We start from the raw sequence: 257,847 nt of genomic DNA, 5'->3' as shown, positions 1-257,847 counted from the left end.
TATATTTTTGACCAGACATTCAGGTGTTGAATAAAGAACAGAATTTTTGTCTTATAGGAGGTAGAGATAAGTGTTTTTCTTAACTTTGATTTATTTAAGGTGTCAACCACAGAAGAAAGTTCACCAATAACAATGGCAACGGGAGATTTTAATTGTAATTCTGAACTGTCCAAGTCGCAGAAATTCTGTTGGAGGTGTCAGAAGGAAATGGATGGATTGACAACCTACAAACCAGAAGAAATGACTTCTAAAGACTATTATTTTGATTCATATGCCCATTTTGGCATTCATGAGGTAGTATGTTTTATAAATTTAGTTGTAAGTTTGATAGTCACTATTAAATTTACATAGCTACAAAATAAACTAAAATATTGGCACTCAACTGCTGGGAACAATCTTTCAAATACTAAGTACTTGGCAGTATAAAAATGTCAATATTGATGAGTTACTAAGTTTGTAATGATGATAATTTAAAAACGTACATAATATCACAAATTATGTATGTACGAATAACTAATCGTATTGGAAGTTTAACAAGGCGCATCAAATGGTTTCATCTTTTTCTAACAAAACACAGCTTTGGAAGCAGTTAGAAAAATGTTTGATTATGATTGGATTGAGCAAGAATTCAAAATGTTCACATCCAAAATGGTCTGGTCAGTAGTTTGTTGTTGTAATTTGAAGCTCCTGTATCACTAACCCTGAACATTCAGTGGGAAGTTTTGAAGGCTTAAGAACAATCTATAGGCTGGAAAATTTCTGTAGATGTTTTTTTTATTCATAAAGTATTTGTGTGTTGATAATGTTTTGGAAAGTACTGAAATTTTCTTTGAAAATATATTGGATATTAGTGCTGTTAGGTTTAGCAAGTACTGTAATAGGTGATGACAGAATATCTGTATTGATTGTTTTTATGTTTATCCTGTTCCAGCAGTTTACATAGATTAATTAACCATCCACTTAATTATTTCTAGTTGCAAATTTTTTATACCAAATGTATAAATTGACACTGTAAAAGTGCTGTGTGGTAATATGAGATTATGTTAATTTCTATATTAAACAAAGAAGGATTGGTATTCAAAATTAAGGGAATTACTAATGTTTGCAAATGAGATATATTGTGTACAAGAGGTAATGGAATTTGGATTTGCAAAGGTCAGAGACATTTCCATTGAAACAGTTATATTTCTCTAAGTAGACTGTAAATCTGTGAAACAGTTTATATTTTGTTTGAGTGATGAAGTCAACCACTTCTAAGTAAAGTGTTCATGGAAACTTGGATGAACAGGATTGCATTAAATCTCTCCCTTAATTTTATAAGTTGTGAAGTATTCTTTACAATTTAATTTATAATTTCATCAAGTGTGAGAAAAGATAAGAAATGTGAAGGTGGCGACTGTGAATCAATAAAATAACTGTTGAACAAAATATCATCCAGTTAGTCCTTTATAATTATTTTTTTCTACTTAGTTTTGCATAGTGTTGTAATATTGTTACTTCCAATGGCTTCATAGATACAGGGCTGAATTGTAACTTTGAAATATATAGAAGATTGATTTTCTACCTGCCTGAACATTTGTATTTGTAAAAGGGAAATATGCTGCTGTACAAGTTCAACAAAGATATCATCATGTAATTAGAGCACACTTATTTCTTTTCTTTAATAATTTCAGTTTTATTAAGGGTTGTGACAACTGGATTCAGGAGTGTCTCCCTGGACAATCTCACCTCCATGATCACTGACTCTCACTTTAAAATAAACTAACTTTTGATGTTGCATACCTATTCATAAGTACAGATTTTTGCAAAATTTGGCATTACTTGGATAAAGCATAAGATGTATGCTTTGTGAAACATTATAACTTTATCATTGTAACTATAAGACTTGAATGCAGTAATCAAATGAAGTCGACCACCAGAATTTCTCTTAAGTTTTTCTTTGAACGATGTTTCAGTGGTGGGCAATTACTCCAAGTCATTCTTTACATGAATTGAATAGTCATTTTTTATTGTTTTGTGTTCAGACAATATTGTTATTTTTTATGTCTTTTGTATTTTCTAGTCATTTAATAGGTTGAAAATTTTTAGTCTCTTGTATTCAATTGAAAAATGTGTTTGACAGATATTTTATTGAAATAGGACCATTTCTTTATGATGAAATGCTGTTTTTATGCAGCAGTGTCAAAATTGTTGCAACAATGTGTAATTTATCATCTTGATAAATATAACCAATAATTACCAAATTACATAATTATATTTTCATTTTAAAACAAACTTTCAGGTGTCTACAAAAAAAAAAAAGCAAGTATATAAAAATATTTGGGTGAGACTTTGGTGAAATTTTGTTTGGTGAGACATTGTCTGTATACTGTAACAGTCAAATGGTTTATTTCAGGGGTTCCATTGTACAGAAAAATGAAAATATTCTAAGTTCCTATACAGGATTTGAAATATCACTGAAATAACACTAGGGTGATAAAATAATATTTTGTTTAAGAGGAGACGGGTAAAGAACGAGGTTTGTTTAAATATCTGCAAACAGCTGACAATTGAAACAGTGTCACCTGTGGAGTTATTTTATCAAAGCTATTTCTCAGTTTTATACTGAAGTGAATTTTTGGCATGGTTTAACAAAATTAATAATTACAAATTAAACACTGTGTATTTTAGTTATTTGATTTTAGGTTTAACTTTGCCAGAAAAAAACATTTTTGAGTAATGTATTTTAAACAGGTTGTTATTAATATTTCTGTATTTCTCTTTATTTTCTAGGAAATGTTGAAAGACGAAGTTCGTACTCTCACTTATAGAAATGCTATGTACCACAACAAACATCTGTTTCGAGGTAAAGTGGTCTTAGATGTTGGGTGTGGAACAGGTATTCTTTGCATGTTTGCTGCAAAGGCTGGAGCATCAAAAGTTATTGGGGTAAATGAATGAAGATTTTTTATAGTGCTTTGTTTTATTTTAGTTTGTGTGGTTTAGCCAGTTAGGGCCAGCTGGGTGATTAGTGTTAATCAATGGCTTATTCATCCTACTGATTATTCTCATAAATAATGTTCTAACTTCATCTGTTTTTAAAGATATTTCTAAGTTACACTTTGCATCTCTGCCTGACTTTTGTATGTGTCATAACCTTTTTCAAGAGTTATGTTCAAAAGTTAAACGAGTTTATTATCAAACTTTGTCAGTAACTTGATATGGAAATGTTTCATAATTTAAATTTGTACATTGTCTGAACTTAATTTCTCAATTTGAAATGGATATATTTATAAAATCTCAATATTAATGTTTTGCATGTTGCGTAATGCATGTGAGTCTCAGATTTCTTCCTTTAAGAAATTTCTACATTTAAAGAAGAAAAAAAAAAGACATTTGTAGCTCCCTGCTAATCACAAACTATACATAATTACAAGAAATACCCAAAACCAGAACTTTTTACCTTTTTTTGTTTACTTAGATATCAATAGGGTTGTCAAAGCCACTAGAAAAACTCCATATCTCTGGGACTTGGAACTGTTTTCTGGTCAACATTACATGATTAATAAATTAGTTTTAACAAATAATAACAGAGTCTGCTATGTGAATCTGTTTCTTAATATCTTTGTATTCCCAATAAGATTATTCATTTATTATGTATTTGTTATCCCATTAGAACTATAGTACTACTACTAATGTCAACAGAATTTTGTAACTTTTTATAGTTTACCTAGAAAGCCAGATAAATCTAGTACTTCAGTGACATTCCATCAAATAACAGGTGTAGTTTTTGCATCATAGAATGCTTATGTGAAAGCTACGTGATTGTTTTTGACAGCAGTTTTTGTGAGAAATATTTTCAGTAAAGCTTTACACCTTCTGTTAGTTCTTTTTACCTTGATGCTATATGGACTTGGTTGACTTGACTAATCTTGTAACTGCCCTAGTATAAATCTAAATTATTTTTTATGTAGAACTGCAGATTGTAAAAGAAATCAACATGTATACATATAAGAGCTTACATCCATTATTTAATTTTGTCTTATTGCTCGTTCAATCATTTCTTGCTAATCCCATGATACGATCTATAAATCATGTTACAAACATGTATCTCAAGTTATGTTACTGAATGATGGAATACCCAAGCATACTTTGTGTATATATACATGTATGTATCTTTTCTCACCTAACATAATTTAACCTAATAAGTTTTCAGTTACTTTTATAAAAATATACATGAAATTAAGATATTCAGTACTCATGTTTGGTCTCTTGTGTTTTGCTGTCAGCCTGCTGATTAAACCTGTTTACATTTTTTAATGATTGTACTAATATGTTAAATAATTTTTATTTCAAATATGCACTTACAAACTGAAAATAGTAACATCCACAAAGCAAACAATGTTCTATAATTAGTGTAATTTAACTGTTTTTCTTACTGAGATACAAGTGCTTACTTAGCTACTCACTCTGAAGTCTGTGGTAGCAACTTTGAGGATGGGTCAGGAATGCATAAAAATCTTTAAAGTAAATAAAAACTGCCTTTCTGTTGGTTATAAATGATATAACAAGTATCAAGGATAATTATTGGCAGCTTGTTACAGAGAGGATATGACAAGTGTGTATGTAAAAAGTGACTGGTTTACATCTCTAAACAAATTGAATACTATAACCAGAAGGAATCCTCATATGTCATGGCATTTGAAATTCTTTTAAATATAGTAAGAGTAGATTAATCTCTGAAATCTTATTTTCCTTTTTATTACCTATGTTTTTGGGCACTGTGTATATATACCTGTTATTATTTTTATTACACATCAGGATCTCGCCAACCTAGTCTTACATTGAAATTCTTTCAGGCAGGATGATAGTAACTTAATCCATGATATTCTGAGCATGGCCAGATACATCAGTTTAAAGGGTTTGACTTCCTGAGTGTCAAACTGTAATTAGTTCTCAGATTAGTAAAGAAGTGACAGAATTTTGATATCAAAGTTTGTACTTAAAAAAAAAAACAAACTTGAATTAATAATCTATATTTAATAAATGCAGAACATCATGAAGGGGGAAGGGATAAAAATGGAAAGTCAAAATAAATGCTTGTTACATTAATAGAAAAAGGTGAACTGAGAATTTAAATATTTGGATTTGAAATTGCAACTTATTAAAATTTAACTATTTTGGTAAGAGGTTCATTCATATACAGTAATAATCTTTATAATAATAATAATAATTTATATAATAAAGTAGTTTAATTATATTTTGATTTTAAATGTGAAAGGTGACATTTCCATCTTGACCTACTTATGTCAAGAAGGTTAAGAGGTTGTGCAAATAAAGTTTGAAAATGTTGGATAAAACGTATTTTAAAGTGAAATAAAAATCACTTTGTACTCAGACTAGTCAGAACCTATATTAGATTAATTGAAGTAAATGTCCTTAGTAAAAATATTTTATTAAAATTGTGTATTTTGTTGTAAAATGCACTTGTTATATTTACTAAAAGCCAACCAAATTTCATGAATATATATTGATTACATTCAACAGTAGCTACAAGGTCATACACAATATCTTTCTAGGGTAGGGTTAATCTAAATTAACATTACATTCTTGTATGTTCTGGTGATATAATGCTAACATTTTTATTGGTAATCATTTGTATCATGAACAAATAAACACCAGGAGTAACCAGTACAGACAAGTGCTTGAGAGTTTGCAATGACACCAACATATAGGTTTACTATAGGTTCTGGGCCATAGACTTGGTAGCTTTTTTCACATTAAACATAAGCCCTCTAGTGGTAAATGGAAGACGATAACAGTAACTGCAGACAGACTTTTGACTTCTAAGGTTCTCCAAGATCTTTTTCTTAATTCTTTGTTTTTTTAGGAATTATGTTAACTTGTTGAAAAGACCATGTCTAACTAAAGTCAAAGTTGTTGGTACATTTTTGTCTGTAAAGATTTACAAAATAACTATACACATTTATATTTTAGAAGCCAATTTCAAAACTTATAGGGTTTGTATAGACTTGTCAGTTCTAAATATTTACTGTATCTTATGCCTTGTAAGGTGCTACATCATGGAAGATGCACCCTAATTTTGAAAGACATTTCTAACAAAAAATATATTTTGACTCATCAATCAACACCTTGATGTAACCTTGATTTTTTCAGTCTTCTGAGTAAATAGTCAAATGCATCATATTCTTCACAGTATATCGACAATATTAGTCACATTGAATGATTTATGTTATTGAAAATACTTGTAATTGGTAAGTAATGAAATTATGATCTGTATAAGAGGCCATTTTGAGTAGACTAAGCTAACCCCTTGCCTTAGTCCATCACTTTTGCTTTGGAAGACTCATGGGGATTTTTGAAGGTATTTTTAAAGAAAGAAGTTTATCTTACAAGGTGTAAATACAGTAGTTTAAAGTAAAACTGTAAAATGAACGTTTAACGTGCTGTAATATTTACAGATAGAATGTTCGAGTATAGTTGAGCATGCAGAACAGATAGTAAAGGAGAATTATTTAGATAATGGTAAGTCACGTCCTTCACTGGTAGTGTTTATTTGTTATTTATTAGAAATAATTTCTGTCACACACATTAATTTCTGATTGTATACAAAATTTATTTATTTTTTTTATTTTGGTACATACAAAATCATGAGTTTAGATTTGCATGTATCATTTAGTACATGGTCAAGAACATTCTCTTGCTGAATATCTTGCTTCCTGTGATAAAGGGTAAAAAGCATAATTATTTTTATGCTTTATAAGAACTAATAACACTTTTATTCCATGTATTTGTAATATATGTATTTACAGATTGTATTATTAACCCTTTTATTTATTTTTTTTCATAAATGTTTTCTGTATTTCCACGTAATGTCAGTAATTATGTTATATATATATATATATATATATTATTAGGCTTATTGTTAGTGTTAAAATGTAATAATACTATTATTAGGAAAAGTACTTGCAAGTTTAGTGGTTTGAGAGTTGATTTTGATGATTTGTCTTCCTAATAAGCATTCTTCCAAAGATCTAACTGTTGGAAGTTATGAGTAAAGATATACATCATTAACCAATTCACAATCAGTTAATTGGTAAAAAGAAATTCTACCAGAAACTGTTTTTCTGATAGCTTTTGAGCTTGTAAAAAATTTGTTTTTGTAATTGTTTTTGATGTCTTTGCTAAAGATTGTAACAGCATTGATCTGGCTATTTAGGGAAGTATGAAATATCTTGTTTTTGTGGATATGTACAGTTCCTAATGTTCTCTATTACAGTGATAACAATGGTGAGAGGAAAGGTGGAAGAAGTACAGTTACCCGATGAAATAGACAAAGTAGATATTATCATTTCAGAGTGGATGGGTTACTGTCTTTTTTATGAGTCAATGTTGGACACTGTCATTTATGCAAGGGATAAGTGGCTGGTAATCAAACCCTTTTTCTTCTACTAAGTAACATCTGGCAGAATTAGAAATGTGATATATTTGAAAACGTGAATGTGCCCTTTTTCTCGTAACAAATGTAATTCTGTCTCATAGCCACCAACAAACATAACCCCACTTCTTATTTACCAACACATGTAACACCCCCTTTCATGCAGAATTATACACTGACTTTTCTCTACTTTAAAATACTTTAATTTGCAAGCTTTTGGCTCTCTTGCCATAGCTTTCAACAAACAACAATGTACTGAGTAATAAAAATTAATTTAATTGTGGAATAATAGGTTATCTAGACAACATGTTTCTCAAGAAACAATCACCTCTTAGCTACCAACAAAAATAACACCTTACTCGAATCAACAAATAGAACATCATCTATTAGGTATTAACAAACATAATACAATCTCCCTCATGGCTCTTTAATTAAGAATCCTGGATTTGCATTGAAGATGTTATGATGTATGTTAAAATGGTTCTTTGTCATTTTGTTAGGAATTCTATAATACTGGGATTTTTTTTTTTACGAAAGATAATACATGTACAAGTATTTCTAATAGATGGTGTGTCACAGTACTGGAGTAGTCCTTCATGTTAGTTAACACGTCTACTAGTAATACATGATGTGTCACACTACTGGAATATTCTGGTAACACGTACTAGTAAAAAACGTGGCAAGTCGCTCTACCGTAACGTGCCTTTATGTTAGATAGCACATGTACTAGTTGTAGTAAACCTTGTTTTGTCCTCAGTCAGCTATTCCTGACAAAATTAACAGTTTTTATTAGTATGAATGATGCAATTCATTATGTTTGTAAAACTTGCTGAAAAGATAAAAAAATATATATGATTTTTTTCTTATACAAAAGCTACTTTGTCATACGATCACTACTTTACTTGGATTATTAATACTTTGTAATTGAGAATAAAAGCTTATTTTGAAACAAAACTTTGTGATTGATAATTTAATTTATAATTAGTTTATGTTACAGATGTGTAGAAATGTTGACAAATTTTAACAACAAATAGTCTTTTTAACTGTTTCTGCTCACACTTTAAGTCTCAAATTCCTTATGAGGGAAAACTGATATTCATATAAGAAAAAATGTTGGATAGTTAAAGGAGTAAATCGTATAAATACAATTTTGAGTTCAGTTGTTTTTTGGAAGAATAAATATTTGAAGATTTTTATTTTTATATATTTATATTATGATTTTGTTAATTAATATAACTTAGATGCTGGTTCCCATGTTTTATGTAACTAGGATTTCTTTTTTCATTGAAATACTAAACTTCTTACAGAAACCTGATGGTCTTATGTTTCCTGATAGAGCTACATTATTTATTACTGGTATTGAAGACAGGCAGTACAAAGATGAGAAAATTAACTGTAAGAATCTTTAGCTGTATTTATTGTGTTATTTATGGAGATTCCTAGAACTTGTAATTCAATCATTACAGAGATATTACAATAGAAACTCTATGATATTGTAATATTCTGGTGACTTACTGAATGGCAGTAGTGAGCATGGGACATGAGCTCACCTGATTAAATTGTATTAATTATCAGGACCTGTTCCAGCTTTCCTTCTCTAATTGAAATGTTTTTAGGCATGATTATAATAAATTAATCTGAGGTCTTAATTATCAGGACTTTCTGATTCTAAAACTGTTATTAGATCTTGGATTGATTAAGAGATTACAAGTATGAGCTAAAAGTTTGTACTTGAAGAAAAACCTAAAAACCTTGGTCATTGTAGAAACCACTGTGCCCATGGCTAAAATACCTTACTAGAATGGTTTATAAGTGCTTTCAATAAGCTGCAATTACTTCATTATATTATTATGGAAAATAGTTTTATGTAAATATTAAAAATCATATGAAATTGCATCTCCTTCAACTTTCAATCTGTTTCAAATGTGACTATTTTTTACAAGATGTTCCTGAAAATTATTACATATTTACTATATAAAACTTTTAAATAAGATATATTTGTACTTGTTTCTTCCAACACTGTGGACCCTATCTTCTGATATGTTCTTACGGTTTTGACCTGACTGAAGAATGCACAGGAAATTGCTAGAATCAGTTAGATTGTGTAGTCAAATGTGTAGGGGTGATAGTATTCCAGTTATAAAGTGTGATGTGTAATCTTGTAATATGTATGAAATGAAATAAGTTCACCAATCTTGATAATCTTGTAAAATACAAATTGCTATACACAAAGTTGAATTTATACAGTTTAAAATACAGGTGAATGGTTTGTTTCTCAGTTCATAGAATGTTTACTGTAATAGAGAAGTTTTTCAGTGTGAAGGTTAGTAAGAAAGCCAGTAAGTGGTTTTATAAAACAGTTCATTACGTGGTTATAAATATTCTTATAGAACTCTTGGGATTTTGTAAACTTGTAATTAATTGTTGTTTGCCGAGTTTTATTAGTGTATGGACTTGTCAGTTAATCTTTCATTTGTTTGCTTATAATATTGTTGGTTTTTTGACCTGACTGAAGAATGGGAAATTCCAGTTAGAGGAGTCATAGGGGTGATAGCCTTCTTGTAATATGTAAAATGAAATAAGTTCACCAATCTTGATAATCTTGCAATGCACACAAAGTTGCCATGTATATAATATAAAAAAAAATTAGTAATTTTTGTTGAAAAGAACTCTAAACTTTACAAGTGGCCATATGAACACAGCTAAAAAAGAACTATCAATAAACATTATGGTGACATAACAAACTTGTGTTTTCTGATGTGTTACCGTGTAATAACTTACATGGCCAATGTATTTTACACTACATGTCTTCACTTGAAGCATTTTGAATATATATTGGAAGGTTTGTCTTAAATTATTGGATGATGCAACTATTATAAAATACGTGAAGTTTTATTTTTACTTCATTTATTTTTAGTACACTCAGATAATAAGAGTTGGAATAAGAACTCAGTTTCACAGCCATAACTTTGTAATACTTAATTTTCATGTAAGATATATCTATCACAAATAACAATACAAACAAACAAAAGATAAATTGATAAAAAGGCATAAAATTGTATAAATTTGTACCTCACATAGTATAGGTCACATTGTTATGAAACCAAGAATACTAAATATTACTAAACAGTTTTACTGCTAATAAACCCAACAACAGATTGTTGATTGCGACATTTATTAGCAGTTTTTACTGTTACTAATTTTATGTTGTTGTGGGTGCAATGATTGGCTTGTATGCACTTCTACATATTAGCATGATTAATTGTTGAAAAATTTCTTAAAACCTAGGATTTCTAATTGGAAGAATTAGTTACATGCGTGTCACAAGAGGTGCAGTACTCTACACAGCCTTTGCCTTCACATTGGATTGTTGACTGATGGTGCAAAACTTTTTATGCATCAATGCTATCTGTTGTAAATTGGCAATAACTGAAGGGAAACCTTAAGCCTTACCATGTCTCCACTGTGTGTGTAGGAAACCATTATGTTTTTTTATCTTTCAATCTTAATCATAAGAAAATGCTTAAACCAGTTTACTTCATGATGGTGCTCATATGTTTAGAAATAAAGTTTTCTGTTATGTGTATGGTGTTTGTACTTGGTAATTACCCTTTATAAACATTAGTTAACTGTGTGACTAAAATATACCTAAACACCACGTGTATAATGTACACTCCAACACTGAAACCTTTTCTTTTGGTACAACACCATCAAAGCTACATTTGATGCTGCAGAGGTATATGTACGTACATTCTAAGTGAGAGAGATACATAGATTCATCAGTAAAAACCAACCTTTGTTTTATGGACTGTTGTTGAATTAAAAAGGTAATAATGCTAGTTTTCATGCACTTGAACTTAGACACTTTTTTAAACAGTATTGCAGTTGATTACTGTTTGTTAATGTTTCTTCATTCCATGATTATCAGGGTGGGATAACGTTTATGGCTTCAACATGTCATGCATCAGGAAAGTAGCTATTTCAGAACCTCTTGTGGATGTTGTTGATCCTAAACAGGTTGTCACCAATGCTTGTCTGTTAAAGGTCTGTTTAGTTTTTATATGTCAATTTAGTTAGTTAAATTAATTTTTCTTGTAAAAATTTGAAATTTAAGAACATATAAGATGTAATATACTTTTGTTTTATAAGAAATGTAAGTTTTTTTTAAATAACATCGAACATTCTGAGAATTTGATTCTTAGTTTTTAAGTTTTTTTTAATATAGCATATTTAATATAATGCATTAAAAAAAATTGATAAATGTATAAGGTTACCTAGCTTTTACTTTTTATGTTGTTGGTAAGTTCAATTGAATATCTATTTTTGTTATGAAAGTGTATATTACAATTTTAAAAGCTTTATCTAAGTTATTGTTAATGGTTTGAAATCAACATTCTTGTATCTTTATGCTTAGCAGAAGAGCAATAAGATACTTTCACTTTAGGTATAATAAACCCAAGAATAATGAAAAGTGATCTAATATTATTACAGTAATTTGGTATTTTTTTATTTCTTTGTAAATATTTTCTTGAGTTCGCTCTGTGTTCTAGAATTATTATATTTATGATCTTGTAAAACCTTTTTTTCAGGAAGTAGACCTCTACAATATTAAAGTAGAAGATTTGATTTTCCAGTCACCTTTCCATTTGCAAGTTCGTCGTGATGATTATATTCAAGCCTTTGTTACATTTTTTAATTTAGAGTTTACAAAGTGCCACAAAAGAACAGGCTTCTCTACAGGTATTTAACCTTTATTAGATATTTCTAATAGTATTGCTGAAATATAAAGCTTTGAAGACAAGTAGAGACAGCTGTAGAAAGAAAAAAAAAAAAAGGCTGTATTCTTTGCAAAATATACATTCACTGTTATAATCATAACATGTTGTATACACACAAGCATATTTCTGGATGACATATGATCATTTATATTTATGGAAATAAATGAATATTAACTTTACCATTACAAGTTGGGTGGCATCCACCTAGCTTGTAACCACAAAAGTACCTATGACAGTAATTATACTACAATTTCTTATTGTAGATATATGTTTACAAATTTGTGCATATTATTAGTACACAATAGAACTATCATATGTTTTTTATTAACATTTCAGGATTACTACAAATTATAATACACAAACACAAATACTTAGTTAAGTAACATAAAACTCATCATACACTTATTGTGTGTGTGTGTGTGTGTATATATATATATATTATACTGACCTTCTATCCTTATATCCAAGACTACAAAACTGGCCTGTTCAAAGTGACCTGTTTTGGCTGTTTCAATGGGCTAGCATTTTGTAAAGTGTAATCATATATCACACATGTATATACACTATTACTATTTATAAATAAGTTTCTAAACTAATTTTTTTTAAACAAAGAACAATAAAGAAATATAGTAAACATTTATCTCTTCTAGTTACCAATTTTTTTTACTTCTTTGCTGCTTGCTAAGCCTTATGTTTCACACATGGAAGATGTGAAATGAAACATTTTTTTATATTATATTATAATATATTTATATATATTGAAATAACAAGTCGTAAGTTACTATATCAGTACCATAGAATTCCACTATAATTTTGTCAGACCGTATTTGCGTAAAAAATATAAATTTTGAGCAGACTGATGTTATACATTACCACTTGACTTCTAGCAAACAAAGAATTTGGTGCCAAAGTACCTGAAATTGACTGAGAAAGTAACTAGGTAACATTCTGAGCTTTTGATTGGTTATACACATGTCACAAACAGAAGTCGGTGTAAATAAGCATTTCCAAAAATGGAAAGAGGTGGGAAGGGTTACTGTCTTAGATTTAGTAAATCTGGCAATATCTCAGCAAATAGAAAATATAAAGATTTTTATTTTAGATTGTAGCTTGTCAGTATCAGTAATTTGAATTTATATTTTGACATCACAAACATCTAATCTGAACCAATGCTGCATGAATTCAATATACCATGTGACACACAAATTCAATATTTAAGAATTTGTTTAATATTAAATTTTAAATTATGAAACAATACTAAAGTCTGAATTATATTCTACAGTTTGATACTAATTATATTGATCTACATTCATAAAATAGTAGTTTGATAACATTTTTAATGCTGGTCAACAAATGCAGTGTGACATGGACTTTGACCTATGACTTATAACAGTAGGGTTAAGAAGAATAAACTTACATTTGAGTTTGAAATCTCAAACAGCTAGTGTATTAAGGTTTTAGTGAAATGTTTTATGATGTTATGGTTAGATAGATTAACAATGTATATAGGGTGTTTATGTTAAGTGTTCTGGCATTTATAACACAAAGACTTGCTTTAAGTTAAACAAAGGTGTGCTTGAAGTACATTGAGTTGTGGCTGGAGGTACACAAACATGTGCTTAAAATTAAACATAATGTTTTGTTAGGACATTAAAAACGTTCTAATTAATGATTAGATATACGGGGCACTTTTAATAAATTCTTATTGTTTTAAACAGTTAAACATTTACATAATATTGTAATTTAGTCTTTAAATGTTTTGTGAGGGTTTCGTTAAGATAATTACTGTCATTCATCCAGTTATGTTGTTACATATTTATTTAAACGTTGTACATTAGTCTTTAGTCTGCAGTATTTATATAGACTTTATATAGTGTTATATTCAACTACTGAGATCTTATTCTTCACTGTGTGCTTGTAATTACCAATCCTAGTATTCATACCTAATTGGGAAAATAAATAAAAATGGGAACATTTTCTGTGAAAAATGTTTTTGAGAAATACAGCATGGGAAAAATGTTCAAATTGCACTGGTATAAACTAATCTATTAAAAATTGTACAGTTTATTTAAACAAATAACTGTAGTTTTTGGTGCTATATTTACAAATTACATCAATATATATAATCAAACCCTGATATACAGTGCTAGTGAAAACCATGTTCTTCTTGTGTTTAACACGATTATTATTTTGTTGGTTAGGTAGTTTTAGCTCATGGTTTGGTCCAAGCTCTGTTATGTCAGAGTTTTCCAGTGGTTTTAGGTGATGCATTGTTATATAGACATATTTACTATGTTGCTACACTGTTCTAATGTAAACATGGTTATACAGAGATGTTTAATAAGTTACTACACTTTGTTTCCTCAGCACCAGAAGCTCCTTACACTCACTGGAAGCAGACAGTTTTCTACTTCGATGATTACCTCACAGTGAAAAAAGGGGAAGAAGTTTATGGAGTGTTTAGCATGAAACCTAATCCAAAAAATAAGGTTAGTACAAAGTACCTGGTGCTACCAGCATGAAACCTAATCCGAAAAATAAGGTTAGTACAAAGTACCTGGTGCTACCAGCATGAAACCTAATCCAAAAAATAAGGTTAGTAATCCAGCAAAAAATAAGGTTAGTACAAAGTACCTGGTGCTACCAGCATGAAACCTAATCCAAAAAATAAGGTTAGTACAAAGTACCTGGTGCTACCAGCATGAAACCTAATCCAAAAAATAAGGTTGGTACAAAGTACCTGGTCCTATCAGCATGAAACCTAATCCAAAAAAATAAGGTTAGTCCGAAGTACCTGGTGCTACCAGCATTGAAACCTAATCCCAAAAAACAAGGTTAGCACAAAGTACCTGGTGCTACCAGCATTAAACCTAATCCCAAAAAACAAGGTTAGTACAGAGTGCCTGGTTTTACCAGCATGAAACCTAATCTCAAAAAACAAGGCTAGTACACTTGTTTAAGATTGTGGTTACTGTATACATGATATTATTGAAATCCATCAGCTTATAAAACTTGTAATTCCTCATAAAGTGTAAGACTTTAATTCAGAATTGGTTTTTAATTCATCTGTTTTAGTAAATTTAATGTAATTCTTTTTGTATTGATTAGATATAGAACCAACTTTTATAATTAGGCGTAATTATTTAACGAGCCTATATTTATAAATCAAAGTATTTAATATCAAGAAGGTGATTAGATTGGGACAATAGTAATTTTAAAAAAATGATTGTAGTTGTTTTGGCTTTTGGAAGTGACTGCATAAGAACTCTTGATATGAGATGTTCACTGAGAGGTTTAATTTATACTTTGATTCATTTAATATGCTGGGACTTTATAAAGTAATGTTACAAAATAAAGTTTGAAGACAAATGGGCATTGAAAGAAACTTACAGATATACAGATTTCATCAGGCTTATGTCATTATTATGTTACAACATATTTAGTCTGAATATTATGTTTTGTAATTATGCTTTATAGATTCTACATGGAATGCTTACAGCTTTGGTTTAGTATTGTACAAGTCCTAAATTCATATACTAAACTAACAATGCAGAATAGTATTTATAATAATAGTATAAAGTTAAGCTAGAACTAGTGAAAAATTAAACTATATACTTATGAAATATCGTAACTAACATTGTGTATTCACACTCTGGTAAAAACTTGACTTGTTTAGGTCGCTGTTCATTTATGAATTCCCACACCATGATGAAAGTTATAGGTGATTTGGTCAGCTTAATAGATTTAGGTTAAATCCATAAACTAACAGTGTGAAATAATTTTTCTATTAGTAAAAGTTAAAATTACATTAAATATAAGAACCAGCACTGTTAATGAAAGTAATCACAGAGAAAGGGTTGAGTCTGTCAAACTTACTATTCCTACTGTAACCTTTTTTGAGTTTGTTATGATAATGCAAGGTTTCCTTACCTGCCATCATGTTTTTACTTGTATACAGCGGGATCTGGACTTCAGTATTGATGTGGACTTTAAAGGTGATCTATCAGAGCTAGGAGACAGTTTCACGTATCGAATGCGCTGATACTATGTACTTTGTTTTTATTCAACATCACAGTGCTTCCCTTCCTGCTTTCAGTGTAATTGTACAGTCTATTAGGGTTAAGTTGTATCAAACTTGCATGAAGATCTGTATCAATGTTGTACTTTCATTTGTGAATCAATATTGATTAAATTGTCCTGAATCTAGGTGTTGGTTGTTTGTTTTTAGTCATTCATGACAGTTGTAGCAGTATATTGTTAATTGAGCCACTTGTAAAAGTTCTGAAATTATGGGTTCTGTATGAAATAATTTGACAGAAGTTTAATTACTAAAGCTCTGAATCAAAAAAAAAAAAAGTTAAATAAGTTGCAAACTCTCTAACTCGTGTTTCTAATTGACTATTGAAGGTGCTGTCTTCAATACCTTATCACACTAAGGTTTTGTTAGCTTAAGGTTTATAAAACATGGAATTTCAAAATTTCTTAATGTAACTGTTTTAATATTATCTTTTGATATTCTGATGAGGTTTGGCTTTTTACATTTCAAATAAAATATTAATTGTTCAGGCAAACGAAAAATTTAATGTGATGCGTTTGGTAATTTTATTTTTAAAGCATATGGTTCCAGTTGTTTATCATCATGTTCCCAATTTTGAACCACATTGGTGTACAGTTTGAAAAATAGCCCCATTCCCAAAATACCAAAAAACATTTAGTTATCAATTGTCTGATGTAGGCTTGTACTCTTCTGTTTTTTACATTTGTAGTCACTTGTAGTTCAAGTCACAACTTAGATAATATTGTTAACTTTCAGGGGAGGTAAAACTGTATCATTTGGTGCACAACATTAAAAATGAATTAAATATTGTCTCTATAAATGACTACTGTCATGAGTTGAACTGAAACACAAATTTCTGCAGGTATTGTTTTACAAGAGTTAATTTGCATTTTAAACAAATAGATGATTGAAACCTTTCGAGAATAACAATTGGAAACATAAACTGTAATTGTACCTGGCACTAGTAACTCTGCTCAGTATGTGCTTCAGGTGCTAACCTCATTCCTGGATGTATTTCAGGAGTTATAAGTTGTGAGAATTTAGTTTTTAAAGTATTAATTATTTTAGTGAGAATTTTTGTTGTTCATTACATTGTACAAACAGAAAGAGATGCTGTAACTTTAGATTTGCTTCCCTGTTATCTGTGTTTTGATTATAGCTGTCAAACTTTCATATGTATATCCTGTGGTTGGTGTCATATTTTATTTAACTTGACACTTTCACAACATTAGCCATTGAGTGTTTTACTGGGTAATTAACTAACTAAATTCTACAGTTACACAGGCCAGTTTATAAGAAGTGTAAGCGTTAACCTGGCAACTCTTTGTGGTACTAACTAAATCCTACAGCCAGGTTTTAAGAAGTGTAAACATTAACTTGGCAAGTGTTCTTTGTACTAAACTTTATTGTTCTAACAATTTGTCAAACTATGAACTTTGCAGTTTATTAACATTTTATATATATATTGCTAATATTGTATTCTTATTTTTTTCCAAATGAAAGAAATTAAAAGCAAACATATTTATGAACTGAATGGTAAAATTGGTTGTCAACTCAAATCAGACAATGTGCTTTTTAATATAATAATCAAGAAATAAATGCAATTTCCGGTTCCTTGAGTATTAGAAATTGTGTATTTTTGGTAAAATGGGTAATATTTAAAATTTGGGGTGTACAACTTTCTAAGTAAGTGATACAAGATTTGGAGACTTGTATATTATTATTTTAAATGGTGGAATATTTCTAGATATGAAAGCACACAAGTGGACTCAGCTTGTTCTCAAACTGTTTTAAAATATACGTTTCCCAAGAGCAAACTAAGATACACTTTTATGTTCATGGCCTTAACAAGCAGTGCATAATTTAAAACTACAGTTGTTTCTTTCTTCAGACATTCTATACATCTTTTATTTTTTAAGTCTGTTATTCTTTGTTTCCCAAGTCTTGATGAAAATAAAAAATAAACTACTGTTTTCCATCTTTAAAGTTTGTGTTGATGTTGGGATGGTTTCACAAACATTTGTGTGGCAGAATAAAATAGGTTGTCATCTATTTATCACTTTGGTTATCTTGAAGTTGCATTCCAATATGAAACATTTGATGAAAGTTAACAAATGTAATAGTAATACTTGTCTGTTGTCATTCGTTAGTGATTACAGTTTTTAAAAATACCAATTTCAAAGCCACTAACCCTATGTTACAAATTACAGTTCATGATAAATAATGTTTGTAATACTTTTAACAGTGTTGTACATTTTAATACTTGAACATACTTAATGTTTGGAAAAGTATGTTACTTAGTCTACAAAAAACATTTTGATGTAGTTACATATTTTCCTTTAAATTTCCTAATTACTGCCTTTTTTAGCTGTATGAAATAATAGGTTTTCTTAAAAACAATTAATTACCACAGTATGAATATAAGCTTGGAAGCTATAAAAACAATGATCAGGGGAATAACCATAGTTCAATAGACATTTCATCTCGGAGAGATTATGTAACTACATGTACATCAAAAATAAATACTTTTTATGTTACCAATGTTTGTCAGTGTTTTTCATGTTAATAGATCTATTGTATGAACAAGCAAGCCTCTTTTAAATTAGGTGAATAAACAGAAGTGTGCTATTCCTAAGAACAAGGCCTACTTGAGATTAACGCGGTTTAGCTCATTGGTTAGGGAGTTTGGTAAAATCGATATCTGCCACTGAACATGCCCTTTCAGGCAGGGGGGTGTTAGGGTCTTAGTCCCAGTATACAGCAGCTGAGGAGTTTGAGATGGGTGGAATTCACTAGTCGTTTTCTTCCCTCTAGTTTATCACTTCAAAATAAGGGACCGCTAACGCAGATAGCCTTAGTTTAATTTTGTGTGAAATTTAAGAAACAAACCAAAAAACTAGGAAAACAGTTAATATAATATAGTTATGTTGTATTAATAGTAATTTAGTTGTTTTTACTTCTCAGAAGGTTAGATGTCCTCCGTAAAAATATATTTTGAGCCATATATGTGTAGTGTAGTGATGTCAGAAATATTTCTATCTCAACTGTTTACGCGGTTGTAAACTGTATTTTATTTTTATTTAGACGTTTGTAACAACAAGGAATTTTTAACTCGTATGATTAGTGAGTGACAAATAGTGACTAGAACTTTATTAGAAATGTCTAAAAATGAAACGCCAGTTACCTCCATGACTGTAGGAATATTTTTCACCCTGTTTGTGTGTTTGAAAGCAAGATTTCTCAGAAAAAGAGCAAATGGATTTGGATGAAAGTTTGTGTACATTTGAACTATAACTCAATTTAGAAGCGATTACTTTTTAAAGTGGGCAGGACTCTAGGTGATGAAAATACGAATCATGCTTATCTGTTAACGTGCTGACACATTTTTCAAACAATTTTTGCTCTGTAACTCAGTCAAACATGATCAGATTTTGATGAAGTGTAACTGATGTGTTTAGAATATTATTCCTTGTTATCCTACCGAAAATGGTTATTGTTCATTGATAACATGTTTTTGAGAGTCGAATGTGATCAATTCTGCGTGGAGAAGGTATGCGCTCTACTGAATTCCCTCTAGTTGATGGTGACGACTGATTACGTAGTCAGTCAGTCAGTTATTTCAGCACTGAAAATTTGAATATTTTTTTCCCCCTTTTTTGACGAAGTATTAGAGATACGTTAAATGCTGTACGTACAAGAAAAGTAGTTGTGGAACTTGTACAAGTTACTCTTGTAGGATTTTTATCAAGAAAACTAAAATACTTTGTTCTTATTAAGTAGACTGGATGTTGTGTTCTTACATTTATCCAAGAATTCAGTAAGAACCTACCCAATTGGTACAACACTGGTGTCAGGACTAAGATTATGTTGAAAATGAAATTAAGTCTGAACTCAAAATGATGACTGTGCTTGAAGCAAGATCAAACATTTGTGGAAAAAGAACAGTCGAAAGATTTAGTGTATTTTGTGTTTCGTGCAAGGATATTACATGTAGTCAGTTTAGCAGTGATAGGCTAGAAAGAAGGTAGGTATCACCCAATAAATCTTAAGAAACTCAAAATGGTGAATAATTGGATTGACACTAACGTAATAGTTCTGCAGCTGAAAAGGGAAAACATGAACGGGATGACGGAGAAATGAGAACTCGATGCAAGTTTTACAGAAAAATTATGAACAGAGCTCTAATCAAAGAATAGGTTAAAGAAGTGATGATCTGCAGATGGAAATTGAAAAAAACAGATGTGTGTAAAAATATTAATGTACTTCAACATGATTGGAGAAGCTATTAAAATATACAGAAATATAGTGAAGAGAATAAAAACTACAAAAGGCAATAGAATATAGCATGAAAGCGCTTAACTATTTATAAGCTGAATGAGTACATGCAAGGAACACTCTAGCCACACCTAGAGATACCTACTCGAGAACTCCAACCTCGCACACATTGTAATATGGAATGGAAGAACACGTCACGTCAGCACTACTGTTTGGCCATTTAAGATTGCAGGAATTCTTAGACGACTGCAGATTTGTTCATCAAGTTATGAAATTTAGCAGCGTCAACTAATCGAGTAATTAACAGATTATGATGTAAATGTATATTACAGAAGGCAGAATCTGATGTATCGTCCAACATGTATGGATAGATAAAATGAAAGACAAACTATTCTCACTGTATATTTAAGAGAAGTAACTTTAACGTAAAGCAACCTAAAACAAAAAAAAAAGAACGAATAATTACAAAACATTAATGGCCATCTTATCAAACATATTTGGTTCTAAAATCAAATAATATTTAAAGAAGTATTCAGCAATAGTTATACTGTATTATTAGCCCTCACAAGCACTTTACACCAGTAGATATACCGTATTATTTACCTTTACAAGTAATATATAGCAATAGTCACACCATATCATTAACTTTTACATGTGGTATGCAGTAATAGTCATACCGTATAGGCCCGGCACGTGCCAAGCGCGTTAAGGCGTGCGACTCGTAATCTGAGGGTCGCGGGTTCGCATCCCTGTCGCGCCAAACATGCTCACCCTCCCAGCCGTGGGGGCGTTATAATGTGACGGTCAATCCCACTATTCGTTGGTAAAAAGTTGGCGGTGGGTGGTGATGACTAGCTGCCTTCCCTCTAGTCTTACACTGCTAAATTAGGGACGGCTAGCACAGATAGTCCTCGAGTAGCTTTGTGCGAAATTCAAAAGAAAAACATACCGTATTATTAGTCCTTATAAGTATTATATAACAATAGTCACACCGTATGATTAACTTTTACAAGTAGTACTATAGTAATAGTCACATCTTATTATTAACCTTAATTGTATTATATAGTTTGTTTGTTTTGGAATTTCGCACAAAGCTACTCGAGGGCTATCTGTGCTAGCCGTTCCTAATTTAGCAGTGTAAGACTAGAGGGAAGGTAGCTAGTCATCACCACCCACCGCCAACTGTTGGACTACTCTTTTACCAACGAAAAGTGGGATTGACCGTAACATTATAACGCCCCCACGGCTGAGAGGGCGAGCATGTTTAGCGCGACTCGGCTGCAAACCCGCGACCCTCAGATTACGAGCGCATGCCTTAACGCGCTTGGCCATGCCGGGCCGTATTATATAGTAATAGTCACATCATATTAGCCTTTACAAGTAGTATGTAGCAATAGCCACGCCGTATTATTAACCTTTGTAAGTAGTATACAATAATAGTCACATCATATTATTAACTTTTATAAATAGTAATAGTTACGTCATATTATTAACCTTTACAACTAGTATATAGCAATATTCACACCATATTATTAATTTTTATAAGTACCTAGTAATAGCCACGCCATATCATTAACCTTTACAAGCTGTATACAGCAATAGTCACAATATTATTAACCTTTATAAGTAGCATATAGCAATAGCCACATCCTACTATTATCCCTTACAAGTACCTAGCAATAGCCACACTGTATTATTAACCTTTACAAGTAGTATACAGCAACAGTCACACTGTATTATTAACCATCACAAGCACTTTTTTACAAATATTAAATTGCAATAATCATACCATATTATTCATCCTTACAAGCAGTATATAGAAACAGTTATATCATATTAATTTTTTTTAGTTTCCATCTAAAAAGGAATTTTATTTTGATTTATGGTTAGCTATGTGTTAAAACTGGGCACGGAGCTGATGGTTTGAATTTTTTAAATAACAAAATATTTTCCACCTGTTAAGTTGTGTAGATGTTGTACGAATGATAGTAAATTTCTTAACGTGGAAGGTAGGGTGTTGCTGACTGGCTGTTTTCGCAATGGCTAATAAACCAAAATTAGGGAAAGGGACAACTACCATTAGTAGTTTTGCCAAAATAAACTGGTTTATTTTATGAGCACGTTTCAACTCTTAAAATAATTGTAATCTGGTGTTTTTGAGTGTGGTTCTTTTTCGTTTCAGAAAATGTGCAGTTGGTAGTCTCTACTGAAATCACCACCCTAACAGTGAAGGCATGCAGTTTCCATCTAGAGTTTTAGGAAGTTTAGGTTTATGACTTCATATTCACGAAATTCGGTTTGCTTGTTGGAAACACGTTAAATATCTCAAGTCTATCGCATTTTCCATTTATTTAGAGCCGGCCAAATGGATGTTCCGAGAACATAACGCTAATCTAGATGTACATAACAACAACCTTTAATTAGAGTAGTGAAAATGATTACAAGTACGTGATCCTGAGTGTTTCTTAATCAGAATCAAAGTTGTATATATAGTTTAGAGTAAGAGAGAAAGTTTAATATATCAATCCTGTGTAAGCTCTATATAAAAAGTTAAATTCAGGATTAAAATAACCGAATGTTAACATGAAAAATAAGTTTAACTATGCTAAGTCAAAGCACATCATGTTCTCAACTAACGAGAAATTAAAGTTCAGCAAATGTTACGTAAAAATGTTCTTATCTAAACACGATATCAAAAACAGAGCCAATTTACGAACAGAATCTTCATCTACTGTAAACCCAGAGTAAGGGCGTGGCACTCCATGTCTATTATCTTATTAAAAGACAAGAGTCTATCTTAAAACGTCACGAACTAGTGGTTCAGAAACAAGGGCCCGACCGTCTTTTAGTACAGAGTTTCAGTTCTATTTCCGGTTTTTAGTTTCGCTAACAGAACAGAGCTAATTGCTGATTAATGGAGCCACGTCTCATGAACATCAGAGAATGAAAGTTAATTTAACAATTGTGTGTCCAAAATCAACTGAAAGTTCTAAATGTTTACATGTTAATTAAGGAGACAGTTAAAGCATGGAACAGTCCTACACTATAAATCCAACATCATTTTTTGAAACATTAAAATGAGACAACAAATGAAACAACTACTATTATATGAGAAGAAGTTTAGTTGGAACAAATGAAGTACAATACTTTTCAAAGGTCTGGGCAGCTGTTCTATTTTAAAGAATTTCACGAAGTATCACTTGTTTTTGTTTACCAAGTACTGTTCATACAAACAGCACATTTGAACTGTTTAGTAATTTAACTTGTTTGTTTTCAGTGTTCCCACAAAGTTACACAATGGCTACCTGCGTTAGCTATCTCTAATTTTGAACTAAGAGACTAGTCAGTAGCACATATCGCTAGTACTTGGGCTACTGTAATCGAATAGTTGAATTTTATTGCCATTTCTATAACGCACCTACAGCTCAAAGAACAGCGTATTTTTCGGGGCTACAGTTAATGAACTTCCTGATCCTCAATCAAGAAACTTGACAACGAGGTGGCGCCTGGACCAAATATAATATAACTCCGTTTAGTATCTTTTTAAAAGTTTATCCTCATGATTGTCAAGTACAACTTAATGTTAAATATAGTAGAGTCCAAAAAACTATTAAAAGAATGAATTGAAATAATAAATTAATAAATTTAACTGTAAAATTAGGCTTGTAGTTTGTTTATGGAATTAAGCACAAAGCTACAGAAAAGGCTATCTCTGCTCTGTCCACGATGGGTATCGAATCACGGGTTCTAGCGATGTGAGCATGCAGACATACCACTGAGCGGGCGGCTAGTCTTATATTACTTAAATGTAACTGATAAAGCAATGACATCTGTATCTGATAAAAGGATAACTATAAATATTTTACCGACACATACATACACAGATATATATATAAAGAAACATGTTACCAAAATAGCTTTGAATGAATTCTAATTGTTGCGAAAGAAGAACAAACTTTCATATTGATTATTCAGACAGTAACACACCGGCCTGAACATCACGACACTTCTCTTTTGATATAGCAAATAAATTAAGAAACAAAATATTTCATTTAAAAAGATATACCCTAAACTAAATAATATATAGGCTAACATATAATGCAAGACTGTAACCACTTCATCATATAATGTCCACGATGCAGGACTATGTTTATCCCTACCATAAATACACCGTTTTTATAATAAATAATCATTTGTTATTCAGTGTGGTAATTGATGTACTTGAAGACATAGTTTACAATGGATGTTTATATTCAGTGTTACAGCCATTATGTTTGATATTTGGACAATGCCTTAAAGATTTCGTTTATACAAAGATGTACCACCACGTTACAAGAACAATTTCCATATCATGTTAGATACGATCCGTACGACCAGTATCGGTTTGTGTAACACTTATATTTGTTTCGAAACGGATCCTATACATGGTTACCATTCTCAGATAGTTAATTAAGTTACTTACGGCTCAAAATACCTTGCGTTTATTATATGCTCATTTGTCATTGAACTTTTGATAAAGCCAACAACATTACTTAAAGTATTAGAAATACTTATGGAAACAGCAAATAAATAGTATGAAATATAAATATTATGGGAGTGCTTTCCCGCTATTGTACGAAAGAGAAGTTGTACTAGAACATAAAGCCGCTTTCTGATAATGTACAATGGACCTAAGTTTCATCCCATCAATAAGAGCAAAATCAGTATCGAAGTGAACACGCTGTTGGCTCTAAGGAACAAAAAGTCACATAACAAGCATGTAAATCTTGGATATTTCCTATAAATCAGTATCCAGTAATAAAAACTTGTCTTCTTCTTAGAAACAAAAATGAGCACGTTATCTATAATTGTTTATTTGTTGTTAAGCACAAAGGTACACAGTAGGCTATCTATGCTGTGCCCACCACGGGTGATGGGGTTGTGTCACAAGCCTTCATATTTATCTCTGAGCCCATGGATGGCTTACCCAATAACAAAAACTGTTTCTTTTGATATTAAAAACAATTACAGCATTACGAAATTATATTTGATATACTTTTACTGGGGAGAGTCTGTAGTGGTTCGACACTCATGAGTAGTGACACAGAAGTGCATTGGGAAACTTTCTATCACTCAATCATGAATGGCTTTCGAATACTAAATAATGGAAACTGAGAAAGCAACCCATTTTCGCTGCGTGCTACTACTTGCCCGATTTATTTAATGAAAAATAAGTTGCTTTTAGTTTGTTTGTTTTTGAAATTCGCACAAAGCTACTCGAGGGCTATCTGCGCTAGCCTTCCCTAATTTAGCAGTGTAAGACTAGAGGGAAGACAGCTAGTCATCACCACCCACCGCCAACTCTTGGGCTACTCTTTTACCAACGAATAGTGGGATTGACCGTTAGATTATAACGCCCCCACGGCTGAAAAGGCGAGCATGTTTGGTGAGACGGGGATGCGAACCCCCGACCCTCAGATTATGAGTCGTACGCCTTAACCCACCTGGTCATGCCGGGCCATGTCGCTTTCAGTGACTGGCTTCAATTCACATTCGTACAAAGAACAGGTGCGACTTGTTTGAAACTGGAACTTTGACGTGCATGGCATAAGGTACTTTTCAGGCTGAAAATACTAAACATATTTACTCAGGGAAGTACAAATTTTTGAATCATAATACATATTTAATATTTGCTACATCGTCAGACGAAAACCTTAATTACGAGTATATAATTCTAAAATACATCGATAGTTTTATCTTATTAAACAAACAAAATGAATGAATAAAAAATGTACTTATTTAGTTCTTAAAACTAAATTATCATCTTCAGAGTTAATTAAAGAATCCACTCTAAAGAAATAAGCTAAGTCTTCATTAGCTATATTATAACACATTTTTCTTTTACTTTTGTATCTTCAAAAAATAATTATTTCAATAAACGGAGACGTATGTAATCCTAATAATAGCGTCAAGCCTTTACGATTACGTCCATAATAAGACTCATCTGTTTATTTCCGACATCTTTTTGTCAATTTGTTGTACATGAAATATATTCAACTTCTTTTGTGCTTCAACAGTTAACGTCAGAGAAGAACTTGGAAGACGCCACCACCGTGATTAATGCCTTCACAATTAGTCATTAGGCCACTTTCCACAAACAATGTGAACGTTAGAAAAATTAGCAGAAAATTAGACGCGCTTAGACTCTCCCACGAGAAAAGAGGAATCTTTTACATTATGAATGACAATACTGGATGTCAAAAGTAATCTAACATAACAAATCTTTCACTTAATCAATGACCGTATTGGAAGTTAAAATAAATCTAACATAACAACTCTTTTACATTTATAAAGTACAGAATATAATTAAAACAAATCTAACATAGCAAATATTTCACATTACCAATGACAAAATTGGAAGTAAAAATAAATCTAACACAAAATTTTTTTACACTACCATTAACAAAACTGGAAATTAAAACATATAATATACTCTTCAAAAGAAGAAACGTAAAAGGGATATTTTTTTTATTTTAAAGAGAAATATATGTAATAATGTTACAAGCTCAGAGTATGTGATGTTACACGTGTTAAGGCACTGATTGTCAGATCAAAATGACGATAAAAGTTATGCACTTTGAAAACGGAGGAAAACATCAAATTTTTCGCCAAAACGCATTCATGTCCAATAAATTTGTTTGAGAGATCTGCATGTTCTGCAAGGGCAACATGTGCAAAATCCCTATAAAAGTGACGGGTTCTCGGTTTCCATAGCTCAGTGTTAAGCCACCGACACGCAATACAGTTACGCCAAGACTGACTGAAGCACAACGCAACAACGCCATTGGTTGCTTGGAAGCAGGAGAATCTTGATCAGATGTTGCCAGAGCTGTGAATGTCCACCCAAGCACCATCACAAGGCTATGGAATCGTCACCAACAACATGGATCAACTCGTGACCGTCCACGATCTGGCAGACCTCGTGTGACCACGCCCGCACAAGATCGCAACATCCGGTTACGTCACCTTCGGGATAGGACCACCACTGCGACGTCTACTGCCTCCACCATACCAGGGCTGCGTAGGATTTTCGATCAGACCGTACGCAACCGTCGACGAGATTCTTAGGCCCCATGTGCAACCCATCATGGTGAACGTCAACGACGTTTTTCAACACGACAACACCCGTCCTCACACAGCCCGACTCACCACTGTCTTCTTGAGACACCACAACATCAACGTTCTTCCCTGGCCCTCCAGATCACCAGATTTAAACCCCATCGAACATCTTTGGGACGAGTTGGACCGACGTCTGCGACGGCGACAACCTCAACCGCAGACTCTACCTCAGCTTGCAGCAGCTTTGTAGGCTGAGTGGACAGCCATTCCACAAGATGTGATTCGTCATCTCATCGCTTCCATGGGCAGGAGATGCCAAGCAGTTATTATGCTTACGGGGGGCATACTCGTTATTGACGTTGAGTGACATTAAACTTCACCTAGTGAGCGTGGACTTCGCCTTTGCAGACTTTGGATGTTCAGCAGTGAATGTGCAAAGTTTCACACATGTCATACAGAAATACCCGAAATAAACTTGTTAACAAATTGTCTCATATTTTGCCTTTTGCGTTTCTTTTTTTGAAGTGTATATAACAAAACTTTACCATTATCAATGACAATAATTGATGTTAAAACACATATAAGATAAAACCTTTATAATACCGATGACAATATTGGAAGTTAAACAAAGGGAACATAAAAAATGTTTTACATAATCAATGACAATATTGGAAATTAAATCAAACATAACCAATCTTTAATATTAACAATGACAATACTGGAAGTTAAAACAAATCTAATATAACAAATATTTTACATTAACAATGACGATACCGGAAGTTAAAACAAATCTTTTACATCAACAATAACAATACTGGAAGTTAAAACAACTCTAATATAACAAATATTCCACATTGCCACTAAAAATACTGGAAGTTAAAACAAACCTAGCATAATAAATCTTTTACATTACCAATGACAATACTGGAGGTTAAAACAAATCTAATATAACAAATATTTCACATTACCAATGACAATACTTGAAGATAAAACAAATCTAAAACATAATAAATATTTAACATTACGAATGACAACACTGAAACATAAAACAAATCTAACATAACAAACATTTTACATTACCAATGACAATAATGAAAGTTAAAACAAACCTAACACAACAAATCTTGTTCATTACAAATAACGATAGTGGAAGTTTAAAAAAATCTAACACAACAAATCTTTTATATTACCAATAACAATATTGGAAATTAAAACAAATATTTTACATTATCAATGACAATATTAAAAGTTAAAGCATATTTAACATAAGAAATATTTTACGCTAACAATGACAATACTGGAAGTTACAAAAAATCTATCATAACAAATCATTTACTTTACTAATGACAACACTGGCAGTTAAAACAAATCTAACATAACAAATATTTGATATCACCACAGACAATACTGGAAGTAAAAACAAATCTTACATAACAAATCCTATACATTACTAATGAGAATACTGGAAGTGCACACAAATCTAACGTAATGAATATTTTAGATTGCCAATGACAATATTTGTGGTTAAAGCAAATATTTTATATTACCTATGACAATACTGGAAGTTAATCAAATCTAATATAATAAATATTTTACAGTACCAATGACAGTACTGGAAGTTCAAAGAAATGTAACATGACAAATCTTTTGCCTTACCAATGACAATTCTGGAAGTTAAAACAAATCTAACATAATAAATCTTTTACATTCCTAAACAAAATGCTGGAATTAAAAACAAATATAACATAAAACATCTTTTATCTTAACAATGACAATACTGAAATTTAAAACAAATCTAAGATAACAAATATTTCACATAACCAATGACAATACTGGAAGTAATAACAAATCTAACGTAAATATTTTACATTAGGAATGACAATAGTGGAAACGAAAAAATCTAACATTACAAATCTTTTACTTTAACAATGACAATACTGGATGTTAAAACAACTCTAATATAAGAAATATTTCACATTACCAATAAAAACACTGGAAATTAAAACAAATCTAACATAACAAATATTTTATAATACCAATGATAAAACTGAAATTTGAAAGAAACCTAATATAACAAATATTTTTTATTGGTTATGCCAAAACTGTAAGTTAAAAAAATATAAGATGAAAAATGTTTTACCTTACCAATGACAAAACTGGAAGTTAAAACAAATTTAATGTAACAGGTATTTTACATTACCTATGACAACACTGGAAGTTAAAATAAATCAAACATAAATATTTTACATTACCAATGAAAATGCTGGAAGTTAAAACAAATCTAACATAACAAATCATTTACATTACTAATGACAGTACTGAAATTTGAAACATTTCTAATATAACAAGTATTTTACCTTACCAAAGATTATACGGGAAGTTAACAAATCTTCTACATTATCTATTACTAGGGCCCGGCATGACCTAGCGCGTAAGGCGTGCGACTCGTAATCCGAGGGTCGAGGGTTCGCGCCCGCGTTGCGCTAAACATGCTCGCCCTCCCAGCCGTGGGGGTGTATAATGTGACGGTCAATCCCACTATTCGTTGGTAAAAGAGTTGGCGGTGGGTGGTGATGACTAGCTGCCTTCCCTCTAGTCTTACACTGCTAAATTAGGGACGGCTAGCACAGATAGCCCTCGAGTAGCTTTGTGCAAAATTCCCAAACAAACAATAAAAAATCTATTACTATACTGGAAGCTTGTTTGTTTGTTTTTTGAATTTCGCACAAAGCTAATCGAGGGCTATCTGTGCTAGCCGTCCCTAATTTAGCAGTGTAAGGGATTTTTTTGTTTTGTTTTTGTTTTTCGCACAAAGCTACTCGAGGGCTATCTGTGCTAGCCGTCCCTAATTTAGCAGTGTAAGACTAGAGGAAAGGTAGCTAGTCATCACCACCCACCGGCAACTCTTGGGCTACTCTTTTACCAACGAATAGTGGGATTGACCGTCACATTATAACGCCCCCACGGCTGGGAGGGTGAGCATGCTTGGTGCGACGGGGATGCGAACCCGCGACCCTCAGATTACGAGTCGCACGCCTTAACACGCTTGGCCATGCCGGGCCATTACTGGAAGCAAAAACAAAAGCAACATTATTTTTTTAGATTAACAATGACAAATCTAACATTTTACATTAGTAATGGAAAAAAATTGCAAGTTAAAACAAATCTAACATAACAACTCTATTACATTCTCAATGACAACACTGAAAGCTGAAACAAATGTAATATAACAAATATTTCACATAACCTTTGACAATACTGGAAGTAATAACAAATTTAGCATAACAAATTTTTTACGACAGCAATGATAATACTGGAAGTTAAAACAAGTATAACTTAACAAATATTTTATTGTAACAATAATAATATTGGAAATTAAAACAATTATAACACAACAAATATTTTAAATTACGAATCACAATACTGGAAGTTAAAAAACATATAACTTAACAAATGTTTTACATTAGAAACAATAAAATTGAAAATTGAAACATATCTAATATAACAAATATTTTACATTAAATATAAAAATACTGGAAGTTAAACAAATCTAACATAACATATATTTTACATTACCAATGACAATACTGAAAATTAAAAAAATCTGACAACAAATCTTTTACAATACCAATGACAATACTGGAAGTTAAAAAATCTAACATAAATACCTTACATTATCAATGACAATACTGGAAGTTAAAACATATCTATCATATCAAATCATTTACATTACCAATGAGTACTGGAAGTTAAGACAAGTCTAACATAAACATCTTATATTACCAGTGACAACACTGGTAGTTAAAACAAATCCAACATCACAAAAAAATTCTTCATTACCAAAGATAATAATACTGGAAGTGCAAACAAATCTAACATAAGAAATATTTCAGATTCCCAATGACAATATAGTAAGTTAAAGCAAATATTTTATATTACCTTTAAAAATACTGGAAGTTAAAAGAAATATAACATAAGAAATATTTTACAATAACAATGACAGTACTGGAAGTTCAAACAAATCTAACATAACAAATCTCCTATATTACCAATGACAATATTGGAAGTTAAAGCATATCTAACATAACAATATTTTAAATTACCAAAGACAATATTGGAAGTGAAAAGAAATCGAACATAACCAGTCTCTAAATTACCAATTATAATAGTGGAAATTTATACAAACTAACGTATTTTTTTTTCTTATTACCAATGACAATACTGAATGTTAAAAGAAGTGTAATATAGGAAATCTTTTACATTTACAATCACAGAATTGAAAGTTAAAACAAAAGTAACAGAACAAATCTTTTATATTTCGAATTACAATATTGTAAGTAAAACAAATGTAACACAACAATTTGTTGACATCAACAATGACAATATTGAAAGTTAAAATAAATATAATATAACAAATATTTTACATTACTAGTGATAATACTGGAAGTTAACATAAATATAATATGTCAAGTATTTTACATTACCAATTATAATACTGGAAGTTAAAAGACCTCTAACATAACCAATCATTTACATTACCAATGACAATATTGATAGTTAAAACAAATCTAACGTAAGAAATCTTTTACATTACCAATGAAAATATTGGAAGTTAAAACAAATCAAACATAACCAATCTTTAAATTACCAAGGACAATATTGGAAGTTAAAAGAAATCAAACATAAGCAATGTTTAAATTGCTAATGACAATACTGGAAATTTATACAAACTTAACATAACAAATCTTTTAGATACCAATGACAGTACTGGATGTTAAAACAAAGCTAACATGAAAAAGCTTTTACATTACTGATGAGAATACTGGAAGTCAAAAGAGATGTAACATAACAGATATTTTACATTACCAATGACAAAATCGGGAATTAAACAAGTATAATATAAGAAATCTTTTACATTAACAATGACAGTATTTAAAGTTAAAACAAAAATAACATAAGAAATCTTTTACATTTCGAATCACAATATTGGAAGTAAAAACAAATACAACATAAGAATTTGTTGACATCACCAACTTAGATAAGAAATATTTTACTTCACCATTGACAATATTCGAAGTTAAACCAAATCTAAAATAACAAGTATTTTACATTATCAATAACAAAATTAGAAGTTAAAATAAATCTAACATAAAAAATCTTTTGCAATACCAATGACAATATTGGAATTAAAAACAAATCTTTCATATTATCAATGACAATACTGGACGTTAAAACAAATCTTTCATATTATCAATGACAATACTGGACGTTAAAACAAATCTAAAATAACATATTATTTACATTACCAATGGTAATACTGGAAGTTAAAACGAAGATATCATAATAAATCTTTTACCTTACCAATGACAATATTGGAAGTTAAAACGAATATAGCATAGCACATCTTTTTCCTTACCAATGACAAAATTAGAAGTTAAAATAAATCTAACATGACATTTCTTTTTCATTGCCAATGACAATATTGGAAGTTAAAGCAAGTATAACATAAGATATCTTTTACGTTACCAATTACAATATTGGAAATTAAAAGAAATCTAACATAACAAATCTTTCACATTACAAATGACAATACTGGAAATTAAAACATATTTAATATGATAAATCTTTTACATTACCAATGACAACATTGGAAGTTAAAACAAATATTTTACCTTACCAATGACAATATTGGACGTTAAGACAAAGGTATCATAAAATTATTTTATATTACTAATGGCGATATAGGAAGTTGAAAGAAATCTAACATAACAAATCTTTAACATTATCAATGAGAATGTTAGAAGTTAAAACAAAAATATCATAACAAATTTTTTACATTACCAGTGAGAATATTGGAGGTTAAAGCAAATCTAACATGAACATTTCTTCACATTATGAATGATAATACTGGTAGTGAAAATAAATCTTACTTGTATGTGGTGTTTAAGGGTAATGTTTTACCCACAATTTAGAATTTGGCTGCAATGACCGAACGAGATAAACGATGGCAGGATATGGAGAGAGAAAAGACAATGGACACAGAATAAAATTCGTGAACAGGAAGACGGACACTTGAGAAACATTGAAAGACTAATAACAGTATGGATACACTGGGCCCTCAGTTGAAATATATGGATAATAAGGAGACACTGGACACGCAGTTAAAAACATGGACAGTAAGAAGACGCTGGAAACACATTGAAATGTTTAGTATCGTTATAGAGAGATACTAGGCGCACAGTACATGTCTTTGGTCAATAGAAGACATAGTCATACAGCAAGACTGTGGACAGTGAGTATTTACTAGACTGGTAAAACATATTGTACACTGGTTTATTGAAGAGCATGCTCAAATATACACAGCAATAACAGAATAACAGGAGTATAATAGTCTATTGATAGCAAAAGTCACCCAATTACGATTTTAAGTAAATTATTGTCTTTCATTTATTTCAGAATATCACCAAGAGTTCTAATTTATTTCGTTCGTCATTTTGGTCTTGTTTGTCGATGTTTGAGTAAATAAAGCAGCTTTGACAACCTGTATGTTTGATTGTTCTGGCCAGTTTACCAGAGGGAGCTTTGTACGAAAATGGCTTGATTTGTTTAGAATAAGCACAAAGCTACACAATGGAGTATCTTTACTCTGCCAACCACGCGTATCGAAACCTGGTTTTTAGCGTTGCGAATTCGCAGAACTTCCGCTGTGCAACTGGGAAGTGAAAATGCTTGGAAGATGAAAGAAATGTTCTATTAGATGCATTTGCTCTGATTGCTAAAATTATCCATTACAGGTTTTGTAAAAGTTAAGAGAAAGGGCAAAATATTCGCCGTTGACCGCGGAGATAAAGGTAATGATTTTTAATCACTCTAAGATAAAATATATTTTGACCATATAAAGAAATTAACTCATCAGCTTTAGACTAATCCAACTAAACTATCTCTATACTAACATTGTTTGATGTTTTCAAAGAATACCTAACTAATGGAAAAATTTATTTTCTAGCGTTTACATTTAGCTAACAACTTTAAACACCGCTCGTAAATTTCAATATTATCATTTTATAAGTAATACCAGTATGTGCTTCATAGTACTGAAACTTAACCTTTGCATGAGTAATAGTATGTTATGAAATTAGGTTTAAGATTCATCGACTGGAGGTGAGAGAAATCAGTCTCTAAGGGATTATGGAAGTACAGTGTGTGTGTGTGTGTTTCTTATAGCAAAGTCACATTAGTACAGCACTTTAACTTATTAGAAAATGACTATAGTGATAGACTTATATGGAGATTACATGAAAGTTATAATCCGATATATGGGGAACCAGGTGCAACGTCAAAAAAGAAAGGGACTAGTTTGGTGTTCGTTTGAGAAAGATATATAACAGAGGACAGTTTAACACAAAGTACAAAATTAAGACCTAAAGAGGGAAAATATATAGGAAGAAAATGAGGTGATGTCATTAAGACACAGAACTTATTATAAAATCCGTTTGTCGCTGTTTATAGTAATAAACATATTTTCTTTCCTCCTTAGATTGATTTGAGTCAATTCCTGATAGGAATAATTACAACTTGGATAAAGTTAATTAATATAAGAAATAAAAGCAACGTACACGATCGAAACATGATACCATAGAAATGATGAAAACATTCCATTATTTCTATAGGATAAAAATACGAGTAATCAACGTAGAAACAATTTAACTGGAAATAACATAGTATCTATAAAGGATATATACACTTGAAAATAATTATGTCAACTAGAACGAAATTCTCAACTCTTCAATTCCACAAAAGTATGATTGTTTTCTGAACTATAAAACTGAAAATTGTGTGCGAAAAGGTTTACAGATTCAACACAAGCTTATTACTAACACAATAAACGTTTTAGTAACTATGATACGACGTCATCTTGGATAACAAGTGAATTTCTAATATGGTGGACAGAACAAAACAAATGACTAAGGAGGCCAGCAACCACTTGACACGTTATAAAAGGTGAGATATTTGACTAAACTGTCGTTCATTTATAAAACTGATTTGTTAATCATTTATAAAAATAAACAGAATCATAATTAGTAACGGATTAAGATTTGGGCGATCGCCAAAGGCCCATCGTATAAGGAGGGCGCATACAGAAATAAATCTATATATATATATATATAAATCAGTTGAAATTATTAATACATTCTTACACTAATTCTCTCTCTCCGTATGGGCACAGTTCCAAAGACCGACCACGTAACCATTTTGTACCAGTAGAGAGTTTTAATATTATAACTTTTAATGTTTACTAAACGTCTATCAAGTTTCATGCCAATACAAAAACTATAGTTATAGTATTAAAACTATATACATTTATTGATAAATAAATTTATTGATAAATATATATGCCATTTTTACTAGTCCGAGAGCAAAGTAATATTTATCTTAAAATTAAAAATACTTTTCATCTGTAAAGTATCAAATTCCAGTTGTATACTGTCTAATGTATCGTAATTAAGTTTAAAATATTTTCTATAAGTAAAATATCATATTTTATCTATTATTTACTCTACTGAAACTCTATTCATGACTGGTCACTTTGACCGACCTCGTAACCACAAACACGACATAAATCTAATTTATTCCTTTTTTCTTACCAGAATAACTTCAAATTGTAACATGGAATTACATTTGCTTATCCTAATTACTTATAAACTCGTAACATTAAACATATATTTATACTTAGATTTAATTTTTTTTCCCCTTTGAACCACGACTGGGGGTCATTATAAATAATAAATCACTCATGTTACGACTCGTATTACGCTACATACAAGGTATTTGTTAAAGTACCTTGTAGAAACAAAATTATTATCATTATTTATTTCACCTCAACTAACCTTAAATAGTTTATAAAGTTGAAAATAAGAGAACATGATTTGGGAAATTCGAAGACCGACGTGCTAAACTATGCGGTGAATGTCAATATAGTTCAGTTTAGAAGTGCATTCGGGTGCGCAACCATTGCCATGATGGTGGAGATGCAGAGGATACCATACAATCACCCAAGAATAAATCCATAACTGAAGTATTTTTCGTTGTGGTTCACCAACTTCTCACTGCATTTAAATACTGTCTTGATGGATATAAGGATGTTTCCACCAGATTTGGATTCCTTTCCAAAATTGTCATCTCTTTTTAAACATTTACAATACACCTACATACTAAGAGGTTTATTCAACATATGAAGGTCACAAGAATTCATAATTAATGTAGGTATGCCAAGTTCAAAATTAAAACATTCTCAAATACCGTATTTAACCTACAAGAAATGTTTTCATTAAATTATTTTCCCTTTGTGATGGTTTCCCATAATCATGCATTCAGAAGTTTGAACATCAGGCACTTTCAGTGCTTACAGTTGGCTTAACGGGTACACACTGTACACTAAAATAAATCATACTGGGTGTTGCATGTTTCTTCATTCATTTACACCACCCATCTTGTCAATCTGGGTTGTCTTGATGTTTATGAACCGTCAGCAACCGAACCACTTTCACTCATCTTGTTTAGTATGCTGAATGCAAATGGCATGCGCTTGATTGTATGTGATGGTTCATTTTATTGGTTAGTAGTAGAACAAAGAACCAGTCACTGAACGAGATACAGCAACTATTTATTTTAAACTGGTCCTATCCTCGCTCTTCATTGGGCACATTCGAAGTAAAATAATAGAACCGTTCTAACAGTTTGGGAAGAGAATTACATGGTTAAAATCATATGATGAAAAAATCGCACATCAAATAGTGATAATCCTGAGATTTTATCAGTCGGATGTGAGGATGTAATATGGGGTAAAATTAGTTTATTTTATGTGTGTTATATATTTTTTTAATATTAACAACTATTCTTTCCCCAGGGCCTTCACGCGCCACGCAATAAAGTGGAGAAGGAGGAGTTTATTATTTGCTTACATTAATATATCGGGGAGACACAACATACTGAACTGGTTTGTAACATCTACATGTATTTGATCTACGAGAAATTCCTAACTAATTGAAGACATGTACAAAATATTATTGATTCCAAATGAGAAACAAATGTCCAATAATCAATAAAAATGCTTTGAAATATTATTCAACAGTTTCACAGAATACCAAATATTGCATTGTACATACAGAAAACTTTGTGAATATAAAACAGATTATCTGTTAGGATGAAAAATAGTAATTGGTACAAATACAACGTTTCAGATAATAACCACGTGTCACTAACGGTATAATGCTTAGAATCAGCTAAAGCTGAGCAGTCTCCTTTCACTTCGGAGGCAAATTAAGTCCATTGAAAAGCAGTTATGTCTGGATCATCTAAACTAATCAATGGGTGGACACCTACCTCCTACACCACCTCTATCTCCGACCTTTCCGATTCCAACGGTTATGATTAGATAGTTCAAAGTCGCCACTGACCGACTTCTCAAGCAGACTTTTCCTGAGGAGAATTTTAAAAGATGTAACAATTCGAAGAGAAAAACCTTTTATATTATTAGGGACAACATTCTCATATAAAAAAATGAAGAATTTTGTTGTTAAAAAGACCCTCGACCCAAATGAAAAAGAATAAATAAACAAACAAACACACATACACGCATTGCGAGAAAGTTAATTATATTTCTTGGTATTTTGTTAACACGATATTGAACTGGGATTAGAAGCTAATAATCTCAAACTTGATAACCTTCTAATAATAACAGGTGTCTATTAAGTTTCCAGATGTGCAATAAAGGACTTTTGCGACCTATTTAAACATGGCCGATGTTCGCATTCAAAGAAAATTTGTCAACAAACTTAGTTACGATTGATCTCTAGCATATGCTTGTTGCGTTGGAAAGGTGCAGCGTTAGGCATAACCATTGTCATAAGGGTAGGTACGACAATGTAATTTATTTGTTTCAAGTTAAGTACAAAGCTACACAATGTTGTATCTGTGCTCTCCCAACAATGGGTGTCTGAAACCGGCTCTAGAATTGTAGGTCTGCAGAAGAGCCGCTAGGCCACTAGACGGTAAACAGAGTGAAATAAAAGTAATAGTTTCAATGGAAGCATGAAGTCTGAAAGTTAAACCAACATTTTTATAAAATATGATTAACCTTAAACACGGTATATCTAATATCTGTATACTGCGTTAGGTGAACACGAAATATCTAATATCTGTATCTTGAGTTACGTGAACACGAAATATCTAATATCTGTATACTGCGTTAGGTGAACACGAAATATCTAATATCTGTATCTTGAGTTACGTGAACACGAAATATCTAATATCTGTAAGTTGAGTTATCTACACACGGTATATCTAATATCTGTAGATTAATTAATATGGACACAGTATATCTAATATCAGTAGATTGCGTTATAAGAACAGGTATATCTAAGATCAGTAAATTGGGTTAGTTAAAAATGGTATGTCTAATACCCGTAGATTGAGTTATTTGCATACGGTATATCTATTATCAGTAGAATAATTTATTTGGACACGGTATATCTGATATCTGTATATTCAGTTATTTGGACACGATATATCTAAATATAGAGATTGAGTTACGTAAACAGAGTATATATAATATCTGTAGGTTCAGTTATCTGAACACGGCATATCTAATATATGTAGACTACGTTATCTGTAGATTGAATTATTCGGAAAAGGTATATCTAATATGTGTCGACAGAGTTATCAGAACAGAATATATCTAATATTTGTGGACTAGATATCTGAACACTATTAATCAAATATCTGTAGATTGAGTTACCTGAACACTGTATATCTAATATCTATATATTGTGTTATGTGAACACGGCATATATAAAATCTGTAGAATGAGTTATTTCGACACAATGTATCTAATATCTGTAGACTGAGGTATATGAACACTATATCTAATGTCTGCAAATTGAGTTTTAAAAACACGGTATATCAAGTGTCTGAAGACTGAGTTATATGAACACATCATATCTAATATCTGGTTATTGAGTTATGTAAACACAATACTCTAATATCTGTAGACTGAGTTATGTGAACATGGTATATCTGAACACGGTATATTTAGTATCTATAGATTAAGTTATATGAATACTATATGTCTAATATCTGTAGATTGTGTTATTTCCACACAATATATCTAGTATCTGTAGATTGAGTAATGTGAAAACGATATGTTTAATATCTGTATATTGAGTTATCTGAACACTGTATATCTAATAACCCTAGATTGGGTTATCTGAACATGGCATATCTAATATCTGTATATTAAGTTATTTGAACACGACACATCTGATATATGTAGATTGAATTATGTGAACAGTATATATCTAATACCTGTATATTAAGTTTTCTGAGCACTGAGTATCTAATATCTGTATATTGAGTTGTATGTACACTTTATATCTAATATCTGTAGACTGAGTTAAATGAACACAGTATATTTAGTATCTGCTGACTGAGGTATATGAACATGTTATATTTAATATGTGTAGAATAAGTTGTGTGAACAATGTATATCTATAATCTGTAGATTGAGTTATGTAAACACTGTTTATCTAATATCTGTTTATAGAGATATATGAACACGGTATAACTAGTATCTGTAGATTCAGTTATCTGAACATGGCATATCAAATATCTGCATATTGAGTTATATGAAAATCATGTATCTAATATCTGTAGATTGAGTTATGTGTACAGTATATATCTAATGTATGTATACTTAGTTATATGAACTCGATATATTTAGAATATCTACATCTAATTATATGAGCACTGTATATCTAATATCTGGAGCTTAACTTATTTGCACAAGATATATCTAATACCTGTATATTGAGTTATGCGAACACAGTATGTCTGATATCTCAAGATTGAGGTATGTGAACAATGTATAGCTAATATCCATAGATTGATTCATGTGAACACGGTATATCTAGTATCTGTAGAATAGGTTATATGAACATGGTTTATCTAGTATCTGCAGAATGAGTTATTTGGACACCATATATTTAGTATCAGTAGATTCAGTTATATGAACGCGGTATATTTAATATCTGTACATAGAGTTATCTGAATACGAAATATCTAATATCTTTCGATTGAGTTATTTGGACACGGTATGTTTAATATGTATATATTGAGTTACATGAACATGGTGTATCTAATATTTGTAGATTGAGTTATATGAACACTGTATACCTAATATCTGGAGATTGAGCTATGTGAACATGGTATATTTAATATCTGTAGATTGAGTTATGTAAACACGATAATTTGAAATTCTGTAGATTTAATTATATGAACACGATATATATAATATGTGTAGATTGAGTTATGCGAAAACTGTATGTCCAAAACATACATCAAATATCTTTATACTGAGTTTTATGAAAATGAAATATCTGATATCTGTACATTGAGTTATGTGAAAAGTATATATCTAATATCTGTATATTGAGTTATGAGAACACAGTGTATTTAGTATCTTTAGGTTCAGTTATGTGAACACTGTATATCTAATATCTGTAAATTGCGTTATTTGCCCACGATATGTCTAGTATCTGTATATTAAGTTATTTGAACACTGTATATCTAATATCTGTTTATTGAGTTATGTGAACACTATATGTAAAATCTGTAAATTGATTTATCTGAACACGGTATATTTAATGTTTGTAATATGAGTTATGTGAACACTGTATATCTAATATCTGCAGATTGAGTTATGTGAACACTGTATATCTAATATTTGTAGATTGATCTGTATGAACATGGTATGTCTAATATCTGTAGATTGAATTTTATGAACACGACATATCTAATATCTGTAAATTGAATTAAGTGAACGGTGTATATCTAATATTTGTAGATTGAGTTATGTGAACGGTGTATATCTAATATCTGTAGATTGAACACGGTATGTCTAATATCTTTAAATTGAGTTATTAATGCTTGTTACAGTGGCAGCAAACGTGTTTATTATAAAAACACAGAAATCGTAGTTAACGTTAGGCTATGTTCGCACAGCATTGTGTGTTTCTAATGCTGGTTCATGCTGCCATTAAAAGTGTCAACTGATCGAAATAACTTCTTTTCTTGAGTTACATAGCTTTAATGTTGCTACTCTGTAAATGAAATTACTTAAACATACAAAACTATTTATGTTATAATATGTGTAGTTATCTATTAAACTAGTTGTTCTGTACCACTTTAAAACGTATCATAAAGAAGCCTTCGCTAATATTCGGTGTTTACATCCGTCATTAATGTAACAGTGAGAAATAATTAACACGTAAGAGATAGCAACTTGAACTATCCATTATTTAAAGAACGTAGTCTCGAAAGTTGAATTACTCAATACAAAAATAACAGGTTTAGGACACACTTCGATCATCGGCTTGACAACGACAAATGGTATTGTGTTAACATGAGAAGACCACATATCTAAGAACTGAAAATAACACAGCTGACTCTCCCGTAATGCAATATACTGCTGGGTAGATTATACACTCAACAATACTTTTTCTATACTATGACGGCCCAGCATGGCCAAGCGTGTTAAGGCGTGCGACTCGTAATCTGAGGGTCGCGGGTTTGCATCCCCGTCGCGCCAAACATGCTCGCCCTTTCAGCCGTAGGGGCGTTATAATGTTACGGTCAATCTTACTATTCGTTGGTAAAAGAGTAGCCCAAGAGTTGGCTGTGGGTGGTGATGACTAGCTGCCTACCCTCTAGTCTTACACTGCTAAATTAGAGACGTCTAGCACAGATAGCCCTCAAGTAGCTTTGTGCGAAATTCAAAAACAAACAATATATACAATGACATCTCATGCGTCCCTCTATTAAAGCCCGACTGACAGTAAATATCTAGCCTACTCGGAACTCCTCAGGCAAGAAGTTTCGAGTGATACGGGGCCTCCAACGTGGAACGTTATTGGAAGATCGGGACATGGCTATTAACGATTTCAAAGTATTGTACATTACAAGCTACAGATACTGATGTAGGCCTACAGTCGAAATAATCTCACATGCACAACTAGATTTACTGATGTAAGCCCACAGTCGAAACTATTTATGATTTATACAAGAGACACCGATGGCTTGTTTTAATAAATAAAGTAAAATTAAAATGTGAAAGTGTCTAATAATACCATTAGAAGTGCTTCAGAAAGACCAAATAATTCTCTTTATCTTGACAATCAAATAATCGGTATCGTATAAAATTAAGCTGGAACATTTACTATTACAATTATTTGTATAAAACATTCGCGTCTATTCCTACAATACTTTTGTATACCAGTTTGTCATGTTTTGAAAAATTTGATCCTGCTATGTAAATAAACCTCCAACCAATAATGTTTAAAGCACATGGTTCAAAAGCTAATCTCAAATTATCGTTTTTCACATTATGCGTCAAATGTAAGACGGGTAAATCAACGTTACGCTTCTAAAAGAGGAATGTTTTGCATACAAAAGGTAATAGATCTTCATTTAAAGAAACCTTATCATTTATCTATTTAAGACAATTATCAGTGTGTAGCCATTCCGACCAAATGTCTAACTGAGATCTTAAGGAACCTGTGACTAGCATATCACGAGCTGAAACTAAGCTGAATATCACCTAAAAGTAATCGATTGTAAATTGATTTATAAGTATTCCAAAATATTTAAGTCATAATAAAATGTGGAAAATTACACCGTCAACAAAATTTCTTTTGATTCAACTGAAACATCAAGGTTTAAGTAATAACAGGATGTGACAAGTTTAACATCTGCGATAAAAATATCAAACTGTAATTTAGTATTGTTTTCATCACAAAAGTGAAGCTCACTTAATTATTATGCTTCTTCGGCATTCGTTGTTCAAAATAAACACACACACAGTGTGTACCTCGGAATGTTTATTTACTGTATTTGGTATTCAACGTTTCGATTCTTAAAAGTTTTCTGTAGTTATAATATATTATATATGTCTCATTCTGAGGTCTGAATCAACCTACACAGAAGGTTTTGTGTCATATCTGAATTAACCTACACAGAAGGTTTTGAATCACATCTGGATTAACCTACACAGCAGGTTTGTCTCATATCTCACTGAACCTAGACAGCAGGTTTGTCTCATATCTCACTGAACCTAGACAGCAGGTTTTGTCCTACATCTGATTGAACTTATACAGCAACTTTCGTCCCACATCTGGCTCAACCTAGAAATCGGATTTTGTGTCATATCTGAATTAACCTAGACGGCAGGTTTCTTCCTATATCTGAGTTGAATATTTGATAAAATCAGTAAAAATTTGTTGTAACCTGCTGCATTTTAGCGGATTCTACAATGTGAATAGCTATGATAAGAACAAAATTCGATACAGGTTATACAATATTTAGTTAACAAATAAATACAATAAAAGTTTAAACACGATTTCTTGGTTGGATTTTCGCACAATAGATTGATAAATGTTCATCCCACGTACGTAAAGTGAACGTTTCCGTTGGTAGATTTCCAAACAACAAACTAATCATTCCAACAGTTTTAATTATGTCCTTCACGACTCAGTTTGTTTCTTGTATATAAGAGTATACAGTTTCACTCTGTAAAGTAGGAACTTACAGATAGGTTAGTTTAAATCCCCTCCTTCTAAACCGAACGCGCATGCTCATTTCTTGAAAGCTTCGATAGCTGGTGCCCCGAGCTTGCTCGTGGGCGATAGATAAATATAAAACAGATTGAACTTCATAGCAAGAAGAAATTAATACCCGTCGTTGTTCTGCTGCTGACCCGACGACTTCAGGTAAGGTTTGTATAACTGTTAATTGTATATATGCAATAGACCCAAATAACAGAACAGTTGTCATTATGATATATTCTTTCCTACAGAAATAATGTAAGGAATCATCTTTAAATATTACACAATGTATCTCTACTCGGGTCACGTGAGGCTAATTTTTATTTAATCCTTGTAATCATTACGTCATAGCAACTTTACCGTGAGAAATCTCGAGAACTCATTCTTTTAAAATTGCGCTCCTCGTGATATCTTTATCTACATTTTCTTCAAACCATTCCCTGTGGACGTCACCTTCTAAAGGGTTTACCCCACTTGACTGCTTCATTCGTAATTGTAGGAATGAAACCAATGAATTAGATGTAAATCTGAAGACCAAATCTAAAAATATTTCTAAAGGTGAACAATTAGCGTTAAACTGTTTGCAACAAAGAGATGATCAAACCAGCAAACAAGGGTGGAACCATAGCAGTTTGGTGCAAGGATTTATATATAACTGAAGCTTCGAGACAACTTAACAACAGTACTTTCTACACCCTTCTTCAAGACAACCCAGTTTCTGACTCCAAAAACCAAATAACATATACACATGAAGGTATGGTCGATGAATCTCACTGTATACTAACCTAGAACTCCCATTTTTTATCTTCTCCCTAAAATACACAGATGTACATCTGGTCTGATCCATTGTATCTGTATGAAGTTGTCCTACAGAAAAAATTTCTAGTCACCTAGACAAAGTTTTTATTATTGTTTGTCAAGAATTCACAGACACATATATGATACCACTCATGCCATTACTTTAATCAAGAAACCTAGTAAAGAACAATACATCTTTACCGTTAATGCAAAATAACTGTATACATTTATCACACCAATGAAAATTTAATTACATTAAAACATTTCTTAGTCTAAAGACTCTTACTGGACCCTCCAACACACTCACTTCTATGTTTACCGAGCATGTACGTACGCTTAATGCCTTTAGTTTTAATGGTAGCTACTACAAACAGATCTGTGCAGTCGCTATGAGGACTAACCTCTTCACTTTGTCCCACAATGTTTATACATTGGACAGCAGTTTCTGTACAGTCGCTATGAAGACTAAAATGGATTCTACTTTTTCTAACATCTCTGTTGGATACATTAAAAATTTTGATTTAATCAAAACAATGGATCAATTCCCCTAATGTGTCGTCACTACAATGATGACGTACTATAGATTGAATTCATACCTAAACCTATTTTAGAAACTTTTCTACACTTTGTTTATTCTTTCCATCTCTCTTTACAAGTTACTTGGGATATATCCAACACAACACTTCCATTTTTTAACATTAATCTATACATAAAGACGACCATCTGACCACTAGTATACATTACAAAGAAATACATTCACGCACACATGTACATGAAAACGTAAATTGTAAGATTTAACAGTTCTAAAAGCATTATATCGATTAATAAATTTAACAGTTTTAAAATCATTATATCATTTAATAAATTTAACACCTTTCAAAACATTATATCAGTTAATAAATTTAACACCTTTGAAAGCATTATATCAACTGATAAATTTAACAGTTTTCAAAGCATCAAGTTTGCAATGCAAAATCAAATAATTAATTAATTCGAATTTAATTAAGTAATTTTAGATTTTGAACAATATTAGTAGTTTTTCTAGATGTTTCACTTTTTCTTACAATTTTCTATTATTGTGTGGGCGATTTTCTTATAGCAAGGCTACATCAGGGTATTTGCTGTGTTTACCGAGGGGAATCGAAACTCTGATTTTAGCTTTGTAAATCCGTATACTTACCGCTGTTCCAGCGGGGGGCTTTTCGTAATTGTTGGACATTTGTAGTAAACACAAGAAGAAAACCTGGTTGATAATTTAATATTCTAATATATATTTTAAGCTTACAAACAAGTAGAATGATTTTAAATCATAGAAATGCTAGTGTGCCTGTCTCTTTGTAACATAATTTTCCAGGTCATATACTTGGAAAGAAGCAATTTTAGTCTGTAAATTGTGACTTTTTTGTGAATTTTTTAATGAAACATGATCTACGCTAGTGAACACACGATCCATAATCACGTAAGAAACAAGTTATGAACTGTGACATCAAGTTTCTAGTGAAACACTCGCCTCAAGATACGGTAAATCAAGGTAGTTTTAAAATACAAGGTTCAGAGCATGAGTCATCAAATTCAAATAACTTGGAATAGCATGATTTAATATCGGGCTTGTGGCCAATGGTAGTAGTAACGTAATGTAAGATATTTAAAATCTGGGTTAAATGACCACTTACAAGTTCACCATCATTTAGAAGTGAATACACTTTGAATTAAAATAAGAAACAAACATCTCCTTCGATCGAACAAATACAACACAAAATCATACAAAGATATGCTTTATCAAACACGTCCTTTGGACGAAGTAGAGAAAAAAAACCAGAAAATCAGAATAGGGATATTTTATCAAACATGTCTTTTGAACGAACTATGGAAAAAACTATCATTTTAGATACATCTTTTACTTCCTACAAATTTCTATCAAGTAAGCCTTTCTTTAAATACAAAAACCCATCTGTTGGACTGGATGATGAGACGCAAGAGATGCTATAATACTTAGTCAATCAGTCTTGTAACAATATTTAGGCCTGCCGATTTCCGATGTTTACTCGTAAGGTCTATAATAACCTTTTTGACAACCGAGAACACGTGAAGTGGGTTGGTATAAACGTGAACACTTGTGTCGTAGTCTTTATTAGCTCTATCGAAACACAAGACCGAGAAAAAATCAGATATAGTTTATTTAATAACTAACTAAGCTTACTTTTGCTGTGAATACTGGCAGTTTTGTTTAAATAAATATAGGCCCATATATAATGCGTTTTTCATTCCAAAACCTTTATCTACACCTCAGAAAACACACATACAACGTGAAGAAGGAGTATTGTCATATCGTCAAGTTGACACTTGACAGTAGATAATCTAATAAAAGTATCACAACACCACAATTACCACTGCACCCTCCCTCCCTAAAGACTTACTATGACGTCTTTCAGCCGCTATATTACCCTAATTATCTATCTCCAGTTACTCGTGAGCCTGATTGCTGTGAATTAAGGCCAGCTGCGTAATAACTTGCAACAACTTTTGAATTAATTCCTTCACAATATGAGCAAAATATACTAACACTAATGTCTACCGATAATATACATCTTCCTTTAATAACACACGACCGTATAATTAGTTGCTCGTCTGTTACACAGTAGTTAGTATAGAAAATGTTTATACACAAGGAACAATCAAGTCTCAGAAGTTCTTTACCCAGGGTTTGGTTCTAATTAAACATTGGTTTTGGTTTCTGAATTAGCGTGCTTGTTGAACTTTCTTCTGTAGAAATGATTATGTCTCTTTCACCAAGAGTTACTTATACATTTTCGTGGTTCTTTATTCAGATTTTAACCAGAGGAAGCTTATTACTATTCTGATTCTAAGTTTGTGGAAACTCGGTTAACGACGTGTACTAGTTGTGATATCTTCTAGATAATCAATCTCTCATGGATTTATAAAATAGGATTAGGGCTTTGTTATAGGTAAAAGCATTGTTGAGGGGTTAGCATTTCTAATACAATAATAATTTGATTCTGTTGTAACAACTGATTGAAAATTACATTTCAAATTGAAGTATATAGTTAACTATACAGGATAATGAGGTATCAAGTATTAACGTTACATCTGGTTTAAATATTATAACTGGAAAGAAATAAATGTTTTTATTTCATAGTCTTAACATCTTAAAGAATTCCTGTGTTACTTATGTGACATTTATTTCACGTTTTCCAGTATCCACTGTCAACACTAAACCAGTTAGATGATTTTTTCATTTACAATGTGGAAGTTTTGTTTTAAATTCCATTGTTGATGTTATTTGGCACAGTAAAAAAGAAAAAAAAAAAAAAGAAAGAGAGAGAGTTTCGTGACCGTACTTTTCGAAATCATGGGGAAGGTCCATTGAAAAAAAAAAGACTTCTTTTAAAGAAAGTTTTCACCCTTTTCAAACTGGCTCAGCATGACCAGATGGTTTAAGGTGCTCGACTCATAAACCAAGCATTGCGGGTTCGAATCCTTGTCACATCAAACATGCGTGCTCCTTTTAGCTATGGGGGCATTAAATGTTACAGTTAATCCTATTATTCGTTGGTAAGAGAGTAACCCAAGAGTTGGGGTGGGTGGTGGTGACTAGCTGCTTTCTATCTAGTCTTATACTGCAAAATTAGGGATGGCTAGGGCAGACAGCCCTCGTATAGTTTTGCGCGAAATTCAAAACAAATAACCTTTTTTCCTCATTGTTACTTGTTTTAAGGGCCTGTGCTAAACATAGTATTCTATGTTCCTTTTTTCATCAAAACGATACAGAATTTATGACAAATAAAGTAAAACGACAAAATAAATCAACAGCGTTCATCTTATTTTCTATTCAGAAGTCTTCTTTGTATTATCGAAAAACTTTGATTTAAAAAAAAGGAAAAAGTCACCAAAAATAAGTGGGTGAAGGCAGCTAGCTACATAAAAAGGAAGCGGGTGGTAGGGGAGAGGCGCTAAACAAGTAATTTGTTTTTTATTTGGCCTTATTGCAATTATCAGGACCGTTCTTACGATTCATAAAATCAAAAAAATGTATTCAAACCCATGATATTTTTACAAGTCCCAGCGTTTACAGCCAACAAGAATCTTTAATATTTGTGTAATGTTGTGGAAAATGTATCTTTTAACATGGGTGAAAAAGGACGTTACCTGAACGTCAGGTTAAAAAACAAACAAACAAACACCAAAAACCACATCCATGAACGTATGAACATAAAATAGTTTTTTCTGAAACACACATACTTAAATACATCTATCGATTCGTGAACAGTGACATACACACGTATAAGTAACTACTAATAATTCTCTAATTTAAATACAATCTTAGATTGTTGGGTTAAATACAAAAACGTTTTTTACCATTAGAACCTGCATATTTGAAAATGATCGTACTAATAATCAAAATGTTGTATTTGTTTAAATAAACAAAAAAAAAAACCTCTAACAACTTAGGTGATACATTTTACATTGTCGTCATTAACTTGCACCTGTTGTTTTATTTATTCAATTTCAGACTAAACTCTACTCTAAAAGAGATGGTATATTCAGTAAGGATTATATATACACATCTTGGTGCAGAAACATATTGTTTTTGTTACATAGCCGTATGAAAGTCGGGTTCACAGTGTTTTGAAAAGTTGAACATTTTTCTTGATTCACAATAAATACAAAAATTATTCTTCAAAGGATCAAAAGCTATGTTGATCGCCAACAAGAAAATTTGTGTGTGTGGAAGACATTACCTGCAAGGCATATCCCCAGCTTTATTATTATATAAAATGCCGCCCTAACCTAACACTAGTACTGCCAGCAGTACTGTGTCACCTTGATAAGTGAATCGTGTCGACCAGAAAAAAACTGATAATAATATGTTAAAAGACCTAGTAAAAATATATCGAATTTTAAGTGACAACAGGTAACGTCACTAAAATATGCTTGTCAGTACTTAGCGGTTTGAATGCACCAACCCCATAAAAAGATAGGTATATTTCTAGTGGTACAACTATGCTATAGAGACGTGAAGTTTGTGATTTTTGATAAACTATTATTGTACTATCTTATTGATATACAGAAGTTTTCAAGACTCCGAGTTTGACTTTTCATATCAATCAGGCCAAACATCGTTTGGCTTACGTAGATAACGTGATGTCATCCAAAAGTCTTCGATTTTGTGAAGTTTACATGATGGCTTTTACTCAACCAATCGTGTTCAGATCGGAGATTCAGAATTTCAAAGGCGGGGATATTCTCTGTACTTAAAAATACTGAAAAATAAATGAATATGGATCAAATTTGGACCACAGGCGTGGCGGTTCACGTGCAGAGAGAACCTACGAAATAAAAATTAGCAACAAAAACCCTCCTCGTGGTTCAAACAACAGCGAACAATATAATCATGAAAGATCTCCATCTGTAAAAATCACATGTATACGAACTGATTCCACGACATATACGTAAAACAGAAGCATATGTCAAGCAGTTGTAGCGTGAAATAAATATTCATGCTATTTCTTACGCAGATATACATAACATGATAAAGTATGTAACTCCTGTAAGTTTTTTTTTTTTTTGCAATTGGACTGTTGAAACGGATGCTGGAAAACCGTCATTGCTATACATCAGATGTATTATAGAAACTAAGCACGGAAGAGTAGTGTGAATGGGACAAGATATTCTTACGACGCAACCTTTTACAATAGAGACTACTCTACAGGAAATGCACGTACATTCGTCAGAAAGATTAGGACATGCCGTAGCGACATGGTCTGTAATGTCGTGATGAGGCTACAAACTTGCTTGATTATAGCGTACACAACCTTTACATCTTAGGAACTCAAACCACCATAACTGTTCATTAAGTAAAAAGTTCTTAACGTATCTTAGCATTTATTAAATAAGTTAATATTACAGCAACAATTCTTTATCTTTATTTCCTTCAACAGAAAATTAACATAAACAACTCGGCATGTTACAGTTGATTCTCTATATAAGAGAGACATTTTACCGTTATTCTGGTGGATAGTTTTTCAGAGATATCATGGACATTCTGGAAACAATATTAGTTTGTTGGAATGGAGCTTGATTTGAATGTAAAGGCTTCGGTGAGAACTACACGTAAACAAAATTTATATTTAGACTCAATTGTTTTAAATAAGTGATTTTAAAAAGCTTTTATTCGTAAATCTTTGTTCTCCGTGACAAGGTTCTATTAAATTATCTCGAATTTAAGAGCACTTTGAAGTCAATCAAACTGCGAAAGTGTTCATTACTTAAAGAAATAAAAAAAAAGTCTGTTTCCCATATATAGTCAAAGGTACAAAATTTATTTTATATTTTAAAGCGTTCACAACTCCCAGTTGTCTTCTGGAGGTGCCATGGGACTGTAGGTATAAGTGACGAGAAATGTATCACTCACTGCCTTTTATGTTTCTCATACACTATAACAAAGTTATTTACTTTGACTATTGCTTTGCTGAAATGCTTTTAGTTTCCACTTAACAGAATCTAGAAATACCATTTAATGAACGTTGCCGTACATTCTACAAAACACCCGGTGAGGAATATACATCAAACAGCCTGGTGAAGTAATTGTGTCTATTTTCACGTACCTAACAACTAATATAAATGTTACTGCTACACTAACACAATATTATCTTTGCGTTAACTGTAGTAACTATGTTTATTTTCACGTATATATCAATTAATATAAGTGTTACTGCTATACTAACACACTCGTATCTACCTTAACTGGAGTAATTGCGACTAACTTTACATATATTTCAAGTAATATAAGTGTTACTTCTAGATTAACGCACTCGTATCTTAACCTTAAGAGGACTAATTGCGTCTTATTTTCAAGTATGTATATCAACTAAGGCTTGTGTTATTCCAAGACTAACTAACATACTTCTATCTTTACCCAAAACAACGACTGAACTACGGACTAAGCAAGTATAATCTGTCCTCCAGTCTGTAAGTAGCGCTTCATCTCTTACAATTTTAAAGTAATTTATCTTATCATATTTCTCGAACGAAGTGAAAAACACCAACAATTAATCTGTCAGTCATGTGTCCTCCCCAGTTCTAAAGATGACGATTTATAGTTCGTATCTTTGTAAGTAGATCGTAATAAATAAATCGTTTATAGTTTTATCTTTCCACTATCATACTAATGGAGGTTTATTATTTTTGATACCTTATAAAGTAGTGGTATTTAGTAATTACATTTAATAATATCGATTCTTTTACGTTAGGTGTTTGTGACAAATTCGAAAATAAACGAACAGATGCACTTCACTTGTTTTGAAAATAATATATACTTATTCAAAGTAGTTAAATATGTGTACAACAAATTGTTTACACTATGGCGGTCATAGGTATATCATAAACACTAATATTGTATACTGTTTTATTCTTGACATCAAACGTTCACTTAGACTTATTCAGTTGCTTTAGAATTTCAATTGACAAGTCAAATTATCTAATTCTGTTTCTATCGCACTAGTATTCCGTGTATCATTTACTTACGATTAATTATACTGTTCTCCCAGTGATAGTTTCGTCAGATATCGTGTGTTCCTTTCGTCAAAGTGCACTCAGGCTGTTTCGGTTACTTTAGAACTCGCTTTGGCAGAATAAACTATACCTCTTATTTATTTTAAAACTGTTGGTTTTGCTCTAACATATTAATCGTTAAGCCTTTCACTCCTGCGGCAGTCAACTTTGCGTTTAACTTTCTCGGCCGAACTTTCGTCCATTAACTTCTCTTTCTCGTCTCTTCTTACCGTCTACTGTTTCTACCAGTCTCACATTATTTATATAAGTATCATTCTGTCGTCAGCTCGACTTCTATAAATATCTATATTCTCGACAACAATAAACTTCACACGACGTTCGATAGCTTCAACAGCAATGAATTATACACACATCTTATAGTAATCCTCAGCTTTTAATCTTCTTATTATAAAAAAACGAAACACTGAATAATCATACGATATTAATTCATAAACTGATTAATACTACCTACACTAAACAGTCTTTTATATGTGACATTCAGAATAATATAAATGTGTTTTTTCTAAAGATATAATTTTACAATTATACTAGTTTAAATTTGTTAAACTTTAACGATTTCAATACTTAGTTTGATAAAATATCCATAAATCACTAAGGGGTTTTAGCGGGTTGGAGATTGTAATTATTAACTGTACATTATAGATCATATATTCTAAGGTGTAAAACGAATATATGGCCTGCAAAAATTGCAATGTTTTATTCAGTAATTTACGGATGTTTAATGGTACAGAGTGGTTTATAGCTCGAAAGTTCCAGTACGTTTAATTATGTACCTGAAAGTTTTTTAAACAGTCTCGCAGATGAAAACTGGATTCAGAATTTGAATGCGAGCATCTTAAATATTCATTTTCCTAAAAAAAGAATTGTTTTCAGAGTCTATACAAATCAGAGAAAAAATATAAAGAAAATACAAAACAACTAATTCTGTCAGTAAATTAATGTAGAGTTCTATCAATTTCTTTATATTGGAAAAGCTCAAAGTGTCATAAATGATACTTTCCACCACAACACAGAAGTTTGGGGTTTGGACATTCACTTGTAAGTTCTGTCCCAGTTATTTTTACCACATGGTAGCTGACTGATTCTGTCTTAATTATTTCTACTTCGATGGTTTATGTTCAGCTGCTTGGATGATTTATATTCAACTACTTCGATGGTTTATATTTAGCTACTTGGCTGTTGATTTATATTCAACTACTTGGATAGTTTATATTAAGCTACTCTGATGTTATATATTTAGACACTTGGATGGTTTTATATTTAGGTATTTGAATAGTTTATATTCACCAATTGGATGGTTTATATTTAGCTATTTTGATGATTGATATTCAGCTTCTTGGATGGTTTATATTTAGCTACTTGAATAGTTTTGAACGCATACAGTTATGCTATTTATACTTTATATTGGCTCTCTATTAAACAATAGATCATCGTTGATTACTGGCTTATGTGGCTTGTCAGATAATCAGGTCAATTAGCTTTGATTAGGGACATTACCTCGGATTATATGTGTTGGCTTGAAATTCGCTCACCAAGTCGTCCATCACGTGGGTTAAAACTAACTTTTTAAGTTATAGCAAAATGATAGCCATTGATTTCTCATGCGTTAGAAAAGAACACCAACAGAAAAAAAAATGTTCTCGTTAGATTGTCAGCTCTTCTCTTACTAAGTTCATAAATGCGAGATTAAATATGGGCGCGGGTGGTAATTATTGAACTAACTGCTAGAAATTTAATCGACGGTCCCTTATGCTGGTTTTGTAAGCTAATCTTACTTTGGCTTACTTTCTTTTGGAACCACCTCATGATATGAAACATTTCTGTTGTAATATTCTCTGATCTGGAAACGAAACTGATCAAACAGCATCGGAGACGCTTGCTTAAAATGCTTTCATCAAAGATAAAGTTGAAATGACTTCTGATGTAACTATAGCAACAAAAACTTCAGTCTGACTGCGGAAAGAAATGTCTGATTATACATTATTATTTCACTATATTGAAATGGCTCAGCAGTAAATTAATGAAGAACAGGGAGGACTCCCTCGAATAGACAAATGTAAGAACCTGTGAGGTCCCAAGAGCTATAGAAGTGTAATAATTAAATTTAGTTGTCGCACGTGATCAAAGTTTCATGTATAAAATACAAATAAAAATACAAATTAAATTACCTTTTTAAATAATACAATTCCAAATGTCATGTGTTAGATGCTTAAAGACACAATATTTAATACGCAAGAATACAGCTTACCACAAATTTATTACGCAATATATATAACATAAACTCATTATATCTCAGAATCATGGGTTTAATATGTAGTAAGAAAACAATAAGAAAGCCTGATGTAAAATTTAGTATAAATTCTACTTATTTCATCTAGTCACAGGCTAGAGAGTATTTTATTCTGGGTACCAGTCGTTAGAAGTTATTATTTTCTATTTTATTTCTCCCTAATAAACAACACGTTTTGTATGTTATATTTGGTGCAGTCAAAATAAGGACTTGTAGTTTCAGTAAATAATGTTTACAGTGTCTTCATCCTTGTTTACTTATTTTTTTTGCAGGGCTGTAAATTCATAATTTTTTATTTATCTTAGTTGTTGGCTATTTATGATCGTATTAATATGAAGCACTATCATGGTTCGTTATATAGCGGATGGCTCCTTAAAAATGTCGATTGTACAAAGCATTGTGTATATATATATTACAGTCATGTAATATTCATATCTAATTGGCTGCTAACATGTAATATTCATATCTAATTGGCTGCTAACATGTAATATTCATATCTAATTGGCTGCTAATTTCTCTTTCACATCCTGCACCTAAGCTTTTTAAAGTACACTAGATGTTAGTGAAAAATCTAACTTCAAGGGGCAATAATAACATCGTTTACACCATAATTATGATGTTTTTTCACTCGTGTGAAATACAGAAAAAAATCATCTTTTGATACACCTACGGGGTCCTCTGTTAGTATTCTAAAAAAGGTTTAGGTGCAATATACCAAGCCAATTTTGTTGTATGTAGGTTGGCCTACATATGAACAATCGAGTAGTTTACAGTGGATTTTGGTTTCTTTCTAAGTGCTTAATAATATGTGTTTCTGAACGGTTTAAAACGTGTATGGCTTTTAGTGTTTTGAATGTTGCGTCAGAAAAGAGTCTGCATTCTGTTTGTTTTGGAATTTCGCACAAAGCTACTCGAGGGCTATCTGTGCTAGCCGTCCCTAATTTTGCAGTGTAAGACTAGAGGGAAGGCAGCTAGTCATCACCACCCACCGCCAACTCTTAGGCTACTCTTTTACCAACGAATAGTGGGATTGACCGTCACCTTATACACCCCCACGGCTGGGAGGGCGAGCATGTTTAGCGCAACGCGGGCTCGAACCCGCGACCCTCGGATTACGAGTCGCACGCCTTACGCGCTCGGCCATGCCAGGCCTTAAGAGTCTGCCTTCTAAGGAGGTTTTCTCCTCGCGCTGTATGAAAATTCTTCGTCAATACTTTCTTTCTTAGTTCATGATAATTCATAAAAGTTTAATATCACTAGTTACTTTTCCAAGGGTGTTCAAAACACATTAAGATACAATGGAATGTAAAATAATAAAGTTACGATATGCTTAATACCATAGTTACAATATGTTTAACATCATAGTTACCGTATGTTTAATACCATAGTTACTGTATATTTAACACCATAGTTATAATATGTTTAATACCATAGCTACGGTATGTTTAATACCATAGTTACAATACGTTTAATACCATAGTTACTGTATATTTAATACCATAGTTACGGCATGTTTAACACCATATTTACAATATATTTAATGCCATAGTGATGGTATGTTTAATATTATACGATATGTTTAATACCAGAAGTAATTATTTCTTTTAATATTTTCTTCTACGAGACGAAGTTCATGTTTTCAGCAATACGATATTGTTGATGTTAAACAGTCTGTGGATTAAGTTAAGTCAGTAACTGGAAGTTTAAAAATTCGGTGATGTGGATTACATTACGTTAGATGCAACTGCAGATCAAGAGTTGATGGTGTAAATTTGGTTAAGTTAGGTGGAAAATGCTCTAGCAGTTCGAAGTTAGGAGAGGTTATGGTCTAAATTAGGTGCGAAATGTTCTATTAGCTGAACTACTATTTCAGGAGAAGTGTTGGTGTGGATTAGGTTAGGTGTGAAATATTCTAGCAGTTGGAAGTCCAGTGTGACCCTAGTGTGACAAAGTCATTAAGAGTTTGACTCTGGTGTGAAAAACTAGTAAATAGTGTAATCTTAGTGTGAAAAATCAGTAAATAGTGTGATCTTACTGTAAAAAAATCTAGTAAACTGTGCGATCTTAGTGTAAAAAAGCTAGTAAATTGTGTGATCTTAGTGTGAAAATCTAGTAAACTGTGTGATATTAAGTGTAATAACCTTTTGATTAATTTGGTCCTATAAGAAAAATAATATACACATTGAAACTAGATGTGTTTTGTTCCAATGCTACCGCTATAGACAAAATTATGGACAAAGTGTATTAAAATTATTTATGTTTTAAACCTTATTTTAAACCTTGCTTTTGCAGTACAATACATTTTCATTAATTACATATTTTGACAGTGAAGTGGGAAGAAAACTTTGAAGAAGTAGTTTAAAAGGTTTTGAGTTTCTCAGAGAAAAAGGTAAATAAATACTTTGACAAAAAGAAAAGTTAAAATTATATTATGTTATAATTCATTAAACGATGAAATAAAAATCAACTGTGTTATATATCTCATTTTTTTGCACATAATTATACTTATAATACAAATATACATGAAAATGTGTCAAATAAAACCATAATTTATTTTCTGTGTAACAAGAAATATCATAATGACTAGTTTTGGATTTGTTTTGGATTTCGCACAAAGCTACTCGAGGGCTATCTGTGCTAGCCGTCCCTAATTTAGCAGTGTAAGACTAGAAGGAAGGCAGCTAGTCATCACCACCCACCGCCAACTCTTGGGCTACTCTTTTACCAACGAATAGTGGGATTGACCGTCACATTATACACCCCATGGCTGGGAGGGCGAGCATGTTTAGCGCGACGCGGGCGCGAACCCGCGACCCTCGAATTACGAGTCGCACGCCTTACGCGCTTGGCCATGCCAGGCCACCATAATGACTAGTAACAACATTCAAACACATAATTCCTCACAATCTCACACCTGGATTTCTGTAGTATTGTTGTACATTTCTTATTGTAAACCATTCATTTATAAGAACAATTTGGACATCTGTGATGTATGTTTCACTAGCACTACTGTGTTGACAACTATAAAATACGACTGATTAAAATTACAAATATAAAAAATAATTTAAGATTGTTTAGATTCACACCAAAAGTAATTATGTTTGTATTGTAAGTAGATTTTCCAAACTGAGTCAGCTATGAGGGCAGTTTCTGGTGTCATCATTCCGGTTCTCTGGCTTGTGATGGCGACGACCTTTACTACCAATGCTTTGGATTGTCGGTAAGAGTTTAATTCTGGTGAACGAGTAAAATTTAGCCTATACAGAAACACGTTATTGTTGAGGGCGTGTGCTGTCAAATGTTGATAATTTTACAGCAAAGTCTAAAACCAAGGGAAGGGAGTGTAAATCCAAGGAAAGTGAAGTCTAAATCTGTGGGCAGTGGGGTCTAAGTCAAAGTAGAGCAATAGGAATAAATTATCAAGAGCCCAAAAAAGAAATATTTATAATGATTATAATTATATGTTTTTATTGACGTTTTTGAAATTAAAATAATTGGGCAAAACTTTAAATATACAAATGCTAAAACACGCAAGCGTATATTTTAACTGGAGTTTCACGAAACTAGGTTCTTTTAATAATTATAATATAATCAAATGTATAGAATGCTCTCGATGTATAAGTTACATATGAGACAGGATGACTAAAACAACGGATTCTCTGTTGTAACAAAATACAATTACAAAATTAAAAAAAATAAAATAAACGTTATCTACACTTATTACATTAAAAACAACAATAATAAACATTATCTACACTTATTACATTAAAATCAACAATAATAAACGTTATCTACACTTATTACATTAACAACAACAATAATAAACGTTATCTACACTTATTACATTAAAAAAACAATAATAAACGTTATCTACACTTGTTAAGTTAACAAAACAATAATAAACGTTATGTACACTTGATAAATTAACAAAACAATGATAATAGACGTTATCTACACTTGTATACTAGTAAACAATACAGCAGGACTTGAAAAATATTATAACAACCCTTTAATATCAAAATACAGATGTTACGTTTACATGTTTCATGCTGTTTCTTTCATCTTTTTATAAGCCAAGTTGTTTCACTTTAAACATCTACTTATCAGTCAAATTGTTTTATTTTAACCATCTACTTATTAGCCGAGATGTTTTATTTTAACCATTTACTTATTGGTCTAGTTGTTTCACTTTAACCATCTAGTTACTATCCCAGTTGTTTTAGTTTAGCTATCTAGTTATTAGTCGAGGTTTTTCATTTAACCATCTATTTATTAGCCTAGTTGTTTTATTTTAACCATCTTCTTATTGGTCGAGTTGTTACTATCCCAGTTGATTTAATTTAACCATCTACTTATTAGTTGAATTGTTTCACTTTGACCATTTACTTATTAGTCGAGTTTTTTCATTTAACTATCTATTTATTAGCCTAGTTGTTTCTATTTCAACCATTTACTTATTAGTCGAATTGTTTCACTTTAACCATCTACTTATTTGTCAAGTTGTTTTATTTTAACCATTTACTTATTAGTCCAGTTGTTTCACTTTATCCATCTATTTATTAGCCTAGTTGTTTTATATTAACCATCTTCTTATTGGTCGAGTTGTTTCACTTTAACCATTTACTTATTAGTCAAGGTTTTTCAGTTAACCATCTATTTATTAGCCTACTTGTTTCTATTTCAACCATCCACTTATTAGTCGTGTTGTTTCACTTTAACCATCTACTTATTTGTCAAGTTGTTTTATTTTAACCATTTACTTATTAGTCCAGTTGTTTCACTTTATCCATCTATTTATTAGCCTACTTGTTTCTATTTCAACCATCCACTTATTAGTCGTGTTGTTTCACTTTAACCATCTACTTATTTGTCAAGTTGTTTTATTTTAACCATCTATCTATTAGCCTAGATGTTTCATTTTAACCATCTACTTATTAGTTGAGTTATTTCACTTTAACCATCTAATTATTATCCCAGTTGTTTTATTTTATCCATCAATTTATTAGCCTAGTTGTTATATATTAACCATCTTCTTATTGGTCGAGTTGTTTCACTTTAACCATCTATTTATTAGCCTAGTTTTATTTAAACCATCTTCTTATTAGTCGAGTTGTTTTATTTTAAAAATCCACTTATTAGCCGAGTTGTTTTATTTTAACCATTTACCAATTATTAGTCGAGTGTTTCACTTTGAACATCTACTTATTAGTCAGTTGTTTTATTTCAACCATCTACTTATTAGTCAGTTGTTTTATTTCAACCATCTACTTATTAGTAGAGTTATTTCACTTTAACCATTTACTTATTAGTCGAGGTTTTTCATTTAACCATCTATTTATTAGCCCAGTTGTTTTATTTTAATCATCTTCTTATTGGTCGAGTTGTTACTGTCCAGTTGATTTAATTTAACCATCTACTTATTAGTTGAATTGTTTCACTTTGACCATTTACTTATTAGTCGAGTTTTTTCATTTAATCATCTAGTTATTAGCCTAGTTGTTTCTATTTCAACCATCCACTTATTAGTCGAGTTGTTTCACTTTAACTATTTATTTAGCCTAGTTTTATTTAAACCATCTGCTTATTAGCCGAGTTGTTTTATTTTAACCATCTACCAATTATTAGTCGAGTTTTTCACTTTAACCATCTACTTATTAACTGAGCTATTTTACTTTTATCAACCACGTATTTTAGTTGCCCAACTGTTTTCGAATGTTTGTAAACTGCTACGTCAGATACAATTAGAAGCGTCTTTTGCGCTAATATGAAGATAAAGGCTGGAATAAATAGATACAGATTTGTTTTAATATGCTCTAATTAAAAACTCATTGTTTAATAAAAGATAAAACAATGATAGGTTGGCATTTTAATGAAACACATAGATAAGTTTAAAGCTCTATTAAATAAGTGAGACTCTATTTTACTGATTGTTGGCGTTGTGAGCCTTTAGTAATTTCTCTTACTATTCTGGCCCGACATGGACAGGTGGTTAAGGTACTCGACTCGTAATCCGATTGTTGCTGGTTCGAATTTCTGTCACACCAAACATGTTCGCCCTTTCAGCTGTGGGGGCGTTATAATGTGACGGTCAATCCCACTATTCGTTGGTAAAATTGTAGCTCAAGAGTTGGCGGTGGGTGGTGATGACTAGCTGACTTCCCTCTAGCCTTCCACTGCTAAATTAGGGACGGCTAGCGCAGGTAGCCCTCAAGTAGTTTTGCGCGAAATTCGAAAAACAAAACAAACAAACTTACTATTTTGTCGCATAGAAAATTCTTAGCTATAGGCTTAGAAATTTGTTTTCTGTTGTTGTTTTTTATTTCTAGAAGATTTGTATTCGCTCCAATTTGTCGTGGAATTAGTGCAAAACGGTCGGGATCGTCATTTCTCAGCTATTCTTTAAGGTAAGATTTGATAATTTGTGTCTTTTACCAAAATTTCAGTTTTATTTAAATAGAATGTTATTATATTTAAAAATTTTGTTGACAATATTACTTGTAAAATTAAATTAATAAATGTTTCTGTTTTGTTATTCAAGTCAATACAGAGTGTATTTATTTAAGTTCATGGCTTTGTTTCTTAGTGTACCTTTTGTATTATAATTAAAGACCAATACCCCATCCACCTATGCGGCCCAGCATGGCCAGGTTGGTTAAGGTGTTCGACTCGTAATCCGAGGGTGGCGGGTTCGAATTCCCGTCACACCAAACAGGCTCGCCTTTTCAGCCGTGCGGCGTTATAAAGTGACGGTCAATCACACTATTCGTTGGTAAAAAAGTAGCCCAAGAGTTGGCGGTGGGTGGTAATGACTAGCTGCACTAGTCCTACACTACAAACTTAGGGACAGCTAGCGCATATAGCCTTCGTGCAGGTTTGCGCAAAATTAAAAAAAAACAAACCATGTATGAGTTGAACACTTAATTTTGAATTACTTTCTTTTAGAAGCCCCGCCTCACACGAAGTTGATGAACTTATTCAATCAGACATTGACGCCAAGTTCTATGATGAAGAAAATTCGGACACTGAAATTAATGAGTTGCTTGTAAGTAACACCTACGTTTATGGATTTGTTTAAAATTAGGGACTTCTAATGCAGATATCATTTGTTTAGACCTGCTCGAATATCTTAAAAAATCAGTAGAATATAAACGGAATCTAAATTTTGATAAATAAAGAAAGTTCTCAATAGTAACTGGATTTGAAATTCTTTTACGTAGGACTAGAACAAGTTAATCTATGACGCCTTGGGCATAGTCAAATAATCAAACGAAATGATTTGACCTCCTGAGCACAAAACTGTAATTAGATCTCATATCTGTCTAGAGATGACGAAGCATTGAGCTAAAAGTTTGTGCATGAAAAAAACAACAACAAAACAAATAACAACAAACAAACTCGGAACCATTTTATGAGCGGGCGGTTTGACTCCGATAATCTGCCAAAACAAGCAGTCTCATCAGGTTGCTGTTAAAAGAAATGTGAGACTTTCTGTAGTAGTGTTTTACGGGTTAAGTTCCATTAGGTTGATGTTACAAATATCAGCCATGTCTGTCTCTGTATCACGTGTTTTCCGGATGTATTCATTATTAATGGGCCTCGCATGCCCAAGCGCGTAAGGCGTGCGACTCGTAATCCGAGAGTCGCGGGTTCGCGCCCGCGTCGCGCTAAACATGCTCGCCCTCCCAGCCGTTGGGGCGTATAATATGACAGTCAATCCCACTATTCGTTGGTAAAAGAGTAGCCCAAGAGTTGGCGGTGGGTGGTGATGACTAACTGCCTTCCCTCTAGTCTTACACTGGTAAATTAGGGACGGCTAGCACAGATAGCCCTCGAGTAGCTTTGTGCGAAATTCCAAAACAAACAATCATTATTAATCTAGGCCTATGTTGCTACAGACGGACCTTATAATAAACTGTTGCGCATTTCTAACATCCGTCATCATTTCCACATCTGTTTGTTTCATGAATGACAGACTGACACAAAGAAACATTTCCAGCAAGTTTCGGCTCTGTGTCCCAAATCATGTAATTTTCTTCACATTTTATGTTACGGCACAGTTTTAAACTATATTACCATCAACGTAGTACACACGAAATAACCTATGATAATTCATTTTCTGATGGTTAGTACACCTCTATGGCTATTCCATTTTATTTTGTAATGCGGATGTATTTTAGACTCATTTTTACTTTATATAATCCTATTATGTGTTTATGTATTAAGCTGTGTGAGAACAGAGAGACTTCGATCAGTTCTTAATATGTAGGCCTACTGTTGATCTTCGATTAAAAGACCCTTAAACTTAAATTCCATCAACTATACAGCCTCATTTTTTATATTGTCGATAGCGATATGGACGTGTCTCTTTATGCTGTTTAATTTTTTTGACAAAGGAAATATTAACAAGTGAACTTTTTATATTTTTAGTAAATACACTTTAACAATTTGCTTTCAGACTCAAAGGCTAGACAGAACAAAGCCGAACTTAAAGTTGCCCTATATAAAGCAGCAGCGACACCTGGTAAACAAACGTAAATTATATGACCTTCTTAACAAACTTGGACGAAGATTATACGGGTTATAACCAAGTTCAACAGTACTTAGCTGAAGGAGTTAAAATAATTTAATAAAATACTCAAAAATTAAAAAATAGGGTAAATGTTTTCTTTGTAATTTACTTCTTTGTTGTGAATGTTGTTAATAATTCTATAAATCAAATAAACAAAAAATAATGATATAATTGAATGTTTATGGAATACCAGATCTGCATGTCTAGTAAGAAACAACATAAAATATTAGATATTATACCTTCAGCTGACAAGTCTGTAATATGGATTAACAATAAATGAAATGGCATTGCATGTGTTGCTCTTTCTTTAAGTAGATAATTAGCGTAAAAACTTAATAACACATCCTGATTCTAGGAAAAAGTAGTAAAAGAATTTAACAGATATTTTATTCACTAATATTTCTAAGTTCACACCATTAAAACGAGATATTAATCACACAAATAAAACTCTAAAGTACACTTGCCATAGAATAAATATATATATAAATAAATATTTAATTTTTAATTACAGTTATAAAAAGCTAAATTAGTATTTTTAACGTCTTATGGTGGAAAGACAGCAACATGAAAATTTATATGAAAATTATGAAATTTAAATAAACAATGAGCTATTCTGTATATTATACAGAAAAAAACAAAACATTTAAATAACTTTCCAGTTGGCCTAAAGATTACCAATTTGAATCACTAAATGGCAATAACACAATATTGAGGAGAAACGTAAAATGAAGAAATCCATCATGTTTCATTTAACTTAGACATTTTATCATATCTGTTTACCTCGGTGCTTTTTGATTTCTAGATAAAGGAACTACAATTGAGATAATTAATACTTAACGTTCATAAGGAAATACAGTTTTAAAACTTAATTAACACTAAAGCTCCTAAAGATTTACAGATAATGGAAATGCCAACCAACTGAAACTGTTTTACAAAGATCTGATAATTATTTTGTATGTGATGTAATCAGAAATGTTTAACTTCATACTCGTAACTAACAAGAGACAATAAGTTGAAAACTTTGAAATAACAAACATTTTATTTACAACAGCATTAACATGCAAATACAGCAAATTTGAAACAACCCCAAAACGTGGTAGTTCAGTGTGTAGCTTCTGAAATAATACACTAAAATCGAACAAGGAAATCAATATATGATATGTTGAAAGTTTAATGGTATTGAAGATGCTAAAGTTTAAAAACTAATAATTACATTTTAATTTTTACTTGATTATTTTAGATAAAGTTCTGTACAGAACGAATGAAACAAATTGAGTGAAAGAGAAAATAATAATTGCATGTTAACGTTAACGTGTTTATTGTGAAAATAAGACAAATAAAGTTAGATTACTAAAATTGTGACGTAATACTCTAGGCCTAAGGTTAGTAGCTCCACACGATCGACTGTCCTTCATATCATATTAAGCTGGACGAGAGGAGGGAATACAAATGATTAAAGAGAGGTGTGGAAAAAGAAGTCATAATGTAAACAGTTAGTTTACACTATCTAACAAAACTATTAGCTACAGGTAAAAAAAATAACCATTGATATCTAACCATAAGATGAAATTACTTCAATTAACAAAATATACAACTAACACTAAACATCTATATGAAAGATTAACATACTTTACTTATAAACATAGTGTTAGCGACAACATAACATTGGTTTAATACAACTTGATTAAGTTGTATTTTATACAAATAACCCCAGACCTTTAAACAAGGGAAAAAAATGGCTTTTTATACAAAAGTTGTTGATGTAAATCTACCACTGGTTGAACTTTCTGTACAACAATAACTCATTCTAAAATTGTTGATGTAAACCTACCACTCATTGAACTTTCTGTACAACATTAACTCATTCTAAAAGATGTTGATGTAAACCTACCACTGGTTGAACTTTCTGTACAACATTAACTCATTCTGAAAGTTGTTGATGTAAATCTACCACTGGTTGAACTTTCTGTACAACATTAACTCATTCTGAAAGTTGTTGATGTAAATCTACCACTGGTTGAACTTTCTGTACAACATTAACTCATTCTGAAAGTTGTTGATGTAAATAAGCATGACAGGAACAAAGATTAGAGTAATAAAAAACAACAGCTGTCAAGAATAAGGCTGTATATGTAGCATTAAATGTTAACATTCAAATCTTGATAGTGAGAACACACAAAGGAAATATGCACATGAAAAACCTGAGTTTTCATTTTTTCTCAAGAGATTCTTCTAAGTTATAAATGAAGTATTATATATTTTGTATATCTTATGTTTTGTGATAAACCATCAGTGTACTGATCTTTTGGTGATAGCTTTATATGATTCACTTGCTGGTCTTAAAAGGTTTTGTCATGAACTATCGACGTATTGACATTTTGGTGATAGTTTACTGATATAAACAAATGTTGCTACAAGGTTTTTGTAACTAGGTGACTACTCTCTGCTGGTGAATGTTGGTCAGGTTGACATACATCTGCCCATTGATCACTAGCCACTTGTTGTTTATAAGCTGGTCTGCTGATAATGAGGTGAAGCTGTTCACCAGCTGAAGCAATCATTGGTACTACTGTACAACAGTCAGAGTTACACACCTTCGTATCATTCAGCTAAAAAACAGAAAAGACCTTCAGGATAAGTTTCATAAACATTACAATAAAACAACCTTACCATATACAACTTAACCAACAAAAGATTGCAGCACTGTTTAATATAAATTTGAAACTAAGCTTCATAAAACAACAAAACAATACACAAGTTAACCAACTAAAGATTATCTGTACAAATGTTCGGGCCACCGTTTAATATAGATATGAAACTAAATTTCATAAAACAACATTACAATAAACAACTTAACCAACTAAAAATTGTATGTACAAGTGTTTGGACCACTCACTGTTTAATGTAGATATGAAATTCAGTTTCATAATTCAACATTACCATAAACAACTTAAACAGCTAAAGATGGTATGTACAAGTGCTTTGACCACTGTTTAATATAGATATGAAAATCAGTCTCATAAAACAACTAATGATTGTATGTACAAGTTTGGTCATGCCATAAGACAGGATCAAATGTTCCCAAGTACTATAACTGTTAGTCACATATTATAGCTAATCAAGGAAAAATGATATTGTATTTACTAACACATGATCTTTGTGACATATGTTCTGAAGTTGCTCTTCAGTATGATTAAAAAGCTTCTAACATTGTAGAAACTTGTCAAAATATTTGTGTTTAGATTTTCTTGGTTGTCATGTGATTTTACACTAGAAAATTGTAACCCTAATCCTTTAAGTCTATATTTAGAAATTATTTTATTTTCAAACCTTTACACTGAAAATGTTGTGAGGTACTATCTGTGATAATGTGTTTACCACAGAAATTACCTGTAGTATCCTGTCTAGTGGCTTGATTAAGCCACTGAGATCAGCAGGTCCTCCAGGTCTTACACAGTTCACATATACCCCACCATCAAACAAGCCCTCTGATACACTAAAACCAAAGTCATCATGAACTGCATCCTTAAATAAAGTCACTCTGTGAATTTCGACGGGAACTGAAGTAACAGCCGAGGCTTCGTAGGATGAATGCAAGAAGTTGTCATCCTCTATACATTGCTGGTGTTCTGTGTTTTGACTTACAAAGGAATGAAGTAGTGTATTAGAATGTGAGCACTGCAGAGAACTATTTTCATCTGGAAGATCAGTAAAAAAAAGTCTACCTTGAGTGTCTGTTTCTACGAGCGGAATTTCCGACACAGTCACAGGCTTTGACTTGTACATGTCATCTTCACTTTGGAGCTCGACTGGATCTTTAAAGTCGAAGTGTTGGTTGAGCATGCCAGTTGGGTCACCACCCAAGATGCTTTCTTCAATTTGCCGCAGGAGCTCGGATTGACCACAGGTTTCGAGGTCTTCCAACACTTTAGACCAGTCAGATTTGTTGTCACCTTCTGAAATAAGGGAGTGGCTACTTATGTGACTGTGATCTTCCCAAGCTGATGCTGTGTCCACTTTCAAACTGGGTCTACCATGAGGACCACCATTTCCATTCTTATTTATATCAGCAAACAAACTGTGAGTTGTCAGTGCTTCTGGTACAAAAAACATGTAATTGTTTAATGTTAAACATTTATAATTATAGTGTCTACAACTCATTCCTCTCAAAAACCACTTAACTTATGTTGCTCTACAAAGAAATGTGTTTGAATCGATTTGGATTTAATAATAATGAAATTAAAATTTATTTAAAATTTTAATGTACAGTTCTTTGTCACTGACATACACTAGTGGCTACTTACATAAAATCAATTTACAGAATTATTTAGTTGTATCATGGTAGAAAAAATGTAAACACACAAGAGGTTGTGTTTTGAACACCTGATGAAATAAACTAACTTGAAACTTTTCTGTCACTTTGTGGTGTCTGATTATTCCTCACTCCACTGACAGGCATTTCCAATCCTGAGCTATCCCACAATTCCACAGCACTGTCCACACTGGGAGGTGGACTTTGGAAACTACTTGGGTAACTGTCTGAATCTGGAGGTAGGGCCTGAAGCATGGAACACTTTGCGAAAAAATCGTCAACAGCTTGTAATTATATAGTTTGTAATTATACAGCTTGTAATTATACAGCTTGTAATTACATAGTCTGTAATAATATAGCTTGTAATTATATAGTTTGTAATTATACAGCTTGTAATTATATAGTTTGTAATTATACAGCTTGTAATTATATAGTTTGTAATTATACAGCTTGTAATTATATAGTTTGTAATTATACAGCTTGTAATTATATAGTTTGTAATTATACAGCTTGTAATTATACAGCTTGTAATTACATAGTCTGTAATAATATAGCTTGTAATTATATAGTTTGTAATTATACAGCTTGTAATTATATAGTTTGTAATTACATAGTCTGTAATTATACAGCTTGTAATTACATAGTTTGTAATTATACAGCTTGTAATTATATAGTTTGTAATTATACAGTCTTGTAATTATATAGTTTGTAATTATACAGCTTGTAATTATATAGTTTGTAATTATACAGCTTGTAATTATATAGTTTGTAATTATACAGCTTGTAATTATATAGTTTGTAATTATACAGCTTGTAATTATATAGTTTGAAATTTATACAGTTTGTAATTATACAGCTTGTAATTACATAGTCTGTAATAATATAGCTTGTAATTAAATAGAAACATTTATTCTCTTGTTGTACAAAGATTGTCCATTATGGTTTGTGTTTAATACCAACATTTTCAATAACACATAATTAAAAACTACTCCATTTTATACTTAAATAATATCAAAGTGCCTGAATATTTTTTTACTAGAATAAAAACAAGTTAAAAAACTTTATTTTTAATACAAAGCGATACAATGGGTTATCTGCACTGTGATCACCACAAGTATTAACTCAGATTTTTAGATATAAGCAATCAAGGTCACTGCTCAGCTACCAAGAAAGAAAAACAAAGAAACAATGAAAAACATATCATCAATATTGGTCAATATAAAACATGAATGAAAGATTCATGCTGAAATGGTACAAAACACTTGCCAGCTGAAGTAATCAGAGGCACAAGGAGGACATGTGGATCCATTTGAAATATGTAAATTTTATTCATTTTAATACATTCATGCTTTTAACAATGTTACCATGAGAGCTGTTTCAACAGTGGTCAGAAAATTATTGTGGAAAATGAATTATAAACTGTATTTATTTCAGTTTTTAATATAATTATATCAAATGTTAACTAATGGTTTTTCTCAATCTACTGATGTAATTTTGTCTGAAATAAAAAAAAAGCCAAAATACTGCATTTAATGATAAAATCTGTTGAAATAAAAATATAATTAATGTTTTTTATTTTGTCTCCTAAACTCAAAATCGTTATTAAATATGGAATAACTCAATAATAGTGATCAACAAGGACAGAAACCTACATGGATATGTAGACACAATAAAAATAACATTGGGAAAAGATCAGAAATCACTCTGCTGTATGTTTTAAAAAAAATATCAAACAATGATTATTCCAGTTGACTGACTAATTACATCATATATATAATATAAATACTAAACATATCATGCACATACTTAAATATTTATCTTTTCGATTCAATTCAAGCCAGTGGATAGTGCTACACACAGATGGATATATATGTGACAGTTTTAAAGGTAAAGTGTATACCTTATACAGGTATAACACAGAATATAAACAAACATGAATATTAAGAAATTACAAAAAATAATGAAATAAGAAAGTAAAGAGTCAACTTTTGTTATTGTGGTTTTAGTATATCTTGTAGAAGATCCCTACTTTATTTTAAAATTAAAACTTATGTTTAAATAATTAGTTTATAATCTAACAAGTTTTACCTCTGTTTTCTCTCTCCTTGATAATTGGTCTAAAAAATAAAAAGATTCAGTGAATAAATTTAGGTTTAATAAAACACACAGCATTTTTATAAATTATACAACTTTCTTCTCACTTTTAATGCTTACAAAGTTATTACAGCTACAAATTATGATAAACATATATTTCACAAATCTAAACTTAAACACTCAGATATATTCATTGTGAAAACTTACAATTATCACCAGGTTGCTTGCAGATTTTAAGAGTGACAGCATTTCCTGAGTTTTGCAACATGAAAATTGCATCACTGAGTGGTTTACCTCTTAGACTTTGCCCATTAATTGCTAGGAGACGATCACCAACATGAATAGCACCTGTCCTGTATGAGAAATCCAAGGTAACATATAATAATGAAATGTACAATAAGATAATAAAAAGGAAGAATAGTCCAATAAACTACTCTTTCTTCTTAACTGTATACATCAAGCAGTTTTAACCAAATACATAAAAATTAAATTATTTCCTTGAAAATTTCCATTTTTCTAGTTTCAAAATACAAAATGTGATGATGAATGTTGTATGTAAAAAATAACATACACATATCAAAGTTCTACAGTCCTGACATTAGCCTAGTTCACCTCATGTACACAAAACAACATACACATATCAAAGTTCTACAATCCTGACATTAGCCTAGTTTCACCTTATGTAAGCTTGATACTGATGTTAGATGATAAATTTACAAAACCAATGTTTATGATATTTCATAAAAAACATCAAAATGTAAATTAAGTCAAAAATGAATGTTAAAAGAAAAACTAGAACCAATACATTAAGTTATGTGAAGTGCAATTCATCTGAGTGGAAAATGTCCAGTGGAAGAGCCTTGTATAAAGAAATCTATTTTTATGATTATCAACTGCAATCAGTCCTGACAACAGTATCTGGTAGAAGAGCCTTGAGTCAAGAATATTATATTACTGCATAATATATAAGTATGATGACAATAGCCCTCTTCTCACTGAGTGGGTACATATGAGTTATGATTTAGTTTATTGTACAAATCTCACTCACAAGGAAACTTCCACCATTCCAGTGACTCTCAGATTGTGAATTGAGTGTCTGGCTACCCGTGCTACTACAGATAGCGTAGTGTGATTGGTAGAGGGTAGTCACATGATCAACATGTTCTAAAATGTTACAAGAGTAAACGGTTGAAAAAGACTGGTACAGTGTTAGTGATAACATTTTAAGAATGTTTAGAAGGCAAAGCAAGGTCTAGGTAGCTTTGGGTAAGGAGGATGATATTGTGTGTGTGAACCTTATAGACACTTAGTTGTTAATTTAAATCTAAACTTTACTTTATAATGTCTTAGTTTTTAAAATTTATAATACCATAGTTTTTAGTTTAGACCAAAATTTTATTTTATAATGCCCTAGTTGTTAGTTTAGACTAAAAAATTATTTTACAATGTCCAGGCTGTTAGTTTAGACTAAAACTTTATTTCATAATGACCCAGTTGACTTTTGACAAACATATTAGTTTATAATAATGCTTTAATTCAATCTTTTGTTTTCATATTAAGCTGACCTTAGAGTAAATTACAAATCTGATTTAAGTACTGAACTGACATGTTAAAAACTGATTTCAATAATAAAATGATGTGTTACAAAGCCAAGTTTAACAACAAATTGATGTGTTACAAAGCCAAGTTTAATAACAAATTGATGTGTTACAAAGCCAAGTTTAATAACAAATTGATGTGTTACAAAGCCAAGTTTAATAACGAATTGATGTGTTACAAAGCTTAATACATGTTAGTGACTTTAAAATTGAATCGTTGCATTAAGTTCCGACCTTTCAGCTAAACCACCTTCAGTAAGACCTGAAATAAGAATGGGATCAAATGGGTCTTCTGTTCCAGAAATGGTGATTCCCAGTGGTCCACCATGACGCAAAAGTTCCACAGTGTATATTACTACACCACTTTCTTCTGGATCTTCTAAATATTGTGGATACATAAAAATTAATACAACAATAAGTAAAACATATTACTATTTACTAGAAAACACAAATGCTTGAAACTGTTGTTGCATTCAAATAGTTGTGCTACAAAAATACCTTACTATAGGTAGTGATGTATATTATTCTTTAATTCCATATGAATATTGCTAAACAACAAATGTATGCTGTTGCTAGTGGTAAGGCAAAAAGGATCTTTGTTTATAACTATAGAAATACTGAATATAACTCTAAAAAAAGTTATAATTTCATTGTATAGGTTGCTGGTTAGGTCCCATTTGGAATATTGTGTTCCTTTTTGGCCTCTTTACCTTAGGAAACACATCATATTGTTTGAAAGGGTTACTAGAATGGTGCCTGGGTTGGAGGGTTTGTCATATAAGGAGATACTGAAATCTATCAAACTGTCTTCTCTTGAAAAATGCAGTGTTAGATGGGATCTTGTTGAGGTATTTAACATTGTAAAGGGAATTGATGGTGTTTATGCATTATCTCTTTTCATATTTAAAAGAGAGGACATTAGGACTAGGGGACACAAGTATAAATTTTGGCAGGGTAACAGTCATCTTCACCAACCGCAATTTGGTAATGAATTTATTGTTATGCATTTATTTTAATATTCACATTTGTTTTAGTATAGTTTTTTTTATGCATGTGACATATATTGTTGGATGTGTATTGTGCAAGTTCTGCATGGTCTCTAAACTTGTACAAGATTTTCGAGAGCATGAATTGACAATATCTGTTTTAAGAAAACACTAGCATTTTTTTGAACATTGTTGAAAGTTTGAAAACATGTTTTGATTGGTATATAAAACCAATGTGCCAAGAGAAGAATATTGTTTTTTGTCGGCTACAGTTAGTATACTGTAAGCCTAAAAAGCTATAATTGTGATTAATACTTATTAATTAGAAAACTACATAATTTGGCCAGGAAAATTTATAATTTCAAAGATTACAAACAGTGTGCCATCAGTGAATTAACTTCAAATGTTGATATTTCTACAAAGCCATTAGATATCTTCATGGGGAAAAGTCAGCATGTAAAAGGATGTGAGATTAGCCAAAAAAAGACAGCACTAGCTCAAGAGAGGTGTAACAATACCAACTAAGAATTAATTTGCTTGTTGTGGACCTAGATATTCAATAAAATACCCAGTTCTAGCCCAGATAGAAGACTCAGTATAGTTTGTAGAACTATTGTATATAAACCAATATTTGTTATAAGTATTAGGAGCAACCCTTATTATAAATTTTATTGTTGTTTGTATATTAAGATATATTTGTGTTGAAAAATAAATTGTGTGTATCAATTTTGTTGGCAAATATCATAAAATTTTTACATATTGACATTTAATTAACTTCTAAATTCAAATTCAAATTTCCAGCTAACTGAAATTGTAATATGTAATATACTTAACATAATAAATTGGAGACTTGTCTGAAATAAGTTACATGTAACAAGTTTTACTTCCATAACAGGATGATTGGTCTTTAAAATGGGTTGCCTATGGATGTTGTGAAGGCAGTAAATGTAAAAGCATTTACAAAAAGTTTGATAAGTACATGAATGATAAGTGTTGGTTTTAAATATCTGTTTATTAAGTTAATTTAGTTTAAGATCTGTTATCCCAAAATGTTATGTTAAAATATTCAATAATGTATTCGTTTTCATGATGAAAAATAGAATAAACCACCAATTTGAACTTAAGTAAAAAACTATCATAAGTTTCCATCATCCAGAAAAACTAGTCTGAAAGTGATGTGCATTTTGTTGGTAAATAACATAAGCAGAATACAGGAAAGGACTGCTCCTGTTGTATATAGAATACAGGAAAGGACTGCTCCTGTTGCATATAGAATACAGGAAAGGACTGTTCCTGTTGCATATAGAATACAGGAAAGGACTGTTCCTGTTGCATATAGAATACAGGAAAGGACTGCTCCTGTTGCATATAGAATACAGGAAAGGACTGCTCCTGTTGCATATATAATACAGGAAAGGACTGCTCCTGTTGCATATATAATACAGGAAAGGACTGTTCCTGTTGCATATAGAATATAGAAAAGGACTGCTCCTGTTGTATACAGAATACAGGAAAGAGCTGCTTGTGCTGTATACATAATACAAGAAAGGACTGCTTCCATTCTACATTGTTGTCTATTATTATAGACATTTTTTTAACTTATATACTTCTTTCTATGCTAAAGCTACTAAAATGCACTGATGACTCATTTTACTCTGTTACTATTATGTTCTTATCCAATAAAAAATTTAAATATGAAAATAAAACACATTTACAAAATTAAGATAGTAAAAACAACACACACCTGAATATGTTTCATCTTTTCGAATTCTAAGTTTCACCACATCTTCAGCTGCCATTAGAATTTCTGCTGCATCTTCAATGGTACAGTTATCCATTCGTATAGCATTAATTGCCAATAGCTTGTCTCCTGGTTGGAGAGTACCTGTTCTGTGGGCTATGCTTCCCTTCTTTATGTCAGATATAATCAAGGGGTCTCCCTGTTTACGGTTTCTTTGGGCTGTTACATACATATTTAGTTTATGAGTATATTGCTACATCTAACACTAAAACGTATATTTTAGAGTGAATGTATATTGTTTCATACATATGTGACAACAATTACAAACAACAGGTTATAAATGCTTCTATTGTCTATAACTATAAAAACATTTCTTTGTTTATAGTTAACGACAGAACTGAGTTATTCTGTCCACCAAACATACTGAAACCACGTTTTAGCATCATAAGCCTTCATATTCACTGGTAACAACTAAGTAACACTTACTAAGTATCATTTTTCAAAAATAAATAACTTTTTTATTATTTTATATATATCTTTGAATAAATAGGTATATCAACTATACAGTGAAAAAATATTTGAATAGTTCAAATAAGACATTTTTTATTTCAGTTTATGTTACTACAGTCAGAAATTAAGAAAACATACATTCTGATACTGTAGTCAGAAATCAAAGTAAACATATATTCTGATTATCAACAAAAGAAGGACTGGTCATCTTTACCAGCAATAGTGATGCCTAAACCAGTTCCATGCTTAGGTAATTTTATAGTAAAGGTTCCACTGCTAGGAACAACAGATTCAGCAACATCAAACTCAATATTGAGGATCACACGAGGAAGAGAATACTGAATGAGTGATGTGACTTCTTCAGCTGTCATTCCTAGGGTACTCTGACTGTTAACAGCTAGTATTCTATCACCAGCATGAAGAATTCCACTCCTACAGAAAGAAGTACACAAAACACTAAGTGTTAGTACCAACAGTAACTTATACGAGAGTACCAAAAACAACTTGTGTATGTGTGTGCAAGTACCAACAGTATTACCTTTCTTCTGGTCCTGAAGGTTCAATACTGTTCACTAATAGCCCTTAATAAACTAAAGGATCTTGTTTATATTGACGTACGATAAAGTTCCAACAAAGTAAGTATTAATGTATCACAGAATGGCTGTGATACTTTTACTGATAAGCAGAGAACAACGTTTTCACCTTTCTTGGTCATCTTCAGATTAACAAAACATTGTCCCTTGCTTATCAATAAAAGTATTTCTTGTCATCAAAAATGTAAGTATTACCTTTCTGCCGGTCCTGAATGTTCAATATGGCTCACCAGTGATGGAGAAGACACCAGTTCTGTGGTAAATGTGGACCCTTGAACAGTAAAACCAAATCCTCGGTGGTCTGCTTGTATTGTAACTTGGGTTGTGTCAGTATGAAAGAGGTGACCTGCTGAAGTCACTGCTCTGACATTGTTAGAAGATAAAGATCCTGAACCCACAATGAAAACAAAGAAATATTTTTTGTTATTGTTTGGCAAACTTTCATGTTAGACATCTGAATGAAGAGACTACTAGAAGAGTAACCTTATAAAAATAATCCTGGACAGGAACCATAAAATACAACTTGAAGAGAAGCAAGGATAGTACATGCCATGTACAGAAGATTAGAGAGCATTGAAAATGTTTTTATATGGTTTAGGAACTTTAAAAGGCTTATATCTATAACAAATCCTAAAAAAATTATATACTTTAAATAATGTTATATAAATATGGATTTAGTGTCTTAAGGTAACAATATACATCATAAACACTTGATTAATTTACTGCACATATTCTGAAAATGCTACAGAAGAAATCTTTATTTTCTTAATACAAAAGATTATATTGTACAAACAAGTACATCTTCATAAATTATAAATGCATATGTTACATAGAAATAACAGTGTATAATTGAGGAATCAAGTAAAAATAATTACATGGTTTACATAGACTGTTACATGGAAATACGAGTATTCAACTACAGAATCTAAATATTTTTATGTGGATTAAGTAACAAAGATAGACTTGTTAGCTGTATGGTGAAATGTGATAATACTTGTGTTATGTGGAAACAATAAAGAACTCACACTTAAGGACTAAAGTACTTGATTTCTGAGGTCATAAAATTACATAATAAATATTTAATATACTTATTTACAGGTAATCCTAACTACACACCACAGATACACATTGATGTTATAATAAGCTAACCCTATCACTACAAGTGATGGGTTATACATCATGTCACTGTGTGTGTTGACTTGTACTCAGAAGTTTATTAAACTACTATTTTATGAAGTTATGTCAGTAAGTTTGGTATCAATGTTGGTTTACATTATTCATTTTCTTACTTTAAAAGTAAATATTAAAAACAATTAAACATTCAATTTTGTGTGTCATGTGGTGTATTGAATGTAGAACTGGTTCAAATTAGATGTTTTTGATATCAAAATACAGTGTCTGAACAAGCTAGAATATAAAACAAGAGCTTCCTGTCTCTTTTCTGTTTGCTGAGGTATTGCTCATGTACTGAATTAAACAGAGTGGCTTGTTCACCTCTTTATATTTTTGGAAACAGTCTATAATATACACTTACTTGTGTATATGACATGTGAATAACCAATCAAAAGATCAGAATGTCTCCCTTATAGCCTTCTCAGTCATTTTTTGTGTGTTAGGGCACGATCTCCTCCTTTTGAAGCAAGATTTCAAAGAGGTAGGTTGTGTCTTTAGTCTGCTCAGAATTTCACATTTTTTTAGACTGAAATATAGCTTAGTTACTAAACTTGATATATTATAATGGAATTCTACGGTACTGATATAGTAATTTAACATTTTAGTTATTCAAAGGAATACATAAAACCTAAAAATTATTCCATTTTACATCCTCCATGTAAGAAAGTTCTTAAGGCTTAGGAAACTAGGACAAACAGTAACCGAGTCCAAAGGTTATAAAAAGAAAAGATAATTGTTTGTTTTACTTCTTTATTTACTGTTCTATGTTTTAAAAAATAAGTTTCAATAGTATAATAAATACTATTGTCTTTAAATAGTATAATAATCTATATACATGTATAACGTATAATAATAATATTTGATCATATTTTACAAAATATTAGTTCACTACAGCACAGCTAAGAATGGTCCCCATTGTAAAGACTAAGTGTAAGTTTTATATTATTGGATATGGCAAGATGATTGCATGTTTGCCACATCATCATAACTTCTGTATTGTTATCTCAGCACAACTGGAAGGTCAGTTTAATAAAAATAATAAATATATAATGTTATGAGGTTTAAACTATTTAGAATAAACATTTGTGTTTTTGTGTTATAATCTGTACTCATTCTAGAATGAAAGAAGGCAAAAGTTGCATTTATTTCCTTAATTTTTAAAGCAGTTGCAAAGTCGGTCAAACTGACAGACCCCCATACATTTAGGGTAGAAAAAATGATACAAAATATACAATCTTACTGACAAATAATAGTTTTTTCAATCACGACATGAAAATCACTTTGCACTCAAACTAGTAACAAAACACTTGGTATTTTCACAAACAAACTTTAGTAAAAATTCTTCATTAAAAATCTGCAGTCTTTTCTGAAAAGTTTACCAAATTTAGTGAAGATACATATAGTGCATCAAAAGTTACAGTATAAATACTTAATGTATACAAATGTGTATATAAACTTGTGTAGTTTATATGCCTGTTTCAAGAGGGTCAAGGTAAAAAATTTGGATATTAAAAGTCAGTTGTGAAATTTTGAAAAGACATTAGACCTCATAATTTAAGGGAAACAAAAAACACTAAAAGTTTAGTGGACTTACGTACATAAAACATCTCTACTTGAAGATTAAGTTCAGTCCCACTATTGGGCTAATTAGAAGAAACAGAAACTCCTCAATAATAAGTCTCCTGCTGGTGGTAATGAGCACAGATCTTGATTATTCAAATAATGATTTCATGTTCACTTGAGTAATAATGAGCAAAAATTAATGTATTACTACAGTTAAAATATAACAATAACTTTATTCTTAATAGTACTACTTTTTAAAAATAATTAAGTTTTGCTAATGATCTTAGAATGTGGACTTTATGTATACTTGTAATATACAGTAAAGGAAATAAAAAACAGACAGGTAATTAAAAGTTATAATTTTCCTATACTGTTTTTCCAATTGGTACTTACCTCATCTCAGATAGTAATTCCTGTTTAGTGCTGACACAAAAAAATTATGTGTGCAACAAGCCTTTTATCTCTCCTCAAATGGAATTTACAGATTACAATGTGTCTCCCATGCAAATTACCATGCAATAGCCCTCAACCAATGAGTGCCACACATTCTTGTGACTCTCTCTATTCAGTTTTACCAGATTATCACTTTCAGCTTTGGCAGAATATGGAAGCATGGTTTCAATGGGAAGTTTGAAAGAAAGTAAGTACTTATCAGAAATACATTTTCAATATACAAACATTATCTTTTGATACAGTAACATTCACAGCTAGAATCCTACATTAGATAGGTAGAGAGATCTGTGCAAGGAAAAAGAAAGAACACTCCTTCGATAGTATTTGAAGGACACTTCATAAAATGAGATAGTGAGATTCTATGATGTGATGCAGACCACACTACCTCTGAGCCAAGTATACTTTTTGCCAGTCATAAAAAGATGTCACATATATGAGTGAAAAAACAGAGTAGATCATCCAAGTGGGAGAAAACTATGACTGAATATGAGCCATGTAATATTTATGAAGCTCAATCCAAATCAATCTCAAAAAAGAAACAGCTACCCAAAGCAGAGAATGGGAGATGAATGTATGAGATGTGGTCCAGATGCTCGACAGATGAAGTAACTCCAACTGACAGCAGGGTAGACTTGCAGGGAAAATGAAAGGTGCATGATAGGAGACACCAAAAAGTGAAGATGGGAAGAAAAGACCAAACAAATCACAATCTAAACCCACTGGGTAAGTGAAAAAAAATCACATACAAGGAACAGAAGTAAGGGAGGAAACACAAAAACTGGATTTAGTGGAAGGAAGCATTAAAAATAATACAGCAATCCACATCATGTACTGGATTGAGGAGGTAATCTGGACCCCACTGAAAAGAAATATGGAAGATGGTAAGAAAGAGAACAAAGAGTGTCCTCTTGATGAGTGATAAGCCATCATTGTCAATGAGTCAAAATGACAGAGGATCAGTGAAACTAAAGAAAAAGGATGTGAACTAAAGCATGAGTACCTTCTACTGTTAGAACCACACTCCACTTCTGCTATCAGTACCACACTCTACACCTCTGGAAATGAGCATCAGAGAAGAGGAGGAGGTTGTAGGGGATATGTTGAACTATCAACACATACAGACAAAGAGGAAAGGATGAAAATGAAGAGAAAAACTCAAAGTAAAAGCTCAGACAACTGAAAACATCTTTGAATGCATCTGAGGAAGAGAATGAATGTTCCCAATGGAGAGGGTGTTTAAAAATACACACCTAAAAGAGACTATATGGTATAAAATACTTGTCTTAATGACTGTTATGACAAAGAAGGTTAACATTAATTTTGAATCTTCTATAGACCATAGCTGTTAAAGAAGTTGTGGTCTCTGAGTTGATGACATACAGAGAACAATCTTCTGGACTTTCTTGAAAAACTGAGAGATTCTGTCATTGTATAATGAAAATTTTTAATAGGAAAAACCAACTAGATGAAAGTGTCAGTTTTTAATTTACGTGAAAAAACTGAACAAATTAAACAAAACATCAAGTTTTAATTAGTAGTACCTGTTGGATATACATTTCTTTCAAATCCAATACAATAATCATGATTTTGATCCAAACTACATTGCTTAAATTTAACTGCTTTCTCAGTTCTGACAAATATCAGAGATAAAAATAAAGAACTATTTGTACCACAAGAGAGTAACATATGTTTCTTATCTATTTAATTTATATGTAAATGTTTCAAAATTCCCATTTTTGTAATTGTCAGTACAATTACAGACAAAGAGTCAGTCAAGTAAATGATTTAACTTCCCCTTTCTCAAGCTGTACAAGGACCAGATATACTATCATTGGTCACAGAGAAGATAGCAGCAACTTCACTCATGATGTCCTGAAATAGATAGATGTTTTCTACATCAGCGAGTCATGTAATAGATTGAGGATTCCTTGCTACTTAGACCAGGAGAAACAGACTGGACTAAAGCCACATGGATGAAGTGCATTACTTTATATTATTGTATTTAATGTTCATGTTCACTGACAGGCAGATTTTGTGAAATTGTCACTGAATTGGTGTAAACATAAGATTTAGAGCTCAGTTTTATTGGGATTATTTTGATTTTTAACTTTAAAATTTTTTTTTGATTTCCATTTAGCTTATGAGGGAATGCACTGAACTGATAAGAGAGAATCAAGAAAGGTTTCGTTTCATATAATCTCTCTTACCAGTTCCACATCTACACAACAAACATTCACCCTTGTCTTGTTTGTCTTTGACTGTGTTATAAATAAAGATTTTGTTTCACACAACTTATGTGGACTCTTTCTTTTGATGAATTCAACTGGAGTTCAAAGAGAAGTACACACATACTCTGAAATGTAATACTGATCAGATTGTTTGATTAAAAATGTACCTGTTGGTAGTGTCCAGTGTCCCTGTGGAGGTAGAAAGGAAGAAACAAGTGCATGATTAGTTGAAGACATTGTTGAATGACCCTCACTAGAAGATAAAGTATTATAGCTGGAAGAACTGTATCCATATTGTACTGTGCTTGACAGTGGTATCGGAAGTTGTCCTTAACAGATAAAGAAAACCAGAAAGTATTTACAAATAAATATACTTTTTTATAAAACGAATTATAAAAACTTCACAGACATGATACAATGTAACATCAGTGCTATCACATAAAAGAAAAGCAGCATTCATACCAAACACATTTAAGATACCTCAGCAGTATGAACAAGAAAAGTTCAAATAAATTTTGCACTTTGTTAGATATGCTTCATCTATGTATATAAAATTAAAACTGAAAAATTAGGCTGAAAGAAATAACAAAATAATTACAAATTATAACAGCTAAAAAAATGATAAAAGTATCTTATGATCATATTTCAGTCTTTATACAAAAGTTATTAAAAAACTAAGAAATTTCTTTCTTAGTTAGTGTAATTACAACCTGTTTAACCAAAAAAAAAAACCAACCAGTTTTCAATACCTCTTCGAATATTAACACTAGGAACATTCTTCAGTCCCATTTGGCTGATGGGAAGAATTTCGAGTCTTGTCACTTCTCCAAGTGAGGTTTTCAACAGCTGAGTAGCTTCAGCAGCTGTCATTTGGTCAACTCGTGTATTATCTATTGCCAGGATATGGTCTCCAACATGGAGAGCTCCACACCTATGAAATTGTACAATTTCCTGGTCATAAATATTAATTTTACTAATTACACACATACTAATCTCAAACACTTGCTACTTCACAAAATGAAGCATCACATTTTGGTTACCATGACTTCCCTAACAAATACATTCAAATAATGTTATGTTTCTTTCACTGTAGCTTAACTAATGTTAGATTTCTGCTACTGTGTCATACTTTACAAATACACTTACAACAATGTTATCTTTCTCTCACTGTACCTTACTAATAGTTATGCATCACATTTTGAGGCCCATCTATATATTCAATCAATAAAAACCTTTCAATCAATATTACCTTTCTGCCACTGTAGCTTGTTTAATGCTTTCAATCACCATAACATTTTCAGGTTGCTGAATACGTGTTAAGGATATTCCAAGCTGAGTACCCGGAGTCTTTTCAATCTCCACTAATAGAGGACCAGAGGCATTACGAACAGCATCTAGAGAGACAACACGCATTTCATGAACAATGGTACTCTGAACTATTTGTGAAACTAACAAGAATGAACAATTAGCACTGAAGTAAGCATTAATGAGGAGACAGAAAACACATGTGAGGGTGAGGACATGTTTTATGTACCAGGATAATAATAAAAAGGAAAAATGGGAGAAAGGAGATGAAATAGATGGCAAGGAGGAAGTGGAAGGATGACATAATACAATAAATTGGCTTTAAGATCTTAAACTGCATAAAAATAGCTTAAGACAGATAATACTGGTGGTCTGCTAAAGCCAACTTCTTTAATAGAGGTGGCAAAAATATGAATGATGATGGGTAAAGTGTTAGCAACTGTTTGCTATATCATGTAACAAGACCATGATTAAACCGTGTACATCATAGTTAAATGAACGTGTTTCACTTGTTCAAGTTACTCTAAGTACTATTATAGTTATTAGAATATAGTTAAATATAGTTAAAGTTAACTACTTTATCTTGGTAAAATGAAGATTTGCTTCCCTGTATTTACCCTAACACAAAATGTACCATGAAATAAATTGGCTAATGTATAACTTTTTCTGCCCCTTGAGATGGTAACATGATAGTGTTTTTATTAAATGTTTTGTCATCAGTAAGTACCTCCAAATATGTTAAATTAACACTGTTTCAAACTTGTCTGTGTTTAAGTAGTGCCAGCAAGTTATTACACCAAACATCCTTCACACAAGAACACCACCTGGTTTATACCAAACATCCCTTGCACAAGAACACCACCTGGTTTGTACCAAACATCCTCCACACAAGAACACCACCTGGTTTGTACCAAACATCCTCCACACAAGAACACCACCTGGTTTATACTATAGTAATTTAGGAAATGTATTTAACAAGTTCCAAATTGTTGTGGTGAAAGTTCAACTGTTACCATCAAGTTTAGATATCAGAAATACGAAATAATCTGTGGAATATCCATGTTATCGTAAGGTAAAGTAACTTACCATTACCCTAAGAAACCAAAACTATCTAACTTGTAAGGAGCACTGAAATATATTAAGTAACCGTTAAACACACTGGTAATATAATATCTACTGCTGTATGGTACTTTAACCTCTAGCTTAAACTTACTAAATATTAAATAAGAGATAAGTTTATACCTGTTTCTGTAATTTATATCAGGAAATTTATTAAATTATACAGTAATAAATACACTGGCGAAGTGTAAAAGGACACAAAGCTGTATATGTGATAATTCTGTTTTAAAACTTAGTAATATCACTAAGCAAGTGCAACTTTTGGATGAAGAGATAAAAATACTAGTGATGACAATGGAACCCAACAGATAACCTATGGCAGAGTTCAGCCACAGACATTTTTATGTAGTTTGTCTGTTAACTGTAATATGTGCTACAAGTTTGAGTTATGTGGCAATTGTAAATATTATTGTTTCAACTGCATTTCTAGCCAAGTGCCCCCACTTTACAACTACTTTCTACATTGCTGCACGAGTATCAATTCTAAAAGTGTTACACATCACACACTGTTCTGAAATATTGAGTGCTTTAACAACTGTAGAATATTAAGTGTGGCATGTCACCTTAACTTCATTAGTCCACTGTAATTCTAATTATCAGCTGCACAAACAATAAATGTGGCATAAAACCTGATTAATAAACTCGTGTACAACAGAATGGCAACAGTCAACCATACTGGAGCATTGTGTTTTAATACTGTTTAATTAAAGATATTACTACTGTTACAGATAACTGTATACCATTTCCATGTATAACATTATGTCATTACTTATGTTACGTTAGTTTCTACTAATTATGTTACTCCATTAAAGTTGTTTAATGAACTTTCATTTGTCATGTTGTCAGGGTGGGTTTTATAATGTGTATATATTGATGTCAAGTCTTCAAGGAAAATGAATCTGGTATTTATTTGTTCTGTAAAGAAGTTATATTCTGTTCTTTATTTAATGTTAATTTCATTAGCAGTATTGGTTAGAATACTTATATATTTATTATAATCATATATTTTAATTATAGAAACTATTTCAGACTGTTAGCTCTGTAAATGGATTTAGCAAAACCCTAAGTCTACTTAGCTGGCTGAATTACACAAGAAACTATGACTGAAAATATCACTTACATCAAGGGTGTCAAAATGATGAAATATGTTTATATTATTAGAAGTTAAAACAGAATAGTAAACCAGCTATACTCATTACCAGATTTAACTCTAGTTCTGATGTACATAGATATCTTGATTTAGTTAGGATTTAACATCAATTCATTTGAGAAACACGTAACATACCCATGACAGACACATCATATTCTACAGTTAGAAGGACTTGCTTGTCCATGTGCTTCAGAACTGTCATGGCATCCTGTAATGTGGCTTGTCCTAAATTAATGTTGTTTACAGCCAACAGTCGATCTCCTGCTTTGATTGTTCCATCTCTGTATTACAAAGAGAAAACAAAATTAAAAAAAAACTAAAATGGGTAAACAGTGACACTAGGCATATTATCAAAATTTTTATTAACACACTCGACTTGAACACACTTTTTCCTACACTATGTAAGCATCATACTGGTTATGACACATAACCTTGAAAGTCACAGGGCCTGTATAGCACCAAATATAAAGAAAGATTCCATCAATACTACAATAAGTCTTATTAAATATAGATACAGTTATTTATGTGCTTGATGTTACAAGTCAGTGGTATATTGGGATAAGTCCAACTAATTACAGTTATATATGTACTTTGACGTTACAAGGCAGTGGTATATTGAGATAAGTCCAACTAATTACAGTTATATATGTACTTTGACGTTACAAGGCAGTGGTATATTGAGATAAGTCCAACTAATTACAGTTATATATGTACTTTGACGTTACAAGGCAGTGGTATATTGAGATAAGTCCAACTAATTACAGTTATATATGTACTTTGATGTTACAAGTCAGTGGTATATTGGGATAAGTCCAACTAATTACAGTTATATATGTACTTTGACGTTACAAGGCAGTGGTATATTGAGATAAGTCCAACTAATTACAGTTATATATGTACTTTGATGTTACAAGTCAGTGGTATATTGGGATAAGTCCAACTAATTACAGTTATATATGTACTTTGACGTTACAAGGCAGTGGTATATTGAGATAAGTCCAACTAATTACAATTATATATGTACTTTGATGTTACAAGTCAGTGGTATATTGGGATAAGTCCAACTAATTAAAGATGCAGTTATACTTATGTACTTGATATTATAACTCAGTAGGAAGTTTTTTACATTTAGTACTGTAACAAAAGAGACATACAGTGACTCACTATGAGGACACAACCCTGAACAAATGAAACACACACAACTTAGTCATTCAAAACATAAATCTTCAGAGTTTACTTGATTAATACAAAATGTTTCTAAAAATGTATTTAACTTCCTAGATTTTCCTTTGTACTTGTGTGAGGTATCATTTCTTATCATATTTTTAGTACGTTACTGTCTGTTCTTCAGTTTTATTTTTATTCACTACAAAATTCTAAGTCGTCTGCATATATAGATATAGTATTTATGTACGATAATGTAAGACAAATGTGAAGTTATTAGTTATAAGATATGTCACTTCATAGTCTGGCAGTAAAATAAAAGTTAACTTATAAAGTTAAGTGAGACTTGTATGAGCTGTAAGATATGTTTGTTGATTATTAAACATAATGATATGTTACTGCACATATTTTATGATATGTTTAATATTGGTTCTTTGTATAATATCAAGGATTAGGTTTTCTTTCTTTTTTTCCTAATTAGTTATTATTATTAGGTTGAGTAATTTGATATTTAAAGTTTGCTTTTGTTGAATATTAGAATTTTGTTTATGATATTTTGTTACAAAATCATGGTGTGGGTCTAATCTATCATGCAATTTCTTAGATCTATAAATCTTGCTTTGTACTTGATAGACTTGCTATCTAACTTGGTAGTAACATGACTGTCTGGAATATTATACTGATAACATAACTGATTGTTACATTATAGTTGAAATGTCCAGCAACATGAATAAAGGAGTTTCAGATTGAATATTTCAGGCAACAGAACCTGGAGAATGTTTAAGCTGCAGCTAGTACACCTACACTTCTGCAGAACTACCTACACTATTCTGGATGAATGTAACAGTGTGAATATATTTCAGCAACAACTGTATCTCTGAAGGCTTATGTTGTAGACAAAACACAGAATCACTGAGCAAATACAAAAAAAACAACAATGTTTTATGAAACTAATGTGGTAGTGACACATTCAACCTGAACATTTTGGACTAAATACCTAGGTCTTAAGACCTGTAGAATTTTTCAATAACTATGAACTACTGACCAGAGAGAGGCCGATCTGTCAGTATTAGCCATTTCCACAAAGATTTTGTCTGGTTTCTGGAACTAAGTAATGAAACTAACTATCACTTATTTAGTTACTACAGCTAAGAATTTAAACCAAGTTTAATGGTCTTAAACCTTGGACCTTCCAATCCATGAACTAATAAATTAGCCTTAAAATAAACCTTGGACCTTCCAATAAATGGCCTGACATGCTAGCCAATAAATTTTGACCCTACAATCCACAGTCTGACATGTTAGCCAATAGACCTTGAACCTTCCAGTCAATAGTCTAAAATCTTAGCCAATAAACCTTGAACATTCCAATAAATGATCTCACATTTTAGCCAATTGGCCTTGGGCCTTCCAAACAATGATCTAACATGTTAGCCAATAAGCCACTTTTGACATGAATTTTTATTTAAAAAAATGAATTATTCTAATTAGTATTAAGCATTTTAGTAAATAAAAGAATAAATTAAAACTTCAATATGTTTTACTAAATATCTGGTAAACCATGATATCTTACCTATCTGCAGGACCTCCTGGTCTAACATGAGTGATTGTAACTGGTCGACATTTCAGTTTGTCTGAACATGCACCTCCACGCAGCGTAAATCCAAAACTGCCATCTTCCTTTTCCAGACTAACCTGAATTACCTTTGGACACATACAAACTGACCCTTCGGCAGCTAACAGAAAAGGGAAATAATTTTCTAGTTTTATGCATTATTATTACATATTAGCCACAAATTAACTAAATTCAGTTTCTCAAACATATTACTCATTTATGTTGTTCTTTTTATGAGCCACCTATATAACTAAAAGGAAAGTTGTTTCAGGATAACTCCTACATTCAACTGGCAATATCTCACTATTCTCTTTTCCACAGTTAATAATTATTTTTACTTTAAACTTTTGAGATTCTAGTCTATGTGTGAAAACATAACTTTTCATGATTATACCACAGATATAAATTAACTTCATACTCTTCACATTTAGTATATCTTAGTTTTGCTGTAACACCTCTTCTATTTTTTTATTTTTATTATTACTCACCTATCTCTTAGTAATTACCATGAGACTTCTCTATATTTGAAAACACAGCAAACAGAAGTACTTCATAACTACACAAACAAAGAAAATCTTTAAACCCCACAAACTAGATTGCAAGTCTTTGGCATTTAATACATGCATATTTTCCATTGAAAAATAAAATACTTCGTTGTAAGGTGTTGTTGCTGTTAACTGTAATTAGATAATTGTATTTGTATTATGAGTTGTACTTAGAGAATTGTATTTGTATTATGAGTTGTACTTAGAGAATTGTATTTGTATTATGAGTTGTACTTAGAGAATTGCAAGATTCTGTTATTGTGAACTGTAATTAGAAAATAGTAAGGTGTTGTTATTTTGAACAGTAATTAGAGAATTGTGTTTTTATTATGAGTTGTAATTACAGACTTTTAAGGTGGTGTTACTGTCAGTTGTAATAAGAAATTGTAAGGTGTTGTTTCTGCAATAAGTAATTATAAAATTGTAAAGTGCTGTTGCTGTCAACTGTAATCAGAGAACAGTAAGGTGTTGTTGTGAACTGTAAAGAATTATAAGGTGTTGTTTCTGCAAAAGGTAATTATAGAATTTTAAGGTGTTATTGCTGTCAATTGTAATTAGAGAACTGTAAAGTGTTGCTGTTGTCAACTGTAATTAGAGAATTGTAAGGTGTTGTTAATATGTATTTAGAGAAATGTAATGTGTTGTTATTGTTAACTGTAATTAGAGAATTGTAAAGTGTTGTTATTGTTAACTGTATTTAGATAGTTGTAAGGTGTTCTTATTCTTAACTGTAATTAGAGAGTAGTATGGTATTGTTATTGTGAATGGTAATTAGAGAATTGTAAAGTGTTGTTGTTGTTTTCAACTGTAATTAGAGAATTCTAAGGTGGTGTTGTTGTGAACTGTAATTAGATAATTGTAAGGTGTTGTTATTGTGAACTATAATTAGAGAATTGTAAGGTGTTGTTTCTGCAAACTGTAATTAAAGAATTGTAAGGTGTTGTTATTCTTAACTGTAATTAGAGAATTGTAAGGTGTTGTTATTCTTAACTGTAATTAGAGAACTGTAAGGTGTTGTTATTCTTAACTATAATTAGAGAATTGTAAGGTGTTGTTGTTATGAACTATAATTAGAGAATTGTAAGGTGTTGTTGTTATGAACTATAATTAGAGAATTGTAAGGTGTTGTTATTGTGAATTATAATTAGGGAACTGTAAGGTGTTGTTAAGCAGATTATTTGTGATAATTTCCGATGTAAGGTTTACGTTCGTTGTGCCACAGTTAAATTCTTTAGTTAAGGTTATTTGGTGGAGTGAAAGTTATTCTAGGATTGTAAATATATTCAGTTTTTTTTAATGTTCTTAACAAATATTTTTGGTAGTTACGTTTAGTTGTTCTTAGCTTGAATAATATTCCTCACAACAACCAATTCTCGTCTTATTTGTTTTTATAGAAGATGAAAAAAAAATTAAAGATTGAATCAAGAAGTTAACGATAAATAAATGCAGTTGCTCCTCTGTCTATTCAAAAACTATTTGAAATTCTAATCTAACGTAGGCATTTATTTCTTTTAGAATTAGCGTTACCTGCTACATTTCTTTTACCGATATTTCTTGACTGAAACGTAAAATAAACCACAAGAAAACTTAACCCTTACGTGATGCAGGTATTTCATATTCCACTTCCAACGTGACTTTTTCTCCGGCATTCTTCAATAAATTAACGATTTCCTCGTGTTTCAATCTTGATGTTCGAATACCGTTTACAGAAATGATGTAATCTCCAACCGCCAAACCATCGCTCCTATTCATAAAATGTATCGAAGTAATTTCATGTACATTGTGGTCAAATAAAGTACATGAACACTTTTATTGACTGCTTTCTGTGATCTATCTGATATAATGAAAATTAAAACAATAAACTCCCCCGTACCTGTGGGCAATACTTCCAGGGCGTAAATTCGCCACTTTTGGTCGGGAACCCTTATCAATTCCACCTTGAAGAAGATAAAAGCATGTATTAAGTTATGATAAATATATTAAACATTTGTCGGTGCTCTTTATTTATCTATTCATCGTCACTCTGACGATAAAAATAGTATGTTTATAAAACCAGCTGAGAAACTTACACTACAATCAGAATTCAGCAAATATCTAAAGAGTAATTCAATGTATATTAATTAGTAAAAACAAGTGTATATATCATCACAAACTTGATTTTTCACCTTTACTTTCTTTCCAAATTTTACTTTACGTTATTTCATAGTAAATTGGAGAGAAATGAGCTTCTTTAGCTTAATGATAAAATTACATTTTCAGTCTGAGTTACCAGGTGAAAAACATTCTCTTCACAAAAGAAATAATAATTGATTAACATTGCCTATGACCTAGCAGCCAGGAGTCTGCTATATATATATATATATATAAAAAAAATATATATATATATATATATGTGTGTGTGTTACCACTGTGAAGGTGAACACTTTTAGACTTCTTTCGGAAGAATCAATGAACAATCGCCACTCACTTGGTTTATAGACTTCAACTCCTAGCAGTGGTATTAAATCAAAAATATTGTTGAAATAAACCTGTAAACCTCGTTGTGGAAAGTTTGAAATAAACTCTCATGATTTCTGTACCAGTAAAACGATGTCTCCTGAAAAAAGTAAGTTGTTAGCCTCAAATATGGATCCAAATCTCTGAAGGATCCTTTGAAAGGCTCAAATCTCTCACCAAATCATTAAACTAACCTTGTGTGAAAAGTTGTGGTTCATCAGATGTTTCAGTTGAAAACAATCCCTATCATCATTTCTATTTACATCAGATAAAACTGTATGAAGAGTTTCCAGTGGTGTAGGTACAGGTATATTAGATCATGATCAACAGGTTTTATAGCAGGTTGAAGGTTCACATAAGAAAATTACTTTTTATTTCAAGTGTTGTAACATTTGCATACTACATGAGCAAAAACAGCAGCTGTCTCTGTGGTTTCTAGGCTCATATCAGACCATTACAATTACAAAAGGCAGACTTTTTCTTACCTATAGTCCATTGTCTCTACTCTACGACACAAACGGTGCAAACTTTGTGTGGAGTCCATAATTTATTTTGGTCCCAAATTTTATTGAGAGCCCATGACTGTCTTGGTCCCAAGTTTTATACCAAAAGACATGTAATTCTGTTTTTGATTAATTTTGTAATGTTTGCCTTTATTTATAACAAAGTTTCCACAAATACAACAGAATATGTTTGGGTCACTTACAATAACCTATGTTGCCATAGCGAGGAATAAATAATATTGAAAAAAGAAAAATAATATCAAAGTGCATGCACAAACAAGTACGACAGAGGAATGACATGTCACGCAGCCTGTTATGTTTACATACTAGCGGTGTTTTTCTCGTGGGTTCCAGAAGGACCGTGAAGACTTTCACGTATGATTGGTCTACGTTACTCAATACCCAGTGGTTGTCAATATTTTAAGCATAACAAAATACGACCCAATTTCAATTAAAAATAATTGATTTATATAAAAGTACATAGGGAGTTTTGTAAAAAAAATATATATATATCTGTACATGATGGAGAAAAATGGATATCATTTTCAAATTCAGTGTACAGGAATTACTGTATAATATGTAAAAATTTCAAGACAAACCATCACAGAATTGTGTTATTACTGCAATATCATTCGTAATCTAAGTTTTTTGCTTTCAAACCTATCTATTGAGTTCAGCTTGTCGAATCCAAGCTGTAGGCGATGAGTTAAAGATGCGCGCGATACGACTCTTATCCTGCACAAGGTCATCTTTTAAAGGATAATCTTGAAGATAGGCATGTCACTTAGTATATCTAACCTTTGGGTTTGAAGTGGGAGAGACTGTCCTCTCTTTTTTTAACAACTACAAATTTCTGCATACACAACTACAAACCTCTGTAATAAAACCACAAAGAAACAAATTGCTGTTAATGTATTAAAATTTTTTATCTATTTATAAAAGACTAATTTATGTATTTAACTGTAACATCGCTATAGTTATATTTTACACTGTAGCATGCCTATAGTTATATTTAGCATTAAATAACACTGTTCTACACTCTCAGTCGTTGTTTTATCACAATGGTTTCGAAAGTTCGTTATGTTGTTGTGCTGAAATTGCTTAACATTGTATAGTTCACAATGTGACTTGTTGCTCATGTGTGTTTGCAAGTACGCAGATGAACCTGCAAACGCTGCAGCACGTAGTACAGACTTGACTTATGAAATATAAACTATTTAATTTTGCAAAAAGCTACTCGAGGGCTAGCTGTGCTAGGTGGCCTTAATGTACAGGTCATAGAGTAGGGATAAAACGGCTAGCTAACATCGCCCACTGCCAACTCTTGGGCTATTACACTTCAATGTGAGTAGCCCAAGAGTAATTATGCATTGACACTTGTAATGATGTACTAACACAAGTAAATAAGTACTGGCACATATAATGATGTACTTACACAAGTATTTAACTACTAACACGTGTAATGATGTATTGACACGAGAAGGCCCAGCATGACCAGGTGGTTAAGGCATTCGATTCGTAAACTGAGAGTCGTGGATTCGAATTCCTGTCACACCAAATGTGCTCGCCCTTTCAGGCGTGGGGGCGTTATAATGTCACGGTCGATCCCATTACTCCTTGGTAAAAGAGTAGCCAAAGAGTTGGCAGTGGGAGGTTATGACTAACTGCCTTCCCTCTAGTCTTACACTGCTAAATTAAGGACGAGTATTACAGATAACCCTGTATAGCTTTTCGTGAAATTCAAAACAAACAAAATCAAAACCTAACACATATAATGACGTATTGACACATAAAATATGTATTAACACATGTAATGATGTACTGACACAGGTAATAAGTTTTATTTAAAATTTAATTCTATGGTTGTTTACACTATTATTATTGTTAGCTGTAAATAATAAACTTAGCTCATTGTTAATTTTTACACTAACCATGATTACCTTGATTATAAGTTTATTATAAGAACTTATAATGTGGCTGAGCCTTGGTGAGACGTTAATGGATTGAAACACGGAGTAAAACACAGAAAACGACCATAATATTTTAATTCATGAATAAATATAGGTTTTAGTTTTTGTGTGTTGGTTTAAGATATCATACACTTCTACACAGTTTCTTAAAGATCATCAGCTTTCTTAAACAACCAGTTTCCTTTCAGTTAGCTTACTTTAATCAGAAGTTAAAAACAAATGACCACAACACTAGCACGGGCTTCTAAAGATTTCTTGGTTCAAAGAGCTATCAGTATTTGGTAAATGACGCATGCTTACCGGAAATTATCAACCCCAAGGTACTTCCTTCCTTTTTAACGAGTTCAACAATCGATGTTCCACGTTTCTCCTCTGAAAAATATCAAGACAGAGTCACGTGATATCGTAGAGTAAATCACAACAGCATTAATAACTCTACAAGAAACTAATGGTATTTAAATTATTGGCACTTAAATCACTGGTATTTAAATTAGTGGTATTTGAAACAGTGATATATATTTTAAAGTAGTGATATTTAAATTAGTGGTATTCAAATCAGTGGTATATATTTTAAATTAGTGATATTTAAATCTGTGTTATTTGGTTTGTTTGAATTTCGCGCAAAGCTACTCGAGGGCTATCTGCTTTAGCCGTCCCTAATTTAGCAGCGTAAGACTAGAGGGAAGGCAGCTAGTCATCACCACCTACCGTCAGTTCTTGGGCTACTCTTTTACTAACGAACAGTGGACTTGATCGTCACATTATAACGTCCCTACGGCTGAAAGGGCTAACATGTTTGGTGTCACGGGGATTCGAACCCGCGATCCTCGGATTATAATTATGAGTCGAGTGCCTTAATCACCTGACCATACCAGACCTCTGTGATATTTAAATTATTGGTATTTAAATCAGTGGCATTTAAAGTAGTGGTATATATTTTAAATTAGTGATACTTAAATCAGTGGAAGGTAGGTAAATATTCAATGTTTATTGGCACAAAGCTATCTGTGCCAGACAAGATGTGGTATCGTATAGTTATAGGGCAATTAAGGTAAAAAGTAAAATATGTAAAATTAGGAACTGCCAGGAAGACTGAAGCAAGAAGTACACCCTCACTGACAGTCACCTGAAGTTGGCCTTTCCTGTCCTGGGTTCAGTTCAAAAGAAAAATAAAAACTAAAATGTATAAATTTGAGACTTGCCAGGAAGACTGAAGCATCAAGATCAAATTTGCAGTCAGTCACCTGAAGTTGGCCTTTCCAGTCCTGAGTTCAAATCAAAATAAAAATTGAAAGTGTAAAAGAAATCGTGTTAAAACATTAAAATGTGTAAAAGAAATCATGCTAAAACACTATATAGTCTGATAAAAATCCTTATATTAAGTGTAAAAGACCAATGGCTCTTAAAAATGTAAAAACATGTGTGAGATGAGCAGTATCACCTATAACATGGGTCAAAGTCAAGGGCAAACCTGCCTTACAAATATCTTTAAAATGGTGTCGTCGTTATAGGTTATAACGACGGCATGATAATAAAATGTGGATGGTTGTGATGTGAGTGCTACATAAACCATACCTTGGTGCAGCAGTTCCAGATAAAAGGAAGTGGTGGGTTAAAAAACTGTGACCAATGCGTAGCCTTGCCAAAACAACCTCTTCTCTTTGATCCTTAGAGAAGCCGTAGGGCCAAAGACCAAGAGAAGGTTTGATTTGAAAACGCTTGTTATTGTGTTGCTCATTTCAAGTTGCACGCCATCTGGTGTACAGTCTGGATTTGATAACTGGCCCATAGTCCATGTGTGGAAGGGGTACTGGGATGATAGATCCAGAACAGACAGACTTTGCTGCTCTGTCGGCCAGCTCATTCCCACAAATACCAACATGACCTGGTATCCAAAAGAATTGGACAGAGATAGATGAGAGACAAAGATGGGCCAGTTTGTTTTCGATATTGATGAGAAGAGGGTGGTAACTATCATGGAATGATTCCAGGGCTAATAGACAGCTGAGTGAGTCCGTATATATTGTACAATTTGTATATTGCATTATTTTAATATGTTTTAGGGCAAGAGAGATGGCATACAATTCGGCAGTGAAAACAGAAACTGTAGGGGGGAGTCTGTGTGCCACAATCGAACAATCACAAACCATGGCAGAGCCCACTGAGTCACCCGATTTGGAACCATCTGTGTACATAGGAATGGATGGATCATATGAAAGATGTTCAGCAAAGAAAGAGCGATATTTCCAATCGGGTGTATCTGCTTTCCTCAGATGACTCAAAGATAGGTTACAATTGGGGACAGTAATTTGCCATGGTGGAATAGGCTGGTTTGAAGAAACTGCAATGTTATTGAAGGATAAATCCACTTCTTCTAATTGTGCCTGGAAACGGAGACTAAAAGGAACAATGGCAGATTTTCTGTCATTAAAAAGTGTGGTCCAATGTAGTTGGAAAACACAATTCCAGATAAGATGCTGTGGTAAGGATCGAAGTTTAGAAGCATATATTAGAGACAATTGCAAACGGCGAATATATAGAGGTGGTTCATGAGATTCTACATACAGACTGCAAAGCCGAAGCCCCTGGTGATGGACAGGATCCAACATTTTCAGTGCTGAGGTTCTGAAAGAACCATAAACCACAGACCCGTAGTCAAGTTTGGATTGGAGGAGGGCACGATAAATTTTGAGCATGAAGTATCGATCTGCTCCCCAAGATGTAGAAGAGAGGACACGGAGAATGTTCAATGCTTTTAGACATTTGATACGAAGTTGCTTGATGTGCAACTAAGAACTATGCTTCAGAGGCAACAGGAAGTACAACATCATCAAGACGGAGTTCTGGATCTGGGTGGAATTCCCGTTTGAGGCAGAAATGTATACAAATGGTTTTAGAGAGTGAAAGTTTAAAACCATTTGCCGTGGTCCACTTCAGTATCTGATTGATTGCAGCTTGTAGCTGCCGTTAAATAAACCTCATGTTTGATGACTGACATGAGATGTGAAAGTCATCAACAAAAAGACCGTTTGCAAAAGTGTAACACTCAGAATACAGCCCTGAGGCACTCCAAGTTCCTGTGGGAAAAAATGAGAAAGTGTTTTGCCCACACAGACTTGGAATCGGTGCTTCATTAAGAACTGCTGGATGAAAAGTGGTAAGTTGCCATGTAATCCATATGAGTGAAGGTCTCGTAAGATGCCATATTTCCATGTTGCATCGTAAGCTTTTTCTAAATCGAAAAAAAAAAACAGTAACAAGATATTGTCGCCTTAAAAAGGTTTCTCTGATTGATGTTTCAAGGCGAATTAAGTGGTCGGAACCCACACTGAGTAGGTGAGAGGAGATTGTTTGATTCAAGAAACCAAACGAGGCGAGCATTGATTATCGTATCTAAGATTTTACTGAGACAACTTGTCAAAGCAATGGGACGATAATTCGAAGGAATCGTTGGATCCTTCCCAGTTTTCTGAATACGGAGTAGGATAGCTTGTCGCCAAGAATCTGGATAGACATTTTCCTGCCATATCCGATTAAAGACAGCTACGAGAATAGTAAGAGAGTTCTGGGAAAGGTGGCGTAACATCTCATAACGTATATTATCATATATTCATCAATGCGTGGTCGTTTTCCAGTAACCGGTTTTTCTCGATGGTTTCAAGTTATTTTTTGTTTTAGGAGTAGCCATAATAAATAGAAAATTTTTCGGTGCCCACTGACCCCACCCACCATGGAGCTTTACAAGGGGACGAACTCTAGTGCCTTAAGGGCGCTGCAGCGACGCCAGGGTTTCGTGAGCACTATACCTGAACACCAGTGTCAGACACAATGTCCACAACACCCGTTGTAGACGTCCTATGCTGATATTCAGTTGACCCTGGCCCAAATGGACTAGCCGATTGATTCTGGGGGGACCACCCCAAGACCGCCCGTTTACAGGAATTCAAGTGGTGTGTTGGAGTTGGACCCCTCAACCACCAGGATTCTCTCCTCCCCTTCACGGGTTACCACGCACGGCAAACACGCAGGTGGATGTTTAGATCCCAGAGGAGGTAAACTGTAAGAATAGAACCTTCTCTGGAAGGTCCCCTCGCCACGTACAGGAATCCACATCGAGGGGTAAACCAATGGTATATATATTTTAAATCAGTGGTATTTCGAGACTGACGATAGAAGATAGAGCAATCAATACATGTATTAGTGTTAAATTATTTACTTTGAATATCACTAAGCCGTCTTAGTTTTTAAATGAATACTCAGTCTTTCAGCGCACGTATCTAAGCCTACAGAACTACTACTGGTTTTGTATTAGCAGTATATTATCTACGTAAGATATCTTTATTGAAAACGGCTTTCGTAAGACTATAAGATATCAACTGCTGTTTCTACTGAATTTGAATATTTTTTAAAATATGATAAATTAATTCTAATACTTACTGCTAGGATATTCTGTGTGTTATATACGAATTTAATGCTTTGTTCTTTTTGAGATTAAGTGTTGAAACAGATAAGATTTGGATCTAATCGACATTATCAAAATAAGTCAGGGTTAAAGTCAAGCGATTCCCAGGATCGCTGTATGTTCCGACCCATACTTGATTGGTTAGCTAACTCAAATGGAATAAAACCGGACAGTACAGAATGTTAGGAGAACCATAGAAAGATAACCACACGATCACTTCTGTTAACACTAAAACAATCCAGAACTGATTGTGGTAAACGTCTTTACTGTACGAGCGGTCATGATTTAAAACGATTATAAACAGGTTTTTTAAACTTACACTTGCTTGAGATGCAAACATTTAAATAATGTTACTCTGAAATAAGAAAATACCATGGACTACAACACCATGATTTCACAGAAACAACAGTATAGTATGTGAACTAATACAACACGACTTCATAGAAACACAACACTAATATAACACGACTTAAACAAAACAGTACACTATGTGTACTAATACAACAGAAATTGACTTTTTAGGACTTGTTTCTTTTTTCTTCAGTTTTCGATGGATTTCTTGTATCTTTTATATTCTATATTGATATATAAGTAAACAGACTTATAAAGATCGACGAATATTCAAGTATTATGTGAGTGACGCACGTTTTGTTTTAACACCCGATCAAAGAGTAACTAATCTGTGAAACATTATAGAAACGAGAATAGAGACCAACTGCAAAGATATGACAAACATATCTTGCCCCAAAATTCGTTTCAATGGTTTATCTTTTCACGATACTATATCTCTGAATATCACATATATGTCAACGTCTTTACAAGAATAGACGCTTAACTATTAGTCCAAACCTTTACTTACCGCTGATAAAACTGAGACGTTTGTCCAGAGCTCCAGCCGGATCGTGTGGTGCGAGATGTTTCCGGAACTGAATTCCATCCTCACCTTGAACGAAAGAAATAAAAACGTATGTGATCATATATATTTTAAATTACCTATCTTAACACTTACTTTGCAGGTAGTACAAACTGTAAACGTGGCATATATGTATTTGTTTTATTACTGAAACAATGAGTACATATGGCACACTTTTGTAACAATGTATCAGATAGGCTTAATTGATGCATGATTCAAGGATTAGAAGCCATCAGCGTAAGTCAAGCGAGTTTTGATCAAGGGAGTATTTTAAAGTCATATTTCTGGCTATGTTAGTTTGACCAAAGGAATGTTTTAAAGCGATATATCTGGGTTTGTTAGTTTGATCATGGAAGTGTTTTAAAGAGATATTTCTGGATGTTTCAGTTTAGTTAAAAGCATATTTTAACAGAGTGTGTACATTAAATGAAACATTCTAATTAACCTAAGAGTTTTTGCTCAAATACTATTTTTTAAAGACATGAAATGGGAGAGGTAAATTACATTACATATAACAGCAAAGTTTATTATGAATACAGCCTACAGTTTCACTTATAATGAACAGTGTGTAAACACTTTCACACGGAAATCGATCAAACACCGTGCTTTCTTTGCATCTTTGCTACAGTAGAAGAGCAATCCCTTGATGTTGGCAGCACGCCGACGGAGGAGATAAAAATAGTCAATCATATACACGACAGATTTCACGTTATCCGCTACATCAACTTGGTCGACCTTACCAACGTAAAATCAGTACTCCCTCTGTCGATTCAGGTAACATGGATTTTTAAATAATCAAGACCTGCATCATGATATTTCGGAGTTATAAAACATTAGTGTTTAGTCTCAGGTTTACGATGGTTTCGTACATAGACAAACATCACACAGCCAAAGACTGGCAAACACTTAACAAACAGTAGTAAAATCAAAGTGGGACTTTTTACTTTTATTTTTGGCGACGATTTCGACAACCTCTCGTCTTAAGGCTTATAAATAAATATATCTAAGAATTTCCAAACCAAAACTATGTTTGGTATGACGCCCATTACTGCTTTGCTTGGACGTCAGACATGACTTCTAACAATAATAAAATATAAATATAGACATCAATTCTAAATACAAAATCTCAAGTTTTACCTACTGTCGAAACTTTAGGATGATTAAGTTTATATGTGTTCTTTACCAAACTGTAGATCTTGTAGGTTTATGTGTATTGTTTACCAAACTGTAGGTCTTGCAGGTTTATATGTCTTGCTTACCAAACTATAACTTGTAAATTTCTACATGTTGTTTACCAAGCTGTAGGGCTTGTAGGTTTCTATGTATTGTTTACCAAACTGTAGGTCTTGTAGGTTTATGCGTGTTGTTTACCAAACTGTAGATCTTGTAGGTTTCTGTGTGTTGTTTACCACACTGTAGATCTTCAAGGTTTATGTGTGTTGTTTACTAAACTGTAGGCCTTCTATGTTTATATGTGTTGTTTACCAACCTGTAGGGCTTGCAGATTTATATGTGTTGTTTATCAAACTGTAGGTCTTGTAGGTTTATATCTGCTGTTTACAAAACTATAAGTCTTGTAGATTACTATATGTTGTTTACCAAGCTGTCAAACTTGTACATTTATGTGTATTGTTTACCAAACTATAAGTCTTGTAGGTTTATATGTGTCGTTTACTAAACTGTAGGCCTTCTATGTTTATATGTGTTGTTTACCAAACTGTAGGTCTTGTAGGTTTATGCGTGTTGTTTACCAAACTGTAGATCTTGTAGGTTTCTGTGTGTTGTTTACCACACTGTAGATCTTCAAGGTTTATGTGTGTTGTTTACTAAACTGTAGGCCTTCTATGTTTATATGTGTTGTTTACCAACCTGTAGGGCTTGCAGATTTATATGTATTGTTTACCAAACTATAATTTGTATATTTCTAAATCAAACTTGTAAGTTTATATGTATTGTTTACCAAACTATAACTTGTAGATTTCTACATGTTGTTTACTAAGCTGTAGGTCTTGTAGGTTTATATCTGCTGTTTACAAAACTATAAGTCTTGTAGATTACTATATGTTGTTTACCAAGCTGTCAAACTTGTACATTTATGTGTATTGTTTACCAAACTATAAGTCTTGTAGGTTTATATGTGTCGTTTACTAAACTGTAGGCCTTCTATGTTTATATGTGTTGTTTACCAACCTGTAGGGCTTGCAGATTTATATGTGTTGTTTACCAAACTGAAGGTCTTGTAAGTTTATATGTATTGTTTACCAAACTATAACTTGTATATTTCTAAATCTTGTTTACCAAGCTGCAGGGCTTGTAAGTTTATATGTATTGTTTACCAAACTATAACTTGTAGATTTCTACATGTTGTTTACTAAGCTGTAGGGCTTGTAGGTTTCTATGTATTGTTTACCAAACTGTAGGTATTGTAGATTTGTGTGTGTTGTTTACCAGACTGTAGGTCTTGTAGATTTATTACGTGTTATTTACCAAACTGTAGGTCTTCAAGGTTTATGTGTGTTGTTTACCAAACTGTAGGTCTTGTAGGTTTATGCATGTTGTTTACCAAACTGTAGATCTTGTAGGTTTATGCATGTTGTTTACCAAACTGTAGGACTTGTAGGTTTATGTGTGTTGTTTACCAAACTGTAGGGCTTGTAAGGTTATGCATGTTGTTTACCAAACTGTAGGGCTTGTAGGTTTATGCATGTTGTTTACCAAACTGTAGGGCTTGTAAGGTTATGCACGTTGTTTACCAAACTGTAGGGCTTGTAGGTTTATATCTGCTATTTACAAAACTACAAGTCTTGTATATTACTATATGTTGTTTACCAAGCTGTCAAGCTTGTACATTTATGTGTATTGTTTACCAAACTATAAGTCTTGTAGGTTTATATGTGTTGTTTACCAACCTGTAAGGCTTGCAGGTTTATACGTGTTGTTTACCACACTGTTGGGGATTTAGTTTGTGTTTTTCTGTTAAAAGGTACATTATGTGCTGAATTTAATCTTTAGATTATAGTTCGAGTTGATTAACATAAAATTCAAATATTAAATGGATAACTGTACATAATACTGTGAATCATTATGTAGTGCAGTACACTGTAATACAGGATACTGTAATGTATAAACACTTACAATGTCAATCAGCAGATAGTCCCATGTGGTTTTGCTGTAAGAAAACACACACATACACATAACATCAAAAGAAACACAGCTAAACAGTTGTAAAAGTTACAGATACACTTCTTTAAGGAGTACGATATTATGTTCTCATTTGAAACAATTAAATAAAACGTGTATAAGTCAAAATTTTGGACTGCAGGATTATTAATGGACGGTTTCAACTATCATAAATATACTGATTAACCAATCAGGTTCAAGAAAATAAGTAGCCTTTCGTCCACGCCAATTGTGGCACTCAACAACGAAAGTGACTACTCTCAGTGAAGGATGGCTGGTCTTATTGTGTCATTGTAACGTCTGTAACACACACCTGAAAACCACTTCAACCAGGCCCAGTAGAAACTGGACTACTTAATAGCAAACCTGTGGCTTCCTGCCAAGTCTGCAGATTCATCAATCCTATTTACTACACCACTCAATCCTTTCGACAGTTGATAATAAGCCAGTTTTAAACCGAAACATCATCATGCATGAACTCACACAAACATCGTGAAGGACGAAATTTCAGAAAAGCTTGATCCAAGATAAACTGACCTTCACAAATAAACACTTGTATTTAACAATGTGATACTAGCTTCCATCTTTAGACACTGTGATTTTATTGCTGCATAGGTAACAGAAGGAACGAAAACAAATCTGACATTTACTTAAATTTAGTATTTTGCTCTACAAAAGTTTTACGCTGATTTTTCCAAGCCCATTCCCTTGGCTGTTGTTTCATTAGATAGTAGATAGGGACAGTGGGAATCTCGATAATCCATTCATGCGCGTCACTAATTAGATGACGAGGCATTTGGCACCTTAAGAGAGTCATAGTTACTCCCGCCGTTTACAAATACAAACTTCTTCTAATTAGACCAGCTTCTAGTTTCTTAAATATATACTATATTCCACTCTACAAGGGAGTTCACACCAGATATAAAGAACGTTTAATTAGGGACTTGAGAAGACGAGTCCCGTCAGTCCTAATATTCACAACAAGCTATATAACTCAGACTTGTCACCAAGTTCCTGATGAAACTGGTTCACTGCCAAATGAGACCCCTCAGTCCTAATACAGTAAATTGATAAGTTCGTCCTTGACACAGTAATATATATTAGATATTTCACAATATACGTTGAATTACACAAATCCACAACTTCGCTTTAAACCTTACGTTAAAGGCTAAGGAAAATTGTCTTATAATCTGGACATCAACAGGAACGTTGCCCCATAAGATAGAAAGAGACTGTTTCTTCACACCCACGATAAGCGTTTGTTTTACTCATTCGACGTGCACACGCTGAGCTATGAGATTGCAGTCTGCCCCTACACTATTCGCTGAAGCGTGAGGGTTATTACGACGTTCAGACACACCCAAGTTCTGTTCTACAAAGTACTGTACGTAAACCACAGCACCACGAGAGGGCAAATTAAAACGTAATAACTGGCACATGTTACGTTAATTGAAAAGTAACATGAATAAATTTATTTGAATCATCAGAAAGAGAAGTAAACACACAACTTGTTCGTGCTCAAGTATCACAACAACTCTGCCAGCCATCAAGTCGTAGGTTTAAACTACAAACTAAACACAGTACTTGGAGAACGATTTACTGCTTCTCTAAACTAACGAACTATTCAAACACAAGTAGGACAAATCATGTCACAAGTTTTACTGATAATATATAGTGTAGTTGGACAATTTAACTACACTATGACAAATGATGTCAGAAGTTTTATTGATAACATATAGTATAGTTGTACAATTTTTGTTAACTATAGTAGGAGAAATCATGTAAGAAGTTTTACTGGTAAGCCATAGCGTAGTTAGACGATTTTTATTAACTATAGTAAAGCAAATCATGTCAGAAGTTTCACTTATAACATGTAGTGTAGTTGGACAATTTATGTACACTGCGACAAATCATATCAGAATTTTACTGATAGCATATAGTGTAGTTGAACAAAATAACTGTACTATGACGAATCATGTCAGAAGTTTATTGATAGCATATAGTGTATTTGGATGATTTTTGTTAACTATAGTAAAACAAATCATGTCGAAAGTTTTACTGCTAACATATAGTGTAGTTGACGATTCTATTTAACTATAGCAGGACAAATCATGTCAGAATTTTTACTCATAACATGCAGTGCACTTGGACAATTTAGCTACACTACCACAAATCGTATCTGAAGTTTTACTCATAACGTATAGTGCAGTTGGACAATTTAACTACACTACGACAAATCCATGACAGAAGTTTTACTGATAACATAATGTGTACTTGGACGATTTTTATTAACAATAGTGGAACAAATGGTGTCAGAAGTTTCACTAATAACATATGCTCTATTTGGACGATTTTTGTTAACTATAATAGTACAAATCATGTCAGAAGTTCTACTGATACCTTGTAGCGTAGTTGGGCGATTTTTCTTAACAACAGTAGGACAAATCATTTCAGAACTTTTACTCATAACATATATTGCAATTGGACAATTTAAGTACACTACGACAAATCATATTAGAAGTTTTACTGATAACATATAGTGTATTTATATAATTTAACTACACTACGACAAATTATGTCAGAAGATTTCTGTTAACATATAGTGTAGTTAAACAATTTAACAGCACTACGAGGACTCATGTCAGAAGTTTTACTGATAACATATAGTGTAGTTTAACAAAACAACTCTACTGCGACAAATCATATCAGTAGTTTTACTAATAACATATATAGTAGTTGGACAAAATAACAGTACTACGAAATATAATGTCAGAAGTTTTACTCATAGGATATAGTGTAGTTGGACGATTTTTGTTAACTACAGTAGGACATATTATGTAAGAAGTCTTGTTGATAACATATAGTGTAGTTGGACAACTTAGCTACACTAGGACAAATCATGTCAGAAGTTTTACAGATAACATATAGTGTAGTTAGAGAATTTAACAATACCACGAAAATCATGTCAGAAGTTTTACTGATAACATATAATGCAGTTAGAGAATTTAACTACACCACGAAAATCATATCAGATCTTTTACTAATAACTTATAGTGTAGTTGGTCAAAATAACTGTACTACAAACAATCATGTCAGAAGTTTTACTGACAGGATATAGTGTAGTTGGACAAAATAACTGTACTGTGAAAAATCATGTCAGACGTTTTACTGATAGGATATAGTGTAGTTGGACGATATTTATTAACTATAGTAGAACAAATCATGTAAGAAGTTTTACAGTGTAGTTGGACGAGTTTTATTCACTATACTAGGACAAATGATGCAAGAAGTTTTGCTAATAACATATAGTGTAGTTGGACAATTTAGCTACACTAGGACAAATATCAGAAGTTTTACTGATAACATATAGTGTAGATGAACAATTTTTGTTAACTACAGAAGGACAAATCACAAAAGAAGTTTTGCTGATAACATATAGTGTAGTTGAACAAAATAAATGTACTACAAAAAATCATGTCAGAAGTTTTACTGATAGGATATAGTGTAGTTGGACGATTTTTGTTAACTATAGTAGGACAAATCATGTCAGAAGTTTTTCTAATGACATATAGTGTATTGTTTGTTTGTTTTGAATTTCGCGCAAAGCTATTCGAGGGCTATCTGCGCTAGCCGTCCCTAATTTAGCAGTGTAACACTAGAGGGAAGGTAGCTAGTTATCACCACCCACTGTTAACTCTTTTACCAACAAACAGTGGGATAGATTATACCATTATAACGCCCACACGGCTGAGAGGACGAACACGTTTAGTGTGACGGGGATTCGAACCCGCGACCCTCAGATTACGAGTCGAACGCCTTAACCCACCTGGTCATGCCGGGCCTTCTTAACTTTCAGATAACCATTAACAATCACTTAATACTTGATGACGAGACACCTGAAGATGTCCTGGTAGGTCGAAACTTTATCCTCTCCTTATCAGTAAGTGTTATTACCCATACCAGCCGTTCTGAAATACAATCCCTTAATATTTTATACCAACGGCAAGTTTACAGAACTGGTATTTAAATGAAACGATGCACATAATTGAAGCAATAGACAAACCGTCCAAGAAACATACCCACACCATAATCGAACAACTCACAAATCAATTATACTTTAGCGCAATCCGCCTTCTTATATAAATATTTACGTCAAGTATTTCACCTAGAATAGTGTCTCCCTCTTTAAATAAAATCCTCCTCAAATCTGACTTTACAATATTGACATCAAATCTCCCAGTTATATTAAAACTTCTACACCAACTTGTGTTCTGTATACGATGAGTGAAGAATATACGAACAAAAACCAGGTAAACTATACTTTTAAGAACACATGAGCATAAACATAGGATATTGTGTTATATATAAACCGCACTACATCTGCCACATCCAGTACCGATGAGATCTTTCCTCTAAAACCATGTTTCATCATGCTGGCTGGGATACGACAGATATAGTACTAATTTAGCCATTGGTATATTTTAATGCAGGAAAAGCATTTGGAATGACTCATGCACGAGTAATGAGGCGTTATAGGAGGTAATAAAAACATAGAGTGTGTCAGTCTGTTTACGAAAATAAGCGCTCGAACCCTCCTTTTCACAGTATACATATCCTCTTATTAGGTTATTCATATCTATTCCATTACTTAGCACATCGGGTTAGCCCTGTTTTAGACTTCAGGATTTCGAAACTTGCAAACCAGATTCTAATTCGTTGAAAAATATTCCCCGAACCTTTTCCGTATATTATTTTTATCCTAAATGAATAAATTAAGAGGAAAGTGTGTTTTAAACACACAAAACGCAGTTTAGAAAGTTTTTATTACAAGTTTTAGGCCTATTGTTCTTTAACGTTTCGAAAGCTAACGGCTTTTATTTTGTTTCTAAATTTCGCGCAAAGGTAGTGCTCAACACTATCAAGTGTTGGGTTACTATTTACCAACGAATAGCCGTGGAATTAAATAAAACGTTATAACGCCTAGTACCCTAACCATTGAAACAAACCAGAATATAGACTTTTAAATAATAATGAAGAAAATATGAAAGGCTTGAGGAATGTTAAAGAACAAAATTTTGTGGTATAAAAATGTACGATACATTAAAGTGGAAAATGCATATTGTACGTACAAAACTTTTGAATGTATATATGAGTGTAATAAATGACATAAATAATAACAGTTAATACTGAGAGTTTGAAAGCTTTATGTATCCAAATTTTATATATATTAACCTTTCTTGGAGAGGTTCTGAAAATTATTCAAATTCGCTGAGCTATTTACGAAAACGAACTGTGAAAGTAATTTGAGTTTAAATTATCAAGATGCTGTTTATTATATGATTCACAAAATCAGAATATAATTTTTATAAGTAGGTACTTGGTGGATAAATCAAGTAAATTATAAAATAATAATCAATACACCAAGATTACAACATTTATCCAAATCATTATTTTACAAAATCATTAGGTACATTTGTCTCTACGTAGGAGTTGAAATACACAACTATTTGAAATAACTGAAAAAATCTCATCAAAAACTTCACGTTACAAAATTATTTATATATACTGTGTTTGATTTACACCGTAAATATTATAATTTTTAGCCTAAAGTTTTATAAAGCAGATATCATTTTTCACGGTTCATTGTCACTTAATTTCATTTAAATATATATTTATATTTATTTAATTTTAAGTAATGGCAGATATACAGCATGTTTTTACTATTGTTTGTTTCTACGTGCTTGATTGTTTTTTTTGTATTCTAATCTGATCGAACAGCGTGAATTTACATCACTTTTACAATGTCAATAAGCGGTAAGTCTTCGAATTTACAACGCTAAAATCAGGGGTTCGATTCACCTCGGTGGACTCAGCAGATATCCCGATGTGGCTTTGCTATAAGAAAATACATACACAAACGCACACAAGTGAATTCACTAACCAGTAAGCCACGCCCAGTCCACTCTGAGAAAAAGTTGTGTTGATCAAACAATTAAAAAAATACGTAATTAAATACTTATTAGTCTTACATAAGGCCTACATATTTAAATGTATCAACACAAATCAGGAAAACCGTGGGTTTTGGTCGTAGTTTTGTTCTACTCAGGTATGATATATATATCAAGTTCTGGTAAGTAAAACTTATCCTAATGTCTAATTTTTCACTTTTAACATCAATAATAATAAAATAGCCCATCAATTTACTCTCTAACCATGGATCTTACAGACTGCGCCAGTGTGGTAACATTAATTGAATAGTTTACGTAACCTTTTTTAATACTACACTTACCTTCACGCGCAGCACTGCTACAGAACACACAAAACTGTGGTTTACAGGGCTTTAAACAAAACGTTAGGTATTTCCATACCATGCTTACATCAAGCGTAAATACTAAACTGGAAAGACTAGCTAAAATTCCTTGCGCATAAGCAAACAAACAACAAATAAAACATCACGTATAGGCTTCGATCTGTTGATATATCCAGACGTAGCGGTAAAGTGTCTCAACTAGGAGCGTTCATTGACGGGAAGTTTTATGTAATCGATATTTCAGGTCCTAATAAGCACATAAGAGCGCACTTTACTGCACTTTTAAAATTAACAATTATTTCTCAAACCGTGTTCTAAAAAACACAAAGAATCATCTACAAAGAAAAAATCAAAATTTTCCGAACCTTCCGTTATGCACTTATTGTTCTCAGGTGTCGAGGATAAAGACCTCCTAGCTACTTACTGGTGGCGTTTTGCTGGGCGGAACGTGGCCTCCAACGTTGAGTTTGAGGGTACCGTTCTTTCGAAACTAGCCTACAACAATACAAGCTTTTACTGGAGGAGGGGGGATAAGAAAGAAAAAGTTATTCGCCTACCAGCCCAAAACTTTTTTTCTTTTTTTAACCTAAACTTCTTTCTAAAAATGGTACAATGTTAGGCACTAACTCCGTGAACCATCGTGTGTAAATGTTACGTTTAAATCGTTATAATACATTAATATTCTTTGTAGAGTATTCATGCGCAGAAGTCCAAACAGTCGTATTAATACAAGTTCTCAAGTTCAAAATTTCCTGTACGAACAGTCAAGCAAAATTCAGTCTCTACACACGAATAGACACAAGGTGCGTATAGCCTAAATGTAGCACGAGGCTGCATTCCATAAATTAAAGCGCCAGCAGGGATACGACGGAGAACTGTGAAAATATAAAACTACAGCTGGAGCGATACCGAGATATTCTGGCGTTATGATTATATCTGCAAACATGTATCTATTTTTATCTACTACCAACACAGTTGAGAAAAACTACCAATAATAAGTTCATAAATATGTTCGCTATTCCAATGTTACAATTTAACACTAATGTAATTTTGTTTCTGTAAAGTGCAAAGCTACACAATGGGCCACTGTGTAGAGCCCACTGAGAGTATACAGCACCCAAAACTGTTGTGTGATGAGCCTTATCGATTCATCTTGTAGGGGCTTCATTATAAATAGAACTGTTTTATTCTATTTTAAAATATAGACATCCGTAGGTTTGTGTATATTATAAGCTGTCAATACTGAAAATTGAAGGCTTATTATACCCGAAATGTAATTACCCAAGAGATACGAAACACTATAAAGATACATATATATATATACATTCTTATATTTCTAAAAAGCCCCTAGTGGCTCAGCGGTAAATCTGTTGGATTCCACCACTAAAAACCGGGTTTCAATATCAGCAGTAGACATAGTATAGATAGCCCATCCTATGTCTTCGCTTAACAAAGACCCCCGCTAGTACAGCGGTAAGTCTCCGGATTACAACGCTAAAATCAGGGGTTCAAATCCTTTTAGGGCCCGGCATGGCCTAGCGCGTAAGGCGTGCGACTCGTAATCCGAGGGTCGCGGGTTCGCGCCCGCGTCGCGCTAAACATGCTCGTCCTCCCAGCCGTGGGGGTGTATAATGTGACGGTCAATCCCACTATTCGTTGGTAAAAGAGTAGCCCAAGAGTTGGCGGTGGGTGGTGATGACTAGCTGCCTTCCCTCTAGTCTTACACTGCTAAATTAGGGACGGCTAGCACAAATAGCCCTCGAGTAGCTTTGTGCGAAATTTCCAAACAAACAAACCAAACAAAACGCTTAACAAAAAACAAACAGAAAAAATTTGGCACTGACATATGTACTATATAATATAAATGTTCATAATGTTTCAAATGGATAAGTTTTCGAGAATTAGAGAAAAAAAGACAATATTTTAAACATATTAGTTCACTTAAGTTATTTGAAATAAAATTATTCTTAACACGACATATTCATGCCATGCATACAATAACGCTATGACTTGAGAGCGCCATCTATTGGGTCGCATTTAACGTAAAGCTACATATTTTTTCAGCATTCCACACGCCCAGCATGGCCAGGTGGTTAGGGTGCTCAACTCATAATCTGAGAGTAGCGGGTTAAAATCCCTGTCACACCAAACATGCTCGCCATTTCGGCCGTGAGATCGTTGTAACGTTACGGTCAATCGTACTATTATTTGGCAAAAGAGTAGCTCAAGAGTTGGTGGTGGGTGGTTTTACACTGCTAAATTTGGAACGGCTAGGGCAGATAGCCCTCGTGCAACTTTGCGCGAAATTCATAAACAAATAAACAAACATAATAAGTTATCGATCCTCACCTGTCTTCAATCTTATTGCTGAAATAACTGGGACAATGTTGACAAAAACATGAGACTTCTGTATGAAATAACTGTGACAATGTTGACAAAAACACGAGACCTGTATGAAATAACTGGGACAATGTTGATAAAACATGAGAGACTTCTGTATGAAATAACTGGGACAATGTTGATAAAACATGAAAGACTTCTGTATGAAATAACTGGGACAATGTTGATAAAACATGAGAGATTTCTGTATGAAATAACTGGGACAATTTTGATAAAAACAAGAGAGACTTCTGTATGAAATAATTGGGACAATGTTGACAAAAACATGAGACTTCTGTATGAAATAACTGGGACAATGTTGAATAAAACATGAGACTTCTTCTTTAAGAAATAACTGGGACAATGTTGAATAAAACATGAAAGACTTCTGTATGAAATAACTGAGACAATGTTGATAAAACATGAGAGACTTCTGTATGAAATAACTGGGACAATTTTGATAAGAACATGAGAGAATTCTGTATGAAATAACTGGAACAATGTTGACAAAAACATGAGACTTCTGTATGAAATAATTGGGACAATGTTGAATAAAACATGAAAGACTTCTGTATGAAATAACTGGGACAATGTTGATAAAAACATGAGAGACTTGTGTATGAAATAACAGGGACAATGTTGATAAAAACATGAGAGCCTTCTGCATGAAATAACTGGGACAATGTTAACAAAAACATGAGACTTCTGTATGAAATAACTGGGACAATTTTGATAAAACATGAAAGACTTCTTTAAGAAATAACTGGGACAATGTTGAATAAAACATGAAAGACTTCTGTATGAAATAACTGGGACAATGTTGATAAAAATACGAGATACTTCTGAATGAAGTAACTGGGACAATGTTGATAAAAACATGAGAGACTTCTGAATGAAATAACTGGGACAATGTTGATAAAAACATGAGAGACTTCTGCATGAAATAACTGGGACAATGTTGACAAAAACACGAGACCTGCATGAAATAACTGGGACAATGTTGACAAAAACACGAGACCTGTATGAAATAACTGGGACAATGTTGAATAAAACATGAAAGACTTCTGTATGAAATAACTGGGACAATGTTGATAAAACATGAGAGACTTCTGAATGAAATAACTGGGACAATGTTGATAAAACATGAGAGACTTCTGAATGAAATAACTGGGACAATGTTGATAAAAACATGAGACTTCTTCTGTAAGAACAAAATGTTCTATGTTTGTTTGTTACATATCAGTAGATCGAACAGCGGAAACTGACTGTCACTCTTATAATGCATTATCGATCCAAAATTATGGAGTACATAGTTGCTCAACAGGTTGCAAACCACAAACCTTCTAATCTGATTACCATAAGACATTTTATTATCTCCACATACTTTGAAAATACGGCATTTATTTTAAATAACGGTGAGAACCAACGTGATAATAAGATAGATACTGTTCTGATATTAAGCAGAAAGCTACACAAAGAGCTATTTGTCCTCTGCCCACCACGGGTACTAAAACCCAGTTCCTATCGGTGTAAGTCCGCAGACATACCGTTGTGTCAACCACAATATATTAGTTCAAAAATTACTTCAAGAGAAGGATCTAACATACCGTCCGTAAAAGCCATTTTATTTATCTTGAAATTCAACTCAGAGAACTTGTTGATAATAAGGGCAACACATTACCGTGTTTTAATACAGAACTTGTTGATAATAAGGGCAACACATTACCGTGTTTTAATAGAGAACTTGTTGATAATAAAGGCAACACATTACCATGTTTTAATACAGAACTTGTTAATAATAAGGGCAACACATTACCGTGTTTTAATAGAGAACTTGTTGATAATAAGGGCAACACATTACCGTGTTTTAATACAGAACTTGTTGATAATAAAGGCAACACATTACCATGTTTTAATACAGAACTTGTTGATAATAAGGGCAAAACATTACCGTGTTTTAATAGAGAACTAGTTGATAATACGGACAACACATTACCGTGTTTTAATAGAGACCTTGTTGATAATAAGGACAACACATTACCGTGTTTTAATAGAGAACTTGTTGATAATACGGACAACACATTACCGTGTTTTAATAGAGAACTTGTTGATAATAAGGGCAACACATTACCGTGTTTTAATAGAGACCTTGTTGATAATAAGGACAACACATTACCGTGTTTTAATAGAGAACTTGTTGATAATACGGACAACACATTACCGTGTTTTAATAGAAAACTTGCTAATAATAAGGGCAACACATTACCGTGTTTTAATAGAGACCTTGTTGATAATAAGGACAACACATTACCGTGTTTTAATAGAGAACTTGTTGATAATACGGACAACACATTACCGTGTTTTAATAGAGAACTTGTTGATAATAAGGGCAACACATTACCGTGTTTTAATACAGAACTTGTTGATAATAAAGGCAACACATTACCATGTTTTAATACAGAACTTGTTGATAATAAGGGCAACACATTACCGTGTTTTAATAGAGAACTTGTTGATAATAAGGGCAACACATTACCGTGTTTTAATAGAGAACTTGCTAATAATACGGACAACACATTACCGTGTTTTAATAGAAAACTTGCTAATAATAAGGGCAACACATTACCGTGTTTTAATAGAGACCTTGTTGATAATAAGGACAACACATTACCGTGTTTTAATAGAGAACTTGTTGACAATAAGGACAACACATTACCATGTATTAATAGAGAACTTGTCGATAATAAGGACAACACGTTACCGTGTTTTAATAGAGAATTTGTTGATAATAAGGACAACACATTAGCGTGTTTTAATAGAGAATTTGTTGATAATAAAAACAACACATTACCGAGTTTTAATAGAGAACTTGTTGATAATAAAAACAACACATTACCGTGTTTTAATAGAGAACTTGTTGATAATAAGGACAACACATTATCGTGTTTTAATAGAGAACTTGTTGACAATAAGGACAACACATTACCGTGTTTTAATAGAGAACTTGTTGATAATACGAACAACACATTACCGTGTTTTAATAGAGAACTTGTTGATAATAAGGGCAACACATTACCGTGTTTTAATAGAGAACTTGTTGACAATAAGGACAACACATTACTGTGTTTTAATAGAGAACTTGTTGATAATAAGGGCAACACATTACCGTGTTTTAATAGAGAACTTGTTGATAATACGGACAACACATTACCGTGTTTTAATAGAGAACTTGTTGATAATAAGGGCAACACATTACCGTGTTTTAATAGAGAACTTGTTGATAATAAGGATAACACATTATCGTGTTTTAATAGAGAACTTGTTGACAATAAGGACAACACATTACCGTGTTTTAATAGAGAACTTGTTGACAATAAGGACAACACATTACCGTGTTTTAATAGAGAACTTGTTGACAATAAGGACAACACATTACCATGTATTAATAGAGAACTTGTTGATAATAAAAACAACACGTTACCGTGTTTTAATAGAGAACTTGTTGATAATAAGGACAACACGTTACCGTGTTTTAATAGAGAATTTGTTGATAATAAAAACAACACATTACCGAGTTTTAATAGAGAACTTGTTGATAATAAAAACAACACATTACCGTGTTTTAATAGAGAACTTGTTGACAATAAGGACAACACATTACCGTGTTTTAATAGAGAATTTGTTGATAATAAAAACAACACATTACCGAGTTTTAATAGAGAACTTGTTGATAATAAAAACAACACATTACCGAGTTTTAATAGAGAATTTGTTGATAATAAGGGCAACACATTACCGTGTTTTAATAGAGAACTTGTTGATAATAAGGGCAACACATTACCGTGTTTTAATAGAGAACTTGCTAATAATAAGGGCAACACATTACCGTGTTTTAATAGAGAACTTGTTGACAATAAGGACAACACATTACCGTGTTTTAATAGAGAACTTGTTGACAATAAGGACAACACATTACCGTGTTTTAATAGAGAACTTGTTGACAATAAGGACAACACATTACCGTGTTTTAATAGAGAACTTGTTGATAATAAGTACAACACATTACCGTGTTTTAATACAGAACCTGTTGATAATAAAGGCAAAACATTACCGTCTTTTAATAGGAAACTTGTTGATAATAAAGGCAAAACATTACTGTGTTTTAATAGGAAACTTGTTGATAATAAAGGCAAAACATTACCGTGTTTTAATACGGAACTTGTTAATAATAAGGACAACACATTACCGTGTTTTAATAGAGAACTTGTTGATTATAAGGACAACACATTACCGTGTTTTAATACAGAACTTGTTGATAATAAGGACAACACATTACCGTGTTTTAATACAGAACTTGTTGATAATAAGGACAACACATTACCGTGTTTTAATACAGAACTTGTTGATAATAAGGGCAACACATTACCGTGTTTTAATAGAGAACTTGTTGATAATAAGGATAACACATTATCGTGTTTTAATAGAGAACTTGTTGACAATAAGGACAACACATTACCGTGTTTTAATAGAGAACTTGTTGACAATAAGGACAACACATTACCGTGTTTTAATAGAGAACTTGTTGACAATAAGGACAACACATTACCATGTATTAATAGAGAACTTGTTGATAATAAAAACAACACGTTACCGTGTTTTAATAGAGAACTTGTTGATAATAAGGACAACACGTTACCGTGTTTTAATAGAGAATTTGTTGATAATAAAAACAACACATTACCGAGTTTTAATAGAGAACTTGTTGATAATAAAAACAACACATTACCGTGTTTTAATAGAGAACTTGTTGATAATAAGGGCAACACATTACCGTGTTTTAATAGAGAACTTGCTAATAATAAGGGCAACACATTACCGTGTTTTAATAGAGAACTTGTTGACAATAAGGACAACACATTACCGTGTTTTAATAGAGAACTTGTTGACAATAAGGACAACACATTACCGTGTTTTAATAGAGAACTTGTTGACAATAAGGACAACACATTACCGTGTTTTAATAGAGAACTTGTTGATAATAAGTACAACACATTACCGTGTTTTAATACAGAACCTGTTGATAATAAAGGCAAAACATTACCGTCTTTTAATAGGAAACTTGTTGATAATAAAGGCAAAACATTACTGTGTTTTAATAGGAAACTTGTTGATAATAAGGACAACACATTACCGTGTTTTAATACAGAACTTGTTGATAATAAGGACAACACATTACCGTGTTTTAATACAGAACTTGTTGATAATAAGGACAACACATTACCGTGTTTTAATACAGAACTTGTTAATAATAAGGACAACACATTACCGTGTTTTAATAGAGAACTTGTTGATTATAAGGACAACACATTACCGTGTTTTAATACAGAACTTGTTGATAATAAGGACAACACATTACCGTGTTTTAATACAGAACTTGTTGATAATAAGGACAACACATTACCGTGTTTTAATACAGAACTTGTTGATAATAAGGACAACACATTACCGTGTTTTAATACAGAACTTGTTGATAATAAGGACAACATATTACCGTGTTTTAAGTGGATGAGAAACTAATTGAACAAGTTTTGTGACAGTTAAGCACAAAGGGAAATCTGCGCTTTGCCCGCCACATGTATCGAAATCCGGTTTCTCGCGTTATAAGTCCTCATACATACCACTGAGGTACTTGTCTAAGTGGTCACGATTAAATAAACATGCTGCTATATAAGTTTTGTCTTACGTTTCCATCGCAGATAAAATTTAGGTATCGAATACCGTCGTGAAACATGTCTTCCCTTTTTAGTGTTAGGACATTATACTGCGACGGCCAACATCTTTAGTAAAGAGCAACCCAAGAATCAAGGGCGGGTGGTGTGGAATATGTGCCTTCTATCTAGTTTATCTCTTTAAAATTAGGGACAGCTAGAGCAGATAGACATCGAGGAAATGTGTTCAAAATCTAACAAATAAACTCATACATACGGCTCAACTTCCCTTCAGTAGTTCGTATTTATACTTCTTTGTTATTACTGTTAAGGTCTTTACATGACATTACCTTGTCCTTCAACATCCTAGTATATATTATTCTAAAATAATTTTGTTAGAAAATCATATATATATACATACACAATATGATCCAACTGATAATTATATATTGAAATCTTAATATATATATATATATTTTTTTTATTTTTTTTGCAGAACACCACCAATCTTTCAAACGTGCTATATCTTCATTTTTCATTAGTCTCGGTTGTAATAATTGTTACATTTGTTTTAAAAATTAACACTTGGTGGCGTTCTTCTCACGTCCAGACGATTCCATGAACACTACACATGTAAACATTTATTGTTATTAAACACGGGTTAACGTAACACACACAAGTTATTACACGTATTATAACTACAGTCATGGGTTTGGTTTGTTTTGAATTTCGCGCAAAGCCACACAAGGGCTATCTGCGCTAGCCGTCCCTAATTTATTAATATAAGACTAGACGGAAGGCAACTAGTCATCACCACCTACTGCCAACTCTTGGCCTACTCTTTTACCTACGAATAGTGGGATTGACTGTAACATTATAATGCCCCAACACCTGACAGGGCGAGCATAGTTATGTAACGATGATATTCATTGGAGGAACAAATATATTATTTTTAGTGTCATCCATTTTTATATTTCTATGTTCACAGTGTGTGACGAGAAAGGGTGGATATAACTCTATTGGTGCCTGTCTAAGCTTGCTATACTAAGGTATATTGCATGAGAAAATCACGATTGTACTTATCTCGTCAAAATGTTTATGTTCCTATTCATCCTACTGTGGAATTGAAAAAAAAAAATCTTCATATCAGAATTCTGTTTTTCTTTTCAATGATGGGAAATACCCAGAAATACACTTAACATTTTATTCAACACTTCTTTCTACGTCAATCTTTCAACTCATGAGAACGTCTTCCAGAAACTGGACACATGGCGTTATTAAGTACAGATTCTCAGAACTCGAACTCATATACAATCTGTCAAAACCATTTCCACGGCTTCTATCAGTCATTGTGTACTGTTAGTTGGTTATTTACGTATTACTAGTATTTTTAATTTCACATAACCGTTTAATTATATATATAAGAAGAAATAACAGCATGTGAAGTTATACTTCTTTTAGATAGTGTTAGGCCTAATATATTTTTAATCTCTACATTATTTATCTAGTCCCTTAGGGATTTCGTCAATTATTAGTTTATTTGTCTTATAGCAAAGTTACTGTGTCCACTACGGGAAATCAAACACCAGAATTTAGCCTTGGAAGTCTGCAGAGTTAATGCTGTCCCACTAAGGGATATTCAAGAATTATAAGAATGATATTCCAACCACACTATATTCGCCATATCCATGTCCACCATTATTATTATAAACTTTTCTAATTTTTACAAATCAGCATGAGGTTAGATAAATAACGAAGTTTCAAAAATTTAATTGGCCTAATATTAATGTCTTATAAATTATTATTATTCGCGAGCTTGTAAAAGGTATTCACATCATAACAACTATTGTGTGTAACAAATGTCTGTTATAAATTGTGTTTCAATCACTACTGTGCTATTGATTGAACAAAACGAGTCGTCAACAATTAGATGTGGCGAGTAGACTGTGATTAAAATATTATTATTATGCACTCTAGTAATTCTTGCAAAATATCTTAAGAAGCTTGATAACGAATGTAGTGTTTAGGAATATACTAGGCCTAATATTAATGTATTATAATAAATGTAATGATAATCACATTTCTATAACTTGTAAAAAGCGTTCATACCATAACAACTGTTAGCATTAGAAATTAAGTACTGGGTAGTTTTGGGTTTCCATCAAAGACGTTTCTCTGTAAAAGTGTCTTTATTTAGATTGGCTAAGTTTTAGTTTACTTAAAAAAAATAACAAAATTACTTATTTTTTTCAGCTTTGCTCTAATTATAAACAACGCCATCTATAGCACAGGTATACTCACGGAAACATGTACACAAACGTTTGTCATGTTATAGCCACGCGATAACAGAAAAAAAAACAAAGTCACTTCTTTTATCCATCCGTGAAGCCAGTGAAAAAAAAAAAAGGAAAAGAAAAAGAAACGTGTCTATTCTTGACTCACAACATATATATATATGTCTTGTAAATACATGACTGTAACTACATATATATATATGTCTTGTAAATACATGACTGTAACTAACTATATATATATATATGTCTTGTAAATACATGACTGTAACTACATATATATATATATGTCTTGTAAATACATGACTGTAACTACATATATATATATATGTCTTGTAAATACATGACTGTAACTACATATATATATGTCTTGTAAATACATGACTGTAACTACATATATATATATATGTCTTGTAAATACATGACTGTAACTACATATATATATATATGTCTTGTAAATACATGACTGTAACTACATATATATATATATGTCTTGTAAATACATGACTGTAACTACATATATATATGTCTTGTAAATACATGACTGTAACTACATATATATATATGTCTTGTAAATACATGACTGTAACTACATATATATATATATATATGTCTTGTAAATACATGACTGTAACTACATATATATATATATAAATGTCTTGTAAATACATGACTGTAACTACATATAATATATATATATATATGTCTTGTAAATACATGACTGTAACTACATATATATATATATGTCTTGTAAATATATACACTGTAACTACATATATATATATGTCTTGTAAATACATGACTGTAACTACATGTCTTGTGTATATACATATATATGTATATATGTCTTGTAAATACATGACTGTAACTACATATATATATATATATATGTCTTGTAAATACATGACTGTAAATACATGACTATATATATATATGTCTTGTAAATACATGACTGTAACTACATATATATATGTCTTGTAAATACATGACTGTAACTACACATATATATATGTCTTGTAAATACATGACTGTAACTACATATATATATATGTCTTGTAAATACATGACTGTAACTACATATATATATATGTCTTGTAAATACATGACTGTAACTACATATATATATGTCTTGTAAATACATGACTGTAACTACATATATATATATGTCTTGTAAATACATGACTGTAACTAGTTATGAGTTTTTTGTCCTTCACTCGCTAATCTCGCCCGCACACAAATACTGAGAGAGAAATGGAAGTTATAGTTTGAAACACAAGTTTGACCTCGGTGGAATACTGGTTCCGGTGCTGTGTAAATATGATTCTATCCGCATGTGTGTATAATTTTTCACCAGTAACAAAAACGCTGTCATGATGTAGTTCCACCATTACTCTCATTCTGGGTTGATCTACTTTAAAAATTACAGCGTAGGATGGTGTTTTATTTTATTTGCTTGGACTTTATTTACGTTTCAAATAATTAAGCTGAAATTTGTTAAAACGAGTTTACTTTCAAAACAGAACGACTATAGATAGACCAAGGTGCGAACTCACACATAACTGAAACATATCTCAAAGCTGACCATTATTTTATTAAACTACAGCTTGCCTCCTACATATAAACGTTGTCATGATAACCAAAACCAATAATTAATACTGTGATTGTCGTCTACTCTGAAACAATAATTGGATGTTGCCCAGTGGTTCGTTGTGGGATGTGAAGAGGAGAGTCCAAGGTTCAAGTCGCCGAACACGGTCTGCACTTTACGTTGAGTAGAAATTATACCATATCATTCAATACCAATACTTGGTTAAAATTAACCATGTAGGCGGTGAGTTTTCGTGATTACCGTTTTTATGCTTTGATTTGGTTTGAATTTCGCGCAAAGCTACTCGAAGGATATCTACGCTAGCCGTCCCTGATTTAGTAGTGTAAGACTAAAAGAGAGGCAGCTAGTCATCACCACCCACTGCCAACTCTTGGGCTACTCTTTTAGCAATTAATAGTGGGACTGACCGTTACATTATAACGCCTCCACAGCTAAAAGGGAGAGCATGTTTGGTGTGACGCAGATTCGAACCCGCGACTCTTAAAGTACGAGTCGAGTGCCTTAACCACTTGGCCATGCCGGGCCTTTATACCTTCAAGACACACTTTCTTCATTAGAAATACCTTGAAAATCCTCACGCGTTTTCCAAGACAAACGTGATGGGTCAAAGCCAGAGGTTAACTTTGGGTCTACTGAAAACGGCCTCTCATACAGATTGTAATTTCATTACTTACTAATTACAAGTATTTTCAATAGCATAAAACATTCAATTTAACTAATATTGTAGAGATGCTGTAAATAATATGATGTATTTTCCTTGTTTACTCAGTACGTAGAAAAAGTCAAGGTTACATCAAGGTGTTGGTGTGATGAGAAAACCCACTTGTGGAGAAAATTATATGTTAAAAAACGGCTGGTATTGGTAGAGAAAACACTAGCAGAGTTCGCTCCAATACAAGTGCTTTCTCTACCCATACCAGCCGTTTTTAAACATATAATTTTTCTGAGAATTGTATTTCAAAATTAGGGTGCGTCTTCTACAATATAGTGGCTTAAAAGGTATAAAATACAACAGTTGTTTTCACCCAGTTCCGAATCAGTGAGGACAATCTTAAGGCTCCTAACCTTAACATTTAGGCCACGTACAGTTACTTTTAGCCTTATTATGGCTGTGTTCTTCAGTTAATGATATAATTAGCGTCTAGACTGCTGCTATGTCTGTTGTACCCCGGTTGGCCTGGTGAGCCCTGGTATTATAAGAAAGGCCTCGTCGACGTTGGTTTTGAAAGATATATCTTTTTTGTTTCCACGTAAAAGTTCTTAAAATTACTAATTCACTTTTCTCCCGTTAACGCTGTGGTCATTTAACTTTATTATTATTACCGTCTGCTGGTTCTGTTAAATAATTATATTTAAAAGCCAGGGTTAGCTAAACACACGTTGTGTTATACACAGATCATAGTATATATAAATAAAACTTATCATTCTTGTTATTACATTTAATTTGGTTATATTAATATATCTATTATACATACATTTAGTATTTATTGTACAAGATTATTCGTTTATTTTCCACATCGTTTGCTGACTAGTATTATTGAGTAAACAATGTCACAGTAATTTACCTTTACTCTTAAGTGGTGAGCACAACGGAAAGACCGATGTGGTCTTCTTATAAGAAAAACACACACTCTTAAGTAAAAAACGTCATTGGTCTCAAGACGTTGATTGGCAAGACAATTTAAAGCTATACATATAACCGAAACGCTTCTTTAGGGCCAAAGAATCGGTGATATTGCAAGAGTCTTAAGTTCTGTTAGTAAGATGATTTATCGTTGTTTAATGGTGTTTCAGCAACATGAGTCTGTTAGTGAGATGATTTGTCGTTGCTACATATATATATGTCTTGTAAATACATGACTGTAACTACATATATATATATATATGTCTTGTAAATACATGACTGTAACTACATATATATATATATATGTCTTGTAAATACATGACTGTAACTACATATATATATATATGTCTTGTAAATACATGACTGTAATTACATATATATATATGTCTTGTAAATACATGACTGTAAATACATATATATATATGTCTTGTAAATACATGACTGTAAATACATATATATATATGTCTTGTAAATACATGACTGTAATTACATATATATATATGTCTTGTAAATACATGACTGTAACTACATATATATATATGTCTTGTAAATACATGACTGTAACTACATATATATATATATGTCTTGTAAATACATGACTGTAACTACATATATATATGTCTTGTAAATACATGACTGTAACTACATATATATGTCTTGTAAATACATGACTGTAACTACATATATATGTCTTGTAAATACATGACTGTAATTACATATATATATATGTCTTGTAAATACATGACTGTAATTACATATATATATATGTCTTGTAAATACATGACTGTAACTACACATATATATATGTCTTGTAAATACATGACTGTAACTACATATATATATGTCTTGTAAATACATGACTGTAACTACATATATATATATATGTCTTGTAAATACGTGACTGTAACTACATATATATATGTCTTGTAAATACGTGACTGTAACTACATATATATATGTCTTGTAAATACATGACTGTAACTACATATATATATGTCTTGTAAATACATGACTGTAACTACATATATATATGTCTTGTAAATACATGACTGTAACTACATATATATATGTCTTGTAAATACATGACTGTAACTACATATATATATATATATGTCTTGTAAATACATGACTGTAACTACATATATATATGTCTTGTAAATACATGACTGTAACTACATATATATATATATGTCTTGTAAATACATGACTGTAACTACATATATATATGTCTTGTAAATACATGACTGTAACTACATATATATATGTCTTGTAAATACATGACTGTAACTACATATATATATATATATATATATATGTCTTGTAAATACATGACTGTAACTACATATATATATGTCTTGTAAATACATGACTGTAACTACATATATATATGTCTTGTAAATACATGACTGTAACTACATATATATATATGTCTTGTAAATACGACTGTAACTACATATATATATATACATGTCTTGTAAATACGACTGTAACTACATATATATATGTCTTGTAAATACGACTGTAACTACATATATATATGTCTTGTAAATACATGACTGTAACTACATATATATATGTCTTGTAAATACATGACTGTAACTACATATATATATGTCTTGTAAATACATGACTAACTACATATATATATATATGTCTTGTAAATACATGACTAACTACATATATATATATATGTCTTGTAAATACGACTGTAACTACATATATATATATGTCTTGTAAATACATGACTGTAACTACATATATATATATATGTCTTGTAAATACATGACTGTAACTACATATATATATGTCTTGTAAATACATGACTGTAACTACATATATATGTCTTGTAAATACATGACTGTAACTACATATATATATGTCTTGTAAATACATGACTGTAACTACATATATATATATGTCTTGTAAATACATGACTGTAACTACATATATATATATATGTCTTGTAAATACATGACTGTAACTACATATATATATGTCTTGTAAATACATGACTGTAACTACATATATATATGTCTTGTATATACATGACTGTAACTACATATATATGTCTTGTAAATATATGACTGTAACTACATATATATATGTCTTGTAAATACATGACTGTAATTACATATATATGTCTTGTAAATACATGACTGTAACTACATATATATATATATGTCTTGTAAATACATGACTGTAACTACATATATATATGTCTTGTAAATACATGACTGTAACTACATATATATATGTCTTGTAAATACATGACTGTAACTACATATATATATATGTCTTGTAAATACGACTGTAACTACATATATATATATATATGTCTTGTAAATACGACTGTAACTACATATATATATGTCTTGTAAATACATGACTGAAACTACATATATATATGTCTTGTAAATACATGACTAACTACATATATATATGTCTTGTAAATACATGACTAACTACATATATATATATATGTCTTGTAAATACGACTGTAACTACATATATATATATGGCTTGTAAATACATGACTGTAACTACATATATATATATGTCTTGTAAATACATGACTGTAACTACATATATATATATATGTCTTGTAAATACATGACTGTAACTACATATATATATATATGTCTTGTAAATACATGACTGTAATTACATATATATATGTCTTGTAAATACATGACTGTAACTACATATATATATGTCTTGTAAATACATCACTGTAACTACATATATATATATATGTCTTGTAAACACATGACTGTAACTACATATATATATGTCTTGTAAATACATGACTGTAACTACATATATATATATATGTCTTGTAAATACATGACTGTAACTACATATATATATATATGTCTTGTAAATACATGACTGTAACTACATATATATATATATATATATATGTCTTGTAAATACGACTGTAACTACATATATATATATGTCTTGTAAATACATGACTGTAATTACATATATATATATGTCTTGTAAATAAATGACTGTAACTACATATATATATATATGTCTTGTAAATACATGACTGTAACTACATATATATATATATGTCTTGTAAATACATGACTGTAACTACATATATATATATGTCTTGTAAATACATGACTGTAACTACATATATATGTCTTGTAAATACATGACTGTAACTACATATATATATATGTCTTGTAAATACATGACTGTAACTACATATATATATATGTCTTGTAAATACATGACTGGAACTAGTTATGAGTTTTTTGTCCTTCACTCGCTAATCTCGCCCGCACACAAATACTGAGAGAGAAATGGAAGTTATAGTTTGAAACACAAGTTTGACCTCGGTGGAATACTGGTTCCGGTGCTGTGTAAATATGATTCTGTCCGCATGTGTGTATAATTTTTCACCAGTAACAAAAACGCTGTCATGATGTAGTTCCACCATTACTCTCATTCTGGGTTGATCTACTTTAAAAATTACAGCGTAGGATGGTGTTTTATTTTATTTGCTTGGACTTTATTTACGTTTCAAATAATTAAGCTGAAATTTGTTAAAACGAGTTTACTTTCAAAACAGAACGACTATAGATAGACCAAGGTGCGAACTCACACATAAATGAAACATATCTCAAAGCTGACCATTATTTTATTAAACTACAGCTTGCCTCCTACATATAAACGTTGTCATGATAACCAAAACCAATAATTAATACTGTGATTGTCGTCTACTCTGAAACAATAATTGGATGTTGCCCAGTGGTTCGTTGTGGGATGTGAAGAGGAGAGTCCAAGGTTCAAGTCGCCGAACACGCTCTGCACTTTACGTTGAGTAGAAATTATACCATATCATTCAATACCAATACTTGGTTAAAATTAACCATGTAGGCGGTGAGTTTTGGTGATTACCGTTTTTATGCTTTGATTTGGTTTGAATTTCGCGCAAAGCTACTCGAAGGATATCTACGCTAGCCGTCCCTGATTTAGTAGTGTAAGACTAAAAAAAAGGCAGCTAGTCATCACCACCCACTGCCAACTCTTGGGCTACTCTTTTAGCAATTAATAGTGGGACTGACCGTTACATTATAACGCCTCCACAGCTAAAAGGGAGAGCATGTTTGGTGTGACGCAGATTCGAACCCGCGACTCTTAAAGTACGAGTCGAGTGCCTTAACCACTTGGCCATGCCGGGCCTTTATACCTTCCAAGACACACTTTCTTCATTAGAAATACCTTGAAAATCCTCACGCGTTTTCCAAGACAAACGTGATGGGTCAAAGCCAGAGGTTAACTTTGGGTCTACTGAAAACGGCCTCTCATACAGATTGTAATTTCATTACTTACTAATTACAAGTATTTTCAATAGCATAAAACATTCAATTTAACTAATATTGTAGAGATGCTGTAAATAATATGATGTATTTTCCTTGTTTACTCAGTACGTAGAAAAAGTCAAGGTTACATCAAGGTGTTGGTGTGATGAGAAAACCCACTTGTGGAGAAAATTATATGTTAAAACGGCTGGTATTGGTAGAGAAAACACTAGCAGAGTTCGCTCCAATACAAGTGCTTTCTCTACCCATACCAGCCGTTTTAAACATATAATTTTCTGAGAATTGTATTTCAAAATTAGGTGCGTCTTCTACAATATAGTGGCTTAAAAGGTATAAAATACAACAGTTGTTTTCACCCAGTTCCGAATCAGTGAGGACAATCTTAAGGCTCCTAACCTTAACATTTAGGCCACGTACAGTTACTTTTAGCCTTATTATGGTTGTGTTCTTCAGTTAATGATATAATTAGCGTCTAGACTGCTGCTATGTCTGTTGTACCCCGGTTGGCCTGGTGAGCCCTGGTATTATAAGAAAGGCCTCGTCGACGTTGGTTTTGAAAGATATATCTTTTTTGTTTCCACGTAAAAGTTCTTAAAATTACTAATTCACTTTTCTCCCGTTAACGCTGTGGTCATTTAACTTTATTATTATTACCGTCTGCTGGTTCTGTTAAATAATTATATTTAAAAGCCAGGGTTAGCTAAACACACGTTGTGTTATACACAGATCATAGTATATATAAATAAAACTTATCATTCTTGTTATTACATTTAATTTGGTTATATTAATATATCTATTATACATACATTTAGTATTTATTGTACAAGATTATTCGTTTATTTTCCACATCGTTTGCTGACTAGTATTATTGAGTAAACAATGTCACAGTAATTTACCTTTACTCTTAAGTGGTGAGCACAACGGATGGACCGATGTGGTCTTCTTATAAGAAAAACACACACTCTTAAGTAAAAACGTCATTGGTCTCAAGACGTTGATTGGCAAGACAATTTAAAGCTATACATATAACCGAAACGCTTCTTTAGGGCCAAAGAATCGGTGATATTGCAAGAGTCTTAAGTTCTGTTAGTAAGATGATTTATCGTTGTTTAATGGTGTTTCAGCAACATGAGTCTGTTAGTGAGATGATTTGTCGTTGCTACATATATATATGTCTTGTAAATACATGACTGTAACTACATATATATATATATGTCTTGTAAATACATGACTGTAACTACATATATATATATATGTCTTGTAAATACATGACTGTAACTACATATATATATATATGTCTTGTAAATACATGACTGTAACTACATATATATATATGTCTTGTAAATACATGACTGTAACTACATATATATATATATGTCTTGTAAATACATGACTGTAACTACATATATATATATGTCTTGTAAATACATGACTGTAACTACATATATATATATATGTCTTGTAAATACATGACTGTAACTACATATATATATGTCTTGTAAATACATGACTGTAACTACATATATATATATATATGTCTTGTAAATACATGACTGTAACTACATATATATATATATATGTCTTGTAAATACATGACTGTAATTACATATATATATATATGTCTTGTAAATACATGACTGTAATTACATATATATATATGTCTTGTAAATACATTGACTGTAATTACATATATATATATATGTCTTGTAAATACATGACTGTAACTACATATATATATATATGTCTTGTAAATACATGACTGTAACTACATATATATATATGTCTTGTAAATACATGACTGTAACTACATATATATATATATGTCTTGTAAATACATGACTGTAACTACATATATATATGTCTTGTAAATACATGACTGTAACTACATATATATATGTCTTGTAAATACATGACTGTAACTACATATATATATATATGTCTTGTAAATACATGACTGTAACTACATATATATATGTCTTGTAAATACATGACTGTAATTACATATATATGTCTTGTAAATACATGACTGTAACTACATATATATGTCTTGTAAATACATGACTGTAACTACATATATATATATGTCTTGTAAATACATGATAATATATATATATATATGTCTTGTAAATACATGACTGTAACTACATATATATATATATATATATGTCTTGTAAATACATGACTGTAACTACATATATATATGTCTTGTAAAATACATGACTGTAACTACATATATATGTCTTGTAAATACATGACTGTAACTACATATATATATGTCTTTGTAAATACATGACTGTAATACTTGTAATATATATATATATATATGTCTTGTAAATACATGACTGTGTAAATAATACATGAATGTATATATATATATATATATGTCTTGTAAATACATGACTGTAACTACATATATAAACTATATATATATATATGTCTTGTAAATACATGTCTTGTAAATACATGACTGTAACTACATATATATGTCTTGTAAATACATGACTGTAACTACATATATATATGTCTTGTACATGACTAATGACTACATAATATATATATATATGTCTTGTAAATACATGACTGTAACTACATATATATATATGTCTTGTAAATACATGACTGTAACTACATATATATATATGTCTTGTAAATACATACATGTAACTACATATATATATATATATATGTCTTGTAAATACATGACTGTAACTACATATATATATATATGTCTTGTAAATACATGACTGTAACTACATATATATATATGTCTTGTAAATACATGACTGTAACTACATATATATATATATATGTCTTGTAAATACATGACTGTAACTTATATATATATATGTCTTGTAAATACATGACTGTAACTACATATATATATATGTCTTGTAAATACATGACTGTAACTACATATATATATGTCTTGTAAATACATGACTGTAACTACATATATATATATGTCTTGTAAATACATGACTGTAACTACATATATATATATGTCTTGTAAATACATGACTGTAACTACATATATATATATGTCTTGTAAATACATGACTGTAACTACATATATATATGTCTTGTAAATACATGACTGTAACTACATATATATATATATGTCTTGTAAATACATGACTGTAACTACATATATATATATGTCTTGTAAATCATGACTGTAACTACATATATATACATGACTGTAACTACATATATATATCTTGTAAATATGTCTTGTAAATACATGACTGTAAATACTACTGTATATATATATATATGTCTTGTAAATACATGACTGTACTACTACATATATATATGTCTTGTAAATACATGACTGTAACTACATATATATATATGTCTTGTAAATACATGACTGTAACTACATATATATATATGTCTTGTAAATACATGACTGTAACTACATATATATATATGTCTTGTAAATACATGACTGTAACTACATATATATATGTCTTCTTGTAAATACATGACTGTAACTACATATATATATATGTCTTGTAAATACATGACTGTAACTACATATATATATATATGTCTTGTAAATACATGACTGTAACTACATATATATATATATGTCTTGTAAATACATGACTGTAACTACATATATATATATATGTCTTGTAAATACATGACTGTAACTACTATATATATATATGTCTTGTAAATACATGACTGTAACTACATATATATATATATGTCTTGTAAATACATGACTGTAACTACATATATATATATGTCTTGTAAATACATGACTGTAATTATATATATATATATGTCTTGTAAATACATGACTGTAACTATATATATATATATATATGTCTTGTAAATATATATGACTGTAAATAATGACTGTAACTACATATATATATATGTCTTGTAAATACATGACTGTAACTACATATATATATATATATGTCTTGTAAATACATGACTGTAACTACATATATATATATATGTCTTGTAAATACATGACTGTAACTACATATATATATATATATATATGTCTTGTAAATACATGACTGTAAACTATATATATATATATATGTCTTGTAAATACATGACTGTAACTACATATATATATATATGTCTTGTAAATACATGACTGTAACTATATATATATATATATGTCTTGTAAATACATGACTGTAACTACATATATATATATATATGTCTTGTAAATACATGACTGTAACTACATATATATATATGTCTTGTAAATACATGACTGTAACTACATATATATATATATGTCTTGTAAATACATGACTGTAACTACATATATATATATATGTCTTGTAAATACATGACTGTAACTACATATATATATGTCTTGTAAATACATGACTGTAACTGTAAATATATATGTCTTGTAAATACATGACTGTAACTACATATATATATGTCTTGTAAATACATGACTGTAACTACATATATATATGTCTTGTAAATACATGACTGTAACTACATATATATATATGTCTTGTAAATACATGACTGTAACTACATATATATATATATGTCTTGTAAATACATGACTGTAACTACATATATATATATCTTGTAAATACATGACTGTAACTACATATATATATATGTCTTGTAAATACATGACTGTAACTACATATATATATGTCTTGTAAATACATGACTGTAACTACATATATATGTCTTGTAAATACATGACTGTAACTACATATATATATATATGTCTTGTAAATACATGACTGTAACTACATATATATATATGTCTTGTAAATACATGACTGTAACTACATATATATATATATGTCTTGTAAATACATGACTGTAACTACATATATATATATGTCTTGTAAATACATGACTGTAACTACATATATATATATATGTCTTGTAAATACATGACTGTAACTACATATATATATATGTCTTGTAAATACATGACTGTAACTACATATATATATATGTCTTGTAAATACATGACTGTAACTACATATATATATGTCTTGTAAATACATGACTGGAACTAGTTATGAGTTTTTTGTCCTTCACTCGCTAATCTCGCCCGCACACAAATACTGAGAGAGAAATGGAAGTTATAGTTTGAAACACAAGTTTGACCTCGGTGGAATACTGGTTCCGGTGCTGTGTAAATATGATTCTGTCCGCATGTGTGTATAATTTTTCACCAGTAACAAAAACGCTGTCATGATGTAGTTCCACCATTACTCTCATTCTGGGTTGATCTACTTTAAAAATTACAGCGTAGGATGGTGTTTTATTTTATTTGCTTGGACTTTATTTACGTTTCAAATAATTAAGCTGAAATTTGTTAAAACGAGTTTACTTTCAAAACAGAACGACTATAGATAGACCAAGGTGCGAACTCACACATAACTGAAACATATCTCAAAGCTGACCATTATTTTATTAAACTACAGCTTGCCTCCTACATATAAACGTTGTCATGATAACCAAAACCAATAATTAATACCGTGATTGTCGTCTACTCTGAAACACTAATTGGATGTTGCCCAGTGGTTCGTTGTGGGATGTGAAGAGGAGAGTCCAAGGTTCAAGTCGCCGAACACGCTCTGCACTTTACGTTGAGTAGAAATTATACCATATCATTCAATACCAATACTTGGTTAAAATTAACCATGTAGGCGGTGAGTTTTGGTGATTACCGTTTTTTATGCTTTGATTTGGTTTGAATTTCGCGCAAAGCTACTCGAAGGATATCTACGCTAGCCGTCCCTGATTTAGTAGTGTAAGACTAAAAAGAAGGCAGCTAGTCATCACCACCCACTGCCAACTCTTGGGCTACTCTTTTAGCAATTAATAGTGGGACTGACCGTTACATTATAACGCCTCCACAGCTAAAAGGGAGAGCATGTTTGGTGTGACGCAGATTCGAACCCGCGACTCTTAAAGTACGAGTCGAGTGCCTTAACCACTTGGCCATGCCGGGCCTTTATACCTTCCAAGACACACTTTCTTCATTAGAAATACCTTGAAAAATCCTCACGCGTTTTCCAAGACAAACGTGATGGGTCAAAGCCAGAGGTTAACTTTGGGTCTACTGAAAACGGCCTCTCATACAGATTGTAATTTCATTACTTACTAATTACAAGTATTTTCAATAGCATAAAACATTCAATTTAACTAATATTGTAGAGATGCTGTAAATAATATGATGTATTTTCCTTGTTTACTCAGTACGTAGAAAAAAGTCAAGGTTACATCAAGGTGTTGGTGTGATGAGAAAACCCACTTGTGGAGAAAATTATATGTTAAAAAACGGCTGGTATTGGTAGAGAAAACACTAGCAGAGTTCGCTCCAATACAAGTGCTTTCTCTACCCATACCAGCCGTTTTTAAACATATAATTTTTCTGAGAATTGTATTTCAAAATTAGGGTGCGTCTTCTACAATATAGTGGCTTAAAAGGTATAAAATACAACAGTTGTTTTCACCCAGTTCCGAATCAGTGAGGACAATCTTAAGGCTCCTAACCTTAACATTTAGGCCACGTACAGTTACTTTTAGCCTTATTATGGTTGTGTTCTTCAGTTAATGATATAATTAGCGTCTAGACTGCTGCTATGTCTGTCGTACCCTGGTTGGCCTGGTGAGCCCTGGTATTATAAGAAAGGCCTCGTCGACGTTGGTTTTGAAAGATATATCTTTTTTTGTTTCCACGTAAAGTTCTTAAAATTACTAATTCACTTTTCTCCCGTTAACGCTGTGGTCATTTAACTTTATTATTATTACCGTCTGCTGGTTCTGTTAAATAATTATATTTAAAAGCCAGGGTTAGCTAAACACACGTTGTGTTATACACAGATCATAGTATATATAAATAAAACTTATCATTCTTGTTATTACATTTAATTTGGTTATATTAATATATCTATTATACATACATTTAGTATTTATTGTACAAGATTATTCGTTTATTTTCCACATCGTTTGCTGACTAGTATTATTGAGTAAACAATGTCACAGTAATCTACCTTTACTCTTAAGTGGTGAGCACAACGGATGGACCGATGTGGTCTTCTTATAAGAAAAACACACACTCTTAAGTGAAAACGTCATTGGTCTCAAGACGTTGATTGGCAAGACAATTTAAAGCTATACATATAACCGAAACGCTTCTTTAGGGCCAAAGAATCGGTGATATTGCAAGAGTCTTAAGTTCTGTTAGTGAGATGATTTATCGTTGTTTAATGGTGTTTCAGCAACATGAGTCTGTTAGTGAGATGATTTGTCGTTGCTTAATTGTGTTTCAGCAACATGGGTCTGTTAGTGAGATGATTTGTCGTTGCTTAATTGTGTTTCAGCAACATGAGTCTGTTAGTGAGATGATTTGTCGTTGCTTAATTGTGTTTCAGCAACATGAGTCTGTTAGTGAGATGATTTGTCGTTGCTTAATTGTGTTTCAGCAACATGAGTCTGTTAGTGAGATGATTTGTCGTTGCTTAATCGTGTTTTGATGACAAGAGTCTAAAGTTCTGTTAGTGAGATGACTTATCTTTGTTTAATGGTGTTTCAGCGACAAGAGTCTGTTAATGAGATGATTTGTCGTTGCTTAATTGTGTTTCAGCGACAAGAGTATAAAGTCTGATGACTTGAATTGTTATATCAGTTATATCATTGACATGATCTGCTGTTTGTACAAGTATCGTCATGGAGCGACAATGTTTTGTGTGCTCTACACATTCAGAAATTAGTGTTAGAAAATATTTTGATATAATTTTCGGACATTTTGTATAAGTTTACGTGCACATTCCATGTGTGATTTTGTTCAACCTGTTTATGATGACATGAATATAACTTAGAAATATTTTAGTACTATTAACATTATCCCGCTCAAAACCATTTCCACTTAACGCATAATTATTGACAGATGCATTGAAACTAGACAATTGACTGTAGATGTAATCAAATGGCTGTATAGTATATAATACATAAAAGCTACTAAACTGCAAAAATTGAAGAGTGATGGACAATTAATTCCAACTGTGATAATATAACGTGAATTACATATGGCCTGCACCATGTGTTTACTACCCCATTGTTTTAAAGTATCGTTAAACAGACTTCCCCGTTTTCAGGTACAGGTGCTTTACACATAGAACGTCGTGTAAAAATATCTAAGTTCCTTTCGCTCTAGATACCTATTGTTCTTTACTGTGGGAAAGGTTTATGCAAAACTGTACATATTATTTGTGAAAGTAGACAGTAACCTTTTCTACTGATGATGCATGAAGCTTCTTTTTCCTTCTGTTTCAACGTGAATGCCCAACAGTCATGAGGGGCTTGTGCAATCGCTCTAAAAGTATATATCGTTGTTATTTCATATATATAGTACTGCCTTTCTCTCAGTCTAGAACAGAATTTAAGAAAAACATCAAATTCTATCTAAGAATTACAATTTCACTGAAATCAGCCTTTTCGAGTAAAAGTACCGCATTCCATCAAAAAATTCATACATTCTTTACTGTGATTTTAAATCAAGATTGTTTCATTGTGTTCAGTCTCTATTTCTCAAAGAAATTCAAGTTCAAACATTCCAGAATTATATCGTAATAAACTTCCTGCTCGAACCTTCTGTTATTGTGTGTCCTACCTTGGAAAATAGTTTTACATGAGGTCGTTTTAGTGTAAATCAAACACCTGATGACCTATCATATGACCTAGAACACAAGTGGTTTGTAATACAGCTCAGTAATGAATGCAAATTTCGTAGAGGTAGTTTTATTTCTATACAGGTCATAACGTTTTACTTTTATATGAAAAACAATCAATGGAATAGATCCTGGGTATTATAAAACATTGTTCATAAAGTCATTAAGCATCTTCGATCAATTCTGTGCATGTATAACAACTAGGCTTTGACACTGCTGGGATCGATTTTAAAGTGCTCCAGGTGTACTCTTGGGTTTATAAAAATAAAGCTTCCAGTCATACTGCAAACAGCTGTGAAATTTAAGAAATATTCATACTATTCAAAGTTACGTCGTTCAAGTTGCCAGACACAGTACTCTTAAATACAATCGCAATTTTGAAATGAACTCTGGGAAACTGAAATCTTCGTACTAGATGGATAATGGAAAATCTTTCAGAGATGACCAGCAAGATTTGGACATGAAAGTCTTACATTCGAGTTTTTTCTATTGGAATTATGCTGCATGACTATAATCAAGATATATAACATCAGCTCTAACATGACCGAATGTGACTACGTGGTGACGCTACAAAATCGTTTCAACATAATGTACTTAGTCTTTGTATATGAACAGACATCTCTAGAATTCTGAAGAGGGTTCTAAAATTATAGCTGAAAAAAATATATATGTATTGTTGTTTACCGCTAAGATGTGTGATGTGACTTTAATTTAATAACATGGCCCGGCATGGCCAGGTGGGTTAAGGCGTTTGACTCGTAATCTGAGGGTCGCGGGTTCGAATCTCCGTCGCACCAAATATGCTTGCCCTTTCAGCCGTGGGGGCGTTATAATGTTACGACCAATCCCACTATTCGTTGGTAAGAGAGTATCCCAGGAGGTGGCGGTGGGTGGTAATGACTGGTTGCCTTTCCTCTAGTCTTACACTGCAAAATTAGGGACGGCTAGCGCAGATAGCCCTTGAATAGCTCTGCGCGAAATTCAAAACAAACAAACAAACAATTTAATAACATCCAAACCATACATATCTCTCACTTTGAAACGCCATACTTTAACAAATAATACTAATTGAATCATGAAATAAAATAACTAATTTTTAAGTTGAAAAAACACAAGAAGACCATGTTTTCTGTTACTGCTAACAAGAAGAGCTGATTTAATTACATATGAAATTAAGTTTCCAATTCCTTATTTTACACAGGTGATGTTTCTACAATCGTCTAAACTTCTGAATTAAAGTTGGTTACTGTCACCAAATTCGAATGTTTATAATAAATTTCTTGGAGTACTAACAAATCTTCAGCTAAATATAGTTATCTTCTCTATCCACATTTCAATCAACGCTGTTTACGATTCTAGATTTAGACTAATTTAGTGCTAACAGAAACCTTGACAACAAGAAAAGTATTATCAGTGTTTGAAATGACTTATGGATACATTGATCTCATGTTTATTTTCATTTCACTTATAAGACTTTGACTTTGACCTCATAGCATGTTTGTTTGAAAATAAGTAATAAACAAAATAAAGAACGAAAAATATTAGACTTTATAAGTATTACAAATGCTAAGTAGGCTTAACTGCAAAAGTTAATCCTATTTCATGTTTGCTTACACGGTTCTTTATCATCATAGTTAAGATGTACGTGTTTCATATGCTCAATTATCGTTAATTCACTTCAGTTTTGACTCTATCCAATTTTCTAATGTAACTTTAAAAACAAAAATATTCTGTAAAACATACGAATATACATTTATAAAGAAAAAGAACAACTAATTTCCTGCCGTTTAGTGACACACATGGTTGTGAATGAGAGGTAAAGTTTGATAGACTGTGACAGTGGCGCAGAAACTGTGGGAGAAGAGGGAGGCGAAATATACAAAAAGAGAAATAGAAGAGATGATTACCCTCACACAGAGCAATGTCTATAGGGATCAAAATAACAACGACATTTCCACTTAGAAATTCTAAATTTTCATTCGTCAAAATCAAAACAACTACAGTAAAAAAGAAGTATATATATTCTACAGTATCAATATACGTTTCACTCTCAGGTTCATTGAAAGTCGTTACCCTGTGAGTTTACGACTTAAAATGCTAAAATCTAAGGTTGGATTCTCCACTGAACAAACAGCTTAATGTAACTTTGCTCTAAGCCAGCATTTTCCAAAGTGTGGTCCACGATTCGGTTCCGGGCCATGAAAAAAAAACAAAACAATCCAGTCCGCAGAGCAATAAAAAAATATAAATAAAATTAATTTTAACCCTTTCACTATCAACAGCCATTTTTAAACTTTCTCCAAGCCCTTGTTGTATATTAAAGAAAAATGTAATTAAACCAGTTAATATAAATATATTTTAATAAAATTAATATTTCCATATACATTATAATTTAAATTTTCATTTCTCTAACTTCCCCTTCTCGGTATTTCAACTAAGCTAATATAACAAGAATGAAAAATGAAAGTCTGTACTTAAGGCTACGAAAATATAGAATTCACCAGTTGATGGTTTCCTTTATACCTTCAATCCCTCAGTTCAGTTTAGAAAACCTAAGATTATGTTTTACGGTTCTTGATGACGAAAAACCCACTTAAAGTAAAAATATATCTCAGGACGGCTGATATAAGTATTACCAATTTTACTAATAAAGCAGAGAACACTGTTTCGACTTTCTTAGGTCATCCTCAGGTCGAAACGTTGTTCTCTGCTTTATTAGTAAAAGTGTTAATAACCATACCAGCCGCCATGAGGTATAAGTTTTATGATGTTGATAACCTTAAGATTCTTGTGAAATGCGATGTTTAAACGACATGTTGATTAGACACGTCCCCTGTTTGCAGGTAAGATCAAATAAGGAATTTTGTCTCACATAAAAGGATCATTTGTTCCTTCAAGTTAATCGATTCTTCGACACCACAGTTTTAGAAATTTAATTTCAAATGTGTTAAATTTGCTTAGTCTGTTAATGTAAATTAATAAGTATGCAACACCTGAGTCTTACGTCTGGTAGCGCTAAATGGCAGCAAACTAGTTGCTTGTGGCTGGCGCTAGAAGCGTCAGTTTATTCTAAGGAGAGAAAGATTTGTTTATGACTTAGTTTGTATTAACTAAATTTTTATTAAATTGTTCATTTTTAAGAAAACCCCTCTCCAATATGGATAGACGGCTGAAGAAACATGCACCGCACAATAAGACCTCTATTGATGTTAAAATGCAGCCTAGTTTTATTGAAACCTTATTGAAAATAATGTCTAATTATAAACGTATAAGTGATATGCAGCTTGATAGGAAAGAAAAAAAAAAAGACTTAGTGGATTAGACAGTATTGTGATGAATATTTGATGTATGGTTTTATAAGTGGTGGCAACAATAATGACTTCCATAATGTGTTCTTTGTGGTTCAACATCATCAAATGAGAGCGTTAAACCATTGAAAGTGAAATGCCACTCGGATACCAGACATCCAGAATACCTGAATTACCCAACAGACTTTTACATAAATAAATAAAAAATGAAATAGTTTTTACAGACACATAATTTCACACACTTTTCCACGAGATCTTCCAATGAAGACTTGGTTATAGTCTTATATAAACTTTCAAAACTAATACCTAACATAGGTTATCTGCATACTATTGGCGAAACGATAATACTTCCTGCAGTAAAAATAATTACATCTCGTGTTTATAAAACCAAGAAAATCAGTTGAATTTACTGTCCCTATCTTATAATACAGTGAATGTAGAATTGTGAAAAATAATGAATATACTCTTACACGTCGAGTTCACTGTAGTCAGTTTCTCATCAGATATGGATGAAAGCACAGATATAGCAGATAATGCCAATTTAATGTACTTTGTAAGATATGATTATAAGGACACAATTCATGAAGATTTATTATGTAAACCACTTTCAATAAGAACAGCTGCAGACGAAACTTTTAATTTAATCAATAATTTTGTAATTAAGAATTGTATTCAATGGAAAAAAAATGTGTTTGATTGAGTACCGATGGTGCTCGCCCAATGGCAGGTTCCCATAAAGGAGTTTTCCAGCGGATCCGAGCAATGGCACCAGACTGTGAAGAAAATACCCTTACTGTTGAATTCAACTATGCAAGAATGTGTTAAGTTCATAAACTATGTAAAATCTAGTTCGTTGAATTCCAGAATCTTTACTGTTTTGTGAAAAGAATTCGGAAATGAACACAAGCATCTCCTGTTACACTAAGAAGTTCAGTGGTAATCAAAAGAAATTGTCTTAAAAAGATTCATCAAAATAAAGAATGAAGTTATTTTGTTTTGGAACAACATCCCACATCAGTAAAGAATGCATTATTGAATTTAGAGACAAATTTCATAATCTGAATAATTAAGGTGGCCTATTTATGTTATATTTTTGGCTTCTTAAACGCGCTAAATCTAAATTTACAAGGTGCTAACATAAATATTTTTAAAGACAAGAAAAAGATAGAAGCAGCTGTAAAAAAAACAACAAAACTTTGGTACATCGAGTTGAGAAAAGAAAATATAAGTCTTTCTCTACTTTAAAAGAATTGTAAACCCAGATGAAGAAGGTAATATTCCAGACGAAATTTCCTCATCAATCAAAGAGCATCTTTTGGGGCTAAAATCATGCTCAAAGGAATATGTCAGTCCAATTAACAGCAGTAAATTGTGGATCAGGAGCCCTTTTACTGTTGACACAGAAAATGAGAAAGGATTACAACTCACTGAATCAGAAATTGATTCTATTACTGAACTGTCCTCTGACACTGCACTTAAAGACCGTTTTAGTCAAGTTTCGTTAATTAATTTTTGGCTGAGCTGTAGTGCTGAGTATCCAAATATACCAGAGAAAGTAGTGAGACTTGGTATGCCCTTTGTCACGACATAAAAATGTGAATCAGGCTTTTCAACGCTGGATTTCGTAAAAAAATACAGGAACAAAAAAGTTGTCGGGCCAGATTTGATGATGAAACTGGCCTCTTTTCCTCCTGATTTCAAGTTGGTGTGTGATGAAAAACAGCATCAACTTTCTCATTAGGTAAATTATTTCTTAAAAGAGCATTAATAAATATTCAGTTAATGCTAAGACAAAATAACAATAAAGTATCATTTCTTTTATCTTATCTTTACACAGTAAAACAATAAAAGACCTGTATACTTTATAATCGAACTTGATGTTAAAACTTAGTCATGTCTTAGTGGGTTATTTAATTAGGTTCTTGAAGAAACTAGGCCTCATCAAAAATTACAAAAAACTGGTCCCTAGCTGGAAAAGTTTGGGAAACGCTGCTCTAAGCCATACATTAAAAGTTACTCTCACAGAAGTTTCAATGACAGTGGATTGTGGATATTACGTAAGTACGTACATTAGACTGGACTATATATATTATATCAGTTTGTACCTTACACTGGACTATACATACTACTTCAGTTTGTACCTTACACTGGACTATAGATACTACTTCAGTTTGTACCTTACACTGGACTATAGATACTACTTCGGTTTGTACCGTACACTGGACTATAGATACTACTTCAGTATGTACCGTACACTGAACTATAGATACTACTTCAGTATGTACCGTACACTGAACTATAGATACTACTTCAGTATGTACCGTACAATGAACTATAGATACTATTTTAGTATGTACCGTACACAGGACTACAGATACTATTTCAGTATGTACCGTAAAAAGGACTATAGATACTACTTCAGTTCGTACTGTACACTGGACAATAGATACTACTTCAGTATTTACCTTACACTGGACTATAGATACTACTTCAGTTCAGTCGTGGAGGCGTTATAATGTGACGGTCAATCCCACTATTCGTTGGTAAAAGAGTACCTCAAGAGTTGGCGGTGGGTGGTGATGACTAGCTGCCTTCCCTCTAGTCTTACACAGCAAAATTATGGACGACTATCGCAGACAGCCCTCGTGTGGTTTTGTGCGAAATTGAAAACAAAGAAACTTTTTTACCAGGGCCTGAAAGCTATTCTCATAATTTTAGTACAAAATAACAAAGCTTTAACTGCCATCTTGGTGTTAATAGCTCTGTTACACATATTTTAAGGCTAACAATATACGAGACTTACATATATTTACCGTATATGAACACATTTAATGAGATATTATCGTCAAATAATATATTCTAGCCAGTTAACCTTTCACTATCATCATCATCACTGTGGTCAGTATGATATAAACCTCCAGAGATAATTAAAACAGAAATGCCGAAATAAGAAAGTTTTAAAAAGCTATTTGTCTTCTGTTATATATATATAGAGAGACAGAATTAAGTTTATATGGTAACGTTTACATTGCATATTATTATTCATGACTGAAAACAACACGGGTTAATCTAAGAAAGCACATATCTGCATATCTCCAGCTCTCAGAGATTCTCAGAGGGTAAGACCTATATCAGAATTCTGATATAAAGGAAGCTCTGCCAAAAATGTCGTGAAAAACACTTAATGGGTCGTACAGATAAATTAAAGCTGCTTTTTTGTTTTATATTTCTGCAACACCTACTCACGCGCTGAAATGCTGACAAGTATAACACACATCACATTTTGTTGACATGTGCACTTTAAATATTCCCCCATCCCCTTTCTGAGGACATAAGATGTTAATGTTACTTATTACTTTCTTGTTCCGAGTAACAGATGGATGACACATCGCGTGGAAACTACGCTCAGTGTGGCGTTTTCACTCCCCATTTATGCTTAGATATTATGTAGAGTACAAAACCAAAATGGGAATTCTTTAAAGCCATATATGATCACAATATAACTAATTAGAGAAAGGTTATCCATATTGACTCTCAATACAAAACTATCATAAAAATAATGAATTATGTAAATGATTTACAAAATTAAATTGTCAATATTCGTGTTAGATTTAGTACTCTTACTACATATAAATGGAGAGAGGAACTGGAAAACTGTGGAACCAGTCATGCCCAAGGAATAGTAGCGACAGCCCTTTAAAAATAATGAAACAACTGAAACAAGGAAGGTAATATCACAACGTTTTGAACTGTGACCAATCACGTTTCATATTTATTCAAGAACATTATATTTTTTATGAAATATGCGGTCAGCCATTTTACTGATAAATAATAAATAGTCATGCTTTAAAAAACCACAACTGGATTCAAATCGATCACGTTTCAGATAAAATAAGACAATTCATTCTTGAGAATAAATGCATTTATCCATTTAACAATCAAATCAGTACACCATTGCCTTTTATTAAAGTTTTCAGTAACATTCAATAAACGCTGTTGCAGATAATCTTAGAGAGTTGCAAGCTCAGTCTTCATAAAATAAATATAATTAGTATGATGTTATTTTACTGAACACTTATCGATGTTCACACTCAATTCGGAAGCTTCCTCACAGAAATGTAACTAGTTAAGAATATATAACAACAAATCTAAGTATGAGAAAACTAACACAAATTACTGGCATACGAACAGAGGGAGCTACTGTTCTTCCACGATGCCAGTCGGGAGACCAGAGTAGAATTTTAATATAAGCTGAAGCATCCAATGCTGGTTCCAACGGTACTAGTCATTAATTAAATACTTTTCTACCAATATTTATACATTAGGCCTAACTTTTTGGGTGAAAATCATACTATAGTTACATAGTTATATCAATAATTTTGGTTACCTGGATTATCTTGTAGTTCTGATGTGTGTAAGTAATTTGCTTTGAGTTTGATGAGAGAGTACTGATATTGTATGATAATGAACATTAATACGCTTAACACAAAATGTTTGTGTATTAAAAATATCCCACAAGTTTGTATGCAGTTTCGAGTGAGAACACTTGACTTTAGTATCTCAAAGAAAATTAAGATTCATGAACTGTATGTCTCATGTAAATCGCACCATTGTAGGCCCAAACAAAATCGTGTGATGATATATGAAAATTGGAACTTTCATTTAAAAATGTATTTAAGACTAAGTTGTAATTCAGAAATGACTCGCAGTTTTTTGTGCACTGTTATTTCTTGAACTGTCAAAATACCTATTGTCAATAACGTCATTTCTAAACTCAGCATCATATACACAGATATACTTCATTTTAGGCCTTAAATTTAAAACTAATTTATAGGTAATTTATACTATTACTTGCTATTACATCCTTCAAGTTTCGCTTTAGTACGTGTTAACTACACAACCGAAGACGGCAAAATGTATAAAAACTCTAACTTGTTTTTAACAGTGTTAGTAATCACGACCTTTCCTGTGTGTCTTGACAAAATCACCACCCAGTAACAATATACTCATTCTCTATATTCATCTTAAAGTGTCACAAAACAAGTACAAGTTAACTTACGTTGTCGCTTTTCTTGTGGTTTAAAACACCCAGCACTCCAACTCGGCATGCCGACTCACCAGTCAGGGCAGGAGTGCTCGAGGCTTAGCTTTTGTGTTATGTAAACGTAAACATCACAACTACATAGAACATTAAAAGGAACGTAGAGGCCTTGATGCTTCCCTCGAAAAATTATCCAATTTTTATCTGATCCTTTCAAAGTAGACAGACGCCAAGACTATACTTCTAGGCGTCACTCGAACCTCTAAATCTCGTAAAGTCTGCTCGTGTTAAACGTGAGGTCACGAGAACGATGAGCCAAGCAAAATGAGAAAAAATGTAAATAAGCTCTATGTATGCAATTATATTGCCTTTTAAAAACGTGACAAAAAGAAGAAACTCATTGCTTGTGCTGTAGACACCTTTAATTATATTTTTCTTAAAATAAAAATATACCCTCATAGAACGTTTTTGAATAATTTAATTTAAAATGAATGCACAATCATCACAATTACCAATGCGATAAAAAAAAACTTTTTCAGTATCTCTGGTGGCCCCCTTTGTGTTAGCTTTATAAGTAATGAAGCTCATTGCTGACCCACCAGAGGGACGAGGCAACTTAACTCAGTGTTTGGTTTATGTAATGCTCTTACGGTAGTAACCGTAAAAATATGCAATTGGTTATCTGTGCTTTGCTCATTGTGGGTATCGAAATCTGATTTTTAACTTTACCAAACTTCAGACTTACTTCTGAACTACCGGAGGACTTGATATAATGTGAAATTAGTATTGATAATACGTTTTATTTTCTTCCATGGACAATAATGTATGTCTTATATTGCAAAATTCGTAATGTGACAGGTATACTGTATAGCAAAATCAAATAAAAACATAACGCTGGTGATTTATTACATGGTTCTTATTATCGCTATCTTGTTTCGTTAATAAACTTATTACAAAAATGTTTGTCCTAAATTGTTTATGCATGATGTTTTAGTTGTCCTTTACTCACCACAGTATATAAGATTTGACAAATACAGTCATGTGAAAAAGTTAGGACACCCTATGAAAGCCTGTGTATTTTTGTAACATTTTTGGATATATAGATATTTAATCTCAATTTCAACAATACTGAGAGATTATAGGAATATAACTAAACAACTAAAACCAAAGAAAAGACTTTTCAAGATCTTCTGTAAATGCAATTCTATAAAAATGAATATTCTAACTGAGGAAAAAGTTAGGACACCCTTCCCCCTAATAGCTATTGTTACCCCCTTTGGCTGAAATAATTGCAGTGAGACGCTTTTCGTCGCCATCTACCAGTCTCTAACATCGGTCTGAAGAAAGTTTTCCCCACTTCTCAATGCAGAATTCTTTCAGCTGTGAGATGTTTGAGGGGTTTCTTGCATCTACAGCCCGTTTCAAGTTACCCCACAGCAACTCAATGGGATTAAGATCTGGGTTTTGACTCGGCCATTCAAGGACTCTCCATTTCTTAGTTTTCAGCCAGTCCTTGGTGGATTTACTGGTATGTTTTGGGTCATTGTCGTGTTGCAGGGTCCAGTTCCGCTTCAGCTTTAATTTTCGTACAGATGGTCTCACATGATCCTCAAACACCCTCTGATACACAGTAATATTCATGGTGGATTCTATCATTGTGAGCTGTCCAGGTCCTGCTGCAGCAAAGCAGCCCCAAACCATGACACTTCCACCTCCATGCTTCACAGTTGGTATGAGATTCCTTTCCTGGAATGCTGTATTTGGCTTATGCCAAACATGTCCTCTGTTTTGGTGTCCAAATAATTCAATTTTGGACTCATCTGTCCAAATAACATTATTCCAGAAGTCCTGGTCTTTGTCTACATTCTCTCTGGCAAACTTTAGTCTGGCCTTGATGTTTCTCTTAGAGAGCAAAGGTTTCCTCCTTGCACACCTCCTATGCAAGTTAAACTTGTTCAGTCTCTTTCTGATTGTAGAGGCATGCACTTTCACATCAACAGTAGTCAGAGCCTGCTGTAGGTCCTGTGATGACATGTTAGGGTGTTTGGAGACCTCTTTTAGCATCTTGCGGTCTGCTCTCGGGGTGAACTTGCTTGGACGACCAGACCTGGGCATGTTGGCAATTGTTTTGCAAGCCCTCCACTCGTTGACTATTTTCCGGACAGTGGAATTGCTGATTTCAAAATCTTTTAGGATCTTTTAAAATCCCTTACCAGACTCATAAGCAGCTACAATTTTCTTTCTAAAGGCCTCAGACAGCTCTTTTGCTTTCACCATGGTGCTCACTCTCACTTCAACAGTCAGGAGCACACCAAACTAAATGTCTGAGGTTTAAATAGGGCAAGCCTCATTTAAAATGGTGAGTAACGATCTTCTAATCATGTGCACCTGGTGTAATACACTTGTGTGTGAGTTGAACCATTTTAAGTGGGAATAATAATGTGGGGGTGTTCTAACTTTTTCCTCAGTTAGAATATGCATTTTTTGTACAATTACATTTACAGAAGATCTTGAAAAGTCTTTTTAATTTTAATTGTTTAGTTATATTCCTATAATCTCTCAGTATTGTTGAAATTGAGATTAAGTATCTATATATCCAAAAATGTTACAAAAATACACAGGCTTCCATAGAGTGTCCTCACTTTTTCACATGACTGTATGTAGAATTTACACTACTAATTTATTGTACTGAATAACTTAACGTATAAGATATTTAAGATACTAAAATTAAATATGAAGTTATAATTTAATTCACCACTTGTCACCGTGTTACACTGATTTCGGGGTATGCCACCTTTTGTTAATGACTCTTGACAAGGGCATTCTGGTATTGGTAAACTGTACAATCAGAGGTGTGGTGTCCGGGGCTAAACCACCATGGAAACAGGTGTGAATATGTAATCAGAACGATTTTGAATATGCAAATCATTGAAAGATGCAACAACCATAGCTGATATGAAGTCGCAGTGAAATGGAATGTGTCAGAACTTCATTTTAAAATTGGTTCGCTTCATGTTGGTTTTGTTATGCTACCAAAAACTGATTGCTTATGCCTAATGAGAAGACAAGTAACAGTCTAATCCGATGCGAAATTTTTATACACTTGTATTATAAAGACTTGTTCAGATTGGGGAATTAGAATTTCTAAGACGGGGATATCTCTTGTGCTTAATGTCATTGGTAAACAAAAATAACATAATCATATTTGGACATTGGACCATTTAAAAAGAGACTAGCTTATGTCAACCATTGTAGGTAAAGTGTAGTGTTTGTGAAGGTGAACACCCTCGAACACAAAGGTCAGTGCCAAAATCACCACGTGCTCAGGCAACAGTACACATCATAATCAGAAAGGCTCTTTTTATGGAAACCAGAACTACAAGATATGGGTTCGTTAAGATAAAGGTTGAACTCACATCTTTCATTCAACCATCACATATCTGAAGCAGTTGGAGAAATGGGTAGTTACACCATACGATACGAAGATACATACAATCGTATCATTGGACACAATAATTGTGAATTTCCTTGCGACTGAACTGTTTGAACGGGAAATAAACTTTCGTCCTTGTACACAAGATGGATTATGGAAAGCAAGCTCGGAAAAATGATATACTTTAGATATGACAGCCTTACAGCAGAATATTATACAATTGTAATTATTTTGCAGGGTTTTTGTCAAGATGCACAATCGTTAGATAGATTCATGACCGGACATGGCGTTAGGATAATGCTTCAAATTCAATTAACATACCCAGCCTCTAAATTGTTGGAACTTAAACTATTATACTTCTTAAACTATTCAACATTTTCTTAACAGATTTCAGCTTTTAATATAAGACTGTACATCGTCTATGTAATACACAGAAAGTCTGGTGTTTTGTTTTTATCAATTTGCCCTTGTTCCAGATTACTGACGATAGGTGAAGCCCATAACACTAGTGTTGGTGATAAGTGGTAAATCGGATAAAAAAAAAAAAAAAGGATTTATATTTGAGTTTCTTAAACAGCTTTCCTGGAAGGTAATTCAGAAGAATAAGTTAGTAGCACAAATTCTACATATTCTTAAAATCCTTTATATAAATATAGTTTCACTGAGGTAAGTAAGAAAGCAACAGTTCACTCAAGAAAGTTGGTTCAGTGTGCCGTTGTCCGGAGTTACTGATGAACGGCGGAATTTTTCTAAACTAGTGTAACTCAGAGGCATGTTGAATCTAATAGTAAACCTTAGCTTTATTTTTTGAACTGTTTTCTTCATTGTTTGATTAGAATCTTTACGCATGTATTCGTAAAGAGCTAGCTGTGCCTAGCCGTGTCTAGTTTTGAACTGATAAAGTAGAATGAAAACTTTTACCTGGCCTATTGTTGGAATTTAGCTGACACGTTTACAGCGTAACTATGGTTTCAAACTCAGAAGGCAAAAGGATGGGAGTCGTGAACCTTAGATATTTCAATTCAGGCATAGTAACCAATAGGCCACAACTATTCCTTGTTAAATAAACCTTCTTCACATGGATATAAAAATAAGAGTGATTGTAAAGGACAGTTTTTATTACAATAGGAACATGGTTTTAATTCGTAAAGCATCTTGCTTTCTACATGGTATGACTGTTCTCCATCTGCTTTTAAAATTAAGGTAAAATAATACAGCTTTTAGAAAGGACCGAATTTCGCTAAAATCGAGAATAGCCACGAATTCACTTTGGTTATTGTCAAGACCAAATACGTTTTTCGGTAATTGTACTTAGTATTTGGAAGAAAAATATTTTATTCGTAAACATATTTAAATAATGCCTCTTAAATAATTTCATCATTGGCATGGCGAGGTGGTTAGGAATCTGAGGGTTGCAGGTTTGACGCACTGTTTCACCAAACATGTTTGCCCTTTCAGCCATAGGGGTGTTATAAGGTGACAGCCTTTCCAACTATTTATTGATCAAAGAGAAGCCTAAGAGTTGGCGGTAGGTGGTGATAACTAGCTGCCTTCCCTTTAGTCTTTCATTACTAAATTAGGAACGAATAGCGCAGATAGTCTCGTGCAGTTTTGAGCAAAATTCAAGAAAAAAAACAAACTTTATCCTCAAATTTCAAAACAGAAAAAAATGTTTATACGCCATCGACAAAAAATCGGCGTGTATATAGCGAACATGAACTGTAGGAGCTAAACTATTACTTTTGCTAACTGGGCGTTTTCTCAAGAGATGGAAAGTTACTTGTGTTAGATAAACGAAATAATATTACTTCGAATGCTATTATTTTAAGATGGAACCACAAACAACTTTAAGGACAAAAAGTTAAATCATAATTATAATTGCAAAATACAGTGTTGATTTGACATCGACAAACAGAGAAAACGATTAATTTTAAGTAAATTTTCTAAGACCGGAGATGCAGGTGCAAGGACTCTAAAGAAGTCAATTTCTGGAGATGCAGGAGAACTAGCAGTAAAGAAGTAAAATACTGGAGATGCAAGTGAACTGTCAGTAAAGAAGTAAAAGATTGGAGATACATATGAACTGGCTGTAAAGAAGTAAAATGACTGGAGATACAGGTAAACCAGTTGTAAAGAAGTAAAATATTGGAGATGCAGGTGAACTGGCTGTAAAGAAGTAAAAGGCTGGAGATATGGGTGAACTGGTTATAAAGAAGTAAAAACACTGAATATACAGGTAAACCAGTTGTAAAGAAGTAAAAACACTGAATATACAGGGGAACTGGCTGTAAAGAAGTAAATTTTAAAAACACTTTTTCCCAGATTTTCTTGGTGTGCTTCTTTTATTATATCACTGCATCTCTAAAATAAACCCATATATACTTACAGAATATTCACTTTTGACAGATTTTGTGCTGGGAAGTACTCAAGATTTGGTTATTTCACTCTGAATGTATAGTGGAGAAAAAGAAACAAGGGGGAAGCTGGATTATCAATGTTGATAGTTATAATAACCATCTAATACTTAATCTAGTTAGTGAATTTTGTTTTCAATATTTATTTCAAAAGAATAATAGTTGTGAGTATTTGGATTTAAGGAATGGTTTCTGTGTTCCTGTAATGTCAGGTTTATAATGATTAATGAAGATTACCAACACATGCAGAATCTTGGACTGTCAGTGTTTGACATGTGAAATGATCAAGTTTTTAATAATTAAACAGTTGTTGTTGTATTATTAGTGTAAAGCTACATGATGTAGTTACTGCAGAGAAATACTTAAAAGAAATAACAAGTTACTGTTGTGATCTTGAAAAGGAAGAAATCCCTTGACATTCCAATTGGATCCCCAGGATGTCTCATTAAGAAAGACAATTGTTACTAGGTGCTTCACAACTCTGATAAAATTAGAACCATGTCACTAACGTTTTTGGAATAACATATACAACTCTTTTTTTTTTATTAGATATTCATACAATAAATTTACTCTGATTATGTTAATAATTTCTTTTACACCAATCAAACAAATTATCCATATTTATACAACACATATTGTCACAAATTCACACTTAGCATTTTTTGAATAAAATATATAAAACTAACTTCTATCTTTTTTTTATACCAATGCATGGCTACTGGCTGGGGTTCTGAGATCCACTGCATCTATTACTATGGATGAAATTAACAGTTATTTGGTTCTCTTTATCTGGCCAGAGTAATTCTAGTTAGAATTTTTACTTTTGGTTTATTATCTTGAAAATGGGTTTTTAGGTTTAAAGCAGCCAGTAGGGAGATATAATTCATTAGTTCTTGCTCTTGAACTTCATTATGAGTCCTCAGGAATCCTCTAACGTTTGTCAACATTTTCATTTTCCAAGTCTCCTATGAAGTGTTGGGTAAGGGTATGTTGTATATCCACTGGAGATCTATCTCTAAACTGTTGAAAGTTACACAAGTGGTCATCAGAGAAGAGAAGTATAATGGTTTTGACCTCAGGTTCTCTCCCTATTCCACATGTACTCGTTCAGAAATGCTTCTTCTATGATAAGGAAAGTTAGTGATGTGGGGACAATATGGACGAGCTACTGTTACAGGAACATGTGGAAGGTTAGAGGGTTCAACTAGGGACATTGAGGTCAAATCAGACCACAGTTCTTCACATCTAGAATAGCTTGGACTAAACAGCTTTTGCACCTGAGAACTTGTAGGTGGAACTTCCTGGTGCTTTGGACCTAGAACCAACCTACTTGTTTGAAAATAATTTCTGTTTGGGAATGTTGCACTGTTGCTACCCTTATGTCTACCTCGAGAAGAAACATGCTTCTTTTGATGCATAAAAGCTGCGAGCTCCATCTGGTGTTTCATCTGCATTTGTTTTCGTTCCTGTTTCTGCCTGTTTGGGAAATTTTTGAATGAATTAAAATAATTATTTTATGTACCTCTGAGTAAACCATGTTTCTTACATAAAATTCTAAGCTATAGATGTATGTTTAATCTTACAAATGCAGTTGATGATTAAAGAAAAACATAGTAATAGTTTATTTAAGTTCTTAAATCCAGTAAGGTCTGCTCCCATAAGGTATTTGACTCATGTCTTTCTTAGATATCTCCATTTAATTATTTTGTGTTTTTGTTTATATGTATTTAGATGTGTATATATATATATATATATATATATATATAAAACACACACCCACTTAGATCTAACAATCTTTTGCTTATTTTATTCTTCTGATAAAAGTTAATTGTAACTTAAAAAAACATTAGTACAATGAACATTACAGCCTCCAATTAATGTTAGAATGAATGGAATAAATATAAGGTAAAACTGACCTTGATAGAAGTTTTATTAAGAAATCGTCACTTTCCATAACTTCTAGCTTTGAGTAATTCTCATCATCACTTCCCGTCAAATTCTGTATTCAAAGTGAATTTTATACTTGGGAGAATGAGTAGTGTAAACCAAAGACAGTATTTTTTCATAAACTAATTATTTTCTTTATGATAATCCATAACTGTTTTAATAATTATCTGTAATTAGAAACATGTTTGTCGTTATTGAAGCAGTGAAAAGTTGGGTTCTAATTAACTTCATTTACCAATAGTTCCAAAGCTTAAATAAAACCAAAAATTTTTAATAAAGAAGATTATTTATAGATATGACGTTAAACCTAAAAACTGTGTAATTTTTCTAAGTGAATAAATTACAAAAATTAAAATTAGCTTGTAAGTTGTTTTTGTCCACATTTCTGCTTAAACCAATTTACTTGAAGTTATACAATTAGTTCAGTGCAGACACTACAAAGGTCAATACATTCTGTAAACTACAGATCAGGGAGAAAGAGAGAGCAAGATGTTGGCAAGTGCATAGTAAATTCTCTACAAATGATTTAACAAAAAAAAATCATTACATAAAGGAGTATTTAAATATTAGTAAATCACATAAATCTTGGATTGAATAACCTTTAAACTACATATGGTCTACTATGTAACTGTTTAATTCTATTGTTAACACATTCCACTGTATGCTGCATTTGAATAACCAATATCTGTGCAAAGGTTTTCATACAGATATATTTTAAACGTATTTATCATGTTTGCCATACACCTGATATCGTTGTATTTATTTTATGTAAAATAACTGCAGACATCATTTTCACTTATCTAATTTCCTTGTGTTAAACATAATAATAGTTAATTAATAGTAGTGATAATTACCTGTATAAAAATCAAAGTCACACACATTCAAACATGAGATATTAAAAACTGACAACACTTAATATCAGTTACTCACTATACAGTTTTACTCTACAAAACTGAACACACTGAGGTAAAGTAATATTCAGTGAGAGGAGAAGGAACAAGAATGAGTGGTAACTTTGTTGGAGGTGTTGCACATGATACTGAAATCTGAATGTGCAATCCATATTATGATAATATATTTCGGTTGGGAGTTACAGGAGCTGCATCACCATATCACTAACAGTCACACATACAAACTAATTTCCTTTTTTGTTTTGATTCTCAAATCAAATTATGCAACCTTTCTTCACTGTACGTTTGAGGTTAGAGACCTTGCTCTTGGTCTGGTGGAGAGCTACTATTATTAATGTTCTTGCTACTACCAAACCTATTTTTTGGTGTTGCTACAGCATATATTGAATCGATAGATGGCTTTGCCTCAACAAGGAACATCAAAGCATCAGAACAGTAATTTGCAGGTAATCGAGGGAGTAATGATGAATGATGTCCAAGTCATGGTTAGATAGCTATCTTTTGAAGAAAAGATGAAAGAATAGGTAAAGAAGAAGGAGGCTCACACAGAAGATCTGTCAGTTATACAACAAGAAATGCTGTCATTAACTACAGGGCTTCTACTGATATGGTTAGTCCTAGCACAGTCATATTTTATGCTCTTTGAAAACTGTAATAATCATAGTTCACGACTGATTTGAAACCTGTAATAATCATATCTCATCACTGATTTGATGAAAATTGTAACAATCATATCTCATCACTGGTTTGAAAACTGTAAACTGTAATAATCATATCTCCTTGTATGATACATGTTTTGTAAGATTAACCAAAATCAGATAAATCACACACTTTTTATAACTGATCTTTGTCACTGAGGTGCCTGTGGCTGAGTTATTTGGTAAATGAATAAATTTTAAGGCTATAACACAACAGATATTAAATAAGGTAAAAGGGTGTTGACACAGAAATTGCACAACAAACAAAAGTACAGATATAGGCTTAGAAGCAATCAATCACACAAATTTTAGCACAAAAACAATGCTAGTCTTAGACAGAAGTGGTCATAACAGAACACATAAAATATATGTACATCAAAGGACCTATTGTTCCATCTAAAGCATTTCATCCACTATATCAAACCAAGTTAGTCAGCTCCTATCATGTACATGATCATCAAGCCCAACCTTAAACTCCCTCAAATTTGTTACATTTGAGGACAACCTATTCTAAACTTATTTGTACTAACACAGTCATACACAGTACTCTCTACAACAGTCCAGGGTAATTCTTCACATACTGTTTCAAAGTATGTTATAAATTGTTCTCTTATTTTTCCCTAGAAAAAACACACGAAACAAAGCCTTTCCAAACTAAGTTTACACCCTTAACAGTTAAGACTAAAAAATTTACATTATTTAAAAAAAACCCCTCAAGAATATAAAATTTTCATAAAAGAAAATTATGCTACAAAAGAAGCAACAAAAATTTATGTTTACATTATGAAAAACAGCTGTTTCATCAAGACAGTAAAAACACACTATTTTACTATAATGTATATGCAAGCTTATTATTTCTTTGTCTTCTGACAATGTTGATAAACTGAAGAAATAAGTAAAAAATAACCCATTAGCACAGGGAATGTTATGATGAAAAGAAGAAACAATAAAACTAAAATAATTACAAAGAGAATAAAAACAGCTAGTATAAACCTCTAAGGTTTTGAAAAAAAACAAAACAGATTTAAAGGTAAAGAAATATGCAGCTAAACCTTACCAGGAATTCTTCAACAGAAACACTAAATCCCAGTTCAAGTGGGAGTTTATTCCATGAAAATGCATTATTCAAGCTTGAATTACTGAGATGTTTGTCTAAACTTGCTTGATGATTGCAGTCTTTGAAACCATGATGTAAATTTTGAAAACTGTGCATGAAGGATGTATCAGAGGATCCATGACTGCAACACATCATTTTTGATCCTGGTAACAGAGTAATAGCTGCTTCACTTTTAGCCCTTTGAAGGGTTTTCTTTTTTGGAGAAGGAGTGTTAATATCATCTATTGTATTAAACATTCTGTCTGTCTTGGTTTCAACTTTTTGTGTGTCATTCTCATGACAGAAATGTTGTTTATTTATGTCCTCAAACTTTCTAGAAAAGGCCAAGACTGAAGAAAAGTTACAAGTTTCTGTTGATGTAGCTAGAAGTAGCTCTTGTTTACCCATGGACAAGACAGGGTCAGTTTCTAGAAACTTAATGTCTTGATTGATACACATCCCTTGCATGATTCTGTCTCGATCAAGTTTCAAACTGTGGAAGGCATTTGATTGCGGAAATGTAGCATAGTTGTTGTGCATACCAAACACACTACTGTCACTATCATTTATAGATAGATGTTCTAGACTGAAAGCTCTAAACTTTTTATCAACTTGGGATAGTTTGTTTCTTAATCCAACTGGAATACTCAACTCTTTTGAAGAGCTTATATTCTCAGAAAATTGACCTGAAGTTTCCATGGAGAGAGTAGATCCAGTCAACAACTGATTATCACTATACATGGGGGAATGTATGTGAGATGTGACTGAGTTTTGATCCCAAGTCTCCAGGGAGAGGGTAGATCCAGGCAGAAACATGGGGGAACCAGTATCAGATGGCACTAAATTCAGCAAATGATGAGTATTGGCCATCTGCTGAGAAGAGATGGGCCAAAAGGTCAAAATGATAAAATAAGACTTGAGCAAAAAATAAAATAAAAGTAGGCAAAAAAAAAATAGAATAATCTATCAGCAAAATCAAAATAATGTAACATAAAATGTAACAGAATGTGTGAGCTAGAAATAAACAATAATAACATAAATGTAACAGAATGTGTGAGCTAGAAATAAACAATAACATAAAATGTAACAGAATGAGTGAGCTAGAAATAAACAATAATAACATAAAATGTAACAGAATGTGTGAGATAGAAATAAACAATAATAACATAAAATGTAGCAGAATGTGTGAGATAGAAAAAATAACATAAAATGTAACAGAATGTGTGAGCTAGAAATAGACAATAATAACATAAAATGTAACAGAATGAGTTTGCTAGGAATAAACAATAGTAACATAAATGTAACAGAATGTGTGAGCTAGAAATAAACAATAATAACATAAAATGTAACAGAATGTGTGAGATAGAAATAAACAATAATAACATAAAATGTAGCAGAATGTGTGAGCTAGAAAAAAATAACAAAATGTAACAGAATGTGTGAGCTAGAAATAGACAATAATAACATAAAATGTAACAGAATGCATGAGTTAAAAATAAACAATAATAGTATAAAATGTAACAGAATGAGTTTGCTAGGAATAAACAATAGTAACATAAAATGTAACAGAATGTGTGAGCTAGAAATAAACAATAAGATAAAATGTAACAGAATGTGTGAGCTAGTATTAACAATAATAACATAAAATGTAATAGAATGTGTGAGCAAGAAATAAACAATAATAAAATAAAATGTAACAGAATGCGTGAGCCAGAAATAAACAATAATAACATAAAATGCAACAGAATGTGTGAGCTAGCAATAAACAATAATAATATAAAATGCAACAGAATGTGTGAGCTAAAAATAAACAATAACAGAATGTGTGAGCTAGAAATAAATAATAGTAACATAAAATGTAACAGAATGTGTGAGGTAGAAATAAACAATAATAATATAAAATGTAACAGAATGCATGAGCTAGAAATAAACAATAATAACATAAAATGTTACAGAATGCATGAGCTAGAAATAAACAATAATAATATAAAGTGTAACAGAATGCATGAGCCAGAAATAAACAATAATAACATAAAATGTAACAGAATGCGTGAGCCAGAAATAAACAATAATAACATAAAATGCAACAGAATGTGTGAGCTAGCAATAAACAATAATAATATAAAATGCAAGAGAATGTGTGAGCTAGAAATAAACAATAACAGAATGTGTGAGCTAGAAATAAATAATAGTAACATAAAATGTAACAGAATGTGTGAGCTAGAAATAAACAATAATAACATAAATGTAACAGAATGTGTGAGCTAGCAATAAACAATAACATAAAATGTAACAGAATGAGTGAGCTAGAAATAAACAATAATAACATAAAATGTAACAGAATGTGTGAGATAGAAATAAACAATAATAACATAAAATGTAGCAGAATGTGTGAGCTAGAAAAATGTAACAGAATGTGTGAGCTAGAAATAGACAATAATAACATAAAATGTAACAGAATGCATGAGTTAGAAATAAACAATAATAGCATAAAATGTAACAGAATGAGTTTGCTAGGAATAAACAATAGTAACATAAAATGTAACAGAATGTGGCCTAGAAATAAACAATAATAACATAAAATGTAACAGAATGTGTGAGCTAGAAATAAACAATACCATAAAATGTAACAGAATGTGTGAGCTAGTATTAACAATAATAACATAAAATGTTATAGAATGTGTGAGCAAGAAATAAACAATAATAACATAAATGTAACAGAATGTGTGAGCTAGAAATAAACAATAATAACATAAAATGTAACAGAATGTGTGAGATAGAAATAAACAATAATAACATAAAATGTAGCAGAATGTGTGAGCTAGAAAAAAATAATAACATAAAATGTAACAGAATGTGTGAGCTAGAAATAGACAATAATAACATAAAATGTAACAGAATGCATGAGTTAAAAATAAACAATAATAGCATAAGATGTAACAGAATGAGTTTGCTAGGAATAAACAATAGTAACATAAAATGTAACAGAATGTGGCCTAGAAATAAACAATAGTAACATAAAATGTAACAGAATATGACCTAGAAATAAACAATAATAACATAAATGTAACAGAATGTGTGAGCTAGAAATAAACAATAACAGAATGTGTGAGCTAGAAATAAATAATAGTAACATAAAATGTAACAGAATGTGTGAGCTAGAAATAAACAATAATAACATAAATGTAACAGAATGTGTGAGCTAGCAATAAACAATAACATAAAATGTAACAGAATGAGTGAGCTAGAAATAAACAATAATAACATAAAATGTAACAGAATGTGTGAGATAGAAATAAACAATAATAACATAAAATGTAGCAGAATGTGTGAGCTAGAAAAATGTAACAGAATGTGTGAGCTAGAAATAGACAATGATAACATAAAATGTAACAGAATGCATAAGTTAGAAATAAACAATAATAGCATAAAATGTAACAGAATGAGTTTGCTAGGAATAAACAATAGTAACATAAAATGTAACAGAATGTGGCCTAGAAATAAACAATAATAACATAAAATGTAACAGAATGTGTGAGCTAGAAATAAACAATACCATAAAATGTAACAGAATGTGTGAGCTAGTATTAACAATAATAACATAAAATGTTATAGAATGTGTGAGCAAGAAATAAACAATAATAACATAAATGTAACAGAATGTGTGAGCTAGAAATAAACAATAATAACATGAAATGTAACAGAATGTGTGAGATAGAAATAAACAATAATAACATAAAATGTAGAAGAATGTGTGAGCTAGAAAAAAATAATAAGATAAAATGTAACAGAATGTGTGAGCTAGAAATAGACAATAATAACATAAAATGTAACAGAATGCATGAGTTAAAAATAAACAATAACAGCATAAGATGTAACAGAATGAGTTTGCTAGGAATAAACAATAGTAACATAAAATGTAACAGAATGTGGCCTAGAAATAAACAATAGTAACATAAAATGTAACAGAATATGACCTAGAAATAAACAATAATAACATAAAATGTAACAGAATGTGTGAGCTAGAAATAAACAATAACATAAAATGTAACAGAATGTGTGAGCTAGAAATAAACAATAATAACATAAAGTGTAACAGAATGCATGAGCCAGAAATAAACAATAATAACATAAAATGTAACAGAATGCATGAGCTAGAAATAAACAATAATAATATAAAATGTAACAGAATGCATGAGCTAGAAATAAACAATAATAACATAAAATGTTACAGAATGCATGAGCTAGAAATAAACAATAATAACATAAAATGCAACAAAATGTGTGAGCTAGAAATAAATAATAGTAACATAAAATGTAACAGAATATGTGAGGTAGAAATAAACAATAATAATATAAAATGTAACAGAATGCGAGAGCTAGAAATAAACAATAATAACATAAAATGTTACAGAATGCATGAGCTAGAAATAAACAATAATAATATAAAATGTAACAGAATGCGTGGGCTAGAAATAAACAATAATAACATAAAATGTTACAGAATGTGTGAGCTAGGAATAAACAAAAATAACATAAAATATAACAGAATGCATGAGTTAGAAATAAACAATAATAGCATAAAATGTAACAGAATGAGTTTGCTAGGAATAAACAATAGTAACATAAAATGTAACAGAATGTGGCCTAGAAATAAACAATAATAACATAAAATGTAACAGAATGTGTGAGCTAGAAATAAACAATAACATAAAATGTAACAGAATGTGTGAGCTAGTATTAACAATAATAACATAAATTGTAATAGAATGTGTGAGCAAGAAATAAACAAGAATTACATAAATGTAACAGAATGTGTGAGCTAGAAATAAACAATAACATAAAATGTAACATAATGAGTGAGCTAGAAATAAACAATAATAACATAAAATGTAGCAGAATGTGTGAGCTAGAAAAAAATAATAACATAAAATGTAACAGAATGTGTGAGCTAGAAATAGACAATAATAACATAAAATGTAACAGAATGCGTGAGCCAGAAATAAACAATAATAACATAAAATGCAACAGAATGTGTGAGCTAGAAATAAACAATAATAATATAAAATGCAACAGAATGTGTGAGCTAGAAATAAACAATAACAGAATATGTGAGCTAGAAATAAATAATAGTAACATAAAATGTAACAGAATGCATGAGCTAGAAATAAATAATAACGTAAAATGTAACAGAACGTGTGAGCTAGAATAAACAATAATAACATAAAATGTAACAGAATGAGTTTGCTAGGAATAAACAATAGTAACATAAAATGTAACAGAATGTGACCTAAAAATAAACAATAATAACATAAAATGTAACAGAATGTGTGAGCTAGAAATAAACAATAATAATATAAAATGTAACAGAATGCATGAGATAGAAATAAACAATAATAATATAAAATGTAACAGAATGCGTGAGCTAGAAATAAACAATAATAACATAAAATGTTACAGAATGCATGAGCTACAAATAAACAATAATAACATAAAATGCAACAGAATGTGTGAGCTAGGAATAAACAATAATAACATAAAATATAACAGAATGAGTTTGCTAGGAATAAACAATAGTAACATAAAATGTAACAGAATGTGACCTAGAAATAAACAATAATAACATAAAATGTAACAGAATGTGTGAGCTAGAAATAAACAATAATAACATAAAGTGTAACAGAATGCATGAGCCAGAAATAAACAATAATAACATAAAATGTAACAGAATGCATGAGCTAGAAATAAACAATAATAATATAAAATGTAACAGAATGCATGAGCTAGAAATAAACAATAATAACATAAAATGTTACAGAATGCATGAGCTAGAAATAAACAATAATAACATAAAATGCAACAGAATGTGTGAGCTAGGAATAAACAAAAATAACATAAAATATAACAGAATGCATGAGTTAGAAATAAACAATAATAGCATAAAATGTAACAGAATGAGTTTGCTAGGAATAAACAATAGTAACATAAAATGTAACAGAATGTGGCCTAGAAATAAACAATAATAACATAAAATGTAACAGAATGTGTGAGCTAGAAATAAACAATAACATAAAATGTAACAGAATGTGTGAGCTAGTATTAACAATAATAACATAAAATGTAATAGAATGTGTGAGCAAGAAATAAACAAGAATAACATAAATGTAACAGAATGTGTGAGCTAGAAATAAACAATAACATAAAATGTAACATAATGAGTGAGCTAGAAATAAACAATAATAACATAAAATGTAACAGAATGTGTGAGCTAGAAAAAAAATAATAACATAAAATGTAACAGAATGTGTGAGCTAGAAATAAACAATAATAACATAAAATGTAACAGAATGCATGAGTTAAAAATAAACAATAATAGCATAAGATGTAACAGAATGAGTTTGCTAGGAATAAACAATAGTAACATAAAATGTAACAGAATGTGGCCTAGAAATAAACAATAATAACATAAAATGTAACAGAATGCATGAGTTAAAAATAAACAATAATAGCATAAGATGTAACAGAATGCATAAGCTAGAAATAAATAATAACATAAAATGTAACAGAATGTGTGAGCTAGAAATAAATAATAATAATATAAAATGTAACAGAATGTGTAAGCTAGAAATAAACAATAATAACATAAAGTGTAACAGAATGCATGAGCCAGAAATAAACAATAATAACATAAAATGTAACAGAATGCGTGAGCCAGAAATAAACAATAATAACATAAAATGCAACAGAATGTGTGAGCTAGAAATAAACAATAATAATATAAAATGCAACAGAATGTGTGAGCTAGAAATAAACAATAACAGAATATGTGAGCTAGAAATAAATAATAGTAACATAAAATGTAACAGAATGCATGAGCTAGAAATAAATAATAACGTAAAATGTAACAGAATGTGTGAGCTAGGAATAAGCAATAATAACATAAAATGTAACAGAATGAGTTTGCTAGGAATAAACAATAGTAACATAAAATGTAACAGAATGTGACCTAAAAATAAACAATAATAACATAAAATGTAACAGAATGTGTGAGCTAGAAATAAACAATAATAATATAAAATGTAACAGAATGCATGAGATAGAAATAAACAATAATAATATAAAATGTAACAGAATGCGTGAGCTAGAAATAAACAATAATAACATAAAATGTTACAGAATGCATGAGCTAGAAATAAACAATAATAACATAAAATGTAACAGAATGTGTGAGCTAGGAATAAACAATAATAACATAAAATATAACAGAATGAGTTTGCTAGGAATAAACAATAGTAACATAAAATATAACAGAATGTGACCTAGAAATAAACAATAATAACATAAAATGTAACAGAATGTGTGAGCTAGAAATAAACAATAATAACATAAAGTGTAACAGAATGCATGAGCCAGAAATAAACAATAATAACATAAAATGTAACAGAATGCATGAGCTAGAAATAAACAATAATAATATAAAATGTAAGAGAATGCACGAGCTAGAAATAAACAATAATAACATAAAATGTTACAGAATGCATGAGCTAGAAATAAACAATAATAACATAAAATGCAACAAAATGTGTGAGCTAGAAATAAACAATAACAGAATGTGTGAGCTAGAAATAAATAATAGTAACATAAAATGTAAGAGAATATGTGAGGTAGAAATAAACAATAATAATATAAAATGTAACAGAATGCGTGAGCTAGAAATAAACAATAATAACATAAAATGTTACAGAATGCATGAGCTAGAAATAAACAATAATAATATAAAATGTAACAGAATGCATGGGCTAGAAATAAACAATAATAACATAAAATGTAACAGAATGAGTTTGCTAGGAATAAACAATAGTAACATAAAATGTAACATAATGTGGCCTAGAAATAAACAATAATAACATAAAATGTAACAGAATGTGTGAGCTAGAAATAAACAATAACATAAAATGCAACAGAATGTGTGAGCTAGAAATAAACAATAACAGAATATGTGAGCTAGAAATAAATAATAGTAACATAAAATGTAACAGAATGCATGAGCTAGAAATAAATAATAACGTAAAATGTAACAGAATGTGTGAGATAGGAATAAGCAATAATAACATAAAATATAACAGAATGAGTTTGCTAGGAATAAACAATAGTAACATAAAATATAACAGAATGTGACCTAGAAATAAACAATAATAACATAAAATGTAACAGAATGTGTGAGCTAGAAATAAACAATAATAACATAAAGTGTAACAGAATGCATGAGCCAGAAATAAACAATAATAACATAAAATGTAACAGAATGCATGAGCTAGAAATAAACAATAATAACATAAAATGTAAGAGAATGCATGAGCTAGAAATAAACAATAATAACATAAAATGTTACAGAATGCATGAGCTAGAAATAAACAATAATAACATAAAATGCAACAAAATGTGTGAGCTAGAAATAAACAATAACAGAATGTGTGAGCTAGAAATAAATAATAGTAACATAAAATGTAAGAGAATATGTGAGGTAGAAATAAACAATAATAATATAAAATGTAACAGAATGCGTGAGCTAGAAATAAACAATAATAACATAAAATGTTACAGAATGCATGAGCTAGAAATAAACAATAATAATATAAAATGTAACAGAATGCATGGGCTAGAAATAAACAATAATAACATAAAATGTTACAGAATGCATGAGCTAGAAATAAACAATAATAACATAAAATGCAACAGAATGTGTGAGCAAGGAATAAACAAAAATAACATAAAATATAACAGAATGCATGAGTTAGAAATAAACAATAATAGCATAAAATGTAACAGAATGAGTTTGCTAGGAATAAACAATAGTAACCTAAAATGTAACAGAATGTGGCCTAGAAATAAACAATAATAACATAAAATGTAACAGAATGTGTGAGCTAGAAATAAACAATAACATAAAATGTAACAGAATGTGTGAGCTAGTAATAACAATAATAACATAAAATGTAATAGAATGTGTGAGCAAGAAATAAACAAGAATAACATAAATGTAACAGAATGTGTGAGCTAGAAATAAACAATAACATAAAATGTAACATAATGAGTGAGCTAGAAATAAACAATAATAACATAAAATGTAAGCAGAATGTGTGAGCTAGAAAAAAATAATAACATAAAATGTAACAGAATGTGTGAGCTAGAAATAGACAATAATAACATAAAATGTAACAGAATGCATGAGTTAAAAATAAACAATAATAGCATAAGATGTAACAGAATGAGTTTGCTAGGAATAAACAATAGTAACATAAAATGTAACAGAATGTGGCCTAGAAATAAACAATAATAACATAAAATGTAACAGAATGCATGAGTTAAAAATAAACAATAATAGCATAAGATGTAACAGAATGCATAAGCTAGAAATAAATAATAACATAAAATGTAACAGAATGTGGCCTAGAAATAAACAATAATAACATAAAATGTAACAGAATGCATGAGCTAGAAATAAATAATAACGTAAAATGTAACAGAATGTGTGAGCTAGGAATAAGCAATAATAACATAAAATATAACAGAATGAGTTTGCTAGGAATAAACAATAGTAACATAAAATATAACAGAATGTGACCTAGAAATAAACAATAATAACATAAAATGTAACAGAATGTGTGAGCTAGAAATAAACAATAATAACATAAAGTGTAACAGAATGCATGAGCCAGAAATAAACAATAATAACATAAAATGTAACAGAATGCATGAGCTAGAAATAAACAATAATAATATAAAATGTAAGAGAATGCATGAGCTAGAAATAAACAATAATAACATAAAATGTTACAGAATGCATGAGCTAGAAATAAACAATAATAACATAAAATGCAACAAAATGTGTGAGCTAGAAATAAACAATAACAGAATGTGTGAGCTAGAAATAAATAATAGTAACATAAAATGTAAGAGAATATGTGAGGTAGAAATAAACAATAATAATATAAAATGTAACAGAATGCGTGAGCTAGAAATAAACAATAATAACATAAAATGTTACAGAATGCATGAGCTAGAAATAAACAATAATAATATAAAATGTAACAGAATGCATGGGCTAGAAATAAACAATAATAACATAAAATGTTACAGAATGCATGAGCTAGAAATAAACAATAATAACATAAAATGCAACAGAATGTGTGAGCAAGGAATAAACAAAAATAACATAAAATATAACAGAATGCATGAGTTAGAAATAAACAATAATAGCATAAAATGTAACAGAATGAGTTTGCTAGGAATAAACAATAGTAACATAAAATGTAACAGAATGTGGCCTAGAAATAAACAATAATAACATAAAATGTAACAGAATGTGTGAGCTAGAAATAAACAATAACATAAAATGTAACAGAATGTGTGAGCTAGTATTAACAATAATAACATAAAATGTAATAGAATGTGTGAGCAAGAAATAAACAAGAATAACATAAATGTAACAGAATGTGTGAGCTAGAAATAAACAATAACATAAAATGTAACATAATGAGTGAGCTAGAAATAAACAATAATAACATAAAATGTAGCAGAATGTGTGAGCTAGAAAAAAATAATAACATAAAATGTAACAGAATGTGTGAGCTAGAAATAGACAATAATAACATAAAATGTAACAGAATGCATGAGTTAAAAATAAACAATAATAGCATAAGATGTAACAGAATGAGTTTGCTAGGAATAAACAATAGTAACATAAAATGTAACAGAATGTGGCCTAGAAATAAACAATAATAACATAAAATGTAACAGAATGCATGAGTTAAAAATAAACAATAATAGCATAAGATGTAACAGAATGCATAAGCTAGAAATAAATAATAACATAAAATGTAACAGAATGTGGCCTAGAAATAAACAATAATAACATAAAATGTAACAGAATGCATGAGCTAGAAATAAATAATAACGTAAAATGTAACAGAATGTGTGAGCTAGAAATAAATAATAATAATATAAAATGTAACAGAATGTGTAAGCTAGAAATAAACAATAATAACATAAAGTGTAACAGAATGCATGAGCCAGAAATAAACAATAACAGAATATGTGAGCTAGAAATAAATAATAGTAACATAAAATGTAACAGAATGCATGAGCTAGAAATAAATAATAACGTAAAATGTAACAGAATGTGTGAGCTAGGAATAAGCAATAATAACATAAAATGTAACAGAATGAGTTTGCTAGGAATAAACAATAGTAACATAAAATGTAACAGAATGTGACCTAAAAATAAACAATAATTACATAAAATGTAACAGAATGTGTGAGCTAGAAATAAACAATAATAATATAAAATGTAACAGAATGCATGAGATAGAAATAAACAATAATAATATAAAATGTAACAGAATGCGTGAGCTAGAAATAAACAATAATAACATAAAATGTTACAGAATGCATGAGCTAGAAATAAACAATAATAACATAAAATGCAACAGAATGTGTGAGCTAGGAATAAACAATAATAACATAAAATATAACACAATGAGTTTGCTAGGAATAAACAATAGTAACATAAAATGTAACAGAATGTGTGAGCTAGAAATAAACAATAATAACATAAAGTGTAACAGAATGCATGAGCCAGAGATAAACAATAATAACATAAAATGTAACAGAATGCATTGGCTAGAAATAAACAATAATAATATAAAATGTAACAGAATGCGTGAGCTAGAAATAAACAATAACATAAAATGCAACAGAATGTGTGAGCAAGAAATAAACAATAACAGAATATGTGAGCTAGAAATAAATAATAGTAACATAAAATGTAACAGAATGCATGAGCTAGAAATAAATAATAACGTAAAATGTAACAGAATGTGTGAGCTAGGAATAAGCAATAATAACATAAAATGTAACAGAATGAGTTTGCTAGGAATAAACAATAGTAACATAAAATGTAACAGAATGTGACCTAAAAATAAACAATAATAACATAAAATGTAACAGAATGTGTGAGCTAGAAATAAACAATAATAATATAAAATGTAACAGAATGCATGAGATAGAAATAAACAATAATAATATAAAATGTAACAGAATGCGTGAGCTAGAAATAAACAATAATAACATAAAATGTTACAGAATGCATGAGCTAGAAATAAACAATAATAACATAAAATGCAACAGAATGTGTGAGCTAGGAATAAACAATAATAACATAAAATATAACAGAATGAGTTTGCTAGGAATAAACAATAGTAACATAAAATATAACAGAATGTGACCTAGAAATAAAGAATAATAACATAAAACGTAACAGAATGTGTGAGCTAGAAATAAACAATAATAACATAAAGTGTAACAGAATGCATGAGCCAGAAATAAACAATAATAACATAAAATGTAACAGAATGCATGAGCTAGAAATAAACAATAATAATATAAAATGTAAGAGAATGCATGAGCTAGAAATAAACAATAATAACATAAAATGTTACAGAATGCATGAGCTAGAAATAAACAATAATAACATAAAATGCAACAAAATGTGTGAGCTAGAAATAAACAATAACAGAATGTGTGAGCTAGAAACAAATAATAGTAAAATAAAATGTAAGAGAATATGTGAGGTAGAAATAAACAATAATAATATAAAATGTAACAGAATGCGTGAGCTAGAAATAAACAATAATAACATAAAATGTTACAGAATGCATGAGCTAGAAATAAACAATAATAATATAAAATGTAACAGAATGTGTGAGCAAGGAATAAACAAAAATAACATAAAATATAACAGAATGCATGAGTTAGAAATAAACAATAATAGCATAAAATGTAACAGAATGTGGCCTAGAAATAAACAATAATAACATAAAATGTAACAGAATGTGTGAGCTAGAAATAAACAATAACATAAAATGTAACAGAATGTGTGAGCTAGTATTAACAATAATAACATAAAATGTAATAGAATGTGTGAGCAAGAAATAAACAAGAATAACATAAATGTAACAGAATGTGTGAGCTAGAAATAAACAATAACATAAAATGTAACATAATGAGTGAGCTAGAAATAAACAATAATAACATAAAATGTAGCAGAATGTGTGAGCTAGAAAAAAATAATAACATAAAATGTAACAGAATGTGTGAGCTAGAAATAGACAATAATAACATAAAATGTAACAGAATGCATGAGTTAAAAATAAACAATAATAGCATAAGATGTAACAGAATGAGTTTGCTAGGAATAAACAATAGTAACATAAAATGTAACAGAATGTGGCCTAGAAATAAACAATAATAACATAAAATGTAACAGAATGCATGAGTTAAAAATAAACAATAATAGCATAAGATGTAACAGAATGCATAAGCTAGAAATAAATAATAACATAAAATGTAACAGAATGTGGCCTAGAAATAAACAATAATAACATAAAATGTAACAGAATGCATGAGCTAGAAATAAATAATAACGTAAAATGTAACAGAATATGTGAGCTAGAAATAAATAATAATAATATAAAATGTAACAGAATGTGTAAGCTAGAAATAAACAATAATAACATAAAGTGTAACAGAATGCATGAGCCAGAAATAAACAATAATAACATAAAATGTAACAGAATGCGTGAGCCAGAAATAAACAATAATAACATAAAATGCAACAGAATGTGTGAGCTAGAAATAAACAATAATAATATAAAATGCAACAGAATGTGTGAGCTAGAAATAAACAATAACAGAATATGTGAGCTAGAAATAAATAATAGTAACATAAAATGTAACAGAATGCATGAGCTAGAAATAAATAATAACGTAAAATGTAACAGAATGTGTGAGCTAGGAATAAGCAATAATAACATAAAATGTAACAGAATGTGTGAGCTAGAAATAGACAATAATAACATAAAATGTAACAGAATGCATGAGTTAAAAATAAACAATAATAGCATAAGATGTAACAGAATGAGTTTGCTAGGAATAAACAATAGTAACATAAAATGTAACAGAATGTGGCCTAGAAATAAACAATAATAACATAAAATGTAACAGAATGCATGAGTTAAAAATAAACAATAATAGCATAAGATGTAACAGAATGCATAAGCTAGAAATAAATAATAACATAAAATGTAACAGAATGTGGCCTAGAAATAAACAATAATAACATAAAATGTAACAGAATGCATGAGCTAGAAATAAATAATAACGTAAAATGTAACAGAATGTGTGAGCTAGAAATAAATAATAATAATATAAAATGTAACAGAATATGTAAGCTAGAAATAAACAATAATAACATAAAATGTAACAGAATGCATGAGCCAGAAATAAACAATAATAACATAAAATGTAACAGAATCGTGAGCCAGAAATAAACAATAATAACATAAAATGCAACAGAATGTGTGAGCTAGAAATAAACAATAATAATATAAAATGCAACAGAATGTGTGAGCTAGAAATAAACAATAACAGAATATGTGAGCTAGAAATAAATAATAGTAACATAAAATGTAACAGAATGCATGAGCTAGAAATAAATAATAACGTAAAATGTAACAGAATGTGTGAGCTAGGAATAAGCAATAATAACATAAAATGTAACAGAATGAGTTTGCTAGGAATAAACAATAGTAACATAAAATGTAACAGAATGTGACCTAAAAATAAACAATAATAACATAAAATGTAACAGAATGTGTGAGCTAGAAATAAACAATAATAATATAAAATGTAACAGAATGCATGAGATAGAAATAAGCAATAATAATATAAAATGTAACAGAATGCGTGAGCTAGAAATAAACAATAATAACATAAAATGTAACAGAATGCATGAGCTAGAAATAAACAATAATAATATAAAATGTAACAGAATGCATGAGCTAGAAATAAACAATAATAACATAAAATGTTACAGAATGCATGAGCTAGAAATAAACAATAATAACATAAAATGCAACAGAATGTGTGAGCTAGGAATAAACAAAAATAACATAAAATATAACAGAATGCATGAGTTAGAAATAAACAATAATAGCATAAAATGTAACAGAATGAGTTTGCTAGGAATAAACAATAGTAACATAAAATGTAACAGAATGTGGCCTAGAAATAAACAATAATAACATAAAATGTAACAGAATGTGTGAGCTAGAAATAAACAATAACATAAAATGTAACAGAATGTGTGAGCTAGTATTAACAATAATAACATAAAATGTAATAGAATGTGTGAGCAAGAAATAAACAAGAATAACATAAATGTAACAGAATGTGTGAGCTAGAAATAAACAATAATAATATAAAATGTAACAGAATGCATGAGATAGAAATAAACAATAATAATATAAAATGTAACAGAATGCGTGAGCTAGAAATAAACAATAATAACATAAAATGTTAGAGAATGCATGAGCTAGAAATAAACAATAATAACATAAAATGCAACAGAATGTGTGAGCTAGGAATAAACAATAATAACATAAAATATAACACAATGAGTTTGCTAGGAATAAACAATAGTAACATAAAATGTAACAGAATGTGTGAGCTAGAAATAAACAATAATAACATAAAGTGTAACAGAATGCATGAGCCAGAGATAAACAATAATAACATAAAATGTAACAGAATGCATTGGCTAGAAATAAACAATAATAATATAAAATGTAACAGAATGCGTGAGCTAGAAATAAACAATAACATAAAATGCAACAGAATGTGTGAGCTAGAAATAAACAATAACAGAATATGTGAGCTAGAAATAAATAATAGTAACATAAAATGTAACAGAATGCATCAGCTAGAAATAAATAATAACGTAAAATGTAACAGAATGTGTGAGCTAGGAATAAGCAATAATAACATAAAATGTAACAGAATGAGTTTGCTAGAATAAACAATAGTAACATAAAATGTAACAGAATGTGACCCAAAAAATAAACAATAATAACATAAAATTTAACAGAATGTGTGAGCTAGAAATAAACAATAATAATATAAAATGTAACAGAATGCATGAGATAGAAATAAACAATAATAATATAAAATGTAACAGAATGCGTGAGCTAGAAATAAACAATAATAACATAAAATGTTACAGAATGCATGAGCTAGAAATAAACAATAATAACATAAAATGCAACAGAATGTGTGAGCTAGGAATAAACAATGATAACATAAAATATAACAGAATGAGTTTGCTAGGAATAAACAATAGTAACATAAAATATAACAGAATGTGACCTAGAAATAAAGAATAATAACATAAAATGTAACAGAATGTGTGAGCTAGAAATAAACAATAATAACATAAAATGTAACAGAATGCATGAGCCAGAAATAAACAATAATAACATAAAATGTAACAGAATGCATGAGCTAGAAATAAACAATAATAATATAAAATGTAAGAGAATGCATGAGCTAGAAATAAACAATAATAACATAAAATGTTACAGAATGCATGAGCTAGAAATAAACAATAATAACATAAAATGCAACAAAATGTGTGAGCTAGAAATAAACAATAACAGAATGTGTGAGCTAGAAACAAATAATAGTAACATAAAATGTAAGAGAATATGTGAGGTAGAAATAAACAATAATAATATAAAATGTAACAGAATGCGTGAGCTAGAAATAAACAATAATAACATAAAATGTTACAGAATGCATGAGCTAGAAATAAACAATAATAATATAAAATGTAACAGAATGTGTGAGCAAGGAATAAACAAAAATAACATAAAATATAACAGAATGCATGAGTTAGAAATAAACAATAATAGCATAAAATGTAACAGAATGTGGCCTAGAAATAAACAATAATAACATAAAATGTAACAGAATGTGTGAGCTAGAAATAAACAATAACATAAAATGTAACAGAATGTGTGAGCTAGTATTAACAATAATAACATAAAATGTAATAGAATGTGTGAGCAAGAAATAAACAAGAATAACATAAATGTAACAGAATGTGTGAGCTAGAAATAAACAATAACATAAAATGTAACATAATGAGTGAGCTAGAAATAAACAATAATAACATAAAATGTAGCAGAATGTGTGAGCTAGAAAAAAATAATAACATAAAATGTAACAGAATGTGTGAGCTAGAAATAGACAATAATAACATAAAATGTAACAGAATGCATGAGTTAAGAAATAAACAATAATAGCATAAGATGTAACAGAATGAGTTTGCTAGGAATAAACAATAGTAACATAAAATGTAACAGAATGTGGCTTAGAAATAAACAATAATAACATAAAATGTAACAGAATGCATGAGTTAAAAATAAACAATAATAGCATAAGATGTAACAGAATGCATAAGCTAGAAATAAATAATAACATAAAATGTAACAGAATGTGGCCTAGAAATAAACAATAATAACATAAAATGTAACAGAATGCATGAGCTAGAAATAAATAATAACGTAAAATGTAACAGAATGTGTGAGCTAGAAATAAATAATAATAATATAAAATGTAACAGAATGTGTGAGCTAGAAATAAACAATAATAACATAAAATGTAACAGAATGCATGAGCCAGAAATAAACAATAATAACATAAAATGTAACAGAATGCGTGAGCCAGAAATAAACAATAATAACATAAAATGCAACAGAATGTGTGAGCTAGAAATAAACAATAATAATATAAAATGCAACAGAATGTGTGAGCTAGAAATAAACAATAACAGAATATGTGAGCTAGAAATAAATAATACTAACATAAAATGTAACAGAATGCATGAGCTAGAAATAAATAATAACGTAAAATGTAACAGAATGTGTGAGCTAGGAATAAGCAATAATAACATAAAATGTAACAGAATGAGTTTGCTAGGAATAAACAATAGTAACATAAAATGTAACAGAATGTGACCTAAAATAAACAATAATAACATAAAATGTAACAGAATGTGTGAGCTAGAAATAAACAATAATAATATAAAATGTAACAGAATGCATGAGATAGAAATAAACAATAATAATATAAAATGTAACAGAATGCGTGAGCTAGAAATAAACAATAATAACATAAAATGTTACAGAATGCATGAGCTAGAAATAAACAATAATAACATAAAATGCAACAGAATGTGTGAGCTAGGAATAAACAATAATAACATAAAATATAACAGAATGAGTTTGCTAGGAATAAACAATAGTAACATAAAATGTAACAGAATGTGACCTAGAAATAAACAATAATAACATAAAATGTAACAGAATGTGTGAGCTAGAAATAAACAAAAATAACATAAAGTGTAACAGAATGCATGAGCCAGAAATAAACAATAATAACATAAAATGTAACAGAATGCATGAGCTAGAAATAAACAATAATAATATAAAATGTAACAGAATGCATGAGCTAGAAATAAACAATAATAACATAAAATGTTACAGAATGCATGAGCTAGAAATAAACAATAATAACATAAAATGCAACAGAATGTGTGAGCTAGGAATAAACAAAAATAACATAAAATATAACAGAATGCATGAGTTAGAAATAAACAATAATAGCATAAAATGTAACAGAATGAGTTTGCTAGGAATAAACAATAGTAACATAAAATGTAACAGAATGTGGCCTAGAAATAAACAATAATAACATAAAATGTAACAGAATGTGTGAGCTAGAAATAAACAATAACATAAAATGTAACAGAATGTGTGAGCTAGTATTAACAATAATAACATAAAATGTAATAGAATGTGTGAGCAAGAAATAAACAAGAATAACATAAATGTAACAGAATGTGTGAGCTAGAAATAAACAATAACATAAAATGTAACATAATGAGTGAGCTAGAAATAAACAATAATAACATAAAATGTAGCAGAATGTGTGAGCTAGAAAAAAATAATAACATAAAATGTAACAGAATGTGTGAGCTAGAAATAGACAATAATAACATAAAATGTAACAGAATGCATGAGTTAAAAATAAACAATAATAGCATAAGATGTAACAGTATGAGTTTGCTAGGAATAAACAATAATAACATAAAATGTAACAGAATGCATGAGTTAAAAATAAACAATAATAGCATAAGATGTAACAGAATGCATGAGCTAGAAATAAATAATAACGTAAAATGTAACAGAATGTGTGAGCTAGAAATAAATAATAATAATATAAAATGTAACAGAATGTGTAAGCTAGAAATAAACAATAATAACATAAAGTGTAACAGAATGCATGAGCCAGAAATAAACAATAATAACATAAAATGTAACAGAATGCGTGAGCCAGAAATAAACAATAATAACATAAAATGCAACAGAATGTGTGAGCTAGAAATAAACAATAATAATATAAAATGCAACAGAATGTGTGAGCTAGAAATAAACAATAACAGAATATGTGAGCTAGAAATAAATAATAGTAACATAAAATGTAATAGAATGTGTGAGCAAGAAATAAACAAGAATAACGTAAAATGTAACAGAATGTGTGAGCTAGGAATAAGCAATAATAACATAAAATGTAACAGAATGAGTTTGCTAGGAATAAACAATAGTAACATAAAATGTAACAGAATGTGACCTAAAAATAAACAATAATAACATAAAATGTAACAGAATGTGTGAGCTAGAAATAAACAATAATAATATAAAATGTAACAGAATGCATGAGATAGAAATAAACAATAATAATATAAAATGTAACAGAATGCGTGAGCTAGAAATAAACAATAATAACATAAAATGTTACAGAATGCATGAGCTAGAAATAAACAATAATAACATAAAATGCAACAGAATGTGTGAGCTAGGAATAAACAATAATAACATAAAATATAACAGAATGAGTTTGCTAGGAATAAACAATAGTAACATAAAGTGTAACAGAATGCATGAGCCAGAAATAAACAATAATAACATAAAATGTAACAGAATGCATGAGCTAGAAATAAACAATAATAATATAAAATGTAATAGAATGCATGAGCTAGAAATAAACAATAATAACATAAAATGTTACAGAATGCATGAGCTAGAAATAAACAATAATAACATAAAATGCAACAAAATGTGTGAGCTAGAAATAAACAATAACAGAATGTGTGAGCTAGAAATAAATAATAGTAACATAAAATGTAAGAGAATATGTGAGGTAGAAATAAACAATAATAATATAAAATGTTACAGAATGCATGAGCTAGAAATAAACAATAATAATATAAAATGTAACAGAATGCGTGGGCTAGAAATAAACAATAATAACATGAAATGTTACAGAATGCATGAGCTAGAAATAAACAATAATAACATAAAATGTAACAGAATGCGTGAGCCAGCAATAAACAATAATAACATAAAATGCAACAGAATGTGTGAGCTAGAAATAAATAATAATAATATAAAATGTAACAGAATGTGTGAGCTAGAAATAAACAATAATAATATAAAATGTAACAGAATGCATGAGATAGAAATAAACAATAATAATATAAAATGTAACAGAATGCGTGAGCTAGAAATAAACAATAATAACATAAAATGTTACAGAATGCATGAGCTAGAAATAAACAATAATAACATAAAATGCAACAGAATGTGTGAGCTAGGAATAAACAATAATAACATAAAATATAACAGAATGAGTTTGCTAGGAATAAACAATAGTAACATAAAATGTAACAGAATGTGACCTAGAAATAAACAATAATAACATAAAATGTAACAGAATGTGTGAGCTAGAAATAAACAATAATAACATAAAGTGTAACAGAATGCATGAGCCAGAAATAAACAATAATAACATAAAATGTAACAGAATGCATGAGCTAGAAATAAACAATAATAATATAAAATGTTACAGAATACATGAGCTAGAAATAAACAATAATAACATAAAATACAACAAAATGTGTGAGCTAGAAATAAACAATAACAGAATGTGTGAGCTAGAAATAAATAATAGTAACATAAAATGTAACAGAATATGTGAGGTAGAAATAAACAATAATAATATAAAATGTAACAGAATGCGTGAGCTAGAAATAAACAATAATAACATAAAATGTTACAGAATGCATGAGCTAGAAATAAACAATAATAATATAAAATGTAACAGAATGCGTGAGCTAGAAATAAACAATAATAACATAAAATGTTACAGAATGCATGAGCTAGAAATAAACAATAATAACATAAAATGCAACAGAATGTGTGAGCTAGGAATAAACAAAAATAACATAAAATATAACAGAATGCATGAGTTAGAAATAAACAATAATAGCATAAAATGTAACAGAATGAGTTTGCTAGGAATAAACAATAGTAACATAAAATGTAACAGAATGTGGCCTAGAAATAAACAATAATAACATAAAATGTAACAGAATGTGTGAGCTAGAAATAAACAATAACATAAAATGTAACAGAATGTGTGAGCTAGTATTAACAATAATAACATAAAATGTAATAGAATGTGTGAGCAAGAAATAAACAAGAATAACATAAATGTAACAGAATGTGTGAGCTAGAAATAAACAATAACATAAAATGTAACATAATGAGTGAGCTAGAAATAAACAATAATAACATAAAATGTAACAGAATGTGTGAGCTAGAGAAAATAAACAATAATAACATAAAATGCAACAGAATGTGTGAGCTAGAAATAAATAATAATAATATAAAATGCAACAGAATGTGTGAGCTAGAAATAAATAATAGTAACATAAAATGTAACAGAATATGTGAGGTAGTAATAAACAATAATAATATAAAATGTATCAAAATGCGTGAGCTAGAAATAAACAATAATAACATAAAATGTTACAGAATGCATGAGCTAGAAATAAACAATAATAACATAAAATGTAACAGAATGTGTGAGCTAGAAATAAACAATAATAACATAAAATGTAACAGAATGCATGAGCTAGAAATAAATAATAACATAAAATGTAACAGAATGTGTGAGCTAGAAATAAATAATAATAATATAAAATGTAACAGAATGCGTGAGCCAGAAATAAACAATAATAACATAAAATGCAACAGAATGTGTGAGCTAGAAATAAACAATAATAATATAAAATGCAACAGATTGTGTGAGCTAGAAATAAATAATAGTAACATAAAATGTAACAGAATGTGTGAGCTAGAAATAAACAATAATAATATAGAATGTAACAGAATGCGTGAGCTAGAAATAAACAATAATAACATAAAATGTTACAGAATGCATGAGCTAGAAATAAACAATAATAACATAAAATGCAACAGAATGTGTGAGCTAGGAATAAACAATAGTAACATAAAATGTAACAGAATGTGAACTAGAAAGAAACAATAATAACATAAAATATAACAGAATGCATGAGCTAGAAATAAATAATAACGTAAAATGTAACAGAATGTGTGAGCTAGGAATAAGCAATAATAACATAAAATGTAACAGAATGAGTTTGCTAGGAATAAACAATAGTAACATAAAATGTAACAGAATGTGACCTAAAAATAAACAATAATAACATAAAATGTAACAGAATGTGTGAGCTAGAAATAAACAATAATAATATAAAATGTAACAGAATGCGTGAGCTAGAAATAAACAATAATAACATAAAATGTAACAGAATGTGTGAGCTAGAAATAAATAATAATAACATAAAATGCAACAGAATGTGTGAGCTAGAAATAAACAATAATAACATAAAATGTAACAGAATGTGTGAGCTAGGAATAAATAAAAATCAATACGAATAAAAGTTTTAAAAGGTTACACAATATTAAAGATAATTACAACAGAAGATAAATTTAAAAGAAATTCATAAAAGGTTGGTGCTTAGGTCTATAAACGGTTTCAGTTTATTTTCTAACATAATCAGTGTTTAGAAATCTGCATATATTGGAACTATAAATGCACCCATTAATCAGTGCAATAATCTAATGCAACTTTTTCATTTATGATGATCTGAGTGTGTTGTTTTATCAGCTAGTGTTGACACTGAAATATACATGATGTTAATATACATTACAGTTTTGTTTAAGAAGATGTAGTGAGTACTATACAACAGTTTCAAATATCATAAAATATTTAATCCAAATTGCACATTATTTAACACTCCTACGAAAAGTAGGGCTTAATAGGCCCCAGAGCAACTTGAAAGGTTATTAATATTAGGCAAATAATTTTGTATTTAAATGAAATTGCCATTTAAATCCATTAATGAATGGATTAACGAGATTCCCATTGTCCCTATCTACTATCTAGCGAAACCACAGCCAGGGAAACGGGCTTGGAGAAATCAGGACTAGAAACGTCTTTTCGTAGGAGTGTTAAATAAGACTTCAGAAACACTTTCCTATGCAAGTTATTTAACTTATGTATGTATCTATATGTTTATCTATTCTAGTACAATGACACATCATTAGATTTCTCCTACATATTTAGCTATATTGGGTACTGTTTTTGTAACTAAATCACCTTACAAGTGACACGTTTAGAAAAAGACTTAAGTATTTAATATTATTTTTTAATGTTTAACAAGAGCTGATCTACAATACGTTATAATGTCACCATAACAACAGATGTTAGTATTTACCTTTGAAAGAGCAGTATCCAAATTCTGAGTATCTGGCCAACGTGTCATTACATTTGCATTGGTGTCCCATCTTTTAAACTGTAAATCTGTTTCAGCAGTAACATCATCTGAAATTGTTTGCACTTGGAACCTTCCTCGAGTGACTGCTGGAGAAACTGAGACATTTGGATGAGAAGTTGGAATGTCTGGATGACCATATCTAAAACTACTACTGGCATTCTGATTCAATTTTGAACTAAAATTAGCAGTGACATTGCTCATAACTGATGTAACTTTATCATTCATTTCAAGGTTAACAGAAGTTTGAATGCTCGAAGAATCATCGTGTATACGTGTTACTGAAAAACGAGAAAGTCTTCTGGTGACTGGGCTAATAGGAAATGTTGTTGATGTTTTACATGGTAAGGAAATACTGTGACACCTCCCTGAAACAAAATAAAATACTTCTTTATCCCCAGTGCTAAGAAAAAATTTTCTCAACTCTTATTGTAAATTGTAAGGTTTATTTGAAGCCCAAAAATTAACACGTCAAAATGACAACTCTATCAACTATCTTGAGATCACCATTGATTAAAATTTTACTAAATGCAAAATTATTGTTTTTTCATACAATTAACTTTTCAGAATAATAAGTATTTAGGCTTTCTCAAACCTAAAAGTTTAGCTGTATAGATTGTAAGTTAAATTATGTTTTCACTTACTGACAACAACAAAATGAAAGAAAATTAAATATTAAATGCAGCTAAAGAAGAATATTCTCAACAGAGAAAGTTTTTATTATTAATTCAAATAATATTTCATAATCTATAATGTAATGAAATCTTGTAAGAGGATAACTTTTTAATGCAATTAGTCCTACATGGGGGGTTGTTATTTTACTAAAATAAAATCCTATTAGGGGGAATTTTTTCATTACAATGAAATTCTGGAAAAAAGCAATATTTTTGTATTATAATGAAATCCTGAAAAAGTGGCATATTTTTTACTATAATAAAATCTGCAAGGGGAATATTTTTGAAATAATGAAATCCTACAAGATGAATATTTTTTTACAAAAATAAAACCATATAATAAGAATATTCTTTAAATACAATAAGATATTATAAGGGGGTTTCTTTTGCTTTAATGATTTTTTTGAAAAATTATTTCACATCTATTAGCAAGTAACTAAAATAAAATAAAAGTTCAAACAAACATAGGTTGGGTATCTGGCTTCTTGTACTCAGTAATTTAAACAAAGTATGTAACACACTTATGTTACTGTTGGATACCTGGCTTGTTATTCTGTGTAATTTAAACAAAGTTTATAACAATCCTATGTTTCTCTTGGGTATCTGACTTTCTGTACTGTGTAATTTAAACAAAGTTTGTAATAAATCTATGTTACTCTTGGGTATCTTGCCTTTTGTACTGTGTAATTCTAACAAAGTTCATAACAAACGTATTTTATTGTTCGGTACCTGGCTTGTTGTACTGTGTAATTTAAACAAAGTTTATTACAAATCAATGATACAGTTGTGTATCTGGTTTGTTGTACTGTGTGATTTATACAAAGTTTATAAAAACTTGTGTTACTGTTGGGTGTCTGGCTTGTTTTATTGTGTAATTTGAAGAAAGTTTATAAAAACCCATATTACTGTTGGCTATCTGTCTTGTTTTGCTGTGTAATTTAAACAGTGTTTATAGGAAATCTATGTTACTGTTGGGTGTCTGGCTTATTGTAACGTGTAATTTAAACCAAGTTTATAAAAACCTATGTTACTGTTGGATACCTGGCTTGTTATTCTGTGTAATTTAAACAAATTTTATGACAACTCTATGTCACTGTTGGGTATCTGGCTTCTTGTATTGTGTGATTTAAACAAAGTTCACAATAAAACTATAATACTGTTGGGTAACTGGATAATTGTGTTGTGTAATTTAAACAAACTTTATAACAAATCTATGTTATCGTTGGGTGTCTGGCTTGTTCTCGATAATCTGCCTTAATGTACTATGTAATTCAAAAAAAATTTATAACAAACCTGTGTAACTGTTGGTTATATAGCTTGTCCTACTGTTGCATTCAAATAAAGTTCATAACAAACCTATGTTACTTTTGGGTATCTGGCTTGTTGTACTATGTAATTTAAAGAAAGTTTATGAGAAACCTATGTTATTGGTGTTTAACTGGCTTGCTGCACTGTGTAATTTAGTCAAAGTTTATAACATACCTATGTTACTGTTGGTTGTTTGGCTTCTAGTACTGTGTAATTGAAACAAATTTCATAACATACCTATGTTAGTGTTGGATATCTCATTTGCTGTACTGTGTAACTTAAAAAAATCATAACAAACCTATGTTAATGTTGGATATCTGGTTTGTTGTACTGTGTACCTTAAAAGAAAATTCATAACAAATATATGTTACTGTTGGGTATCTGGCTTCTTGTAATGTGTAATTCAAACAAAGTTCATAACAAACCTATTTCATTGTTGGGTATATGGCTTGTTCTTCTGTGTAATTTAAAAAAGTTGATAACACACCTATGTTACTGTTGTGAATCTGGCTTGTTGTACTGTGTAATTGAAAAAAAGTTAATAACAAACTTAGGCTACTGTTAGTTGTATGGCTTGTTCTACTGTTGCATTCAAAGAAAGTTTACAACAAACTTATGTCACTGTTATGTATGTGGCTTGTTGTACTGTAAGATTTAAAAAATCATAATAAACCTCTGTTAGTGTAGGTTAGCTAGTTTGTTCTACTGTGTAATTCAAACAAAGGTTATAACAAACCAATGTTACTGATTGGTATCTTGCTCATTCTACTGTGTAATACAAAAAAGTTTATAACATATTTATGCTATTGTTGGGTGTCTGTATTTTTGTACTATGTAATTTAAACAAAATTCATAATAAACCTTTCTTAGTGTTGGGTATCTGGTTTGTTGCACTGTATAATTCAAAGAAAGTTAATAAGAAACCTATGATACTGTTGGGTATCTGGCTTCTTCTATGGTGTAATTTAAACAACGTTCATAAGAAACCTACGTCACTGTTGGGTATCTGGATTGTTGTACTGTATAATTTAAACAAAAGTAATAATAAACCTTTGTTAGTGCAGGGTATCTTGCTCATTGTATTGTGTAATTTAAACAATGGTTATAACAAACCTATGTTACTTTTGGGTATCTGGCCTGTTTCACTGTGTAATTCAAACAATGATTATAAGAAACCTATCTTACTGTTGGGTATTTGGCTTTTTGTACTGTGCAATTTAAACAACGTTCATAACAAACCTATATCACTATTAGGTATATAGCTTGTTGTACTGTGTAATTTAAAAAAAATCATAATAAACTACTCTGTTAGTGTAGGATATTTGGTTTGTTGTACTGTGTAATTCAAATAAACTTTACTGCAAACCTTTGTTACTGCTGGGTATCTGATTCGTTTTACTGTGGAATTAAAACAATGTTAAAACAAATCTATCTTACTGTTACATATCTAGCTTTTTGTACTTTGGAATTGAAAGTATGTTTATAAGAAACCTATGTTACTGTTAGGTGTCTGCCTTGTATTGTGTAATTTAAAAAAGGTTTATACCAAATCTATGTTACTGTTGGTTATGTGGCTTGTTGTACTGTGAAATTTAAAGAAAGTTTATAACAAACCTATGTTACTGTTGGGTATCTGGATTGTTGTAATGCACAATTTCAAGAAAGTTTATAACAAACCTATGTTACTGCTGGGTATCTGAATCATTGTACTATGGAATTAAAACAATGTTTATCACAAACTAATGTTACTTTGAGTATCTGGCCTGTTGCACTGTGTAATTCAAACAAAGTTTAAAACAAACCTATCTTACTGTTATATATCTGGCTTGTTGAGCTGTGGAATTTAAAGTAAGTTTATAATAAACGTACGATATTCTTGGGTAGGAAGCTTCTTGTACTGTGTAATGTAAACAACATTCATAACAAACCTTTATGACTGTTGGGTATCAGGCTTGTTGTACTGTGTAATTCAAAACACTGTTAGGTAGTTTATAACAAAACCTACGTTATGTTGGGTGCTGTTGTAATTTAAAAAATGTTTATAGGAAACCTATGTTACTGTTGGGTAACTGGCTCGTGGTACTGTGTAATTCAAAAAGTTTATAACAAACCTATGTTACACTTGGGTATCTGGATTGTTGTACTGTGTAATATCAACAAAGTGTACAACAAACCTATGGTACTATTGGGTAACTGGCTTTTTGTACTGTTTAATTAAAAAAGTTCACAACAAACGTATTTCTCGTCCTAATTCGTTGTACTGTGATATAAACAAAGTTTATAAGAAATCTATGTTACTGTTAGGTGTCTAACTTGTATTGTAATTCAAACGAAGTTTATAACAAACCTATGTCGCTGTTGGGTACCTGGCTCGTCCTAATTTATTGCATAAAAAGGTTTATACCAAATCTATGTTACTGTTGGTTATGTAGCTTGTTGTACTGTGAAATTTAAAGAAAGTTTATAACAAACCTATGTTACTGTTGGGTATCTGGATTGTTGTATTGTGTAATTTAAAGAAAGTTTATAACAAACCTATGTTACTGTTGGGTATCTGGATTGTTGTATTGTGTAATTTAAAGAAAGTTTATAACAAACTTATGTTACTGTTTGGTATCTGATTCGTTGTACTGTGGAATTAAAACAATGCTTATAACAAACCTGTTACTTTGTGTATCTGGCCTGTTGCACTGTATAATTCAAACAAAGTTTAAAACAAACCTATATTACTGTTATATATCTGGCTTGTTGTACTATGGAATTTAAAGAAAGTTTACCTATCTTACTGTCATAACTATGGAATTTAAAGAAAGTTTATAATAAACGTACGATATACTTGGGTATGAAGCTTCTTGTACTGTGTAATGTAAACAACATTCATAACAAGGTATGTGACTGTTGGGTATCTGGATTGTTGTACCGTGTAATATAAACAAAGTTTATAACAAACCTATGGTACTATTGAGTATCTGGTTTTTTGTACTGTCTAATTCAAAAAGTTCACAACAAACCTATGTCGCTGTTGGGTATCCAGCTCGACCCACTATGTGATTTAAACAAAGTTTATAACAAATCTATGTTACTGTTGGGTGTCTGGTTTATACTGTGTAATTTAAAAATGTTTATAGGAAACCTATGTTACTGTTGGGTAACTGGCTCGTGGTACTGTGTAATTCAAAGAAAGTTCACTACAAACCTATTTCACTGTTGGGTATCTGAATTCTTGTACTGTGTAATTCAAAGAAAGGTTATAACAAATCTAAGTTACTGTTGTGTGTCTGGCTTCTTCTACTGTGTAATTTAAACAAAGTTCATAACAAACCTATGACATTATTGGGTCTCTGGTTTGTTGTATTGTGCAATTTAAAGAAAGTTCATAACAATCTTATGTTACTGTTGGGTATTTTGACAGTTGTGTAATGTAAAGAAAGATTATAACAAACCTATGTTACAGTTTGGTGTCTGGCTTGTATTGGGTAATTTAAACAAATTTCATAACAAACCTACGTTACTCTTTGGTATCAAGATCCTTGTACTGTGTAATATAAACAAAGTTTATAAAAATTCTGTGTAACTGTTGGGTATCTGGCTTCTTGTACTGTGTAATTTAAATGAAGTTCATAAAAAAAATATGATATTTTTGGGTATCTGCCTTGTTGTAGCATGTAATTCATGAAAGTTTATAACAAACCCATGGTACTGTTCATTATATGGCTTGTTCTACTGTTGCATTCAAAGAAAGTTTATAAAAACCTATGTCACTCTTGCATATCTGGCTTGTTGTACTATGTAATTCATCAAGTTAACAACATACTTATTTTATTGTTGGGTATCTCTATTTTTCTACTGTGTAATTTAAACAAACTTTATAAGAAAGCTATGTTACCATTGGGTATCTGACTCGTTATATTATGCAATTCAAACAACGTTCATAACAAACCTAATTTATTGTTGGGTATCTGACTTGCTGTACTGTGAAATTTAAACAAAGTTTATAACAAATCTATGTTACTCTTAGGTGTCTGGCTTATATTATGTAATTCAAACAAAGTTTATAACAAACCTATATTATTCTTGCATATCTGGTTTGTTGTACTGTGTAATTTAAACAAAGTTTATGAGAAACCTATATTATTGTTGTTTATCTGGCATGTCGTACAGTGTAATAAAAACAAAGTTTATAACCGAGCTATGTTACTGTTGGGTATGTGGCTTCTTGTACTATGTAATTCAGACAAAGTTCATAACAAACCTATTTTATTGTTGGGTATCTGGCTTGCTGTACTGTCGAATTTAAACGAAGTTTATAACAAATCTATGTTACTCTTGGGTGTTTGGATTTTTTTGCTACATATTAATAAGAAAGTTCTTAACAAACCTATTTCATTATTGGGTATCTCTCTTGTTGTACTGTGTAATTTACACAATGTTTATAACACATCCATGTTACTGTTGGTTATATGGCTTTTTGTACTGTGTGGTTTAAGTAATATTTATGAGAAACTTATGTTATTGTTGTTTATCTGTCTTGCTGTACTATGTAATTTAAACAATGTTCATAAACAAGCTATATTACTCTTGGGTATGTGCCTTCTTTTGCTGTGAAATTTAAACAAATTTCATAACTACCTATTTCATTGTCGGGTATCTGTCTTCTTGTACTGTGTAATTTAAACAAAGTTTATAAAAACCTATTTAATTCTTGGATATCTCGCTTAGTGTACTGTGTAATTAAAACAAACATTATAAAGCTATTTTACTTTTGGGTATCTGGCTTGTTGTACTGTGAAATTTGAAAGAAGTATATAAAAAATCTACGTTACTGTTGGGTGTCTGGCTTATATTGTGTAATTTAAACAAAGTTTATAACAAACCTATGTTACTGTTGGGTATCTGTCTCGTGGTACTGTGTAATTCAAATAAAGTTTATAACAAACCTATATTACCCTTGCGTATCTGGTTTGCTGAACTGTGTAAGTTAAACAAGGTTCATAAGAAACCTATATTACTGTTGGGTGTCTGGCTCCTTGTACTGTGTAATTCATTCAAAGTTGATAACGAACCTGTGTGATTGTTGGGTATCTGGCTCGTCCAACTGTGTAATTCAAACAAAGTTTATAACAAACCTATATTACTCTTACGTATTTGGTTGGTTGTATTGTGTAATTTAAAGAAACTTTATGAGAAACCTATATTATTGTTGTTTATCTGGTGTGCCATACTGTGTAATAAAAACAAAGTTTATAACAAAGCTATGTTACTGTTGGGTATGTGCCTTCTTGTAGTGTGTAATTTAAACACATTTCATAACAAACCTGTTTCATTGTTGGGTATCTGGCTTGTTGTACTGTGTAATTTAAACAAAGTTTATAACAATCCTATGTTTCTCTTGGGTATCTGACTTTCTGTACTGTGTAATTTAAACAAAGTTTATAACAATCCTATGTTTCTCTTGGGTATCTGACTTTCTGTACTGTGTAATTTAAACAAAGTTTATAACAATCCTATGTTTCTCTTGGGTATCTGACTTTCTGTACTGTGTAATTTAAACAAAGTTTGTAATAAATCTATGTTACTCTTGGGTATCTTGCCTTTTGTACTGTGTAATTCTAACAAAGTTCATAACAAACGTATTTTATTGTTCGGTACCTGGCTTGTTGTACTGTGTAATTTAAACAAAGTTTATTACAAATCAATGATACAGTTGTGTATCTGGTTTGTTGTACTGTGTGATTTATACAAAGTTTATAAAAACTTGTGTTACTGTTGGGTGTCTGGCTTGTTTTATTGTGTAATTTGAAGAAAGTTTATAAAAACCCATATTACTGTTGGCTATCTGTCTTGTTTTGCTGTGTAATTTAAACAGTGTTTATAGGAAATCTATGTTACTGTTGGGTGTCTGGCTTATTGTAACGTGTAATTTAAACTAAGTTTATAAAAACCTATGTTACTGTTGGGTGTCTGGCTTGTTGTACTGTGTAATTTCTCCAATTCTGTCTTCAGATCCTCTAGTTTGGTGGTGCACACAGATTTGCAAGTAACTCCTTTTGCTTGCAGAGATGTAACTGACAGAGTTTCAGCTGTTGCAAAGAGCAAGTCTGGTGCAGGAGTGAGTGTTGTGGTATCATGGACAGGCTGGCTAGTAACAACTGGAGACTCCACGGAAGATGAAGAAACGTCTCCACACCATGAAGATATTATACCACTGGGATGTGAATTAGGAAAGGAAGTCTTTATAATTGCCGATTCCATTTTATTAAGTGAAAAATGAGGTAAGTTACCATTACCTCGAGGTGGCTGAGCTGAAACAACAGTGACTGATACTGAGTGTGGAATCATTACTGACCTAGACCCTGGTAAAGGACAAACTTGAGGTACTGAAAATGAGGAAGGAAGACCACTTGTTTGGAAAGTTGAAGGATAAAGTGATGTTGATTCATGAACAGGTGTAGAGATTTGTATAGAAGAATTGGTAAGTTGCTTTGAATATAAAGGTAGAGCCATTTCGTTGTGTTTTTTAGCACTGACTTGTTGTGTTGAAACCTCCCAGTCTGAAGAAGTGGTTACTCTTGTGGTACACTGGAATAGGAAATATTTACAATAAATGACAGGACAGTTTGATTTCAGTGTTTCCAACATTTATAAGTTTATTTTTATGACAGTAAAAAGTTTTCTAAATTATTTGTCAAATGAAAATTTGTTGAAGATACATAACATTATTTTTTTATTCAACTTATCATTGTAGTATGTGTGTTATTTTTTGTAACTTAGATATTTATATTGTTGTTTACCCAATAAGAGGTTTTACATCACATAATGGGAGTGGTGAAAGGACTATCAATTTGTTATTGGTTTAGAAATCCATTTGAGCAGTATAATATGTGGGTTAGGCTAGAGCAGACAATAAGTGATTTGTTATTTGGATAATTAAATTATTTATTATTATCAGATAGTTGATTAGTTAAGTTTTGTACATACAAACCATTAGAGATTTGAAAGTATTGCTAGCACAAGTATGTAACATATCTTAGCACTACTTGTGAAGTTCAACCTGAAGTTTGGACAGTGTTAATTTAATACATTAAACTTTTAGACGTTTAAAAAAATGAAATGCTCTTCTTATTAAACTTTGCGTTTTTCTTTTAACTAAATAATTTGAAATAACTCACACTAAAATAGAAATCCTTATAACAATATTTGTAGAAACACAATAATAAATCTTCAATATTATCATCTTAACTTACCTTAACAGTCAATAGTAATGAGCATCGTTTATTGATAGTAGATTTTGCAACCTGAAAGTTGTTTTTACTAAACATGTTAAATAGATTAATGAATAAAGAGAGTTGAGCACATTACACAAATCTGATTTTGAGTATTGAGTTTTAGAAAATTACAAGATAAGAATAACCAGTATAGTCACAGTGGATAAATGTCTATCAGAACTACATTTTAAAATTGTGAAGCATTTTATATGTAATATAAAACTACCAAAAACTGATCGGTTTCCAAATGGGTATGTAACAGCCCTTTCCAACATAAAATATTCATACACTCAGATCACAAAGATGTGTTCACATTACAGCTTTAGAATTTCCAAGATGGGAATATCCTTGTGATTAATCATACTGTTAAACAAAAGAATATGGATAAACGTGGGGCATGAGGATCCTAAAAAACAACAACCTGAAACAAGTTATGTGCCAGGCATTGTATTTAAATTGAGGTGTCTTGTAACAGGTGAGGATCCACAAATATCAAGGGCAAAAGCTTTTCATGAGCTTTGAAGACAAAAGTACACAACACAAGCAAGAATCTTCACCTGGAAAAGTGATACAAACTGCTTCCACAATACATCTATCAAACTGTTGAATATCTTAACTGACATTCACACTATTCCACATAAAATCATATCAGTCAAGTTACTGGTTCCTCTAGACCTAGCAAACAGGTGATGAGAAACCATCACCCTCAGACACTATAAGAATTATGGAAAGCAGGCAGGGAAGACTGGAGAGCTTAAACATGAGTCTTTCACAATGAAAAGTATGCTGCAGAACTATTTTAAAAACATACGTTCATGAGATCATCAGATAGAATATGACCAGATGTGACAACAGGGTGGGGCTTCAAAAGCATTTTAATAAGTACTCAATCTCTGTATTCTATAAAACCTCCTTATCTGGCATAAAATTACCTTTTAATAATTTATTGATGAAACTAAGGTAGTGAGTTTTTGTCTTACATTAATAACTATTGATTCAGTGAAATGTACATTCAGATTTATTGACGCAAATTATATTCTACTATTTACAAAGACTTTTAACATTATGAAAAAAGTTTAAAAGTTTTCAACTTGTATAAAAGATAATTTACGAAGGTAAGATGTTTGTGAAAATATATTAAATAATTTTAGATAACTTGTACAAAAGCAGATGTAGAAACTCTTACATGTTGAAAAGCAGGAGCAGATAAAGTCCTCAATGGGACAGTAGTTGTTGTTCCTGGATGACTATGTGGTGGTATCACTGTTAATTTAGCTAATTTCTGATGGAGACTACTCAGGTCTGGAACAAGTTGTCTCTGCTGAGCTTGGTGGTGAGTACTAGTGTTACTACTGCTATTACTGGTGCTACAAAGTAATCATAGTTATTAATCAACATAAATGTCTGAGAAAAATGTTTAAAAGAATCATAAATTTATCTTTCCTTTGTTAAGAAATAAACACTCATCAATAACATAGCAAAAAAAACTTAATATCATAAACCAGGGGTGTGCAACTTTTTTTTCATAGTGGCCACAAGTGTGGCTAATGAAAACAACGTTGGCCACACTTTTAAAAAAAAACATTGAAAGATGTTATTTTAGTCAAAATAATTGCATTTCAACTGAGCTTCAATGCGAAAATTGACGGGGATTTTCATCAACAAGTTTCATGAAATTTGGCTTAATATCTATGCTCAATGAGCATCTTAGATCTGTATCTAGACTTGAGAAAATCTAGCGTAGAAAATGACTCACCATTGTGGATCCACACATGGCATATAATTTTGAAATTGCTATCTTTAAATTTGAAAGACTTCATTTATCAGAATAGTGAGCCACATCTCTCTGATAAAACATTTTTGTTTACCCTTTATGTGTTCTACACTTTGCAGGGTAAGCATCTTGTCTTCAAATCCACACTTATCCAAAGACAAAAAAGATGTAATTTCCTTACTGAAATTTCTTAAGTCAAATTGAAATGGATCATGCAAAAATTTGAAATTGATATTCAAATTTGGAGAAACATGATTCAAATTTTTGAATAACCTTTTTGATCCAGTTTACATAAAGATCATCTTCAGCATCAGAAAAATCATAGTCCATATTATTTTTTAGAATACTATTCAACTATTTTTTGTAACTCTTCCACAAAGATGTTTAGCTTTAACTGAAATTCATGAATAGACTGTGATTGGTCGCTTGTTATTTTACCTCTTCCCTGAATCTTCGTATCCAAATTATTCAAGTGAGCCATCATGTTGCACAGAAAGTGCAAATCACACTGCCATGACAAAGTTTCAATTTCAAGGACATTTTCAATCTTACATTTTTCAACAAGATACTCTTTTATTTGAAGAAATAAGGAAGTAAATCGTTCCAAGACTTTTCTTCCACTTAACCATCTTACATTTGTAAGATCAGTAAGATCATCAAAAGTACAGTCACTGCTTTTCTTCAAAGATTTGACAAAATTTCAATGGTTGAGAGAGCTTCCATTTCTTATATAATTCACAATTTTTACAACAATGTCCATAACATTTTTCAGTTCATCACTTCTAGACTTCTGACCAATAAATTTTCCTTATACATTATTTTCAATGAAATGCTGCTTCAAAAGAGAAACAAATGCAAATTTCTCCCCAGTCATGGTGGGAGCACCATCTGCTGTAACAGAAACCATTTTTTAAATTCAGATTGAATTTTTCGACATTTTAAGAAATTTTTCTAAGATGTTTTTCCACATGTTCAATCTCATAATCCACAAAGACCAAGCATTTCTTCCCTCACTTGAATATCTAAAGTTACATGTTGAACCAAAAATATCAACTATGCAGTGTCACTAACATCTGTTAACTTATCTAGTGCTAAAGAAAAATACAAACAGTCTTTTAGTTGCTCAAGCAATTGATGTTCTATGTTTTCGCTAATCTAGCATTCTGCGAACAATTGTTCATCGACTTAATTGCAAATTATTTACCTTTTGAAGAATATCATCTTTTATTTTTAAATCATAATTCTCCAACATAGTTTCAATGACCACAATCAATATTTCTTTTACCAGTTCAGCATCAGAAAATGATTTATTTTTTTGAGCCAGAATCCAAGCTACTTTATAGCTAGCTAATGTAACTTGTTCTGTCGATGATGAAAATATGTTTAGGCCTCCCTTTTATTCATGAAGTTGTGCTTTCAGATGGCTAATTTCATTCATACGATTTTTGCTATCAACTGGAAATTTTACATCAAATTCGTTGTAAAAATTGTTAAAGTGTTGCTTAAGGATGTATACTTTATTATTCCTAAACACCTTGTTACATAAAAGACACACTGGCTTATTATTTGCTTCAATCACTGCAAATTTCAACTCCAAACTTTTATTAAATTCTCGTTTCATGTTTTTTCAGTCACGTACCATTCTCTTTTTGGCAGTAATACCAGAATCAATTAAACTGTCTTTCTTTTGGATTCTTTCGTTTTTAAATTATCCACTTACATATATTATTGGATTAAAAACAAAATATATTTAAAAACTTGAAAGTTGCACAATAAAAATATGTTTGCAAGCGCATGTACAACAACGCACACTCAATAACAAGCGTCTAAACCAGATTGACGTTACAAAATGGGCAGTCTGTTGCAATGATGAAACGCGTGACATTAGGGATGATGTGAGACAGTGCAGTTGTTGATAACTAAATTTGTGATGAAAAATAAATGATGGAAAAAGTTGGCTTCTAAATTCGACCTGACCACAATTGTGCTATCCACTGGCAGCATGTGGCCAGTGGTCATGGAGTTGCCCACCCCTGTCATAAACTGTACATGACAAAAATATGTTCCTAATTTTGATAAATATTATATTGTACTTAGGAAACATTCAAACCACAGCTTTTAAAAACATTTAAATTACTGAAAATGCAATATTATATAACTACTAAAACTGTTATATGTTTCAGTATAGAAATAATTGACTTGAGTTTTTGAACACAGTTATTTTTTCTCAGATTTTTGGTTAACATTTTTATGTTATTTTAAAATAAAAAGTAGACATATTATAACGATATCATACTTAATCTTGTTGCTAATCTGAGACATGTTAAAGCCAGACCACAACTAACTAACTTTTTAGCTAGATGTCCAACTTTATAACATCTTTCTGCTAATCTGAGACACGTTGAACCCAGACCACAACTGACTTACTTTTCAGTTGGATGTCCAACTTTATAACGTTTTTCTTCTAATCCAAGACATGTTGAAGCCAGACCACAATTGATTTACTTTGTATGTAGATGTCAAACTTTATAAGATCGTTCTGAGATAAATTAAAGCCAGATAATAGCTGACTTACTTGGTATATAAATGTCCAACTTTAATATACCCTTGCAAAACCAGGTCAAAACACCTTGACAACTTAAGATACTGATAAATGTAATCTATTTGGGCAAAAAACATCTGGGGAAGTGCCTTGGGATATGACCAGTTATATCAAGTGCAGTGCATTCAGGTAGAAAATACTCAGGGAAAGCACCTTAGATCCTAAATAAATTGTTATTGTTCGGTAATGTGATGAGTATAATGATGATAGCTCTCGTCTCACCAAATATATGTTCATGATGTATAAGTTTTTATTAGTGTTAGTCATACAAAACCCTCTCCAAAGGAAACCACCTTGGTCCATCACTCCATCAACTGGGAACTGGAAGTGTTAAGGACCCCCATGCTCCACTAGAAGAGAAGAGAGAGAAATTTGCAAGTGGGATCCCATAGGAAGAAGACACTGGAGGCAGTGCAATGGTTATCTGCATTACACCACTTTGAAAAGCAGAAAGATGCCATTATAAGAATCACTGTTCAGTAGGGATAGGCAGAAATCTGTGTCTGTTTTACTCACGAGGTCCATGAGTGATGGTCCTTCACATAAAAACAATGAAATAAAGATATATATAGACACATACTACCAGACAAGCTGCCAGTGGTCTTATAGAAACACATCATCTAAATATTGAGCATCATAAAAATATCATAATCAGTGTGAATATAAAATGAAACATAGTTGACCAGGCAACATCTACCACTGGATGGAATCCTGAAATATGATGAGTATAGCAACAGCAATCTAAGAATTAATAATAATATGTCAATTGGGAAAGTGATTTTTTTTCTAGAATAGTAGAGGGAGTTAGCTGTGCAAGTATAGATGGTGCAATATGACTAGTGGAGGATGATCCATGATCAAAGAAAAAATGGTGTAAATTGAGAGATATCTAACAAGGCAGTCTTGTCAGATAATACATACATAAATAAAAATAGTTTCATGTGTATTAAAAATTCTCAGTTTCATATTATTGCTTAATCCATGTTTCACCATACTTCATTTAGAGATCATGCATTTCTTGGAACTTGTATTTTCATCATAGCTTTGGTCTACTTCAGCAGCCATGTTATGTTACAACACTTCAAGCCTTCCACTTAATAGCAACTTCCTGTTCTCTGCTTGAGGCATCTGTAGCTTTACTGCATGTCTGGATGAATAACTTTTAAACTCCACCAGTAAATCTTAACCAAGTTAATTAAAATCTAGGCCACTAGTTTAATAACCTACTTCAATCATGAAAAGAACCAGCCATAATTTTGCAAGCAGAGCAATGAGAAATAAGAGTTTCTGAGCACCTCTGGTTGTCTCTCAAGTCTCGTTTAGGCTTGTTAGATTGTCAAATCAAAATACCTACCAAGTTAATTAGATTAGATTAGTACAAACGTTTAGCCATGATTATACAGCAAACCTGGATCGAGCTAGCACTGGGTAAGCCCTGGTAAGGGAAGGTAAGACTGTCCTGTGAACAAATAACAAAATGGTTGGTCTACAAATTCTTGTGTAATAATAATTTCACGTGTTAAATAATCACATGGTTGTAATAATCATTTGTCTTATTAATTGAAATTAAACTTGTTTTCTTGTGACATGTGTCCGAAGTCAATAAGTGTATTCTAGTCAATACACTTATACAATCTTTCTACTATGTTGAAACAAGATGAAAACTTACCTCATGTATAGCTTTATACAGTCCTGTAATACTAACATAAGAACATGCAGCTTTATACAGACCTGTGATACTTAGATATGAACATGCAGTTTTGTACAGTCCTGTGATACTGAGGTAAGAACATGAAGCTTTATACAATCCTGTAATACTAAGATAAGAACATGTAGCCTTATACAGCCCTGTGATACTGAGATAAGAACATGAAACTTTATACAGACCTGTGATACTATGATGAAAACTTGCTATGCATCCCAATAACACAAACCTTCCACTAAAATGAGACAAAGACTTACCTCATATCCTGATATCCAACTTGATACAGTCCTTCTGGTACACTGAGACAGGATGAAGACAGACTATTAACCACAGCAGTTTCCATACTATTACTAACTGTGCTATAATGTGGGTAGGGCTGGCTTGTTGCATGAAGATTTCCAAGATCACAACTGTAGGCTTCAGCTTTTGGTGTTTGTTTGGCATTCAGAAAACTTTCTTCCTAAGTAGTAAGAAATTAAATGGCTAACTTATGAGAAAATATTGTATTTTTAAAAAAGTTCTGATATATGATATTTAATTTACTTTGTAAAGTATTCTTAGCTTTCAATGACACTAATAGCTGGAACAGCACTAAATGTTTTTTTTTTTTACTTTTGCTGTGTTCAACAAGACATAACCAAGAAACACAATAATTTTATTATAATCAGATTGCTATAAATACTTGAACACAGTCATCATAATGGTGTGGGCCACCACGTTTCATTAATACTTCATATACATATGCTCTCTTACATTTAAATATCAGTTAGTAGTTTTGGATAAAAGATATAAGACAACAGCAAAATTACTCACAGAAGCTCTGGAATCTGAAAGACTGTAGAAAGATAAAGGTCCAAGATGTGGACAGATTTTGTTACATCCAAAACATGAAGTATTGGCATTCAATATATCAGACAATAAACTTGCTTGCCAAGAACTACAAGAAACCTGAACAGGAGCTGAAAATGCTACTAATGAAGAATCAGAAGAAATTAGTGGGATTTGAGCAAAAGGAAGAACATCATGGTCAGAATAAAAAGCTGCAGGAGTCACTGACACAGAAGAAGTTTTACCACTAGCTCGATGAACATGAACACTTGATGGTTGTTGTTCATACTGAAATGAAAGGTTTAGTTGATGGTCACTATTAAGATGATAAAACTACAGGAAAGAGTAAAACTAATGTATAATTTAGGTTCAGTTGTTGGTCATGATTATGAAGGCAAAAACTGAAGAAACAGAGTGAAGGTAACATACATTTGAAAGAGAAACAGTAATAGTATGGGAAGGATAATTCTTAAATTTATCATCTATAAAACGTTAGGTGGAATAGGAGTTTACACAACGTTGAAGCTGGTAATGTGGACTGATTTTGGTCTTCTTTTGGATTAACTATGAATATATACATACATGAACAGCATGCTGAAGAAACAAGAGACATTTTCTCAAAATATTTTAAGTTTTAGCATGACTACTACAATAATTGGCATAGTCTTAAAGATATAACATGAAGCAGTTTGCAAATAAGAACATATTTCAAGTAAAAATAATATTAGCCTTTCCTTATTCAACACCATAAAGTATGTATCCATTACCTTATGTTATATTTTACAAACTTTATGAATGAAATTATTTTTTTTTTGCTTTAAGAAATGTAATTGTAACAGTTCAATGTTCTTGCTAAAATAGGGCATCAAAGTCTGAAAATAATACTTTAAATTTAGCTTAACTATGACTTACAGGACAAAATAATAACCTCACTATACTTGTATTCAATATTTCTGTAGATGCAATTTAAAACCTTTTTATCCTACCACTAGCAACAGCACACTGCTTGCTGACTTTAGAGACTGGTCAAATAGAACTACAATTAACATCCCTTTCTTTCATAACATTATTAAGTTATTTCCATCAACATCATACTCATAATTCAAATTATGGTGCCCAACATTCACTACTGTACATTTATTATAAGTAAATGTCATCTGCCATTTATTTTTTCATCTCAACAAATAACTCAAACCCTTCAAAAAGCAGCATTGTCCTCATCAGAGCCAGCAACACTCAAAACTTTAATATCATCAGCAAATATAAATAAAGTATTGACCGTTCCTTCATCCGTGTCACAGATGTTAGTAAATAAAGTATTTACTATTCCTTCATCAATGTCATAGATGTTAGTAAATGAAGTATTTACTATTCCTTCATCCATGTCACTGATGTTAGTAAATAAAGTATTTACTATTCCTTCATCTATGTCATAGGCGTTAGCAAAAACAAACAAATAAAGGTTCTAGGACTGACATATCCAACTTGTGAAATTAACCAATTTGACTGAAATTTATCTATTACAAACTTCTAATTTCTTCCATAAGAACAACCAGTCTCTTATACTTATAGTTATAATATTTTTATGTAGCAGTTTGTCAAATGTTTCAGTGACTTCAAATAATATTTTTTACAGTGACTTCAAATAATGACTTTTTATGGTGACTTTAACTAATAACTTTTTACAGTGACTTTAGATCTTGACTTTTATGATCACTTTAAATCTTATGTTTATCTTGAAAAAGCAAACAAATAAAAATAGAACTTCTTTTTCTGATACAAATTTATCTTTCTGTAAGAATTAAGTTTTAAAAAACACAATATTCTTATCCCTCTACTTTATACACACCATTATTACATTTATCAACTCACAGATAATAAAAGTAGTGATTCCTTTAAGTTGTACTCAAAAGTTTGCAGTAAGGTATGTTTAGAACACTAGCTAAACACTATCAATTAAAGAAGTAAAGAGAAATAATTGTAAAGGTCTGTAAATGAAGGAGGGAAAAAAACAACTCTTACAGCAAGAGTTTTTCCAAGGAAAGGAGAAACTGAATGAAATTTTCCGATGCTACAAACCTGTGATTGTGAGCATGACACTTGGAAGTTCCATGTTTCCATTTGTCTTGCTGAGTCAAGTTTGTGAATTGGGTGACCGAGCAACATCAGCCACTGATCATTGCCTTGTTTTGTGGGTGTGTTTGGGATGCTTTCTTCATTTTCAAAACTCTGCTTGTAAGCAAATTAAAAAATGTTTAGTATAACTGGTTCATGCCAAACATGGATATTGAATATTTTAATATTTCATGATAAACTTTTGGCAAATATTCTACTCATGAAAATAAAAACCTAAACATATAAAAAACACCAAATTCTAGTTCTAACTGTTACAGCAATACTGTTTAAAACAAAATGAATGCATACATTATTAAACTGTATGGCTTCTGAAATATGAATAGGAACAAAATAGAGAGAGCATAAAATATTTATTATTTAGATAAATCAGATATTTTGTAAGTAAACAAAATTGACTGTATTATTGATTATATTTTAGAATCCAAAAACAATAACTCTGGGCATTACTCTGTACCTGTTCTTGTAAAGAGCCTTGAACTTGAGTGAAATATATTAATTGTTTGGATTAGAACAACTGGCAGTTAGTCGTGATTGAAAAATACTCCTTGATATGAATACATGAAAGCAGGGAGAGCTGTGACTGAAACTTCATGGAACTTTCATGAATACATGACATTATCATTCTAGAAATTCAATTTACATAGTGTTAAAACTTAGTATAAACGATATGTGTCCCAATTACAATTGTTTTTACTTGCAGTAAAATGTTCTTATAAACTGACAAAGGCTATTTCCCATATATACCTGACAACCGTTTTATATTGGATAACCCTGAACATAGATTATTCTAATAGCAGTCAGCTAGAGTAAGTTCACTTCAGTTAACAAATAAGTCATTTTTTCTGCATAAGAAATTTTGTCCCTTCATTCAAACTGTTAATTTCATGCAGAAATGGATATGGTAAGATTACATTATAAAAAAATATTTTCTACAGATAGGAATTATGCAAGGTCATGAGCTCTGGAGACCATTAAAAATTGTTTGTTAAGAAATGATGGAATGACTAGTTTAACATTTATCTGTACGCGAACAGTAACAACCATGGTTTGTACCTTAGTTTGAGAAAAATCTTTTATACTGTTGTGTTCTTGATGATGTTGGAATAGAGAACTAGATGTAGCAGTTGTGGGAGTAAGATCAGCTGCATGCACCACTGGTAGTTGATCTGGATGTTGTTTCAATTGTGTGACAATATTGCATATTTGTTCAATAAACACAGCTGCATAACTTTCAGCAAGAAGGTCAGTCATGACCTAAAACAAAAGATGTAGAAGAAAAATAAAGGTTTAGTTATTATATGTAAAATATATATTTATAAAGATAAGTTGTTACATCTAATTTGTACATTTAGCAAGATAAGTTGTTATATATAAAACACACATTTAAACATTACGATCCTATCTCAATATCATTACCGCTTTTTTAAAATGATGATCCTAAGTCCATACAATAACCACTGATTTAAACATAATGGTCCTAACTCCATACCATAACCACTAATTTAAACATGATGATCCTAGATCCATACCATAACCTGTGATTTAAACATGATGATTGTAATTTCATACTATAGCCTAGATTTCTGATCAATACAGATTAAGGACAGCTAGTTTTGTAGAATGACTGTTTCATCTTGAAGATACAGTAATCCATAAATACATTTATATTGGTTCTGACCTTAGAAATGTAAAGTTTATTGTAAATATCTTAAAAGATCACTTACTAAGTTGTTTGATATTTCTTCTGGAATAACATCTTCAATATCAAACTTGAACTTTACATTCTTCCCTTTTGTGGATTCCAACTGGCACTCAACAACACTTCCATTTTCAACACTCAACACTGTTAACCTTGGACCTCGATCCTGGGTCTTTCGGCGTTTCATGAGCCTCTTACGTTGTTTTCCATGGATATCTGGTAATCTTCCCTGTTCACTAATGGGCTCAGTTCTATAACTTATATAAAACTATAATTAGTATATTTTTAAATGTAGATAACAGCATCACTAGTTCAGTCAAAAGCTAGCATTATGTTTGAAGTTACTTTTTTGTACACATTAACTTTATTTTCTGTTTATTAACACACAAGCCAAATTAATACAATCATTTTAGAACCAATAGAAGCTGAAATGTAATTAACTGTGGAGACAAGTTCATGTATACAGTAAAATTATTTTACAAAGTATGTTATTTTAAATGCACTGTGAGGTATTATAATAGTATCACACAGCTGTTATTTGAAGTTGGTTTAATAATCTGGACATGAGATGTGGAATACAGTTCCTTATATTAGTTTCACACATCTATTACTTGGAATTGGTTTAACAATCTGGACATGAGAAATGGAATACAGTTCCTTATACTAGTATCACACAGCCATTATCTGGAATTGGTTTAACAAGCTGGACATGAGAAGTGGAACACAGTTCCTTATACTAGTATCACATAGCCATTACATGGAGTTGGTTGAACAACCTGAACATGAGAAGTGGAATACAGTTCCTTCTGCTAGTGTTACACAGGTTTATTGTGGAGTTACACGTGCAGTCTAAACTTATGTACGCAGGGTCATGTAGTGATTAGAAAAATAAATGTAAGTCAGCTATTACTTTTCTATGATATTTGGATAAATACACTAGGTTGAATTGACTGTAAAGTATCTCCAAAGCTTGAATGTTGGCTGATAAATTGAAGGTTGCTCTTTCTGATGAGAATCATTCATACAGAAAAATTGTCAAACAACTTATTGCCAAAAGAGAGTTTCCATTGCTGATCGAGGGAAAAGTAAGACTCTGAAGGAACATCTATTACAGTGATGGACTTCAGAATCACACCTCAGTCAAAACAGGTCTTCATCCAAGAAATAAAGATTGTAGTTTAAAAACAGAACAATTCAATTCAAAAACATTTCCTGAGATAACCAATGACAGGTGCTCTAAATTACTACTTCATATCAATAGCTGTTCTTCTGACAAAAATGCTCAAGCAACTAGATCAAAGCAGTTCAATCAACTACATATCTGTCATGTTTTCTGTTTTCACTGTTCTGGACTTTTCTTCTGCAGAGAAACCTAACACCATGGTAATATCAGTATAGGGCTATGTATACCAAAAAAGTTTGATTGTCAATAAAACATGGTGTTCAATAGTTAGCAATCATTTCAATATTAAGACAAACAAAATCACTTCTATTGGTACACACCTTTGTCCTGCAGTTTTTGGTCCTTCATCAACTTCTGTTACACTCATTTGCTGTCATATCAAAATGAGAATAAAATATATACATGAGAAAATTACTATTACATGTCTTCCAGAAATAAAAATATTAATACTGTAATTGATAACATGGCACGGTTGTTAACATCTGAACTATACATATATTATCTTAATAGTTTGATTAATTTACCTATTTGTAACACAATTTATGTAAAATAGTGGCTGCATTAGGTAAGTTATCATCATTTCACAAGTGCAGGTTAATTAAAAAAAATTTCCTCTTGTAGACCTGAAATGTCTCCAACTGAATCTCAACTTTCTGTTTAAATCAGAATCTTCAGAGCATTGTAGGAGGTAAGAGTGAACGCTTTAAATTATTTAAGTACTTTTATAAAGTTTGAAACACTTTACATTACTACTGAAATAATACATGTATGTTAGACATAAAACTTTTATTATTAAAAGCAATTAGACTCTGGAGATGAATATTTAGTATAAAAATAAACATAATGAATGTTAACACTCCTACGAAAAGACGTTTCTAGTCCTGATTTCTCCAAGCCCGTTCCCCTGGCTGTGGTTTCACTAGATAGTAGATAGGGACAGTGGGAATCTCGTTAATCCATTCATTAATGGATTTAAATGGCAATTTCATTTAAATACAAAATTATTAGCCTAATATTAATAACCTTTCAAGTTGCTCTGGGGCCTATTAGGCCCCACTTTTCGTAGGAGTGTTAATATCCACCCACTGGAGGATGTTCTCTTGTAATGTGACAAGGTCTAATCCACTATAACATTGCTCCCACAATACTCAGTCCCGACACTGTGACTTTTCAGATAATTGATAGTCTTTAACTAGCTATACACAGGTAAATGCATAACACACATCTGGTTAGACCAATACATGTAGACCCATAATACACACCTAGTTAGACTAATATATGTAGACCCATAACACACATCTGGTTAGACCAATACTTGTAGACCCATAAGACACATCTGGTTAGAACAAAACACGTAGACTCATAATACACAGATCACATTAGATCAATACATATAGACTCATAACACACATATCAGGTTAGATGATCACAAATGGACTTATAACACATACATCTGGTAGGATGAACACAAGTATACTCATAAAACACATCTCATTAGATCAATACAAGTAGACTCATAACACATCTTGTTAGATTAACACATGGATATTCATAACACACACATCTGTAAATGAACACATTTAGACTCACAATACACATCTTGCTAGATGAAATCCACAGAATAACAAAGAATTAATTGTGTTTAAAAGCAACATATTTTTACTCATATCATTAATAACTTTGGTGTATGTTTTTTTTGCTATAGGAAATAATGCCCAACTTCTTTCTGAACACCAATCATATATAGATCTGAGCTTCAAAACACTATAAAAACAGTTACATTCTATTGTGTTACTTCTTACATGATATACTAATACTTTCTACAGTAATGAATTAAAATTGTTAGTTTTGCATGAATATGCTTCCATTCCATTTGGTTAATTATGGATTGTACAAATATTCCATTTCTCTTAAAAAACAAATAAAGAGTGTAAGGTTAATGACAGGATCTTCCATGATATGAACTCCCATATTTACTATGAATTTAGCAGTTTAAAGCTGAAAAGTGAGACAGAAAAAAAAGTTAAAAATAGGAATATAATGACTGATTCATCTTTATGAGAAACAAGAGAAAACTGACAGAGTAAAATGATCCCATAAAGCAGATGACAAGTGGGCAAGAGAAAGAAGGAATGTTGCTGAGAATATGCCTCATTTCATGCAGCAAAAGTACCTCCATTTGTTAGTTCACTGAGAAATAACTGGAGTAAAGAGAAACCACAACTTACTGCAGTTCTGCCTTCCAGTCCTTTATGAGGTAACTTTTTATCATTTATATTTCCTGGTAAAACATACATTTCATCTGAGCTTTGAAGATATGACCTCAAAGGAAGGTAGGTTGGTTTTTGAAGTGGGACATGGTTGGCTTTTGTAAAATGGCTACCCACTGTGCTCTCTGAACAAGTTGTTAAAGGTTGAAGCTTCTGATCTCCTGCTGACAAAGTCTGTTTTTTACTAATAACATCCTCATTTGTATAGGTAACTGTGATGCTTGGGATGATGGAAGACAAGGTTGTTACAGACACACCCCAGTTTCTTTTTAGTCCTTTAACATCCTGGCATCCAACTAAGTTCTGCCCTACATGTGAAGCACTACATTCAGCCAGAATGGGGGATTTTTCAGCTGGTATGGAGGATGAAGAAGCTGTATGTAAAATTTTCAAAACTTTTTCTTGCTCTGAAACAAAATCAAATTTAAATGTGGGGATTGGGGTCAAAGGTGGGGAAGGATATGGGGATAACAGTGGCGAGACAACTAAAGGAGCCACTAACTGTGACGTAGGATGAGTTTTACTGACATCTTGTGGAGAGTGAGTTGAAACAGCATGTGAATGGAATGGGAAATAGGTGTTAGCTTGTTCACATGAATCAACACTTCCTTCAAGGGTTGAGTCTACCGAAGGTGCAGGTGAAGATGGCCTGCTCAGGAAAATGCATTGAAGTGGGGACAAAGTTGCAAAAGCTGGAGTGCTAAACGTCCTCTGTAAAGGTGAGCCACCTGTTGGAAAAGTCTGTGATAGGTGGCTGACAGCTACAATAACAGGACTTTGGTCAGTCACAGGAGTAGATGGAAGAACTAAAGTGCATATTGAAGAAGATGGTTGATGAAGTAGAGCTGGTTTGAACTCAGGTGCACCTGGACTTTGTACACCATTCTTTTCTGTTGAAGTCCTCTGACTGGATGACTTTAAGTACTTTCCTTGTTCTGATGGGACCCATAAGTAAGAACTTCTTGATAATTTAGGTGAGTTACACTGGGTGAGTCTTTGTTGTGGCATTATAAGGGCATTTGGTGAGAACAAACTTGGTGGCATCGACACTAGTGTGTCAATATTATGCTTGCTATTTAAAGAGGCAACAATAGGAAACTGTTGAAGAGAAGAGTAAGATGGAGGTACAAGGCCACTGGCCACATTGGACTGGGCAAGTACTCCTGGGGCCAAAGAGGAGTGGTCAGGTGATTCTGGAGGAGCATATGTAGAAGACACGCTCAAACACACTGCAGTTGAAATGTTATTTTGTAAACATGTAGGTAACCCAGCATAATGCCAAGTTTCAAGCGATGATGTTACGTTTAATGTTGGATGTGGGAAGTGTGGATAAGTCACTTTCTGGGAAGATATGTATGGTAATTGATAAGCTTGAAATTGATGTTGTGCTTGTCCTGTTTGACCCAATGGAAGCAGACCAGGATGTATACCCTGTAAATAGTTCATCGATGTTTATATTATCCCTAAATTAAGCTATAACTAATTGCTAAGTTATAGTATATCACCACGCATTCAGCAGTAATCAGTGTCTATACCTAAAGACAAACATTTGACTAACTTGTAATTGTGTTAACAAACCAGAAATGACAGAAATAATGAGCTTTAAATTCTTCTTAAAGAAAAAATAATTTCAAGGGAAAAAAAAACAGTCCCTAAGAATATATCTACTTTTACTTTTGTTGAGGTAATGCATACATGAAATACACTTTTCCACAGGTACTTCATACATGAAATACACATACTTTCTCCAAGGTACTTCATAAATGAAATACACGCATTTTTTCTCAAGGTACTTCATATGTGAAATTCTCACACTTTCCCCAAGGTATATAATACATGAAACATTTATGTTTTCCTAGAAATATTTCAGACATCAAATATATGCACTTTCCCTGACATAATTTATACAGGAAATACAAACACTTTCCCTATGATACTTTACATTATATGTGAATTATATATGTATAATCACTGAAATACTTCACACGTGAAATATGTACAACCCCATTCTGCAAGGTTCTTCAGATATACAATTTAACATAACTTAAGAAAATCACAATTTACACTGAATTGTAAAATTTAATCTGTTGATATCACAGGAAATAATTAATACATTATTAATCTGGTTCTTTTCAAATCCATCTACTATACTTCAAGTGCTTTCAATCTCTACCATGTGATGTGTTTGGAAGAAGATGTATGTTATACTTGAATATTGGTATTAATACTATGTTTAAAAAGTTGTTCTTGTTTCTACAGACAGCAATTTACAGATTGACTACCAACTTGACATAAAACAAGAGATACAACAGTCACCTTAGCCTTCAAACTGTCCAGCTTAAGTTATTATTGTACAGTTGTGGCAATCAGATATCACTCCCCAATTGTCAACCTTACATAAACCAAGAGATGTAACAGTCACCTTAACCTTCAAACAAAACAATGTAGTTATTATTGTAAGTTAGTGGTAATGAGATACCAGTCATTGCCATGGTTAGTAGCCAACACAATAATTCAATTCCTATTATTAATTAGTTACTACTTTACTCATTAGTACATGTTAATTATAATAAACCTATAATTTACATTTTAGCTGTTAATCTGCTGCCATCTTCAGGAAGTTTTAAGAAGGACTGTTAGTGACACTAGGGGCTAGTATGTAATTCTCGGTTCTTTTGTTAAAGTTTGAATCACTTAACTGTATGAATGGTATCTAGGCTTTGTTAAATTCTATGCAAGGTTTACTGTGTTATCAGTTGGATGAATGTAGAGACTTTCATTTTTCTTATTATTTCCATGATATTCAGTTCTATAGTATGATCTCTTTCAAAGAACAATAGCATATGAACCACAGAAAAAAGCCAAAAAAAACTTTCTTCATCTACTTAACTGATAACACACTCAGATAACCTAGCATAGAAGTAAGCAAAGCTTGGATGACGCTGTTTAAACCAGTCTAATAATTAGTAGATTCAAACTTGACTGGAGATTGAATGCACAAGCTTTTTCAACAAGATCAAGCATCACATAAACAGTCCTTACCACCACAAACAGTCCTTGTCAGAACTTTCCCTAAGTCAGTAGCAGATCAATAGCGAAATTGCAGGATATAAATAACTACACTTAGAATCTAGTGATAAAATAAATACTTACTAATTAATAATCAGACCTAGGTTATCACACTTACACAAATAATCACGTCAATGAGAGTCCAACTTAACAACATTAGTCTAAATATCAAACTGTTTACTTTTATTGTTAACTGACAGAATTATTAATCAAAATAAAAAAACTGAAATTATTTTTACAGCCATTATTATCATATATTGGAAATTCCTAATTAAATAGTGATGAATGTATGTAATTAGGATATAGCAGAATCATGACTTATTTCATATAATTCGTTCTTGATATGTTAGTTGATGGATGTCTCAGTTCAACCATGATGCTCTGTGTTACCATACTTTTTTCAACCATGGTAAAGAAATTTATCTATTAGTATCAGGTGATAAAAAATTAATAATGTTAGGAATGAAAGTTTTTTTTACTTATTGTGCTTAAAGGAAGGGAAGTAAAAAGTTAAATTCCTTGGCCCCTTTTAAAAGTTTTAATAAATTCGTGTTACATTCACGGGTGTATGAATTTTCTTTCTGGTGGTCAGAAGCCAAATATGATAAAAATTTACATTTTTTGAGGCAAAACAATTTCTCAAAGTATTGCAATATATCCTTAAGTATATTATGAAAATGAGAATGCATTCTTCTTTATCCCATATTTCCCCAGGCCCCCTAATTGATGCCCATCCCCAGGACTGTAGAAGCCACCCTCTTGTCAGATCTGCTTGAAGGAAAATTTTAGTTGAAAAGGACAATGATTCATGGAAGGCTAAATAATTACCAACCTTCCTTAACAGTACTATAGTTTATAGCAAGCTATATAATTGTCAACCTTCCTTAATAGTAATATGGTTCATGGCAAGTTAAGAAAATATCAACCTCCCTTAACAGTAATATGGTCTTTGGCAAAGTAATTAATTGTCAACCTTCCTTAACAATAATATGGTTGATAACAAGCTAAATCATTTTCAACCTTCCTCAACAGTAAAATGATTTATAACAAGCTAAATAATGGTAAACTTTCCTAAAACAGTAATACAGTTTATAGGAAGCTAAATATGTGTAAACTTTCCATGACAGTAATATGGTTTATAGCAGCCAAAATAATTACCAACCTTCCTTAACAGTAATATTGTTCATATAAAGTCAAACAATTATATACATTCCTTAATTGTGATATAGTTTAGAGCAAAATAAATAATTATCAACCTTCCTCAAGAGCATATGGTTTATAGCAAGCTAACTAATTGTCAACCTCCGTTAAGAGTAATATGGTTTATAGCAAGCTAACTGATTGTCAACCTCCGTTAAGAGTAATATGGTTTACAACAAGCTAAATAATTGTCAATCTTCTATAACAGTAATGTGGTTTATAGCAAGCTATATAATTGTCAACCTTCCTTAACAGTAATATGGTTTATAGCAAGGTAAATAAATTTTAACCTTCCTAAATTGTAAAATCGTTAATAGCAAGTTAATAATTATCAAACTTCCTTCACGCTAATATGGTTCATAGCAAGATAAAGAATTATCAACCTTCCTTAACACTACTATTGTTTAAAGCAAGATAAATAATTGTCATCATTTCTTAACAGTAATATGGTTTATAGAAATCTAAATAATTGTGGACTTTCCTTAACATCAATATGATTGAAAGGAAGCTAAATAATTGTCAACTTTCCTAAACAGTAATATGGTTTATATTAAGCAAAAAAAATTATCAACCTTCCTTAATAGTGATATAATTTAGAGCAAAATAAATAATTATCAACCTTCCTCAAGAGTAATATGGGGTATAGCAAGCTAAACAATTGTCAACCTCCCTTAACAGCAATATGGTTTAGAGCAAGTTAATTAATTGTCTACGTTCTTTAACAATAATATGGTTTAAAGCAAGCTAAATAATTATCAACCTTCCTTAACAGTAATGTGATTTATAGCAAGCTAAATCATTTCTGACCTTCCTGAACAGGAAAATGATTTATAACAAGCTAAACATGGGTAAACTTTCCGAAAACAGAAATATGTTTTATAGGAAGCTAAATAATTGTTAACTATCCATAACAGTAATGTGGTATAGAGTAAGTTAAACAATTGTTAACCTTCTTAACAGTAATATGGTTTATATCAAGTAAAACAATTATCAACCTTCTTTAACAGTAATATGGTTCATACCAAGCCAAACAATTATCAACATTCCTTAATAGTTATGTAGTTTAGAGCAAAATAAATAATTATCAACCTTCCTCAAGAGTAATATGGTTTATAGCAAGCTAAATAATTGTCAACCTTATTTAACAGTAGTATGGTTTATAGCAAGGTAAATGATTTTCAACCTTCCTTAATATTAATATAATAAGGTTTATAGTAAGCAAAATAAATGTCAACTTTCCATAACAGTAATATGGTTTATATTAAGCAAAACAATTACCAACCTTCCTTAATAGTGATATAATTTAGAACAAAATAAATAATTGTCAACCTTCCTTAACAGTAAAATAATTTATAACAAGCTAAATAAGGGTAAACTTTCCGAAAACAGTAATATGTTTTATTGGAAGCTAAAAAATTGTTAACCTTCCTAAACAGTAATATGGTTTATAGCAGCCAAAATAATTACCAACCTTCCATAACAGTAATATGGTTTATATGAAGCAACACAATTATCAACCTTCTTCATCAGTAACATGGCTCATATCAAGCCAAACAATTACCAACCTTCCTTAATAGTGATATAATTTAGAACAAAATAAATAATTGTCAACCTTCCTCAAAAGTAATATGGTTTATAGCAAGCTAAATAATTGTCAACCTTATTTAACAGTAGTATGGTTTATAGCAAGGTAAATGATTTTCAAACTTCCTTAATATTAATATAATAAGGTTTATAGTAAGCAAAATAAATGTCAACTTTCCATAACAGTAATATCGTTTATATTAAGCAAAACAATTACCAACCTTCCTTAATAGTGATATAATTTAGAACAAAATAAATAATTGTCAACCTTCCTTAACAGTAAAATAATTTATAACAAGCTAAATAAGGGTAAACTTTCCGAAAACAGTAATATGTTTTATTGGAAGCTAAAAAATTGTTAACCTTCCTAAACAGTAATATGGTTTATAGCAGCCAAAATAATTACCAACCTTCCATAACAGTAATATGGTTTATATGAAGCAACACAATTATCAACCTTCTTCATCAGTAACATGGCTCATATCAAGCCAAACAATTACCAACCTTCCTTAATAGTGATATAATTTAGAACAAAATAAATAATTGTCAACCTTCCTCAAAAGTAATATGGTTTATAGCAAGCTAAATAATAATCAACCTCCATTAACAGTAATAGAGTTTATAGCAAATTAATTATTTGTCAACCTTCCTTAACACTAATATGGTTAATAGCAAGCTAAATAACTGTCAACCTTCCTTAACACTAATATGGTTAATAGCAAGCTAAATAACTGTCAACCTTCCTTAATATTAATATGGTTTATAGCAAGCTAACTAATTGTCAACCTCGTTAAGAGTAATATGACTTATAACAAGCTAAATAACTGTGAACCTTCTATAACAGTAATGTGGTTTATAGCAAGCTATATAATTGTCAACCTTCTTTAACATGGTTTATAGCAAGCTAAATAATTGTCAACCTTCCTTAACTGTAATATGGTTTATAGCAAGGTAAGTAATTATCAACCTTACTTAACAGGAATATGGTTTATATCAAGCAAAATAATTATCAACCTTTCTTAATAGTTATATAGTTTAGAGCAAAATAAATAATCATCAATCTTTTTTAAGAATAATAAGGTTTATAGAAAGCTAAATAATTATTAACCTTCCTTAGCAGTAATATGATTTATAGCAAGCTTAATAATTGTCATCCTTCCTTAACAGTAATATGGTTTATAGCAAGGTAAATAATTTTCAACCTTCCTAAACTGTAAAATCGTTAATAGCAAGGTAATAATTGTCAACTTTCCTAAACAGTGATAGGGCTTGTAGCAAGATAAATAACTGTCAACCTTCCTTAATAGTTATAAGGTTTATAGTAAGCAAAATAAAGGTCAACTTTACTTAACACTAATATCGTTTATTGTAAGTTAAATAATTGTCAATTTTTGAAAACAGTAATATGGTTTATAGTAATGTAAATAATTGTAAAAATGCCTTAACAGAAATATGGTTTATAGCAAGATAAATAATTATACACCTTACTTAACAGTAATATGGTTTATAGAAACCTAAATAATTCACAACCTTACTTCATAGTGATATGGTTTATAAAAAGCTAAATAACTGTCAACCTTCCATAACAATAATTAGGTTTGTAGCAAGCTATATAATTATCAACCTTCTTTAACATTAACATTGTTTATTTGGAGCTAAAAAATAGTCAACCTTCCTTAAGAGTAATATGGTTTATAGCAAGGTAAATAATTTTCAACCTTCCTAAAGTGTAAAATTGTTAATAGCAAGTTAGTAATTATCAATATTCCTTCACAGTAATACGGTTTATAGCAATTTAAATAATTATCAACCTTCCTTAAGAGTAATATCGGTTATAGCAAGTTAAATAATTACCAACTTTCCTTAAGAGTAATATTGTTTATAGCAAGCTAAATAATTGTGAAATATCCTTAAAACTAATATGATTTATAGAAAGCTAAATAACTCTCAACTTTTCTAAACAATAATATGGTTTACCAAAGGCTAAATAATTATCAACCTTAGATAACATTAACAGGGTTTACAGTAAGCTACATACATGTTAACCTTCCGTAACAGTAATATCGTTTATAGCAAGGTACATAATTGTTGACTGTACTAAACTGTAAAATTGTTAAGAGCAAGTGAATAATTATCAACCTTCCTTCACAGTAATATGGTTTATAGCAAGATAAATAATTATCATCCTTCCATTAACACTACTACTGTTTACAGCATGATAAATAATTGTCAGCATTTCTTAACAGTAATATGGTTTATAGCAAGTTAATTAATTGTCAATCTTCTATAAAAGTAATATGGTTGACATTTTACTGTTAAGGGAGGTCGAAAATGATTTATAACAAGCTAAATAATGGATTAACTTTCCTAAAACACTAATATGATTTATAGAAAGATAAATAATTATCTTTCCATAACAGTAATATGGTTTATAGGAAGTTAAATAATTGTTAACCTTCCTTAACTGTAATAGGGTTTATAGGAACAAATATAATTACCAACCTTCCTTAACAGTAAGCTACATACATGTTAACCTTCCGTAACAGTAATATCGTTTATAGCAAGGTACATAATTGTTGACTGTACTAAACTGTAAAATTGTTAAGAACAAGTGAATAATTATCAACCTTCTTTCACGGTAGTATGGGTTATATCAAGCAAAAAAATTATCAACCGTCATTAATAGTAATATAGTTTAGAGCAAAATAAATAATTATCAATCTTCCTTAATAGTTATATGGTCTACAGCAAGCTAAATAATTATCAATCTTCCTTAATAGTTATATGGTCTACAGCAAGCTAAATAATTATCAACCTTCCTTAACAGTAATATGGTTGATATCAAGCAAAACTATTAAGAACCTTCCTTAAAATTAATATAGTTTATAGCACAATAAATAATCATCAACTTTCTTTAAGAGTAATAAGGTTTATAGAAAGCTAAATCATTGTCCACATTCCTTAACAGTAAAATTGTTTATAACAAGCTAACTGATGGTCAAATTTCCCAAACAGTAATATAGTTTCTAAGAAACTAAATAATTGTTAACTTTCCATAACAGTAATACAGTATAAAGCAAGTTAAAGAATTGTTATTCTTCCTTAACAGTTATTTGGTTTATATCAGGCAAAACAATTACAAACCTTCTTCAAAAGTAATATGGTTCATATCAAGCTAAACAATTATCAACCTTCCTTAATAGTACGACTCGTTATTTGTGGGTAATGGGCTCGCACCCCCGTCGCGCCAAACATGCTCGCCCTTTCAGCTTTGGGGGCATTATAATGTAACGATCAATCCCACTATTCGTTGGTAAAAGAGTAGCCCAAGAGTTGCCGGTGGGTGGTGATGACCAGCTGCCTTCCCTCTAGTCTTGCACTGCTAAATTAGGGACAGCTAGCACAGATAGCCCTCGAGTAGCTTTGTGCAAAATTGAAAAAAACAAACAAATCCTTAATAGTAATATAGTTTGGAGAAAAATAAATAATTATCATCCTTCCTCAAGAGTAATATGGTTTATAATAACCAAAATAATTACCAACCTTCCTTAACGGTAATATGGTTTCTTTCAAGCTAAATAAATGTCAACCTTCCTTAACAGTAATAGGGTTTATAAGAAGGTAAATAAATATGAAACTTCCTTAAAACTAATGTGGTTTATAGCAAGGGAAATAATTCTCAACTTTCCTTAACAGTAATATCTTTTATTGCACACTAAATAATTGGCAATTTTTCTAAACAGTAATACATTTTATAGCAAGCTAAATAATTGTCGACCTTAATTAACAGTAATATGGTTTACTAAAGGCTAAAGGATTATCAACTTTCCTTAACAGTAATATGGTTTACCAAAGGCTAAAGGATTAGCAACCTTCCTTAACAGTAATACAGTTTATAGAAAGCTAAAGAACAATCAACCTTCCTTTAAGAGTAATATGGATCATAGCAAGTTAAATAATTACCAAACGTCCTTAACAGTAATATGGTTTATAGCAAGTTAATTATTTGTCAATCTTCCTTAACAGAAATACGGTTAATAGCAAGCTAAATGACTATCACCCTTCCTTAACAGTAATATGATTTATAGCAAGCTAAATCATTTTCGACCTTCCTTAACAGTAAAATGATTTATAACAAGCTAAATAAGGGTAACCTTTCCGAAAACAATAATATGTTTTATAGGAATCTAAATAATTGTTAACTTTCCATAACAGTAATATTGTTTATAGCAACCAAAATAATTACCAACCTTCTTTAGCAGTAATATGGTTTTTACAAAGCAAAACAATTAAAAACTTTCCTTAAAAATAGTATGGTTTACCAAAGGCTAAATAATTATCAACCTTCCTTAACAGTAATATGGTTTATTGCAAGCTAAATAACTGTCAACTATCCTACACAGTCATATCGTTCATAGCAAGCTGGATAATTGTCAACCTTCCTTAACAGTAATATGGTTTATAGAAAGCTAAATAATTATCAACCTTCCTTAACAGTAATACAGTTTATAACAATTTAAATAATTATCCACCTCCCATAACAGTTTTATTCTTGAAGTTAGGCAATTTCTGCTATCATGAGAGACTTGAGAAAGGTGGAAAAACTGTGGGCAAGAGAATAAAATTATGATGATAAAATAAACATTATTCACAAGTTTATAAAATATTACTTCTAAAACATTCCTGATACAATGATTCAATACTTTATCAGTTATGAAATTTTAGCTTCCACAACTATCAGGTGAAATGTTGAAGGAATTAATTGGGATATTTTTTTATCGCTCTTTGATTTTGGGGTAGCAGTAAAGATTGTGTTATATGAGGGTTTAGCTTGTAGTGTACCCTGGTGGTATATTAATTCACTTTACAATATCGAACTGTAATCAATAGATCTAGCAGAATATGTCACAACCCATTTGTAAAGTGGTTTGAAGTCTTTATCATGATGCCATCTAGTAATTACAAGTATACAGCTTTACAAGTGTTGCATCATTATTCAATATAGAAGAAACTTTAAATTAAATCAATAAAAAAACAACAAAATATACCCAACTGACTTTTAGAGGTAAATCAATGAACAGAAATTAGACCATAATTAATACACCCCCATCAAGTTAACATGTAAATCTTAAATGCATTGGCATGTGAAAGATGCAGGAAGTAAAAATATGCAGAAAATAGAAATTCTTGTAAGGACACTAAAACTAAAAATGTCAGCTTTCTTCATGATCTCATTCTATGGGAACATAACTTCCTCAGTTTGAAACATGTATTCTGTCTGTCACAATTCATGATATTTACACAATTCTTATATATATTTGGTTCCAAGTTTAAACACTTCAGATTCAAACAATAAGTGGCTTACCTTTTGAGATTCAGCCACCAGAGGTTTTGATGAAGAGGTAGTTTCTCCTGTACCTAAAGCTAGAAAGATATATATTTTTTGATAATTTTACCGATTATTACAAGTGCAAGACATATGAGTGAGACATACAGCAGCTCATGAATACTACACTAGCTTAACTCTGCATGTTATATATTACGAAACAACTAGACATTTCAATGTAATATACTTTTATTTTTCTTCATTAAATAATAAAAATATATCACAAATCAAAACATATAACACTAAACATATTATTTATTGTGATTCTGATAATTTATCACACAAATATTCTTGGCTTCAGAGATTTCAGATAGGTTTTTATTTGATTTCAATACTTAATGTATACTTATCTTAATTTTCAAAGCATTATTGCACAACTGTCTTCAGCACACACATATTCAGGGTGATTCATCTGATTCCCTTATGTTTCTAATGTAAAAAAAATATGCTTATACAGTTATAGCACAGATGCTCATAATGTTTAACATTTTGGATGTTTCTGGGTTTTACAGCCATATAATTGTTCAAGCTATATTTCATAAAAAATTGCATCCATATTTAATTTCATAGCACGTATTTTCTATACATTTTCTGATTGTTGATTATGCTTCACACAATATGTGCTGGTTTTTGATCACACAAATTAGAATCCCACCTTTCAAACATTCTGTGTATGAGACAGTTAGGTTTTAAACATTCTGTGTATGGGACTATTTAGTTTTAAACATTCTGTGTACAGGCTTGCTCAATTTCAAACATTCTGTGTAGGAGCATATTCAGTTTCTAAAATTTTGTATACAGGCATGTTTGGTTTCAAATATTCTGTGTACAAGTCTGTTCAGTTTATAATAATCTGTGTACAGGCCTGTTCAGTTTCAAACATTCTGCATGTAGGCATGTTTAGTTTATAATATTCTGTGTACGGGCATGTTCAATTTCCAACATTCTGTGCGGGCATATTCAGTGTTAAAAGTTCATGACAAATTATCATCATTTTTTAAAGCTTTATAAATACTTCAAGCTTCATAGCTCTGTGACAGAAGTCTTTACTGTCTTAGCTTTATGCTATGCTTAATTTCTAAGAATAAAAGTTCTTGGCTCAAGTTGCTAGGTGGCAGTACAAGTTTTGGAAGAAATATGTTTGTTCTGAATTTCTTTCAAAGCCACGTTGCCAACTCCTAGGCTACTCTTTTAACCACAAATAGTGGGATTGACTGTCACAAAATTCAAACCTCGAACATTCAGATTCCAAGTTGAGCATCCTAACCACCCAGCCATGCCAGGCTATTCAAAGCTATTACTGGAATGAAGCCTGAAGGTGTATTGAAAGACGATATGTCAGTAAATAAAATATTAAACAGTAATATAATAAAGGCAGTCTTATATGTCCCCCCTCAGTGATATAGTGGTAAATCTGAAAGCTTATAACATTAAAAATCAGACTATGACATCCACAGTGGGTACATCTCAGATAGTTCATTGTATAGCTTATTTGCTTAAATTCATATACATAGAGTCATAGACAAACAACACATCTACCTTCAAATTTAAACCAAATAAACCCCAAACAAGTTCCAAATCTGGGAAACTTAACAGAAATTAAGCACTAGCTTTAAGACATAAATACTCTAAATTTAAAGTTTTTTTACACAAAAGTCTTTAGTTTCTACAGTTTTACAGCTTTATGATACATTGTGTTCAAAGATATGCTTCAAATATGCTCTGCAGAAAAATATGAAGTCCACACCAATTTAAGCAACTAAAGACAGATTAAAAGACAAAGATAAAAGAGTAAAGAATTTAAAATAAGTCAAAACTGCTTATTCTGTATTGAATTTAATTTAAACAATATTTCCCTGGTTTACATATAAGAACACAAAAAAATTGAAAAATAGTACATGTCCAAGAAAATATGTCATACAATTTAGTAAGTGAATCTTGTATAATGTTGGTCTACAATAGCCTTAATAAAGTTTTATATTTCTTTTTTAGTAAGCTCAACCTACTTCAGAATTTTTTCAGGGTACATTTATTTCCATTCACTTTCTAAATAAATCAAAATAGCACTGATAGGCAGGATCCTGTTGGACCAATAAATAAATCATCACCACACCTACACATTGTACTTACAATCAGAAGAACATTGTCCTTGACTTACAGCCCTCTATCTGTATGTAGTTTCATCAAAGCTATATCAACATCTGAACGTGTAACAAAATATACTCTAGAAATAAGACATGTATGTTGTAATTTATTACTTTTTACAAAGTATTTCAACAATGAGCTTTGATTTCTTTCTTCACACAAGTGTATATGTACAAACACTTTCTTTTCTCTTGCCTCTGTGAACAAAAAATACAAGAGTAACATAAAATTTGTTTTAGTCATAAGCTATGTCCATCTTTAACATCATTTATTAGATATGACCTTACAGATGATACAGTTCATTTCTAAAATAACGAAAAGTACGTACTCCTAATATGGTTTATTTAGCTATTCTATGTCCACCTACAATATAAGTTATTAAATATAGTCAATATTTCTACTAACCTTACAGATGATATTGTTTGTTTCTAAAAGAAGCAAAAGGAACATACACACATACACCCAATACAGGTTTCTCATTCCACACTGATAAAATGATGACTACTGATCAACAAAACACAACAACATGTTTAACAGGAACCCCAAAACTAGTGTATAATAAGAACCCTGAAACCAGTCTATGTATAAATTACTTATAACCTTACTGGCAAAATTTCCTTATCAATAACTAACAGACTGACTGCATTAACTCTTCACTAGCTAATTGATTAATTGATGTGAACTGAATAACTCAGTAACTGAAACTGAACAGAATAACTCACTAACTGACATTGAACAGAATAATTCATTAACTAACTCTGAATGGAATAACTCACTAACTGACACTGAACAGAATAATTCATTAACTAACCTTCAATGGAATAACTCACTAACTGAAACTGAACAGAATAATTCATTAAGTAACCCTGAATGGAATAATTCACTAACTGACATTGAACAGAATAATTCATTAACTAACCCTGAATGGAATAACTCAGTAACTGTCGCTGAACAGAATAATTCACTAACTGACAATGAACATAATAACTTACTCATTGGCATGGAGTCTGTCATTTATAATGTATTCTTATTTCTACATAATACACAAAACTTATTTATATTGCCTTGAAATGTTCCCTTTAGTAAACAAACATCTAAATTAAAATACTGAAAATACAGCTTACAACAATATTGAGGTCCTTGAGAAAATCTTTGTTGTTTCTCTTGCCTCTGGAACTCTTGTAAGTAGTTCAGTTGCTGTTGTTGATATGACAATGTGTTTATATTATATTCCAATGGTTTTTGAAGCTGATACTGTTGAAGTTCTGGGATTTCTTGCTTTGATTGTTCAGCCAGGTGTAATTGACAATGAGCATGGATTTGTTGAGAAGGCTGGGATTCTTTCAGTTTCTTTTGAAGATGGGTATTTCTCTCCTTTTTAAAAATCGCTGTTTGATTTCTAATTACCATTGCAACTATTCTCACATCTTCCTCCGTTATAATCCCAGTCATTTGCTGAGAAAATTCATCCATTAAATGACGTCTTTATTCATAAAGACAGTGGTTTAAATAAGACAAGTTAAACAATTTGAAAGGAATTAAAATTATATCGTGATAAAGTATAAAATATAAATAAGAGATTTTGAAGATTGGAATGAACTAGCTTGGAAATATTACAAGATAAACTAGATAAAGTAATGACAACATATTTTCCATCTGTTTCTATACAGTGAGGGATTATTACATGCACACACACACACACACACACACACACACATATATATATATATGAAGTTCAAATCTTACTAGCCGTCCTTAATTTAGCACTGTAAGACCAGAGGGAAGGCAGCTAGCCATCACCACCCACCACTAACACTTGGACTACTCTTTTACCAACAAATAGTGGCATTGATCGTAACTTTATAACACCCCCACGGCTGAAAGGGCGAGCATGTTTGGTGTGATGGGGATTCGAGCCCGAGACCCTCGGATTACAAGTCGAGTGCCTTAACCACCTAGCCATGTCGGGCCGTTTTAATATATATTTATTATCGTATGTAAGAAGGCATCTTTGAATATTACAAAAATTCAAATACAATTATAGATTTAATCACGGATAACATCATATTACACAATGAAACTTTCCTGTCCCCAGTGACGGGAAACTTTAGATAATCTATCTATTTAAATTAATCGAAGTACCTTAAAAAGTTTAAATGTGTGTATTCTTGGTTTCACTCATACCTAAAGCTCCGAACTACTTACACCACTCACTACGAAAAGTAATTGTTGAATATTTCAGTCACGCAAAGATCCACTCAACAATAACACACGGTAGGTCTAAACGTAAATTGTTTATTCTTTAAATTACTTCACGTTTTGAAATGTAAATAACAGTGTGATTAGTTCCGAACAATTTAGTGTAGAATATCTGCTTGTGGAATAAAATTTGACATCAACATTACTCATGTCTGTCCCACCGTGATTTCAAACATGAATGTTGAGCTTTATCTGCGAGCACAGCTTTTTATGCACAACACCGGAATCTTCTTCGTAAATGGAAGACAGTTGGAGACTTGTTTGTTTTGGGAATTTCGCACAAAGCTACTCGAGGGCTATCTGTGCTAGCCGTCCCTAATTTAGCAGTGTAAGACTAGAGGGAAGGCAGCTAGTCATCACCACCCACCGCCAACTCTTGGGCTACTCTTTTACCAACGAATAGTGGGATTGACCGTCACATTATACACCCCCACGGTTGGGAGGGCGAGCATGTTTAGCGCGACGCGGGCGCGAACCCGCGAACCTCGGATTACGAGTCGCACGCCTTACGCGCTTGGCCATGCCAGGCCAGGTTGGAGAGACACAACTTATTTAATAAGATAATAAACATAAGTGACAGTATTTGTGTTAAAAAAAAACCCCAATAGATGGCTTACAATGTATTACTATTATTATTGACAATTTTCACCTTGATAAGAAAATTTTAAAAATTTGGTCAAAAGTTGTACCTTCACCACAACATTCATAAAAATCGTAAGGTAAGACATCTGGCTATGTTTGTGTTGATTGTTTGTTTTGAAATTTCGCACAAAGCTACTCGAGGGCTATCTGTGCTAGCCGTCCCTAATTTAGCAGTGTAAGACTAGAGGGAAGGCAGCTAGTCATCACCACCCACCGCCAACTCTTGGGCTACTCTTTTACCAACGAATAGTGGGATTGACCGTTACATTATAACGCCCTCACGGCTGAAAGGGCAAGCATGTTTGGCGCGACGGGGATGCGAACCCGCGACCCTCAGATTATGAGTTGCACGCCTTAACGCGCTTGGCTATGCCGGGCCTATCTGGCTAGATAAGAATATTACTTGGAGAACCAGTAATACATGGTTTATTCTATAAGGTTTTATCAAACACAACATCAAAATATAAATTAATCAAAATTTAACCAAGGACCCCGTACAGGTGATGATCAAATATACACTAAAATAGTTTTTGTTAAAAATAGAAAAGGATAAACATTCTTTACACATATATTGTTACAATAATATAATAAATGTTTAGAAAGCATGTTTATAAAACATTTATTTCAATTAAGTTTTTAGAAGAAAATTTAGCTACTATATAGAATTACGTGATGGACATTGAGCTAGTGCATATATATAAAAAGAGAGGAGAAATGTAAGCTTTGAAGATTTATACATACTAAATCATATACCAACACACCATTGCTTGAGCAACTTCATCCGGGTTATCAGACTCAACATCAAATTCAAACTGGATTGCTTCATTTTCCCTGTGTTTGTCTTTTCGTTTCTTGGGATCCAATACCTGAAGACGTAATTCCACTTTCGACTCGGCGCTAATCAAACTTTTTTCTCGGTTTACAAACTCAACCTTTACACCAAGTTCCTCTTGGAAAAAATCCAACTGCAGAAGTTCTTTCACAGTAGGCCTACAAGTAGCTAACAGACTGTTACTATTGTAACAAAATAATGAATTTATAGGCATGTTTTAAGAGATGCCTACATAACCCAAGTGTTTATTAAAGAAACAAGATAAATTTATGATATGCATATCAATATAAAATCCTAATAGACGAAAAGCACATTAAAGCTATAAACAAAAAATGTAAGGCAACGCACATATTGTACATATATAGCAATATTAGTACCTAACACGACACCGTCAATAGTCAGTTTGTTCTACTACTCATGGCTTTACATTTCTTTTTTTTTCTTAGATTTTATACGTTTATTTAACTCCATTTGATGTTAAATCTTCAGGTTCTTAATCTAATCCAACATTTATAACATATTGTTTTCGTGGACATTTGGCCTATCTTTATCTCCATTATTTATTCTACTTTTTATTATAGTTCTTTTACTATCTTATTCAGACTTTCTGTTTTTAAGTGTCATATATAATTTGGTGTATTTCTCTCTATTTTAAGTATCAATTTTAGTGATTGAATGGAGTTGAACTCACTTTTCTAACATTCTAAAAATAAAACCACAAACTCTAATAGCTTCAATCCTCATTACTCCATTCCAGACTGTTTTACTTCAGTTTAACTCCATTGTACCTCAGAATGGCTGGTAAAGGTATTAACACGTTTACTAATCAAGCAGAGAACAACGCTTCGACCTTCCTAGGTTATCTTCAGGTTAACAAGCATTACTCCATTCCAGACTGTCCCACTCCAGTTGAATTCTCGATCCATTTCTTTATTCCGTCTCCATATTTTTACCTAATACATTACTATTGATCCAACTAACGAATCAAAGAGCTGGATTATCTGTGTAATGTTATTCTCCTTATTACATTTATAGGTCTTTGATCATTGATGTCTTATCTGCTCTATTGTGCATTCCTGCTTGTCAACCAAATATTTCTTTATCACCTATATATCTTGATTCTTCTGTTTCTTTTCCTTAAAATTATTACTCATTATTGGTAACTAATATAATTAATATTAATAATAATATCTTACTTATCTTATATTCTCACCTCCACAGCGAATTAAATTATCAGTCTTACCTAGCCATAGAAGTTTCATAAATGAATGGAGTTGCCTTGCATGCACAAACTATAAAGCCACTAGTAATGAGCATACACATGTAAGGACTAGAAATCTGTCCTATCCACAAACATTAAAATAAAACACTCAAGGTCAGTCCTTATCATTCAAGTATTTACTGAGTCTTCCCTCAAACCAGCCTTTTAAAAAATAAACTGTCTGAACTGAATATTACCCTTATGCTACCAAAATATAAATTTGCAACCCCTAGTCTTATCATTAATTTAAGTATAAAAAATTATACCCAACACTGTCAAATCCATTAACAATCTTAAACACCTCAATCATGTGAATGAAAATGTCCAACGATTATTTTATTGGCTTAAGAAACCCTAAACTATCTGGAATTGTACATTTCCCCAGAGGTTTTCCGAACCATTTTGAACAATATTCACGGTCAAATTTCTAATTAATTTTGTAGAAAAAAAAAATCAGAGATCACAACCAGTTACGTTTTTAGATGAAGAAACCTGATAATAACAAAAGTTTTGTCACATTTCTCAAACATTAATTCTCAAACCAATTAATTTTTAAAAGTTTCAGTTGTACATGAACAACAACATATAACCGAATTAACCAATTATAATTCTTCCGCATATAAATGGAAATTTTAGAAGTTTAAGCAAATAAACATTAGAAAAGTGTTTGCAAGAAAATGTATTTATTTCACATAAAATTTAAATCATGCTTTCTAATCATTCCTGAGAAAGGTCATTTTGATGAATTTTCATATTTGCTCACCCAATCAGACCCTCTTTAATTATTTTCTGTCCTCCCTCATATGACCTTTCCATCCCACGTGTTATCTTTCGAATCCTTCCCAATAATTGTAAAGTAAAGATCCCAGTATTGAACACAGTTTCTGAATGTGGTTTAACCTAGAATTATGACACCATTTAACTGAACAAACTTATCGCTGTGCAAGACACGTTAAGAGTTCAAAATTTGTACACTCGTTTCTTTATCTCCACTTTCTTTTGTCTGTTAGAGTTTTTGTATGAATTTCCAATAGTTCTTTCACACAAGGTATCCATTTATCCTCTTTTTCTTAATATAAAAAAAACAAATATACTATATTTGTATTTAATAACATAAGTTTCCATATAAATCTAAGCTTAACATTCTGTGCAAATATGCAATAAACATACATATGTATAATTGTGCATCAAAGGAAATGTTGACAAATTGATTGTGAAGGTTTAACCATGGATGTTAGAGCTCTCAGATTCCGATGCATCAAACTGAAAAAAAAAATTTGGTACCGGGGACCATCAACAATTACTTTTCTTATCAGTAACCCATACACATGCTAGGCTAAAACCAGGAAATAAAACAAACAATAACGGCAGAACACTCTCTACCACCTGTGTTCTTTCTTCAGTTGAGTGCAGTTTCTGATGATATCTCGTAGGTTCGGATTCTCCACCTTGTGAAAACTTTGAGGTGGGATACCCTGTTAATAACAAAATATACTGTTGTCTGACTCTTAAACAATGAAATTTAAAAGTATTTACTCCTACGGTAATTTAAAGCAATACTTCAACAATTACTACAATTAATTCTCTAATATACAAAGACAATAAAGTTTTGAATATATATCTATAATAATAATAAAAGCTAACTGTTTTATCCAGGTTTATCATTCCTTATTTGTAGGCTTAGCACGAGTTTTACATGCAGTATTTGATGACTTTTCACCATATTATTGATGAATCTACTTACACTTATTACCCTCTTATAAATCTGGGCAGGGCCGCTACATTCTGAGTATGGATATTCCGTGGTGACCATCTCCAACATGCACATTCCAAAAGCATACACGTCAACTGATTCGTCGTAATGCTCTTCGTACATTTCTGGGGCCATGAACTCTGGTGTACCTGTGAAAATAATAGCCTGTCCTTAAGTTTCAATGTTATTTTCATGAAAACACCAGATATTCAAAATATTTATAATTATTGACGAATTAAGTTTGGAATCTGATTTGTAGTATACATAAAGAACTGAAAGAACTAGTAAGTTTTGGCATTCTAATTTGAAACTAATACACACTATGCTGTGTGAGGTGTAATTTTATTTCTATTTTGTCTCTTATTTATTTGACTCATTTGCTTTAAGCCTTATCTCGCCTACCTACTAACGAACATCAAGTATTAAACAAATGATTTTGATACATGAAGCTTTCCTAGTGATATGATGTGTACTCTCGTTATCCGCCAAGACAATATAAACCTTTAAACCTGAAGTTATATTCACGAGGACGAGAGAAATAGGCATGCGATTTGTTTATTGTTAAACACAAAGTTATACGATGGGTTATCTGTGCTCTGCCCACCACGGGTAAAAATACTCGAATTATAGGAATCATAAGTCTGTAGACTGATCCACTAGGGAGCGAGAGAGAGAGGGGAGAGGTAGTGTTAGGTTAAAGACTTGTAATATTGTTATGTGTAAGATATTTGATTTTTGAAATATATACTTTTAAATGTGCTTTTATCTCTTAACGTTATATCTAGTGGTAAACCATTTTAAAGATTAGCTTTTCTTCTACTGGTTCTTTTTTTTTCAATTCATTATCATTGCTATCATTATGGAGAAGTAAGTGTAGAGGACGACGTGAAGACGAAAGACTTTCGAAACGTCGTTCTCTACACTTGTGTCCCCACAACAGGCAGTTGCCGTACATTCTACAAAGTTTCGTCATGAATACTCTGTCTAAACAATCTATCAAAAAATTAAAAACGTTGTTTTTGATTTTGGTGAATGAGTTGTTTATTTACAAGTTTTGATCAGACACTTTTTATTTAGTTTGATATTTTATAATCCTCTTATTTTTGTATCTTGTACTGTAATATAGAGATGTTTATGTACCTATGACCCTTCTAGTTAAAATGTAATTGTTTTCAAAGTTATTATATTTTTCAGGGTTCTCATTTTGGAAATACTGGCTCAAAATAACACTTTAATTTCTTTATTTTGTGGACACAAAATGTGGGTTAGCTCACGATTGACGTACTTTATTTTTACCTAACTTGTTTTATGTTAAGCTATATAATTAACATGCTTAACTTTCCTAACTTTGATAAATTGTATTTTTTTTTTCGGAAGCTTTTGGATTTAACTAAATTCTGTGAGTTTCTTTTACAGTAACTTGTACTGATATAAACTTTGAGGAATTCATTTCTTTTGTTAGGTAAGAAAAAGATCATTTTGTTTGAACTTCTTTAGAGTTTTCATATTATAAGCCTTAGTTTAAGCTATAACCTTCATCTTACCCTTAACAGTTTACCACATACATCACTAAACGAACCCTTGTTTTGTGACTGTATTTTTTTATTGTTTTTGTAAACAGATGATATTTTTGTACTTGTTTAATTACTGACATTAGAATTGTCTCTCTGCTGCACGTGGAAAAATCATTATAGGGTGTGGTTCGAACTTCGGGCCTAAATGATTGCTCTGAGGGAAACGGTTTTACTTGGAATATTATAAGAGTAATGTTACATTCTTATAGGAAAAGTATTGACTAACTGCCTGCTGAACCAGAAACTGTTTTACAAAGAATAATGCAATAACAACATAGTTACTTTGTATATTACATGCTTATATGAAAGTTCTAGACTAGTCTCACCTATAACAGTTTTTGCAAAAGATGCATTTTTTAGAGTTGCTAAACCTAAGTCTCCAATTTTCACAGAACCAGTAGGACCAGTTATGAATATGTTATCACACTTGATGTCTCGATGAATGATTGAAGGAGACCGTGAGTGAAGAAAGCTCAAACCCTTCAGAATTTGTCGACACCACGACTTCAGAACCTTCAAGTTGATCTTTCTAAACCTACGAAGGTAACTGAAGGAAAAAACAACAACAAAGCAGAGTCCAACCTGCTGAATGAAAGGGTATGAAATAAACAACTATAAATTTAAAGGTAGATACTTTAAAATAGAAAAAAAATTCTTTAAAAATTAAATAAGACAGTTCTATTATATTTTCTTAATAAAAGCTAACTTTTTAGATAAATGTAAGAACATAGTGATATACGCAGTAAGTTAAAAATAATGTTATGAGTTTTACTTCAATAGAAAATAGTTAATTTTTTTAAATATGCTGAAATGGAATGTTATGTGTAACTGGAAGAATACTGCAAATTAAGTACTGTGTATATAAAATTATTAGTTCATTAATATGTTACAGCTACTGAGAAAATTGTGCACACTAGTTTACAAGCACGATGCTTCGCCAAATATTAGTGAAATGTTTAATAAGAATTTTTAGATACAGACCTGTCTACAATTCATCTAGTATGGCTGTCAAATTCAAGGTGACCACCACACTCGCGGGATAGGATTAATTACATTAAATATCTGTTCGTTTAAAATTAAAATGATTGTATAAACTCATAAATGGTCACTTATTTTCTCTAAATGTTCATTAGAAGTTCAAAAATACCCTAGTTATTGTGTAATATTAATATATCGGACGTGTTCAATCATATCTCACAAGAAACTTACGTTCAGTCTGGCCTTTCTCTACCACAATTTAACATGTTTTCTTTCAAATAATTGTCAGTTGTCAGGTTTTTTACGTATGCCATATAAAATATATATTATATACTTTAAAATATTTAAAATTCATATTGTTGATATAACTAAAACACGTTGATACTTTCTTTTTATGGTTTCTATGTTGTATACTACATGGCAGCGTCGTACAATACATAACACTATTGTATTGAACACAAGTATAGTTATTTCTGTTCAATTGACCTTCGTGTCTTCACAAGAACCTTGACAACTGATTTAACACAACAAGTGATAAAATCAGTAATACAGACGTTGAGTTATCTAACAATAGTGTGTTATTTCGAAGTATTGTTAAAGTGACTACAGAAATCTCTTTAACGACGATCGTTAGATCTGAGACACTGCTAACTCCTATAGAAGAATTAGCTAGAGAATATTATTTACATTTTGTATAACAATTGTTTGTTGTTATACACAAAGCTACACAATAGGCTATATGTTCTCTCTCTAGCACCGGTATCGAAACTCATAATTTGAGGAATTCGAATAAAGAAAAAACGACAAAACTTTGCTGTTTCCTTGAGGTGATATTTAGAAATGAGGTAAGAACATTTTGTAAATAACATATATAAGTAACGGTCGCTATGAAAATCTCGTCAATAACATATATAAGTAAAGGGCTCTTTGAGAATCTCGTCAATAACATATATAAGTAACGGTCTCTATGAAAATTTTATCAATAACATATACAAGTAACAGTCTCTATAAAAATCTCGTCAATAACATATATAAGTAAGGGCTCGGTCTCATATATAAGTAACGGTCTCTATGAAAATTTTATCAATAACATATACAAGTAACGGTCTCTATAAAAATCTCGTCAATAACATATATAAGTAAAGATCTCTAGGTTGTTCGCTGTCTTCCTCAATTTTGAAAGACTAGAAGAAAGCAAAGACTTCCAGTGAATGTCAAAGTTACATAAAGCAAAGTGGAAAAACAAATGTGGGACAAAGTTTAAAAACATTAAGATTTAAAAGAACTGGCAATAAAAAGGACAGAAAAAGAATCAGAAGATGGCGTGCCGGATAGAGTTAACTTTTATCACTTCGCAAGAAGGATTTTTTTTGTGATGACTCATCGAGTACACATCATTTAGGTACTACACTTAAGACAGACGATCAGGTGTGAAAATTTGTAGATGGTTTACTGTCAAAACTCGGTGCACGTGTTACAATGTTACAGATGCTGTTTATCATTCACTGTTAGTGTTTTAGTTCACACTATTAAATTTGGAAAGTATTTCATAAATTCTAGATAAGGAACATGGAAAGTTGAAATGTTTGGGTTTGACAGTGTTAAATTCGAGTGTAGCAAAACGTACAAATGTATTAATAATGAAATGCGAGATTGCGCACGAAAGAATTAAAAAAGTAATATATTCTTAAATAATTTTATATGGAAAGTGTCGTTGACATATTTAAAGACTGGTGGTCATTTTTGTACTAAATTTAGGTGACATTTTACTTTAAAATACCGTTATTGATATTCATTTTATTATACATAACTTGAACATTTTCACTGAAAGTAAACGTTGTTATCAGCATATTTGATTACATTTTAGAAACATTCTTAAAACCCATTGTGCATTCAATTAAATTTGTTCTATATCTAAAAGTGCTTGTTTATAGCATGTTTGTCTTAAACACAAGTTCAAACTTTTATCCAAAGCTGACACTTTTATACACATAATTGCTTGCATTTTTTTAGTCTTCGTGACAATCTGGAGTTTCCTGAGACTAAATTTAACTGAAACTATTTGTCTGATGTTTTTTCACGGTTTTATAGCAAAAACAAGCAAACTAGAAGCTTGCTTATTTCCTTTGATGAAATGCAGATGGGTTTATTTACAGAATTGATAATATTACCCTATCTACCTACCAAATTTCATGCTTTCCACGAATCGTGCATAATTTTTCATTATGTGGTGCAGTTTAGATTTCAATATTTCTGAATAAAAATTACTATCAGAAAAACAACGCCTATTATAAGAATTTGTTTTACTATTCTGAAAACGACACTCTAAAATAGGAGAGTAACCAAAGAAACTACCAGTGGTAAAACTTACTCTGTTGTAAGTTTCAAAAGTCACCAGTTGTATGTTAAGTTACCCTAAACCATATACTCAGAGAAATCTTTTGAACACAAAACAAGTATGTATTGATAAGGACTGTGTATTTCCACCTCAGTAAAAGTGTTACTGACAAGGTACTTTCTAGTCAGTACTTACGTTTTAAAGTTATAGGAGTCATCAGTTTTGTGATAAGGACTGTGTATTTCCACCTCAGTAAAAAAATAACTGATAAGGTACTTTCTAGTCAGTACTTACATTTTAAGGTTACAGAAGTCATCAGTTCTGTGATAAGGACTATGTATTTCCACCTCATTAAAAATATAACTGATAAGGTACTTTCTAATCAGTACTTACATTTTAAAGTTACAATAGTCATCAGTTCTGTGATAAGGACTGCGTATTTTGACTTCAGTAAAAATATAACTGATAAGGTACTCTCTAGTCAGTACTTACGTTTTAAGGTTACAGAAGTCATCAGTTCTGTGATAAGGACTATGTATTTTCACCTCAGTAAAAATATAACTGATAAGGTACTTTCTAGTCAGTACTTACGTTTTAAGAGTCCCAGAAGTCATCAGTTCTGTAATAAGGACTATGTATTTCCACCTCAGTAAACTGACTTCCCAGTAGTCATAGAAACGTACAATATTAGGGTGTTGAAGCCCTTTTAACATTTCTGCTTCTTCTCGAAACTTCTGCCGAGTACTTTTCTTAAGTCTTTCCTAAGAGAACAGAGCAAATATTTTATATTGAAAGATGCGCAAGCTTAGGGTTGAGTTCTAAAAATGAAATAGTGTACAGTCATTAACCGACTAATGGAAAATTTCCAAGCTGGAAAAAATTTAACACATTTTTCAGGAAATCGTTTTGAAAACGAAGGTCTCCATTCTAATAATAACTTAATACTGGTTGAATTTTATGTATGGTAAAACATTAGAATGTTAAGAAATACATCAAGACCGAAGAACAAATCGGCTGGGTGTTTGTGTCTTCTTATAGCAAAGCCAAACTGGGCTATCTGCTGCGTTCATGGAGGTGAATGGAACCCCTTAAAACGCCTTTCCACCGGGGAACGACCAGCAAATTAAAAAATCTAAGTAAGCAAACTATGACACTGAATAACTCGACTCATTCACAGGTCATCTGCTTGAAACATATGAAACAACACGAACCATATACATCTACAGCACACGATATTTAAGTTCCTCAGGACAATGTTATGAATGTTACAAGTCGGAACTTATGTTTGAAGAATGAAACATCATAAAATATTTATTGCTTGTTACATATTATAATCTATTTTGGACAATTCTTCAATTTATTATGTTACGTACATTACGTATTACTATTTCAAATAACTGGAAATTTTATTTTTTATTTAATGTTAATGTCGATATGTATTAAATTTATGAAATTTGTCAAGAAGACTCATACACGTACTTTTCTTTCCTAACACAAACATATTTTATAATTATATATGTAATAAACGGCTGGTATGAGTAGAGAAAGCAGTATATATATAATTTTCTCTACTAGTGGGTTTTCTCGTCATCACGGATTATATTTTATAATACAAACAGCAATACAGTTTATAAATATTTCTTTACATACAAGAGTTTTACAAACATAAAAACTATACTGAATCTTCTACCTGGTCTAGAATTGAATATTTTATCAACGATCTAGGTCAATGACGAGATAATTAATTTTGAGTTGATACCGTTACAACTCGCTTAATTTGCTAGCTTGGCTGGCGTCAAACCGTTTACAAGCTGACTTTTTACCGACGAAAACATTTAATGTCTTCGTGGAAACACAATTGATTCTAGGCCATGAGAAGGACCGTTTCTCTGTTTTAACCTAGAGGCTTGTTCTGCCTTTATTTTCTTTTCAAGTCTATACCTTTCTACCTTTCCGCCTATCTGACGATGGCTGCATCCCTCATCTCCCTGCTCACGTCTCATGGTCATGCTAATATTTACAAATGGCTTTTCCCGACACTTCTGAGATATTCCAGCCAGACGGGTATTTCCAAGCCCACCACAACACATAGCTAAATATACATTTCACTCAATCACTCGAATTATATCTAACCTCCAAGACCAGCTTCCAAGCCTCCTACTTGCTGAATAATTTAAAAATCGCGTGCGAAGCTGAAGAAAAATCACAGTTTCTGAGCGTCCTTGGTTGTCTCGTAGGCTTCCCTGGAACCTGCTGGACTCATAAACCTAAAAGACTTTCGCGTCAGTTTAATTTTAGCTTACTAACGTCGAAAAGTAATTCACTGAAGTTAAACGCTTTGCAATGTTCAAAATCTAAAAAGTTCGTGGTCACACTCTCATAAGCGTTAGCCACATTTATAGCTTCCGAAGCTTATAGTACACTATCTGTAGCTGGCCATTAACAATTACTGTCTTTCGGTGCGTCGGCTTGTATACTTCAAGGCAAGATTCTCGAATGTTCAACAATTTTCCAAGATACGCCAGTGTTTTCACATTGTATGTTCTTCTTTTTGAAAATATTCTACAAATTTCGAAAACAGGTGGGATTTGCACCATACGCATCAAATAATATACGTCACATGCATCAAACTGAAACAAACGTAGGCGTTAAAATAAATGAATAACGGCAAATCTGTTACATACTTTAAAACTAAAACACATACACATTAAAAATATAGGCCTGGCATGGCCTAGCGCGTTAAGGCGTGCGCTTCGTAATCTGAGGGTCGCGGGTTCGCGTCCGAGTCGCGCCAAAACATGCTCGCCCTCCCAGCCGTGGGGGCGTTATAATGTGACGGTCAATCCCACTATTCGTTGGTAAAAGAGTAGCCCAAGAGTTGGCGGTGGGTGGTGATGACTAGCTGCCTTCCCTCTAGTCTTACACTGCTAAATTAGGGACGGCTAGCACAGATAGCCCTCGAGTTGCTTTGTGCGAAATTCCAAAAAACAAACAAACAAACAAACAAACATTAAAAATATTATTCTACGCCATAAGTGGAACAGTAGGAAGTCTACAAAATTTACAACGCTAAAATCAAGATTTCGATTCTATCAGCAGACATATCAGATAGTCTATTATACGTTTAATATAAAAAGAAAACACACACAGTCTCTCTCTTAGTAAGCCCAGTGAATGAAAATGGGTTTTGTCGGGGTTCTCACGTTTCCCTCACATCAAAATCTTGGCATAGGTTTTACATATCCTCAGCTGCCCTAAAGTACCCTAAATGCCACATCGCCCGTTGACGATCACTGGTCAGTGCCTGTTGCCAGTTTTCCCGTTTCTGCTTGCTTGCCTAAAAATTTAGCATAACTTAACCAAAAAAGGTGATCAGAATGTAGTACATAGGTTTCATTTAATATAATTTAAAGAAACCAAGTACTGAGAATGTAGTAAACAGGTTTAATTTAACATAATTTAACCAAACTAAGTACTGAAAATGTGGTACATGGTTTCATTTAATATAATTTAATAAAACCAGGTTAATGAGAATGTAGTACATACGTTTCATTTACTCTAATTTAACCAAATCAGATACTGAAAAGTAGTACATAGATTTCATTTAATATAATTAAAGAAACCAGGTACTGAGAATGTAGGACATAGGATTGATTTCATATAATTTAACAAAACTAGTTACTGACAATGTAGGACATAGGTTTAATATACTATAATTTAACCGAATCAGGTACTGAGAATGTAGTACACAGGTTTCATTTAATATAATTCAACCAAACCAGGTACTGAGAATTTAAGACATAGGTTTCATTTAATATAACTTAAACAAACCAGGTACTAAGAATGATTGACATAGGTTTCATTGAATATAATTTAACACAACCAGGTACTGAGAATGTAGAACATAAGTTTCATTAAATATAATTTAAGCAAACCAGGTACTGAGAATGTTTGTTTGTTTTTTGAATTTCGCACAAAGCTACTCAAGGGCTATCTGTGCTAGCCGTTCCTAATTTAGCAGTGTAAAACTAGAAGGAAGGCAGCTAGTCATCACCGCCCACCGCCAACTCTTGGGCTACTCTTTTTACCAACGAGTAGTGGGGTTGACTGTCACATTATAACGCCCCCACGGCTGAAAGGGTGAGCATGTTTGGCGCGACAGGGATGCGAACCCGCGACCCTCAGATTATGAGTCGCACTCCTTAACACGCTTGGCCATGTCGGGCCAACTGAGAATGTGGTACATAGCTTTCATTTACTATAATTTAACGAAACTAAGTATCAAGAAGGTAGAAAATAGGTTTATTTAATATAAATTAACCAAATTACGTGCCAAGAATGAAGGACACAGGTTATAGTTAATGTAATTTAACGAAGCCAGGTACTGAGAATGTATCACATATGTTTCATTGAATATAATTTAACCAAATCAGGTATTGAGAATGTAGTACATAGGTTTTATTTACTATAATTTAACGAAACCAAGTACTGAGAATGTAGGATATAGGTTTGATGTAATATAATTTAACCAAGCCAAGTACTGAGAATGTAAGACATAGGTGTGATTTAATATAATTTAACCAAATTAGGTATTACGAATGTAGGACATAGGTTTCATTTAATATAATTTAATCAGACAAGGTACTGAGAATGTATAACATAGTTTTCATTTACTCTAATTTAACAAAATCAGGTACTGAGAATGTATGACATAGGTATCATTTAATATACTTTAAAGAAACCAGGTACTGAGAATGTACGACATACCTTTAATTTAAAATAATTTAACCAAACCAGGTAGTGAGAATGTAGTACATAGGCTTCCTTTACTACAATTTAACCAAATCAGCTACTGAGAATGTAGGACATAGGTTTCATTTAATACAATTCGACCAAACTAGGTACTGAGAATTTATAACATAGGTTTCACTTAATATAATTTAAACAAACCAGGCACTGAGAATGTACTACATAGGTTTCATTTAATATAATTTAACAAAATCAGGTATTGAGAATGTAGTATATAGGTTTTATTTACTATAATTTAACGTAACCAAGTACTGAGAATGTAGGATATAGGTTTGATTTAATATAATTTAACCACACCAAGTACTGAGAAAGTAGGATATAGGTGTGATTTAATATAATTTAACGAAATTAGGTATTAAGAATGTAGGATATAGCTTTCATTTAATATAATTTAATCAGACAAGGAACTGAGAATGTATGACTTAGTTTTCATTTACTCTAATTTAACAAAATCAGGTACTGAGAATGTATGACATAGGTATCACTTAATATACTTTAAAGAAACCAGGTACTGAGAATGTACGACATACCTTTAATTTAATATAATTTAACCAAATTAGGTACTTAGTATGTAGTACATAGGTTTCATTAATATAATTTAACCAAGTAGGGTTCTGAGAATGTCGTACATAGGTTTCGTTTAATATAATTAAAGAAACAATGTACTGAGAATGTAGTAATTACTTAGATTTAATATAATTTAATCAAACCAGGAACTGAGAATGTAGTACACAGGCTTCATATAATATAATTTAGCCAAATCAGATACTAAGAATGTGTGGCATAGGTTTTGTGTAATATTATTTAACCTAATGAGGTATTGAGAATGTCGTAAATAAGTTTTATTTAATATAATTTAAACAAACCAGGTACTAAGAATGATTGACATAGGTTTCATTTAATATGATTTAACGAAACCAGGTACTGAGAATGTCGTACATAGGTTTCATTAAATATAATTTAAGAGAACCAGGTTCTGAGAATGTAGTACATAAGTTTCATTTAATACAATTTAACCAAACCAGGTACTGAGAATGTAGTACATAGGTTTCATTTAACATAATTTAACCAAACCAGGTACTGAGAATGCAGTGCATAGGTTTTATTTGCTATAATTTACCATAATATAACCAAATCAGGTTATTGAGAATGTAGTGATTGAGAATCACTACTGAGAATGTAGTGCATAGGTTTCATTTACTATAATTTACCATAATATAAACAAATCAGATACTGAGAATGTAGAACATAGATTTCTTTAATAAAATTTAACCAAACCCAGTACTGAGAATGTAAGACACAGGTTTTATATACTATAATTTAACCAAATCTGGTAGTGATAATGTAGTACATAGGTTTAATTTACTATAATTTAAGGAAACCAGGTATTAAGAATGTATGATATATGTTTCATTTAATATAATTTAACCAAATAAGATATTAATAATGTAGTATGTAGGTTTCATTTAATATAATTTAACCAAACCAGGTACTTAGTATGTATTACATAGGTTTCATATAATATAATTTAACCAAATCAAGTACTAAGAATGTATGACATAGGTTTCATTTAATATAATTTAACCAAATGGGGTATTGAGAATGTAGTACATAGTTTTTATTGAATATAATTTAATTATATCAGGTACTGAGAATGTAGTACATAGGTTTCATTTAATATAATTTTACCAATCCAGGTACTGAGAATGGCGAAATTTCAGGTCTTCAGCTTAACGTTATTTTCAATAATATTCAATACTAGGCTCTTTATACAATTAAAATAGTACCGTGCGTTTTGTAATAATGAATTAGGAGTGAAAAAGTACGAACGACATCACTATATGTTCAGGGTGAAGTGTAAATAATGTTATATTCTGTGTGAAGGTATTTGGGAAATGGATCTGTGTTGACAAATTTGAGGGTTGCTTCAGACAGTACTATTTATGTGTTAAGGTTTTATAAGTTAATTTCTTCATTTCTTTTTATGGACATCTAGAGTACCAAGTTACGTTACCTCGTTGAGTTTTAATATCTTCCCCCAACAACCAAGTCTTGAAATCGTCGCTTGGCCTGGTGTCTCCTAATAAATAAGTTGATCGATTTGTCATTTTTGATTAGATCATTCGGCTTAAAGTGTATTTCGTATGAGAGGTGTTTGGTGGGTATTATGTACGTTCAATTTGCTTTAAAATATTTTTATGAATGTGATACGGTATTCACATTATACATTGATGTATTAAATATACTACAAACAAAATGCAATATTGTAATTCATAAAGTATTAAAAGAAAAATAATCCACTTCCAGATATGAACCACCCATGAAAACAAAAGTAAAATGAAATAAATTTGCTGACTTGACTTTAATCTCACTTTACACGGCAACTATTATGATGCAAGACTTCTCATTTCTCGTATTCTGTTTTATCGTAGTCATAATTTTACTTAATGGGCTAGGTCTATCGTTTGCTTTTTCTCGCACGGCATTCTAACATTGCATACATTTCTCTTGTGTGTGAAGTTAAATGTATGATGTATTAGTATATATATAGTTAATAATTTATAACTAAACAAGCTTTTAATTTTATATTGTAAGTTAAATGTTAACAAAAGAATTACTGGTTCGTCAGCAGACGCATATATCAGCAAAATATCATTTTGAGCCGTGAAGGAAGTTTGACACCTACGCGGTGTTTGTTTGAAATTAAGTACAAAGCTACACAATGGGCTATCTGTGCTCTGTCCACCACGGGTATCGAACCTTTATTTATAGCGGTGTGAGTCCGCAGACATGCCGCTATGCCCCAAACAAGAGCGATTTTCAGTTTTATATATAGATTATAAGATAAAAGAAATATATTAACAATATTGTTAATTATAGCATCACAGAAAACCTTCCTAATTTTTATTCCCTAACATACCACGGCCGTTTGTTCCAGGTGAATTGTTGTTTTTGTTTATTTAAACCAGACGTTAGTTCCTGTTCGTGATCGATATGTAAGAAAGAATTTAAGACAAATGAGGATACAAATTATATATAGAAGCATTTCATACGAACAGAGCATTTGTCAAACCAACTAGTTACTGGTAGAATTATACACTAAAAATACCTCTAGTCATTTTATTATGTTATCAAAAGTATACAGTCATTATAAGTAAAAAGACCTAGTCACTTTGTTTTGCAAATATATCCTCGACTCCAGTTCTCACTTTGTAAACAGTTTGAGAAACCGTTTTCATTAAAACTGCGAGTACAGTAACCTAAAAAGTGGAGTCTATTTCATAATATCAGAAAAAAAACATTTAGGTTTAATATGTCTTGAAACAAAATGTAGCTTTGTGCTTAACTGTAATCAAATATCCATCACATTGGAAGAGGGCCATAATGATATTACGACCCGATCAGAAGAGGAGGGAAGGGATGTCAACTCTTGATTGTAAATTAACATGTTTTCTACCTCGTATAGTGTGCAGGATATCACTTTAAGAGAAAATCTGACGAGCTGCACATAAACTGTAACTGGTATAAAACACTATAAGATATTCAGTGATGTCGAGAAAACCCATTTGTAGAGAAATATATATGTAAAAACGGCTCGTTTGGGTTGAGAAAATTTTTTACGTAGAGGAGCGAAGAACGTTTCGACCTTCTTCTTTTTTACATAGAGGAACGAACAAGGTCGTTCGTCTTTCGAAGAAGGTCGAAACGTTGTTCGCTCCTCTATGTAAAAACCTTTCTCAACCCAAACGAGCCGTTTTTACATATATACTATAACATATTATCGCGGTTCTCTCATTTTGTACTGAGTCTATTTCATTCATTAAATTGGAAATTCATTAAAATGTCCGAAACTTAACACATTCTCAGCATTGGCTGGACAAAACTAAGGCTGATTGTACTTGTAAAACTGCCTATATACGTGTTTATAGAATGGATCAACATTTCAGTCTTCGAACCAATTTTCATCAAAGTAAGTAACGAAATGACGTTTCCAGACAAGTGTGCAGACAAATAGAACACTTTATTGATTTCACACTTTCACGAAACTCCTACGTCTGGGGTCCCAGTGATTTCTCTCTTCTGCCGAAAATGATATTATTTTATATGCATATATGGAAGTGACAATACGCTACTTTGGACAAAAAATTAGGATTAAAGAGTAGTTTTGTAGAAATCCTCGTGAGTAAAATCGAATTGGGTATTCTCGTGCCTCACGCATGGTATTTTTGGCGTACAAAAATGTAGGTAATAAAAATGAAACAAGTAATATCAAACAATAATATTTTACAAAAACAAGTGTGGATCGATATATACGTTCTCTAGCCAGCTATTGTAATGCAGAAATGTTTAATTCTACAAGCATTACTGAAAGAAAAAGTCAAACAACAAAAACTGAGTTACTTCAATTAAGATAAATTCACCCTCGTCTTGGCTCAAACTAACATAATTACAGCGATTCATTAAAATCGGGATAATTTTTTTGAGTAACACAGTTTCTGTATTTTTGACTTTTTTGTTTCAATATTTTTCTAGCAATAAAACTTTCTATATTACTATAACTCGCTAGGTTAGATATACAACGATCCTTACTTGTCTTTATAATTCTTTTTTATTATACTTATAAATAATAATAAACACTTCTTCTACTTCAACCTGCGTACGTGTCTCGAGAGTTTCAAAAGTTACTTTTACTAAATCATGCACTTAAAACTCGACTTATTGTAGTGTTTTCGTAAACACGCAAAAGAGCAACGCGCAATCTTAACGTTCATATTATTTTACTTTTTGAGGTGAACGTTAAATATATTAGTATTGTTACATTCATAGCACCATTAGCACCATTATTTGGGATTATACTACTGTAACTTTTTTATTTTTACATTTTCTTTCAGAGAGTTATAGTTTCATGTTAAATAATAAGAGTTTCTCTACTTACTAATTTTGTGCAGTCATAAGTAATTATAATAAATGGAGTGATGTTCGTTCAAACACATACTGTTTGAATAGTGAGAACTGAAATTGTTCACAGAATACATGGCCAAGTGGTTAGGGCGCTCGCCCCCTAGTCTGAAGAGGAAGGTTAACCCTTGTAGATTTAACCTCACATATTTTGAGCAGCCCCGCACGGCTATCAGATACGTTTAGGTCTCAACGTACCTTACTTTATACATAAGTCGTCTAAGCAGTTTATTTAACTGTTTAAATAACTTTAAATACACAACATTGTCTTTATATTTTAAACATATAAAATACCCCAACCTAAAACTCGCACAAAAGCACGAATTTGCCCCCGAGTAATTTTAGAAAGCAGATGTTTACGCTTACAGCTCAATTTTCCTTCCTTTTTTATTCGTAAACTACTAGAACATAGACCACAATACAGCATAGTTTGTCACTAGAACCTTGACCACAATACAGTATAGTTTATTATTAGAACCTAGACAACAATACAGCGTAGTCTGTTACTGGAACATGACTACAATACACTATAGTTTGTTACAAAGACTGTTACAGTGGTCCTGGAAGGTATGACATTAGTGAGACGAGACGAAACTTGTGAAGCATGAAGATTCGGGAAGAAGTTGAAATAATACACCTAACTTATTTCAAACATGAACTATACTGTTTTATATTCTGCCTTTTCATAAACTCCATTGAACGGGCTGTGTTCTAAAAATTATTTGCTTTTCTCGGATAAATTTCTTAACATTGCTTCACCAAGAAAACCGTTTTACAGCTTGGAAAATTATATTCTGTGTCTGTTGTGAAGATGCTACATAAATATTTATGTTTGAAATTTTAATATTTGAGGAGGGATGAAAGGGGATGACAGAATTAGAGCTAAGCTCACCCTGTTCGCCAGAACAGGTAACTCATACACGTTAAAGATAATTAAATAGTCTCCATAACAGACTATTTATCTCTGACACTGAAGGTAAAACAAAAATCGACCTTCTTAACGAAGCCTTGATTTAAAACACGTTTGTAGTTTGTTTTCAAATATTGAACCTAACGTTGTTTTTCTTTTTTCTTTCAAACCTCACAAAATATTTTTTACTTATAGACGTATGAAACGAGGGAACAGAGACAGGGTAAGTGTATTGTTGTTGTTTTCGCGCAGATAGCCTTCGTGTAGTTCTGCGGGAAATTAAAAAAACAACAAAAACTATTGTTTTTTTTTTCTAAAACTTGGGCAACACCAGATAATTCTGCTAGTCAATAATATTAATACATTTCTGGTGATATTATAATTGACAATGTTATTAATATATTTCATGTGATGTTATAATTTACAATATTATTAATATACTTCAGAATTCTTTATTTGCTGGTTATGGTTGAAGTTTATATGTTTATGTTTGTAAGAAACTGTGTATTGTGGAAAAATAAGTTCCTCACATAAACGTGGACTATACTGAACTGCGTTTAAGTTATATATAAATAAAATAATGAGAGCAAGACGTAATTAATGCTTAATATCAGTTGTAAGATGTAACAAAACAAATTTGGATAATAGTTACAATCAGTTCTCAGACTATAACAAAACAGACATGGTTAATAGTTACAACCAGTTCTCAGACCATAACAAAACAGACATGGTTAATAGTTAATATCAGTTGTCAGGCTGCAACAAAACAAACTTGGTTAACAGATAATATCAGTTGTAAGACTGTGACGAAACAGACTTCGTTAATAGTTAATATCAGTTGTAGGATTAACAAAACAGACTTGGTTAATAGTTATTATCAGTTTTAAGAGTGCAACAAAACAGACTTGGTTGATAGTTAATATCGGTTGTCTGAGTGCAACAAAGCAAACTTGGTTAATAGTTAATATCGGTTGTCCGAGTGTAACAAATAAGATTTGGTTAATAAATAATATTGGTTGTCTGAGTTTAACAAAAGAGACTTGATTAATAGTTAATATCAGTTGTCTGGTGTAACAAAGCAGACTTGGTTAATAGTTAATATCGGTTGTCTGAGTGCAATAAAGCAGATTTGGTTAATAGTTTATATCAGACGTCAGAGTTTAAAAAAGAGACTTGTTAATAGTTAATATCAGTTGTAAGACTGTGACAAAACAGACTTGGTTAATAGTTAATATCGGTTGTCTGAGTGCAATAAAGCAGATTTGGTTAATAGTTTATATAAGACGTCAGACTATAAAAACAGACTTAGTTAATAGTTAATGTTAATTGTAAGACTGTGACAAAACAGACTTGGTTAATAGTTAATATCGGTTGTCTGAGTGCGATAAAGCAGATTTGGTTAATAGTTTATATCAGACGTCAGACTATAAAAACAGACTTAGTTAATAGTTAATGTTAATTGTAAGACTGTGACAAAACAGACTTGGTTAATAGTTAATATCGGTTGTCTGAGTGTAACAAATCGGATTTGGTTAATAGTTAATATCAGTTGTCTGGTGTAACAAAAGAGACTTGGTTAATAATTAATATCATTTGTCAGACTGTAAAAAAAGGAGACTTGATTAATAGTTGATATCAGTTGAAAGACTGTAAGCAAACAGATTTGGTTAATAGTTAATATCGGTTATTTGACTGTAAGTAAACAGGCTACTTAATAGTTTATATCAGTTGTCAGGATGTAACAAGAGACTTGGTTAATAGTTTATATCATTTGTTAGGTTATAACAGAGGAAACGTGGTTAATAGTTAATATCAGTTGTCAGACTGTAACAAAAGAGACTTGGTTAATAGTTAATATCAGTTGTCTGAGTGTAACAACGCAGACTTAGTTAATAGCTGTATCAGTTTGCAGATTGTGACAATAAAGCCTTGTTTAATAGTTAGTATCAATTGTAAGACTGTAACAAAACACATTTGACTAATAGTTAATATCAATTGTAACAAAAGAGACTTGGTTAATAGTTATGCCATTTTTGCGACTCTAAGAAACCAGACTTAGTTAATAGTTACTTTCAGTTGGCAGGTTGTAATAACTCAGAATTTGTTAATAATTAATATTAGTTGTCAGGTTGTAATAACACAGACTGAGTTTGTCGTCAGTTAAATGCTGCCTGATTGTTTGTTAATGTAAAGTGTCTGGCGTTTATGTCAGTAACATAAAAAGTTTGATAGGTATTGAACCCAGAATGAAACCAGAAAACTATGGATTTTTACTGAACAATATCTACATTTTGAGATGTATTTATTATTTTATCCTATTCTTTATTTATCTTATGTCACACAGTTTTGTTATGGAGCTATGGAGACAACTAAATAAAAACAGCCAATTGTGATGTGTCGTTATTTTCTATTATAAAGTGTTAATAATTTAAATAACTGCTCCAAGTAAGTCTAATGTTATATCATATTAGAACAAGGTAGTTCTGGTCTGTGTTAAGCCTTCCGTGCCTCTTGGCATGCAGGACTCCACCATAGACGAGAATACCGTGAGAAATGTGTCGATGTCTTAGGAATACACTGAGCAGGAACAAGGAGAATGCAGTGTTACCACGCTCTCGTCTGTTGATGGCAGATAGACTATAGCAGGGCCCATTTCCGAGAGAGCAGTGAAAGTGGGCCAGTTTGTTTGTTCCAACTTTCACTGAGGCACACTGATCGAGTGGCATTAATCACGGCCAATCCCCCAGAAAATTATCACTGACCTGTGGGTCACAATCCAAGAAAAGTAAAAGAGAGCAGTTAGAGAGATCAGTAGCATTAAAAGACTGACTAGATGCATGAAAATAAGTATAAAAATCAGTATTGAAAAGAGAAAGGTTGTGATCCAAGAACATATCATCTATGGAATGACCCATCCCATGAATATCAGCACCAAACCAGAGGGAATTATGTCCATTTAAATCCCTTAAGATTAAAAAGGGAAACGGTAACTGTTCAACGAGAGCATCAAGATCTGATTGATCATAGGTCTCTCCAGGAGACAGGTAGAGAGAACAGGCAGTGATGGTACGACCCAAGAAAATATGGATGGCTACAGCCTCCAAAAGTGTATCGAGTGGCAAAGGCAGGGGGGCACATATGGATCGACTAGCAGTGCCATCCCTCCATGCACCTGTCCATCAATCTACCTGTCATATCTGTACAAATAAAACTGCCTAAAAGTGACTGTATCGGCAGGTTTCAGAAACATTTCCTGTAAGAGGAGACACACAGAATGATAAAAATCAATCAAGACCTTACTGTCACCCAGATCAGAATCAAAATGTTGACAGTCCCACTGTATCAATATGGCCATTTTTACCTAAGTGGAGGATAATCCTTCAGTTTATGACCAAGTCGTTTTTTTTTTATTAAGTGGAGGTTTGTCTACCTCCAAGGATTCTGCCTTTGGTCGAGTAATCAGGTCCCTGCAGAAGATATATATGTCAATGACTCAGGGCATAAACGAATAATAATTCTAAATCTCTGGATGGAAGAAGGTGGACTGCAGCAGACGCCAGAAGCCGGGACTGAAGGGTGTGGATCCAGACAGTAACTGAAAGAATTGTGGGAACAGAGACAAGTGTGCATGTGGACTTGTCAACTCGTTTGTCTATAGAGAGCAAAGGACTCTTCACGTGGTTGGAGAATGACTCTGTTGGAGGCACAGAAAGATCTTTCTGCATTCCATAGTTACATCCGTACAATTGCAGCATGGTGCACAGTAGAAATTTCTTGGTTGGAGAAACCAACGAGAATCTACGACTCGGAGATGTTCTTCAAATCCGTTTCCACAATCACTCCTCGGGAAAAATTTCAGAGTAACATGGGGCGAAGCCTCAATGACTATGTCTCCATTGGTCTTGGAGTTCAAGAGGAGTTCACTGTGTTTTGGGGTAGATGTTTTCATCAGAATGTCCCCAGAACGTAGCTTCTCGACGGATTTTGGAGAGCCAGCAAGCTCCTCTAGTCTCTTCTGAATAAAAGAGGGAGACATTTACCCTAAAGGTTTGTCTGACAAAGAATGTTTTATGAGAAAATGTAGAAGGAAGTGAACATTGCTGTCCAGAGTCTTCAAGAGATGGTTGGTTACCGATGACCTCGCTAGGGTTTCGTGAGGACTACACCCAAACACCAGCATCAGACTTACTGTCCACAACGCCTGTTGAGAACGTCCAACACTGGCACTCAGTTAACCCTGGCCCAAATGGACCAGCCGACTGACCCTGCCTGGTGAGACAACCCCAAGACCACCCGTCTACAAGAATTCAAGATCAAAATGATGTGTTGGGGTGAACCCCTCAACCACCAGGATCCTCTCCTCTCCTTCACGGACTCACCATGCACGAAAAACACGTGGGTGGATGTACAGATCTCAGAGGAGATAAACTTTAATCACAGCATCTTCCCTTGGAGGCCCCTTCACCATGTACAGGCTTCTACACCGAGGGACCTTAAACAGAAGAGAGGGTGATATTCACAGAAAGTATTATACAGATTATATACTTGTACCGCTGAAGAAACATCATGACAGTTGTAGATATCACGTGGACAGTTAAGTTACCCAAGTAAAAATCACGTGTAATATCTTGGATAGTAAGAAAATGTTCTTGTGAACGTACTCTCGGTCACAGTGAAACTCGAAAATCTACCAAACTGTGAGGGTTACTCAGCATAGCTAAGAAAGCATAAACACAGAAATTGATGACGACAAAGAAATGACGTCAACTTTCTCAAGTGCCAGTCATTCTGCAAGTAATAACATGTCTCGAAATGCAGGTGTTTATGACGTTAGATACATTAACATATACAGATATATGTAATATAATAAATTGCATCAAATGTCCATAGGCAATAAAATCAGCACTGTATAACAATGATAGAGATTTGTAGAGAAACCAAAATAAAATATTTTGCGTAAATCACAACTCATAATAATAAACTTCATAATGACGTCAAACCCCATGTGTGGTTTCTAATTATTTTATTTAAATAGTCCTTTGGGAAATTTATAAAGTCTAAATTTGTCACGAGTATTGGTTGTATTGGATTAATACCTTACACCTTAATGTAATACACTTACACAGATATTTACACCAACATATGTAATGTAACAAAATGTTTTATAACAGGTGTGAAAGACACCACAGTTACCGGATTATGACACTTGGGGTGCTACTGAAATAACTCATCACTGTTGCCTCCGTCATTCATTTAGATTAAGGTGGCATGTTACAGCATCACAAGAATTTCCCAGACATCTGTGGTGGTGCTTATGGCATGTCATATCTCTACATACATCTGTGGTGGTACTTATGACATGTTACATCTCAACAGGCATCTGTGGTGGTACTTATTACAAGTTATATCTCAACAGACATCTGTGGTGGTAGTATGACATGTCATATCCATACAGACATTTGTGCTGACACTTATGACATGCTACATATCAATATACATCTTTGGTGGTACTTATGACATGTTACATTTCTACATACATCTGTGGTGGTACTACTGATATGTTACATCTCAACAGACTTCTGTGGTGGTACTTATGACATGTCATAGCTCTCCAAACATCTGTAGTGGCCTTTATGACATGTTACATCTCTCCAAACATCTGTGACGGTGGTTAAAAATTAATGTTGGCTTATGGGATCTTCAGAAAATACTATTAGAGTAATGTATACCGCTAGGGATGCATGGCAGTTATGAGGTATTGTAGATCAACCTGCGCTGAAAGTGTTAAATGTAGATTTTTCAAAATGCATGGTTGCCAAGATGTGGAGAGTACTCGGTTCTCCAGTTTTCACAACAACGTTACTAGGTTTGTTTGACAATATTTTTATTGATAATTTATTATTTCCACCCAGATTTTGATACAAAATACCCCTTGTTTGTTTCGTATTTTGTTAAAACGTTTGTGCCTAGCGCGACCTCAGTTTTGATCTGATAGAATAGAGTGGAGGTAGCCAGTCAAAAGTAACTTACGCCATTTTTTGAAATACTCTTGCCCGAACAAACAGTACGATTTGAACGTCACTTTTGCATCGCAGCTAGAATAGAAAATTGCTGAGCATGATTTTGTGGTCACGGGTCTCGAACCGTGGATTTGCTGTCCAATCGCACAAATACTATGCCACGCCCGACCGATACGCGAGTGTATAAGCATTTTTTCAAGTGAAAACATACATATAAAGCCATACAAACCAAACGCATAATACAACCACCGAACGCTGAAGAAACGTTGAACTCTGTTTACAGAGTTACACATAAGCCACGAGACGTCTCGTGAAAACCGTTACATGTATCGATCTGGTGTTCTTCCGTCTCGTGACATTCTATGTTTGTTCTTTGTTTGTCTGTCGTAAAAATGTATTAACATCTAATATGACTGAAAAGAGTCAGCTATAATTGTTTTTGTGCAAAGCTACACAATAGGCTATCTCTGCTCTGCTCTGCTTACTGCTGAGATCGAGCCCTGCATCATAGTGGTTTAAGACCGTAAGTTTAACGCGGACTACTTTTACGGAACAAGCGAGTTAAGAATTACAGAAGTTAAATAACAGCAAAAACGAAGTCGGAATAGTCTCTCAATAGAATTGGTATATATTTCATTTTTATTTTAAATGACGTGTTTATAGAATTGTTATAATTTCATTTTTATTTTAAATGACGTGTTTATAGAATTGTTATATATTTCGTTTTTATTTTGAATGACGTGTTTGTAGAATTGTTATACATTTCATTTTTATTTTGAATGACGTGTTTGTAGAATTAATATACATTTGATTTTTATTTTGAATGACGTGTTTGTAGAATTGTTATATATTTCCTTTTCTTTTTGAATAACATGTTCATTGGAGTTACAACATTTCCATCATTTTCTCGTATCACTTCAGTAACTAAAGTTCTTCCAAACGTTAATCATATAAAATGATAATATTTATAATAAAACGTGGAAATGTGGCTTAAGTTAAATAAAGTATAGATATTATGTAAGATATGTAGATTAAAATGCCGAGTTTGATCCTGAAGTGAAATTAATTTGTTTGTTTGAAGTTAAGCACAAAGCTACACAATGGGCTATCTGTGCTCTGCCCACGACTGGTATCGTAAGTCGGTTTCTAGCTTTGTAAGTCCGCGGACCTACTGCTGTGCTAGTGGGGGGGGTCATATAAGATTAAGTAATAACAACAAAACAAAGCAAAACTTGGGAATTTTAAAGTTGTAAATAGGAAAAAATAACAAGGTAAGGAAACAAGGCAGTCGATATAGTATACATTATTTACTCAAACTACAAATACTTATTTTGACCACATAACATTGAAATAAAATTTCGTTTCAGACTATAAGGAATACACTTTGGCTACTCCTGTCTGGAAAAAAACAACTTATAGAGTACCATAAGCTTGTCCATTGTTTAACCCCTACTCAACCGCGTTTCCGGGTAGTGGCCAAGTACGAAAATGTATACAAGCGTTATATCACAATTGTTAAAATATTTTCTCTAGTAAGAATGTGTTAAGCACACTATTCCTTGAAATTTCACAGATTAAGCAAAAACAAGAAAACCTCTTTTAAATTTATAAATTTCTATATATTTTTTATCTCATTTGCTCACTTTTTTATGGTCTACTATGGGCAGAAGATTACTTGATATGGTAACTAACTTTACACATTTTAACAACAATAAACATAGCTAGCTGATGCGGTTCATGATGATTTAATGTAGCTATTGACTATTTGATCCTATATGAGTTTGAGATGTAAAATGTTAAGCAGCAGCTGAAGATTTTCCTAGAGATTTCTTTGCGACTATAGTGAATAGTTGTAGTTTCTGTGTAACTAAATTATCTGTATATAAGGCACAGCAATGGGCAAACTTTACCTAGACTGAGACACAACCTTCACTAAACTCGTTTAAAATTTTAACAGTAGAAATAATCTTTTCAAGTAAAGTATATACGTCTAAAACATCCTTTTAAAATAATTTCTAAAGTTTTAAACTTAATATTAATTGTAGTTTTTGTTTTATTTCTACAATTATAGCTGATACATAATATAAGGGTTGGCCTCTTAAATACACCATTTATGTATGCACATCACAAAGTCATGTAATGTTCGTCTATTATTTGCTGGCAATTCATGTTTGACATTATATCTGATTTTTTAAAGGAACAATAAATTTGTAAAAAAGCTAACTTCAGGGGGTAATGATAACATCGTTTATGTTATAATTATTATGTTTTTAGCGTATGTGAAATATAAAAGAAACAAATCGACTTTTCACACAACTTTATTTCATATTGAATAAGACTTTTTAGTACAATGTACCAAGCTGGTTTTGTTGTTGTCTTGGGAAAGAGTAATAATTGTAGAATTAGAAACGGATTGTTTTGAACGAATTTTACTTTCCTACTAAGCCTAACGTATGTGATTTGTATTGGGAATATAACTGAGAATATTACGTTGGACCTTCTATAAGTTTATAACATTCTTTACAAATTACTATCCCTCTGTGTAAGTTACATTTGCTACAGATTTATAAAATGGACTCGGGTACGTTTTAGAGTGCATAACACTGTTGTTTTTAATATGTGGTGTAAGTTTTCGTTCAAGTAACTGGTACCAATACATGTTTAGTATAAGAAATGAAATGACACTGTATCTATGGGATTATCTTGGGCATAATTATACTCAATAAACGTATAATAACCAAGTATAGACAGCACAGTAATCTTACTGTAAAAATGATCATATGATGTGATAACACAATAAAATATTTCAATTATTTTTTCTGCAAGATGAAATCAGATACAATAACAGTAGACTGTCATGTGTAACCAATCAGATATAGTAACAGTAGACTGTCATGTGTAAAAAATCAGATAAGTAACAGTAGACTATCGTGTGTAACAAATCAGATACAGTAACAGTAGGCTGTCATGTGTAACAAATCAAATATAGTAACAGTAGGCTGTCATGTGTAACAAATCAGATACAGTAACAATGACAGCAGACTATCATGTGTAACAAATCAGATAAGTAACAATGACAGCAGACTATCATGTGTAACAAATCACATACAGTAATAGTAGACTCGTGTGTAACCAATCAGATATAGTAACAGTAGACTGTCACGTGTAACAAATCCGATCCAATAACAGTGGACTGTCATGTGTAACCAATCAGATGTAGTAACAGTAGACTGTCATGTGTAACAAATCAGATACAGTAACAATGACAGCAGACTATCATGTGTAACAAATCACATACAGTAATAGTAGACTCGTGTGTAACCAATCAGATATAGTAACAGTAGACTGTCATGTATAACAAATCTGATACAGTAGCAGTAACAGTAGACTGTCATGTGTAAAAAATCAGATACAGTAACAATAGACTGTTATGTGTAACAAATCAGATACAGTAACAGTAGACTATCGTGTGTAACAAATCAGATACAGTGACAGTAGGCTGTCACGTGTAACAAATCCGATCCAATAACAGTGGACTGTCATGTGTAACCAATCAGATGTAGTAACAGTAGACTGTCATGTGTAACAAATCAGATACAGTAACAATGACAGCAGACTATCATGTGTAACAAATCACATAAGTAACAATGACAGCAGACTATCATGTGTAACAAATCACATAAGTAACAATGACAGCAGACTATCATGTGTAACAAATCACATATAGTAACAGTAGACTGTCATGTGTAACAAATCTGATACAGTAGCAGTAACAGTAGACTGTCATGTGTAAAAAATCAGATACAGTAACAATAGACTGTTATGTGTAACAAATCAGATACAGTAACAGTAGAGTATCGTGTGTAACAAATCAGATACAGTGACAGTAGGCTGTCACGTGTAACAAATCCGATACAATAACAATGGACTGTCATGTGTAACCAATCAGATGTAGTAACAGTAACAAATCAAATACAGTAACAATGACAGTAGACTATCATGTGTAACAAATCAGATACAGTAACAGTAGACTGTCATGTGTAAGAAACTCCAATGGAAACATTTGTTTTGAAATTCCAAATAACGGTGTCAGTTGGCTAAAATGACGACGTTGTTTCTTTGTTGCTAAGCGCAAAGCTACATCTGTGTCATGCAAACCGCGAGTTCCGAAACCGTAAGTTGAAAGACTTAAACAATTTAACACTAGAAAAACATTAATTATAAGGGTAATGCCAGTAAAAATAAATATATTTGAACTTTAAAGCACCTTAACCTTTTAAATAAAGATAATTTAGATTTTCATAAAAGTTTTATTGGTTCTGACTTTAAAAATAATGCGCTATGTACGAATTCTCATTAAAACTAATAAATTAATTTCGCTTATCAGTTCAACAGCTGCTATAACATCTCGACTAGCTCAGAAAGGCTCTAAACCAACTGTTGTAACTGTTGCAGGTTATAAGTGATCACTCACATATGATTTGTTCTCTCTTTTTGTTTGCTAATATGGTTAAATTACACAATCCTATATATCTGTAATTATGTTACATAGTAAGTTCGTTGTTGTTGGTAGCGGTGAAAACAGAACCTATTCAATCACATCTTTGCATTTTAAAGTACAACTACCTCTACTGGATGGATTTATCGTGAGATTAAGATCAAATTGTTGCGATGTGCAGCCACATAAACACGACACACACACTCACGTGTATAATTGACAATGTGGATACGACATACACGTGTAATGACAGTGTGGATACGACACACACACTCACGTGTATAATTGACAATGTGGATACGACACACACACACACATATAATGACGGTGTGGGTACGGCACATACACACGTGTAACTATAGTGTGAATATATGATACAAACATACATATGTGTAATAACAGTGTAGATATATGATACTTACGTACACACGGGTAATAACAGTGTGAATATTACATATAGTTCCGCATTTGCGCCCCCCGCTAGTACACCGGTAAGTCTACGGATTTACAACGTTAAAATCAGGGTTTCGATTCCCCTCGGTTGGCTCAGCAGATGGCCCGATGTGGCTTTGCTATGAAAAACACACACACACAGTTCCGCATTATCCCCGAAATTTTTCTGTTTCAAGAGTAAACGAAGCCAAAATTAAGAGCAACAAATATTTGTATCTGTATTCTAACGTACAGAGTGACTAATGATTCTCGTGATTCATGGCGTGCGCACGATTTCCTGACGTCACGATAGTACAAACTGCAACGTTAAACTTCGTTAAGTGACGCCATTTTAGTGTCTACTGACAGAGAAACAGACAACACACTACTGTATAATAGTACGAGTGGTCAAAACAGGTAACCTCTCCAGACGGCTTTAGTTTTAACAGTTAGCTAAAATATCTTTGTTTAAGCCAATTCTCAAACTTAACCTTCCCTAATTCAAATGGAGTGTGATGAATAAATTCAGTGAGTCAGTAATATATATTCATCAACTATAAACAATAAAATGTAAGATATATAAATTAAAACACCAAGTTGTTTACTTACTCGAAGCTCGCACCAAGCCACTGCTACTCCTGTAGTCGTATCCAATCCTTTATACACAGTTTTGAAGGATCCACGTCCTACTTCTTCTTCAAACTTAAGGAATCTCCCATCAGGAGAAGTGTCTCTTGCCTTAACTGCTTCGTCTTCCTCTGGTGCTGATTCAACAGCACTGTCGTGTCTACTCACACGAACAACGTCTCGCTTACCAACCACGATTTCCGAATCACTTTTGGCATCATTATCACTTGTCGGAACTTCTAAGCATTTTTGACTCACAGGAAATGACGTTTTCCTACCTAATAAAGCATCACTTTGTAATTCTGTTCTTTCATCTTCACATTTCAGTTCTTGATCACTGCTTTTACCGTTTTTACTTTCGGGAGCAGTTATCCTCGTGTCTGAAGACATATCACATAAGTCATCTTCTGCCGTCATGTGTTTTGTGGCATTGTTATTCCCTGTGGATTTGGTAAAAGAGAACCATGCCAATAACTGATCTTTAGATTTCATGACACGGCGACCATTTTTCCTGTGGTCTAATTTTTCATCAATCGATTTGTTGCCATCTTTCTTCTGTTGAGACTTCTTTACTTCTACTTTGTTCTCTATGTTTTTTGACCTGCAGTTTCTCAATGTCTCTGGCAGATTTTTAGGTTTAGTTTGAGAAGGAGTCTTCAAGCGGGCCACACTACTAGCTTCAGAAGAGTTCAGAGGTTCCGCTGAAGATGTTCTAGTTTGTAGCATGTTGTGTCTTCTTGGACCAGGAGATGATTGGTCAACTTTCTTAAACTCTTTAGTTCGGTAGGCTTGACTGGAACCCAGTGCAGAACGAGAAACGTTAGGGACCGTACCCCTTTCTTCATCTTCTGATGTGGGTAATAAACGCCGTTTTGAAACTGTGCTCTTTTTAAGCAAGCTGGTTTGAGTAACAGGTCGCAACTGGTCAACTTTGGGAGTAACGTTCTGTTGAGGAGGTTTTGAAGAAAATCGACGAGTGAACCGTGAATGAAGAGATTTAGAAGGTGAAATAATTCGGGTGTCTCTGCTACTTAAAATGTTCACTTTCTCACTGCTAGAAGACTGTCTGCTTTTTTTCAGCTCTTCCATTCTAGTTGCTAAATTCACTGTCTTTCTTGGCTTATGCAATGAATGGAATGTCCCTGAATTTACTTCTGAACACATCTGTGGCTTTTAAGCACTAATAGTGTCTTTCCAGCTGTAAACGTATGTAGTTTGATTAATAAAACTGCAATATTGCAAAACAATTGTTTTAATGTTTCTATAAATTTGTTTACAATATAATGTCTAAATTTATATTATTTTTTCTCTTCGAATGTGAAACCTGTCAATGTTACTCAAAGTTATCAAATGTCATTCGTCAACACCACCTACAGTCAATTTTTGGACTACTCTAATCTAATAGTTGGAATGACCATCTTGTTATAACACTCCAACAGTCGAAAGAGCAAAATGGTCAGTAATTCGATCCTAGCCCACAGATCGCTAATCGAGCGTCCTGAATACCAGGCCAAAATAATCCCAGTCTTAATATTTAATACGTTATGTTTTAACATAGATTTAGAAAGGCATGATTTAAGAAAATTTATTTGAAGCTTAAGCTAAGCAGTGTTTGAACAAACCACAGTTAAAGATTAATATTAGAAACATTCATTGCAGCGAAACTGATACAGCTTAATGAATTTTAGAGAAACGTACTTCAGTAAAAAAAAAATTATATATGGCGTAAAGAAATTACCAATGAGTTTGCTGAATAATTCCAAATAATTAATTAATTTGTTATGTTATGCGTATTAAAAGACCCAAAATATTTTAAATGTTGAGATAAAATAAAGAAAAATACATCAAACTAAACAAACTATTTCCATTTCACTGCTAAAGAAGGCCAGTTGACATGTATCAAATAATACATCAGGTCTCTTTGTCATCAGTGTTTCATAAAAATACATGTTTGCGAAGAAAAAAGATTCACAAATAAACAGACAACTCATTCTTAACTGTTTCAGTATTTTTGCCAACTGTAAAAAATGAGTAAAACACAAAGTGGTAAACAATCACACCGTTTCTTTAACAAATAAAACAGCAAAACTTATGTATATATATAATTTTTACGTAGCAGAAATGTAATCCAACTCTGAGTTATTTGTGATGCCACCTTCGTCAGTACCATTCTTAGCGCACACCGAGATGAATAATAAAGTATATAAGTCCTAACATTAACGTTGTGTTTTACTTTAATTTAGTTTAGTGACACTGTTTGACCTAACCTTGTCGACCTTGTTTTAATACAGTGAAACTATACTTGGCCTAACATTATCGTTGTGTTTTATGACAGTGAACTATGTCAGGATTAACTTCGATCTGGTTTTAGTTCAGTGATGGTATATCAAGCTTTAAAACGACAGTTTTAGTAAAACGTGGTAAGTAAAGGCGTTTCTTTTCAGTATAACTCTTTAAGGATACGCATTTAATGTATTTTTTAAAATATATTCTTTTCCACACCCTTAAAAGAGTGTTTAGTGTATTCAATTTTAATAGTTTAGGGATCTTTTTTACAGGGTTTAAATAATATTTGAAAACCTTTTAAAATAAAAATTATAATCAGAGATGATGCTAGGTGCTTAACAAATTCAAATCTCAGCCCTATAGGTGCGGAAAATTTTCGACATTTTATTATAATATAGATCATAGTTTTTCATTATGATTTTTCAACTGGAGGTTCAGGGCACGGGCCTCATGTGCCACTGCCTCTTAACGCTTCTAATCGTAATGTTACAAAGTATGCGAAAATATGAAAATATAAATAGCAGTCATTCTACTGCCTGTTAATTAACATTGTTAATTGAATTAGGATTAACACTGTCAATACAGTCTCATATTTTTAATGTGTGGTAAAGGAAAATTAGACTCAGACGTTTGATACAAACCGAAACGAGAATTGTGAAGGTTGAATTACAATTCACGCTGATTATTTTAAGATGCATTTCTTTATTTATAAATATTGTAACGAATTTAATATTATATATATTTATTGTAATATCTATATTTGTTTCAGTTTGATATATATGTATTTAGAAATGCATGTAATTTATACTGTTAAATGTGTTTTGCGAAAGTTCCACTTGTTCTCTAAATTTGTGGCAGATACTCGAGTGTAAGTCACCAATACACTATGTGTGTATGTGAAATACAAGAGATTGACAGCATTATTGCCAACTGCACTTTCGAGAACCTTGCCTTAAAGCATTTCAAAGGTAACTATTGCAATCCGCGAAGAGGTAGTATATATTGTTGGTTTGCTGCAATCGGTATTCTACAAGCCTTAGAAGCTATAAAAGTTATATATATTAATCCTGAAGGAGTCGCAAAGGCGAAACGTTGGCTTAAATAAAAATATATTATTTTATATTTATCTGGAGTGTAAATGTCGTTTTTTTCTTAACTTTTATCAAAATGTGTAAATCCTTCCGATGTGCACTATAAATTTCGAAAGACAATAAAAAATTTTGGAGGCTATGTCTGTGGTAAACGTTTATTAATCGGAAAACTACAGATATATGACCAGAAATATTTATATACTTCGAACATTACAAACCATTCGACATCAGTGATTTAACTTTCGAAGTTCGTATTTCTATGTATCTTCATCTGTGAAAACTTCACGTGTGAGAAGCGAGAGATAGTTTACCCGTTAAGTGAAATGTGCCGATATTAACTTGGAAATTAATTCACTCATCGTAAACCGCTGATACAATATCCAGTTTCAGACCAGAGAGACAACTCAATATTGTTTGTAAATTTGTAAAATTTTTGTATATAAATCATTATTTGTTGTTTGGAATTAAGCACAGAGCTACACAATGGGGTATCTGTGCTCTGCCCACCACGGGTATCGAAACCCGGTTTTTAGCGTTGTAAGTCCGCAGTCATACCGCTGAGCCACTGGGGGACGACATTATTTGTAATAACCGTTATTATAAATTGTATTGTTGCTTGTATATTTGTGTTGAGAAAGAACACCGTGTGTTGGTAACTATCGTAAATTTAATACATATTGTAATGGATTTACTAATGTATATTTATTTTAATACTGATGTTTATTTCAGATAAACATATATTTAGAAATGTGTGTAGCTTTTATTGTTCAATGTGTATTGTGAAAATCCCGCCTGTTCTCTAAATTTGTAGAAGATTCTTAGCTTATGAATCAACAATGTATGATGTATGTAAAATACTAGTGATTGCCAGTATTGTTGCTTGTTGAACTTTCTAGAACCTTGCCGTAAAGTTTATAAATCGACGTCCCAAAAAACAGTTTAATATTGTTGGTCAGCTACAGTCAGTATACTATAAGCCTCGGAAGCTATAATTGTGACAAATGCTTATAAATCTGAAAACTACTGAATTTGAACAGGAACATTTATAGATTTTGAACATTACAAACCGTTCAACTTCAATGAATTAACTTCAGACGTTAGTATTTCTACGAGGACATTAGATATCTATTTTTTTCTGTGAAAAGTAAGCTTGTAAACTTCGTTAAGCCAAACAAGAAGAAAGCTAACTAGCATTCCCGTCAAGTGAAGTGTATCAACATAAATTTAATTCGCTCATTGTGAATCTGAACCGTCGATAAAATATTCAGTTACAGACCAGATAAAAGACTGAATATTGTTGCCGAGTTTTTAAAATTTCTGTATATAAATAACTATTTGCAATAACCACAAATGTGCCCGGCATGGCCAAGTGAGTTAAGGCGTTCGACTCGTAATCCGAGGATCGTGGGTTCGAAACATGCTCGCCCTTTCAGCCGTGGGGGCGTTATAATGTGACGGTCACTCCCACTAATCGTTGGTAAAAGAGTAGCCCAAGAGTTGGCAGTGGGTGGTGATGACTAGCTGCCTTTCCTCTAGTCTTACACTGCAAAATTAGGGACGGCTCTGGTTTTTCTTCCTGGTTGGGGGTTGTGCGGTAGGCTAACAATTTACTCACTTAAAAAACCAGCCTGTTAATGAATCCGCAAGCGATTGCGGCCCTATGTTCCTTCATGGAATCGAGAGGCATAATAATATATAACCGCAAATGTCATAAATTTAATACATATCGACTTTTAAGTAATTTTCAAATTCAAATCTCCGGCTATTTGAAATCGTAATTCGTAAAGTACGTAACATAATAAACCAAAGACTCGTCCGAGATAAATTATAATACCTAACAATAAATATGTACACGCATAAATATACAGATATCAATGTCATGCGATAATTCACGTCAACTAATTTCAAATTATGCTTTATCAGTTTCTGGTGACTTTCAAAAAACATTTTTTCCCTGTGAAACCGTTGATATTTTGTTAGACTGACCTCAACTAATAATTTCCAACTAATACGTTACCCATTTCTACGAGACTATAAGTTTAATACCAAATAAATTCCAGTATTAATGAAACTTGCACGTTAAAATTATCTATATGGAAGAACGGTGGTGCGGATTTTTCAAATTATTGAATCAGGTATTACAAAACAGTCAGTTGTACCTATTTGTCTGGTGTGTCTACAAGTATTTTAAAACAGTACTTTCATTTTGTTTTTCTCTAAATGTATCCATCCAGCAGTCTGTGGAATTAAGAAACACGGTCTTGAACAGGTTTGGTTTGGTTTGGTTTGGTTTTTGGAATTTCGCACAAAGCTACTCGAGGGCTATCTGTGCTAGCCGTCCATAATTTAGCAGTGTAAGACTAGAGGGAAGGCAGCTAGTCATCACCACCCACCGCCAACTCTTGGGCTACTCTTTTACTACCGAATAGTGGGATTGACCGTAACATTATAACGTTCCCACGGCTGGGAGGGCCGGTCTTGAACAGCTCGTAATTTCAGAAGATATCCACAAATCTGAGTTGATTTGAAATTCAGTTAACGTAGGACTGACTTTCTTACTTTAACCTCTGATTTAATTTCTGTTGTGGTATGTTATCTTTCGTTCTAAACTTTAACTGCATGATATCTGATATGGTACAGTAAAACGAATTGTATTTAATATATTAACCAAATTTAGAGATACGAAAATGGTATCTCATGATATCATGATATCTGATATGGTACAGTAAAACGAATTGTATTTAATATATTAACCAAATTTAGAGATACGAAAATGGTTTAATAATTGTACACACATTTAAAAAAAAAATTAAAATTACTATTCTGTTTTACTTACTTTTGCTTTATAACTCACTGTATGTTATCTATAACAGTTACAACATTTAGAACTAGTATTTGCTAATCTTTAAAGACGGGTACACTTAGTTTAGGGTTGATTTTCTTTGCAAACATATCTTTACTGAGAGGATTTAAGTTAGCACACAGGATTCTCTTAATTAAGGTGATAAGATTCTCCATATGGAACATTTGAACGTACTGAATAACAAGACACATACAGTCCTCAGCAGATATTTTCATATTCCAAACACAACTGTTCATAAACTATACTTGAAGTTAATTTGTAGTGTATTTACGAACATTCTGAAACGGCCCTTCTCACAACACTAACGACTTTTAGTCCAAATAAGTAATTCTCAAAAACTTAATTTAATGGCATCTTTATAAATCCTGTCAAAAACCTGCAAAATGTAACCGTCCAAATTTAACTTTTAAACAAGAAAGCTAAACTTAGGGGAACTGTGAGATCAGACGTTTTTAAATATTTATCGCTAGGCGTAATGTGATATAAGCTTAATCAGCTTACAAGTGCTAAGGAAACGAAACAGTTGGTTTGTGGTTTGTCATGTTCCATAACTGCGCAAAATTATGTATATAAAAATACAGAAATATATGTGCTTAATCCAACATTTCCTGTTCATCTTAAATGTAAAACGTCTCCAGTGTTACATTTTACGTGATTTCAAATATTTATCGTTAATTTACGATGGCAGTTTTCATAATTTTAGTTTTAAAAACAGTCATTCATTATCTGTATTTCATACCATTAAAACAAAGTACGTTCATTGCTCTCTTATGAAAACCATTCTAGTGCTCAGCATACTGAAAAATACTGTTAAAATGTTATGGTTTACCCACCTAACAAAACACTGTAATCATTCTTAGAAGGCCGATTTGAGAACTCTTGTCCTGAAGTTGTTAGCGTAACCTCCGTAGATCCGTATGACTCAGACAACTGTATAGAACGAAGACCATCCAATAGCCATTACACGTCAGATTGTATTACGTCCTTATGCGACTTCAGCGGATTAATACATTTTACTTTCAGACTATTTATTTGCTGCATTGAATGAATAAGTCCTGTGCTAACCTTCTTCAGAAAGTGTATTTATTATCGACTACCTCGTTGACACATATAAGGAAAAGGTTATAAAAACTAGGTTATGATAACGGTCTATTTGTCTTAGCGTACTTTTTGAACATGAATGTTTCGTAATGTTCAACGAATAGCGATATCCGAAAAACGAGGCGGCCGACATGGATGTTAGAAAGACAAGTCAACCATTCGTTGATTAAAAATGACCAAAACAATCTTTTTTCTTTTCCTCTTTTGGTATCTAGTGCTGTCGCTTCGGACGGGCTAGGCCAAATATTTAAAGCTTCAGGCAAAAGTATCCATAATTTAAAACTGCTGGGCAGAAAGGAAGCAGCACCTACCGTCCATTGAGTTTTCAGCATCGCACTGTGGGCGTGGATCTTGAGTGCTGTACCGCAGCTTTGCAACTATCCCCTAACGACGCTTGTTCACCCCATCCTCCAACCCCTCTCACGGTTTAAGACATTATATACTGTAGACTTTAATCAAACGCAAAACAAATTCTACGTAGTGCCAAAACTTAAAAAAAACTGTAATAAATTAATATAATACATAAAATGCAAGTATGTATCACATTTCATAAGTAACTACGATAATTTTATACAATTTTACATCTAGTTAGAAAAATGCAGTTAAAGTCATCTTAGAATTTTATGAATGAAACATATTTATGGACATAAATTGTATTTACATAGTACTTAATCTCTTAGTGTCTCAGTGGTAAGTCTTTATACTTATAATGATAAAAATTGAGTTTCGATACCTGTGGTGGGAAGAGGACATTGTGCAGCTTTGCACTTAACAATAATGTGACATTTAGTAAAAGAACCTAGAAAAGTCTATTGTAATCCGTAATATTAAGCCATACTTAGTATTTGTATATCCTTAATAAAGTTTTCATCACGTTTCTTTTGGAGTAGTGTTATTCTGGGTTATTCTAGAGCTTAGGTTTCCAACTTAAAGAGTGCCCGAGGGCCACAAGTATATTCACGAGTCTAGTGGCGGGCAGCATTATATTTTTGTCAAATTAGGGTTTGATGGTGTATTATGCAAAATAAAGAGTAAATACGTCCACGGTAGGGTTAATTTGTCCTTTCAACATGGTAAAATGAGTTACGATTGAGAAAGGAGTTAATCTGAATCTGACTTACTTTACGTTACATGATATTTGGACAGGCAGATTTGCAAAAAGATGTATTTCATTGTGAAAATAAAAGGAAAATGTAATTTAAACATATTCAATTACGTAATAATTAATTTAATGAAAAATGCTGCATATAAAAGAAACTAGAATAGCAAACATATTTATGATATTTAGCGTAGTAAGGACAAAAAATTACCAATGTGAACTTTGAGGTTGCTCAGCAGCACTGACCAAAGAGGGTATGTTGACATGGAGTTCTGTCGTTGCTAGTCTCAGGAGGTGAAGCAGAGAACAATCCGTGAGGCGACTTCTGTTGTGGTTCTTTATGAATTTCATCGTGGAGAACACACTTTTATATATGTGTTACCAAACATTGATGTCATTTTTTGTCCAAAAGCACGCAGATTTGAAAATTGATTTTTTGAAAGTATTTTGAAGAAATCTGGCCATTTTTCTTGTCTGGCTTGCAGAAATAGATCAGCTTGCAAATCACATAATTCAACTTGAACGTCAGCTTGTTGATTTTATATGTAAACACGAAGAGGATTATTGAACAGCTCTATCCTACTCTTTAGCATTTTAAATTCTTCGTATCCTGCGTTAAACTCATCTATGATATATTCAATATTTACACAAAATTCTGAAAAATCAAGTGGCTCGTCATCTTTGAACTGTTCTGTTAATCGCTGACAACTTGGAAAGTGGGCCAAGTCGTTGTTTTCTAAACAAACATTGAAAATTCTTAACTTATTTCGAAACCCATTTCTGTTTCCCATTAAATCTGATACCATTTGGTTCCGCCCCTGGAGCTTCAGGTTGAGATTGATAAGGTGAGTGGTGATGTCTGTGAGAAAAGTCACTTGTTTGAGAAAATCCTTACTTTTGAGCTCTTCTTCCAAGTGTGTTCTGTCCGATGAAACAAACTCATCGAGGAATGCAGGGATTTCTTTCCTTATTCCAAAGAATAGTTCAAGACACTTTCCGGCACCGAGTCACTTTACTTGGTTTTACAAAGCCAAATCCCCATATTCTGCCTCTATATCCTTCAAAAACTGCTTCAGCTGCCGATGTAAAAAAACTTTGTTTCCTCCTCTTATCATGTTAATAACTTTAACAACAAGATTAAAAACTTCGTTTAGTTTCACGATTTCCTACACAAAGATCCTTGATGAATAACACAATGAAATGCTGCACAAGTTACTTCATTTTCCCTACGAAAACCAACAAAGCCTAATTTTTATTCCAATCATCACAGGTGCGCCATCTGTCACTATTGCTGAACACTTATTGAAACCTCCGATTTTATCAACTGAATTTTTCACTGCCTTGAAGATATCCTTTCCTTTTTTGGTCCCACGAAGAGCACATACATTCAATAATTCTTTTTTCGTTGAAAAATCTTCATGAATAATACGTATAAATATTAACAACTGACTTGCATCTGTTTGATAAGTACTTTCGTCAAGACAGCGCGAGAAATAAGTACTTTTTTCAACCATGAGTTTTCTAATTGTTCTCCCATATCAGTGACCTTTCTTTGTATATTTTGGTTTAAAAACGGCACTGATTCAAATTTCTCAGCAATTTTGGCATCCTCAAACGCCATTGCCATTTCAACAGCACATTTCTTTACTAAAATGCTATCAATAAAAGGTTTCTTTGCTCTTTCATGTTCAAGAGAAACGACGTACGAAGCATTCAAAGCAAATTTCTGGCTTTTTCACAACTTGCTAAACATACTCATTTGTTGTGCCGCCTGTTAAAAATCCCTGTTCTACACACGGAAACAGTGATAATTATTTTTATTACATTGGTTTTGTTTGTTTGTTTGTTTTGGAATTTCGCACAAAGCTACTCGAGGGCTATCTGTGCTAGCCGTCCCTAATTTAGCAGTGTAAGACTAGAGGGAAGGCAGCTAGTCATCACCACCCACCGCCAACTCTTGGGCTACTCTTTTACCAACGAATAGTGGGATTGACCGTCACAT

At 31.7% G+C, this 257,847-nt stretch overlaps 4 protein-coding genes across 37 annotated transcripts in view; 2 read left to right on the top strand and 2 right to left on the bottom strand.

The window, feature by feature from the left end:
• Positions 1–18,814, top strand: part of LOC143225411 (protein arginine N-methyltransferase 1-like) — a 21,575-nt gene extending 2,761 nt beyond the window's left edge. For all 5 annotated transcript variants that reach the window (XM_076454795.1, XM_076454793.1, XM_076454794.1 and 2 more), the window contains exons 2-10: positions 100–294; positions 2,773–2,928; positions 6,462–6,525; positions 7,280–7,428; positions 8,746–8,833; positions 11,367–11,482; positions 12,028–12,178; positions 14,584–14,705; positions 16,175–18,814. In XM_076454795.1, coding sequence (XP_076310910.1) covers positions 100–294; positions 2,773–2,928; positions 6,462–6,525; positions 7,280–7,428; positions 8,746–8,833; positions 11,367–11,482; positions 12,028–12,178; positions 14,584–14,705; positions 16,175–16,258 — 1,125 coding nt within the window. In that variant the 3' untranslated portion in view covers positions 16,259–18,814. The remainder of the gene's footprint in view (positions 1–99; positions 295–2,772; positions 2,929–6,461; positions 6,526–7,279; positions 7,429–8,745; positions 8,834–11,366; positions 11,483–12,027; positions 12,179–14,583; positions 14,706–16,174) is intronic.
• Positions 18,815–44,311: 25,497 nt separating this feature from the next.
• Positions 44,312–63,843, top strand: LOC143225410 (uncharacterized). Of its 4 annotated transcripts, none has more exons than XM_076454791.1 (5): positions 44,312–44,466; positions 58,099–58,202; positions 61,312–61,386; positions 61,925–62,024; positions 63,438–63,843. In XM_076454791.1, exons 2-5 carry the CDS (start codon positions 58,120–58,122, stop codon positions 63,564–63,566), a joined length of 387 nt encoding a protein of 128 aa, XP_076310906.1. In that variant the 5' UTR covers positions 44,312–44,466; positions 58,099–58,119; the 3' UTR covers positions 63,567–63,843. The 4 variants fall into 4 exon arrangements, with proteins under 4 accessions (XP_076310906.1, XP_076310904.1, XP_076310907.1 ...); XM_076454789.1 differs by having other exon boundaries at positions 61,309–61,386; XM_076454792.1 differs by having other exon boundaries at positions 44,325–44,471.
• Positions 63,844–64,571: 728 nt separating this feature from the next.
• Positions 64,572–142,854, bottom strand: LOC143225409 (glutamate receptor-interacting protein 1-like). Of its 8 annotated transcripts, none has more exons than XM_076454782.1 (19): positions 142,543–142,854; positions 97,991–98,074; positions 92,970–93,041; positions 89,574–89,637; positions 89,299–89,444; positions 87,114–87,276; positions 84,512–84,657; positions 82,052–82,196; positions 81,552–81,733; positions 80,970–81,131; positions 75,581–75,773; positions 75,007–75,224; positions 74,286–74,501; positions 71,790–71,934; positions 70,165–70,310; positions 69,952–69,980; positions 67,953–68,124; positions 66,942–67,648; positions 64,572–66,160 (listed from the first exon to the last, which is right to left on the bottom strand). In XM_076454782.1, exons 1-19 carry the CDS (start codon positions 142,589–142,591, stop codon positions 65,963–65,965), a joined length of 3,237 nt encoding a protein of 1,078 aa, XP_076310897.1. In that variant the 5' UTR covers positions 142,592–142,854; the 3' UTR covers positions 64,572–65,962. The 8 variants fall into 8 exon arrangements, with proteins under 8 accessions (XP_076310897.1, XP_076310902.1, XP_076310903.1 ...); XM_076454787.1 differs by having other exon boundaries at positions 67,277–67,648; XM_076454788.1 differs by having other exon boundaries at positions 67,277–67,645.
• A 6,027-nt stretch (positions 142,855–148,881) lies between these two features.
• On the bottom strand, positions 148,882–255,152 carry LOC143225405 (uncharacterized). Of its 20 annotated transcripts, none has more exons than XM_076454762.1 (23): positions 254,479–255,149; positions 247,388–248,603; positions 225,742–225,911; positions 222,161–222,381; positions 220,252–220,409; positions 219,894–219,982; positions 217,176–217,422; positions 214,638–214,968; positions 211,348–211,406; positions 210,515–210,586; positions 200,088–201,560; positions 198,180–198,229; positions 196,702–196,933; positions 196,031–196,231; positions 194,921–195,073; positions 192,827–193,129; positions 192,271–192,473; positions 187,119–187,299; positions 184,610–185,246; positions 176,629–177,053; positions 152,985–153,893; positions 150,288–150,370; positions 148,882–149,847 (listed from the first exon to the last, which is right to left on the bottom strand). In XM_076454762.1, exons 2-23 carry the CDS (start codon positions 248,567–248,569, stop codon positions 149,460–149,462), a joined length of 7,767 nt encoding a protein of 2,588 aa, XP_076310877.1. In that variant the 5' UTR covers positions 248,570–248,603; positions 254,479–255,149; the 3' UTR covers positions 148,882–149,459. The 20 variants fall into 20 exon arrangements, with proteins under 20 accessions (XP_076310877.1, XP_076310880.1, XP_076310875.1 ...); XM_076454765.1 differs by having other exon boundaries at positions 152,985–153,896; positions 184,619–185,246; XM_076454760.1 differs by having other exon boundaries at positions 152,985–153,896; positions 254,479–255,148.
• Between the last annotated feature and the right edge of the window lie 2,695 nt (positions 255,153–257,847).

Source organism: Tachypleus tridentatus, chromosome 9 (genome assembly GCF_004210375.1).
Source record: "Tachypleus tridentatus isolate NWPU-2018 chromosome 9, ASM421037v1, whole genome shotgun sequence".
Classification (NCBI taxonomy): domain Eukaryota; kingdom Metazoa; phylum Arthropoda; class Merostomata; order Xiphosura; family Limulidae; genus Tachypleus; species Tachypleus tridentatus.
The sequence above is the reverse complement of the archived record's forward strand: the minus strand, read 5'-3'. Positions and strand labels throughout refer to the sequence as shown.

What these genes read in the sequence shown, in the direction of transcription:
- LOC143225410 (XM_076454789.1), top strand. Translation starts at nt 58,120, where the DNA reads ATGAGGGCAGTTTCTGGTGTCATCATTCCGGTTCTCTGGCTTGTGATG. An exon ending in ACCAATGCTTTGGATTGTCG is followed by an intron (nt 58,203 to 61,308) that starts GTAAGAGTTTAA and finishes TTTTATTTCTAG; the next exon opens with AAGATTTGTATTCGCTCCAA. An exon ending in TTTCTCAGCTATTCTTTAAG is followed by an intron (nt 61,387 to 61,924) that starts GTAAGATTTGAT and finishes ACTTTCTTTTAG; the next exon opens with AAGCCCCGCCTCACACGAAG.
- LOC143225409 (XM_076454780.1), bottom strand. Translation starts at nt 107,595, where the DNA reads ATGGTATGGAAATACCTAACGTTTTGTTTAAAGCCCTGTAAACCACAG. An exon ending in CAAGCTACAGTGGCAGAAAG is followed by an intron (nt 81,734 to 82,051) that starts GTAATATTGATT and finishes ACAATTTCATAG; the next exon opens with GTGTGGAGCTCTCCATGTTG. An exon ending in AAGTGACAGAAAAGTTTCAA is followed by an intron (nt 67,649 to 67,952) that starts GTTAGTTTATTT and finishes TTTTTGTACCAG; the next exon opens with AAGCACTGACAACTCACAGT.
- LOC143225405 (XM_076454760.1), bottom strand. Translation starts at nt 248,569, where the DNA reads ATGTGTTCAGAAGTAAATTCAGGGACATTCCATTCATTGCATAAGCCA. An exon ending in TGGTGGCTGAATCTCAAAAG is followed by an intron (nt 210,587 to 211,347) that starts GTAAGCCACTTA and finishes TCTTGCCCACAG; the next exon opens with TTTTTCCACCTTTCTCAAGT. An exon ending in TTTCTGTTGAAGAATTCCTG is followed by an intron (nt 150,371 to 152,984) that starts GTAAGGTTTAGC and finishes CTTTGAATACAG; the next exon opens with AATTTGACGGGAAGTGATGA.